General features: G+C 39.4%; 1 protein-coding gene across 3 annotated transcripts; it reads left to right on the top strand.

The window, feature by feature from the left end:
- The first annotated feature begins 58168 nt into the window (after positions 1-58168).
- Positions 58169-194677, top strand: EML4 (EMAP like 4). 3 transcript variants are annotated; one of them, XM_088527404.1, is made up of 24 exons: positions 58169-58233; positions 127533-127715; positions 137900-138029; positions 143322-143495; positions 145483-145605; positions 148471-148496; positions 148990-149022; positions 158793-158916; positions 163437-163586; positions 165204-165273; positions 166632-166742; positions 168528-168623; positions 170645-170779; positions 171000-171135; positions 172965-173116; positions 174463-174588; positions 174704-174835; positions 175463-175530; positions 181740-181828; positions 183069-183166; positions 187176-187263; positions 188606-188704; positions 192527-192657; positions 193277-194677. In XM_088527404.1, the coding sequence occupies exons 1-24, from the start codon at positions 58209-58211 to the stop codon at positions 193739-193741; spliced, it is 2964 nt and encodes a 987-aa protein (XP_088383530.1). In that variant the 5' UTR covers positions 58169-58208; the 3' UTR covers positions 193742-194677. The 3 variants fall into 3 exon arrangements, with proteins under 3 accessions (XP_088383530.1, XP_088383528.1, XP_088383529.1); XM_088527402.1 differs by lacking the exons at positions 58169-58233; positions 127533-127715; positions 137900-138029; ... (1 more) ...; positions 145483-145605; positions 148471-148496 and adding an exon at positions 150290-150338; XM_088527403.1 differs by lacking the exons at positions 58169-58233; positions 127533-127715; positions 137900-138029; ... (2 more) ...; positions 148471-148496; positions 148990-149022 and adding an exon at positions 149967-150151.
- Positions 194678-288358: the final 93681 nt, after the last annotated feature.

Below are 288358 nucleotides of genomic sequence, written 5' to 3'. Positions count from 1 at the left end.
AACTGGTAAGGATAGGAAAGAGGCTGACAAATATTAAGAGATGTGTGAATGAAGAGCAACACCCGTGGAGGAGTAAAGACAAAGATAGAAAGCCCAACATAATGAAATTAAGCCAGAGATAAGTGGCACACTCCCCAAGCACTGATATCAAAAGCAAAACTTAATCCTTAGGAAGAAAGGGCAAAGGAAATCTGAAGGAAAAGATGGTTTACTAAGCATTGGGGAAGCTTCTCTTGACAACTCAAGCCCAGAAGCCTGCTAGCAGACTTGTCACAGCCCGAGCTAGCATGAAGTGTAGCATGTCCCATGAAGAGCAGGCCGCTCCCTAAGTGCATCTTGATAAGAACTGTGGCACCAAACGTTATTTTATGCTCCGGTTTATACATTCCCTGCTTAAAAGAGGCAATTTCAAAAACATGTTGATAAACTGAAGAGGCTGCAGAAGTGATTGGAGTGCTAGGAGAAATAAAATACAGAGACAAGAAGTTCAGTCTATTTGGTTTATCATATGAGAAAGTGAAAGGGAGCCGATGTCACCTGAATACTTTCAGAAAAGAGAATACGAGGCATTCAAGGAATCTTCACTTTAAAGGCAGGATGCTTAAGACATTTAGCTAGCCTCTGGAGCACGCACACTCGAATTAGACTGGAATAGCACATTTTAATCACGATGACGATTAAGCTGTAACAAAACTGCAAAGGAAGGGGTGAGGTCTGCACATTTTACTGTAACATATTTTACAGAGAAAATGGTTTCAGTAAGTAAATTAGAAGCTCAGTGCAGGTCTGAGCAAAACTCTGTGGCCTGTGCTATACAAAAGGTCAGGACTAGATGATCTAATGGTCCCTCTTGGCCTCAAAAATCTGCTTGTGAATCTATGAATCCCTTCTTTCAGCTCCAATTGCTCTGCGCATAAACACAGCAGAAATTCCAGGGCTCGCTGCAAGCAGTATCAGTGTTTACACAGTTGCATTAACACCACTTCCACATCGTTTGCACCCTGCATTCCGTTAGCAGGATGAACTTTGTCTCCCTTTCCCACACCAAGCATTAGATAAACGCGTTACACAGCACCAGGGAACCATGAGGTGACTGCTGAGATAGCTCGGCGGAGAAGCAGAGAGAGAAGCATATAAAAGTCCTTGCTGGCATATTCTCCCAGATTGGCCTCCACGTACAGCAAATCCACTGCCCACATACGCAGACACAGGAGTTTCAGCAATTTTTGGAGAGAGAGAGATGGATCTGAGCTCTAATCAGTAGTTCAGTGGCATCAATACTCTTATTTCCTTCTGATTTGTGAAAGAGGATGTATAGAGAGAGAGAGAGAGGGAGAGGTGTGTGTGTAAATATATATCCCTTAGCAAATCCTAACAAATTAATTAATTAATGTTGGAAAAGAAATATGAAAACAAAAATTAGTTATGGACAAAAGTGCTTCTTTGCTTTTTTTCGTTGTTGTTTGCTCGTCTGTTTTCCTGAAGAGCAGTCAGTCCCGGTACTCCGGCGGCGCCGGCAGGGGGCAGCGCCGCTCCGCGCGGCGGCAACTCGGCCGTTTCCGGCGGGAAAAGAAAATAAAAGTCGTTTTTTGAGGGGGAGGCCGCCCGCCTTTTGCACAAATCCGTCTCAAGCCTTGGGTCGAAAATCTGTGACCTGTCCCCGGGCTTGCTGGGCGGCCCAACCGCCTCCCTGTGGTGTTTGGGAGTCCTCGGCGAGCACCCGTGCGAAGACATCGGCCTTCAAACGCACAACTTACGAAATGACTATAGGCACGTTACTCATTTGGCACCTGCTCCTGCCCCGGATCAAGGGCTTAATTCAAAAACAAATAAGAAAACAGATTACAGGAGGAAAGAAAAAGAAAACGTTTGCCTTAGCTTCTTTCAGGAGGCATATAAAAACTGAACCGGAAATTCGGCTGAAGAGCTGAAACTAACAATTTTTTTTTTTTCTCCCTGAAAGCAAAACAAGAAGCAGCAGAAAGCTCAGCAATGTAGCTCTGATTAAACAGCACCTACTATGAAATAAAATAGTAATGGCCTGAACTTTGTAAAGCATCTCGTGATGCTTTGGATTTGCACTTATACACAAAGCAAGGTTTTGGGAAGAAAAGCAACTGCAACACAAACACACAGATTTTTGTTCACAGAGGAATATTCATGGAGGGAAAAAAATGTTGTAAATGTTTAATTCTTAGGATTAGTTGCTAGAATATTTTAGCAATTTAGTATCTTTGCAAACTTGGAGGATTTAGAGCTTTTGTAAAATAAATGTTTGGTGAGCCAAACCTGCTGTCGTTTTCACAATTTATATGCTAAGCCTTGTTGCTGACCGGGTAAATGCCAGTTTCAGAGTTCTTGCAAAAGTTTGTAGCATTCCTTTATTTTTTCTCTGCTCACTTAGAACTCAAAATACATGCTGTTTTAGCATAACATCAAATTTTGCCTTTTTTTCTGTAGGGCACTCTAATAAATAGACAGACCTTGTGGCAGTGAACATTTACAGCAGAAACTTTCATCACATCCCAAACCACTCTGCGTATTTCCAGAATTTGTGTTTGATATATGGCAACATTTCAAGACACAAGCGATGTGACACAATAGTGATGGAAACATCCTAATTGCGCCAACATGAAGATTAGGTTTGGCATCTCTCTTTTCTCCTCTATGCTGTGACTCTTGTATTCATTAGGAACAAACACTTAGGAAATTAAATTTAAAGGCAGTGTGCGCTCAATAACTATTACTGCAAAACCCAGCCATTAGGCTTTCGCTGACGGTTCCCAAGCTAGGCAAAGCCAGCTCACGCAACTGCTTTTCTTGTGCAGTCAAATCCACAACTTCCATGCTACATTCTGCGTGCCTCATCTTTTCTAACTGTTAAAAATCAGCAAGACGAATAACTTGAATCTTTTTTTCCCCTCCATCCCCCCAAAAAGATACCACAAGATTTAGATCAGGATATCAAGAGCAGAAAAGAATCAGCAAGCGGTTTTGCTTCCTACTGTTTTCTATACCACGACACTAAAAGTTATTATCTTTTGTGACAACTTTATAATCAGCAAAACAATTCCATTTAATGACTAGTTTCCCATAGATGACAAGTTACCTTCCATGTGCTACAGAAGGAAAATGACCTTTTTTTTTTCTTTTCAGAAGATAAAGTTAGTAGAATGGGAAAGAGCTATAGTCTACTACAACATTGTGTGTAAATTATTTTTAGATGTGTTAGTTATTCCGTTAGTCTGTAGCATATGTGAAATATAGGACTGTATGCACTGCTTTCTAAATGAGTGGCTTCTCTAATGTTTGTGGCAACTGTTGTAGTTGCCACATCACAAATGAACAAAAAAGAAATAATCTCACTTATTTTAAAAGTCTGAAGTTCCCAGCAGACTACCTCTATTACTGCTACTTACTCACTGTCCTTTCATAACAAAACGGTTAAAGATGTCTGCAGAAGATTGACTGGGCCAAATTATTCCCCGAGGTAATTGCATAGAGTAGATCAGGGATGAATTTGGCACCATTGAATCAGTGTTATAAAAGCTACATTCAGTCGTTAGCCCTTGATAAATTATTCAGGAGATTTCCTTCCATATTGCCCACTAGGGAAAAAGAAAATCCTTTTTCGATCGGTCATTGCCTCATCTTTATTTTTGGTAAAACACACAGTGTGTGACCTAGGCAGTCCTGCCGATCTGTGCCTGTGCGAGAAGGTCTCGCATAGATGGTCAGCAGCTCCTGGCTGAAGGTCCTCTTATCCCTCCAGCCCAGCTGTGCCCTCATTTGCCAACTCTGGTGCTCGGCAAGGTCTGGTCGCACAAACAGCTTTCAGCTGAGGGGCCAAAAAACTTTTATTCTCAGAAATCTTTATTCTCCTGGCTTTACAGACAGCTACGTTCCCTCAGCAGCCGGGCATCTGCCCACAAGACCTCCCAGGAGGACCCAAGGCCTGACTCTTCAGCTTGTTGGAGCCTTGTTCCAAATGCTTCTGAGATTTCCCACCAAGAACACGATGCCTGTTGCTTTATCGCCCTTGTTCTGAGAAGATCCCGGGAGCAAAATATACAGCCAGGGAGAAAAAAGCATTTTTCCCTGTCCTCCCACTCCAGTGTCCACTCTCCTGGCTGCTGCAATCAGCCAAGTTGAGGGAGCCCTGACTTAATATCCCTCCCCTAGCATCTGCTCCAGAACAGGAGAGGGGTAGGATTGTCCATCTCAGCCCAGGGACAAAGGTGATTGGAGAACTTTTAAGTTTAACACCAATAAAGGTACGCATCCAACTAAACTCAAGGGAATCCAAGATGATCCAGTTGGATCATCTAAAAGCTGGACTGCTGTGTAAATTAACCTGGAGCTGGTAAAATAGAATCATGCAGTTTTCCTTTTCCCTCATTCTATTGTTTTGTGATGTCTTTAAAAAAGAGTGGAAAGTTTTTTATCTGCCTAGCAGATCCACAGAAAATGAAAAAAAAATCAAAACTATTCCTGAGTTCAGAAGTGCAGGAACTTCTAAGTCATCTACCTCACTTTCAATGGACCTTTCAGGATAAGCCTTATAAACTGTAGGGAAGAATTACAGAAATTTCCAGCAGGCTCACAGAGAAGTATAAATGGCACTGAAGAAGACATCTCTATAAAATTATGTTAGTTTTATCCTGAGTTGAATCGTGCAATGGTTTTTGTAGAATCTCACCACCAGATGAATACCTAGCCTGTACCGACTCATGTTTCTGTCACAGGTGTTTGGGCTCATGGCATCAGGGCCCAGAAGACAGTGCCTTGCTCTGCAGCAAAATCCTTGCTGCTTTATCATGCAAGTGAGACTAATTCACATCAGGAGATGGAGTTACACGGTCATGAAGCCAACAGCTATGCCAAAGCTTTGATGCCTTATAGAAAAACTCAGTATCAGTTTTCCCTCCTCTTCAGTTCTGCCTCACTTAAAAAATTCCCTCCACAGACCTGCTATTTCCAATCCAGACCGGCACAAATTCTTTGCAATATGAACGCTTGCAGAGTCCCATCCTCTCCGGAGCCAGATGATGTTTGAAATAGCTTCATCCATTTGCTTATTTTAAGCAGCAGGACAGCAGGGATAGCGGAGCTCCACCTTGATGGCATAATAAACGTGAACTTGGCAATACGGGCAGGGGGTGATTTATGCTGTTGACAGGTTCTAGGCTTCGAGAATGGCTGTGTTAGAGGGGAGATGAATGCAAATGGCCTCATGGTTTTCGGAAGGCCTGAATGCTCCTATGGTCTCGTATTAATCGCTTCCACATTTAACTCTCATTTTTCTCAGCGTAAGCTCCTCAGTTTTCACAGGGAGAGTGTGACTGAATGTGTGGCTGAATATATTTACTCAGCAACTCTGAGTTTTTTGGGGAGAAATAAGCACCAATTTTACAATAAACAAATGAACAAAAAAATAATAATTCCACTTTGAGAAGCATCTCTTGAAGGTTCTTTCTGGTGGGTGTTGGACCACAACCTGGACAAACTGAAAACTGACATAGGATAATAATCAGTATAAGAAATGTCAACCTGTATTTCTTATTTTGATAAATTAATGCTCTTTTTTTTTTCACCAACTCCCCAAAACTTTAGTCAGAAACATACATCACTGTAACGAACATAAATGTTTGTCAGAAGGTTGCTCTGGTTTTCCCCCAGTTTCACCAGCCTCCATCCCTTCTCAAGAATCACAGAACAACCCTTGGCGGCTGCTCAAACCAAATCCAAAGTGTGGGTGTTTAACTTTTGGCTCAAAAAAAAAAAAAAAAAAAAAGGCCTGTTCTCACCTTTCCCTAGAATCCTTGCCTTGCTTAGAACAAAACACAAATTTTGAGTTACAGAAAAGAGCTAGGAAGAGGGGAAATCCTGATGTCTTCCTGATTGCCTGCTGAAGCATGACTCAGTGCTTATCAAGATCGCACACGCAGCGCCCCGCGAACAGCCCGGGAGGGAGCGCGGGGCCCCGGCACCTTCCAAGAAGAGCCCAGCTTCGCAAAGGCTGCAGGCAGCGCGCGGCCCCTGGCAGAGGCGGCCGCGTGCGATAGGGTTATTTTTGTTGGAGGTTTGGGGAAGGAAGTGACCTGGCCTCTGAAGGGGGCAAGGTCGAAGACAAATTAGCAGCTGCAATGTGAAAGAGGAAGCCCAGCATGCTTAACTGGTGTTACCTTTTCTCTTCTGGGCTCTTGTGCTATGGGAAATGAAAGCCGTGCAGGCTGGTAAGTTTAGGGGGAGATCTCAGCCTGCACCAAAGTGGCTTTTGCAGCTCAACCCTCTGCTCATGGCTTCTTAAATCAAGTTACGAACACAGGGAGGTTGATCTTGCATGTGTGCAAATATTGCGAGGAAAAAAAAAAGAAAGGCAGAGCAGACAGTCCAAATCCAGTTTGGCAGGCAACATGTACCTGCTAGCTGATTACAGCACCCAAGAGGAGCAGGTTCAAACACAAGCTCGTTTCCTCTCTCGTCAGTGCTCAGGCAGCCTTGTCTCGCCCCCATCCTATTCCCTTGCACTGTGAAAGGAGAAAATGCAAATATAAGTTTTTTTTCCAAATTTTGCTGTGCAATCAATAGTTGAATCAGCTTTTGGATTGAAGGGGTTATTAATATGAGATCTTCAGAATATTTTGTAGTCAAAATACACAATACAAACTGGGCTTTGTTTACCCTGTTCTTGAAACTGTTGATGTTTTTTCAGCTTTTCCCTAGGGGAGTTAGAGCTGATACAAACTTTTCTGCTGTAGAAAAAGAGAAAGAGAAAAGAGAAGGTTTAACACTCAGACTCTACAAGATGGAGGTTTAAAGTAAAAGTCATTACTATTGCAAGACTCTTAGTAAGACTGAGAGCTGGTTATCATGCAAGAGCCTTGCAATCCTTGCTGAGTTATCCTGTGAAGACATCCGAAAGAGAAGAGTTTTGTTTAGCAATACCCAAATTACAAAAAGATAGCACTCAAAGCAAAACAAGAAGTCTATTCTCTCTCTAGCCGCCTGATTCAGTGCGATGAAATCCTCTGTAAAATGCTATTTAACATGCTCCAGTCAGCAAACACTCTCCCCTCAAAAGAAGTACTGATGATCTAAAAGATCATTACTATTTCTTCATGCTCTTTTCGCATTCTATCTTGTTTTCCTTATTAATGACAAATTTACTCTAAAACATTTTTATGGACTATAAGGAGCCTATTAAATCAGAGGAACATATTACATTACACTTCCTGGTTCTTATCTGTATCACTTTATAAATCTGAAACCTCACAGCCTTTTTGGCAGTAGCCATTACCATCTGTATTTTAGAGAGGCTGTCAGGGAAGTAAATCAAGTTGCCCAAACCAAGAGCAATGCTCAACAGGGAATCTGTTGACTGGTGCATAGTGGTCCGTAGTGGCAGATTCGAAGGGCAGCATCTCCAGCATCATGTGGAGCAAGGGGGAAGGCACAATTCTCTGTGTAGCTGGGGAAGGGGTTCCTAAATTAAAAACAAAGTGCTTAAACTTAACAAACTGAAAGCGAAATTGCAATCTAATCTCAACTGTTTTGAAAGGCAGCATCAATATGGTGCTGGTGTATAATACAAGTTCCATCACCTTAATGATGTTCAAGGTGTTCAGTCAGCTTTAGAAATCAAGGGATTGTTATTTATTTGTACAAGGTCTGCTCAGAAGAGTTTCACCTTCAAAAGCTGGAAAATTTCTCACAGATTGGATCTTCTGACATGATGTGCATAGGATTCTTATTGTATGACCCATCTTTTGAAGCAGCAGATGTGTCATTCTGTCTGGTTAGCCAAGCAGAGTTGTGGATGGTTGGAAGCTGCACTGTGTCAGAGGATCAAGAAGTCATTACTTAAACATTCAAAGTGCACCCAACTGTCCTTGGTAATCACACTGAAACAGCCAGAAAGGCTCCTGCCCTATCAGGAGCCCTTCGTGGCAGACGAGAGAGATGAGTAAAATACTTGTTTCTACTTTTTACTTGGCCATGGTGTTTCTTCTTCCAATAACCTGATCAACACTCAGAAGTGTGCGTTCAGCTATTGTAAATTAAATTAACTTACACCTTTCATGCATCCCTTGAGATGCTTTCTGTAGTCTAATCATTCTGACTAGGAAGAATCCTCCTCTTCTAGACTGCTGCATTCAGCCTAAATTATGTCTCACAATTCCTTTTCAGTGATGGCTTAAACTTGGAGAAGGCCTTAATGCACCTCTCGGTGTTTTACCACCTCACTCTCTGTGCTATAAATCTCTGCGTGGGCCAGCCTGAACCCTAGAACAGCAGCTGTTGTGTTTTATTTAAAAGTATCATATGTGCCCAGAGGAAGTTGCAGGCATTCCTGAAAGGAAAAATATTTGGATGCCCATGCCTATAGAGCAATCACTTTATGCAACTTTTTTTTTCTTTTTTTTTCCCGATTTTTGACAATACCTGGTCCAGTATGATGCAGTCATTATGACTGAACAACAAACGTTCATTCCTCTTCTATTGACAGGGTAGAAACCCCAAGAAGGTACCCCAAGAGAGGCTCAGATTCCTGGCCTGGACTGTAGGTGGCATTCTTCATCTGTTCTTCTGAAGTACTGCTTGAGGGATAGAGGGAAATGAGCAGTTCTCAAGTACCCTTGATTAAAGTTATCAGCTCTCTGTTAGGTTTAATTAAATTGTACTTTCACTTGGAAGGAATGCGGGTTCATAAAACTCAAAATTGCATAGCTATGTCACCTGGAAAGATTAAAACAATATTCTGCTGTTCTTGCCTGAGAAGTTGAGGAAATGACATGCACTTCAGTGATCAGGAATGTTTCCAAAGAAATTCTTCTGCAGTGTGCTACGGAGAAAAGAAAGCTTTAACCCCCAAAGGTTTAACCATGGCCTAGATACCAATTTCAATTACGTTGCAGCAAGAGGAAATAAATCCAACTACATTGATATATATATATATATATATATATATATATCAGGGAGACATTTCAAATACTTTCCTTTGTTAGGGGGACTTCAGGATGTCCAGTATTTCTCATCTGTACTTGGTTATCTGAGACAATTGTGTAGTCTTGTGGGACCTCTAGAAAAGTTACTAAATTTTTTTTTTCCTTTTTTTTTGTCTCGGAATGAGTGAAAAATCAGTGAGCTTGAAAAAAGGAAACTAATCATGCTTGGCTAGAGCCAGAGTAAACTACAAGCAAGCAAGTTATCTTCAAATAACTTGTGCAGTTCTGAGTACATCTTTAAGCTTTTCCATCCCTGATCTTTTTTTGATGTGATGCCGTTAGTGGTATCCAATTATGTACATACTTCATGGTGTAGGCAAACATCCACAGAAGAATGGGCTGAGGATGCAGGGTTCATTTACGCTCATGACGTGGGAGGATGGACAACGTCTAATCTTCAGTAAATCTTCCGAAGAGAAATTTAGTTCAATTAAATTATTCATTTCCTTTTGCAGTTTAATCATAGATTAAGCTACAAGTAATGCTTACTAGTGCCAGATAACTAAAAGCAGATGGCTAAGACTCATTTTGTCAGAGAAATTGATGGGTTAAAGATATCAAGTCCCTCAAATAGCAGCCTTTCTTTTCCAAAAACGGGTCTTACATTGTGGGTGACTCATTTTCTTTTAACATATTCATTTCTGTGGTGACAAAGAGGTGCAGTCCAAATTGTTAAATGAGCTGTTTGCCTGCATGGCCAAGACGATCACAGGAAACATTTCACAGGAATGTGTTAATTTTTCCACATTCTTTCTACGTGAAATGTGTTATCAAAATATTAACTTCAACCTACCCTATGACCAAGTCAAACAAATCTTCTAGTCTTATTCAAGTGAAACACTCTGATAAGGTCTAAATCAAATATTCTGCAAGGTTTCGTTTTTTAAATGACATTTTTGGGCACTATTCAAACAAATCAAAATACTGAATTCAGTAACAAAGTTGATATTATTTTGACCAGTTTTAAATATTATTGGTGTGTATTTCTACAGTACTTAGCAGCAGAGAATTTGAAAGAGCTTTAGTATGAACTTTTCAATACCCTTGAGAAGTGTTGAACAATTCGCAGCAAAACAGTTGAGAAGGATGGAAATGCTGCTCTTCCAGTTGTTCCTAGATTTTCCTTTACCAGGTGTGGATTTTTTGAGAAAGGTGAATTCTTCTTGCATCATGTGAACAGTGCTTAGACATATTTTCACATAGCATTAGAGTAGAGAGCACATTCTCCCACTCCCCTAGTATATGAGTTAATGCAGAATGAGTAATATAACTGTTTGGACTGTCAAAACATTCATTGTAAAACTTGATGCATTATCTAGCCTAAGACGATCACGGCGAAGGATATAGTCCAAGGAACACAGTTCATTTTCCTCTGATTAATCAGGATTTGTAATCATGTCTAAGAGCATTCGATGGTCTCTCAAGGTCAGCAAAAAGATGCAGTACTTGGGAAATACAAGCAGTTCATCCTGAGGCATTAAGCAGTAATTTAGCTCAAACGACGTTGCTCAATAATTTCCTTTAAAAAGTTCCACATGGCTTCTTCTACCTTCTCCTTTCTTCCCTACATTTTTTCCCCCCATCCAAAGGGACAATGTAGCCCTGAGTGGCTGCCCACTCAGTCTTCACTCTGGGAGGCAGGACAAGCAGGAGAGCAGAGCTGCTGGAGGGAAGAATGCATTGCATGCTGCTATAAAGTGTCTGGTGCGCTGGGCAGACCCTGAGAGCAGGTGAAATAAAGGCAACAAGTCCAAGAAATGTTTTTGCTCATTGGTTTTTGTTTTTTGGAGTGACATGCACTACCAGCAAACATTTTCCATGCAGCTTCCTTGTCAAGGATTTATTTCCTAAATAGACTGCAGTGCTTGTGTAAATCCTAAAGCAAGTCATTCCTCTGACTCACCATCACTAGTAAACTAGTAATATGTAAGGAAAAGAGGGTGCTGAGGCAAAATCAGTTAGTGTTTTGTGTCATAACACTGTTCAAAAATAGTAAGGAAAATGTTAATATTTGTAAAGAAAGATTACCAAATCAGTGATCGTCACTCAGGATCAGTTCAACTGATTTAGGAAAAAAAAAAAAAAAGGTGGAGCAAGGAGCTGTATACACGATATACAGGGACACGGGCTCTATGCAATGGCATTGACCCAAAGGTAGAAGCCCATTCTAAACCTGACAAAACTGATCCCTTTCACATATATATATAGTGATAGCTTAGTGTTACCAGTACTTCTGGCATCCAAAACTTCTTAGTACCTTCTGGATATTCTTTTGGGCTTTTAAAAACATTTTATTTAAAAAGTGTGATAGTAAGGTTTGACAAATCTCATATACATCTCATATTATGTTTTTCAGAAACAACTTATATAGTACTTACTAAAGTCTGAAGAACTTTGTTATAAATGCTTCCAAATTACATATTTTTTTTTCACACAATGACACCCTGAGAATATTTTTTTCCCTCAAGGGAAAAAAAAATATTTGGATGGCTTATATAGTGTTCAGCTCCAAATGCGTGCCTTGATTAGTGAAACCCTAAGGGATATGGCATAGAACTGATATCACAGGAGTAATTATAAGGCCCAAATACTGTAATTTTGTAACAATTAATATGAAGATGAAGGCACACATTGCAGCATGTTTCTGCACTCTTATTTTATCATCACCAGAATACTCTAATATCTTCTAGCCTTCTTATGAAAATGAGATTGCTACAGGAGGGAAGCTGTACTTTTACGGGATGAAAATGCCTGTTTGCATCTCTCAGGAACGAGTCTGAGCATATCAGCATAATATTGCTGTCTAGAAGGGAAGATGCTCAGACCCTTACAAAAAAAATGTGAGTTTCAAGTTCAGGTTTGTCAACATAGAAGCTGATTGAACACCGTAAAATCCATAAAATTTCACGTATTCTGAATGTCTGAATGGAGAAAAGATCTGCATACATCAGCTAGCCCATGCTCAGCAATTGTAGAATAAACATTTAAAAAAATAAAAATGGAGGAGGTATTTTCAGTCCTGTAGTTAAGAATTTGCAATACATACTGACAACAGCAGATCCAGTATCTTTTTCTTATTCCTTCAGATCAGCCAGCAAAGAAGTGACAGCCACACATTTGTCATTAGCATACCAACTCTGAGAAATACTATGAAAAATGAATGTCAGTAAATTAATTCTAAGTCATAGCGGTTCATTCTTCTTTCCAGAATTCATCTGTGGAAGCACCAGGTACCTAATGATGTAAAACTAAATCAGAAATACAGCAGGGAAAGGTAATCTTCGTGTGAACAAGCAACAGAACTAATTTTGTCCAAACAGTATAAGGATGGGCAACAACAAAATACTATGAGCAGGGTAAGGAGAGCAAATCAAAATGGCCAAAAGTAAACGAAGTTTTAATAAATGCACAGTGGAAGAAAAAACAGAGGAAGGAGAAGTTTAGGTAAAAAAAAAAAAGGGGTAAATGAAAATTGCTAAAACAAAATGTCAAAGAAAAAACAAAAAATGAAACAACAACAACAAAAAACAGCAAACCAACCAACCCCAAAAAAAAAAAAAAACCACTATTCAAAAAGCCAGAGTCTGAAATACAACATTCCATCTTCTCTGAAAACAAACCTGATGTCTCCTTTTGTACACGGTAGGGTAAACACCCACTTAATCACTCAGGCTTCCAAGCAGCAAGGCCAAGGTAAATGGAGCCAGAGAGGACAAGCTCTGCATAGCGTTTGGCCCCTAGCTCATGGTGCGGTGTGACTTTTGCAGGCACAGAAGAGCGTACCTGGTGTTCAGGAACGTTACACCTGAACGACACGTGCTCACATTCTTTGGAAGAGGGCTGGTGGAATCGGTGGCCTGGGAGCTCCAGGCCGCAGACCTGCCGGGCTCCGCCGCGCACCACCCACGCTCGCCTGTTTCTCTTCATTAAGGTGTCCAAACATTGGAGCACTCAGATGTGACATTCTGCTCTTGAAACGCCTGGCCTCATGTTTCGCAGCAGCGTTCCTCTGCAGGTCACCCTGAACCCATCACGTGGCCCTTGGCGGTCGGAACAGGCCCCGCATCAACAGAAGGACCCATCACCCTCGCACCTGTACACATGTGGTTGTAACAAACCACTGAGGCTCCCTATTGGTTTCAGTGGAGACAGTGTTATAAAACAGCGTAATGTGAGAGCCCAAAATGTGCACTTATCTTTCTCAAGTCAGTGAAAACAGGGACGTTCGCACCACATGGGCTCAATACAAAGCCTGCACAGGGAGGCACAGCCATATCCCCACACCACTGGCAGCCCATTGGCCTGCAGGGCATGACCCATCAGTCACTTTCTGCGGGCTACCGTGTGTTTTTCAGAAAGCTTTACTTGATTTAATTGATTGATTGAATTGATTGATTTCATCTTCTGCCCCTGCCTGTGGGAGGAGGCAGAATGATGGTCAAATTATCCTCAGGATTCATATGCTCAGCATATGGTCCTCAGGGTGCACCTGGAATATAGTAAGCCTATTCTCCCTGGGGCTGGCTTTATTCAAAATTGACATCAAGTTATTGGCCCTCACCTTAATAGTAAGTGAGATCATGCCTTTGTAGCCCAAGCAGGTACGAGCTGAGCTAGCCAGGGCCTCAGCAAATCTCAGTTATGCCACTGGGTGCTCAACACCCTCAGCTTGCACAATAGGGCTGCTGGTCCCGCTCATGCCAAGCAGTAGGGCTGGAGGGTGCTGGTGGGTGCTGAGGGTTGGCTCTCGTTTGGCGTGGGGGTGTTTGTTTGCTTTTCTAACAAAGACTGGCCCCGTCTGCCTCTGGAGCTGCTAGCACTGTCAGGAATGCCCAGAAAAGGTTAAGTAAATAGGAGGTTGCTTTAGGTTTAGAGTTTCATTGAGCTTGGATGAAAGTCACGTTTCTTTTCCCTCCAGCCCTTGATAAAATAATCCAGTCTTCTGAAGAATTGCTTTGACTCCCCCATACCCTTAATATGCTCAGAATTATGTTTGTGGAGAAAAAAGATGAAATGCTTTCGTATCATGTTTTCACTCATTTAAAGAAAAAACATGTGACTTTGCCTTGAATATTCTTCCTTTGATGTAGGAAAGAAAGGCAATATTGCAGCTTGAAATCTTTTCGTGGATGAATGTAATATATACTGACTTTGTGTCAGGAACAAGCATGAAAAAACACATTTCTGCCCTTTTCCCTCTCCTAGCTAGATAGTTCTGTGATGAAACGAAAACACCGTCCTTCTTGAAAAACCCTGAGCTCATGGCACAGGCTTTTTAATGTCTAAGGGAGTTAAAAGAAATATAACTTAACCTAATCAGTGTTCTATGTATTTCAGATGGTAGTCTATGAAGACACTCACTGAACCAAGTATATGTAGTGAATTATGAAAAAAACAACTAGTTTGCAAATAGGAAATAAGCACAAACCAGGAAATAATTAGATATGATAGATAGATTTTAGATGTGATATATACGGATTATAGATGACTGTCTGCAGTTACTTTTCAAGGTTCACAGAGTATTGCCCAGTGTTTTCTTTATTCAACAAGCAATATTCCACTAACTCATCTATTGTGAAAAGGTAGCAAATTTCTGTTAACAACTCTGTGTATAAGTCCAGATTTGGACCATGAGGGGTTTGATTGTCTATTTCACAAGTAAATACTTGATGTTAAATGTGAAAGGATGAGTGTTAGATTTTTTCTTAAAATAAGGATATTTGTTAGTAAGCAGCCATAGAGTATCAAGAAAAGTAAGTAAATAAATAAATAATAGCATGAGTTTCAGCTAATCACTTCAAAGAAATAATGTCTGACTAATGTTTCAAATGTTATGCAAACATTGCATATTGGCTTCAATAGCTCTTGAAGCAGAAAACTAAGGGGTGGGGTAGGCTTCAGTTTTCATTTGGAAAGACACTTGTGATTTTTATGGTGGAGAAGAAAAACAGAAAATCTACCTCTGTCTCTCAGTAAGGGACTGGCCAATCTGTTTGTGAATAAAAATATTTGTAATATGTTTTGCTCCAATGTAGAATTCTTCTTTCTTTTCTGCAATCCATCTTGCAAATAGGCAATAGACAATTAGAATTACATTTTTGAAATTATCCAAATTATCTTGAAGTTTGAAAGGCCAAGCTTCTGAATGTTACAATAAAAATACATACACACATGCATACCTAGATGTTCTTTAGCGTAGAAACAAAGTGCAAAATTAAAGCATGATACTATGTGGCCCTTGGGCAATGTTGGGAAAGAAACACAAGGTTTCCTGACTTTTTTCCATTTATGTTAAAGTAAATCAGCAACTTTTATGAATTTTTGTTTTAGCTATTTGGATACACTTGTGTTTTCTTACTATCTTCACAGTCGATTCATTAATAAATGAGCATTCTACTTTTTTTTTTTTTTTAAGTTAGGTGCCGTACACTCTCACAGAAATAAAATGCTAGAGTTTAAATAAGACCTATTGAAAAGAAATGCAGGCTGTATTAAGTCAGAAATTCAACAGCACTGGAGTAGCAGTCCCCAGGTCACTGGCTCCAAATTGTGCCGCCTGCAATCCATGAAAAGCTATTTGTTGCTTATTGCTCCCTACTAAACAGCTGACAATAGGAACGCGCAGCAAGGAAAATGCAGAGCAAATTCTCCTGAGAGCACTGGACAGAAAAACAAGCTGCGTCTCGAATGGAAAGCTTAAAAAGTCATTTTTAATGGTAGAGATTTCGCAAAAAGAAAAAACGGTCTCATAAGCCAATGGTTCAGTAGCATTTTCAAGATCAGGAAATCCTTTCGTTACAATGGATGCTTTGTAATGCCAACAGACAGATCCAAAATTACATCGTGACTCATTCAGAAGGCATTCAAACGTTTTTATTTTCTTAAAATGTCTGGAGTTTGAATCATCCAAGGCTCCATCAAAAGAAGAAAGCAGCACTTTCTCCTCACAGATGAGATGTTGTGGGGAGAGGCCGTGTGTTGCACCAGCGAGCACGGAAACGGGTGCAATGCAGGGGTCAGTAACAGCAAGCAGCAGTATTTGCAGTTCCCTGGGCACTAATCGGGCTCGTTACCAACTTGTCTCTACAGATTTTACTTCTAACAGAGACTTTCAAAGAACAAAAGTACTTTGGCTGTTGTAAGGTGTACGTAAATCATCATGACTGTACAAAATATGTTCCATTGAAATTAATCTGTTTAGACAAGTCTCTCTTCTGATTCACAGCTTAAGTAATATACCCTGAAAAGTTTTTAATAGAGTTTTATTAATTTTTGGCATCTTTTCTATTCAGGTACTGCTGATGTAAAATATTTGAGATGGATGCAGGAACAGCTGCAAATTTTCATGCTTATTTTAGACTTTTCAGGTTGGCTCCTTCTTCTTTTCCAGAGTCTCCTTGCAATTCCCTATGTACTGCCTAACGGACAGAACTTGTCTTGTCTTCCTCTTTAATCCCATTATTCGGGGGCTGATGGCCACGATCTTTCACATGCCCAGTTGTGGGCTAGCCCAGACCTTATTCAGGCTACAGGCCCAGTGTGGGTGACGAGGGTCCTCCATGTGCAGCACACCCTCAAGGTTTAGCAGAAACCTGGCTGACCTTCCACCTTCTTCAGACAACAGCAATGACTGATAATCAAGAACTGCAAAATGCCTCACAAGCTACAGGAAGCAGATTGACTTCCTAACTTGTTGCAATTTATTCGCTCAGCTTTCATTTAAACTAACTATATAACCACCAATTTTTGACTTTGCTCCCACATGCACCTACAGAATTGCTTAATTTTACCACCGGGGTAGTTCCATTCAATGAGAGATCCAAGCTAACCATGAAAGTGAAGCAAACATACAAATTTATGCTAGACTGAATCTTAAAAGTGGATACTATTGAAACAAAGGTATCCACCAAGTTCATTACAATTTGTTGATTATGTTTTGTTTTTTAATAATAATACAGCTTTTAGTCACTTCATTGTGGTAGTGGCTTGGTAGTTATTTGCAAACTTTTATAAGCTACTTTAGATTACACCATGATTTTTTATGCTTCAGCAAACAAAAAATAGGTTGCGATTTGATCAGAAGCCAGTCTATAAACTTTTACATACACACATTAAACTGTAATGAGAAATTGCATTACATCTGGGCATAAACAAAAAAGAAAAAAACAGCCTCTTGCACAGTCTGATAGCTGACATTTTCAAATGCAGCAATGAGCTGAAAAGAAGCATACCTGAGATTCCTGGCCCCAGCACTTCAAGATTGCCAAACACTCAATCTGAAAAGGTCTTATGAATAGAAAATACAGGCTGTCTGCATCTTCAATACCTGTCTCTAGCTTCTGCAAAACTGACTCAAGTGCTGTGAACACAGACATAAAGACCTGCCTGTTCAGTGAACAGATATACCATGGCCCTTACATAATGCATCAGTTATTACATTTCCCCAATTGGCATGTATCTGGCTGTAGCCAAATTTTTGGTGTGCTAGATATTTAAGTCTGTATTTTGCAATCTAACATTAGGAATACTTTTTTTTTTTTTTTGCAATTTCTGTCAGATGTAATGGGGTTGAAAAGAACATTAACTCCACAGAATGGTTCTGCCACATCTGTTTCATTGTCAACTAGGACATTACAGAAAAATGTACTACCTTTTTCTGCATCAGGCTAACTATTAATCGAGCAGAATTACCTTTTCAGATTTAGAGATATATGTGCAGTATAATATTTTCAGTCTTTGTTCACCTCTGTTCAGAGCTGGAACAAATCTATATAAGCACTGCCAGCTGGAAAAATACTGGTAGGACGGCAGATTTGCCAAGGGCTGGATTACACCATGCAGCCATTAAACTCACAGGAGCACATTTTAACCACTCGTTCTGGAATAACTTGTGGCAGTTATATCAAATATTGAGCTACTTTGTCTGCAGCCTTTATGGATACTCTCCAGCAGCGAGTGGGATTTTGAGGTAGACCATGTTCCTACCCTCCAACTCTCTCTGGATTTCTGCTGATTTCAGTGGACTCTCGAAAGTCAGAGGGGAAGCAGCAGTTTGAATCTAATTTCTATTTTGGGAAAATTATATTTAGGAAGTATTAAATGGCAAAGAAATGGACTGACACTTTGGATACTGGTGTCCGCCACCAACAGGCAGCATTTTGACTTTCAAAGGAAAGTTACAGCAAATAAGTCATTACTTATTGCCGCTAACTGAGAGAGATAAGTCATTATTTTATTTCCACACTATTATGTGGAGGAGAGTCATTAGTGTGGATGTTTTCCCTTGTGTGCATTTGCAGTCAGTGCAATTACAAATATTCACATAACAAGGGTTGAAGCTTGGCTCGTTGAACTGAACTGCAAAACACAAACTTCCCTGGACCAGAATGTCTTTTGGTATGTGAATCTGTCCTAGACAGCTTACAGATGGCACAATCTTTGAATATTATAGACACTTTTGCAGCACAATAAAGTAGCTGTGAGTAAAAATATTAACTTCTAAGCACTGCTCCAGTGGAAACTCACCATGAAGGTTGCACAGTAAGAGCAAACAGAAGCTTGTTTGGAGAGAGTTGAGATCTATCACAGTGAGTCATGTCACGTTTCCCTTGCTGCATCTCTATGGACCTGCGGAAACAAAGCAGCCACGATTAATGCCTCCCTGTAGCCTGCTAGTCACTAGATGCCAGGTTGTTCTTCTGCACTGCTAGTCACTAGCACAGCCTAAAACAGAAATCAGGATTATCTCAGTCATGCCAGAAGGAAGAAAAGCTCCCATCCAACTTGGATAAGGAAAACTGCAGTTGACACCATCTCTGTGTTCATCCTCCATCCAGACAACACGAAGTTTCATTTACTATTTTGCTGTTAACAAAACTGAGCTCTATGCTGGAAGAAGACATTGGCAGCTTCTTAGAAAGCCAAAAGACACGTGGTAGCCACAGATCGCGATTTCCTTCAGTACTTCAGCAAGGCCAGCGAGTGTCATTGCTTCCCATTGACCTCCCGGTGCTCCAGTGTCACTCAAAACAGACTTCCCCAGGACTGCAGAGGCTGCAAACCTAAAGGGGTGGCAAGGTGTGCTTGTCCATCCAACATCAAGTCTGGCTTAGGAGCTCTAGGATCATCTACCTACCTGTCAAGAGGTTTCTTGTTTTAGAAAGGGTATGAAGGTAGCCAGAAGACAAAGAAGAATCAAAGCGACTTACTCATAAAGCTGTAGTCTGTCATTTATGGAATGAGATGGTCATGGGAAAAGTTCTTTTTTTTCTATTCCCTTCCTGCATTTTGACCAACCACTTATTTTAAGACTTGTCTATTTCAGAACCTGGTCTGACACGGAGACCAACTTGGGCTCTCACCCTTGTGCTCTCAGTCTGGGTTTTTCCAGTGGTGTTAAAAATGCACCAAGGCTGCTGTTATCTTCATATCTGCGCATGCATCTGTGCCCGTTACAACATCCAGCAGTGTTTTCCTTTTGGCAAAGCAAACAATAATACTTCAGGTGAACAACTCAAGCCAGGAAAGAGGAGTTAGAATTTTTCAGCCCTAAGTTACTTCTTAGAAGAAAGGGGACAGGCTAACAACGAGGTATGAGAAACAGGGATGGGATTCTTCAGAAACAGTCCTACTTAAAGAGAAGCTCTTGTACTCATTCCTCCTTCGCACGTTGTTACAAGAGCATAAATCTCTCTTTGTGCTGTGAGTGTCAATAAGGGCAAAGCAAACATGTCATGCAGTTATGCTCTACAGCTCTGCTTCCCCCATGAATCTCAGAGCACTTTACAAAGGAGGAGAAATATTAGTATTTAAAGTAGATATATTTCATTCCACAGATTTAGTTTCTGTACTACGTGGTCCTCTTTGACAGCAAACTGTTTCCTCAGTTTAGCTCCAGGTATAAGAAGAATCAGTCCAGAGATGCATTTTGACCACTGTGCATGAGAACCACATGGCTTTAAGTGTTTTTTTTTTTTTCCCCATCTCTAGAGGACACACAAAGATCACTGAAGATCTTTCTCACAGACACCTGCATATTCTTCTGCTTTTTATTTTAAATAATGATTTTTCTTTCCATTCTCCTCTATTAGCACATCTTCCCAACAACTGGAAATGGTTAGAAAACAGCAGGAAAATGGAGGTGGGAGGGAACAAGAGGAAAAAGAGAGCATTTACATGCTTCTTTAAATATTTTCCAGATTTGAGGTTTCAGGGCGGGGGGAGGAAAAGGAGCAGCCTGTTTTTCTAAAAATGCATATGAATCCAAAAGTTGAAATCTTTAAATTTCCAAATGCCAGAATTCAATGGCACTAAGTCAAAACAGATGTTTTGTCATTGTCATTTCATTAAAAAAAAAAACTTTTTAAGTGTTATAAAAAAACTCTGTCTTCCTTTTTCTTGATTTTTTTGAAAAAGATTTCCCTCAGGAAGCTTCAGCAGGAAAAAAAAAAGCTTGAGGGTTCTGACCTCCTCTGCTTTCAAGCTTGACTACAATCTGCAGTGCAAGCAGTTGCCTCATGGTCGTTTTTATACTGTTCTCAGAAAAAAGACAGACTGAAGATGTCTGAATATTCTCTACTGTATATTAGATGATGATATAATGAATTAATGGCATTGCAGACATTACATTTTACCATGTACAATTTATGAGGGAACAATAGAAAAAGAGACTGCTTTTGTTCACTTCGCAATGCAGAAATATCTTTTACTGTCTTTATTTTGCACTATTTTTTCCTGTCAAGTTTGTTATAATGTTTAATGTAGTTCTTATGATCAATACTTTCATTTTTTACTTTAGTGGCATTTTTTTTGAAATATGATGTTACGCTTACTTGAAAGACCATTTTAGAGTTCATGTAAATACGCATGTATAGTACTTACACAAACAGATAGCTTGTATTTTTGTTTTTAATCTATTTTACTACAGCAAGACTGTTACAAAGGGAAATTACCCATTTTCTAAAGACCTAATTTTCCTTAGCTTAACTAACTGTTTCCTGTATTGCAAATGTTGCAAATGATATAGGTGGCATATGTGCACTGAAATGCAAAATCTTTTATGAATTCTGAAACTGATCATCTGTCCTCTGCAATCCAATTGCTTTGTGAAGATTCCTACCGCAGGAATATTTATGCAAATATGCACACTGAGATGAGACTGAAAGACTGGAGAGCAGCTAAAGGGATTTTTTGGTATGACAGATAAGAATATTTTGGTACAAGAAATAAGAATAATCTGAGAGGAAGAAAAATACAGTTGCAAAATAGAAAGTTAATGGTGTGAGGTGCTGTACCGGGGTAAGGAGCGGGGAGGGAGAAGAGGGACCATATGCCTGAGGAATCCAGCAAAAGAAAAAAGCAAGAATTGCTTTGCGAAAATCAGAAAGAGTTTTTGCATGCTGTTTTTATCTTTTGCAAAGTAATTCTAAATGGCACACAGGGTCAGGGCTGTAGATAAGAGACTTCGGGGATAGAGAGTAGCAAGTAAGTGTCATATTTGGCATCTGACTGCCTCTAAAAATCGGGAGGTGATCACCAAACTCATTTGTAACTGAAATGTCTGCCCCCAGCTCCCCCATTCAGGCAAGCTGTGTATGTAGCATTTCTTCATTTTAAAATGCTTGCACAGTGCAAGGCCATAGATAGATTAGGTTCTGCATAGTAGCAGTATCTGAGCTGAGCCAGTGCTTTCAAGCACCAGAGGACAGCTCATAGCTCTCTAAAAGGGTAATTTTTGTCCCCTTGTTTCCGGATCTTAGTCAGCTGTACTGTATAGAGAGTTTGGGCAACCTTTTATTCTTCTGTGAGTCACCCAGAATCAGACTTCAAAATCAATGTGGTATTTGGTTACCTAGAGCAGCACTTCCTGAGGTCGCTGGCACTGGGTAAGCTGTAAAAAACAGCTCCCCTGGCGAGGACTGGGCAGGTTCTTTATCCACAACCAGGGTCCACAATGTGTGACCTAAATGTGAGGGAGTGGGGTCTTTCTTTGGTCAGGTCCGTCCCTGTGTGCAAATCTGGAGGTCCATCAGAAGACAGCATCATGTTTGCCATTAGCGACATTTAGCATTGCTGTCTCCATGCTGGCTCTTGATTCGGCTCAGGACCTGTAGGAGGATGAGTAGATCCCATTTTGTGGTGGGACTGGGCAGCCAATGTGTGCCCAGTGGCCACTACTTGAGACAGGGCCAAGCAGTTCTCTGCTCAGAAGAGGGTCAGGACAGAACAGCATCTCTGGGCCCAAAAGCCTCTTCCTTTCATTTCCATGGGGATATTCCCTGTTACTATGAAATTTTAAGAGTAACCAAAACCAAATGATGTCCAGCTGAATAAATTTAAGGAAGAGGTTAGCACTAACTAACCAGAAAGGTACAAACCATGCACAGCAGCATTTTCACTACAAGTAGACAAGAAGACCAGGACGAGACAGCAAGACATAAAGAAAGCACATATTTCACTCAGCATCACACGGGAAGCTTGTGGCAGGTGAGCTTTTTGAATCTCCTCTGCTTTCCCTGACGTGTCATGTGTCTCTCGTGCCACTGTTCAGAGAGTCTTCAGTTCGCACATAACATTTTTCCAATGCTGTTTTTACTATTTTGTTCCAATTTCCCTTCCTTTAAGTGTGTGGCAAGACATCTATTACGATTCTTCAAAAATAATGTATTTTGATGACTGTTTGTTTTAACACCAGAGCCTTCCTAATATTTACAGGGCACTATTTACCTTTCTGTTTTGGAATCACAAAATCACTGTTGTTCAAAATGATTACTTTTTCCATCAGAATGAGCCCTTTGAGTTCTTGTTCCTTTTCTGCTTGGCCTGCTTGCATTCCTTTTGCTTTTCAAGCCTGCTCTATTTTCTTTTAAGCAAGAACTCTACCAAGAAAGTAACTAACCCATGGATTTCCCACATTTAAATAAAAGGCAGTCATTAAGAAGCCTGACTACTTGGCTGACGGCACAGCTTCGCTGGAGCCCTAATTTGATTTATTTAATTGTTCACAGAGCTGGATGACATGTTATGGATCGTCAGTTGCCCAAGAATTAGGCAGGTTGTATCACTGTGTTCTGAAGAAATCATTGCTTCTCGACAGTCCCTTTGTTTTTGACGCTGGCCTCTCTTTTACTGTAACTGAACCATTGAGAGATTTCTTGTAGCATTTCATCATTACTCAGAGTCGAACAAGTGCAAGCAATGATTAATAACGCATTCACAGCGGTGCTTGGATACCTGCTGCTCTGCGGTGCTTAGTCCCATGCTGGCCGCCTTTCCTCCCACATTTAGAAACCAGTGTTAATAATGGGGCCTTTGTATTGTGTCTCTGAAGGTTTTTAAGCCCATTTGTTTGCAGCATGTTTACAGTAATCAGATCTATTATTCCTGTGCTGGTGGAACTCGTGAGCCCTGAGCTATGTCTTGGCACCTGCACGCAGGCATTGTATAAGTACACACAGAGCACATTTGTAGGTTGTTCAGGGCAGAACTAGATGTTGGTTTTGCCTCCTGGAAATATCTTAGCAAGCAAGTTTATTGGCGCAAATACTCCTCAGTGGAAACAAACCTGAAGTGGCTCTTGCAGAAGTGTGTTTTAAATCTATATCATGCAAAATCATGCTAGGAACCTGGCCCCCTGAGGCACAAACATCCGATTACAGGGAACACTCACATTCAGCAAACACATGCTTAACTTTTGTACAATATTAAATACTTGCAACTGACATGTTGTAGTGTGCCACTCTCCATCTGAAAATTCCTTGTGCGCCCCCTTCAATGCTCCCCTTATGGTGCTTTCCATCAGCCATGTCCCCAGCCCAAAAGAAACAGGACAGACAGACCTTCTCCTAAAAGGCTTCAGATGGAGAAGAGATGCTGATATCTCCAATGCTGATGGTATCCGAGGCAGTCCTGACAGCTCTCAGCCCCTCTAGGCCTAGCGAGCAACTCCTCTCCCTGCCGCTGCAGAAGCAAGCAGGCCTTGCATGGTCTGCTCCACATCTGCTTGGCTCCCCCCCATTTTGGCACAGGCTCTCGATGGATATTTGCAGTCTGCTGAGTGGTTTGATGAACGTGTCGATACGATGGTCAAGCACGTCAGTTTTCATTTGATGTAGCGGTGCCAAAGTATGTTTTTATTTAAAGTGAGGCTATTTTGAAACTCCCTTTCATTCCTCTGTGATGCCTCATGGATTGCTGAAACTCGTTTTTGGAAGGCCGTGGTAGCCTTTGTGACTCGACCTCTGCTCTTCATCAGCTGCTCCAAGAGTTCCGCACATACTCCTCCCCACTCCCAACGCTACCAATGATAGACGAGATGGCTTTCAATAGTATGCTTTGGGTCTAATAATTAAATAAATATATAAATCCAGCAATGTTTACATTTTGCAATGTCTGTCTTTGAGAAATAGGTTTTGTCCTCATTGGAAAGGACTAGGCTGGATCCAAATACTGTAAGAGCTTTCCCTCCACAGGACTCTCCTTCAACAAGAGGGTGTGCTGACCCCTACACAGCAGGGAAGAAAAAAGTAAATCTTTTTGAATTAGCCTTTTAGTATGCAAGGGTTAAAATCTGCTCCTTTCTCACCTCAAATGGTCTCTTGAAGCATGTTACTTCAGAAAATCCTTCCCAAAGACTAACTCCTTCTCCCTTTCTAGCCCTCAGCCACTGCACTTGGCCTCAGGAATTTATGTTTCCCATGTCAGAGTTTAGAACAAGCACTCTCTGAAGGGATGAGCAAAATCCTTATAATGGGGAGCTTTTTGAAAAAGTGTCTTCTAGTAAAATAAGGGAGGTTAGGTGATCCAGGGCAGGTTCCTTAAAAAAAAAAAAAAAAAAAAAGGAAAAAGACAGGAGCTCTGGGCAATGTCGCCAGCTGCTGCTTTATCTGTAGGCTGCAGAAAAGGAGATGCCTGGTCTGTTCTCGCTCTTTGAGGTGTCACCTGCACAGGATGCTATGTTGATCCATGCAGGTAGAGTTACCTGGTATAAGTTTGGTTTAAATCTCTCTTATTTTCACTCTTTCTTATGTAAGCTTTTTAGGGGGTAAAAATCTCAACAATTTTAGAGAGAAGCCGAGGATCACCCCAATTAGCTTAACAGTCACTGCAAGAAAAATGGCCCAACATTATTTAAGTTAAGACTAACCTCTAAAAGGGCTATGGGTTTGTATAAGCCAGGAGACCCAGGAAAGATAATGCTTACTAATCTTTAAAGTGGATTGGTTAGACTAAATTAAGCTCCCACATGGATGCTATTTCTCTTCCAAAGGGAATAAACATTGAGGGCCATTGTGGGTAATTTAACAGTATCCACAGAATAGTTTAATTCAATTTAACTAACTAATTCATTTTGTTATTCACTCCTTTAATTACATTCAAGTTTGCTTTCTAAATGTACAGTTTGTTGACAAGCCTTAAGTGAATAGCTGTTCAAACAAGGCTGCTTTTCTTATTAACAAAAAAAAAATGGAAGAAATAATTCTAGAACACTAGCATTGCTTAGAGAAAAAAGCTCTAAGGATGGGCACAATAAAGTGTCTGGGTTTGTCTTTAAATTACAAACTATTTATGTCATTCATTTTATGTCATTTCATAGCTTCCATATTCCTGCTTCAGACTTCTAAGGAAGGGATTGTCATGCAATTAAATGATAAGACTATTTCTCACTTCTATAAGGCATTATCTAATTTCTGTGGATCTTCCCAAAGCCCAAACCAAGCACACTGCCTTATAGGGATGGTTGCAAATGGAAGCTGTTCTTCCATGGTTTCTTATAACCCTCTCCCAGAAACGAAGAATTCAGTACAGCAAGCTTACTTAGAAAGCTTACCTTTTTTTTTTTTTTTTTTTTTTTTTTTAAACACAAAGGGATGTCAACATTTTTGGGTCAGTGACATGCTTGTTTAGAGCCTGACACCCCAACCTGTGGTATTTTCAGGACCCATGTATACACTCATGCATAGCAACTATCCACAGTCTTCTTAAAATGCAGACACAATGGATATCTTCAGTTTGTTGAATTTCTATTTATTATCTGAGAAACTTTGGATAGTTAAGATCTGTTTCTCCAAAGTGTTATCAGACATTATCTTTTGTCCATCAGGGCACTTAAGTACATGAATAAGAGGTCTGCTGGAACTCTAAGCCAGAGTGCTCTGTAGCACCTTGGTTATCAAGTCCAATGTGAAAGGCACTCAGTAAGAGGCAGAAAAATACAACACTTCCAACAACCCACTAACAGTTAAAAATGCAACTGGAGCATTCCAGTAATGACATCCTGGAAATATCAACTCCCTTAAGATCGCATTAACCACAAAAATCTCCCAGGCTTAAACACTCACCAAATTAATTACTGCTACTTTTTAAAAAACTCTTAGTGAGGGCAGGTTTCTGAAATAGATTTGCAGCAGCAGCTATGAGTCAGAATCAAGTGGATTTCCTCTGTGGTCAGGGAGAGTGATACCAGCACACACTGTCCTCCCCAGTGCTAACTACAAGAAACCTTAGGGACTGCTTAAAGATTTTCCCCCAAGTCATCAAGAATAGGGAAGGTGGGCAACCAAAGTCATCCCTTACCACAGTTATGCAACTCCCTTTCTGATTCCCGATCCCCCTCTACACAACACCTAAAACCAGTTTTGAGACTTGCATTTCTAGGTCCATTGTAAGTCCAGTGCAATACCCAGTAACGGAGTGTAGTTCAGTCAGATGGCTGGGTCACCATTTTTTCTTATGGTACATTTATGTGGCATGGTACATTTCCTGGAGATGTAGGTATAGATCCTTTGCTATCCCAGGCAATTTAAGTGCATTGAGCAGTTTTATGGATAGTCTAGAACTCATCCATAAGAAGGCTGAACAGCTTTGTTATGCATGCATGGTGAACAGGTACAGCTGATCTCTGCTAAATGTATAGCTGCTCCTCGGCTTTTCCTTTCTGAAAAGATATTCCCTGAGATTGATTTCCCTTTCAAATAAAAAAGGAAAGAGTTTAAGCAAATAGCAGAGGCCGAATATCTCTTTCTCTGTAGGTTTCCTGTGGATTGCCCATATGGTCTTTAGAGACTCCACTGAGGGGCTTTCCTGGATGTGATGAAGACTTTTGACCCTTGTGAGACTTTCATCTCATTGGTAGACGTGTCTGCACAGCTCTTTCAGTTCAGTACTTTCTTCTGTCCGTTTATGGCCAGCTCTGTACTTCACCGCTTTAAGGGAAAAATCTGTTGATTCAATATATCCTCCTTCTCACACCATTTTCACCCTGAGGAGCACACTGACCAAACCCGCTGTGGCTGATTCAAATACATTTGAATCATGAATGACACATTTCGTGTCCTGCAGGCCTTTGCCTTGCTATCTGGGCTTTTCTCAGCTTCTCCTTTTATGAAGAAAAGCACAGACTCTGCTCATGTTGTTTAAGGCCATGTGTGAGCCATGGGCTCTACTGGGTAGGCCGAGCAAAAACTTGGCCAAGCTGACAGCTTCACTGCAATGAGAGCAGGGCAGCAGGGAGGGAAGGGGAATGAAAGGCCTCCTGAGGGGAAACTCAACCCTCCAGGCTGATCCCAAGAAGTGAGCAAGGTGCAAAGACTGCTGAAGCCCAAGCTTATAGAAGAGGAATGAAACCTGTTTCTGACCAAGGCTTAATATGACATACAAATGGGTAGATCTGAGCCTATCCTATTCTGAAAGATCAGAGCATCAAAAAGTACAATTATAGGCATTACTTGTCCCATTTTTTTTAGTCTAAAATGGGAATCAATGGGAATTTTTATTTTCTCCTCCAGGGCTATTACTTGGATTGACTGTCCTCAGCCAGAGGCGACTTGTGTACCCGTAGAGATCTACAGGGTGGAGAACTGTCTGAGCCTTGCTAGATAAGATGGGAAGCTCTTGCTCTTCCTGGGTGGTATTGATTTCGATATCTTACCTTATGGATTCTTGCATGGCACCTTGACAAAATTTAGATTTATCTGCACTTCTGACATTAAGTATTTCAACAACACACAGCTCTGCCAAGATCAGTCTGAAAAAAAACTGTGAGTAATCTGAAACATATATGTATTTTTCCTGCTTTTTTGCAGATAGCTTAGCTCCATTTTTAACGATTAAAATATAGAATGTGATATTTAGATGCAGCAGTTACACTGCAGTTGAAACAAGGTCTGTAGGTAGAAGAAATAAATGTTATTAGATCTGATGTTATTATAGGAGAAAAAAATCTCTGCCCTTGTGTGCACCGAACATCTTATCAATATCTTTCATTTATATTTCTCTCTCTATGAACCATCCCTTTCTTACCTCTTTGGATCATCATATCTAGAAAACTAGAACTGAATGAATACTTCCAGGCAATGCAGATACTTTAGTTTGTAGTTTTCATTATTGAAGAATAATAGTAATCCTTTATTATTATTTTTAAAATATAATAATTTCTGCATTTTAGGCCTCTGATATGGCTTGTACCATGAGAACATCAACAGGAGTGCACTTTGCAGTAATTATTTTGAAGAAGGTTATTGTTAGTCTAGATGCTAGTCAGCTTGAGAGAAATTAATTATATTTACATTTGCTTTATTTAATAGCAACAAACAAGAAGTAGGTTCCATCACAATTCAGAAATAATACACTCCATTTTTGAAATGTTAATATGTTGAGTAAAACCTTGAATTCAAGCATGGTCAGTTTGTTCCTCTTCAAGTCCTACCATCTGAAATCTGGCATATAGTGTATAACTTTCTTTTTTATTAATATGAATTAGAGCATAGCTCCTGAGCAACCTATTTATTTGCATGGCGCATGAAGAAAGCAGATGTCAGAGTTTTTTTTTGTCTATGTTATTCTGTTTCCAAGCACATATCATATCACTTTTTAAATCATGCTAAGAATTGATCGCTGCTGTATTAATACTAGAGAAAATCAAAACTGTATTTACAAATCCTAAATGCTTAAGGGTCTTGATTGAGACCCTTAAGAGATTGAGACCTCAATCCGAAATCTATACAGCCACTGACTGAGAGGAATTATTTCAAGGTAATGTCAGAATCTCAGTAGCAAATGACGTTCAGAATATATAGGTCAACATTGGACAAAATCTTTGCTTCTGCTAATATATAAGGAAACAGCCGTGACGGCAGAAGCACCCCTGAGCTCTAGGACCATAGGAATGGTCAGACCTGGTGCAAGCCTGGACAGAAAGGCAGCGCTCCCAGCAAAACTGCGGAGGTGGCATGGACTGACTCAGAGGAAAATATGCCACCTACTGACTCCCGCAACTTCTTGCAGCAGCTGGGATTTTCCCTGCAATCTCCTATTCAAAAATAGCTTTACTGGTTTACTGGTAAAGGGTTAAGCAACACCAAAGTCATCGTGTAGAAGGAGAAAAAAAATCTGTCTTTTTACTGGACGCTCTTGCTTGCTTTATGCAGCTTTTTCGGTTTCGGTTTTTAGTCATCTAAGCTGCCCGTGGAAGTCGGAGAAAATTTTGTCTGAGAAGAGCTGGCAAATAACATCACCTTTGTGTTTAAGGGATCATTCTGCTTCTGGCCATTCCCACAAACAGATCCCTTATGAAAACGCCAGAACAAAGAAAAACACAATAACTGTAACTAATAGCACCAACAGCATCTGAAAATATTCTCTTTACAAAGCCTGCCCTAGCCTTTTTCCTATTAATTTCCTATTCCTATTATTTATTATTTTTATTTCATTATTTTATTATCTTCCTATTATTTTCTGATAGCTGATGAGCTAAACTGTAATTTGTTACCTGACAGTTCAGATTCACTGAAATCCATTACAGCTGAAAACTGTCTATCACAGTTTTCCTTAGTAGCCCTCAAATGTTATTTTCCTTTGCATGCTAAAACATGTTTCATTTAGATCAATTTGAAAGCATCTTTCCTTGAGAGGACAAAGTGTCAGAGCCCCTGCACTCATTTATAAGCTAATTAAACTGCACAATGGAACTTGGTTTGTTGTTTCTGATGCGTAAAAAAAATAGTAAAAAGTAGTTTTTTGCTGCTTGTGGTCCCAAATAGTTTTAAGGTGCTTTTGTGGCTGTCTCATTACAAATTCAAAATTTTTATATCCCAGAAGATCTAAACAAGTAGATAGCTAGGAGAAAAAAGCACGTGCCTGCATTGCCTGTGCTGGCTTTTTGACAGGGTAGCAGCTCTTTTTCCAGGAGCGGGCAGAAAGGCAGAGACCAGAGCTCTGCACGAGCCCGGGCTGTGGAGAAGCCTGTGCACGCCGCCCTGAGCATTAATCGCTCTCCGCTGCATGCTGACTCGTGTCGCAATTTGTCTTTTTGCATCAAGACTAAACCATATGCCCTGTCAGCTTAAAACATGCGTTTTCCCCTTCTGCTTCTGTTATTCTTTCACTGGCAGGTCTTGCAGCCCATGCTCTGAAATGAATTTCCAGAGCAAGGGTGTGGGGCTTTTTTGGTGGATCGTATTTCCAGGCTTTTCTTCTACACATAACAGCATGGGACCTGAGACTGGCTGGGCCTGGCTGCTCTATATATGGGGCTACAAAGGAGGCACAATAAAACTGAGTGGAGTTTGCAGCAGCAAAGATAGCAAGTACCCAGAAATAGGGTGGCATCTGTTAAAAAGAGTTTCCATGCTGTCCTTGAGTCACTTATTTGGTCATTCAATTTTTAGATGCAAAAATGATTGTCGGTAAGAGGCTTTTTAAACTTTTCCAAACAGAAGAAACATCATCTTTTCAGTGTTAGGTATCTACCACAATCTTCAGCTAAAAACAGGTGAAGTCAGGCACATACAGATAAAACACTTGCTAGTGACGTGAGACTTTTCTGTGCCAGTCCTTGGCATCGGGGCAGAGCTTGGTCTAGATGGGCCCAGGTTCAAAGGATGTGAGGCACAGGGGAAGCAGCTGCAGGTTATCTTTTTCCAGAATCTGGGGATGGTTTCCTCCCTTCATTGTCCTCCCTGCTTGCCTTTCGCTGGACATAAAAAGGTAGAAAGTTTGCTAAACTGGGTTTGGAGAAATGTCAGGCACAGAAAGAGGAGGAAAGACTGAGGAGGAGAAGAGGACCATCTCCCTCCTCCTCTAAGTGATTTCTTCCACTCAGTGTCCTGATAAACCACCACTATCTTCTTTATGTGATACAACCTCTCATCCTGGTGATTCTTTGTCTTTATTAAAGGCAAAGGTGGCTGTGGGCAGCTGCCTCTGCCCACGAGCTGTTGAGCAATTAGGGCTCCCATTTCTAGAAGAATTCAAGCTGCTTCTAACAGCACTGCAAGCTGCTAAGTTAATTCACAAGGCTGCCAGCACATATGCTACTTCCCATTTTTGTCAGCATTTGAACTTCTGGCCCTGTTCTCAGCATTGCATTCTCTATCTTCCTTTCCTCCAGCCAACTTTTCATTTCCTGCCACTCAAATGCAATCCTACCCAGCGTTTTTATGAGGAGGAAAAAGGTGCAATAAAACTATGCTAATAAGCTTTAACAAATTCATGGAGAATAAACTTATCAACAAAACGTCAGGCATCAAAACTGCCGACATCTAAGGCGCAAATCTGTTTGGAGACTGAGAAACAACACACATTATCTTGGAGAAATTCATAAAAAATGAAGCTTTTTGCAACATCTGCATTTTCAGCTGTTTATTCATTCTTTTCTTTCTTTCTTTTTCCCGTGCAGGAATAGCTTAGTGCAATCACTGTTTAAATAGTATTATTCCTTTTTTCCTTTTTGAGCTACAGCTATTCTATGTTAGCAGCAAGAAAAAAAAAGAAAAAAAAATTCTAATACCCACAGGGGAGGAGAAAAAGTTTGCCTATTAAATACCACTAATGTTGACAAAAACAGATTGTGGTGACTTGACATTTGCATTGCCTGTTGCTCATTACAGCAGCACACAGTCGTACTGGTTAAAGTTGAGCCTGTCAAAATTTCCATCCTGCCTCACTTGACCAGAAGCATTTGCTCTGGGCTAAAGTGTAGTGTGCTGGACATGAGGCATCTTTTATTAGGCAAATAACAATGCAAATAGCACTTGAAAGAGAAGCAAGCTCTTAGCCAGCCATAAGTTTCCCCATCTCATGGATAGCAAATCCATGAGCCTTCCTGAAATCAGGAGGGAATTCTTCTGCAGAACACAACAAGGCACTCCGAGAGCAGACGCCCTGAAGAGATACCATATTATGCATCAAAGTATTATCTCTCTTTAACAGATGGTTATCACTGGGGATATAAGCAAGGCAAGGCTTCTAGGGAAAGGCACTTTCTTTTATTAGACCACTTGGCACATCTGGAATAAATGAACACCCTCTGAAGAAAACAAACTCTTCTTCAAGCCACCATTTGAAGCCCTTTCCTACCCCTTTTTCCCCACCACCACTCCCCATTCCTCGGAGGCTTTTTTGTCAGGGACATTCTCTCCGTTAATCTTTCAAAGGATTTGGGCACAACACATTGAGCTTATGCCCCAAATGCATTGATATCAAGTAGCTACACTGTCTCCCAGAGCAGGGGTCACAGAACGCAAGGCCAGCAGGAACTGAAGGTGAAAGTTTGGGTGCAAAAATACTTTAAAAATAAGCTTTTGTGATTCTTTAAATCCCATGTTTTGTGATCCTTTGAGATTAATGCTCGATGAGTTGCATAGGTTAGGATGAGCACTGCAGGCTGCAGGTTCAGGCGGGAAGGGGCTTTGGGAGGTCCCTTGGAGGCCAGCATCCTGCTCAAAGCAGGCTCCAGGACCAACAGGAGCTGTGAGCAGCAGCCCAGCTGGACGAGGGCAGGCGTGGGCAGAGCCCAAGGGATGCTGGTGGCTCCTTGGCCCCACATCAATACCTGCCCCAGGGCCCTTGCCCTCGGGCAGGAGGCTGTGTAGGCAGGAGGCAGAGCCCTCCTCCTCCTCCTCCCCTTCCCAGAAAAACACCTCCTCTCCCTGCCAGAGCGGAAACTGGCTCTCGTCTCCTGGTTTGCCGGAGGGGCTGTTTCTCCCTGGCAGCTGGGCCTGTTTTCCTCTACATCCTAATTCTCCCTGGGCTTAACTCCTTCAGCACCCCACAGCGCTGCACATCTCCGTTGCACCGCAGGTCTAGGAAACATGTGCAGGTCACCTACCATGCCAAGGTACCAAGAAAGGCGCTTTCCTACCAGCATGTTGGGGATGGGAAGGGGTGATGCCGTCTGGAAAAAACATATATGTTGGCTACTTCCTCAGCTCGCCTGCGAGAAGCCACCCCAGCAAACGGCCACCCTACGCGTGTCCCATCCCAGCACTGCTGCTGCCTCTGTCTCTGAAGGACCTTCTTAGCTTAAGTGCCAGGCTCCTGTTGCAGCGCCTTTCAGACGCCCTTTTCTCAAATGCTGAATCTTCCTTAATTAAACATGTGAAAGCTTGTGCGCATCCTCCCGTTTCGCTCCCCACTCACAAAAAGCATGGTTTGATCCTACAGGAAGATTAGCACTTCTGCTAGCTTGCATAATGTTATCGCACGCTCACATATTTGGTAGCTTTCCTAAGATCTCAGCTATTGGCATACCAGCAAGGTTTTGGCTTTCTGTTTTTTTTTTTTGTTGTTGTTGTTTTTGGGGGGGGTTGTTGTTGTTGTTTTTCTAAAGAGCATTTCTTATGGCTGTTATGGAAGTAGAAGGGGAAAGTTTGAAAATGAAATGCTATGAATCCAGAAAATAAGAGACCGCCCCCAAACCAGAACCCACAGTTATTATTTTAAAAAATACATGATGTCAGACTGTATCAAGATTATTGAAGACTTGGGGTTGGCAATATAAAATCTGTCTCTAATTTCTTGTGTCTGGAAAGAGATATATCTGTATTGCAAAAGAACGGCAATAGAGATTTCATCCTCATCCTGTTATCATCCGTCATCACTCTGCTAGGCACAGACACACACACCATTTCAAACTGTCTGGGCCACATCCTTATTTAGAGAATAGTCTCAGCTTCCTTGTACTTTTGCTCTGTGCACGCTCATGCCATGCAACACATTAACATAACAGCTGACAGAATTAATCAGCAGTAACAGAAGCACTTGCATGACTTGACCCGTATAATCTATTTGAGGACATCTCTCTCCTGCCTGCTCTTTCGCTCACCCTGTTCTTTTATGTCTAGCTCATTTATTTTTACCAGTCATCTGCAGGGCACTTGAAACATACTGGAGCATCGGTGTGATTGCTGAACTACAGTACAAGCTACTTTTGGTTGTGGCTTTTGTACAGAGCTGGTCAAATATATCCATAAAGACATTCTTGGGTGGTCTTTGTCTTTTTTGTTGTTGTTGTTGTGGTTTGTTTTGTTTGTTTTGTCTTTTTTTTTTTTAAAAAAAAAGACCTATAATGGCAAAAAATTAATTGAGTGTGGGTAAAAAAAAAAAAAAAAAGCTTATTTTTGAAAAAAAGGACAAAGAAAAGAGTGAAAAAGGAAATAAAGGCAAGGGAAAACTACCTATTCCTTGGAACAGACCACAAGAATTTTTATGCATGACAGGAGATGTTGCTATTTTTTCCTGGTGTGTTTTGTTATTAAAGAAATAGATTTAATCTAAACAAAGGGCACAAAAGGAAAATGTGCAGACCAGGGCAATGAATTTCTTACAAACGTGTGGACCTTCCATACAAGAAAAGATAAAAATGCTAAATTTTGTTTCCTGCGTGAAACAAAAGAAGTGAAAGATGAGAACATGAGGAACTGAGTAAAGTAGGTGGAAATCACTGTCTTATCCCTTAAGAACAAGAAGAAATAAGGGATCGATTAAGGTTATTGATATAGTGCAAGTAAAATGATGGCTCTCTCCTGGAGTGATGGTGGAGATGAAGGCCATGGTCACTGTCAAAAAACAAAAACAGGAAGTTCCTTCTCATGAAGCTACACATTGACCTGTTTTTCCCTGGGAAAACTGTTTTATGTTGCTGCCCGAAGGCTTATTCCAGGAAGTTTTGTATCGGTGGAATCATCTGAAGGTTAATACCACATGCTGCAGTATTATCCTGCATTTCACAAGCCCACAGCCTTTGAGAGCAACTTTCCAGCACTGCACGAGTCCTTGCTACTTCCAGGGATGCAGATGATGTTCAGGATTGTGTCTGGCATGGAGAAGAGAGGAAAAGGGTCCCTTTCTGTTCCCATCTTCTCATGCACAGGATGTCACTGTCTAAACCTTACTAAGAAAGTACAGGCAGATGTAATTTTAAAAATTTGAAAGTATGCAAATATACATTCAAACAAGACCTGGCCTAGGAGTCCTGTCTAGCTGTATTTTAACGCAGTTGCAAATTTTGGGGGCTCCCGGATTAGGCAATTACAAGACTACTCCCATTAAATCAGCTAATGGTTATAAGATTAATCTCTTGCTGAGTTAGAAAGGTATTTCTCTTCCTTCATTCTACAGTGTGATGCGATATCCCACTTGCACAATTCTTGCCTGTGAAGGTACCAAAGGGAGACAGCTGAAGAGTAATGAAATAAACCAATATTAAGTACACTTCCTACTCGTTTGTCCTACATACGATCCACTTTGTTAGCTTTTCCAGCTGTGTTTCCATGCTAAACATACCCAGACTCTCTCTGACTTGCTACTTGGTGGAAGGCCAGCCCGGACAGGTTGCGGTGGGCAGCAGAGAGGGCATCATATCTATTGGCTGGTTCTATGAGGAGGTTAAACTTCAAGAGAAAATATGCGTAATTAAGTCAGTTCCTGGAAATAAATGCATTTCCTTGAAATCTGCAAGTCTTAACTAGTCAACCTTTGCTAGTAATGCATGGCAAAAAGCAAATCTGGAAGATTTTGGTTGTTTTTTTACGGAGCCCAAATAAAAGGAAAGGATTTGGGTTACAAATAGACAAGTTCTGAGTGGCTGAGAGGGGGTTGTTTTTGTTTATGAGATTTTTCTAGGTACCTCCTGATAGGCTTTAATGCAAACTCTCACCTGAGACTTCTGGCTACTGAAAAATCAGTTGGGAGGCCTGACAGTTTTCAGCTAGGACATGAAGAGCATGAAATTACTCTGTATATGGCGGAAAGCAGAAAATAACTGGCAAGCCATGACCATCAAAGACAAAAAAAATGGATACAATTTTCAAAGCTGGAAGATCCAAATAGAGGCAGTACCACAGAAACTGCAGAAATCAGTTTTGAAATTCTAAATATAATAAATAGAAGAAAAAAAGTAAATTAAAAAAAAAGGGAGGGGAAGCTCCTGATAAAAATACACTTTGGAAGCAAAGTATTGTAAAAAGTTGAGAAGTGAAGCAAAAAGAAAAAATTAAGGACAATAGTTAACGACAGTAAGAAGAGGTGAAAGCATATTCTGAGCAAAAAAAAAGTACAGGTCATTTTATGGATTTGTTGGAATAAATGGTCAAATTTGAGAAAACGGTCACATTCTGACCAACTACGAACAAGTACAAGTGTTGTATTGGGAGGCTGGGACAATTTCTATTCAAATTGTTTACAAGAACTGGCTGACGACTTGTCTGAGCTCCCTCTTTCAGAGGAAGGTTCTGGGATTGTTTTTCTTCAGCAGATCTTGGAACACAGCGGAAAATCTGGGAAGAAAAACTGGAGATGATTAAGTTTTGTGCCAATATGTAAAACAGGTAGGTAAGATAAAAACTATTACATGTTGCCTCATTTCTGAATTTTACCTGATGTATCTAAATATCTCTCATCAGTGTTTAAAGGCTGTAGCTATACTGCGCGGTGCAGCTCTGTACTGAGATATTATCTTGGTTTCAGGAACAGTCTAACTGTATCAGTGCAGCCTCTGCCCTATTTTAATTAGCCTGGGCATACCACTGTGCTGAGGCAGCTAAACTATTCCCGACTCTGGAGCTGGTTCAGTTGGAGTTATGTCAGGTATTGTAGCATATTTTCGTATTGCACCACTAAGACACCAAGACGAGACTCCATATGTCTGGCCATGCAGTATATTGCTCAACAGAGGGGTCATACTTGCACCAGTAAAGAGAATTTCCCATTGGAAAATACGAAAGCACGGGCAAAAACATGGCATAAATCTCAGTAGTTGTCCTTCCAACCAGGAAATTTCTATTTGTCAACAGCAATCATGCACTTGCACCATTACAAACGATGATATACGAGCATTCATGTGGAATATGGCTAAGACATTGCCACCATGTCATAAACTACTTTGCATGACACTTTCTAGTGCAGATGAGGTCAACAAGAAGGTGCCAGCCATGATGATTTATATACACAGAGCCAAAAACAACAAAAGAGTTATGAAGACATAAAAAATCATCACATACACTTGACTACAGTTTGTCGAAGAACACAAAATGGGATCTCTCACCTGTGTAGCATTCTGTTTTTCTTCCCTACAGTTGGTTTTTCTAATGGTTTCTCGTGCAATCCTATGGGATCTCTTCCATGGTATCTTCCCTGGAAGCTATTATCTTAATTGCATAGATAATTCGTGCAGCCCATAGCCCAGGACTTGGGCTTGGCTCTCCCTGCTGCCAACTTTTCTTTTTCCCCAACAGATTTTCTTCCTTCTTTAGTGCCATGCTCCTCGTCTTTCTCTCCTCCTCCCTGCTGTGCAAATATGTTTTCTGCTCCTCTAACGCTCCCCTGGGCTGAGCGGGAGACCTGGGATCCCATGGAGAGCCCTCTGGATGCTCATGCACAGCAAAGCAGCAGCTTGTACAGGATCCACAGGCCCTGCCCAAAGCCTCATCCTGTAGAGATGCCCCATGTTCCAATACCCCAGATACCCTCAGCAAGATCTGCCCTCTTACTTCTTGCCTTTCCTCAACATTTGTGAGCTTTCGCTACTAATTACGAAACATGCCTCCAGCATCCCTCAATGCACAGGTAAAATCTTAAAAACAAAGAGCAAAAGGAGGAAAGAGCAAGAAAAAAAAAGCTATTGCCTGAATCTGTGGTTCTTTCAGCAGCAGGTAAGTAATAAGGTAAAATGCTAAGGGAAGCCCAAAGACATTTTCACCTTGAATTTTGGTGGTACTAAGACTTTCCTTCCCCAGTCTGCCTCACTGTGAGATTAAAGAAGAAGGAATTGCAGCCTTCATTGTTAGCTCCAGAATCTGCAGAGTCTCCTTTTGTGGAAGGACTTTTGTTTGTATGTGTATGGTTTTTTTTTAAGTCTTTGGCAACCTACCATCACTAAAATAGATTCATTGCAAACATATGCATCTTATTAGTAAGTTATATTGTCCTTCTTTACCTTCCCTCATCACGTTAGTGGTATCAAGTTCTGGAATTAATTAGATGTTCTCTTTCTTCATACTAATTGTAATAAACCAGTTCTTCTCAGCTATTCATGTAATGTTTTGACAGTAATATTTCTAACTCTTACCATTTGAGGAATTTTTTTTAGCTCTGGTTCCTACAGTCCTGCACATTTCATTTTAAAATGAATTTGCCCTTGGGATTGCAGAGAAAAGTAGGAATGAATTTGAAAACTTCCAACAACCCAAAGCAAACAAAAATAATTGCACATCTATTATTTTTATATCTCACTATTTTTAAAACAATCTAATGATTTTCATGGTCTGACTTGTGGATGTATAAGGCTGGTCTTGTTATAGTCACTATTGTGCTGTGAGAGCTTTTAGTTCATGTGCCAGATTTCTGCCCCTTCTTGGGAAGAATCCTTTTCTTGGGAAGAAGCTGTCAGGTGGTTCAGGACTCTCTCCAGTCCAGTGCAGGCAGGACCACCTATACTGAGCAACAGCCCTTTCAGCTGAATGAAGGAAGGTGCTTCCTTTTCTGTCAGTAACTAAAGATGAATATTGATTACTTTTCTGTCCGTCCTTCTTGTAGTCTCTCAAGAAGTACCTCAAATATGAATCCTGCACGCTGAGATGCACTTTCTTTGCTCTGTGCTATGTTTGAAATACTAATTAGACAAGGATGAGCCATTTCTTCAGTTTAGACCTTAATTTTACTCTATCAAGAAATCTCACTCCTGATTTACATGTATAAAAACAATGAAAGAGTAATGCTCTATTTTCCTCTTGTTTTTTTTTCATGATAAGTGAGGTCTTGTTACAATTCTGTAAGGGTCCATAACAGCACAAACTGTTCATTTATCTGTCCCGTGAACGCTCGTGTTCTGCCAAGTCTGTACACTAAGCCAGTTCCCAATACACACTCTGTACTGTGCAGCCCAGTACATATACATAGTTGAAGCGAAATAAGTCTTTTCCTGCATTCTTTGCACGTATTGTGTATATCTGAGTTTCACACAGCTAAGAGAGAAGCTATTCCAAAAATGAAGGTGCTAAAAATATCTAGGCTGAGGAACCAAAATAGCATCCACATGTTGCAGCTTTTTTCCTCTAGGTATACAACTTTCTTATCAAGAAATGCTAATAAGACTCCTGCGCATAACCATATAATAAATAAAACAGTACCACGAGTATTTTTAACAATCATTCACTATGTCAAGCAGCATACACACAGACATCTAGCTAATAATCTTTGGAGGACATGGAATAATGGACCTCAGTTCTCACATCTATATAAAATATTGAAGCAAAAGGAATCTAGAAGACTCCTTCCTCCTGGCTTTCATAAATGAAGCATATAACATGCCCTTTCTGGAAAATACAAACCACATTTTAAATGTTTAGTCATAATGAAAAACAGAAGGCCAAAGTCTGGCTGCTCTTAAGTGTGTGTGTGTTGTGGAGAGAAGGAATAAGGACCATTTCCTCCGTATGTTCCTTGCGCGAGAGCTAAAATCTCTGCGAAATGGCTGGAGTGAAGAACAGATACTCCAGGCTCCATGCCCTGGGGTCCAGCTCTGTGGGTCATGCGATGGTGCTGGATCTCAGCATTCCGTCTCGTCTGTGCTCCTGACAGAGGTTGGAAAAAGAAACAGCAGGGTCTGCAAAATGGTGAAGAAGCGGCAGTTAATGTCAGTTAGAAGGGTGTTTCTATTTTTTTTTTATTGGACAGGAATATAAAATACTTGCAGCTATCATACCTCAGAGTTAGCCAAACACACTGGAGAGAGACACATCCTTTTCTCTCTAAATCCATATGACTTTTCTCTGCATAAGACAGCCACAAATTGTACTTGCATGTACTTTCCAAATAGTAATCAAATTTACTTGACATACTCACATCCTTTTTGGATCTTCTTTCTGAAAATATTCTGCTAAAAGCACATATTTTCAAGTCTGCTCATCAAAAGCAAATGTTATAGAAATTTTTAAAGAGGAAAAGTGGGGCTTGTAATTATAGCTTTGCAGATACAGCTGGGTAGGAGGAGACAAGATGTCCTATACAGGTATTGCTAGGGAACAAGCGTGTTGTCGGACTGGCACTGCTAAGAAAAACAGCAACCTGGAACTGATACTCAGGTATCCCCTCTCCACAGGAAGTTTGTCTATGCAGAAATCCACCTCTCACACCTGCAGACCTTCATCTAGAACTGAAAATAGCCCATGATTATGTGGAAAAGAATCAGAGCTAAACATAACTAATGAAAATTGTTGTCTCTCAGGGAGAATAACAGTCTTTCCAGGCTATCTATAAAGACCATTAAAGACTGTGACTGACAGGACAGTGATATCACTGTGACAGAATGATTTTTTACCTCCTCTGAGGAGGACAGTGCACTGAAATATGATGCAAGGTACCTGAGAAATGGTTCGGAGACAAGGAAAGTCAAATGTAATGTAATGTTGACAAGCAGAGCACACAAAGAAAGCAAACGTTCCCTCTGGTTAAACGTGTTGTTGCACTTTCCAAGAGCTAACAGGAGAGAACACTGAATTCTCCAACAGATGCCAGTATGAAAGGGACCAGAATTTTATTTTCTAAGAAGCTCAACAAATCCAAACATAAGACTTTAAAACTGCAAAAGAGGAACAACTTAAAATATGATTAAAAAAATAGCTCCAAGAATTGCACCCAGCCAATTGCAAAACAGATACAAGTAGTGTGACTGGTGCATCCAAATGAAAACTCCGGATCACGTATTTCAAGTAAGAGCTGCAGTTATACTGCCAGCATAGAAAAATTTATTGCGAAACATCATCTTCATAATAATTTGAACAGACCATAGGTTCACAGCCTATGGGCAAGAGAAACTATCGGGGAAAATAACTACGTTGTAAGTATAAACGAATACCTAGTTTATCCTGCACAATATGTGCTGCTGAAACGTGATTAGATTTGCATACACCAGAGGTGGATTCAGAATTTTAATGATTTGATGGTAACTGGCATACGAGACTCTGTGGTGGTCTCATCTACTTGTCCATATGAGCAAGCACAAGGAACCTACTGTTTGCCCAGACTTTCGGTGGATTAAGAGCATAAAGATTAAGCTATTGTCAGGTGGCTGTTTCAGGGAATTCATTGACGTGATCATGACATTATGAAAGGAAAACACAAAAAGAGATTTTTATCTCACCATTGTCTTCCTGGCTTGGTATTCCAGGGAACAATTTTATATGCCAGGTAACGTTACCTGCTTGTCCTACTATAACTATATAGCACTTTTGTTATTGTAGACAGGCCTGCGTTAAAATGAGATTAGTCATCTAGAGTCAGAAGGATTTGGAAGACATCTGTATATAGAAGGAAATCTTGGAAATAGGAGCTTTAGGGAAATACAAAGTACATAAAACAAAGGGGAGAAAAGAGTTCTTCATACATCTAGACAGAGAATTTGGTAGTGAAAAAAAGGCTCATGAAGATCTGACACTTAGGGCTTCATTACACAGGCAGGATATTGGGCAGTAACAGAGACTGTGCATTTATAGAGCATTAATTACTCTGCACTGCCTGGACATTCCTAATGCATAATAAATGCATCCATGTACTACAAATGTGCCTCATTCTATTATTAAATTGGAAGTAGTAGCTTTTCTATGAATATAAAATGCTAAGATTTTGTCTTCAGTGACATAAAGATTGGAAAAGGGGAAGGGTGATTTGCTGAGAAATGCCTGATAACTAAATGAAAACCAATAACTAAATCATTATCTCACCCTGCATCTGAGATGGCATCTGCAGTATTCACCACAGGTATTGAGGAGGGTTCAAAACGAAACCACTTACTTGCAGCTGACCTCTTCTTTGCTGTCCAGCAGTCTGTACTCAGTGGTGGACCTCCTGTTTTTTTTTTTTCCCCAAATGAGATAGATAATGTGGAAAAGAAACAGTCCACTGCTTCACCTCTAGTGTTAGAAAGGCATATTTTTGCTGTGTGCTTGATCTCCCTTGCATAATCGTTGTGGAGCAATCAGCACTGAAGATGCACTGAAAGGGTAAGGGAGGCAAAGATCAGTAGGCATCTTGCTGGTCTGCTCCTGTCTAAAAAAGCGGGTAGTGAAACCAGCTGATGCCATTGGTTGTCTTACTGTAGAAACCATCTTTGGGACTATGAAGGCCAAGGGCAAAATAACGTGAACTAGTAGGGACCCAGCACTCTAGCATATGAAATGGGGCAGAGTTTTTTCTAGGTGGCTGTGTTATTTCAAATGTGCACACTGCAACTCAGAGTCAAGCAACAGCTTTCCACAAAGTCGTAGATGTTTCTTCTTCATGCAACTCCTTTTTCAATTCAGGAAAAATTAGGTAACTTATGGGTTGAGAGACAACAGAGAGAGAGAGAAACACTCTTCCTCCCAAAATAATGCCACAGAGAAAGACGGCGAGAATTACTATGGATATTAAAAACAAACAAACAGGCACTGGCAATTTATGCCTAGTATTTAGTTGTGACTTTGATAATGATTCCTTAAAAGAAAGACAAATAAGAAAGGTTAAGGTCCCCATGATATCATTTTGATCTATACTGTGTGCCACCAGCTACAGTTAAAATTGTAATAGGAAATAAGGGCTGGGAAGTTTGAGAACTGTGAAGGAATCTTTCTCTTACAGAACTATTTATGTATGCAGCGAAAGTGACTGAGATCCTCACTTGCAGATTACAGTCATTTCTCTCTTAATGATATAACCAGAGCTCAATGACTTAAACTAAATAATAATGATTTTCCAGTACAGGTAAACACTTGGATGAAATAAAGAGAAATAAATTAAAGAAACACAGATTAGCAAGTGGATGTTAAATTCTTTTGCCATTAATTTTTCACATTGTCCACAACACTCAGGGCCTGAAACGTGAAACTCCATTTGTGTTTAGCAGGCTCAGATTCAGATCATCTTGACAACTGATGGCAGTCTCAGCATTAACTTGGAAGATTCAGGAAGAGAGAAGAAAAAGCAGAAAAAAAATGCAGAGCTAAATTTAAATAATGAAAGTCAAAAATGATACTACTGGGACATACAATGTTCTGGTAATTTTTTCTTAAATATATCTCACTACAGTTGGCAGACAAACATGGCTGTACAGACTTTGGAATCTCTTTTCAACAATAATGAAACACGCAAATATAATTATATGAATTGATTTGAATTGAATTCCTGAGGGAAGGTTATCTTTGCAATCACAAGCATGAACGCTTACATAAAATTGCAGGTTTTGTCAGTGACTTCAATGAAATCAGTGTTCATCATTAATTACATTTTTCAAGTGAAACTATTCAAAACCTACGCAAATTATCAAGAAAAGAAGACTGTGGAGGATGCCAGTGGATTTAGGGTAAGTAGGTGGAAAATTAACAATGTACAATAGAGCTACTGGAAACCACAAGACTGTATCCTGCCTTTTTTAGAAATCTTCTAGAAGGTCTGGTTTAAATTCTTTGCTGGTTTTACTGTATTGGTTACTTGGAAATATACTGGTAAGCACTGGCAGCAGGCTTAGGAAGTCAGAATGTGATGAGGCAACTCGGTATCACTAAGGAATGTCCTCACGTGCAAAGCACTCCTGTGTGCTTCATGTCTGCGAGACACAGCCCTTGTCTGAGGTGGCATGTAAGATATTCAAGAAGCTCCTTACCTCTTCATTGGTTATTTATAACTAGCACGAAGCAATATTTCTTGAATTGCTCACCGAAGCTGTATGAGGTTGAAACGGTGGGATTTCATTTGCAGCTGTCCACAATAAATAGGCCTAACTTCTTCTTTTTTTTTTTTTTTAGTCAGTTATCTATTCATCCACCTGTTTTCCTCAGAGTGCCAGACATGTTGTTATTACCACTAAAGTTAATACAAAAGAAATTGTCCCTGAACTCTGTGAACTGGGATCGAGCTTTATGGAGCCATACAATTTCTCTAGCATACTTATATTAAGGGTTTCCAGTTGAAACCTTGCAAAAGCAGGGCCTTGAGAAAAAAGAAATCAGTCTGCTTACAGAAAACTTAGAGATTTAATTTTGTTGTTCTTATTTTCAAGTATATTTGAAAAGAAACTTGTGCTCATGTTAGCTTGTTCCAATGAATATCTTTGGAATCGTGGAGTAAATGGAGGATCCAGAATTACTACCTCAGGTATCAGAGATTTATGTTTTCTTGCTCTCCTGCTTTCACACACTTCTCTCACCACCATTGCCACATGTCTATCTCAACTTCATCTGGGACACAACATCTAAGATAACCAGGTGTCCAAAACATCAAGCTTTAGACATTTCCAGTGAGTTTAGGACCCATTTTGGAAATCTGGAACTGCATTGCGTTATATACTCTGTATTACTTAGCAATACATATGATAATGAAACCTTTGTATCATGCGACCTGGTCTCTTCTATACTTCATTTTCTCTCTTAAATCAGTAAAGCAATTTCTTGAACTTACTGCAGAACTACTCAGAACCACTGAATGTCATGCCATATTTTATAACTAAGCCTCTACTTAATCAACATTAGACATCTTTCTCTTACTACCTGGTATTTACATTGAAGATGTTGGCAAGTGTTGAAACTGAGGCAGTAGAAATGTGGTTTGCATTTAAAAAGTGAACCTGTGTTCACTGACACCTTCTCGCACAGTTTCTTTCTTGTGTGAAACCTTTGGGTCTGCGTTTCTTTACAGCATGGTTGCACAAGGTGTATGAATATGATTAGGTGACCATGTCCCAAGAGGTTAGTGCACACCACACAAAATGAAATCAGGCTTCCAAACTTGGCCTGAAGTAAATGGAAGAAGAGCTGGCTTAGACGTTTTACTTTAATATGGCTTGTTACTTAAAATTTTTCATTCCTACTTCAAATTTATGGTTCAAATTTTCAGTATAGTTGTCCTCTCCCATATCATTGAAATCTGCATTAACTATACCACATCTGGAAAGAAGCAAACATAAATCAGGAAGATTATTTCTCAATCTAGACATGAAGAAGCAGGGTTACTTTCCCAGAGACCCCAGAGAATGTATGCAGTGGAGGCTGAAAAAGAACTTAAATCTTCTCCATTCCAGGTGAGTTCCAAATAGTTGATTACATTCCCTCTCTGCCTGAGTGCTATGCTATCAAAAGCAACTTCAGACCTATTCTTTCAGTAAAAGTATTCTACTGAAAAATATTTTTAAATATTAATGTCACACCACTTCTAACAATGGCAGCTGTGTTATCATTATTTCAGCACAGAAACAACGTATAACACTTTCTCCTCCTGAAAACTACTGCAGCTCTGTGGATGTCTAATGGCTACTCACTGCTTTTTTATGAGATGGACATCAACATATCAAATATGATATCTGATTACGAGAAAAATTCAACTTTCAGCTATAAAAAATTTCCATTCCTTGTGGTTGTGAAGTAAGCTCGAAAAGCTGAACTGAATGAAAACTGAAACAGGAACAAAATGAAAAACACTTCTATACTGTAAAGTCTTCCACAGACTGACTTTAATCTGCTAGTAGAACTCTAGTACAAGTTGATTAGAAATCTAATAAGCACCTGATCAAAAATGGTAATAATTGCTAACAAGCAAAAACTAGAGCTGTGTATACAGAAATGATTCCTTACATGAGCAAATGGCTGTTTTTGAACTCTGAGCTCAAAGACCTTCCAAACTTCTCCATTAAAGCCAGGAATTAAAGTTTTCCCTTTAATTACTTTTTAATAGAAAAAGTAAAAAGGACTTCCAGAAAAGAATCTCCTGGAAGTTCAATAATACTGGTCACTGGAGTTCATTGCAACAAGTCAGGTTGTACTTGGTACTGCTGAGCATTAAAGAGAGAGTTAGCAGAAAACCCAGGGAGAGAGAGATCCTGAACTGGGTTGGACTTGCACAGCCCCAAAGCAATCCACAAAGAATACCAATTCAGACATGATGAAGACTCTTTTAAGACTTTGTTTCTTGTTTTCCTTTGATATACTAACATGGAAGCACAAGATTAAAGCTACACCTTTTTTTTTTTTTTTTTTTTTGTAAAAAGCATACAATTATAATATCTGATGCAAAATACCACTCAGCTTCAGGGGCCTGAGTCACATCTTAAACCTTAGGTACGTATGAGAAGTTAATAATTCATTTGGCTTTGTAGTCAAGACAAAGCCTTATTTCTCAGAAGCATCACGGTATTCTATAGTGGGACTTCAAGGTTATCGGAAAAACATGCATAGAAGAAGCATGCTTATTTTACCATAAGTGATCTGCATCAGGGAAAAAAAAGTTCTGCAAAGAAGTATCCCCTCATCTTAATAAAAATCTAACATAGCTATTCCAATAAGTCTGAACTTCTTTTGGTGAGATTATTCCATGCAATAAATTTGGAAAGAAACACTCCTAAAAAATTAACTGGTCTTACTAAGTATCTCTGAAAGTATATTTTAAATCTAAAACATATCTGCAAAGAGAGATGAACTTGGCACAAGGATTGCGAATATTTTCCTAATAGCTGAGTGTCTGGAATCATTTCAATGTAAGTGAACATCAATAACAAAAGACTTCAAGGGCAGTAAACTAGAATTTCCCCCTCTCTTTTTTTTTTTTTTTTTCGTAACACTTCACGGGTAATGAACCTAAGAAACAAGAATAAATTAATACGTATTAAAACTATATAAAATAATTCTTTTATCTAGTCAAAAGTGTTTAAATTGCTGCAGGTATGGACGTCAGCATCTGAATCATCAGTAATATGAAAAATATATATTTCTAAAAATTTAGTGTAATTTAAGCGTTCTTTTGTTACCGACTTCAAAGAACTTTAGATAGATTTAATAAATTGGTAAATATAATCTGCCATAGAAAATCTTATTGATCTGTTTTCATACTCTGTTTCACAGAGTTTTTGTGTCCAGAGACAACATGAAAAAATTCCGATACTCAGAACTTAAAGGAGCAAAAGATTAAGGATACATTTGCTGGCAAATCTATCCTCTGTTCCCTGGTCAGATGGACAGATTCAGTGTTAAACATTACGAAATTGGAATCATAGTGTCTTCCCTTCCAAATCCCTTTCATTAAAATGCACAAATTGTAAAGCAGGAAACTGGAAAGTCACTTCCATTGTTGTGTGCATCCCCTCCTGATACTGGGACAAATTCTAGTTCTATATATATAAATTCTCTGGGTCTGCTCCATTTAACCTTAATTCATGGTCAAAGACAAGTCCCTGTTCTGTGGGATTTTCATCTTGAACTCATGATCAGTCTCATGTACAATGTGGTTTCTTTGAAGAAAAGATAACCAGCATTAAATAGGGTCACCCTCTCATTTGATCTCTATTTTATTTATTTATTTATTTATTTATTTTAGGCATTTGATTGAATTCGTATCGCAAGAGTCCGTTCTGTGCATTCTGCTGAGGGGATTGAAAAAAAAAATCAAACTAAATGCAGCTGGTTCTAATCTGCTGATAATTCAATCTACATGCATCCCTAGCTTTAACATGAAGCAAGCCATCTGTAAAATGTTAAGTTCCATTAGAAGACACAAATCTAGTTTTAAACCAAACCTGAGCCAATCAACATGATTTTTCTTCTTTGATCCTTGTATTTTCTAGAATAATGGCAAGATACCAAACAAATGTCACCGCAAAATTCCCCCAAGCCAGAATGCAGGCTTAAACCAACCAGCCACTCATTTTGATTAGGGGCTTCACTGCTGATAGAGTTTCTCTGTGCACCACATGCATTCCAGTGGTGATTCAAATTCTTCTGCAGAAGTGAATTCAGAAGATAAACAGTACGTGCAATTGTTTATCAGAAGCAAAAATACTACAAAGAAAACATATACTTTTTCTCCTATCATATATATATTATGGACTTCCTTACTTTTCTCAGATGAGATCTAGACCAAATTTGTTTAAATAACAAGTGTAGAAGATACAGGAACTGAGCAGAGAAAAAGTGCTGAGAAAGAAAAAGTCTAGCCAATTTTATATACGTTAAAAGCATTTTTTTTTTCATATTGGATGTTTACATTGCATTCAAACTGTGTTCATTTCAGAATCTCACATTCCAGCTATAGTTTCACTAGCATTTACAGCTAAGAGTTTGTACGAATAAATAAATAAATAAAGTGTATTACTTTAGAAGGAAATTAGGAAATTAAGAATTACTTTAGAAGGAAATGATTCTGATCACAAATGCATAATTTTAGTCAGCGTCTCTATCAATCATGGAGCTTTCCTCCAAGATGCATATTCTTGAGCCAGTATTCTCATTAGCCTACATTTATTTATTTGAGGGCCAAGAGAGCAGGAATGTGCAGTCTTGTTGCAGTAGGGTTGTGTTTCGATGTTCCTTGGGAGTCTAGATGGGTAGGCACAGAAAACAAGGCAAAAAGGGCTAAATTCACTGGTTGTTCATCCTGCACGTTCTCCCCTTTCTCCACAATGGTAAAAAATTCAGGCAGATTCTGCCCTTTGATCCCCTCTGGACTTGTGATGTGGCAGTATGAGTGGAAATGGTTTTATCGTGCCACCAGGTACATGGTCAGTAGAGATGACTCCCCTGTTACAGCACTGAAGTGTGCTGTAAGGGACACGGTCAGGGAGGGACATGGTTAAAATGTATTCACCATAGATCTCCTTGAACGCAGAACCTTACCTTGAGTGCCTTAAGCACAAAGTATAGTAGCAATCAGATTGAACTGGGGAAAATAAGGGAAATAGATCAACTCCCCCTTTCCACTGCTTGACTGTAGAAAGAACATTTATATCAGATTTTGTTCTCTATAAATTATAACATTTGGAAAAGCAAAACATAAAACAGCTCACGATTGTTTTCCATATGAAGCAAAGCTGGAGATATCTCTAAATCCTTCAATTTGGCAGAGAAATATAGTACGTATAGCCAATATAGTTTGTCTAATGCATCATTTACTCCAAAAAGGAATATCATTCATTATCATGCATGCTTCAGTCAAAGCATGCAGAAATACAGAAAGGGCAAAAAAAGCTTTTGAAGGTCTCCAACCACAGGAAGAACTCTGTAGCTTTGAAGTCACCAGGAGAGCGCACAAAATCTTTTGAGTTTAAATATGAAACAAAGAACCTTCAAAAAAATCACCATCAGTTGTGAACTGAAACTGGAACAGGCAATCAACCCAGCAGGGCAGTCTGGGCCAAAAAATGCTCTATATCCCGTAGTAGAAAGGTACACGCTGAAAGAATGATCAGGGAAAAGAGAAAAAAAAGGGTTTTATAGATGGCTCTGAAGAGCCACTGGGCTGCCTGATCAAAAATGTAGAAAGGAAGCTACAGACAACTTGGCATCTGCCCAGGCAATGTATAATGTACAGGAAGAGTGAAAAAAGCCCTTCACATAAGCACGTCTGCCAAAGCAGAGGGATCTGGGAACTTGCTCAAACAAGGTACGAAAGGGCAGTGTTCAGCATGTCACAGGACCGGTCAACTCGTGACATTTTTTTCTAAATGTGATGCTACCTTGACCCTCTTCTGCTCAGTTTTGAAGCCCGACTGGAAACTTGCACTTGTGGAAATACCAGGAAATACCTCTCTCAGCTACTGTTTGAACAACGCAATCATGAAAACCTGGAAGCTAAAAATGAAAATTTGGTCTATGCTGCCATTCTCACCAACTTTGGCAATATTCATTTCTGAAAAAGTACTATTTTCTTCCTGTTTTGAAAATCTGTGTGACTCTATTTCTTTACGTCATGGTGCTCAGCCTGAAATTTTCTTTTTCATTACTGCTGAAAGGTTTTGACTGAGAAGCATGTTTTGGAAGCAGAAATGTTTGCCAACATTATTTGTAAAACCAAATAAAAAGACTGAGTTGCACCTTCCTTCTTCTCTAGTATGATTTCTCAAGCATCGTAAATCATAAATTAAACAGGACAAAAGATACTACAGGGCCAGCCCAGAGAGACCTGGTCCATAGAATACCTTTCCAGGCTGAAGTACACAGATATTGAGAACACATTCTTAAAAGAAAAAGCAATTTCATGTCTTTCCCATTTTCATGACCAACCACAAAACATGATAGTCAATAAATAATTTGAAGGCTATCCATCAAAACAGAGAAAGAAAAAAAAGAAAAGAGGGGGAATTTGGTCGTACATTGTCTCTCTTGCTGCCATCTGCTGTTTTCATGTGGAAGCATGGAAAATTTCAACTACATGCCATGATTTTTCTCTCTATGAACTGCATTAGCCTACCTAGAATTTGGCAAAATTTAATGGACCACGTGAGAAGATATACATTCACACTGACTTCATGCATTCAGTGGCTCCAGAAAATATCACGTATAACTACCTTCTTTGCAGAGTTATTAGCAGTAGCTGCTGTTACTTGATACTAATTGAGCCACAGTGGTCGGAGCTGCATGAAATGACCTGCCAGAAAGCCAAAATGTGACAGAAAAGGCTGGCACTTACCTGCATGAATGAGATGTTCTATGGAAGTTGCTCCATTAATCCTGCAGGCACAAAAGTGCTCCAGGCATGCACTATATGAGCTGAGGAAGTGCAAGAGTTTCCTTGTTTAATAAGAATATACTATATGTCCTAACAGGTGGACATAGCTTTTGTCCAGGTGAGATAGCTTTTGTGAGTTATTTTGTGTGTGTCTTTGTTTGGAAAGTGCCCGATAAAAAATATAAAAAATAAAAAATAAAGCAAAAAAAAAAAATTTTGTGACAGACACAGCTCAGTCCTGGGATATTTTTCCATCAACAGGAGACAGAATCAGTGCTATGTACGATCAGTTCTCTTTTTTTCCCAATTTTAAATACAATTATATAAACAAAATTAGAGGCAAAGCTTTTATTTTCCTAGATCTTTATTCAGTCTGAGTTCTTTATTCAGTCTGGAAAATATTCCTTTATCTTTGCTGCCCATTTCAGGGCTTTTTGACAGGAATTCCCCTTGGGGTAAAGCGAAAGGTTGGTCACTTCTGCCGAGAAGCAAAGAAAGTAGATTAATAGGGGAAATAATGTATTCATTCTGGTGTATTATATACTTTCTATGAGTAAATTTTAATTGGACGTCTTGCATAAATGGAATGTAAATGTGTCTACAGAACAGCATGTGTCTGGTGCTTTAAAAGCCAAAGTTCAACTCCTGATGTCATTAATCAGGAACTATAATTTGTAAATGTAGGGTAGGTAATGGAAATTAAAACAAATGTTCTTCATTAACTAATTCTTCAGGCACAGGTAAAATCTATTTTATAGTGAGTTCATTGACCTTTGCTGCACACTGTACGCTTAAGGCTGCCTTTTTATGAACTAGTTCACATAAATGTACTCGACTAGAGAAAATCAGGACTATCTGCAGGAGGGGAGAAGCTAAATCTGCCGGAGACATGCATGCAGGGATCCTGGTGGAAGCATCATATTTGAGTCTTCGCACTTTGTCTAAATGACTTTGAAGTCTGTAGCAAATCAGGTAATATTAAGCTAAGACAAGTGTTTAAATGAGCACTAGGAAAATAAGACTAGACTTTTTATTTTCTTGATTGCTGGTGAGAGTTCTCTCTATATTTTACAAGTGATGCTAAAACTGTTTCTGCATGACCCATCTTGGAAATGCAGTAATGGCATAAGCCTGTTCAACAGCCTGGCAGAATCCTTCTCCTGACAACTACATTTTCTCACAGAGTAGTAAAGTAAGTGCCAGTCCCTGCAGATGCGGAAGGTACCAGTGCCCAAATGCTCACACCTACATTGCTGATATATGGAAAGTAGACTTGAACATTGCAAAATTCGTGTTATTGAATTCATATATCAATATCTCCGGTAATTCGTCCACATCAACAATATTGTTATCTTATCAGGACATATTTGTGCCTACTAAGACAGGCATTTTAAACCAAATTGAAATGTTGCAGTGATAGTGTTGGTCAGGTCTCCAAGAACTTTTCATTGATATGCAATGACACTGTCCTAAATCCTTACGTGTTAGTGCTCCTTAGATAAGTGTGTCCAGCTTTCTTGAAAGTAACGTGGAACTTAAAAAAAAGACAACCTGATGATGCACTGATTTTTATCAGATATGGGAGGACTAGTAGACACAACTGCTGTATCCAGCAGCTTGATGTAAAGTCTGCATCAGGATGGTCTTTCCTGAACAAAATCCTTAGTTTTTAGTGAGAAGGGAAAACATACATTTGATGGAGCAAAAGTCTTTTCTGAGGTTACGTCTCACCGTCATAACTCGAAAGCTTGGCAAAAATTAATTTTTAGGAAAATTCAAAATCTAAAAAAGCAGCACAAAACCATAGGCATGGAAATCTAGCATTTGAGGTCAGTTTGGCAGACAGTTGGATCCTAGTCAGTCTTTCCTTTCATATCTGAATCTGCTTTTAAACCTCACATTTCACATTTCTTGATGGATGGACTCAAAATGGGAAACAGTTTCTTCCCACTTCATTTCCATTTAGTGTATGTATGCTGGCCTGCTTTTGTTTCATTCTCTAGCCCACACTCTTGCATTAGTTATCTTTGGTGGTGTTCTCTGTCTAGGTAAGGGAGGGTGATCCTCACACTGCTCATTAAACCGGGGTGCTAATTTTAAAAGAATTTAAAATTTCTTTTAAATTTCTTTTTAAAGAAATCATCCATTTTAAAAGAAACCACCCCCACTTGGCTTACTAGTTAGTAACCAAACAGTAAGATGGCCGTCACAGCTTAAAAAATGTAGAAATGCAAATCTGAAAGAATCACAAACTCCCAGAGGGGAAAAAAACAAACACGGGGGCAGTTTACTGCAGAGCAGGAATAACTGAAAGACAATAAAAGATGTCTTAAATTGGGTGTAGTGACAAATAAAAGAAAAATAAAACCTCCTAAAACATGCCTGCTCACTAATACTACGGGGTCGGCAGCAGGCTGCCCGCCTGTTTTAAAATTGATGTGTCACAGTAAGGAGCTGTATAGCAATGTATCACTGCTCGGCAGGCACTTCCTCGCCCTGACAAATGGCCCAAGCGCAGTAATAGCTTAAACAGAATTACAGCGAGGGGTGAACAACACTGATGAAGAAGTATCTCCATGAGTCTATTTATTTATACATACACAGGCACTCAAAGGATTGTGGAGGCCATCTAGCTATTGTACATAACAATCTGTATAAAACACAAGCTGCGGGAGATGTTTCAACAGCCAGAAAAAAAAAAGGCAAAAAACACCACTCATAATGCTAATGTATTTTGCCCCCCAGGGGGTTCCCATAACCTCTCCAGTCTAAAAATCAATTTATTTTCTAATGGTTTTAACGCTTACTAGTTAGCATCCCTTGTTAACATGTCTAACCTGTTAGCTTTAGCATTTGCTATTTTTCCTAGATCTTAGGAGAGGACAGAAAGAAGCTCATCACAGTGCTCCCAAGTATAAGAGCATAAGCTGAAGCACATTCTTTCCTGAGGTCGGGAATAAAATTCATCCTAATGCAAATGGCTGATAAAAAGCCAGTGGACCAATTTATGCTTCGGCTGAATTCTTAACCTAGCACTTATGTAAGACATTAGACTTTTACAGGGCTTGGACCAAGGTATAAATTTCATCAGGAGCTCACTAATTTGAGTGCAACCGAATGTGCACTTTGGTAGAACAAACCATTTATTAGTTAGGGACAGTTGAAGCATGGTAAGATTTCATTTTCTTCAAATTTCTCTATTTAAAATAATCCAAAGAGAAATAAAGAATCAGAATGATTTTTTTTATCCACTTCTGCAGTTAAAATGCTATATAAATCCTCCTCTCGTTAGAAGAAGAAGGATCTCATACACAAAGTTCCAATCAGCTCTGCTAGAATTCTGCCAGTTTTCAGATGCTCGTAATTGCGTTGTGTCTGCTTGTTCCCCATCAGGACTGGTGAATGAATTAGCATGAAAGCTCAGTTATTTTCAACTTTTTTTTTCTTACCCAGTCATTTTTAGGAGGCTGCCATTTTGTAAATATGTTAATGTAATGAGGTGGAATTTAGCTTAAGCTAACAGGCTTTCGTAGGTTCTGCATTTGAAGCAAAATGCATGTTTAATGAGAACCTCAGGAAATTACATAGGTTCTTGCCAAAGTTTCATTAATAACTTGGAGTTGCAATTTGGGGATAATTAATAAAAAGCAGCAAAGGCAAGCTTGATTTTTCAGGAAGCTGCTGCTGAGGACTTCCTCAAAAGAAAAACATCTCTGTTGAGTGTCCATAATTGAGGCTTTACAAATCGTTAGAACCCTTACAAACTAGATGTTTCTGATCCTTGGTAGCTGCATTTATCATATTAAATAAAAAGACCTTACTGAACAATTGGGAATTGCCTTTGCAGACTGTGATCGAAATTTGCTATGAACTAAATAACTGAACATGCGCAGAAGTAAATCAAAGATTAGCTACATGGAGCTTTCATATCTAAAACGAAACCTATCTAGCCAAACCCATCTCTTTACAACATTTTGTTTGTGCTACTCAACAATGAAGCAGCAGTGTTATAGAAATAAGACCATGACCCATCCTAACACAGAAAAAAGTCCACCTAAAACAGAGTTTAGCCACTTGAAACCTCCAATCTTCTTTTCTGAAAAGACAGTTTCTGTTGCTTCCTTATGCGACAGCAGAGGAAGGCCAGGACACTGTTGGGCACACCTTGGTTACACAGACCTCTGGGGATACTTTGCAGAAACTGAATCTTTCTACAGAACTGGACGGATTTTTCCCTTTCCTCTCCTGTTTGCTGTGAAATAGCACTTAATTTGTACACGTAGCTGCCAAATCACTCACATCAACATTCAACTGGGGAGGATATTGAGCAACATTGACAGAAAATGCTTGAAAATTTTCAGCACGAAAGACCTGCAATCTCCTCAAATGAGCTCCTAAGAACCAGTATGATGTTGGCTCGTCCTGTTTCACATTTCTGTACTGCGGGGAAACTCCATACACACTGAAGTCAAGCAGGTGGATGGTAACATCAAGGACACTAGCTCCTAGCCATTACTTTGCAGCAGCAGCTAGGGGTCTTCATTGAAATCTGTGGGGACAAACAATTTGGTTAACAAAATCAACCCCAGTTCCAAAACCTTACAGCAGATTTTAGGTGAACACAGGTTTAGCACAAGGCTGGAACTCAGCTGCCAAGCCAAACATGGCTGTTGTCTGATGCTGATATCTCTCAAGCTTTAGCCAAATGTCTATCCAGCCTGTGGTGGCCCAGCCAGCGCCCGCAGCAAGGCTCCTATGATCTTCAACACATCCAGCACCAACTGTGCTGATTCAGGCACTCAGATAATTTATTGGGGACGAAATTTAGGCTTTTTCTGTGGGGAGGGAAAATCTCAGCCCAGAGAGGAGAACTCCAGAGGTTCTGTGCTGGAGGTAGGGGGGGCAGACTCTCTGTAAGTCAGGAAGCAGTAATTTAATCCACCTCTAGGTTAGGAATCAAATTATTTTTCCCTTACATCAGTGACCCCAGGGAACTTCTTATAACTTGAGCTCCGCTTAGGAGAATTAGCAACATCCCCTGCCTCATGGTAAACCGATGAACTTGCTCCTAGTCAGAACCAGGAGCCTTAAGGACCCCTCTATACCTGCCGTGGAGCAGCACCTCAGATGGGTGATGCAGCTCGGGGAGGCAGGAGGCTCAGCTGGGGCAAACTGCAGCAGCCAGTGACCGCAGCAGCCAGTGACCGCTGCACATCTGGGCCCTCGCCATAAAGCTGCAAGGTAAAGAGGCTTTTCCTTCAGATGTTTCCACTCGGGTGCAGGAAACCGAGCCCCATCGTGCGTAATAGGATACGAGCGCTGTGGGAAGAGGCCTCTTCTTTCTGATGGGTAAAACGAAGCGGCTCAAAGGTTTGGACTCTCGACTCCACGTACAAGAATCTCAGCAATTTTGCTTTCAGCGCTTAATCGTGTTCACGTTTCCCCAGTGGAAAAACGCTTAAATGTAATTTATATTCAAGCCACCAAAAAGTTATAAACAATTCCCAGGCCGAGCGGTGCCAAACTATGTCAATTTAAAACAAAGGTATTCTTAACCAAAAAGTATTGTTCAAAACCTGCAGTCTCAAGCAAATGTGCCAGGGATGTGAAACAATGGGGGAAAATAGGCTACTTCCTTCAAGAGCAGAGTAAAAATCTCAGGAATGTACATAGTCTCTGCTGTGTATTTCACGGCGACCTCTTTTAATGGTTCATATTTTCCATAACTTTCTTCTTGTACAACGGGGCACCACGCATACGTCCAGGCTGGTGTAATGCAGCATTGTGCCGCGAAGCCGCTCACACCAAGCTGACATACAGGAGCTGGAAAAGCGGCTCATGCTGCTTCATCCTGCACCAGTGCAGGCCTTTTCGATACTCTTTTGCATCAAACTGATGTGAAATTCTTCTATCACACTTGTTTCCAATTTGCAGCTGGCAAATGTAATAATGCACTGGATGCCCAGCTGATGTGAGAAGTCTGTATTTACCCCAACACTGTGCATCAAGCCATAGACTAAGCGGAGGTGGTCCCTGAGCTTATTAAACCTCTGCAACAACACCTTGGTTTCTGCTTTTGAATACAGCTCCCCCCTCCTCCAAGCTAGGCACTGGGTGCTATATTTATATATATATATATATATATAAGGTAAGAAATTGTATTGTCCTTAGGGTTTGCACCTGGAACTGTAGTGCTGTTTTCCAGTCTACAGGCTGTAAATTAAGTGCCTGTCTGAAACCTACAAAACAAACAGTTTTTTTTTTTTTTTTGCTTTAATAATTATTTTGCTCTACACTCAAATGCATTTGTTAAAGGCAATTTTCATACACCCACGTATGTATTTACTGCTGACATTTTACATTTTTCTTAAAACTCTGCTTGGCTGTTGTCTACACTACAATTACATCTGTTGTCTACACCGCAAACACACCAATAAATAAGTTAACACCTCAAACAAAACCCTGCCTAAATCCAGGCAGCATTCACGGCTTAGAGTGAAGAAGGTAACATCACTTTTTTTTTTATGTCAGTCACTACCAGTCATTCCACAGCTACTGGCCCTCTGATCCGTCCTAATGATCTGCTTGGAATTAAGATCAGAAAGAGGAAGAATTGAGAAACTGAGGTGCCACTTATAGCTGTGTTGATGGGATAAAGGATGCCCCGAAGGCATCTCTTCCGAGAAGCCCAGGATGGATGGAGACGAGAGGGACAGTTTGTGTGTGCAGATTGCAGGCAACAGCACCCCAATTCAGCAATGTGGCAGCCGCCCGGTACAATTTGTGTGGAAATCTGCTGGGGATTAGCTTTGGACGAGAAGGGATTATTTAGATCCCTTTTCACAGCGTCACCCACTAAGGTGAACGAGGAGGAACCTACCGCGCTTACTCCGTGTCGCGCATTGCGCGAGCGGGGCCGGGACGCGCATGGGGGGACCGTGCCCTGCCCGCATCACTCCACGCTGACCCCAGCGCGTCCCCGCCCGGTGACACGGCCACCCCGGGGCGCTCTCACGAGGCGCGACCCCAGGTGGCTCCCAAGGAAGCGCTCGGGGGACGCGGCCGCACGAGGCCGCACGAGGCCGCAAGGCCGCGGCTGGCCCGAGCAGGGCGGCCGCACGAGGCCCGGCGCCGCCGCCGCCCCGCGCGGGGCAGGTGCCGCCCCGGCCGCGCCGCCGCGTCCCGCGGCAGAGCCCGGCGGCGCGCGGGAAGCGGCGGCCGCCAGCGCGGGCGGAGTCGGAAGCACGACAGCACTGGGCGCTGGGGGCGGCGCCCGCGGCGGCGGCGGCGGGAGGAGGCGCCACTCGCCGCCGCGCCGGGACCGCGGCGCACGCACGGGCGGAGCGCGGCGGCGGCGGCAGCAGCAGCACCGGGAGCCGCCGCTGGAGCCGCTGCCCTGGGCGGCTCATGGGCGCCGGCGCCGCTGCATGAGCCTGTGCCGCGCGCGGCACCCGCCGACGCAACATGGACGGTTTCGCCGGCAGCCTGGGTGAGCGGCGGCCCGGCGGGACGGGACGGGACGGGACGGGGCCGCCGCTGCGCCTCGCCGCCCGCCCCGGGCGCGCACCTGCGGCGGCGGCGCGGAACCGTCGGGCGCCCCGGGCGGGCCGGGGGCCGCGGGGACGGGTCGTGGCGCGGGTCGCGCAGATGCCGCCCGGAGGGGCCGGCGGGGCGGCGGGATCCGCTGCGAACCATCTGTTGCGAGGAGCCCCGCTGCACTTGTGCCTTTGTTCCCGCCCGCCCGCGGGCTTCCCGGGAGCCACCTACGTGCGCTGCGGTTCCTTAAAGACAACTATGATTGCTATCATTACTACCCTTATCGCCTTCCCGGGCTCTGGCCACGGGGAGGACCCAGCCGGGCCCGGGAGCACCGCGCGTGGGAGCCCGCGGGGCCGGAGCCCACGGGGCGCCCCGCGCGTGCCGTGGGGGGGCGGCTGTTCTTGGAGAACTTGCTAGAAATTTACCAGAAACTTACCAGAAATCTAAATACTCCTGGAAAAAAGTGTTAAGCCCGGTTCGTTCTTTCTTTTTTACTTTCCCCCTGGTGTTACTGTTGCCAAGTGTCATTGGTTCCCTAATAAATATTCCTGAATGTCTCTCAGGGCAAGTTGCATTTAGTTAAAAGAGGGAGCTGAAAGTCTTCGTGAATGCAGGAGGCTCCCAGGCGTGTGTAGACTTTCCGTGTTCTCTGCAGATGATAAGCATGCCCTAATGTCACCGTGAGTACGGAGGTCGGATGTGCGTGCAGTGACCGCTCGCCTCTGCGCTGCCGTGGCGCTACTGCAGCTAGCCCCGGCACTTGGTGAAGAAGCCGAGGCTGTCTTTTGTAGAGCAATAAATCTGCCCCTCCTGAAAATCAGATTAATTTAACCTAACAGTTCTGGGAAAACTGTAATAATAGTGAATCGTTCTCAATTTTCTGGAGAAAGTTACTCATTTAAATACTTTCAGGTATGATCCTGACCTTTAGGGTTTTTCAGATCTCTACTGGAGCATTTTGGGCACCTGTTCAAACCAAACTCTGGGGCACCCTAATTAACAGTACACTTTTTTTTTTTTCTTTTTTTTTGAGGGGGGGGGTTGGCCCCTTGGCTTGATTTGCTATCGCTGCTCAAGTAACTTTTGTGGTCATTTAATCTCTCTTGATCAAAAAGTGACGCACAGAGGAATTGTAGGGGTTCCCTTCCTGCTTCTTAGCAGGGAAAATTGTGCCAGTGGGTGCCGTATGCAAATGCAATGCGGTTAATATTTATGAAATCCTTCACCCAGCAGTGGCATTGATCAACATATCAAAGAGCACCAGGGATGCTCACTTGCAAAGCGCTGGCTGCGTGGGGGTCAGCTTTTAGAAATAACTGTGTTTTGCTTATAACAGAAAACAGCTTTTTTTGATTAAAAAAAGTGTCTTTTCCCATGTCTACATTGTTCACATAGTAATAGTAGAGCATGGTGGTATACTCCAACCCTTTGCTCTTGAGCCTGGGCAGTAGCCGACTCTCCCAAATATCCCCTTGCCTTAATAAGGACGGCTGCATCTGTGGCCCTTTAATTTATGTCACCCTTGCTGAGGAAGGCACTGTCACTTTATTACAATGTAATGAGGATTAAGCTAAGCTCAGCATTTAAACTGTATATCATGATATTCATTTTTGGCCTTTGACTCTGCTTTTATAGTGAGCAGCAATGTTTGGTGGTTCTCTCGACTTAGGCTGAGGAGAGGAGGCATTCCCAGAATTTTTTTCTTTGAACCGTGCAACTTTACATGACTTCCCAATTTTTTGGATTTGAATTTATGCGGCTTAGTTTTCTTCTGTGCTTATGATCTCTTGCAGGCCGCTCTTTCTGCTAACAAAAATGTAACACATGAGTAGGGATGTGCAGTTGTTTGGAGATTTTTTTTGTTTTTTTTAAACAGCTCTAATTGAAATTTAATGGCTGGAATTTAATTAGCTGTTTGCTAAACGCCTTTTAGGAAGGCCATAAATTAATGTAATTTACAACAAAATGTAAAAAATAATTAAAATTATTGTTGGCAAAATGTGGCATGCGCATGCTCTGTCAGTCAAGCAAGCTGAGCAGAGAGCAGGTTGTCCTTTTAATGCCTCTTGTCATAATCTGCAAGGCAAAATGTTATTACACATTGTGCCCTCCAGCACGGACAGAAATACCTTCCAACTTGCCTCTTGAAGTCGAAAACACTTTGCACAGCTGCTTTCCTTTGGCTTTCACATTGAAACTTTTGTGAAAGCAAACAGATGAAAGAAACCCTTTTATACATAATTTAGAAAATTGTTTCTAGTGGTTAGTTTAGGACATGGATCTGTAGCTTGTACATGGCTCTCCTTACACCAGCAGACATTTCTTGGTGGCCTCGCTGACGCCGTTCCTTGCGTTTCATGCTGTTGCTCTGCTGGGGTGCAGCATCTCCCTTCCTATCCCCCTTGGTGGAGTCTTTGGAAGAGCACATGCCATCCGGTGCTGGCGACAGCGGTTCTCCTGAGGGCGCTTTTCGGTGACTTTTATCCCTTTGTTTCCCGTTTTGAGAAAGCCTCTGCTGATCTCGTGCTGTAACAGTAACTAATTGCAAGGAAAGATATGGAAGCATCCGTCACGTAAGTTTAAGGAGTGCAGCTGTTTCTAAGTCTGTCACCAGCATGTGATAACAACATGGTATAAAGCCCTTTCACAGAGCACTTTGACAGAATGGTAACAAATGAAAAATAAATGAACTCTCATCTTCTGCTCTTTTCTTCTCTCATGCAGCTGTGCAGGATGCCCTGAAGCTTAGACATACTTTTTACTGAATTATTTTCCATGATTGAAAATATTTTTGTCAGAGAAATTAAATCACTCCTGTCTTAAAGGGGAAATAAAAAAAAAAAAAAAGAAAAGAATAAAGAAAGTTGCCTTTGTGGATTTTTTTCAGAGGAAGGAGAAGACAAAGCAGAGCTGTCATTATTAAGTGGAGACCTAAGTTTCTTCTGCTGCTGTTGTTGGGGGGAGCTAGATAAACTAAATGAAAGCATCCTCCTTAGTATGTGGGATCTACATAAAGTCCTGTCACTATTACTAAGTAGGAGAAGCGGGTGATTAAAAGAAAAGGGGGGCGGTAGGACAGAAATATCCTGGACTGCATGTGGCATGTCAGCCTCTAAATCTTCCCCCTTCCTCCTAACTATTGCTTTTGCTGGGTATTATATAAAAAATACTGGAAAATGTTCATCTTCCATATGGGCTGTCTACGCCAGGTAGCTCCCGAAGCAGGTCTTCGGTTCAGGGCTGGGGTGGTGTCCTGCTCCCCAGGACCCGCAGTGTCTCTTGGACCTGCGGCTTCACTAAAACCTTTCAAGCCTTTTCTACCCTTCCTAGGGATAAACCGGCAGTTGAGGGGGACACGAGGACTCGAGCCGACAGGATTTTTGGTGCTGGCTTGTGGTCACCTGAGCTCTTGGTTCTGGGAATGTAAGAAGAACGTGCCGGCTGTGCTCCGCATGGGGAAAAGTGAGCATGTGGAATGACTAGCCACAGCAAGCCGGTGTGTGTGTCATTCCTTTGAGCTGGAATACGAAGGCAAAATGTTATTATTATCTTTTTTTATGGTTGCTCTTCTAGACTTCAGAAGGACCCGTGGTGCTGCAGCGTAGCTGCCCGTAGCAGCAAAGTGCAGCTCCCTTTGTAGGGCTCAGCTCATGGCATGGCTCTATGCTATTGTCAGTGTGCTCGTTTACTTAAAAATAAAAGCTTTGGCAGGACGTAAGTCTATCCTGCCTGACTTAATTTGTGCCAAGGGCTGATTAAGTTACAGTAGGAAGGAAGGGGAGCTCGGCGGTAGCTCACCTTTTGTTAAAATAGGCTTTAGTTAATGGGCAGTGAGGAGGAACCTCATGCTGCAGCCAGCTCAGAGGCAAAGGGCTCCGTGTTTGAAAAAAATGATCTTTTTTTGCAGTCTTTAGCCTGGTTGTGAATCGCACTTTTTCTCTGGAAAAAAAGAACAAAAAACAAAACAAGAAGCAAAAGATGAAGCACATACGGAGGAGTCTAAAAGAGAGACTTGCTGCTTCTGTCTTCTTTAGAAATGTTTTTAATGCCCAGGATGCTGAGGATAATTTTGTCCTTACAGTATGCATTTCATGCTATTTAAGTGAATATTTTTGATGTGAGAAAAATAGTTATATTCTCTCTTGTATGAGAAACGTACTCTCTCAAAGAATTTTTTTTTTTGGTGGTTTATATCATGTGTATCATGATGCTTGTAAGAGGGAAAAATGTTGATCAAGAGAAGTGCTCTTATCCTCAGAAGCATATTTTTTTTCTTCTGCTTGAAAAAAAAAAAGAATTTTGCTAATTATACTGCTGCTGTAAAGGAGGATTCTGTGTGCCGCTCCTTGCTATTCAGAGTAGTTGTTTCCCATCTTAATGTGGTTTATAGCAATTACTGAGGTTTACTTTCCCCTTTTTTGCTCAAGGTCCCTGATAAATCTTATTCTTAATGAACGTAATTTCAGGGTTAAGAATGTTGTTCCTGTTTTACCTGCACGTAATGCCGTAGGGAAGGTGTTGGAAGGTAGTTAATTTTATAATGCATGCTGTATATGACAATCGTGTGAATCTTTGCACTCTTGTTGGTGGTGAGAACTTCTAATATGGGCAGTTTTGTTTGGAAAGATGAGAGTCTCCTGATAGACAGCTATTTATAGGGTTCCTTTACTGTCTTTTCAAGAAATCATTTTCCCAGTTGCTTCCGAGCTTCCACAGAGCCACTGTTTGCTTAATTTTTCATCTGTGTTAGTGCTTCCACTCATTTGTATAGTTTAAAGAGGAATTGTTGATCTTTGTGATTCCGTCTGCTTCTCTAAATCAAGGTACAATTCTGGTTTCCTTCCACAGGGTGCTGGGGAACAGTGACTTTGAAGCAGCATGGGGGGATGTCCAAGCTCTTCCGAGAGCTCTGAGGATTTATTTGGGAGCGCAGCCATGTGCCCTCTGGGAGAGGGTGCTGCTCACGGACAAGCTCCCGCTCAGAGTTGGGAATTCAGGGAGTCAGTGGCAGCAAAAGGTGGGTGCTGCTAGCGGGGTGGGCTGTGGAGAGAGGCACACCAGAGAGATGAGAGCGCTGAATTCATCACCAAGTCTTGGAATGCATGAAATGTTTTCATTCTTCCTTTCTGCTGTTCTTTCCCTTCTTGTATTTATTTTTACTTCTTTTGGCTCCATGTAGTATTTGTGCTTTGTGCCATCGATGGATACTGCAGGGCTCCTTTTTTTTAAGTTTTCTACTCTAAGACTTCTTGCTGGAGCTAGGTGGAAAGGGGCTTTTCATTACTTTTTGTTGGTGTGTCTCAGTGGGTTGCCTTTTCTATTCATCCTCAATCATTTCAGCCTAACTTATTTACTAAACATAGCTGAGACTCGATGTTCTTTAACTGTTCGTTTCCCAATTCCTCTGATATCTGGAGACAACTCTTGACTTTTAGTGTCTGTCCTTCTCAACTTTAAATGGTAGGGCTCTTCATTGGCAAGGATTTTTTTCTTTTTAAGGTAAGTGTTTGGGAATCCTGTTTCTTTGTTTGTTGGTCTACTCCGCCTCTACCCTGTCTATAATGAAATGGGTTGCATGGTCTTGTAGCTTTTAGAAAGGCTACTTTTGTGAGAGCAAATCTGTCTTATTTTAGGAGTAGTCTTACTCTTGAATACATACTTTTCTTCAGGTTGCTAGAGCTGCCTGTATAGGTGTGTGATTTTTATACACAATGAAATTACAATTGAAAGGAACAGAGAGAAAGCAACACAGACCTCCTCCATAAGTGCTATGGAAACGGTGCTCCTACCTTGGGTTTCAAATCTTGTATTGAAGAAAGCAGTGACTATGTCCATGCCTGATGCTCTTGTGTTTCTCTGATGGTCAACTTTGAGCACTCAGTGTGGTGTTCTGGTCTGGAATAGGTTCCCAGTTGTCCTGCCAGTTTATTTAGGCTTCATGGAGGAGTAGGGGGAGAGAGAAACCAAACTGTTTCATGTTTAAATGTATTTTGGACTTGTGTAAACAGTTTTAATGCATCAAGCTAAATTGGCAGGCTTTCCTTATCCTCTGGGAAAATTGGGAGTTTGAAACCCAGTGGATACATTAAAGTCACAAATACTTGTAAGTCGCAATTCTGGCTTGCTAAAGGATGTGAAATTAATCAAGCTTACAAATGCGGCTTAGTGAAAATAAATAGAAAGGCTTTTATTGTGATAGCTTCATAACTTTTAAAGCAAAACATTTGATTTCATTACTATGAGATGAGGAGGCAAAGCCATGAAAATGACTGTTAACAAGACAGAACTTCCTATATTTGTTGTCCTTGTATACATCATGATAATGATTTTCCCACCTTTGTATATTTTCATGGAATCATAACATAAGGGTAATACAAAGTGTTTCAGATTGTTTCATTTCAGTTAACTTGCTGAGGTAAGGAAGCGGGTGTATATGTAAGTGAATTAAGAATACCTAATATCCATAAATTGAATGATGGAACTGTTATTCTTTTATGCCTGCTACCCTATTTTTTGGTGTGTGTGTGTTTCTGAGAACAAAAGAATAGTGTCTCTGATGGGTTTTGCACCCAGCACTGTGCAAAACAACAGCAAAAGGGTGGGCTCCGCTTGCTTCCTTCCCCCTTATTCACAGGCATAAGTGGACCATACCTTTTCTTAAGAGGTTTCCTGTTGTGTCTGAGGGCGTTACAGGGATCTTCACTTAATGAGACCATTGACAAGTTCTAGTTGAAAGTGGCAGAATACTAAAGCCAAAGCTGCTGTTACATATTCAATTTTTGAGAGTAGATGTCACCTCCAAAACCAGTGTTTTCTAGGATATCATTCTATGTCTTGCGGTACCTCTAGGTTTTTTAGGTAGCAGGCAAACTTTGGGACATCTTGGAATCATAGGCTGAATCTGTCAGGGTAGCAGTGGCCAAATTTAAAAGCAGCAGATACTAGGAATCAAAGCCATATATACCTAGACTTCTGATTGCTTGAGCATGCTTGGTTTGATGTAGTTGTGGTGAAACAGTGCCTTGTCAGAGCAATTCTGAGATTGCTGCTGCATGTGGTCATTTGGGTTTCTCTAGTAGAAAGGTCTGGAAGTAGAAAGGTTCGTTAGGTCTCATTTTGTTTATTTGTTTGTCTTTTTGTTTTGTTACAACTTGCCTTAACTGAATTTGGGGGGGAAACGTGGAAAAATGTGGTTTTCAGTGTTTTCAAACAGAGGTTCTGGAAGGAAGTTGTGGAGTAGGAATCTTATTATCGTCATCAGTAAGAATGGTAAATGAAAATCTTTCAGCTGAGAGATTCAGAGGCATTGCAAAACTTGGGTCTGCTTAGTATCACTTAGCTTTTTTAAACAAGAACTCTAACGAGACGAAAATTACAACTTTGTTTAGCTCTGAAGTTCTGCATTGAACTGCTATTGCCTCCTGTCCCAATATGTATTATGCAAACACCATCAGAGATATCTAGCAGGAAATTAGTGGTTTGTGTGGCTGCAGTGCTTTCTCTCTAAATTATAAACATGTCTGTTAAAATCCTGATTAAATGGAGACAACAGCAACTAGAAAGTTCAAGAAGTTCCCTTTTCTTTGTATAAGATAAAACATGAAAGAGAGCTAGGAGGCACTTGACAGTTAAGCTATAGTTTTGGTAAGCACTGTTTTGAGACATCCTTTTGTTTTTGACTCCCATACAAAAAGGCAACAAAACCTACCATATTAATTTCCTTACATTTTAGTGTATGAGGAGGAGTCCTTTTGTGAGACCAGTGAGAAAAGAGATTGGTAGGGTTTCTGCATTTACATTTTGCTAAACTTTTAAAGAGTGGGATGGCATTCTGCCCTGAAAATGATATGACATATTTAAGAAGGATGACTTGTTGGCACTGTTGTTTTACTGTTTTTTGGAGTTTGAGTTATATTCAGAGTTATCTGTGTCCACAGTATTTTAAGGTCCTCGAATGGGCGAAAGGGTTGGTTAGCACAGATTTGGTTGCAGACTGTAATAATAATCTACTTACCTTTTTTTTTTTGTACTCCAGATTTCTTGGACTGATTTTTCATTAGAGCAGTGAATGTGTATTTTAATGTGAATACACAGGTTATTTTTCAAGGTGGTTGTGATGAAATGCTTGAGAACTTGATTTCTTTCTGAGTTTATTCTTTACTTTGAAGAGCTTGAGTAAGAAAGGCAATTACTTAGCCAATGTAGGCTGGGGAGATGCTGTTTCTACCTTTTAACGTTTTTATTGCAGACTTTATTCTCTTCTGATTTATTTTGAATGAACTGTAATTGGTAAATCTGCAGAAACTGCTGTAGCTTAGCAAATATTCAGTGTGAAGCTGAGAAGTACCTAAATCTTGTTCCAAATTTGGACTGTTCATTGCTTTGCCACTTGGCTGTACTTGATCAACTGTATTTTCAAACTGTGGTATGAACGTGCATAAGATTTAATTTTTGGTTGGTATGAAAGATCACCTGAGGCAAGCTCATGGTTTCTGTCCTCTAGCACTTTTCAGTTAAGCTATTCATGGGATTCTACAGAAGCCACTTTCATTTCTTATCTGAGCAGTGGAAGATGTGTCTAGCCAATGTTTTGTGCTGGCTTTTAGAGGAGGAGGAATGAGGGAAAAAATCAAATAGGAGAGGGAGCCTAAAAAAGCTTTTTTAATTTTTTTTTTATTATTTACAGAATGGCTAATAGGTTATCCGATGATTCATACATATATTTTTTTTTATCTGTGGAAAATGTTGCACACCTTCATTTTGCAAAGTTTGCAAAAACTTATGTTGTTTTTGCAGTTTTAGTCTCATTTTAAAAGCATTTACCTTGGCAGAATGCTTTTTTACTGGAAGATATGTACCAGCTCTTTGTTAATCATTATGGTGTCGATTATTTTGTTTGACGTGACTCACTTTTTTCCTAAGGACTTTTATTGCTGCAATTACATATTTACAACAGGAAGCCTAGAAGGAAGTGCAACATCATATCGCTGAAGCTTCTCTGTGTCTTTTATATCTGATTTTTATGTTTTGTGTTGTTAAAGTTAATAATTTCTTGCTGGACGTGTTCTGTTTGACCTGCATGACATTGACTGCTTTATCAGTGAGAAGTTCTTCTATTGCCCTGGTAAGAATCTGTCTAATGAGCAGATTTTTTTTTTTAATCGGTGCTTTTGTAATTGAATGTGCACTTGTGCTTAAAAGTGCTTTTTCATGATGCTTTTTCATTGATCTATGAAGTGACCTGTATAGACTAGCTACCATAATTACCAAGTACTGCAGTTATGCTGCTATATATTTGTGATCTTGTTACTGCCTGTTGCTTTATTTTACAGCCCTTTTTGCCCTTACCTTTGTGCTCCCTTTTGAGTAACCCTGAGAGAGGAGCTGCGTATTGGATAGCTCAGCTATTTTTCTAGTCCCTCAAGTTCAGCTGCCAGAAAAAGTTTAGTTTTACTTCTGAAGCAATATTTATAGTCGAATATGTTATTGTTCCCGTGGTATGAAAATGCTGCTAAAAGGGTAAACGAAACCGCTGTGTGGAAGCAGCTGCTGTCCTGGTCTCCAGATGAGTTGGGTACAGTCTGGGGGTTTTCTGTGGAAGCTGCTGCTCCAGCTGCGTGGTGCGTTGGCCCATTTTAGCTGTTTGTAGTGAAGAAGATGTGTTCGTGGGTGGCTAGGGAGCACTGCTGAGCTCCCTAGCCGGCTCTGCTGCCCAAGGGAAGAGGCTGCTCGACACAGTGGGGGGAGAGGCTTGAGGAACCAAGAGCCTTTCCTAACTCGTCAGCTCTCGTAGCCATCTTCCAAGTAAGACCCGCGGATGGCTGCCTTGGAGGGAAGAGCAGTGGGAAAATAAAGGTGAATCCTTGAAACCCAAAGGGTCTTTTACTTTTCAAAGTGTTTAGGGCCGTGGGGCTGGATTAGCTGCGTTTCTGTCAGCGAGATGATGGCTGCGCTTCTACAGAAAGTAGTGATTTGGGCTTGCCTGCCTTGATCATTCACCTTGTGTAAGGAGCTCACGTAAGAACTGAGAGAAGGCCTCACTGACGGCCGTGCTGAACTGCCGCGTGCGGCGGCCTGTGTGTTGGGTGCTCTCTGCTATGACCTTCCTTCCTCCAGGGTGGGGATCTGTCCTTCGTCTTGGGACCTCTCTGTGGCTGGCATCCCGGCCGGGAGGCTCTTTGGGTGGTGGTGGGAGAGGAAGGCTTTGCAAAGTCCTCCAGTAGCTCAGGAGCAGGTTGGATGCAGTTAAACTTCTCTATTTCATTCTCCAAAACCTGAAAGGCTTCTGACTATTCCTTTTTGTCTACTTCCTCCCTTCCTTCTGCCTGTCCTGCTGCCCTCAGCAAAGGTGTAAGGAGAAGGAGGCTCCTGCCTTCGGGAATGGATTTTTCTTTCGGCTGCCTTGAGGGCTGTGTGTAATACACACACTTTGCCATCCTGTACCTCAAAAATCAAACCCAAACGCACATGTTGTTAGTGTGTGAACCACACGGACTCCAGCTCACGATCCAGTTGTCCCACTTGGTTACAGCCATCTCTGCTGTTTTCTCTTCTGAAATGTGGGGTTTCTTTTACCTTGCCTTTGCTTTTGCTGTTTGCTAAGCGAAAGAGGCACCAACCTGCTTGCTTCTCTTAAGGTGCACACACTTTGGGTGAATTAAGGCTTTAACGCTTGGTTTACAAGACCAGATTACAAGTGCTGTATTCTAAAATGAATCTGTTATGGAGCAGCTGATCATAAGAAAGGAGAATAAGCGTCAGGTTACCGAATAATTCTGCATTAAAAATATGACCATATGTGCTGGTGAATAACTCCAGATGGAAGGCTGCTGGTTTGCAATTCATTGCTTTGGATTGAATTTCTTTAGAACTTTTTTTTTCTAACTGGCCAATTCATAGGTGTATTATAAACAGAAGAAAATAAAAGAATGTATTTGGCTTGCTAGCTTTATAAATCTAATCTATTCATCTCCTATTCATTCTTCTTTGCCCCCTGCCCCAAAAGCATTTTAGTTGCCTTACAGCTGTAAGGGATATAAGGTTTAGACTGAATTGTATAGAGCTGTATATGTACTTTGTGCTATGTAGTCCCTAAGTGATCATGTTTTACAGTGTGATTATTTTTATATGTATTTTTAAAAAGCATATTCAGATGCTTATGGAGAATTTTTCCAGCATGAACGTGGAAGCTTTCAAATAAAAAGGTAAATATTTGAGAAAGTTACAAAGTCTGAAAGCAGTGTTATAATGGAAATTGTTTTGTAACCTTAACTCTTACTACTAACTCTAGTGTGCTATGCAAGAAACTCTTGATTTCAGAGCTTGTAGCTTGCTCTGTTTAATGATTCCCTCCTCCTCCAACTTAGTTCATGCTGACAAAGAAAGTGCTGACAAAGAATATTCAGTTTCAATAATTGCATTTACACTTGCTTGATAAGATGGGATAAATGCATTTTTGCGCTACAGCTAATGAAGTCTTAATTTGTTCCGTATTTCAGATTGTGGTAAGGAGGAAGGATATCCCAAGGTAATATGGGACGATCACTGCAATCCTTACTTTGCATAACTATATGTGTGTATTCCACGCTTTTCTTATTAACTTCCTCCTTAATATTTTACAAGTCAGTATGGTAAGATATATTAACTATACCCTTGTTAAATGATTCTGTATTTTTATTACATGCTGAGCATCATGTGGGATCCATGCGTGACCTATCATTAACACAGATGACAGGCTTGGCAACAAAAGTGCTTATTCCAAGTTGCTCATTCCTCCTCTTTCTCCCTTGTTAGTTTTATTGTCTGCTCTCATAGCCAAATTTCTGGAATTTAAGAATGGTTATATTTGTTGTACTGTCTTTACTTCATGTTAAAGAAAGGTATAGAACTTGTTCTGTGCCACGACAGTTACAAAATCAGGCTAGCTGGAAAAATCATTGACATGATTGAGAAATATATATTTCTTTTGTTGTTTTCTTGGGCTAAAACAACAAAAACAACAACAACAAAAACCCCTGCAGTCATAAAGTCAATTGAAATATGAGATACAACATTTAGAACTTTATTGCTTTTAGGTCTTTGTCCAATATTTTGTAACTGCTCATTGAGAAAAGAGTTTTTTTGCTTGCTTTATGAGATATTATTGGTTTTGTATCTGCAAAATGCAGATTTTCTTTATGTAATCTAAGAAAATACACTTCTGTGATACCTCTTTTTTCACAAGTGTAAACTTGAGTAAAATAAATGTGACGCTCCAGACTATTCTTTCTGGTCATATCCACTTCAACCAGTATTACAAGTATGTGAGATTTGAGAGAGAAATCATCCTGATGTCTTAAGAAGCATCATGTTTTATATCATCTTTCTGGAAAACTGCAACTGAGTGAAATAGTTTCTGCAGTACAGAATCTACTGTACAGTGCTATTTCTGAAACACCGTTAGGAAAGAGGCCAGGATTAGAATGAAGTAGAGCAGAATTTAGTTGTGTGCAAGACTGGTATTGCTAATGGTAAGCACATGCTTGTCCTGTTTTACCTGCTACTCTAAAATGTTCAGAACATCCTAGCAGGGATGGACATGATGTGTCTAGTAGCCTTGTGAACTCTTGTGGTTGATGATTTTCTGTGCTTTTTTTGTTTGTTTCTTTTCTTTTTGCGCCTATATATTTTATATCTATATAGAATAATGTAATATTTTAAAAGGTTTTGTCACTTGTGAAGAAACATCTGCCTTAGACTGTCAACTGCCTAGTGGCACGTAGCTTTGTGCAGTTAAATTCGTATATTGACTTTAATTGTATCCCACCTGGTGCGTACATTTAAACAGGTTCCCAAGCCCTTGTGTATGAGGAGTAGGGAATTTCTGTGGCGTTGCTTTGAGAAGCCCAAGAAGGAATTAAACTTTTTGCACTGTAAGGCATTGACTTGCTTGCAAGGTCACTGTTGCAGGTAACACTATCAAAAATGCTGCTGCAAATAAGATGTACTTAATGGCCCATTCATGTTAGGACTGAAGAATACTTATTTACTGCCTGAACAGTTAATTAGAAAATTTGCCTTGATGAATTGGGCAGTCTGTGTGTCCAGTGCAGTGTGATGTCCTTTTTAGTTTTTTGTATAGCTAATCTGGTGAAGCACTGATGGGATTTTAGGGGGAAGCTCTGTGGATGTTTCTTTTCAGGAGCCTCTCAGGAAGACGCTGTCACCGCACCCACCTCCTCTCTGGGGACCTTTTGTCTCCAATTTCCTACAGTATCTGCTGGATTTGGTCGTTGGGAAGTGCTTGTATAAATCATTCTACAAGACAAAAAATGCCTTGTTCCTTTTAGGAGCTGTTAAGTTCCGATCAGAACAGTCACGAGCTGACAAAATTTGCCCATGTGTGCCCTTCTAGGACACAGGAAAGGTGGGCAGTGTTTGTGTTGCTAAAATGTTGGAGTAAATTATGACTGAAACTGTGTTTTAAAGCACAAATGAGTCGTTCATTCAATTATGTCAGGATCAATTTTCTGTCTGGGTGGTGTAGGTTGAGACAGCTTAACCAAAAAAAAAAAAAAGGAGGAGAAAGAAAAAAGGCTAAACCAATTATGCTCGACATTTCCAAAGAAATTGCCTTTGGGTAGAAATCCAATGTAGAGAATACTGGCCCATGTGGAACTAATTTGCTGGAGTTATGAGGAATTAAAGCTCAAAGAAAAGGAGATGCTATAGGGGAAGGTGCAGTTGCCTCCTGCCAGCACAACCTTGCATGTTGGGGCAAACTGTATTCCTTGGGGTGAACCTGGGCTAGCACAATACAAAAGGCAATGTTATTTCGCCAAGTAAAAACTTAAATATGGGAGGATTACTCTACTACATTAATCCAGGTAAAAGTGAAGATGGATTTTAGGGAGGAGAAGTTGCATTAGGAGCTGCTAAAAGTATTGTCAATGCATTTAAGTGAAATCCTACAGGGATCTGGCAAAGATGACAAGTGGAGGTTTTATTTGCTTTAGAAAGTAGAGAGTAATTGAAGAAATACCAATTATTATTACAAATAGGATGATTCATGCTATCTGCTCCTACAGAACAATAGTTACTGGATAAATATGGAATACTTGTTAATATGTAGTAATTTCTATGCTATGCACGTCGTCTGTAGTCTTCTTTCTTTATAGTCTGGGTTGCCAGAAGCAATTGCAGTAACTGAAATGTGTTGAAAGATAAGATACTTGCATTGCATTAAATAGCCCAGGCTATTTTAGGTTGGTTTAATTTCTTCTAGATCTGTTGCTGAATGATTAAAACGTTGTGATCCAGTGCATCTCTTCATCGAAAAGTTATTCCGTTGTTTTCTCAGAAAGGTTGTTATGATTTTTGGCACAGATCTATTTATAAATAGATAAAATGGAGGTGATACAACCTTTGAAAAATACTAGTTCTAAAAAATGCCTTTTGATTCATTTGTCCTTTCTATGTGGATACGTTTGAAATATTTTAGTTTGAAATCTCCAAAGAGGAAAATGGGAGGCATGTTCCTGATTCTGCCAAGGCTGATGCGCTTGAGTGAAATTTCTCCCAAGAGATGTTCAGATACCAAAACCAACCAAACAAAAACAACAACAAAACCTACCCCTATGCAGTTCTTACCAGGCTAAAATCCTAAAGCAGCTTGTTAAGAGCCCCAGACATTTTAAATTGTCATATAGTCTTTAAATATCTAGAAATATAGTATGAAATATTTGTTTTATTTTCCCTAACTGTCTTACAAAATAGTTTCTGACTTTCTGTGATGGTCTGATCTCATTTAAGTGTCAAAAAAAAGAGCACTGAGGTAAAGAAGTAAAGAAGTGTGCAATTCCATAATTAAATTTTCCCTTTTTTTCAGTTTTTAGTGGACACATGTAAACCACAATGCTGTATGACCTTCCTAGTTCAATGAACATTGGATGTGGCTACTTATCTCTCTCCCACCTCCTGCCTCCGGGTTTAAGTGGTTATTCAGTGTCACACTTTTTTTTCTAAACCATTTAACTAGTATGTATCTCTCTCAACCCTGAATTCTGGTGCCACACAATATCGACTGTTTAAATGTGCCTCATTGATTCAGAAGACGTTTTCACAGACGACACTTGACAAACCAACAGGCAGCACTTTGAAAGCTGATGAACTCTGGCATCTTCACGCATGGATCACAGTCTGCCACACTTGCCGTTTAAGTACTTTTTTTTCGCTCTTCTGTCTGTGCACACAGCAGTTACTGTTTGCATGTTAGCTAATTTTCAGTATTCATTATTATTTTTGCAACTGGCGAAGTATCAAAACCTGCTGGAATTAGCATATTTATGTATTGCTATCAATGTAGGTGGTTTAACTTTGCATGAAAATAAGGCATGTTCAACATGTTTATCTGCAGCTCTGCAAGACTGATTAGCACTGTTTTCTTTATCATCTTTTCCATGTTTTTGACAGTGTCCCTGCAGTACCTACTCGATACAGCCTACTGTAGTTCTGCCATTAAATGCCACAGAAGTCACAGCATTCCTCCTATCGAAAGATTTCCTCCCCTTTCAGAATACCAGTCCAGACATTTGGAAAACATAGCATCTATTATAAGACTTTCTGCATGCACTGTACAAAAGATACTAACTTGGGTGTGGTTTATACATGCACAGATGAGAGGGAAACACACAGCTATTCTTACCTGTCATTAAGTACCTTCCCTGCAACATGTCCCAGCCTCCATTTTTTATGACAGACCTTGCTCTTGCATGAAGTGCTCCAGTGCATTAAATTTTAGCATTGCACCCAAGTTTGGTCACCTCAGTCTCCTTGATTTATAGCCCTGTTGTTTGCAAATGCCTGCAACTTTAAAGGAGTTTAAATGACATTACTGTTCAAGTGGGTATTGTTTTCTGAGATCTTGGAGAGCTCACTTTTCCCTTTGCCTTTCACAAACGAAAGCACCCTTAAAGCAAAATAATATTTTTGAAAAAAAAAAACAGTTTAAAAAGAAGCCATGCATTTAGCCTAGGCAAGATGTGTAGTTTCAGTTTATTGCATGTAAGCTTGTTACTGGCTCTCTCATCTTGTCCCCAGGATTTTTAAAATCTCTTGGAGATCCTCAGTCCTCTTGAAAGAACTTGTTTGTATGTCATTATAAGCTCAATGAAGAAACAAGCAAATCTCAGTTCTCCCGTCACAATTCCATTGCATTTCTCAGCATCTTCCCTTTGATTCTCAGTGCTGGGCTTGGAAGGGTGTCCTCAGCACTTTACTGCTGGGTTGAGCTTTTGGTGTGCTAAGTTCACAGAGTGCACCAGATTTTTCACCAATGTAGGTTTGCATTATTCATTTCAGCCTACTTCAACCTGCTAGGAAATTAAATGATGAACAGATACCAAACTTAGTAATAAATTTCAATGAGTATTCCTAAAGCTAATCTAAACTACAGAAATAGAATATCCTAAAATGTACTTATTCTTTCTTGGTAAAAAACGTGATTATTTTCTAAGAGTAGAATATATTGGTTTCAGATTGAAAACTTGGAAACCCCCACCCATGAAAACAGCCTTCCTCTGAAGGCAGCCCACTGACATAAATCACAGCTATCACAATAGGCTTTGCTTTACTTAAAAGTCTTTCGATACGTGAAACAAAAGCACAGGAGGCCAGATGCTGCGTGGCGGACAGAGCTCTGCTGATCAACATCAACTGAGCATCTGGCCCAGCGTGTCCGGTCCTCGCAGTTCCCAAACATATCCATGCTGCTGCCCTGGGACAGCAGGAGCACGTTTATCCTGGAGAGAAGGTGGTTGTATCAGCTGTGCTACAGAAGGTCTGTTTTTTTCTGCAGGACCGTGTTTGTCAGATTCGCTTGCAATTTTGGCTCGCCGTCAGATGCTGCTGTTAAACGACGACTTGTTTCTTCCCTGGTTTTATCTCAAGATTGGGCTGACGGGGGCGAAACGAGTGTTAAGTACATGCTTGGTGAATGACATCAAGATTTGTTTAAACACGCTGATAAATCCGTCACAGGATTGTCATGGCAGGGTACTGCGGAGCCGGGGGGCAAAAGGCCGAGGGCATCTCCGGAGGAAAGGGGCCACTTCAGAGCGCTTTGGTGCTGGCGCTCGCTTCCTGCACGTGAACCCCGCGCCGCCCGCGTCTCGGCGACCCGCGTCTTGCTCACGAGGGAGCAGTAAAAAGATTGATCTGATACGCGTGAGGTGGAAGTCCTTGGGTGCAAGTAGGTCACGGGTGCTGCGGCTGTGTTTGTATTTGTGGATTTTCCCCCCCGGTTTCCCATCAGAGCAAGCGTTCGGTGATAACGCGGCTTTTCATAGAATCATAGAATCATAGAATGCTTAGGGTTGGAAGGGACCTCTAGAGATCATACGCAGGGACACCTAGAGCACATGGCACAGGACTGCGTCCAAGCGGGTTTTGAAGATCTCCAGAGAAGGAGACTCTACAACCTCTCTGGGCAGCCTGTTCCAGTGCTCTGTCACCCTCACTGTTAAGAAATTTTTCCTTAAGTTCATGTGGAATTTTTGATGTTTCAGTTTCCGGCCATTACCTCTAGTTCTGTCGGTGGCCACCACTGAAAAGAGGCCAGCACCATCCTCCTCACTGCCTCCCTTGAGGTACTTATAGACACTGATCAGGTCCCCTCTCAGCCTTCTCTTCTCCAGGCTGAACAGGCCCAGCTCCCTCAGCCTCTCCTCATAGGGCAGATGTTCCAGGCCCCTGATCATCCTTGTAGCCCTGCGCTGGACTCTCTCCAGCAGCTCCACATCCCTCTTGTACTGTGGGGCCCAGAACTGGACACAATACTGCTGTCTGTGGGACAGACCTCCTGTTCTTGCACATTTGCTAGCAGTAGATTTTCGCTTGTCGGTGTGTTACATTTATAACCCTCTACCAAGCTCTTCCCTCGGGTAGTGGAAGGTAGGTTGTCACCCCATTAACCTCATTGAACAGCAGCTCCCATGGAAAAGAGCTGTAGTCAGACCATTGACTAGAGCTATTGACCACTGCGCTGAAGATCCAGCCATTTAAAATAATTGAATATCTTCTCCTTTCTCCAATCCTTACATAACACAGATAACTTCCCTTCAGCTGTTCATTTTCCCATTTATCAGTATCATAGTCTTTTAAAAACATTATTGTTTTTAAGAGTTCATTTATGAAAAGGATGTAGTGCGGCAGATAAATGCCTTTTTTAAAATTATCTTTACTCATTTTGGAATTAATACCTTCAGAGTGATTCGAATTGGAAAGGAAATAAAGAGAATTGAAAAGAATTTGAAGAAATGCATCTGTTTTGAGGTAATTTTCAAGTGCAAGCTTACGTTATTTCCTCAGCCTCATTGCAGTGGTTGTGTGTGGAAGAGCTTTATCGGAAAAGCAATTGAGGAAGGATGTTTTGGAGGGAATGCACGACTGTAAAATCACAAATCAAAGGGTTGAGCATTTGGAGCTATTTTTAAAAGGGGTCAAATTTCAAGTCTTTTTTTTTTTTAGGTTTGAAAAATGTGACAATGGCAAATCATTGTTAGCCAGGATTTGTTTTGTAGATTATTCCTCAGCTGAAAAAATGACCTGCAGTTTGTTTTGGCTAAGCCCAGGGCCACTGGAGTTGGGAAAAGAGTCAATGAGCAGTGCTGGATAGAGGCATTCTGCAAGGGGCTTGTTTTCTGCCCAGCAGGGCAGTCTCAGTGGGTGTTGGAAAATCCCAGCTGAAAAGCATTTAGCTGTGAATATATTGGGCAAAAAACAGGGGTGGGAGAACATCCCAGAGAAACAGTTGGTGTCTGTGAGCTACCCAGACCTCCGGGCATTTTCCCACCACCCAAGTGTGGGGAGCGTTAGCTGTGCAGCAGGAAAACAGTGTTGCTGTGCCATGGAAAAAAGGTGTAAGTGCAGCCCTGCTGCCCAGCGTGTGCAGCCGAGCCGAGCCCTGCTCTGCAAAGCTGCCCCTGTTGTGGGCAAACTGCTGTAATGAGTTTGTCAGGCACGAGGAAGTGCTAGAAACAGGCCTGGGGGTGGAAACTTGTGGGGATTTCACCTGTTTCACAACAGTATTGAGTCTATGCACCAGTTACGTGGAAGTGTGTTTTCATGCTGCTGCCTCCCACCATCATCATCTTTGGAAACTGTTGCTGTTTTAGGGTTTTTTCTATGCGGTGCAACTTTGGCCTATATGGAATGTGTTGACAGGTATATGACTACCTGCTTTTCAAAATTATACACAGATGTGGGTATAAATCAGGTAAACCTTGCTGTCATCCCTCAGCCAGTATATTTGTTTTTCTAACCTCACTAGCTCAATTACTTCTTGCACATTTTTTTCTTCTTGTTTAATTTGGATTCTGAAAAGTTTGCACAATAACAAAGATGTATTTGTATGCCCTTTAAGTAAGCCTACTAGCTCTAAGGGTCAAAAGATACAATATACAATTATGTTGACTTTGCAAGCAATTAGATTAATTAAATGGATCAATGAAAATTCCCTTATATAAGGCACCTTAGTGAAAATTAATTTTCATTGTGCCAAAAATAAGTTGTTTTAACAAATTGGATGGTCAGAACATCACCTGCAAAGGAATATTATGTGATTGAAACGAAGTTTATAGCTGTATGTGGTGAAAAGCACTGCATGCACCTCTGCCTTTCTGCTGTAGAGAAAGGGCAGTGGGGAGTGGGGAAGACGCTGGGATTTAAGTCATGATAGAGTAACTTTAGTTCACGTCTATAGAGAGCAGGTAACACTTAAGCAGATCTCTTGAATGTTGTTTATCTGTGGCCCTGTGTGTAACCATCACTTTGCAGTTACAGCTATTTTATAACATGTTGTTCTGTCGATTTTAAAAGTAATATTAATCCTTTTTGTAGAATGTAGTTAGTGTTTTAATGATAACTAATTTCTTTGCAGCTGCATCAGTTCGAGAAACACTTTTTTGAGCTTTAAGTTAATTTGTCTTCTGTGTTGTTAGGCATAGGCATGAAAATTGTCTTTGGTACCAACATGATTCTAATTTGTATATTTGTGTTAGATGGAGGAGCTGCATGAGCAGAACAGTCACCTGCTTGATACTAATGGTGGCACTGGGATCTAAAATTTTCAATTTTTCAGCATCCTTTTTTATAAGAAATTCCAGATGAACAAGTTCTTATCAAGTTTTCTTTGGAGATGCATCATTTCTTAAGACAGAAGTGTAGTTAAAAAGGCATTGTTTGATCAATGAGTACTTAATTTCTTGCTGATAACATTGCACTCATGCTAAATAGAGTGGTTTTTTATCAAAGCACAATTATGATGTGAAAATAAATATATAGCTTGCATATGTTATCAAATCATGATTTTAAAATTTTGCTCTTTTGATACAAGGAATAGCATACATAAAAATTTTACCTTTCATCAATTATTTAAGTTTAAAGCTTGAAAAAATAGCATTTTTTGACAGAGATAACTGTCTCTGCCCAAAACATCTTAGCACCCCGTAGAATATGAGACTTCAGTTAATGATTATGATTATGTATGATTATGTTTTTTTTTTTGGTGGGAGAATATGATTTAATTCTAAATAGAATTAAAAATAAATTAAGATATAAGCTGAAGTTTAAAAGCATGTAATTTTAAGAAAAAAAAAAAGAAATAGTCACAAGCCTGAAACTGGGGCCAGTTACTTCCTCTAATTTATCTAATCTAGACTGTTCAGCTGTTCTTACCATTAAGCACAAGAAGAGAGTAGAAGTTGTTACTTTCCCCAAAGGTGTGTTGTTTTTTTTTTTTTTCTTGTTGGTGCTATCCACGTGTCTACCTGTTGTGTATAAATGTATAAATCAATGTAGAAATAAAATTCAGGCTGCAAATAGTAGTTTGTAGTATCCACTCAATCCCTGCACTGCCTTGCTTTGCTGCTGCATTTTATTTCCCCCAGGTGGGGGCAGGTGCTTAAAACACTTAGGTGGCCAAGGGCCAGCAGCTTTCTCCTTTTCCTCTTCTTTGCTGGAGGTGTTTTGTGAGATCATGCCAGGGATTGCTCTGGAGATTGGGAAATTCCACTGTAATCTGTTTCAGGTAGCTTTTTTTTTGTTTTGCTTTTAAATAATTACATTATTTTTTAAATGCTCCTGTTGCCTGTTGTTGTGATGGCTGTAATTAGTGTCCCAGTTTTTACCTGCGGCTAGGTATTTGTAAGGGGAAAAAAAAAAAAAGAGATTTTTAAGTGCATGTGAATTGAAAGTTCTCCTTCAGGATACTCCAAGGATGCTTGTTTAACAATCTGAAGCTTTATAAAATTAACACCTATTGAAACTGCAGTGGGGCTTGTTCTGTCCAATAAACACATCTAACTCCTGCTTGCTTACTGGGCACTTACTGAATGTTCCTTTGGTGCTTTGGGTTGGGAGGGAAGGGAGAATCTCTTGCTAAAAACTAATAAATGAACATGTGGATTTGTGCATTGCACTGGTTTTCAGCGCTCTTAAAATAACATATTGTGCAAGAGCACTGATTGAAACAAAACAAGAACAACCCCACGTGTGCTTGGTCAGAGCAGGAGATCAGTACGCCCTCTTTCTTTATAATTCTAGATATTTGACCAGTGCAATTCCTTTTTTTTTTTTCCTCAAATTGCTTTTTAATTTGTTTGCCTTTTTTTTTTTCCTTTTTCTCCTCCCTCTTCCCCCCAATTGACACATTAAGGGGAAGATGAGGATAAGCCCTTCTGTATTGCATTGCTTTAAGTCTTTAGATTCAGGAGTATCTGTGCTTCAGGTGCAGATTAAATTACACTAAAGAAAGGAAAGAGTTGGTCATAAACACTATCAGATGGTGCAGATATCAGGTGACTCTGAGTGCCTCAGAGAAAAACAAGCTTGTTTGCTGTTTTAGCTATGTTGCATAAACAAACCACTGATTTTTTTGTATAGTAAACAGGAAGAAAATGCAGTCCTAGCTTTAACAACAACAACGAAAAATGCACTTTGCATTTGCTTGCTTCAGTGCAGGCCTGGAGCTGATCAAGCATTTGCTCTTTGGGAAGTTTGTTAGATGTCTGTGTACCTCCTTTGGTTTCTTCGTTCCTCAGGGATGTGGAGGTGTGGTGAATGGATGTGTTAATGTGTATGTATATTGTGAAAAGGTGTTTTATCTTTTCTTCGTATTGATGAGATCCTGTATGTGTGTTTGGTCATACTTTGTGTTTGGAAAGGCCAGGTTTATGGTGTTGCTTGCTTTGGAAATAAGGCAGTGTCACTGCTTGCTGCCAGGGCAGGACGAAGAGGGCACCAGCAAGGGGAGATGGCCCCTCAATTTGTTGCTTGGGCAAGAAAACGCTTCTGGAAAAGCATCTGCAGGATGTGCACAGAGTTCACTTTTTCCTGTTGACCAGGTTGCTGTATTTGCTCATAGTTTGTTCGATGCTGAAATGGAGACTGCAGTATGTTTTTGTCCTGCTGGTGCTGGAGCACCACTTACACGTTACCACGTGGACTTTCACTTCAGTTGACCAAAGGAACTGCCAAAATCAAATATCTTGTACGGCATCCATAGAGTTGCTTAAAAATAACCACACATTCCTCCCCTCTGTTTTGCTTTAGTTGTAGAATAATATTTTTGTTCTCTGCTTTGGTGAGTTTTGTGTTTTGCTTGAGTATCGTTTATATTTAATAAGAACATAAATGGAGCTCCCAGTAGGCCAAGTAGCTATTGACCGGAACATTTAAAGCTTAGTTTGGAGATGTAGGATTAAAGTCTAACTGTCAGCTCTGATGACCGAGACACTTCTATTCCCAACTACTTTTCACTGTGAATTTTGAGGTATAAACTAAAAATAACAATGTCATTAAGAAGGATAAGCAGTGAAATTTAATTCAATTCTACTGAGATAGTAGCTTAAACACACAAATATACATACACGGCTTGCTCTGTATGGAGGTTTCACTGCTCCGCTCCTTATCAATATCTGAACTCACTCTGGGTAAGACTGATCAGTTTGAAATACATCTATAAATGTTGTGATATAAGATAACATTAAAAAGTGTCTATGGATAGTAGTGTGATAGTACTCTGTGCTTCAACCTATTTCTTCAGCTTTGAATGCCTGCCTTTATATGCAGTCACTACAGAGAGGCATGATTAGGCTTTGTTAAGTTTCTACTGTAGCAATCTTAGTTCTTTCTACTTAGACATGTCAGCTCTGATTTAAAAACATCAATTAACGTCTTCCTCTTTCCCTTCCCTTTGCTTATTTAAAGGCAGGAAAGATTAGGTCTGATTCAAAAGTGTTTTGAAAATGTTTATAATAGATTAAGGAAACTCAGCCATGGATGTTTGTCCTCATTGATAGAGGCAATATGGGACTCTGGGGCTGCTAATAGTTGCCCAATTGCTTTTTCTTCACAAATAGTTTTGGCAGTAAGAAAGAGCTTCTCCAGGTATTGTCCTAAATAATATGCAAAGCTTCACCTCCAGCAGTAACTCTGAGCTGATCACGAAGGTCAGGCATCACACAGGTAAGCCTAAAGAATTTGTGGAGAAGTGAATGATTTAAGTGCTGCTTAATCATTTGTGATGCTGATTTGTGTGTTTAAGTGGATTTAATTCCCTTTTTTAATACCTTTTCTGAGAAGTGTTATCAAGAATTTAACTTTAGGAGCAAAGAAACTTGAATAGTTAAATATAGATCATAGAAGTTTAAATAACATCCAGTCTCAGAACGGATGTGTATGTGTAAAGAAAAAGGGGAAGCAGAAAGGCATAGTACACCGAGGCTGAGTCATCAGAGTTTCTTCGGAAAAAGGGAATTCAACCCTAGCAAAACCAAAAAAACCACCACATGAAATACTTTAGGCCAGTGTATGAGAAGCAAATTGGAAGGGTGATGGTAGGTCTGTGAAGCAGATGGTGCACTTGGTAATGTGTCACCTTACCAAAAATAGGAAATAAGTGAAACAGTTGCTCCTCTAACAGATAGTTAAAGGAAATAAAAACTTTTTGAATGAATCACTGTTAGGACATAACAAGATAAATAGAAAGATGCTCAAGCTTGTGCCTTGAAGGACAGCCAACTAGGTAGAATATGCCTAATAGAATTTGAGAGCGAAGGAGTTGCTATGTTGCAAAAATGTGCTTTTGGCTATTAAGGTAAGTAAAATGGTGAAATCATCAGAAATAGTAAAAAAATAGTCATTTAATTTAGTTAAGACTAGGCAAGCTTATCAAAGAATGTAGAAAAATCTGATGAAATAGCATGAGTGAGCAACGAGGAGACAAGCAAATTGCACAGGAATGAGAGGACGTACTGTGGCTTAATCCTGCTTTGATTTGTGAAGCAGGCGAGGAGGGCAAGCATGAGTTTTCAGTTCAAAATAGGACCTTCCTGTAGATACTGAATCCAGACCAGTGCAACCAATTTTTAAATGTGTGGAAGAAAATGGATCGTTTGTCTCTCTTTGAAGGGAACAAAAAAAAAGGGGGTACGTAGGGGACGAGGGCATGAAAGAATGGAAAGGTCAAATATCTCTTGTAAGCAATTTATTTTCAGTGAAACTAAATCCAAATAAAAGGAAATGACGTTTCTGCTCCCTGTGCATACCTTTTTTCCTGTCCTTATTCTCACAGAATTGATATTTGTATTGAAAATAGTACCTTCCTAAGAATGTTATGTGAGAAGAAATTTCCTGAGAATTGAGATGATTTAGATATTCATATGAGAAGCAATTGAAAGTCATTACAGTAAATAATCCATTAAAAAAATGTTAGAATTCTCATAGTTTTGGACGTGAGCATGTTTCTCAGGTTTTTTGTTTGCTTGATTTTAAGGAAAAAGCCCTTTGAGTGGCTTATTAAGGTGAATGGAGAAGCAAATAATGTCCACTCTTAAAAATATTATGTAGGCTGAATGAACCAGTATTCCAACTGGATTGACAATTTTTGTCTAAGTAAAAGTCCTGCTGCATGGGAAGTGCAGTCAGGCTGGTAGATTGGCTCAGAGCTGGTGATCACTTTGCGTGTGCCAGGTTTCCCTGAGATGGCAAAGTATTCCCTTGGTGTTTGCATTTGCCTACTTAAAAATCCTTAGTCCGCATCCTTAGCTCTAGCTGCCTTAGTTTAGATTCCCCTACAAGCAGCATAGAGCAGCTGCTGCAACCTCTTTGCCTTTGGCTGCCTAATTCTGGCTACTTTTCAGCAGCTCCTTTTACCAAGGAAAAAGCCTAGGAATTGAGACCATCTGCTGCACAGAAATTTGCATTTCAGATATGTAAATAAAATCTGAGGGCTGAGCAAAGAGTGGTGCAACAGTCAAGGTTGTCAAAACTCTTGACCCCTTTCTTCCTTTAATAAAGGGGAAAAAGCATGTTAGTTGCACTGGTGTGCTAGGGCTTCTTGGTACTCTGTGAGGCTTTTGAGAAAGAATTTTGAAAATGTGATGTATGACTCGGAGGATGGTTTTATAGGATGTGAGTATTTGGGAAATCAGACTGGAGAACCACCTAATCCAGTGCAGAAAGAGGCTGGTGGCCATCTCTTCTAGTACAGAAGCACCAGAGTTCATCATCGTGAAATAACCTTTTCTTCTGATGTCCAGGTTAAATCCTAACCATTGGCCAGTTAGGTCAGTTGCCATTAATGACCATCAAATGGAACAAAATACTTTTCAGACAGGCTTTGTAATATATAACGCCCTTAACAACTGTTCTCCCTCACCTTGTGTTGCAGAGCACCTCTGCAAAGCTGTTTATGTGCCTATTGCATTTATACTGGAGTTGTTAATTTCTTAGCCAGGTCTGTTAGTGCTGGAGCTTGATTTGTGAATTGCTTATACAGAAGTGTAGAAGTAGAAAAAAATAATCGGTATGTCATCAGCAGAAACTACTTTCACAGGCAGGAGTAGGCCTTATGTCAAATATTATCTAAGTACATATTTTGAGGATTGAGAAGGTCCTTAAAATTTTAATGATTTTGCTGGAAGAAAATTAAATGTACAGTTTTATTTTGTCAGGGTCTCAGGATAAGTTCATTTTGGTTGTAAGGAAGGTTAAAAAACTAGGTGCAACAGAAAGGTGAAACTCCAAGATGTTTATTGCTTTCTTGTGAATAATTTTGTTCTCATTTGCTTGCGGTCAGTTGGAAGAGAGTTAGAACTTTGCATCCTGCTGAACGTGGCAGGCTTTAAAGGTATATTGCTTCGGGTTGGTAAGTTGTTTTTCTTCAAGCCCACAGTTACGACTGGCACATCCGGGTGTAGTTTACTCTTCTCGCGGGTGGCCTTTATTGCAAGTCCCTGTAGTAACTGGCGATGGCAGGAGCAGAGGAGAGCGCCGCGCGGGAGCTGTGTTTGCCGAGGCGACGCCGCGGTGACGCAGCTACGCGAGGCCCGGCCGCCACACTGTGCCATGCGGGCTCTTCACCTTTGCCCGCAGCGCTGCTCCTTCTCCTGCGGCACCTCGAGGAGCGTTTCTGCCGTCCCTGGCGCGGGAGCTGCTCCAAAGCAAGGCAGAGCCCTGAGAGAAGCTGCCGCAGCCCCTGGTGTTGCTGAGGCCTTCGCTGGCCTTGGGATCAAGGACTGGGGAGCAGGAGGATAGATGGATTCCGATCCCAATCACTGCGGTAAGAGCAACTGTCCGTACTGATCAGTAGGATAGTGATGGCAGGTTACATTTTTACAAAATGAGTTTCGCAGTCAGCTCTACTCAATATCCCCCAAAATCAATGTAGGGTACTACTGCTGGACCTCAGTTGCCTTGAATAACGATGAGAGATGAGATCAAACTAAACAGGCACGTGTTTTGGTGCAAAAGCAGTTTTCAGTGGGACTCAGGAGTATTTCATTAAAATTGCTCTTTTGTGTTGGCATTTAATGCAAGAATAGCTTTTAAATAAGCTGTGTAATTTTCATCATTCCACAGTGAAGATATGTGTTTCTGTAATTATGAATATACAAGAACTCCCTTCAAATTAATTTGGGACAGCAGTTTCTGGCGAAGCATGTTTTATTATTAATGTGTTGAGCTTTCGAGCTGGGTTAGCCCCTTGGCAGCCGCCTCAATCTGCGCGCGTTGACCCCTGCGCCTGCGCTCTAGGCCACTGAGCGCAGGATCGGCTCTGATTAGCGTAACTTCTCCCCACTCTCCAGCTGAAATTGAGCAAGTAATTACAATTTCGATGATATAATTGCTTTGGGGGAAAATCATATTTTTCCTGCGTGTTGAAAGCAAGTCCTAAAATCCGTTTCAAAAGCAGATCCATGCATTTCTGCCAGGAGGCACCCTGTTTAGTATGTGCATGCATACACGTGTGTTTCGCAATTACTAAATGCCAAAGTTTGAGTGAAGCTTCTCACGCTTGCCCCTCAGATGCAAATACTAATTTGTACCAAGCCTGTGATATGTACTTCAAGCTTTTTTTTTTTTTTTTAATTTTCTGAATGTGAGATAAGCTTGAACAAATTCTGATGTTCTGATGTTGAGTAATATATATTATAGAGCTGGTCCCTGTCTTGCAGTGGGAAGCTCTGTTGTGGCTAAGGACTGTAATCAAGGGACTAGATCTTGGACGGTGTTCAGCGCATTGCATTTGGCTGGAGAAGAGTATTAACAATGTTAGGGGTTAAACCCTTGTTTACAGTGAAAGTAAATAAAGAAAGCGCAGTTTAACAGATGATTTGTGAAGGCCTGATGTAGCAGATCTGGACCTCTTTTAGTTTGTTAGTTGCTGTGTTCAGCTATGCTGCATCTTCATGATGGCCCCAAGTTAGCAGACAGTTGTTGAAAACCTTCTTAAAAGGGAGTCAGTGATGATATTCTGCAGTGAGTTGCCTTTAAACTTGGCCTCTTCTGGAGTACAACATGTGTTGGATAGCACAGTGTGCCAATGATGAGGCGCAATGGGCGTGCAAAATTCTTCACTCGGATACATAGGTGTCGTCTGTAACTTGCCAGGAATGCCGGTGTTGCTCTCGTGTCCCTGCTTTCTGACTGGATTTATTCCAAAGCCACTCAGCATTACTCTTTCATAACCCCTTGGAGGAGCTATGAAGGATGTTAGCGTAGTCTGTATCTTGAGGGACTGTACTTTAGCTTACACTAAAGCTAAAAACACACTGTAGTAGGAAAAGGAGCTTGCAAGCTCAGAGCGTGTGTGTGTGCTGTACTGTGCATCTAACTCGGTGTTCACCGGGTTCAGAAAGGGTTTTGTAGGTTTTTATGTGACTGGTCACCAAAGTATTTAGTGTGTTGTTACATTTAGAGAGGAAATCATTCATTTTTTGTTTGTTTTTAATGGATCAGTGACCAGCGATATATGTTCACTTGCCTTGTGAGCTGCAAATATGGACATACTGTGCTCTGTGGTCAGTTTGCATCTGTCTAGAAGACCGTTGATAATTAGCAGTGAGAATTGCTTTTAAACTCACTTTGAAGTAAATGTTCTATGTGATAGCTGCAAGACGTGTGAAATAAGATCCAGATGCTCAAAGCATTTTCTCCCAGATGATAAACAAGAGAGGACTGTGGGGAATGAACTTCCACAGCAAATCATGATAGAGTTGCTCAAGTGTTTGATGACTATCAAAAGTTTCATTGCAATAGAAGTTTGAATTTATTTTCCTCTCTAAAATGATAAAAAAATGCAGTCCTCAAAAACAGAATAAAAAAAGCATGCTGGAAAAAAAGGCAGTGAAAAAGGTGGTGCCTAACAGCTGGTGTAAGTGACAAGCCTCTTAGTGCACCTCCTAGAAGCTAAACTAACTTTGCTCTCCCCTCAGGTTGCAAAGTACATGATAAATGCTTAGGTGATGTGAAAATGAGATGGTTAAAGAAAGTCTTGGAAAAAACATGAAATACAGTCTAATTAGAGTACTTCAATTGAGCATTGCTTTTCTGGCTGCATTTACATATAAATGATAACCATTTACTTGATGTTTGACAGCCTTGGAGAAGGGTTAGGGTATGATGTGGTTTTTTGCTTAGTTAGGAAATATGTAAAATTAAGAGCGTTGATAATTGAGTACTTAAATTTATTTTGTGCAGAGATGATTCTTTAACTTGAAGACAGATTTACGTGATATTCACAGTCCATAAATCATTCTTGCATTGCCTCCCTGCAAGACTATTGGCAGTCCTGCATGTTACTCAAAATATGCCTGTTTTCAATTAGCACAAGGAAAACTCTCTAGTCATGGAAAAAGCCTCCATTGCTAATACCTGCCTTGAGAGCTAAACACCAAAAGAGTTACGTGAAGCTCCCCAAAGTTTACTTGCATAATTAGTAATAAGTACAGTATTTTAAAGAGAGGAGGGATGATATGATTTGACCAAACTGCCTTTAACACCTTCCTGTTCCTGAGCTTCAGTGTTGTGCTCCTTTGGCAAATAGATCCTAAGAAGTTGAGAAGATCATCAAACTGACTTTTGGACTTGGAAAGAAGATTAAAAAAAGAAAAAAAAAAAAAAAAAAAAGCCATCCATGTGTGTGCAGTGTGTACACTGGAGTTATTACGTGGGCAAAATGCAGTACCAGCACAATGACAAAGCAAGATGGTGCTTCACTTGTAACTTACAGTTACAGTTCCTGAGGGCAACCGGGAGCTTTTTAGTTTAGTTTTCTCTGAACAGCACGTAGACATCCTCGCTTTCTGCCAGTGACTTTGGCCATGAAATTGCACTTTGGTTAAAAAATGGTTTTTAGAACATGTAAGTACAGGTTATGGCTCAGGTTGTTCTGTGTTTTCAAAGCACTTGTTATATAGCTAGTTCTACTTATCCTTGTATTGAGGCTTTTTTTTTAATTGAAGAAAAGGCAAGGGACTTTGCCAATTTTTGCAGAAAAGTTTTCTTTTTCCTCCTGAGAAAATAAGCAGTTTTGGCACACAATATGTATAACCTCTTCTATTGGAAAGTGAGTTTGTGCAAATTGGCATTATTATAAATGAACAATGTGCCATTAACATGGTAAATTCTTAATCCCTTTTGGAAGGCAGAATGGACAATCTTCTTTTGTTCTGAGCTTGCCAAAGTAAATATTAGTTAAATCCTGTGGCTTGGACATAGCTGGAACAACATACCTGGTGTTTAAATAAATCTTTTCTGCCCTGCTTGATCAAGGAAGACCTACTTTCTTCCTACTTTCTTCTTCAAGGTAGATCAAGACCTACTTTCACTCTCATTTGCTGTTAGCATGAAGATTTTCAAAAGTACAGAATTAATCTGTGCAACTTTTTGCTAATTCTCCAACTGAAAGAGACGTTCTACTTAGTTTTAAACATCAGGAAGTAACCGCTAATGATGATGATGTGACACAGTCTTTTTATTTTTTTCCTTTTTTTCTTCCTCCTAGCAACATTCAGTCTGTGCAAGCAGTGGGTGTATGTGTGCACATATGTTTGCGTATGAGTGCGCAGGTGTCTGTGAACATATGCTCAATAATCATTGCTTCTGCAATGTGAATGTTTCTATAAACTGCTATTACCGCATTTGCTTAAATCAAAATTCCGTTTTTCCTTGTTCAGAGGGCCATACAGAACGTGAGTTTCTAATAATTCATGTTGTTACCTTTTTATTGTAGTCCAAAGTGTGTCATTTTGAAACGTGACATGCACCTGAGAAAAATGTCTTCTGGGACAGGTGATACTTAAGCCTGCTGCTCAGGCATACAAAGCATTTCATGCTAAAGTGTTACTACATACCACTTCGCATAGATAGATACTCTATATTTGGAATTATTAACATATTTCTTGATATTGTCTACAATTCTGCATTTATGAAACTTTAGAGATCTTCCCGAAGTTTTATGAATCTTATATATCGTTGCCTCTGTGAGAGGTCCAAAAGAAATTTGGGCTTCCCTTAGACTTGGACAGCTCTGAAGGTCCTGTAGTTTATTCTGACCCTTGAAATTCCCAACACAGAGATATATTTTGAGAGATAACTGTTGAGCGAACTTTGTCATCTTGCAATACCACTCTCAGGATGCAAAATAGTCTTTACTGAACTTAACTTGCCTTGGCTTTGGGTTTTCTGCTGGAATTGGAATGGAATATTTGCATGAGGAAAAAATATTTTTATTATATTTTAAGCTGGAAGGTAAGCATGGGAGAAGAAAACCATGACCATGAGAAGCACTAGAGAATACTTTGTATATGAAATGAATAAGGATATAGCAAGTTAACAGAGATTACATCCCATATCGGTATTTTCTCTACCTCTCTCTGTTTATTTATTCTCGCTTCCTCCATAATGTCATTTTTTTCAAAGTCAGAAGTAGCTTGATGTCTGATCTTATGAATTTAGGTACTAGCTGAGTGGGTTTCTGTACTGTGGGACCTCTGGAAGAATTAATCTGAGCTTTACTTGGATGATAAAAATTGGAGGGCTGGAATGAAAGTATTTACCCGTTTTATTGCCCATCCCACCTATACACCTTCCATTATGGGAAAATCTTCTGTACTTCCGAAAAATGCAGAAGCTTGTTGCAGAAATAGAAAAGGAAGATTTTAAATTGAGACTTTTATTGGAGCTTGCTTCATTAGTACTGTGAACACTTACCATCAAAATGAAGTAAATGGTGCCATGCAGTGCACTTCAAATTGTTGTAGTGTCAAGGGTCGGACTTCTCCTTGGATTTATTAGTAATGGTGTCAAACAGGGTCTTGCTCATTTTGGAGTCGATGAGGGCTTTGCCCTTGACTTCTGAGGAGGGGAAGGATTGGACTCGCAGTATAAATTAAACTATTTTGGTAATAAATATGCATAAATTTAGGATTGTGTGTCCTAGACATTTTAGTATCTTGATGCTGTCAGAATTATTTTACAGAACGGCTTTTCTGAGAGACTTGCAACATATCACAGCAGCCCTAAATTAAAAGCTCTTAGGATGGGTGTGATTTTGAAATGTTACACTGAAATATAAAATGTAGACAAAGCTAATAGAATGGTTCAGATTGCTTTTGAGGAACAGAAGTTTAATCTTTAAAAGGTTTTAATATTTTTTATGCCTTCCAAGGAATTTAAATACCCTATCTCTTCAAATTGCTTGGATAGAGCTCATGAGCATGGGGAGGAGAGATGTTTTGTGTTAAGAAGTGCTCTGTTTAGCATAGCCAAAGGCTGATGTGTTTTGAACACTGTAAAAGCAAGACAACTGTTCCTCGGTTCTCCGTTACTGAGGAGTTTCTTCCAGGTCCGACTGATAAGATCTCTGCTGTTTACATAATTTATGAAAAGGAAATAGCCTTAATGCTTTTCATGGATCATTGGTTTATGGGCTTGGTTCCAGAAAACCTTCTAGTGGAGAATAATGCAGTTAAAATGATGACACTAATCAAGTGAAACAGAGTGGATGCTCAGCAAGTCTGATAACAGGATATAGAGTCTTCTGTGGATGTTGCTACTTTCTCTCAAGTCCGGTGATGGCTCCTGCTCTCGTTTGAGCCTCCCAGGTGGCGCCTGAGAGCTTCCTTTGAATTTTGGTGTAGTGGAGCTCCCCATGCCTCACAAGAGCTGAGGATCTCTGCTTCGACTGGGCAGGCTGGGAGGCAGGGGATTCTCCTTGAGGTTTCTGGAGGTTGAGACACTGCTTTTCAAACCTAATTTTCCTCAGCTGTGCCTCTAAGCCATCTTTAGTTCTGACAGAGGAGTGTTTTCTAGAGGACTGAATGTACCGAAAGTGCTGAGATTGGTCTCCTGCTGGTTTTCTCAGAGCTAGAAACAGAGCCAAGATCCATCAGTCTTGGCTCTGAATCCCATATAACAGTGTGTCCTCTCACTGTCCCGTGTCGTCTTCCCGGGCCTGTTGGCAGCATGGATAAGTGCTTTGCAGAAGGACAGAATGGTTGAGGCTGGAACGGGACCCCTGGAGATCCACTGGTCCAGCAAGATCAGCTAGAGCAGGCTCCACAGGACCATGTAGTTGACTTCTGAATATCTCCAAGGATGGAGGCAGAGGTAAGATTCCCCCTCAGCTGTCTCTTTTCTAGGCTGAACACTCTCAACTTCCCTGGCCTCTCCTACGTGAGAAGCGCTCCAGTCCCTCCGTCTTGGCGACCCTTAGCTGGACTATTTTGGTATGTCCATGTTTCCTACTGTATTATTTTTCCTGACTGTATCTGTTGTTCTGGCTGGTAACAAATGCAATTCAGGAGTGGGTCAGGACGAGGATGCCGGCAACTTGTGCCTCTGAATCGTGGGGCATCTGGGGCTCCTAGAATGGTGATTGCCTTATTACCAGTCACTCCAGTGCAGCTCCATGAGCCGTCTGATTCTCATCCAGCTGCTAGCTAGAGAAAGAAATGGATGTTTTGCACCTTTCACCTGCACTCTGTCTTGCTCTAATGTAGAATTAAGTGGTGGGAGGACCTTATGCGCAGAAGACATGGGGCTAGCGGTGCGGTAGGGTTGCCATAGGTCCCGGAGCACATATTGCTGCTAATCACAACTTTATAGTTTCCAGGTGTGAGTCAGGCTCCCTTGATTCAGGCTGTCAAAATGGACTAATTCAAGTGGACCTGTGTGAGGTAACTGTTTCAACAAGTCCGAGGCAAGCCCAGCAGTTGCGGAGGTGGCAGAACAGATGTGGACAAGCTATTGGTGATGGATAGGTGTTTCTTATATGTTTAAAAAGCATGCTGTACATGAGTTTAACAGCAGTGGTTTAATGCAAGTGCCAACTTGAAACCTTCTCTCAGCCAGCACTTTGACCATTCCTTTCAATAGTGTGAAGATAACAACGGTAGGCTAAGTCTCAGGGAATAAGAACATAATGCAGCAAGCTGTTACGGAAACGCAGTGCCAGATCTTAATTTTACTTCTTTTTTGTAACCTGGGTGTTAGAGAAGTCTCTCCTTTTGGAAATCAAAACCTAATCCGAGTTAAGTGTGGCTATGAAATTCCAGCCTACCAGCCTTCCTGCATTCTGGGAAGCATAAGGATATAAATGGTTCACATGGTTCATGCGTCTGCTGCTGTGTGGGTGCCCATCCAGTATCCTTCCATCGGTGCCAGTTTGCTGCTGGAAGATACGCTGGGAGTGCTTGTTTAGAGTGAGTTTGAAGTAGTGCTGATATTTAACCTCTGGTGATGAACTCTGTATTTAGCTCTTTAGAGCTGCACAAAATAGTCTAATGTAATTTTAAAGCATTTTTCAGGGGCATCAAGTGATTTTTTTACTTATCTTACTGCTTCTACTTAAAACCGTCTGCTTCGTTAAGGAAGAGTTTATATCCTTTTTGCTCTTGGTATGTCCCTAGTTGTCATGTTTGCTTATGCCCGCATATAATCCCCAAACAAAATTATCCTGTTGCAGTATATTTTCAAAATCAATTTAAAGCAAACAGAGCATTTTAACATGCTGTCAAAAATAATCACATATTCTTTTGTGGGAGAGATGAGAGGAAAGAAAAGGAGAGAGTGCTTTGACCTAGGGCTCGTATTCTGTCTTATAAGGTAAAGAAAGCTTGCAAGAGAGAAGTAATAAGTGGTCTCAGTTTTGAATAGGTTATATGCTATCAGTGTTTGCTCTTTAAGCAGGCAACATCCAAAAAGAAAAGCCACTACTATTCTATTACAAAAAAAAAAAAAAAAAAAAAACAACTTTGTGAAATATTTTTAGTGCTTCTATTAAAAGCAATGAAAAAGTAATCCCTTTACAGCTGGGAAGTCTTAATTTAAAAACAATCTTTTTTTTTTTTTAATCTCCTTGTCCTACCCAGCTGATTTTCTTCTTATATCTTTGCTTGCTCTGTCAGGTTTGGAACTGTACAAAAATGAGATACAGGAGACAGATATGTAAACAGCAACATTTGGATATAAAGCAAGTAAATAGGATTGTACAAGACTCTAGTTTTAGGTTTCTACATGCTTGTTATATCTTTGCTTATCTAACAATAATGTCAGTGTTCAATGAGGTCTGGACCTCATCATTTGGATGTAGCAAAGAATGAGAAAACTAAAAAATGCTGAAGTAGGTTCTATATAACTGAAAGAAGGAATAAAGGGCAAAAGTTTCTATCTCCCTCTCTCTCTTTCTCTCTCTCTTTTTTTATTGACTGTAAATTCACCATTCAATGGGGATAAAATCAGAAGCAGTTATGCAAACCGAGTGCACTTTCCTCCTTTTATAGTTTGTCTCACTGCTTTGTACTTGACGCTAGTCTGCTGCTTTCAGAGAACTATAAACCATTTTCCATTACATCACCAAGTTATAAAAAAAAATGAAAATAATGGATGGAAAGGTGAAGTTCATTTTAGGTAGGGTGTGGTCATGGTTGCAAGCTAGAAAAGGGAACTTTTGAGAGGTAGCTGTTGCAAGGTATAATAGGGATATCCAAGATGAACTTGCATGTGTTGAGGAGAAAAAGAACAAAAGTATCGGAAAGCAGAAGAGAAAGATCTCTGTAAGAATTTACTGTAAGAGTACTGTTATGCCTGCAAGTAGAGGCTAGGGTATATGTATAGCATGTACAAAGTTGTATTTAAATCTGCGTATCATTTTGGGATGTGCCTGTGATTTATTTATTTATTTTGTGACATGTAGATTATCCTTTTCAGGACTTATGCCTTCCCAAAGATATGGAAATAAATAACATACAGGGTACTGATTATGTCCCTAATTCAATAAGTAGCAAATACCTTTTGGATCTTACAGTATTTTATATATTTTTAGTGGTGCAGATGGTCCTGCTTGAGTACTGTACAAACACAAGAAGAGCACAACAGCTATGACAAGGCATCTCGAGCCAAATGGATCAGAAAGGCAGAAGGGCATGTTTTGTTAATAATATGAATCAATTGAGCAAATTCAGGGTGCAATGGGGGAAAATCAGTTTCATCTTGCAAAAGTTAAAGTTTCTCTCTTTTGACCTGCTAGTATGTGTGAGCCTGCTTTCTACTGGAGTAAACTGGGGGGATTCCAGTTTAATTTTGAAAGCTTATCTCTGAAACCAAAACCTAGCAAAATATTTCCCTATTGCCCTGAGATTTTTAGCAGAGGAGGAACTTCTTGTCAGTGTTTAGTACATACCTTGTAATGGAAATTGTGGGCGAAAGGGAATAGAACAGAAATAGACCAAGCGTTTATCTGATAGTTCAGCAAAAAGTAAATATTGAGATTTGTTTCTCTTCTTTTAATGGACTATTAAAGTACAGCTGACCTGGGAATGGACGACTAAGGGGACAACTTCCCCAAACAAACAAAAAGTTTAAATCTAGGTGGGTCTGCTGCTCACTCTCTGCACATGTTTTAACAAATTTAAAGCCTTAATAAAAAGACCAAAAGTGTGAATAAACTACTGTCTCCCCCAGAGTACACTAAAGAAAAGATTAGAGGCAGTATCATACAACTGGGTTATAGCATGGTGTGTGCAAAATGTAAATGTGTAGATTAGTGAGGAATAGACCATACCTAAGTTAATGAAATATAACTCGGGGGAAAAAAAAAGTCTATAATAGTTTCATTTGTAAAAATATGAATGGGACGCCATTCTGAAAACAGAAAAAGCTTCTTTTTACAATGGAGTACAGCTTGCCCATCATCTTTCTAGCTGGAGTCCTGTCTTTTCCTTCTAGGTAAGGCAAAGCTTTTTCACTGCTAAACACTACTACTTCCACTACTAACTACCAAGCAGTGAGTTGAAGGTTTTTCTTTTCTTTCTTTCTTTCTTTTTTTTTTTTTTTTTTCCTTTTCCCTGCATCTCTGCTATCAGCAGAGCTGTCAGTACAGAATTAATGTAATTTAATATAAGATGCTTTCATGCTGCATGAAACTTTCAACTGCCTCTTTGGAAATACATCAAATTTATACACCTGGAGCCTCAAGTGTTTGGGTTGTCTTTGTTCCTCAAACATTTTGGATTCTGTCTTAAAACAGTTTGATTTCCTTAATTCTCTCATCCAGTTTGAAAGGCAATTCCGATGGCTTGGTTCGAACCAGCCTCTGCTTTTTCTACTCTGAACAATCCATTTCTTACTAAATCTACTATGTTCTGTACAAGAGAGAGCTACAAAGACTTGTATTTCTATCTGCCTGTAGTGGCTAGACTAAAGCATCCAAAGTACTTTATGTGCTCTTCTCACAAAATAGATTTTTGTGCATCTTAGAGTAGATGCTGTGCACTTATTTATTTTTTGCAGTGGGGTAGAGGTAGAAAGGTGCTTGTTCTTCTATTTTGTTTTGGACTAGGCAACTTCAGCTATGTATCTGAAGCTGTGGATGGTAGTTTACCATCTTACACAGTGTTCCTGGATTATGGCTAAAAATGCATCTACCTTGATACCCTGTAGAATTACTACAAAGCATCAATATCAAATAGCTGTTAAAAGGCTAATATGACTCTTTATATCCTGGTATCCTGAGATCTCTCTTCTCTTTGTCTCTTGTTGACGAGCCCCATATCATAGGAAAAAAATCCTTGCTTCTTTCATTGTGTATTCTTAAATTTCTGTGCATTTGTAGGGCTCCACCCAGCCCCGAAGATGGTGTAATTTCTGTGAGATGGTTTCAATGGTGATTTCTCCCCACTTTGGTCTCCCAGAAGTCAATAGTATGTATTGCCTTTTTTTTTTTTTTTTTTAACAGTCTCTAAATGAATGATTTAATGACTCCAATCTTATCTTGCAATACTAACATTACTAGCTTTTTTTCATATCATTGTTCAGTTACATATCCTAGATTTCTTTTGTTTAGACCTTGTATCATCAAGCTCATACTAGTAGGCTTGTAGTACCAAGATTGCTTTCCTTCTCTCCCAAGCTACTTCCTTTCCCCCTCCTTTTTTTAAATGATTTTGGTGTATCTGTCATTATTATGCGTACCAATTATTTCAGTATTCTGAGGTTGAGACTCTCCAGATCCCTTTATTTCTTTATAGTAAATGGTCTAATTTTGTTTCCACACTGTATGTGGTAATAACCATTATCCTATCCTCATTTTCAGTATATCATTTTATCATTTTTATTGAGACAGAAGGATTTGCTTCAGTGTTTGCTCCATCTTATTTTTTATTCCTTAACAGCCTTTTAAACTTCAGTGTAGGTAGCTCCCTTCTTATTTCCTTTTTTTGTGTGTAGCTGAAATGCTTATTAACAGGAGCAATAACTGTGTTATTTCTGTTGCAAGGTTCAGCTCAGGTAGGCTTTTCTGTCCTAGACATTTTTCCATTCCCGGCGGAAAGGTTTCCTGCTTGCTTACAGCATTCCAGGTAAGGTTTTCATTCATCCGGGTAGTCTGCAGATCACCTTACCAAATTTTTTCTCTAGCTTGGAAAACAACCCCAAGGACTGCTTGAATTGAACTGCTTTCAGTTAGAATGTAAATACCCTCTGAATACCTTTCTGCTAGTCAGGGTATGCGTAAATACCTTTCTGTTTAATCAGCCCCATTAACAGATTCCAGTAGTTTCTTCTTGTATTTCGTAATGTAGAAATAGCCAGTCTTTTCTGAAAGAATTTCAGGTTGGATACTAACAACCTGTTTGCTTTTGCGGCTCTAACTGTCCACTCCGACAAGACGGTGCTAGCATTGCTGTCCTAAGTAGCAAGCAATCTGCCATGCAAGCAAAATGTATGGCTGAATTTAAGAGAAAAAAAAAAAATCTGTGGGAGACTACTAGTTTAAGACCACAGATTGGGTAGGGAAATTTGAAATTGCTAGAAACATGTTTATAGAGGAGGTTTGGGCAGATATTTAACCACCATGCAAGAAATATGGTTGTCTAAAAATGCAAAGGTGTAAGATTCTTTTTCCAGTCATGATCCCTGCACCATTGACTGCAGTTTTAAAGGTGACAAGAAGGCTCAGGAAGAAGATATATATGAAATATCTGATCATGGCCATAGCTATGACTCAGACTGTTCCAGTTCCGTGCACCTATCAGTGCTTGAAGGTGCCCAGGCTGTATGTACACGTAGTCATCACTGGGTCCTGTCTGGAAGTGAGATTGTAGATGTTAGTCATGCCATGACATTGTGTAAGCTTTGGAAAACTGAAATATGTGTTTGCACATCATTAAAAAAGTTTAGATCTGCTCTGTAAGTGTGTGTACAGCTTCTGCATGCTTCTTTCACCGAGGAGTTTCCCAAACTCTCATGTAGGCTTGCTCATTTTCTTTTTTTAGTGTTGTATAGGCTCCAAAAGGATGAGAAGTCATCAGGTCTGAAAACTGAAAAATGGCTGTGCACATATTTACAGCTTTCTTGTTTGCTTAGTTCTTTGTTGTTGTTGTGTTGTTTTTTGTTTTGCCCTTGATTCTTCTTCTCCCTCTTTTTTTTTTTTTTTTTTTCTTTTTTTTCTACCCTAGAGGTACTGCTGGGGAGAGGTCGGTGGGGGAGAGCACTGGCAAGTCCTTGGCAGAGCTTGATTATGCTTGAAAAAGATAGTTGTGATTTATGTTGTTTAGTTTTGATGAGGAAGGGGAAGTGGGACACATCCTGCATAACAAGTTCTTCTAATGCTTTATGATTTATCTTTGCACTGTGTGCAATATTATTGTTCAGATTATTTTCTAGGTCAAAAATGTTTACTCTTTTCAGCTCCTCAGCCTTCAGATTAATATTGTCTAGGCTGACAGGCGGTTCCAGACGTGGTGCTTCTCCACAGGCCTTGGCAGTCAAGTAGCCCTAGGCATACATTTGTTGTTGCTCTCGGTTGTACTCGTTGTTGTTGTTTTGTTGTTTCATATTATGCCAGCAAGTGAGGAAAATAATGTGCAGCAATTCCAAAGGCGCAGGGCAGTATCGCTGTCAAGAGAGCTGGCTGTCAGGGTGTCAGTGTAATCTCCACTTGACCAGTGACTCATGCCAGAGAAGGGTCTCAAAGCTTGAACTGGGGAAGGACTCATTTATAAATACATTTTATGTTCTCATTTATGCAGTACTTCCTTCCTCTCTTACAATTATTGAACAGATGTAGCACCTGTTAAAATTGAGTTATATTTCACCCTAAGCATTCTCTGTCTGTGCCTTTTTTTTTCCTTTTTTTTTTTTTTTCTTTTGTCCTTAATCCATCCTTCATGAGCTGTGCTGGGGGAATGGCTAGGAGCCTGGTTTTGTAGGCTACAGATACATATATGATGGAAATTGACCTTGCAAGCTATTTTTAGTTAAATTTGGGATTAAGCCACTTCAAACTGCAGTGGTTTAAGGCACTACTGGCCTGCAGATCTTGCTCTGTGTTGAATTCCCTTTTGGGATTTCACAGAAAGGGGTTATGCCAGTTCTTCCTACCTACTGCTTTTGCGTTGGGTGGGAAAGAAGGGAGAACAAGAGAAAAACAGTTGATATAATTCGCCTTAACATTTACTAATTCAGACATGAGTTTCATTTTTATCAAGGTTTTTTTGAGGGAGTGGGAAGAAATTTAAGCAATTTAGTTAATTCTATTTTACTGTCTGCCTTTCTAATGTCCAGAGAGAGGTTGACATTGTATGTGCTGTGAGGGAGATCCTGAACAAACACGTTGCTAAGCCAAAAGGTTAAAAGAAATTTTTAAATTTGAGAAGCATATGGGAAAAAATCCTTTCATAAAAATATACATATCTTTTTTAGATCTTAGATATTTTTGGAGTCTCATGAAACTGTTCCCATCGTCAGGAATACGAGGTTTAAAAAGGCAAGAAAAGCGAAAACAGGATAAAAGGAAATACTTAAAGCAACTCTGGTTGCTTTATTGGTTTTCTCTTCTTCCCCAACACCATAGCCCCCTATATATTTGTTATTTCTGGGTGCCTAATGTTGAACATGCCCATTTTACAACCTCCCTGTTCTCACAGCTGTCGAGTTTGTGTATATTGATACACACAGGTAGAGGAAAGTCCCGGTATCGTTATTTGAAGGCAATTCTTGGAGGAGTTGGAAGTGGAGACAGAGCCTCTTAGTGCTTGTGCTTTTGAAGGAGAGGAGCATCGCTTGGGGGGGCATCAGGGGGAACCGGGTCTGCCACAAAGCCCAAAGGAGCTCTCAGCCTGTATGCTCTGGAAGAGCAGTCTGGCCAAAATGAGACTAAAGCAAAGAAACTCTTCCTAGTAGCAAAAGGACCCAGAAGGGTTTGGTACGTGTGTGATGGTGCTTGTTTGCAGGTCTGTGTGTGTGCCTGGAAACCCTCCTGTACCTCTGCATTATTGGACATGCCTAGTAAAATATAGGAAGGCAGTAATTTGTAGTGTATATTGGAATTTGTGATAGCTTGCTTAGTATGGAAAAAATCATGAGCTGATTTTCATCGATGCATTTTACTGTTTTGTTGTTTCCTTGACCTAAGGAGGGGTAATGAAATTTTAACAGGCACAAGGTTTTGGCATTTATCTGTAAAAGAGTGAATAGAAGCAAAAACTGCATTCTTGTCTGACTCAAAAATTGAAACTTTTGGCAGTATGTACTGAGAATTTAGATGTGTGGAGTTGCTGTTGAGGTGAAGCCCCTTTTAACTGTTTTAGGAATAGACTAGAATGGGTCAATTTAGTCAGCAGTGCCTGATGGAGGAGATGTGGTGATTAAAGACCATGAAATTGTGCTCATTTGTGAGAAGATTTAGAAAGAATAAAATCCTGATTTTATTTTATTTCTTTTCCTCTATTAGTTGCATTTTTTTTCAAAATTACCTTGGGAGGACCTTGCCATATACAAATACAGGTTATTTGGCAGAAAGGCACTTCAGTCCTTTTAAATGCAATTGAATGCAATTCAAACAAGTGCTCAGGTTAAATGAGAAGAGCGTTAAGGGCACTCTCCTTAATGCTCCAGTGCAATTAAATTCCAGCTTTGCTTGCAGAAGGTAGGATCAGCATTCATGGGAGCAATCAGTATGACCTATAAAAGTGTTCACCTAAGCGTTCTGGAAAGCCAAACCAACGAGACCTTTACTATGGGCTGTGAATTCAATGACTGAACTCCAATAACTTTCCCATGAGAGGAGCCTTATATAACTCACTATTCTTATTCAATTTTTAAAAATTTCTTTCAGCATCGTCAGTTGTATTGCTAACAGGCATGACTTTATTGTGAATCTTGTCATAGTTTGACTTTCCTTGAAGCCACTCTTTATGAAGCTGTGAACGAAGATTAAGAGCATCTGCACTTGTTTAGTAAAAACAGGAAGTTATCAGCCCTCAAGGTTGCAAAATTAAAAAGCATAAAAACAGTGCAGCTTGGGCTACAAAATTAAGGCGGAAGGGGAAAGAAGAGAAAAAAAAATTGCATTAACACAGCAAGAGACCACCCCCTTGCTCTCACCTCCCAGCTACTAGTAATTTGTGTTTTAAGGATGGCCTTATATTTAAAGTTTGCTTCCATAAACTTTAAACTGTAGAATATGGCAGATACTTGTCATTTACAAGTTCTGTAACATGGTCTCACTTTAAATTACGTGCATTTGATAAAACTATTTAAAGTGCTCAGTTCAAACTACTGTCTCATCAAATGGATGTTGATATCTAGTTTCGGTGCCCATTTGACAACCTCACTGACCTATGAAGGGCTCTCTTCTGGTCTGACTATCCTGTACATTGAAAAATGTTTTTGCATTTGTAAAAGAAACTTTATTTTGTCCCAATTTGAAGTCAGTATTTTTCCTCTTAAATATATTCGTGTTCTCTAGAAACCTGGCATAATTTCTAACAGCAAAACCAGACTAGTGTATGTGTCAGAGTTTAATGTCAACTAAATTCAGTTCATGCTAATTTGAAACACTGATACTTTTGCACCTCCTTAATGTTTTGTAAGGCCAGCAGAACCCTTGGCGTAAGCGCCAGAGTGTTTTACTTTGGTTAGGGCACTGTCTTGCTTATGCTGCTTAGATTAGGCTGTAAAGAAGCACAAAGCAATAGAACATTTTGGGGAGAAAAAGATGAAAGAGTTTCTATTATTAACTTAGGCTACTGTTAAGGCTAAAAGGCTTCTGTTCTTGTTGTTGTTTAGGCTTGAGATAAGGCATCACTTCATTAGTGCTGTTTTCCCTCTCAATAAAATGTCTTTGGCAATAATTACTATTTTGGATTTTAACAGTGAATTGACGAATCTGGTATACTTCTCCTAGTCAGACAACTACTTAACATATCAATACAGAATGCCATTACTGGGTAGACTCAGTTACCTAATTTCTTGGTTTATATTAGTAGAATTCATGTGCCGAATAAGCATATTTGGTACTCTGAAGAAATAATAAGATTGCTTGATGAAGTGATAAGCAGTGCTTTTAGGGGTGAGTGGTACCGAGGAAGCAGCTCTTTGCTGGCGTTATTGAGGGTGCTCTCATGGCTGAGCTGGTTCGTTTCCCTCGTCGCTGTCCGGCTCCGTGACCGGGGAGCTGCGGCGCTGTCCCTTGTCCCCATCGGGTTGCTCCGCAGCATCGCTGCGCGTGTCTTGTGCGGAGCGGCCAGAGTCTGCATAAGGACAGCATTTTTTTTCTGTTTCTTTATATTTTTTTCTTAGTTTCTTTCTTTTCGTTTCTTTTCTTTTTTTTTTTTTTTTTTGAATGAGAAGAGGAAGGAGACAGTATAAATTACCTGAGCATTTCTCTCTGTCATCAGTTTTAATGCCATGGATCTGTTTTCATCACTGCAGGCAGAAAATAGCAAGATGTTTCCAAATTGGTGGTTAATTTAATCGTCTTCTCTCCAGTGCTCCCCCCCCGCCCATGACTCGCATACACTTCATGGTTTTTGAGGATGCTGTAGAATCAAATGGAATTTTATCTGATGGCATGTATGCTTTAAAACGTGTTATTTGCTTTAGTGTAAGCTACTCCTGACCACTTGATAGTGATTAAGCAAGTAAAGCCAGTTACCTGATTACACTTTTGGTCCCACCAGCACAAAATGACTACTGACTTGATGAGTAACTCATTTGCTGTGTAATTTGAATTCTGTCAGGAGACTGACAAAGAAAGTTCTGATGTAGCAATTCTCTGTTCAGGAAATCTTGAAAGATCAAGTATGGTCCTTTAAAATCCTCAATTAGTATCCCTTGACTTTATTTTAAAGCGGGGTGGATAGGATGTGCTTTGCTGTGAGCCACCTTACAGGGTGGTAGGTCTCTTTGAGGAGTGGCAAAAAGATGCAAACCAGTTATTTCAAGGATTATTTTTGAGATGCCGATAAATTTGTATTTTAACCTTAAAATCTGTTAAATAGGAAAACTACACAAGTGACTTGCCACAAACCATTAATTTCTGCTTTCTATAGTATAATTTAGTTTTCTATAGTATAAAATTCCAAGTAGATGATGCCTCTATCTTAGCTTCACACATATTTTTTCTTGTCAATTGAATGTGTTCTGAAATGACGGGTAAAGAAACACAAATATTTCAGGCAGAAAAAGAGATTTTTCTTCTTTCTTTCCCCCCTACCTTTGAGATTTGTTTTGGTATTGGGAGTAATCACATCCTTTTTAACTGGCACAATATTTCTCCATTTACTGTTCTTTACAGGGCAAATATGTTCTTATTTTCCTGCTTATAAATGAACCCTTGTACAGCACTGGCCTATTCTATTTCCAATTCTATTCAAGGACGCCAGAATAAAATGTCCAGCATTATGTGTTTGTTACTTTCAAGTAAGTTTCCTGCAAGCTATGTTATTTTAGTAGGTCTCTAACACTTAGTTGAAGGAAATAGCAGTGTCTTCCTGTTTATAGAGATACTAGGCAAAGCATTTCTTCCAAATATGTTATACTGAAAATGTAGCATGACTGTCAGTTGCTCAGTATATTGTAAGCTCCTCTACTGAGACTAGAAAGGTGAATATAAAAGCTTTTTTCAAGTTATATGTAAAAGTCTTGTGGCGGAGTTGTTCAAGTTTATACGGTCAAGATGGACGTGCTCACATGCATGAAATACCTCAGCGTGCAATTAGTTAAGTTTAAATCTGCAGACTTCATGTATGTGTAGGATTGGGAATACTCATCTATATTAAGAAAAATACAGATGCTGATTAGTCTATAGCTGTGTTAAATTATGAGAGTACTTTTTATTTTATTTCATTTTTGGTTTGCTTTCTTTGTCTCCAGTGTTAGGGTAGCTCTGGTCCTGTTAGACTACTACTTGTCCTAAACCATCGGGGTTTAGACCCATCCGTTTTGTTGTTTCCTATGCTAGCAAGGAAATTGCTTTTAATCTTAGTCCCATCATCCCTGGTATTTTATTTGCTTAGAACATAGGCTTTTTTTTCCTCTCAAAGTACAGATGGATAAACTCTTCATCCGAGGTATGATTGGATTTCTGTTGAAGTCAGCAGGTTCCCATTGACTTCCATACAGTTTGGATTGTATTCTTCTTTCCTAGCTCGTAGTGCCTGAAGGTGGCTAGATGAATATGGAATATAGAAGCTTCTTCCTGAAGAAATAAGGGCACAGTGAAGTCGATCGTACACCGGGGTAACCCATTCCACTGCTGAGGGCCCATGGTTTTGCCGTGTATGCGAGTGTCTCTTATGTAACATGATACCATCAAATTCCTGTCGCTTCTGACCTTTCGTAGCTCCCCGTAGCTTTAGTAAGCTGGATTCTTGGAAAATATTCTCTGTTTCTTAGTGCTAACCAAAATTTTCCCTGTTTTGGTTAGGTTTGATTGATGTGTTTATTCTTCCTGTGGCAATGTACGTACTTGACCGCAATGCAGCTGCTTCATCTATCGGTTCAGTGAGACCCGTGCCGGTGCGTAGCTCGGGCTCTGTGCTCCCTTCTCTGCTCTCTCATCAACCTGCTTGTTCTTCGCGGTGACCTTGAGCTGTCAGGACAGCTTTGGTGATTCCAAGGAAAGAAGATTTTTTCCTGATCTATAGAATGGATTTTTCTGGCAATACCAATATAGTGGTCAAAAAGTCATCCTTAGTCAATCACTGACCTCAGTCTTGACCTGTGAAAAACCTACCAAGTAAAATGGTGGGTTGCTGTTGTTTCTTAGTACTCTAGTCGCAGGCTATCAGTTGTGTCAGCTGTTTCATGTCATGACTATTCCTACAAGAAGAATAATTCAAAAGTCAATACGTATTTTCATATGGATAATGTTTTTTTTTCTTTTTTCAACTTTCAAGAAATCATGACTTCTGTTCTTGATTAATTTAGTTTGCTTAATTAATTAGTTCAAAGGTTGCTTTTGTCCTCTTGAGTTGTGAACAAGCCATTTCCTTCCAATGACAATTTTGTATCAAACAATTCATGGAAGCAGTGTAGTTTGTTCTTACTAACATTTTTTTCCATAATAATCTTCAGCCAATCCCCCATTTTATGTTACCCTTTTAATGAAGCTGAAATACAACACTGAGAACATTACTGAAAAAAGAGAGAGATGTAAACAGCAGTTTCCATCTTGCCATTTCTTTAAATATGTGTGATAGCCTTTATGTTTGTCCAGCATTATAGGTCAAGAGTCCTGACTTAGCATTGAAATATTGTGAAAGAGTCCTATATTTGTAACCTGATTGCAATGTCTATTTTTGGGACCAATTTGCCTGAGAGCACAAAATATGCTGTCAAATACTCTTAAAGGAATGAAACTGGTATAAAGTTGTCCCTACCAGTTCCTTTTGAATCACTTCGTTTGGTGTTCTGTGACTTCAGGAGGGTAATTTATGGACTGTACAGCTGTTACATGTAGTATGTCAAAACTGTGTGGCTGTAAATGATATTTTGATAAGGTCAAACTCTGAAGTGTTGTAATAGTTTAAAGTCTGACACCTACATTGCATTTGAGTGCACTAGATAATATTTAAATAGGATATATTATGTTTATCTTGTCACAAATGTAGATAATCGCTCCACTTCTCAGGTGTAATATTTGGGTTTCTGGGGGTATATTTGGACGGCATACATAAAAGCCCAAAAGTTGAAATGTATTTCCCTGTTATCCAGACTAAGCTTGAGTAGTATCTGTCGCTTTTCCCCCTCGTTTACTTGCAGTAGCAGGACTGGTGGCCGCATCTGAGTGAAGCTCTGGGATGTCTTTGCTGTCCTTCGCAGTCCCTGAGCTCAGACGTGGCTGTGTCCTTCCAGGGTTATTAGTCACCTGCTTGCAAGTCCTCTGGGAGCCTCAAAAACATCAGCAAATCCCATGCTGGACATCCTGAATAATAATTAATTCTGTCTGAAGTATTGCTGTTTTTGTTACTGTTGTTTTCATAAAGGATTTTGTACTTCCTCAGCATTTCAAACTGCATAGTAAATGAGAAACTCTCTGGTCCACATCATAAACAGTGGACTAGTTTCAAATTCTTTTTTTTTTTTTCCTCCTCCCAGTTAATTGAGTTTAAAATGATTTTTTAAGAGCTGTGAGAATAATAAACAATACAGCAATATATTAGTGGAAACAGCCACTAGTTGGATGTGTTTCAGTTTGTGAGAATGACTTTTTTTTTTTTTTTTAATACTCAAATCTTGGGCAGAATGACATTTCTGGATGTAAAGGCTGCATTTCAAGAGTTCTTTGCTAGAAAATATTTCTGCAACTGGTCGCTTCCCCCAGTGCTTCCCTACTTCGTCATACCAAAACCTAGTACTTTTTCTGTTGACATGAACTAGATGATGAGACAGCCAGTCTCTTCCACAACCATAGCTTTGGTACGACTAAGAATATCAGTTATTTGCCCATATTAAAAATCTAGCTTTTACTGATGTTGATTTTCAGAAAGTGGAAATGCTGCGTATTTAACAATGTTGTATATTTTACCTTTAGCTATGAAAATACCATTTTCTATTTATGTAAAACTTGTCTTTGAGGCTGAGTAACTTCTCGGCTAGAGATGAAACTGCAAGGATCTTTGCAAAACTATGAGTTTCGCAACTCATAGCTGCAAGTTAGGTAGTTCCAAGTTAGCGGGGATGCTGCTGCTCACAACCTGCCCTTTGCCAGGGGCCTTCGCGTGCACGTTTTCATGGGCCACGGTGTAAGACAGACCATGTTTGCCGCTGCGATCTGGAACATATGCTCCAAGGAAAATTCGCCAGGGAAACGTTTCTCCTGGCCGTGCTTTAGACCCGGTGCGTTTTCATGGTGCTGTTTGCTGGTGGTTTCTGCGCCGGGCCCGCCGGGCAGGCAGGAAGAGCAGCCATGCTCGGCGTGCCCTGCCGCAGGGCCGCGGGGCCGGGCAGGCGGCGGAAGGCCCGCAGCGCCTGCGCTCGGTGCCGCGCGCGCCGGGGAACCAAACCGGCCTTGCTGTAAGCTCGCCGCCCTCGCCAAGCTTGGGTGCCCCTTCTGCTGGGGTCCGGAGGGCAGCCCGGGGATGGCTTTGATGGTTACACGTGTGATTTCTCGTGGAGCATTAGCCATGCCAGGGAAGGACGCCTGTGGGGGTTCGGCGGAGTCTGGGATCAGTGACAGGAGCGGAGCGGTGGGCTGGTTGGTGTGTGGTTTGGGCCCCCGACGTGCTCTGCCTGCAGCTGTGCGAGCTGTCACGCCAATCACGAGAACAGGATAAGGATGGGAGCGATGCAGGAAAAGGGCAGGAATGCTTATTTTAGCAGTCACGCTGGCTTATGCCAGCTGAAAGTGACCTTCCTCAAAGGTCCTGTCTTTCATAATTCTGTGCATTAATGCTTCGGAGAATGAGGTTTTAATAGACTTTATTGCAGTGCCAACACCTGGAGCAGAGTGAGAGGAGAAGAGGGAGTGAGTGGAAGGAGCTGAGGCTTCCTGGGTGAGTTAACCCTAGTCAGAAGTCTAGGGTTAATGCAAGCATTCAATCCGGCTAGATGGGGCTTATCCTTTTTAATTTATTAACCTATGCATATTTTAATAAGTCCTGCTATTTTCTCCTTATTAAAAAAGCCATTATTACCTCATCATTTCCATAGGGATAGAGTTTATAATGGTACGGAGATGCAAATGACTGCTGAAACATCATACCGTTGGGCCATGCAGCTCATGGCCTCCAAACATGTTGTAGGCTTTCTGCTTTGCTTGTTTTTTGTTTTCCCCGAGTTGTGGGTGGGGAGAATAATTGAAGAACTGTGTGACAGTGGAAAAACAAACTTTGTACCAATGAAAAACAGATTTAACTGGCGCTGCCATCTTGCTCTTTGAAAACAAAAGTGCCTTTAAACTAGTCTCAGTATAGTGGGTTGCTGAAGTGTACATGATACATAGCTATAGCTGCAGGATGTTTTGTAAGACGGGTAGGTAGGGAGAATTTCCAGTAATCCATTGGAGGGAAGGCCACGTAGCAACATGTGGAACTCATATTTGCTTCATGAGGCAGAGAATTTACTGAATTTCAACAAAATGAAGAAATACTTTTTTTTTTTTATCAGTTTTCATATAGTTGTAGATATTTTCTCAGGGGCAGCATCATTTATGAAGGAAACAATAATTTCCCCTATTGGTTTCCAATTACTGACAATAGCATGTGCAGAAGGTTTCTGTTCTGCAGTTTCTACCATTTGGGGTGTTGTGACTTTGCCAAAAGGTTCCCAAGGTCGCCCTAGGTGGGCCACAGTCAGGATATTATATTGTTGGGGGCCGGAGAGCCATGTTTATCTTGCCTCCATTTGAAAGTGATGACCAGGAAGAGTTGGGAGCTTGCTACTGCTCTCTTCAAATGCCGGAGAAACCATTTGACCTCACCCCTGAAGAAAATGCAGGTTGGAATGTTTTTATGGTATTTCAAAGCCTTAAGTGTCCAGCAATGGCTCCGTTGTGGGTTCACGATCTGATTGATACAGCTGTGGTTCTTTGAAACATCCACCGTCTTAACCAGATGCATGATGTTTCTAAAGCATCTGTGCAAACCCAACTCTTACAACATACGTGGCTCTCTTCCCAATTTTTAAGGTGCTTTATTACGTGAGATTGAAGAGCATGTTTTTTTCTTTATGAAGTGTAATGCTGAACTTTTCACCACGGACATGCTGAAAGGGATTTCTCTGTGCAAAGATGGCTTGTCTACTCTATGGGTTTTATTTTGCTCTGTCATATTTTAGGTACTTGTTTCATTTATATTTATTTAAAATATTTGAGAGGAGTTGACTCTTCACCCGAGATTCACATTAAATAGTGGCTGAGAAGAGGATCCTGCGGTCATGTTTAAGCGGGAATAGGCTGCAGAGCGAGGGAGCTTGTTTGGAAAGACAGGTACAGGCCAGAAGCAGAAGAGTAAAAGACTCTCAGGAGGAGCTGGGGTATGTATGAAAGATTTAGAGGTGAAGCAAGCAACCCTGAGACCAGGAGGGAACAGGTGATCGCTCTAGTGAGAGCGCTTCTGCTGCTTTCATGGTCAGTGTGTATACGGTCAGATTTGAAGGCCGTCTGATTTACAATATTTTGCTAGGAGTATAATTTTGAACAGTAAACTGTTCTATTTATTAATTACAATAATCTGTTTTGCTTCTGCTGTTGGTCTGGCTTGTTCCGCAGAGCTGTGTGGAGCTGACTAAGGGCATTTTTAAATGACTGAAAGCAACTTCACAGCTGCAGGGAAATAAAGATTAAGAACTCTTTTAGAGGAGAGGAGAGAAGTGCAAAACGCTGCCTTAGGTATATGCATTATTTTGAACCTTGTTATCAACAGTTTGTTTTAGAGCTTGGAAAAAAGTGTTGCCCCTCCTTGTTTTTGAATGGACACGTGGACTTCCCTCATGCATTTTTGTTTGACCATCCTGTTGTCTGGAAAGCAGGCTTAAGTCCAAAGATACCAAATATGTTTGCAAAGCCTTGAGAACGCTAAATTATCTGAAGTGTGCTAGAGAGACGAGGCAAAATATATGCAATATTCACAAATACTTTTGTTTTGACATTTATCTTGCTGCGTTCATCCTGCCAGTTGGCTTGAGGCGCAGCTACCAAAAGAATGAACACATGTTGCATTCATTAGCTCTCATCTGGCTGCACTTCATCTCGCAAGACGGACGAAATCACGATCACGTTAAGTAGGTTGTAATGCATTTGTGTTATGTGTTTTCTTCTGCCTAATGGAATGACGGCCTGGAAAAGCTGCTAGTTTTGCACTGGGATATATTGCTTCATTTTGATGTAAGGAAGCAAATACAAGCATATTGCCAATGACGTCATGGCTGTTTCATCTTGGAATACGTCACATGAAAAATATTCTATTGCAGCGCTACCACCCCCCTGCGAAGCTTTCCCTGGGTGCTGGGCTTTGCACTGCCCTGACACGCACGGCTGTTCGGAGGCCAAACACGCAAGCTTTGGGGCAGCAGGGATTTACCTGCACGATACCTAAGGAGCGGGGCTCCTGTTTGGAAACCAGCCGTGGCTGTTCAGACCGAGGGGAAGCCGCTCGCGGGCGGGATTCCCCACGCGTTTCGCTGCATCTTTCCACGCTCGCCGCGCTCCCCGGGCCTCGCGGGTGGCCCGCGCGCGAGGCCGGCGCAGAGCGCGGGACGGCGCGGCTGCGTCACGGCGCTGCCGCCCGCGGAGGCCGCTCGCCGCGGGGCCCGCCGCGCTCCTGACGTCTGCGGGTGGCCACTCCCTGCAGCGGCGGCAGCGCGGGCCCGAGCGGCCGCGGGCCCCGCTGCGTCCCAGCGTTGCGGTGGGACCGGGAGGGCTTCCTGCGGAGCGCCGGCACGCGGGGCCGTGGGGCCGCGCGCTGAGGGACGCCGTGGCGGGACGCCCGCGCGCCCAAGGTGGCGAGCATGGAGGACGCCCTGCCTTGCCTCGCCGCCGCCTGTGAGCCCGCGGCGCTTATGAGCTTCTGCACCGGTAACGTATCCGCGTCCCCCGCGCGCCCCTGCCAAGCTCCCGCGGGCAGCTGCTGCCTTCCCCTCGCGTTCACCCTCCCCTCCCTTTCCCCGCAGGGAAAAGAGGGAAATCCGAAAAGTAAATGCCGTGGTAAATACTCATCTGCGTAATTAAGTTAGCGCCATAGCTTCGTTAGCTGCCAGCAAGGTGAGCTTTTCCCAAGATAGGCACAGCTCGTTGCAGTGTAGCGTTCTAGCCTGGAGAAAATAAGCGGTTTATTTGTATCTTTCTTGGTTGCACGAGGAGAAAATAGCAGAGAGATGATTATAAAAATCCTGTCCGCTGGTCAGTGTGTGCCCCGCACAGTGAGTCGCACCTCCTGCTCCACAGTGTGGAGCCTGGGGTGCACCGGGACAGGCTGAGCATGGAGAGGCAGACGTGTTCCCTGCAAGGGACATTCTAAAGCATTTGGGTAAAAGGTGCTTCTGTGTGACCGATCTTTGATTTCAGTTCCAATTTTAGTAAATAAAAGAAAGAACAGAAAAACAAGAAATCCTTGTAGGAAAGTCTGGACTGCCGACGGGCCTCAGGCAGGAGGCAGTAAAGATTTATTCAGAATATGCAGTTAAAATAACTGTGTTTGCAGCAATTTAAAGTATGTCCATTGCTATATTTGTTGTTGTTGTTGTTTTTTCTCTTTCGTGCGTGTGTGTAAAATATCTCTTTGCCCTTCAGAAACAAGAGATCTTTTTCCACTTCATTTCTACTGATTTGGTGGTGGTAGTAGTAGTAGTAAAAAAAATCTTTCAACACAGGCTTCCCTTATTTAAACAGCTGTTACCAAACCAGCCTCTGCTTAGTGTAAATCAGATAATTAATTGCAGCATTCTTGCTGTCTCAAACAAAAGTATATGACTTTTTTTTTTTTTTTTAAGACTATATCCAGTTAGACAGTTAGAGTTATGCGTTTGTTGGTCTTGCATGTAAGTGTGTTATCTCGGGGAAAGCAAACCTCACCAAAGTTGCTCTTTGTTTGCTGATTCATTCCATGCATTTTTTTGATATAAATATAATATCTTACCTAGAAAGTCTAATGTTATTTTTCTTGGAACAGAAAGCAGCTTTTAAAAATAAATAAAGGCAGGTATTCATTGCATCAATTTGTATTTGTATGTGTGGGAGAAAGCAGTGACCTTGCTATAATGTACTTTCTTAAACCAGGCAGGGTACTGTACTTTATGTGCTTCAGAATTCATAGCATTTGGTTTAGAATTTAAGATGTTGCAACCCAAGGGAAAGGGGGAGAATGAATTGGAAATTTTAAAATTACAAGTGCTTCAAATAGTCTTTTGCAGACTTGCACAATTTCTTATGGTAAAACAGTAAAAGGGAGACTAATGATTAACTCTTTATCCTCGGAACAAAATTCAGAAGAACTGAAATACTTAGGGCTGAGATATACCAACTCTTTTTCTTTGTATTAGATGCTGATATAAAGATACTTCGGTTTATTTTAATGCTTTTTAAGAAGAGTTGTTTGGAAACTGCTGGTGAAAATCTGGGGCAGTGTCTTGGCCCTGAATTTGAGGCATGAAAATCTGACCAGTCTGACCATTTGAGAAGTGTGTGTGGCATCTTGGAGTCCTCTGTGAGATTTGTGTAGGGATCTCCAGGTAAAGGTGCTAGAAATAAATCTGATTTTCTAAATATATATATATTTTACCTATATTTATTTTTGTTCCCCACATCATGGGAATGTATTTTAACTTGTTGCAAGACTGAGGATTTTTTGAATAAGAGTTAAAGCCAGAATTTATAATTGAAATAAAATGTGGTTTGGGACACTGTAACTTAATGTGAACAGTGTAATCTGTTTTAGTCATTTGAAATCTTGATTCCTACTCATATCAGTTAACCATACATAACTTTTGTAAAAAGTGTGCTCTGTCTGGAAAATAGACTGGTGTGATGGAGAATCAACAAGTCCGTTCTTGCTGAAGCTTGTCCCTGCATCCTTGAGGGCATCTTCGCTTTGAAGATTTTTAACAGTTTTGCAATGGCAGTAGGTAGGAAAGGGCTTTAGATTGAGCTAGAAGTTGAATAGAAATTTAGATTGAAAGGTGTTTTCCCTCAAAAATATACTTTAATGTCCTTTTTATACTTGAAAAAAAAAGTTCCAGTGTTAGGCTTTTTTGTGGGAAGAACTCTACCTTATGTGTAACTATGTGCTTGAGAGATGCAGAGAAAAAGGAAGGAGAAAAAAAAACTGTTGTGAGGTAGTCCTGTTTTTTTATTTCTAGGTATTATCATTAATACATGGAATCAAACGTTTCTTGCCAAATCTAAAAATAAATTCTTTTATCAGCAATGAAGTACTGGCACTTCCTTTAGCATGGGCGATATGGTATTAGTACTGATGAGAAGCTTATTCGGGTTTTAAAAACTTGTCTCAGGTGACAGTAGTGATGGCTTTTCTATTTGTGTTTAATTAGCCATTTATAATTACAACTAAGGCAGGGCTTCTGTCATAACAAGCCCCTTTAGGGAGATATTGACTGTCAGATTTAGCTCTGGGCTGCAGTTTAGTTTGGGTTGTGCTGATCAGGATAGGAGTTTTTTGTTTTTTAGTTTATATCCATTTGTTTAGATCTACTTGAATTCAAAAAGTAATCTTTGAAACTATATGATCATTTTCACAAGCATTAGACTTTTTTAATTTCAATTTTTAATGGAGAGGTGGTAGTGAATCCTCGGCTCTTTTATAAGCCTACGGCAGGTCACCTAGTACGAGTCTTCTGATTTGCAAGATCTGGGAAATATTTTAACATATCCTGTGCACTGCTGTGGGTCTGCATCCGTCGTTCAGTGAGCAGGGGTTGGTTCGTGTTCAGACACAGCAGTGTTGGGACGACTCTTTGTATATTGACCGCCTGAGATGAGGACTGACGTGTTCTGTCTCTGTTCAGTGTCTTGGGCCTGAGACTCGTTTATACACTTCTACTCTCAGGAGGTGGTACTACAGTTAATACTTCAAGAGCTACATTAGAACACTGGCCACAATCCTAATTCAGAAAAGTGTAAATACCTTCTCTTAACTTGTTACTCTCTTTTCCAGAAGGATCCGATTCTATATTGCTTGAAGAATTATCGTAGTGAGATTTCTAGGGAAGGGAGCCCAAAGGCTTTGTCTCAGGAGTGCTTCATTTTCTAGAAATAAAGAAATCCAGTCACAATATTCTACAACATCTAGGGCTTTTTTCCCAAATACTTTAGGTTGTATTTTGGAGAAAATCCTCTGTTTTCATTGAAGCCCCAACAGAAGGGCAAACAGTTCCCTACTTGAATGAGCAGCAGTCACCAAGAAGGACATGCAAAGGGTTGCCTTTCTGTAGTCATGGCCATCCATGGTTGTAATTGGAGGGTTTACATGCCTGGAAACTTGTCTGGTTTTTCCAAATGTAGCAACAGATGAAATCTTGCTCTCCGTGTATACGCTTCTTTGCTTTTGCTCATTATGCCATACATTTATATAAGGAAGTGATGACAGCTGCCACCCTTAACTGGCATGCTTTGCCCCATCATTTCACTATCTTCAGCCAAGAGCCTCATCTTAAGCCTAGAAGTGAAATCCTGCCTCGTTGTGCAGTCTGTGAAAGTACTGTTGCTGCCTCTCACGGAGCCATAAATCTACTGAAGAGTTTGAAGAGCAATTTATGTTTGTTTATAAAGTCTCCTTCCTTATCGGGTTACTGTGATTTTCCTTGCCTTTCTCCAATATTTCAGGGTTAAATGAATGTTTTATGAAGTGGTTCTATTAAGCACTGCTCCATCCAGCTGCGTTTGTAATCGCTCCCTTCCTGCTCGGTGAATTAGTTAGCTGAGCCTGCGTTTCACTAAGGGAGCTGTGAGCCGGATCGGCCAGTTCTGCTTCCAGGCGGCTTCATCCCATTAAATTTCGGATCAAAGTGCCCGCTGCTCTTGGGGTGCTGCTGCTGCTCTCACGGGTACGTGGCCACGAGGGAGGTGGCTGGTCTGAGCCCCAGCAAGTGCAAAGGTTTTAACTCCGAGTGCCTGGGGCTGTAGACACCTGATGTGTGCCCACACACACATCATAAAAATCTTCCAATATGTACCTCAACTAAGAAACAAAAATATATGTCCGTAGTATCTGCGTTGGTGAATTTCTACCAGCACTGCAGGTAGAACTAAATATCTGCAGTATTTCACTGTAACAGCAGTGATATGCAGATATGAATAAAATTACAAATACCATAAAGGCCTGTGGGATTTCATCTACTGCTTTTAAGAAGGCTGTGTTAATACACTCACAGAGGGGTAATATTCTCATTTCTTAAACTTGATAGTCTTTCAGAAATGTTACTTCTTTGCAACACTTTTACTTCACCTGTTATTGTATCTATCCCACTTTTAGCAGTTCTAGGAACAAGTATGGTGAAAGAAATGTGAAAAGAAAGTGAGCACTGGTGCATAGTAGCAGTTATCATTTCCTCAGCTTCACAGAGTAATTGCAAACTGCACTCAGCATTGTAGCACAGTTGATGAAATATTGAAGGTACAGTTGACTAAGCAAACTCCATTAAGTGCTACACAAAAAGCTTCAGACTCCTGGTAGGTTCTCGGGACTGAACTCTACATCACACTGTGGCTTCGCTTGGACAAACTCTTCCGTGTGAGGGGAGCAGCCCTGGAAATCCCTCTGTGGGCTTCTTCCGCCTGCTCCTGCTGCAGTGACACAGGGTAATGCCGAGAGCAGTGCTGGCAAATAAGCCCATAAAACTGCAGTGAGCATATGCAGATCCTGCTCTGGGGACAGGCGAAGGGAAGGAATGACTGAACGTGACAGATGTTAGTCACAGTTGTTTAACGTGTGACAAGAAGATACTCTGATAACATCATTGAAACATACATTGGATAGAATTCAGGTGTCAAGTCTTTGTCTTTCCTTTTCTCCTCCCACTCCCGTTTTTTGTTCTTCGTTCATATGCATGCCAAAAAATGAGCAGATATATAGGGTTTTGCCAGCTGTGCTCTTCAGAACTGCGCCCATAATCAGATTTAAATCTGAGTATTGCTGGCTACATCTATAAAATGCACCAAAGGGCATTTCCCTCTGGAGAGGCAGAACACGTTGGTCCTTCAGATTTTCATGTGCTGCTGCCGTCTTCGCTTTTTCTCGTTTGCTGAATGACCAGCACGATACTGAGCAGTAGGTTTTTACACGATGAAGGGGCAGAAGCATGAGTCAGAAGTGGCTTTGGATTTCTCTGAGTGTGGCTTTCAAAGTGGCTTGTGTTCGTGCCATTCCCTCCATATCGAGGCTGCGATACGTGGCTGCTGGTGGCAGGGTGGACGGGGAGCTGCTTGGGTAGTCCCAGTTTCAGCCTGGGCGTTGGTGCAGGCTGGTGCAAGCCCGAGGGCCGTGGTGGTTGCCCTCTCCTCCCCTGCACCCGCTCCTGCAGCGCCTTTCCCGTGCCCACGGGTATGGGCTGCGTTGCCGGTGGGTCTCCTGCGGGTGACGTTCCTTGGTGGGCAACTCGCAGGTGACAGGGGGTGGTGGCGCCTGTTACCGACGTGTGGGCACGCGCAGCAGGCGTGGGAGGGCGAGCGAGGCAGAAACATGCAGCGTGTTGACATAGCGGCCTCGTAAATGTGGATTAATAGGCCAGGCAACCTGGCGTTCGCTCTTGAGTAAGAGCGTGCAGTCAGTAGTTACTCCAGGGAAGAGTGACACCGTCGCTCCCTCTCTTGCTTCCTCCCTGGTCATCTGTGCGTGCGGCTGTACCCTCGGTTGTAGCCCAAGGAAACGTGGTTAGAACATCCTGCTAAGGTGTTAGAAACTTCAAGTGGGGTCGAAAAACCCCATCTCACGCTCAGGTTATCTCCGTTTTATTCCTTCCCTGATAACACTAAAAGACCCCAATGGAATTGTGGAAAATAGGGTCACTGGAAAGTTTAAAAGGTGCTAAAAGAAAGTCTGGAGCACTTTTTTCTTATTGGTATGTTTTGTTTGGTATGCTTCTAATGAATGAAAAATCCTATTATTTTGTTGGCTGGTATTATATGCAGAAATAGTAAACTCATGAACGATTATTCTAAAAAATGCAAATACATGAATTGTAGTAATTAATGCTTAACACATTTATATGAAATTAATAAAAAAGGAAGAAAGAGAGCTAATGGTGAAAACTGGGCAATTCTGTGGTTTGAAATAGCTGCAGTTATTTTTCAGCTTCAGATTTTCCCACTGCAAATATCAAAACTGTAGAAACTCCTAAGATTTTAAAAAGGGAGAAGAGAATAGAGTTGAAAACAGTAGATACCTACAATGTATATCTCATTTCTGCAGTATATTTTTTACTTTATTAGTAGAGTTAATGGAAAATTATAGGTTTTATTTATAGTTTTTTTTTTTAAGCATTGTTGTAAATATCACGTTATAAAATACAGAATGCAATACCCCGTGCACTGAAGAGTTTTGAAGCAGGTTTCTGGTCTGCGATGGAGCGATGACCACCGTGACTGAGAACTGCCATTCGTCAAAGACGAAAACCACAAGTACTGGCTTACGCTTGCAGCTCAACATCCTTGGTGGTTTTTTCTTTTTCTTTTTTTTTTTTTTTAAACCGTTTATGTATTTTAACAGATAAAGATTCATCATGTCAAAGGAGTCATCTGTTAGAGTTGGTTCTTGTTTAATTAATTTTTCTTTCCATGCAGCTTGCTCATGGGTCATTATGTTGCCACGTGTTGTTTAGTCATAACCAGATTTAATCTTTGGGTGCTTGGTATGTGTCTGTAGCACTCGATTATTTCTAATACTGGACACATTTGTGGTTGCTCCCTCTTCTCCTATGGTCTGCAGGGGTGTTTCCTTGGTCTAAATACTGGGTCTAAAGCCTTGCAGCAAACAGTTGGAAAATACGGCCAAACTTTCTGCATAGAAAGCGGCATACATTTCTCAAGGGTTTCCCTGTGAAGACTTATGACTTTTTCCATACAGATAGATTCCATGCGCACGTTTGTGATAGTTCCGTGATTTATCAGTAGCAGTAATAGCACTTCAGTTCTACACAGAGCTTCCACAGCACGTTTGGGATGAAGTTTGAGAAGATCTTAATGCAGTTGTTACGGAGTCCAGAATGTTTCTCTCTGTGATAGGTTCTCTCTGAGAAGTTGTTATTGTATAACGCTGTCTTCATTTTTATTTACCTCTGTGGATGCAGCTGAGCTGTGTTTTAGAAATGTGCAGGTAGTTGCACACATGGAAGTTCTCATGCTCTTCTAGAATTCTTCATGAACAAAGTTAATTTTACTCTATTTTTTTTCCGCAGAAACCTCTTATTGTTGGCAAAGTCTTGTTTAAAAAAAAAAAAGAAAAACAGAACTCTAGCAGCGTTGGAGATGGCAGGTCTGCAGTCTGAAAGAAGAAAGATGCTCTTTTAAATAATAAATATTAATAATCCTGACGTTGCTCAGCCGCTGGTGCAGCAGGGTGGCAGCTTGATTGCTGCACAGCGAGCCTCCTACGAGGCAGTAGCAGCCCCAGCAGCAGTAAAAGCGTGAGCAATGCTTTCCACTCGCACCTTGTTTATAGGAGGTGCTAACTTCAGATCTTCGCTGGGACTATTTAGTTGCTAAGGTCGTAAAACAAAGGAGCTTAGCTAAAGAGCCAGACAGTTTTTTATTGTATTTATGCTCTGCTCCCTTTTTGAGAGTGGTTATTGGCTTGCATCAATACAGATATTTCTGCTTGTTGTCTGGGCTGAGGTGGTGCTTTGTATGGAAATGTCCCTGTTATTTCCCAATACTTGCTCCTCGGTTGAAACCGAAAGGCAGATCGGGTCCCTTTAAGGTGCTGTGAGTAATGTGTTTTGAGCAAACATCGCCTCGCAGGTCGCTGTGTGGGAGTCCGGGAGCTGGTGCGTTATCCTTGAACCTAAGCAGGCAGCCTGGCAGGTCTGCCCAGGCACTCATCCTTGCGGAGGACTTGCAGTGCTTCCCTCTGCTAAAGCCAATCTCGCTGTGGTTGATGTGGTTCCTCCTAGGTAAGCATTAGCTGGGGATGTCCCTCTTGCACTAACAATCCCAGAACTTGGGGAGGCATCTTCAGAGGTAAGCACAGGTGGGATTTTATGAGTGCTGCTGTTGAAAGTGTCATGTCAGATTGAGTTTCTTGGTTGAGCTAGTGCTCCTTGGCCCTGTGAGCGCAGTAATGGCTCCAGGAGGCTGCCCCAAGGGGATTCAGGAGGACCTGTCGTTGCAGCTGTGATTCTTAAAATTCCTGTCATCTCCCTTTGCCGAGATTTCTAGCTGCAGCAATGCCAGGTGGGTTTGGCAATGTGTGTGGATGCATGCAAGCGTTTGATTTCTGCGTGGAACTAAGAGTAGGATTGCAGTCATAATTTTGCATTAGAAGAGATTATGTCAGAAAACCTCATAGTAGTGCTTCTTTTATCCTTAATTTCCAGGTAGGAAGAAAAAGTTGTACAGAAAGACCGCGAATTTTCAAGTTCACTTTAGCTTGTCAGAGGAGAGAGTTGGCATGTTATTAAAAGGGCTTTGTTACTGAGAGGTAATAAAACAGTGCCTGTATGGGGTTATGAATAAATGGAATGCATTTAGGTACCTTAAGTATCAAGAAAGTAAGCTAAGTAGTTGCAAAATTCTCTTCTCTATGGGCTTAGGCTTTAAAATCAGTGCGTGGCATTACTTGTGAGTGCAGCAATAGCTGCCACATACCCTCATCTTTATGCCAGCCTCCTCCTGTAACAACTTTCGCTGCAAGCAAAATCTGTGCCAAGCACAAGGGCCATCAAGGTCCCACTGTTTCTGGTGGAAGCACCAGGGAAGGCTTCCATGCAGGGCACGGGGAGTGGGAGCTGGCGCTTTGGTGGCAGGGCTTAGGGGCGCTGCTGGGGAGCTGTGGCAGACTGAGGGATGCCTGCCTTGCTGGGCTGCGTTTTGGGTCTGGAACAATCCCTGGAGAGACGGGTCTGGGCAGGGTTCCTTTGAGCAGAGGAAGCAGGAGACCAGCAAGAACAGCCCCCACCGTGGGCTTTGTTTCATGTGGATATCAAGAAGCAAATCTCTTTAATGGGACAGTACTGCAAGGTTAATATATTGTGTGCATGTCCATCATTCAGATATTAGAAATATAGTCCTGTTGTGCAAACATATTATGGCTAAATCTGCGAGATAACTTGCTCTCGCCTGTAAAACACAAGCGACCCCTGACAGCCGCGCAGCCGCCGGAGCTCGTGAGCGGCCGGTGGATGCAAAACATCCTTCTCCGGGAAAGGAAAGCAGTAAGATAAACCAGGAAACCTTTTATTTTTCTTGACTTCGTGGAGTCCTGTACAGCTGCGTTTGTGTTACAAAGCTGCTTAGAATAGCACCAAGGGGGTTCACAACACTTGTATTTTCAGCAATGCTGTCTAACTTAATTCCTAGATAACAGAAGCTGGAAAACTACTGCATTTGTCATGACTTGGGATTAGTGAAATTTTGCAAATAAACATTGCATGATACAAAGTAAATATGAGCCATGAAAGAGGAGAGCATGCTGCTTGGGCCCATGTTATCTCACTTAATGACTTCAGTACTTCTGTTTTTTGCTCCTGAAATTATAGCCTAGAACAGATGAAGAAATAGCAAGTTTAAGGAACAGAAACATGGCTTTCCTCCTGGGAGAAAATGTACTAGTTAAAACCACACCACAAACAAAACTCGTCTGAATTTGTTGCCCAAATAAATAATAAATATTTGACAAGTTGGAGGGTTTCCATAAGTTTCAGATTAAAACTCTGCTGGTACCAGTGCCTTCAGATGTTTTGTAGCAGAGGAAACTTACAGCAGTAATGGGAAATGTCAGATTTTTCCCAGCATTGTTGCAATCTAAAGACTGGATGTTTTGCAAGCATGTAATCAAAATAGATTTTTGTCTCGGAAAATCAGCAGGGACCTATATGGAGTGCACTTAAATTCTACAAAAAGTACAGTAAATATACGGACGTTTTTCTAAGCAGGAACTAGCAACATCACTTGCAGTGATGACAAATGCAGTTAAATAGAGGGGGGCTGGATTGGACACGGGCAGGTGTAGAGGTTGGTGGAGAGTGCCAGTTTATGAGGAGGAGTTAGTTTATTTTTCTTTTGCATTGACAATCCTTCACACTCCCTTCCTCATTCCCCAGAGCATTCCTGTCAATGAAGATATACTGGGAAAGCCAGAGCCTTTTCAGATAATCCCTTTTTTAAAACTGAAATTTGCCAGTTAAGGGTGAAAAGTCAAATTTGAACGTAAATACCAGGATTGGAGTACCCTTTGAAGCCTCTGTTTTGTTTTCTGGATAATTCATTCATATGTGTGTGTATATATATGTGTGTATGTACACACACCCACGCGGTATTTTGAATTCCCTTCACTCACTTTGCATGGATTTTCTCTTTGGAGAAACACAGGAGTTTCGACACTGGCTTCTCTGCACAGCCTGTGGCAGGATCTCAGCAGCCTCCAAACGTTAACTAACCTCTCCGCGGAGTGGGGCGGTATTTGCGTTTAGCAGATGAAGAGCAAACTTAAAAAGGAGATTCAGGTCCAAAGCGCCTCCCGATCGCCCAATTTCCTAATGAAGCAGTTGCCCAACCTGGGACTCCCAGGACCGGGTTGTCAAGGCAGGTGGCTTGGGCAGCGCCGGCTGCAGCAAGAGCCTGGGTCCTGCTGCCGCTGGGCCCGGCAGCACCGGCAGCATTCCCGGCCCCTGTCCAGTATTTCTGGCTCAGCAGATCCCACAGGTGCCTCCTCCCAATGCGCTCGGAGCAGGGATGTTTCCCTGCTCTCCCATGTCCAGCCTTGAGCCGCACGCAGGGAGCGCGTTGGCCTCGGTGCGCGTCGAGGGTCTCTCGCAGGTGGCTCCCGTGCTGCGGCGCCCGGAGCTTTGGGAACCTTTGGAGATGGAGACTCTCTTCAGCATGAGTAAATTTATTTTCTCAAAGCATTTTGTGGATGCAGCAGGAAGAGCGAATCCTTGCGCTGAAGTTCTTAGTTTGATTCTTTTCAAGGTTATTAACTTGCCATTTCTGAATCCCTGTGTTATCATGGTATTTTTCAAGAATGCTGACAATGCTGGCACTTCCAGCACAACTCAAAATATTTTCAGTAAAGGATATGTTGTAGTAAGTGTGCGCTCACCTGTTATTTTTAATACACGTGCAATATTTAATAGCAGAAGAGCTTATTGTAGTGTTCGCCTTGATTCCTATGTAAGCTTCCAAGCAAATACATTAGACAACAGGGAAGGATGCTCTGCCTCTCTGCCTCTGGCAGGAAAATGGCATTAGATATCAAAGAGAGCCTGGGGTCAGTTGATGTTCCTGCCCTTAACCCACCTGTGGAGGCTGCAGAATAGAAAGAAGATGTTGGAAATAATAAAGACAAACCATTTTAGATGTTTAAGGAGATACTTATACATTCAAGGACTAATTCATATACTAACTTAAGTAAGCCTGAGGATACAATTAAGAGATTGTGTGCCTTGCTAGTGAAGAAAACATTTCCCTCTCTATAAAATGTGAAAGATGAGAACATGTGCTGCCTTAATGAAGGCAAACTTGGTATGAAATACATAGCTGGGGAAAGGGTGCATCAGCAGGTCAGCATGGCTCCTTGCTTCTTCAGGTGGTTGTGTGGATGCTGGTGTTAGATACGAGAGATGTGCAAGTGAGTGCTCATTTGGGTTTGTTTTCTTGGCCTGTCAACCAAACCTCGTTTGCAGGTGTCGAATGAAGCATGGATGGAGCTGTATTCTGTGAATTTTATGCTGTTGCACTTCTATATTACTTAAATTAAAATAATATGATTTACAGAAGCAGATGCATAGGAATATTATGTAAAATATTTTTATAATGACTTCTGCAATTTGTGGTTATTATGAAACTTTTTCAGTATTTTTTTATTGCCTCTTAATCCTTTTCCTTTCCTTGCCTTTTTCTGTGTCAGTACAAAAAGGTATGTGCACAAACATATTTAGAAAAAAACATACAAGAAAAACTACCAATATGCCTCAAAATTTGCTTAGTTATTAGGGATGAAGTGGTAGATCAGTTTGTCAGATCAACTCTTGAAAATGACATTGCTACAGAAACCCGTGTGATGTTCTCGATGTAGTAGCGGCAGGCTCATGGGCTCCCTTTGAACAGCTCTTAAACGAGCTTGTAAGGATCTGTAGCAACTTTTGCATTCGATCATATTCATGTCCTATAGTAAAATCTTCTCACTGGTCATCCAAAGACGAAGAACTGCAGTTGTACAATGCATGTCGATCGTGGGCAGTTGAAAACTCCTAAGAAGAGTTTAAATATCTGTTTTCCTACTTTTGAAACTTCCTGTATGGCTATAATACTTTAAATTACTATTTTATGGCCTGTTATTTTAACTTTTTAATGAGTTTTGGGTGATAAGAATGTGTATGTGTATTCCAAAATGATCAGTTTACATTCACTACAGCAATGCATAAATTCATAACAGCATATGCAATGTTCCTTTCAGGGTTTTGCTCAGGCTTTTAGACACAATCTGGGTTTCCAGACCTGAGAGAGGTTTTTTTGTTTTTTTGTTTTTTTTTAAATGATCGAGTTCTATATCTTTCATTTATGTGGTGGGTAGCGCTGCTGTACTTTTAACGTGAATAATAAGCAATATTAGCACATGGCTTATCATTAAAAATGCAAGTTGTCTATTGGAATAGCAAGACCAGGCAGTGCATTCGTTTTAAACAGTTCCTGAATGGAAAATTTAAAAAGAGCAAAGGAAAGGGAGTCAAAGTGCATGGGCACAGTCAAGTGTGTTGAAGGCCAGAGTCTTGTACTAATGGTGAGGGAAAACTTGCTGAGAACTTTACACTTCACTTTAATGCCACCAGGTTTACCTTCTACCCCTGCCTTCTAGGGCAGATGAGAATTTAATTTGGCTGTTGTTTAGACTAGCAGGCTTTTTCAACCTTCTATGTTTGTGCTGTGTGTGTTAATCTCAGTTTTTCTCGTGTTCTTCCCATGACTCATATCCCTCAACAAAACCAAGGTGGTTTGTATGTATATTGGCTTCTGGAAGAAGGGAAGGAGCCTCTCGGAGCAGAAGCCTGTATAGTCTAATTCTACCTTTCCTTTTTTAAAGGACTTCTCTCCTCTTCATCTCCTAGCATGTGATCGCCCAAATTTTTGCACCATTTATGAGCTATTGTTCAGATCAACAATTTGCAGAAAACTACAGTTTTTTTGTTTCATTTAACAATGCAGGAAAAACAAATGTATCATGTATTTCTCTGGAAATATAACCCTTCACTGGCCTTCAGAATAAAAATGTGAGGTTTTGCAAATACATATCTTTCTGCACACGTGGACCCATCCCTGCTATAATGAGAAAATAATCTTTTGGACCAGTTACTTTCTGGAATCGTGTTCCCAGGACCAGTACGGAGATCAGTTCACAAGCAATTTCCGTTACATTTCTGTAATAAAAGACATGTAAAACTCTTGGGAAAACACTGAAAACTGCGTGGGTGCCTTGGCAGATGGGAATTTAAACATATCTGTGGTTTGTGTGGCTTTATTGGATAAAATGTAGGATTTTCCACCCTGTGGTTCAAATTTTCGTGTACTGGATGTTGCAGAATTTGTTTTTCTGAGCTGTTGCTTTTGTCTAAAATCAAACTCTCTATTTTTGTCAAAGCCTGCAGGAATCGACTCAGAAGTGATTAATGGATGCTCTGAAATTGTTGAGGGGCCCCAGAATAGAGGTTTGGTCATGAGAAGCTTTTTAAATGGAGCCGGTTCACATTTCTCCTTAGGCAGCCAGTGACTGAGTGATGCTTGTGAAAAGCTGTTGTCCTCACGTGCCTCGCGGGTGATACATGAGCTGGGAGGTGTAAGCGCCATCTCTACGTGTTGGAAACCCCTGTGGAGGTTCCTGACTAACGTCCGAGACGTGTTCAATGTGCCGAGAGCGGCTTCGCGTGCGCCACTCTCAGGAGTCCCGTGGAGAGTAGCGTGTCTTTGTACAGTTACTCAGTGAACATTAGTGCTTATGAGCCCTCACTGAGAAGTGTTGTACTGGGCCTGAGCGTCTCATACATTCCTGCTTACTCCAACGGGAGGAGAAAAAGCTAATTCATAATGGCAGAAGTAAAAATCAGGCTAGATACGTATGGTAGGACACAATACAGCTCATTTTTAAAGCGTGAATGTCTTAGCTTCGGACCCAGCATGGCTTTGCAGCAATTTGAGTACTGATGTTCTATGTTAGAGCTATCTTTTTTTTCAGGACTAAAGGACCATAGATCTCCTTCCTCCTTGCTGTCACCAGCAGGCAATGCAGGTGGTTCCTTTTCCCCAGTGACTCTAGTCCCAGTGCCTATCCTAAAAGCACAGGGCATGGACAACTGGGGAAATGCTACTGGCGTGTAAGAAGTAATACTATTTTGTTACACCAAAACGATCAAATTACTTTAAATAAAAAAATAAAATGAAAGTGGAGTGAATCAAAAATAAAACAACCAATTAGACTTAGAAATGTCATGTTTTATTCCCTAAAAATAAATTCCTCTGAAAATAAATGGATAAATAAATTGCTGCCAAGTGGCTCATGGAAGACCTAGACAAATGCCAGCTGTGCCACTAGGGAATGTGCAGATGTTTAAGAGCGGAGGAAGAGGAAGGGAGGAGGCTCCCTTTTGTTTCACCTGACTGTCTTTGGATTTATTTAGCATCTCTCTTCCCTCTGAAAGGGGAGGGGAATGGCCTGCCCTTGAAGGAGGCCGTTTCCTTTAAAAGAAAGTAGTTTAAATTTTTCTTGAAGTAGCTCTTTGGGTTGTAAAAATGCATTTCCAGTAGCAGACGAAAATTAGGAAAGCCAAGTATTTTGAAAACTTACATGCTTTTTTAAAAAAAAAAAAAAAAAAGGCAACCGTCCCCAGTGATTGCAATGACTGCAGTTGTGTTTTGTTTCATTCAAGGCATCTTCTTTTAAGCTAATTCCTAATTGATTCACTTTTCAAGCGGTTGCCCAGAAGGGCACGTTGGCATTCAGTTGGCATGGATGAGGTAGCATTCGGGTTGGGAATCTCTCCCTTCAAGTGCCCAGTTATGTAATACATAACCATCATCACTCAAAACATAGTCTCTTTCTTTGCAGTGATAAAGAGAAATAAAATGTCTTTCCAGGGGTGCAGCTGTGACCATTGAGATCTGCCACAATATTCATGAGTTCCCGAGCGGCCTCCTTGTTCTCCAAAGTCTCCTTCTAGTCCTCTCTGTGATGCCCATGACTTGGAAACTCAATTTCCCTGCTCAGCTGCTGCAGCCCCGTGCTTTGCATGTTTTTCCATGCACGAAACCACTTGGGCTTTTGGCGCCACAGAGGGATAAGGGGAAAAAAGACACGGGGTTGGTCCCTCTGTGGTGATCCCTTCACCGGTGCGTGGAGCGTGGTAGTGCCTGCTTCTAAAGTCATGGTTTAGCATAATGGAGAGAGAGCTGCTTGCTCCCCTCACAAATGTTTTAGAGTAATCTGCTGTGTGTTTGTAAGTCCTGGAAATTTATCCTATATAAAGCTTTTCAATAGTTCAGTAACTGAAGGTTTTGGCAGACAAAAATATATATATATATTTTAAAGGCAGCATCAAACTGTTGTTTCTTCTGTGTTGGTCTGGATTGCTACCAGTGTAAGATGAGATATAAATACTGTAATGGTTATATTTTGAAAATGCTTGTCACTGTGTTCTACTGTCCTCCTTTTTGGATGATTTTCTGCAATTATTTGAAGGTTAATATTGTCCGTAGAGGAAAAACGGGAGTTTCTGCAGTGCTGCTCAAAGTCAGTTTGCTTTCTTGAAGTCAAAACTCTTGTTGGTGGCTGAGTTTATGTAAATTTGACTTTTTTCCTTTATGCACTGCCCAGGTCCCTGCTGGTAGGGAACCTCCAGTGGCCTCATGAGAGGGCAAAGTGGGTTGTTTTCTTTGGGGATTTTATTATTATTATTATTAATAATAATAATAATAAAATAATATTAATAATAATAATAATAATAAAAACTTCTCCAGGTTGGGAGGAACTGTATCAGCTGTCCTCGATCAGAATATCTAACATAGTGTTTGGTAAGAGCACATTGACTACACTGGGAGTGATAGAAGATCTGTTTTTATTAATGTAACCGTTCCTTTCAGTTTAATAATTATGAGTATATTTCACTAATAACTCTTTGTTTTAATAATTTCTTGTCTTTCTCATGAAAGTATTATTTGCTCCTTCTGTAGTATGTATCAAATATTTGGTCTTTATCTGTTCTAATAACAAGGAATTTGGTGTTAAACTTCTTAATCCCTTTCACCTGCAATTCATTGGAGGGATTTGGCCCAGCATTTATTTGCTTACATTTCGATAGCAATGCCTTTGTGCAAGTATTTTAAAGCTTAAGGCTCTTAGTGAAAAATAGAGCTTTGTCAGTATTGATTTATATTAAATATCTCTTTTATTTTTCCTTGTTATTTGTTCATAATATTAGTGGGCTAAAGTTTGGATTGTATGTAATCACAGTAATAGTATCTAGTCATGTACCTTTATTTATAAGTTTGCTGTTTGGATTTGTTTTATAGAATGTAGACTTATCCTATCTGCTTATGGAATAAACTTCCTAATTTTTTCATAAACCTGGGATCTTGTATTAAAAGCTTCTTTGGAGTAATAGTAAGCCCAAATCAGGATGGGTAAGGAATTCAGTACCTTTTGTTTGAGTAACAGTCATTCTTTTATGGAGCTTTTTTACTGGTTGGATTGTGATTTATTGAAGCAGCCAAATATAAAATCTGTTATGTGTTATTTTGGCTTGGCAGAAATAATGCAAAGAACTGTCAAAGACAAAGAATATGCAGAAGCTGTAATTTCCTTTTTACCACTGAAGAATAGATTTGGCTGGCTTATGCCTTCAATACTAATCTATCTCTGTGTGGCCAAACAGATTTTTGGAACCGTTTGTGGAGTATTTATTTTCTCTTCGCTTCATGCCAAATGTTATAATGTCGTATATTTTTTTGGAACGTGCAGGGTGGTGATGTGAAAAAAAAAAAAAAAAAAAAAAAAAAAAGGAAGGAAGTGGAGTTGAGTATTCTGATCTAGACAGGTTAAATTAAGATTGTCACTTGATGCAATTAAGTCATGGCTAGCTATACTTAGTTGTTCAACTGTGGTTTTTTTTAAGCATTCCATCTTGCTTTAAAATGAAGGATCATACTTAAAATTCTTCAATAGTTCTGAGAGAATATATTGTAAAATGTGACAGCTGTTTTATACCTTTGCGTTTAATTAATAGATGACTCTTTAAATAAACTTATTTTCAATCATTCTTCTGCTCATAGAACAAGTCTTTTTTCTGCAGTATTTTCATCTTTCTTCTTATGACTGTAGCAGGACCACACTGGGCTTGTGTTATCTAATTTGATACATGAAATATAGTGTCCATTCTTCGTTCCCTTGAACATCTTCAGATAGGATGCGCATTCCATTTATTTATTTAAAGCTTTTCATGTTGAACAAAACAACTAACTATTTCTTTGTACCCTCTTTTCTCTCCCAACAGATGACAGCATCTCCGCTGCAAGCACCTCTGATGTCCAGGACCGTCTTTCAGCCCTAGAGCTGCGAGTGCAGCAGCAAGAAGATGAAATCACCGTGCTGAAAGCAGCGTTGGCCGATGTGCTAAGACGTCTGGCTATCTCCGAAGACCATGTAGCTTCTGTGAGAAAATCAGCAACAAGTAGAAGTAAGCCCAGTTTGGTTAATTCTTTCTTAAAAAAGAACATTATCATTTAGAATTTTGTCCTTTAGAATGTTCTCCACTCATAACTTCCTTTCTTTTCTGCCTTGTTTGGAAAAACAGGTATATTCCGTTTTGTTTGTTTGTTTTGTTTTTGTTTGTTTTTCTTCCCTTTTTTTCTTTTAGATATTTTTAGGGGAGACTTTGTGGCTAATAGATATCTGAAATATGCATACTAGTTGTACAGTTTGTTAACATTTTTCTGTACTTGACATCTCCTTTGACAGCATTTAGATGTTACTCAAATAAAGATTTGTAGCAGAGGCTACATTCCCGCTGCTTCTATGTAAAAATTAAATTTTGTCACCAAATAAGCATGCGCTGAAAATTTCCTTATTTTCTTTGTTCATCTGTACAGATTCTTCATACCTGCTAGGTTTCCTGTAAAAGCTGGCCTTGTAGCCACTCAGCAATGTATTTCTGGGCTTAACAGTGCTAATAACTCACTCGTCGTAACTGTGAAATACCTAGGATTGTTTAAAAACAACGAGCTATATGCTGTTTGTACTAACTTTTACATACCTATATGAATGTTTCCCTTTTTTCCATGACCATTTTGTTTTATATTCTGAAGAGTTAGAGCTCCGGAGTTGTTTAACCCAATTTAAAATTGCATAGTAGCAAGCTACGGGTGAGTATATATTACTAATGTCTGCTAGGTCTGTGGCAGAATAGCAAGTTTAATTCACAGTTCTAATTCTTTATAGTTGGGAGGGAGCTAAACATGCGTGTATCCCCATCAAACTGTGTAATGTAGAATTCTCTGTGCTCAAATCTAGTACTTTTGCCATGAAATCGTTACACCAAGCCCACTATACACCTGACCTGACACCGTGGCAAAGCAGAGCCTCTGCTTGGCTGGCTGCATTACACAGATTTAAAATTCAAGAGCTGGGAATGCTGAAAGTTTGAAATATATCAGACATGGCAGAGAGATCAGATTGTTGTAATTAAGTGTTTTTGCAGCCTGACAGATGGGAGGAAGCGATAATGCTTACTTGGCTTGGGCTCTGAATTCTGCCATTCGCTCTTAGTTGCTGAATGACAGACAGTTGTCAACTGTGTTTAGAAATGCAGCTCTTCTTGACTTAATATACATCTCTTATCGAGACTGACTTCTTTGTCTAACTCTGTAAACAAGATACAAGATTCTAGCAAGAATTTCAGCTGCATCAGCTCAGTGATTTTAAATCGGTTATGCTGTCCATAATGACAAAAAGAGAATGTTTTTAACTGCAAAACCAAACAAAATATATGCAATGTAGGGCCTTAATTTCAGTATTTGCATGCAGAGGAGCTAGACAGATAGCATGAACTTGCTGTGTTCTGCAAAATGCCTTGTTTGTGTCTTGGGGCCATACAGAACTCTCCAGGTGCATTTGTTCAGGGAACAAGAAATTAATTTTTTTCTTGTGGGGAAAGGAGGGAGTCCAAATCTCTTCAGCTTTGTGGTACTATGTCTCCACCCAATTAATGTTAATAGGAGCATGTAATTTTGAGGAAGGAGTTTGGTGGCGGGGGGAGATGTGCACATAGCTATTACATGAACAAACATGAATGATGACTAATTGATGTTATATTTAATTTATGGCGGAAGTGTCTGCTTTGTCTTCAGTCACTTAATGCCACAAGGCAAGACATTAGCTTCATTGTTTATCATGATCTCAGCTACATTTACATGGCATAAAAATAGCACACAATAGAATGATTGTTCACATACAGTCACAGGAATTCTGTACGGGTCTAAAGTTAGACTTCAAGAATGAGCTTGAGATTTGTATCATTTTAATTTAAAAAGAAATATTTTGAATAAGTGTTTCAAAACAAGACCATACACATTTCTTACAATACCACAGGTGGGTTCTTTTGCTTTCTGTAATTTAGGTTCATTCAATAGATAAAGAACTCCCGAAACTCTCTTAACAAAGAAAAATATATTGCTTTAGGGAATGAATAGGGTTGGCAGGAGATCTGAAGTGTCACGTGCAAATAACACTCAAGGAAATCAGTGCTAATTTTTCTTTTAGGCATTGTACAGGTACATAACAAGCCTTTACTAGTCAAATTGTGGTTGCTGCAAAGATTATTGCATTCCTCTAAAAATCTTTTCGGTGTTAGTGAGAGTCTAAGTTTCTGCAGTGTGACAGTTAATGCAATTTCACAGCAGGTATAAATACCCTTTTATTTAAAAATGCAGAAGTTTTGATTCAGGAAAAGATTTCTCTTTACAACAGCACTGAAATATGTGCTGTCATAAGTAATAAACAGTAAAAATATGTGTGTGCAGATTTCTGAATATATTCAGAGAGAAGTGGTTAATTTGATGTATGGTAAGAGAAATGCATGGTGAGAGAATGTACTGAAAGTGAAGTGGGGAACTACTTGTGAAATCCTTTTGGATTGCAGTGCTGGCAAAAGTCATCTTGAATATTTCCAGCAAACAAAAGGGGTTTAATCTTTCTTAGTAACAGACAATATCTAACTTGATCTGAAGGGTGTCCTCTCCTATTTGTTGCGGAAATGTGTTTTTGAAACCTCTCCGTGCTTTCTATAACCATCTCAGCACTGTCTTTGAAGATATCCTTTCCATATGCTAAAAATAATTGTTTGTGAACAGACCAAATCATGTTGACGGAGACAAATACAGGTCACATTTTAGCTGATTTTTCTCATTCCAAAGTTGATAGCCCAACTTAGTGTGACAAGATCTCGTCATCTTTTGTTTTTAGTTTGTCTGAATTGCATGTCTTTCATTGTAAACTAATCCTGCTTTTATTTTTTATTCCTTTAGTGACTAATTGAATCAGCTGTAGTTGAAACTAACTTTTTTTTTCATTATTTTTATAATATATTCTTATAATTTTTTTTGCAAGCTTATTTTGGGCTTAGTCCAGTCTTCAGTGCCGACTTTCCTAGGGCACGGTTTTGGGAGTCGTGGGATTTGTTTTGCTTTTTAATAGCTGTCTTGGCAAGTAATATTTCTTTGGTGGGAAGCTCTTTGCTTTTGGCAGCTTTGCGCTTCTTTTGCCACACGTCTCTGCAGTTGATTGATGCAGTTAACATTTACAAAAAGTTCCCCCAAAAAAACAGATTACCTGGACACGGGAGAAGAAGGAAAGCATAAAGCAGTCTGCTGCTTGTGGCTGCCAGAAAGATAGATTGGCTCACAGCTGGTGCCTGGAAAACCCATTAGGATTCGAGGGTGTCAAAACACACATAGGGAGAATTTATCCGTCGGGCTCCGGGTGCGGAGGCAGGTGTGTGGCACAGAGTGGCACCAGGAGTGTAGCTCAGGCTGGTCACGTCAGTGGGGTGTGTGTTCTTGCCTGGAAAAGTGGCTGTCTACCAGCAAGTGCATCCCACGTGTCTTTCCGTAGAGGAAGAACAGTTCACGGCCTTTCTCGGCTTGGAAGTAAAGAAGCCTCTGCCGCAGGTTGAATCCTCCGGAGGAGCCTTTCCTATCACTTGGGCAGCAGTTGACATCAAGTAACTTGTCTGCAAGTTCAGGTCGCAAAGTGACTTTGAAGTCAGTGGGTGGTGGTTGGCAGAGCCTGGCTCCCACAGCAGTGCAGCCTGGCAGCTGAGGAGCCTTTACTTCATTGAGGGAGAGACCTCGGGGATCTGCAAGGGCAGCCGCACGTGGGAAATGCAGAACTGGCTTCCAAAGTTCAGTAAGCTACATTAATAAAAGCTTAACTTAGACTTGCACTTGTGGTTTCAGTCTTAACGATTTAATGAGCATCAGGTACACACTCAGATTGTAGGTCAGGTAAACGTTTAAGCTCCTGAACATAGAGATATAGATATGGAAAATGCTCTTAGTAGTGATGGATAGACCACTCTTACATGCCATGTTAAGACTAACCTGGCAAATTGGTACCTGTGACATTTTACTCACTCATGGGAATAGTCCAGTTGAAATTTGCAGGCTGTATGCTCACAAAACAAATTACGACACGCTTGGGATCTTAATGGGTTTTCCAGGTATTGGGTTTAGTGCAGTCTGTTCTTTCTACATTAAAATTCTATATTTCTGCTCGACTTCCTCATTTCTTTATATTGTTCTTTTTTTCTCTTTTTCCTCCTGTGTCTCATTGCTCTCGATCTTCCTCCCTTCATTCAAAGAGTCTGAATGAGAGAACGTTAATGAACTAAGGGTCGATACCCAGGTAAACCAAGTAAGGACAGACAATGGCAGAGGAAAATCCAGTTTTAATTTCTGCAGCAAAACAAGAAAATACTCAGAACTGTAGGACTGCAGGAATACTTCCAGTTGTGCTGGTAAATATCCTAAATCTTGTTTCCTGCTCTTCCAGTTTTTGGATATATGTTTTCTGCCTTTGTATGCTTTTTGGAACAACATGGACAAATTCTCCCGAGAAGCATCGTGAAGAGTGATATAGAACCATTCAAGCTAAGAGCACAAGTGTTTAAAAATTGAATGATGTCAAGAACTTTTTAAAATAAGAACCTGCTTATTTTTGATAACACTTGAGTGGCTATTCTGTCATTGTCAGAGTGTATCAAGCTGTTGCAGAATGTCACACTTAAACATGGTTGTTTCATCTTTGGATTTATCTCATTCAGAAATCGGTTGAGGAAGTGGATTGTACCTTTGGAAAATCATTGCAAAAGAATAACACTTCAGGATGGGGGAAGAAAAAGGGACTGTGTGTGTTTAGTAAGCTGCTCTCCCACACCGATGAGCAGTTCGGTTCCCCTGTGTCTGGAGCGGTCCGAAATTCCTGCCCTGGGAGCCATGTGTCAGAGCGAGGGCTTGGCTTCCCTTGGACTTCTAAGAATGCAACACCTGAAAAAAATAACTTTGTCTCTAGCAGGATCAGTTAAAGTTATAAAACATACGTATTGGTAGTTTAAGCCACTAGTTAGAGACTAGGGGAAAAAAACGTAAGTAAATGTTTAAATCGTCCCTAAGATTGTGCTTATTTTATCCTCGTTGGAGGATTTATCCCCATTGAGAGGGATTCTCTTGCATTTGAAGATATTAGTGATGCAGTTGCTCTACTTTCTGAAAATGTTACATATGAACATGCCTCTATTCAGGTAGTAAGGGATAGGAAATGATAAATAATACTTTCTTAAGAGCTGATAGTCAACTGAGGCTGGTGCAGTTGTCATTCAATAAAAAGGTATAAGAAACATCTGAAATACTGTTTTCCACCTACATATAATTGCTATTAGAAGAAAAGCATGTTTATCAAAACTTAATTTTCTCTTAAAATTAAATTATTAAAAAGGTAATGTATTCGCTCTAGGTAGTGAGTGATACTGATTTTTTTCTTTACTTATTTACATTGTTAATTATTTTTGAACTAGAATCTTACCTTGACCTGTATTTTTTGTGCATGTGATGGAAGAAAAAAGTGTTTCTGACTTGTGAACTCTCGATTAGAATTTGACACTTAGTATTTGACAGATAGCTGAATAAATTGAAATGTTGAGAGAAAAATCTCTTTTCTCCAAAATAGAGTACTTTTCAAATGGAGTTTGAATATTCCTAAGCTGTTTCTTTGCCTATGTCTTCCATGAGTGACTGAACATTCTTTGAAGCTCCAGAAGGTAGTTGCTTTCATACATTTTTTTTAACATCCTGAAGTAAGTTCAGAATTTGTCATACTTTAAAATTTTCATAATTTTATTTTTAAGAAGGAAGTTCTGCTATGTTTAGAATTATTTAAATCTTTTTTTTCCTGTGGCTTGCCTGTGTGACTTCTGTCCAATAGCGTTACTGAGCATAGACTGTCCATGGCAGGAGTATTGAACAGGATCTCAGTTTTATTTTATTTGCTGAAAACTTTTAGGCAAATATATTTGAGATGTTTATGTTCCTCTCAAATTTTGCTGAAAACTGTTGTAAACTTGTTGGAGAGGGACTGGTTTCGCATGCCTCACATCATGAAAAAGCTAAGAAATTCCCATTTAAGTAAATCTTAAATTATTTGTTGAGGGTTATTGTTTGTTTGTTTTAAATCCAACTAGATGAAGTATATGCAGAAAGTATTTCAACAGCGCTGCAGTTACTTGATGTGAATTGAAATGATCCAAAAGAGAGAGAGAATTATAACTGGTTTGGGGAACAAAGTGAATTACGAACCAGTCTTTAGCCCCTGTACCTTAGATCTATGTTTGGAAATAAAAGCTATTATGTTATCACAAGAGACACATTTTCAAAACTTAGCACTGCCTCTTATAGATTTCCTTCACTTTTTCCCCAGTTAGCTAATAAAGGCTGATAAAGCATTGGAGATAGGTTCTTGATTTATTGTAGTCTGCTTTTTCTAATCCTACTTATCTTTCATTCACACATGTATAGAGTTGACACATTATTGAAATGCTTCTTTTGAACTCAACAGATATTATTATATGAAAATTTTCAGAACAGAGATGACTCTTATCCATAAATGACTTTTTTTTTTTCGCAACTTTGATCTCTGAGAATTTGGCTTTAATCCTGCTCAGCATCCACTGGCTTTCATTTTATGTTCAGTTTATGTCTGGCTCTTATTCCAAACTAGCAGATAAAGCTGAGTGCGGTTCCCTCTGAAATATTTCAGACTGTTTATTTTAGCAAGTGACATACAATGTGATATTGGCAGAGATGTGGGAAAACTTAATCGTTTTAGTTTATTGATCTGGAATTTTTTTTCTCTGTGCTGCTTCATCATTTCAGGGTTCTTTGAAGCAAAACTGTTTTTGGCTGCTATGGCTTTACAGTGGGGAAAATTATAATATTATTAATTTTTGAGGCCTTTTGGCCGTAGCAATGTGCAGGTCAAGAGCCATGAAGAGAAATGCAAGTTTTTGGACAAGAGGACTGACTTCCCTGGAGTATCATCTTTGCATCTTTGGGCAGAAAGATTATAGTTCTGGGTTTTTGACTGCATGAGTAGCCAGTTATTTTGGAGCTTTCTCATGCCTCAAACTTGCTTTTCCTTCTTTTCCTCATAGTTTTAAAGTTTGGTTTATATGTATTTACCGATAAATTCACTTTACATGTATTTACAAATAATCATTTGGGATTTCTGTTAGAAATAAGTTCATTTTTAAAGACTTAGTAAAAGCTTAATATACAGCTAGAAAATAAAACCAGTAATAACTGGCAAAGCTACTTTTGTGTGTTGAGTTTGAACAGGAGCTTAGTGTGTGCATGTTTTTTTTTTTTTTTTTTTTCCTCTTCCTTCGTTTTATTTCACATGAAAAACGGGGCACATTGAACTGTGACTGACCAAGATTTTATTCACAAGTGTGAGAGAGATGCCGATGGTGTGGTTTTTTTGTTTGCTTGTTTTTTTAAGTTTTGAGAGGGGGAGGGGGTTGTTTGGTTGGCTTTTTCCCCCCTCCCTCAAAAAATTTTCATCTCGCACCTAACTGTGCTGTCTACTTACTAAAACTAAGATGTGCTGCACAGATCATTTAGCATCATAACCCCCTTAAACAAGAATAAATTCTTACACATGATAATATATCTTTTTACTTAGCTTAACGTGGTATGATGCTCTTGATTTACAGTGTTATTTATAATAGCTATTAGTGATTTCCATTGCTCTTTGACGTAAATGGGGACTGACATTTTTATATTGAGAAAAAAATCTTGTAAGTGTAGACTGTGAGCAAAATGTTCATATTAACGTGCACCTTGCTCAGGAAAAGCAAACCCTTTTTTCCATCTTTCTAAGTCCCTATATCATATATACTGCCTGGCTACTGTTCTTTATACTTTTTACTGAGGGAAAATGCTTGCTCTTATGTCTCCTGAATCACATTTCTGCAAAGCTGCTCCTGCACTGACCGGAGAGGCATGGGTCTGTTGTGATAAGTAGACAGAGCTCTTAATGTTGTCTGCAGTTCAAGAGTGAATCAGAGACCTTGATACTCCACAAAGATGATGTGTTACTTGTCAACAGAAGTAAAACAAGATTATTTATATACTTCTGCTACTAAAAGTGCTTTTTGAGCCTTTATCTTTTTGTTCTTGCAAATTAAAAACAAGAAGCAAAACCTCTAAGTTACAGAAAGATAAAAATACTTCGGGGTTTTTTTGCTATTTTTATTGGGTGCATTAACCCTAAAAGTAAAATTTGTATTCAAAAGAAAAGTATCTTTAAAAGTATCTTAAGGTGTTAGCCAGTTGTAAAGAGTTGCAGTAAGATGAACTGTGCAGCATCCAGGAAGATTGACAACAGTCTTTGCAGTGTTTCAGTTGTTCGTCTGTCATCGCCTTCTTCAGATTTCCTCTATTCTTGTTTGCCTCGGGTTTTTCACATATTCCTTCTGGCTTTCCTGATCTCAGTTTCAGATGTGCTCATGTGCCGCTTAGTACATTTCAAGCAGCAGAGAGGCAGGCACGGTTCTTAGCATCACCTAGGAACTTCTGAAATCTGGTCTTCCCTTGACAGATATTCTTGTTCATGAGTTGCTTGTTTAAAATAAGTAGTTGTTTCCCACCCAAACTGACTGAATTAAAGTTCCAACTGGACAAATTGACCAAATGCTGGTAGCGTTTGTGTAATACCTCTGTGTGTTATTTTGCCTCTGGTGCACAGAATTGTCCAAATGCTTTTTTTACTACTCATTTTTATCATCAGTACACAGATAAAGCAGTACACGTGCTTTATCTATTTCACACTACTCCAAGGTTGCCAAGGAAGGAGGTTGTTTTCCTGCCTATACGTCCTTTATACTGTTGCTGAAGTGATCCCACGAGAGGCAGCAACAATCTCCCGCCTGCCTATTAGCTGAGGAGATAGTCACAAAAGTAATCACCGGTTATTGGATGTTTAGTATGAGATGAAGTGAGATTCTTGGATTTTTTTCAGAGTATATAATGCTTCTGAGGGGAGAAGCACAAAATCGAAAATCACAGGGTAAAGGGGGTTAAAATAGTCAGTGAGCAGTAGCTTGCATGTCACGACACGCACCTAAAACAGGAGAGCCTTGGCCCTTCATGAAACCATTGAAACATTGGGTTTGAGTAAAACGCCTCAAGCTTCCCTGAGAGCCCGTGGCCATCTCCAGGCACCTCTTTAAATAGCAGAGCCTTCACATCCGTGCTCGTCCTCGCACTCCCCTCCCACATTCCTGCATAGTTTCAAACTTCTGCCATGAGTGAAATGGGCATCTGCCCGCGGCGGCCTCCCTCGAAGCGCCCGCTCCCTCCGCTCCGCCTCAGCAGCGGCGCCTCAGCGGAGCAGCTGCTCACTGCCCCCAACGGAGCGGCAATTCCAGGCCCGACCGTAACGTGTGCGCTCTAGGTGGAACGGGCAGCTGAAAACAAACGCTGAGAACTATTTTTTTTTTTTTTTTTGGGGGGGGGTGTTCCTACATGCAGGTTTTTTGAGCTTTTTTTTTTTTGAGCAAATTTTTTAACTTTTTCAAGAAAAATCATGTATTTCTTAGAAGAAAAGATAGAGTTGAAGTATTCTGCTCTGCTGTTTGTCAGTAGTTTGAGCTAACCAATTTTCTAATACCAGCAGTAATCATCTATAAGCCTCTCCACGGAGCACAACTGGAAGATGTGATGTGCTACAGAATGAAGTTATTTCCAGTGAGGATAGGAGTGGAGAGACTGCCTCCTGTCAGTCTCTAGCTCCCACGCTTTCCCATTTTTGACCTTTTGGCTTCCTTAGCTTGTATTTCTCTTTTGGGTTTTCCCAGCACAGTTTATCTGCTGTGTCTGGCCCTTTCCACTCCCAGCTCTTTACCTCTCTGTAGCTAGTTGTTGTCTTCCTATCATGTCATCTCTGTCTCCGACCCCTACATACAGTATTTCTCTGTCCTTATCTCCCTGGCTAGCTTTCTAAAGGTGAGAACCTTTAGAATCCTAACATCATTATGGTTGGAAAAGACCTTCAAGATCATGAAGCCCAAGTGCAAACCCATCACCCTCACCCCCATCACTAAAGCGTGTCTCTACGTGCCTCTTTTTCTTAGCGTCCCATTTGTCCTGGGCTTTCATAAACACGTATTGCCATGTAAAGGCCAAGCTGCCTTCCTGAATACTGGAACTCCTGCTGTTGTACAATACTCGAGCCATCTCTGGTAGCTTTTGTTTTTTGAGATGGACCTTGGGACACAGTTGTAAAACCTTATCTTTTTCACTTTCTCCTTAGGTCAGCCAAGCCTCCGAGAAGCTATCTCGATGTCCTGTATAACCAACGGGAGTACGGGAAGCAGGAAAACAAGCCACGGTTCTTCTATATCTGTTGTCAGAAAAGAAACAATTTCTTCTGTTGCAAAAAGGTACCTACTTGTTATTAAAACTGAAATTTATATTTAATTCTCTTTCCCTCTACAGCCCAGGAAAAAGCAGAGGTGGAGTTGGATTTTGTTCTGCACAGCCCTCAGTTGGAGCTTTTCTGAAATGTAGTAAGGCAAGAGTAAGCGTTAGAAATGTGGCATGTTGCTGGATGGCTTACAGCAGGATTCTAAAAAGAATTCATAAATGGAGACTTTTTTAATAGTATGAACTGTCCAAAATATGTTCTTGCTAAGGGACAGAGCGGGCGAATGGATTGAAATTCCTGTATGGAATACTGTATGGTTTGAAATTCCTTCAGGTATTGGTCCTATTTTTATTTATTTATTTATTTATTTTCTCTTCAAGAAAATAATAGGGGAAAAAAAGAAGACTTTGTCTTGAGTGCAAAGAGTAGGTCAGATCTCAGATGTATAAAAATAATACTGCTTAAATATTTATAGTATAAATGAGTTAAACACCAAAAAATACCCCTTTTTCCCTCATGTAATGGCTGCAGCTACATACAGTCAGCACAGTTCTGTAATTACTTTTTTCTGTGGAGTCTCTTAAATAGTCATTACATGTCGTCTTTAGTCAGTAGTCTGCATCTATCTCTATTTGTTAGAGAGAACAGGCCGCCAGATATAGCCACAGAACAGAGAATGCACTAATATATAACCGTGGTAAATTATGTGGGCAAATTCTTGGCCTCTGTGGAGTACTCTGTTAACTCCAGTAGCTGGTTTATCTTCTAGTGTGGATGTAAATACTGTGCATACAGGACAGTGAAATGATATATTTTGGGGAATAAAATGTCTGTGTGCAAATATAAATTATATGAGAGCAAAAGAAAAAAAAGCTTGGTACCCTTTGTAACTCACAAAGCAAGGGTAATATTCTGTTCTTCATTCTTCTCACTTGTGTAGTATTGCAGATCTTTCTTTTCATTGAATTCTTTATGTTTACTTTTGAGGAATAAATTAGAAACTGATTGCAGAATGTCTCTGTCTGCTAGTATGACAGGCACTGGGACAAAAGACATTCCTGCAGGAAGGTATTTGTTAGTTAGCGCTTTCCCATTAATCTTAGCCTTGGCCCTTTGATGAGAGCCAGTCCAATTCCTGTGATGTTCAGTTTGTGTTTTTTTTGCTGAATCACCATCTTGATTCATTGGCTGCTAAACATTTGACTGCAGAAGAAGAGCAGAGTGGAGTTCTAGGCATCCCTTTAGTTCTTCAGAAGGAGATCTGCACAGGTCAAAAGAGGAAAAGTTTTGTATGAGAAGAAGGGTTGCTGTATTTGATTGATTTTGCTCCCCAAATGAATCATTCAGGAGATGGTTTTGCGCTTCCAGGGCAGCTGAAGATAAGCGACTCCCTTCTTTTAGACTTGCTTTAGGAAAGAGCAGGTCTTCTCTTTAGTTGTCTGCGACAAAAGCGGTCAGCGCCAAATAGTGACCCTAGCAAGGATCATAAGGAAATGGAACTATTATTTGAAATTCACCTAAGAAATTTAGGATGTTTAAACCTAAAGTTTTTGTCATGATAAAAAGTAGGGAGGCCAAAGGATGATCAGGTAATCTTTGGTCAGTTTGTCTTTTCTTTTCTAACTCACCTTTTCTTCAGGCTGGAGGTTTAACTGGTTCAGCAGGTAGATATGGCCGTTTGTTGAGGTAGAATTATACTTTAATTATTAATGGCATTAAAGCTGCCTGTGGCCTTTCTTGTTCTCAAAACAGGTAGCCCTGCTTCTCAGAAGTAAAGACAACCTACTTGCAGTTTAGTTTCTCTGATTTGTGCAGTCTTAATATTCTTAGGCTATGGCCTTTGTAGGCCTTCTATCTCTAAGAATTTCTTCTATGAATAAACAATTTCATTTCCTGGACAACTTAATCCTTGTTCTACAAACCTGGACGCTGTGAAATCGTGGAGATGATCTGATGACTCAGAAGCTGCACTGCAGCACTGAGTATCATTTCACCAAAGGTATGCTAACATTTCAGCTGTCACTTCAGAAACACTAAAACCAAGGCTCGGGAATGTAGTGTGAACAACGGATAGAGGATACTTCCTTGTCAGTGATCAAGTCACGTACGTGTTTGGAAAATGTAACCCTTACGGTCTGGAACTGACATATAATAGAGTAGCTGAACCAGTTTTTGACAAAAATGTTGTTTACCTTCTATATCACTAGAACTGGAAACATATTTCTATGTGGTATGGCACTGAGACTGTCATAGAGAACTCTTTGATCATTTTCCTTAGGAATAAATACACTTCTAAAAACAGCTTCTGGTAGGAACAGTCTTCATATTTCTGGATGACCACCCTCCACTAGAGTTGCCAGTGTTGTGGTCCAAAGGATGAAGCAGTGTGTTAAGTGAAATTAGAGAAGCTGCAAAATTAGGACAGATAGTAATAATAGATTTCAGCTAGCCACATGTAGACTTAAGAAATGGCTCATCGAATTGGGATTTGGAAAGAATTTTTGGATGCATTAAAGGACTGCTTCCCAGAACCTCCAGTCTTCAGAAACCCACAAAAAAGGTGCTATTTTTGATTTGGTTTCAGTTATTGCACAATACTTAAGAGGTATTAGTGGGAGAAGTACAGTCATAATACAATTAAGCTGAAGATTTTACCAGAAGAGCGCTAACCAAATAAATCTGCCTCACAGATATTCAACACCAAGAAAGTGAATTACGTACAAGTTTGGCAGTTAATGTAAAATAGCACTAAAAAACAAGGAGAAGCCTGCAAGCAACCTGGGGGTTCCCAAAAATTTGGCTTTGGAAGACCACGTTTACTTTGTGTGGCAATTCGGGAAGAAAACAGTGGCTCTTGTGACTCAGTGAGGAAGTTAAGGTGTTAACCCAATGGCAGGGGTGGGAAGACAACGATGTGCAATGAGCTCTTTGTAGCTGTGAGTGCTGTCGATGGCCCTGAGGACATCCCCACACTGAACTTGTGGTCTCTGGGAGATGGATCAGATGGGTCGGGATGAGAAGACAGGAAGTGTGAGACCGAGTGGTAAGTTAGGAGATCTGCTGCTCTCGGCTGGTGGCGTTCAGCCACGCCATCTGGAGCAACTCAAGAGAGAGTCGCACAGTTGCTGGCCTGTCGCTACAAATAGCACAGTGCAAAAAATGCAGTGAGAAGCGATGGCAAGTAACGGCCACGCTCGCTAGCTCTTTTGGGCCGCCTTCGGATGCAGAGCAAGGGGCTTGCGGGCCCTCGTTCTGTCGTGATGTCCACTCGCAAGCTGCAGTTCTGCACGTCACTGCATGGGCTTGTTCTCTGTCCTCCTGCTGGGGCCCCTGTCTCTTTTATCAGTGTTAAGACATATTTTGACATCCTGAGAGCAGAAAGGAAAGTTCAGTTTTGTCTTTCAGAAAGATGGTTTCTGAAGAAAGCGTGCTCTATCCTAGCAGATGGACTTCACCATGAGTAATTCTGCATTGATGGAGTGTGAATGTTCTATAAGCACGTCTGTCAGCAGAGTAATAAAGAGCCTCTTACTATTTTCTTTAGGGACAAGAAATTCTTAGAGTTTACTTTTCTATGCTGCATTTCTTGCCAGAGGCTGTAGAGAAGATTAAGGTTTCTCATTGTAATTCTGTAGCTAATAAAGCAAGCTAAGTCTTGTGATGAAATTATTTTTAGGATTCTAGTTAGTTAGGGTCTTCTGACTATAAATTTATTTACTAAAACCCCATTGTTCTTCAAGCTTATTTCTTCATAATTACATTTATGCCTTAGAGAATTGGGAAAGCACATTCTGTTTTTTCATTGGTCTTTCTGAAAAAAAAATGATTAATGCATTATATTGAAGTGTTTAAACATTTTATAGATTAAGAAAGAAATCCTAAACGATCTTTATAAATATACTTCGTATTTTGTTTTTGTTCTGTTTTATTCAGTCTGTTCTTCAGTGCTACTTTGGAAGGCTTTGGAAAAGTTAGAAACTCTTTTACGTGTTGAGAGTTTTTTCTTTTGACAGATAATATACTTCAGCTGAAATAAAGAAAATGAATTGGAAAAGACTTTAGGTGTTATTAGAATCAGGTCTTATTTTTGTTTATTACTATTATATAGTTTTCTGTGAAAAAAAGTAAATGAAATCTGAGTAATTTAGATGAGGGGAAGGGGGAAGTGTATTAAGAAGGTAGAAGTCTTTGGCTTCCTCTCTTCCCTTCAAAAAGGTACAATTTCTCTTTGTTTGTTTATTTGTTTTCATTTGCTTTGCAGGTTACTCTGAACGTTAATGAAAAATCCACCACCGCCACACCCTTTAGATAGTGCTTGTATCTGTTTGTTTTGCTTTCAATGAGAAATTTCTTCTGGAAGATGTCTTTTGGTGTTTCAAAAAATACACGCTATACTGCAGAATACCCTTTTTTTTTTTTTTTTTTTTTCCCCCCCCTCCAGGTCCTGCTGTTTGTGTGGGTCAGAATATTGCAAAGGCTTCTATTCTATACAAAGTGTCTTTTAACTAATCTTGCCCTCGACTCAGTAGACCTCAATGAATCTAAGATTGTTAATGATGTGTTTTTAATGTGTTGTAAAATTTGTTTCAGATGTTAACATAAATAAATCCATCAATTTAAAAAAAAAAAAAAAGGCATATTTCTGGCTTGTTTACGGAAAGTTTTAAAGAAGTGATGAGACAGGTTGATGTAGTTAACTACAAGTTAGAACTGTGGTGAGTTCTCAGTGCTGATTTCCTTTGGTACGCTGTGCTGCTGGCTTATGTAAGCCAGGGTCGTCGGCAAAAGCAGAGATAGCAGTACCTGCCACATCCAGAAATAGCTCCAGAGGTTTGGATTCTCAACAGGGCTAAACTCATCGTCATACTTCTTCCTTGCCCTTGCTCTGAGCCTTGGCTGAGACGGACAAAAAAAATTGTTGGAGTTGTGCATCGAGTTATAACAGGTTTGGACTCTGTAGAACCAATGTAGGATGCAGGGCAAATCAAAAAAAAAATCAATTTTAAATCAGAGTAAACTTAGCACATCTATGTAGAAAAAACCCAAGAAAATAAACCTTTTCCTTCCTCTTTTTATTTTGGTAACTGGTTACTATATCTTCTTCTAGCAAAACACATTGATAATTAACTTATCTGAACAGAGTCAGTAGATAACCAAGCATCCTTTTAGTGATTATATATATGTAAGTTATGATATGCTTCTCCCATCCTTTCAAATAGTGCATTTTCACTACTTTTTTAATTTATTTGTTTGTTCTTTCTTTTTTTTTTTTTTTTTTTTCTTCCCGATGTTATACTTTATTTTACAGCGGTACAGAAAAAAGGAAGGAAAAACCTCCAGGCCAGAAAGAAAAAAAAGAGGAATCTCATCCTAATGATCAAAATCCACAAACTCAAGCATCACCTTCTCCCCAGCCCTCCTCACAGACTCTCCAAACACACAGGCAAACTCAAGAAAGCAAGGGTTCTGCTCCAGCTAAAAGGTTTTCACAGTACCACAGTACAGAACTAGAGAATGGTTGCAATGATACTGAGTTCCTATTAGACAACAAGTCATGTGAAATAATTCCGATTTCACGATCCGGTTGATAAATGCTTAACAATGCTTATTTTATGCTAGAAAAGAGGCATATATTGTGGAACTGCAACAGCACAAATACTAAAAATGCAGTATTATTTGACTACATTTTTAAGAAAGCATTTCATTCTGTTGTAACTTGGAATATTAATATGGTAAAGATAGATTACCTCTAATCAGTTGTATTATTCTAAAAATGTATAACAAAGACTGACTTGATGTTTCTCAAAATGCGCTTTGTAAGTTTTGTCTAAAGTTGCTAAACAGTGGAGTAGGTTTTACATGTGACCACTTACCACATATTGTAACAGCACTTGTTAAATACTAGTATCATTGCAACCCTTCCTTTGGGTGTCTGTCTTCTCAAGTTATCCATAAGGTGACTGCGTTTTGCTCCTGCCTACAATCCTTGCCAGACTGCAGAATGACCTGATTCACTTTATCCTTTATGTTTGTGAAATCCTACTTTTTACACACAAATTAAAGAACTGCTTTACCTAAGTGAAAGTAGGGGTATTTTTAGGATTACCTCTATGTTCCTGCTGAATTTGGTGGCAAGTGGGCACAGAGAGAATGGTACTGTTTCTTAACTGGCTTTTTAAAATCCAGCAAATGGATCCGAACATGTGGGCGATTATTTCTGAGTTTAAAAACTATGCAGTTCACTCAGTGTGGTTTTTTCCTTTTTTTTTTTTTTTTTTAAATGATTCATTGTCACCTTATTTGGAAATTTTGGAAAGGTATGAAATTTTCTTGGCATTTAGAAGACCCAAACAAGCTCTTAAATAGATGAAATTTACTCCTCCGAAATTTATTGTAGCTCACAAGATTGTGTTGTGTTGCTTTGTCTGAATTCACAGTTCTAATAAATATTTAAACTTTCACCTGACTGATGCATGTTATAACACTCCATAAAGGCTCTGTCTCCATGTCTTGCACAAACTGAAGTCCAACTTGCAGCCTGTTGTTCTCTTGCCTGGTATCTCACTGCAAAGATGTGCTTGAAGCCTCGCTTACTAATCTTTTGCAGTATGCGTGTGGGAAGCCCTTTAAATGTCTTAATGCTTTAACTTGGTTTGATAACTTCTTTGTCCCAAGATCTTTTTCAGCCTCTTGAGGTGCTGCCATTGCCCAGCTGTGGTTTGGAACTTACTTCTGTAAAAAGTAATTCTGACTGGATGAAATGTAATATTGTTAGCAGGACAGATGCACCTCTGTATCAGTCAGAAAAATCATTTGAACTAGATTGCTTTTTTTCCCATAATTCAGCTATGCATGAAGCTAAGGACAACGAAACTTCGTTTCAGATTGCCATTAGTGTAAACTGACTACAGCAAGATTGCCGAAAAGCTCTATCAGAATTTGTGTATTTAATTGTCTGTAGCAGTGGGCCAAACCTAGCTTACCTTATTTGTAAGGTACCGTATTTACCAATTATGAAATTGTAGTCTGAAAAAACTAAGCTTATTGTTTTAATGCCAGTGACCAGTTTTTTCTAGTCTTCTGGTTATATTCCTTAAGTGCTTAAAAATATACATTTAGACAAGCCCCCCCCCCTTTTTTTTTTTTTTTTTTTTTTTTTTTTTTAAGTTTGTTAGCAATGATAGTGTTGACGTATAGAGATATTCTATACAAGCTCTTATGTAACAGCACTTTAAAATGGGCAAAGGAACAGATCAGACATATCTTGCAGCTGTCTGGCTCAACTGTTTTCGTTCATCCAGTTAGAACTTTTTGATTAAATTTTTTTTTTCCCTGTTTCGTGCTTCAGCTTGAAGGAAGACCTCACTCTGCTTTTGCTGCCTGCTGCTTGATCTGTCAGTTGCGCTCCAGCCCCAGTTATTGTTATCTTCCTAATTTGTCATTTTAAAATATATTTTTGTTTCTCCTAGTATAAAGCAACACTTTCCTGCTGAAAAACATCACAGTGCATGGGAGAGTTCAGATGACAGTCAGAACAAACCGTTGAGAACAGCACCTAAACTAATAACCCCAGTGGTAAAGCATGTTGACAAGTAAGTATCAGGGTTTGTTGCATATAAGTTTGAGTGAACTTCAGAGCCATAGTAGTAGACTACAGATGCCTCTGGAATCTTAAATTCTTAACAAAATGTAAATGTGGTATTTTTAGAGTATAAAGATATTTTAATACTACGTGTTAACGTTAGTGGAATTATGCATTGGGATTTAGGGCTTTTAATGCCCCTTGTGTAGCTTTCCAACCAATCTTTTCATAATTAAAAACTCATTGGGAAATGCTGATTTATTTCCCCAGAATTAATTCAGTGGGTTTGGCAAAAGGTAAGTCTGCTTGTAAAGTAAAATGTAACTGTGAAATGTATTCTTAAGCTTTCAGGTGGGTCTCTTTAATTGCTTAACACGTTTCCGAGTCCAGGTTCTGGATGATAGGCAGGTATCTTTTTAGCTTGACCTTCAGTATGCCAGGGTTTTTCTTCTGCCCTTCCTGTCCTGCCAGAATAGCTTCATTCTCTTTAAAACGAGCAAGAAGTCAGTGTTACAGACGTAAGCATTTCGCTAGGGCCACTTGTGTCTTTTGGCAGTAGTCAGTACAAGGAGATTTGCATCAACCAAGCTCCTAGCAGCAGCCGTGCCCGTGCTTGTGTTCTTGCTGCGCTTGGTCCCTGCGCATTCAAACGCAAGGGCCAAGCGACTGAATGGAGTTGTAAGTTACCCCGTTAAGCTCTTGGCTCTAGAAACAAGGCCCTTTGGCTCTTTGGTTGAGCTCTGCCCTGTTTGTTACAGTGCCTCAAATTTCTGAGCTGGTCTCCCTGAGCCACAGCAGCTTCTCCCAGCCTGGTAGGAGAAGCTTCATCTGCATCTTTCATAAATGCAGTAGAAGAGACCTCCTCCCTCCCAAACCTAATAAAACCCTTCAGATCCACTCTTTTAGAGTGATTTCTAGTCTTTTTATGATCATGCCTGTACTATTCCCCTTAGCTTGCATAAGAGATTGTCAAGTAGACACTAGTAATAGTTACATGAGGTCAAGAGTGGTGCAAGTGCATTCCTTTGGTCCTAGGAATGAGAACAACAGAAGTACATTAAATAAATTTTGAATGTGGATATCAGCACATTTACCAAAAGTTTTATGCCTAGCCTGAAGAATTCTGCAAAATATGGAATTGCTGCTTTTCCCTTTATAATTAATTTTCACTGTAGCCCTTTAGCGTTTTCAGTTATAGCAGAGAGGAGGTAGAGAGTATTTAGGAATGAAAAATCCTCCCTCTTGAGGATTTTCTATTTACCAAATTTCTTTTCTGTTTCTAGTATCTTGCTAAAATATCTCTAACAGTAAGCGCTATACTTCAAAATTCTTAATAATTTTACTTTCATTGACATTTTGTCTATTGAATTATATACAGATGATTTTTTTTCATTTTCCTGTGATTCTGGTTGTTATTTAAGAGAGACTTTAAATGCTGCATTTCTATAGTCTATGATATGTAAAAAATAAAAAATAATAAAAAAGATAAACTACTATCTGTTTGTGCAGAACTTGAAGTTGTTGTAAATTGTTAACTTTGGTCTGATGGAGGACTGAGTGCTATATTGGTTGTACACTTTATTATTATGCTCAGATTTGTAATAAAGCAGTATTTACACACATTAATCTCATTTTTAGTCAAATCCTGCGTGCCAGATTTATAGGAGAATTGGTCCAAATGCCTATTGATACATCACATCTGTAGTTGCCAAATAAAAAAAAGTTGGCCTAATTTGCCCATAGTTACCCGACTCTTACGCAAGGGAATAGAATTCAGCCCCTAGTGTGGGCCCCAGAACAAAAATGTTTTACTTGTGCTTTGCACTAGCAGCCCAGGATTTGAACTTTGTTCAGCGAGTTCGGTCTTTAAAGCCAGCACAGAGCTGTAAATCAGGCTGATAAAGCCACGAGAAGACTATAGGATTCCCATGGCAGCCAGTCATCCAACATTTTTCAGGCAGAGCTGGGAATCCAGCTTAGGTTTCTCATGTGGCAGCCTGGAGAAGGGTGAACCTGCCAGTAGCCAGATATGATTTTCCTCATGTGTATGCTTGACCCTTTGTTGCTGTTATGAAAATTTGACTTCTATCCAGCTAAAAATACTGGATGCCACTCATACCTACCTGCTCTGTTTCAAATGAATTCACTTTTTCTATGGAATGCGTTTGCTTATCAAGGGGTCGTATTCCAGGAGGAAGTAGCTTTGAAGGCAGATGCTAATATTCCTTCTATCTTTGCAAGAAAGGATTGAGGCTTTCCATGAATAGTTCGTTCTTCATTCTGGACAGCAGGCTAACAAATGAAAAACTTGGGAGACATCTAAAGTGCATTTCTGGGAGACCTCATGTTGCACTTTCAGGAATGCTCCATCGATTCATTTTAGATGAAACTTCAGCTTGCCAACAGTTAACCCATATGTCCAACAAGGTTAATTCCTAGAAAAATTCATGTTGTTGTTGTGTTGACAATGTGTTTTGACAGGTGTTAAATGCTTTGCATGCAGGCCTGAAGGTGTTTGGCAGCTTAAAACACTTTGGTTATTGCTCTCTCAAAATGTTTTTTTCCATGCACAAGAAACATGCCCTCCATAACTTGTTTTAAATCTTTTTTTGTTTGTTGTTTATGTAGTAGCTCTTAGCAGCCTGCCATGGGACTAAAGACATTAAGTTACTAAAGAGATGTTGTGAATAAAATGCTAAGTGGATAAAAATGCAATGCGTTGATCAAGATCAGTTATTTAGTGTCCTGTGCTATAGTCAGTCTCTCACGAGAGTCTGAGGTTGCCAAATGCAATGGTATTTCAGAATTAGGTGGTATTGGTTTGAGAAGTGATTGGTTTGACATACTAATGGTACTGTTTTGCATTTTTCCCCAGGCACAAGGATGTCACAGTCAGCCAAGGTAAAGAAAACCATTTATTTTTAAATAATGGAGGAAGTTGAAAAGATTTGCCTTTAACTGAATAGTATTTCCTGTAAATAAATATATTGGGAAGTGCACTTATGAAAGATGGATGCAGAGTTAAAATTGCGTTAATAATTGCTAGAAGAATTTATTTGACAAACTGTTACTCGGGACCTGTGTACAGCTCTGAAATTGTGGAGAAAGTCTCATCAAATTGGGTCTTTAGGAAAGGCAGAAATTTTTGATGGGTAGTGGGAGGATTCATTTTTGGTTTTGTAAATCAGAAAACTTTTGATTATTTCCATTTTATGGAATGTAGAGTGAATGCAGAGAATTATGAGAAAAGGAATATAGAGAATTATGTGTCTATAGAGAGAAGTCAGAGTAACAAAGTATTAAATTCTGAATTATGTACCAGTCTGCATCCAAGCAAGTGAGAACGAGACTGTAGAAATAGTTTTAAGATATTTTATTTCTATTCCATAACCAGCAAAAATGTCAACTCGTGAAAAAAACAGCCAAGGTAAGACTTATGCTATGCCCAATGGTTGCTTTCTAATTTAGCACTGTCATGAATCTTTTATTTGGCTGTTCACCATAGAGAGTATCAATGCATGATCTCTTAAAAGATTTGAGCGTTTTATGCTTTTTTATTATTGAAATAGTTTACGATAGCATATGATATATGTGGGGAGGATTATTTTGGAGCAGTCTAAAATAAATATGCATGTGCATAATTTCCTTAGAGGAATTATGTATTTAAATGATGAGGCTCAAGAAGTCTTTCATTGTTGCCTAATATACCAGGATATTAAGAACTGCCAACTAAAAGATTTGTTTTATCTCAGCTTTCTGTCTTGCCAGTATTACAACATAAACATACTGATTAGACAAGAACAGAGACTGAACGTTTTCATATAGTGTCCCCAAAGGAAAAATGAGTCTCTTCTAAAATGTATTTTTTTCCATCAATAAATCTTGCATTCTGTGGCCACCTGCTGCTGCTGGCTTGTTCAGACAGGAAAAGGAGCAGTTTATCTGAAAGTGGTGGAAAGCGACAACAAAAGAAATCCCTTCTTTTATGTCTCAAAATAACTCTGCTTTGATGTCCTACAAACTGTACTGAAGCATGCAGTTTCAAAACTAAAGCATGTTACCCAAGTGCATGCTGTACTCAGCATGTAGATATCTATGTACAGAGGTTCTGTCCTGTGCTTTCTTTGCTGCTGTTTAACAAATCTGCGTACTCCAAATTCTGCGCTGTAAGCAAGATTACCTTTTGCACAGTTTTGATTACTTTTGGCCATTGTTTCTTTCCCCTCAATTTTTTTTTCCCAAAAAAAAAAAAGTGTCTATATATATATATATAAATAAATAAATAAATAAAAGACTACTCAAATTGTTTTGAAGTTACCATAAGTTGTACTGAGGCCAAAATTAACTTGAATCCAAGTACTTTATCTTTCTAGAGATACTACGTATTTTGAAATATTCTAAATAGATTGTTATTGAAAGCATCCTACAGAATCAATAGGGAAAAAGAGGAATGCACAAGCTTGGGGAGCAGACAAGGGAATTTATACACCAGCAGTGGAGCAGTACATCTGTGCAGCGGTGGTTACTGAAAAAGAAAACAAATCAGTAATGCCCAGGTCAGCTGCAAATTAGCTTTACAGAAATTAAATAAAGCTATTGCATCAGAAATACCCCTTCTAACCCAACACAGCTTTTCAGTGCCAAGTTGCGTACAGCTAAAATACTAATTCTTTCTTTATAATGTGCTTCTACAGTTCTACACATTCTGCCAGGAATGGGCAGTCTGTCCCTTCTCTGCCTCTGGTAGCTCTGATTTCTGTGGCCTCCAGCGCGTGCCCTGCCGTCCGCTCTGTCACCGCGTGTGGTGTGAGCTTCCGTGGAGAAAGGAACGGGGTGGCTCTCTGTGTGTCCTGCCACAGTCTGTCCTCAGCCTCATGCTGCCCGGAATGAGCGACAGGGAAATACGATTCAGGTGCCAACGGCCCTGTCTGTAATGGAGGAGGGGAGAAAGTCTTGTCGTAGAAAATGCATTTGCTAACATTTTAAACAAGTGTAGTGGCAAAACATCATTCCGCCTTTAATGCGGACAAAGCTGAAACGACCAAGATTACAACTCCAAAACTTTTCTTTTTTTTTTTTTTTCTTTTTTTTATGTGGGCCAGTGAGTGTACTAGTGTGTTACAGTGTGTTACAAGATGGTGTGCTGGGTTCCACGTTGTGTTTGCTGCTACAGGAACAACCTGCCTGTTAGCTACCTGTACAATTTTATTTTCCTCTGCAGTATAAGCTCGGCATCACCCAACCAGGTCCCTTCAGCGCAAGACGCTGTTCAGAGCAGGTGACTCTAATAATTGCTGTATAAATAAAGCTGTTGTGAGAAGCTGTTTGTGCTCAGATCAGATCTTCTGTGTAAAAGCACCTTAGGGTCTTTATGTGCTTATCAGACAGGCTTGGCAAACACGTTGGAACAGCAGAGTATTATAAGCGGAAGCTATGTACATGGGATAGTGGGCTGGAAAGTTGCAGTGCCCATAGCTTTGACAGTCCTAGAGTCAGCTCCAGTTCAGGCTGTTACTGAAGCTGCTTTGAATGTTGTCACCATGGTAAAATGCCACAAAATGTAGTGAAATGCATTTTTACGCTTTTAGCTCTCGGAATCATATTTATCTAGCAGCAGAAGCCATTGCAGTGCTCTCTGTGACTGTCTGCGTGTTGGTCACTGTGATATCTGTTGGCATGGGCTGTAAAAGCAAAAGCCTTGAGCAACAAGCACAGATTCATCTACGATGGGCTTGCAAGAGAAAGGCACAGTTAGCCTTGCTATCCAAACTATCTTCACAGGCCCCTGCAGGGTATGCAGGGGTTGGTGTTTGTGTTCGAGAGGACCTGGGCAATTGCTGAAATTCCCCGGAGCTTCCTCAGATTTTTCCTCCATCCAGCCCTGTGCCGGAGCAGTGCGTGTTGCCGTGTACCAGCTCCCAGTTTTCCTCCCCCCGGAACGCTGACTTTTCCCTCTCCCCACGTGGGTTGAGTTGCAGCGACTCTAATGCTCAGCCTGAGCCTGTGCATCTGGACATATCCTGAAACAGATGCAGTAAAAACGGGAACGCTTGTGTGACACTAATCCAATGGAGGAAGTATTAGGCATACTTCCATATGCTTGCTGTAGGTTCCAGAGAATTTAGGGGATTGTGTTTTTTAGGCTTTTCTTTAAACACTTGCTTTGTTTATCCTTACAAACCAGAGCCATTTATTATAATAAAATACAGTACCAAAAGGCATCAAAACTCATGAAAATACAATAAAATGGAGGGTGAAGTAAGCAGCTGCTTACCACAGCATTAGTAGGACATTAGCTAAAGTTATTCTTTTAAATTCTTTACCAGCAGGTGTTTATAATTGCCTATAAAAACCATCTTGTGTTTCATTACAGCAGAGACATTTAGAAAGTATTAATCATAAACCATTCATGCTTTTATGCCCAGAAAGTGAAGGTCCTGGTTATTTTAAGATAAAACTTTTTTTTTGTTTCTGCTGAGATTCCATATTTCAGTTTGTGTTTGGTTTTACGTGATAGCAGCTCTGTACGTGAATCACTTGTTCACTTATTATAAAGTAATAACAGACATTTAGACATTTTTGGATGGCAATAAAAACCATATGTGAGAGAATTAATGAAAAACATTCACTGCATTCCTAACTTTGTTTCTTTTTAGATTGTCAGTGCTTTATTAGTTTCCAGTGCTTTTCTTCTGTTAGTTGTGGCAGCGCTATAGCCCTACAAGAATAGGGCACTTGTGAAGCCCAGAGAGGAAAAAATTACCCTGTGTACTGTGTGTCCTGTCCCCTGGGAATGCAGAACGCCCTATTTCAGAACTCTCTTTGCAGCAGATGTGCAGATTTGCTGTCGGATGCTTTCTGAGAACACTCATGTGTCTGAGGGTAAATTGAGACGCACTTCATTTTCGTACTGCTGCTTGCTCTCATTCTAAAAACCATAGATACTGGGGAAATGATCCAAGGTGATCTTAGGGGGGTATTTGGAAGTAGTTCTTTTTCATGATATTATTCTTTAAGCAGACAGCATTTAGATATAGTTTTACTGAGTTTACTGTGTATATTGAGTTCCTTTTATTGAGACCTTATTTTTATTATTCTTATTTTTATTTATTCTAGAGTTGTAATATTAATCCTTATTTCAAAGCAAATTGTACTTGTTACAAACATCTACATGTTTAATGTCTGCCGCTATTAAAGTGGAGTCTTTATCGTGATTTAATTATTTACATAAAACTGTAATAACCAAAGGTCCATCAGTAAATCACAATGCACAGAGGTGAAATGATTCCAAACCAAGATAAATGTCTACTTTTTTGGCTTGCTTGGTTTGTGTCATACCAGCAGCTAAGGGGGACAGTGGCACTTCCAGTGGCCACAAATGGAGGCCACTGGAAGCAGCAAATACATATGGCATAGGGCAAGAGCTGCCAGGCCCACATCCAGGTTTCAGTTGTACTCAATATGAAATACCATATTGTGAACAGTGGCTGAAGTTGATTGTGTTTGGGTTGTTAGCATTCGTTTAAATTGGAAATGAGCTTTGTAGTCCTCGTTCCTGGGGTTAGTGGTCCTACAGAGATGGTGGACGCAGGCCTGAGGACAGACAGCTCCTGGGAAATAGGCTATTTGTAGAAATACAAATTCACTGATTTCAGGGTTTCGATATGATTTGTCCATGTTATGCTCACAAACAAGATTGGGACTTTAGAGAAAAGCAGTAATAATCGGTTTGTAGGGTAAGACTATCACATGATTGTTTTTCCATGATTTAAGTTCCATGATTTAACTGTGTAAATGAACAGTTTTGTTATGTATCCGCTATTTAGCTCCTACATATTTATCTCTATATAGTTATATATGTTCTTTAGATTCCTCATTATGCATACACTGACTAACTGAAAAGCAGTTTATTACAAGACAGAATTGCTGGACATCCTCAGGGTCTGCTTAATAACGAGACCTAGAGAGATAAAGTTGTGTTTTGTTTTCCCTAAAAATGTGTCTCATTTTCTTGTAGAAACCAGTAGGTGTTTTTTCATGTGCTTCTAGCAATCTACTGCATATTCTGAGACAATTTCATTTTCAGACATAATTTTTTTTTCTTTTAGAGGTTGAGTGTTTCTTTTGGGTGTCACTTGTTGATACACTTCACAAATGTGAAGGCAACTTTCACGTCTCCTGAACACTCTTCTCTTTAGATGTTTCCCAGTTAAACTACAAAGATTGCTTTGACCTTTCTTCTGCTATTTTCAGTCCCTATTCACTTTTATTATTCTCCTTTGAAATCCTTCTGTACTCAGGATCCTAAGAGCATGATTCACAGTGGGTAATTCATTGCTCAAGCAGAACTGCACAAATCTTTCTGTGCAGACTTCATGAAAGCACTAATTTCAACCCTTCAGTTGTTTTCATTGCTCTATCTCTGCTGTTATCACCGACTAGATTTTTCACTCTTGTTATCTTCCGCATTTCTCTCTCTTAATTGTTGGCTTTTCAGCTTTCTTTCATTAACTGGCGAATGAAATGGCATTGCTTGAAGTTGAATTTCAGTGTTACATTCTTCGTCACTTTTTCGTTTTCATTAAGGCCTGATTATAGGCTCTTTTATGTGAATGGAAAACGTCTTTTGATGTGAGGAGGCTTTGCAGAATTTTTTCATTCGTTGTATACTGTTGATCTACAGTTTTTTGTTTGCCTCTCTCTTAGTCCTGAGTTCTTGGTATTGCTTATGTTACCAGCAGTTTGGGTGCATGCAGTGTAGCTTCGATCCAAAGCTTACAATGACGAATAGTGAATAACTCGTTTGTTTGCAATCTATAAACTTCCACAGAACCTGAAGCAGGGAGTCTGGTTGGAAAAGTCTGCCTGAAGCCTGCTGGGGCCAATTTTGCTTAATTTTTGCAATAATAAACTTGGCACAGTAAAGTACAAAGAGACAAAATTGATTCAGTGGAGGACAGAAGGACCTAGATGTTCCTTACACTTCTCCTTACAGAGAAATTTAAGATAAAATTAAACTATGTAAAGTACAAGATCACACATGCTGGAGTTACTAGAATCATTTTAGCTATAAACTGTCAACTTGTCTGCCAAAATTAAATGGTGAGGAAAAGGGCTGTAACACACTAGTTGAACATGTAAAGGCTGCATCACCCACATATTATGAAAAAGAAAGTGCAATCCCAGGGGGTATCAGAAGTAATTCTGAGATAAATATGTTGTTTTATGGAATGTGTTAATGCATCAAAGCTCCACTAGGCACACTAATACTGTGTGCAGCTGTAACCACCCGCATTCTTAAAAGGTGAATTTATACAGGTGTGTTCCAGGTGTGCAGGCAGACTGAATCACACAAAAGAAGACTTAGAGATGGGTATTTTTGTTCTTGGAGAATGAAATCTGGGACAGGAGACTGCTGGTTTACCTCCCACCCAATGTATTTTCTTCTGTAGTAATCCTGGGGCTGAGCTGTTCCTTCTGCTGTGGCACAGATCATCTGCAGCACACAGATGTGCTGACAAGGCTTAGCTGTGCTCTTCATGCTGATCTGATCAATATTTGAGAGGATTTGCAGGACTCGTGCAATTGCAGATGAATTAACTTACTGAGTGCCTAAGTCCCCTCCTGTCCACTACCCACCCGCACACGTGCAGCCAAAATCTGTTCTGTACGTGCTCTCCCTGCGGTGCTAGAGTGTGAGCAGCCCCTTGAATTAGTACAGGAAACAGCTGTTTTGGTTCCCGTTCCTTTCAGGCAGGTAAATAAAATTAAAAAAAAAAAACAGTAGAGGTGTGTTGGTTTTCCTCAAAACTCTTAGAAAATTCTCACTTTCCCTCCCTTATACCTGCTTGCCTACATTTCTGTTACAATATGACCATGGAAATCACCAATTCCATGTCTTCCAAAAGACAGAGAAATACCTGACATGACCAAGACCTAGGAACCATGAGAGTGCTGGGAGGAAAGCAATGCAATGCCATGCGCTTGAGCGTCCGGGGAGCCTCTATGATGTGAAGGAGTTAAGCCACTGGTTTTCTTAACTTGCATTTACAAGAATTTGGCCTTAGGCAATTACTTTCTGTTTGAGGAATGGTTTTGTTGATGCGCTGCCATCTTCTGTACTATTTCAAAAGATTTTCTTACATTAATATTTTATCTGCCCTACAGGTTATTTTGAAGAAAGGAAATTTACGGTCTTAGACAAAAATCTTTCAGTGGGTTGTCTCTCTGTCTTTTCTTATCCTCCCTTTCCTGTAGGGAGAGGATTAATCATGTTATACCTAGTTCATGTGTCACTGTGTGTTAAACGTGTGTATTTAAGATTGCCTTTGAAGATACGCAAGTATCTAATGAAAAGCAAAAATGTTTCTCCTTTAATATGGAGGTTCAGGGAGCTAAATCTGTCTGAAAGCCCCAGAGATGATTTTTTTTCCCAAGGCTCCAAGAGGGTTTTTCTCCCCAGGCAAAAGACTTGACTCAATTTCTGTTGGATTCTTTCATCTGTCTCATCCGTAGGGTCTTATAGGAGAACGTAATTGCCTCTGTCCCCAGGAATTTTGATTGCAGTTAGTCTCTGCTAGTCTAAGAAGCACAGAGAAGTTTGATCCTAAATTTATGGTGTCATTTTGAACTGATCTTACAGAACCAGAAATGCAAAGAAAATTCAGTGTCGTTTGACTTGCACACAGAAACTTTTTTAAAAAATACCTTCAGGCTCTACTGTATTTCAAATTATAGGAGCCTGAAATTTTCAGATTTTCATAGAAGGATTGTTATTAATACATTATGTGTACCTTTACAGTATTTTTTTTGTCTTCCCCAAAAACATACAATAAAAAGGTACTGGCTGAAAAATAAAATGGCCAATTTAAACATTTGCCTTAAACCAGTGACAACACGGGTCTCTCTCTTTTCTCAGCAATGTAGTTAAATGATACACATTTGGTAAAACAACTGCCATTTCTAATTTAGCTACCGGGAGGTGGTTGTCTTTGTTCTTTCGCTCTTTGATATTTGATCTGAGGAAAATTTTCTACTGTCGTCAGTGGACAGAATCTCGGGGTTCTGGTTCAAAGAATCTCCGTTTTGTTCTTAGAAGTCAGACAACTATTTTCCGTTTTCTTGGTCTGCTATCAAAATACTGGGATTAAAGGTCTGAACTTTTATTGTTATTCATTGGCTTTCAAAATAAGGAGAAACCTTCATGCATACGTTAATTTTACTTGAGTCAATTACAATTTTGGCATAGGAATTATATTTTTCCAGCCTGTGATTTTTTGCATTATCTTTCAGTTGCATTTGGACTATCACATCAAATTCTGTCTTCGCTTGCCTTCAGTGCTGAGTAAATCTACTATGAGGATTAAAAGACACATGAAATTCAAGTAAAATGAATTCTTGGTCTCAGAAAGTCAACTTGAGCACACTGAAAGCTGGGGGGAGGAAAAAAGGGTCATGTTAGTCCTACCCTTTTAGTCTGGGAATTTGGTAAATTTGATAAAACTGTTTAATTAAAATTGTTGTATTAAAATTGTTAATTAAAGATTAAGAAATCAAACTGCTCTATACTAGGAGATAAAAACCTTGAAAAGCATTACACTCCAAACAGAATTTCTGAAGTGAATGTCATACATATAGCAGGTTGTTTGCTTTTAACTAGCTCCTGTACAGGTGCATTAATTCTTTGACTTATTTGGACAGAGTTCTCATTTGGGATGATTGACATTCATGCAATGGTGAAAAACAGTAATTTCATTGTATGGCTATAGGGTATTAGGCTTTTTTTGTGGCTTTTATGGAATGAAATGATGGTGTCAAGTGAATGTAGATAATTAGATTTATTTGCCTATTTTCTAATTAATAGGAATATCAAAATATAGTAAATGAAAATTTTGCCTGGGTTGATGCTACGTGATTCTGCAGTTTGGGAGCATTTAAACAGTGCCATGACATGTTGAAACTATGCCATTAATATTATCTGGTGTAAAATCATCCACTATTACTGATTAGAAAAGGGACCCCCTAAAGACTTGTGCAATGCTGGGGCCTCCTTGCAGTATATGACAGAGAAGTCTGTGTTGTCACAGCTGTTGTGATACATATGGAGCCACTGGGAGCTGTTCGTTCTTCCCCGCTGTGATAGTGATGAAATTGGGCTGATTTCAATTAATTTGTAGTTCAAATTAGCATAGTGGTTTGTGATGCTATTTACGATAAAGCTTTATATATATTGTATGTATATATGTCTTTATAAAAGCTTCATCAAAGCTTTTGTCATCAAAGTACTTTTTGTTCATAAAAGTACTGCCTGCTACAGTATTCTTGCAATTTAGATGAGATTTTACAGTCTACACCTCGGACTGGTTAAAAAAAGAGAACTATTTGGATGCTGGGCCTCAGGGTAGGGGGTTATGGATGGTACTCTTTCGGGAGGGCAGTAACGAGCTGCGAGGTCTGTCCTGGACCGGTCCTTTCCAGCACTTCTATCAACGAGTGGGAACAGGCAACGCGATGCAGGCTCAGCTGGTCCGTGGGTGGCAGCAGATGTCTTGGCACGCAGGGAGACTGAGTGGGGCTGCCGGAGTGAAGACTGAGCCCGATTCTTCAGTGCAACGCGTGAGGGAGGGCAAGGATGACAGGCAGGTGGAAACGAGAGAGATTCAGACTCAGATGCAAGGGAAGGCTTTTCCCTGGCAGAGCAGTCGTGCAGTTGCCCAGAGCAGCTGGACAATCTCCATCCTTAGAGATTTTCAAGACCCACCTGGATAAAGCCCTGAACAACCTGGCCTGGCCTCATAACTGAGCCTGGTTTGAGGAAATGGTTTAAGTAGAGACCTCCTGAGGTCCCTTCCAGCCTGAAATAGCTCATCCTCTGATTCCATGACTGTCTATTCAACTTTAGGTTTTGTTTGAGATTTGCTTCTGCTATGTAATTTGCATGTCTAAAATGTTACATGCTCAGTCTGTCCAGAAAGCTATCACACATTCAGCTAGCACTTACTGTGCATGTGTATTGTGTGTCTGTGTGTGGTTTCTGTGCTCCGTTTTAAAAATCTGGGCCTCTACCAAGCTCATATTTTATAAATAATCATGTTGCAAGTGTTATTTGCATCTCTGTGCTTATTACTGTTTCCTTTTCCTGTGCTAATTTCTCGTGTAAACTTGCCACACAACTGATACGCTTTTTTGTTTCTACAGAGGGAGAATATATCAAGATGTTCATGCGGGGTCGACCAATCACAATGTTCATTCCTTCTGATGTAGAAAACTATGATGATATCAGGACAGAACTGCCTCCTGAAAAGTTAAAACTGGAGTGGGTGTATCCTTATCAATAATTACTTGTGACTCGCTTTTTCTTGTCTTCATTTTTTTTCCTTTAGGCTCTAGGAGTGTGTTTTCTGTGTTCAGTAGTAAAATTTACCCCAAGGAAAAGGTAAAAGAACTAATTTATTGAAGCAGTCTAAATAGTTTGTACTTTAAAGTACATCTTTAAGCTGCAAAAAATTCCAGGCATGGAAAAAATATATTTTTTCTGTATTTTTTTTTCCTCCTCTCCTCTATGTTCACTTTGAAAAGGCTAGAGCTATGAAAAATCCTGAACAAGATGCAGAATTCCTTGTCTACAGAGTGAGGATTGCAGAAGTTCTCCGTCCACAAAATTCTTAGTGCTGTTTAACATGTTTCAGCCCCGCAGTTAAAGGGTTCACTTCTTGGAAGACAGTCGGCGCTGAGCACATCTATCGTGTGAAGAATGGAGTTAGTCTGAATGTGACTAATGACATTTCTCCAGACACAGCAGGTCAGGAATTTTTGTTCAGTATCATGTCTTAAGTTCACTATAAGAAACATGCTCCTGAACATGTTTGGGTCCTTCCCTTCTGCTAGTCTCAGGGAATACACTTAACTTTTAGAACCACAGCTTAATGGAAGAGCCAATAGAAACTATGTGTCAGTAAAATAGCATGGGCTGGGCAACCCTTTAGTTGGTGTAATTATCTCAAGTTTGGTTCTTCTGATATTACTGAAAGCCCTAAGGTTTTTAGGAATGATGATGATACTGTCATGTGTCAGGATATATACAGGAAGGGCTGCCCATGCGCTGTCAGCTAAGGCAAACATATATTCTAATCCACCTATTTCCACTTACAAAAGAAGATTTATCTATAGTCTTTCTATTTTTGCAAACAAATAGGTTTTTGAAACTGATAAGATGGGGCATTTAGTTGAGGAGGATGGGAAAAAAGTGTCCTCTGAACTTTAGCAAGTTTTTGGAAGTGTAGACCATAAAGGAGACAAGTTTTTGATTGAAAGTCCTGATCAAAAGGAAAATAGAACTCTTTTCCAGACTTTGCAAAATTGTGTTGCCATGTTTTCCTGCTGCCAGCCCTCTTGGGTGTTGATTTGTTGATTCTGGTATTCATGACCATGCAGTGAACTAGATCTGGCTGAATTGTTGTTGTTGTTTTGTTTTGTTTTGTTTGGTTGTGTTTTTTTACTGAGTTACTCTTTAGCAGGATCAACTCATTAATTTGATTTACTCCACAAATATATAAGGGCTAGAAACAACAGACAAGGGGAAGATCAAATCTATATTTTCAGCACTGAGGACTTTGGATGAATGAAAAGTGATCATGAAATCACACCCCTCAGTTAAGTAGGTGCAAATCCCTGTGTGGACATACTTATTTAATGTCCAAAGACCTTAAGTTCAGGTTAAACCAGTTTCCTGCTGAGGGCTAATTAAAGTGAAATAAATCCAGCCTAAACAAAGCTGTCCATATGTTTTTGGAATCTCTTTAAAGAAATGAATCTTATATGTCATCCTAAATCAGACCAGTGTTTCTCTATGTAAGGAAGACTGGAGGACTGTTTATAATTGGACTTTCCTTTGCTGGTGCCATGTGCCTGACTGGTCAGCTACATCAGAGTAAGAATAGATGAAAAAAAGGTTCTGATGTTTGCTTTGTAGGTGGGCTGCATCCTGTGGTTTGTTCAGGTGCTGACATCAGCACCTGTGGAATCAGCAGAATGGAGTTAGATTTTGTTTGTGCTGCAGATTATTGTTGACTGCAAAAAAATATCTAAGCTGCTTGGCAGGATTGAAGCAGCCCGTGAGAAGGAAGATGTGAGCCCTTGATGGTGGCCCTTGAGTGTTTTTGCATAAATTTAGTTTGCTTTGCTGTGCAATCCTGCCTGCTGCAGGTCAGCAATGATTAAGACATATCTGAAATTCCTAGTAGTAGAGGCATGGGCTTAGTAGCAAGGGAGATCACTGTTGGTACTGCTGTTAGCTGTTGGGGATATTATAGCATCTTTCTCACAGTTTGAAAGTCAATTTCTGGAGGGAATTTTTGTGGGTTTTAAGGTTGTGGGTTTTTTTGTCGTCATTTTCATTTGTTTTCTTGTTGTTTTTTTAATGATGCTCTTCCTAAGAATAAGTCAGTATTAGAGGCATTCTAATGTATTGCAGAATTGCATGGGGCAGTGACTATCCTAGCCAATTCAAATAAATAAATCACTGTTTATTTGTGCTTCTACATATCATTTTTGAGACAAAGCCATTCTCTTAGTTGGCCTAAAAGTCATCTTTACAGTATTAAGCCTATTGTCTTTGAATTTGCGTTCCTGGAGCATCAGTCTTATTGAAAGATTACCATTAAAATATAATGAAAATTAAACAGCAATGTTAGCTATTTTACTGTAGAATCACAGTCAATTACTAATGTATTTCTTTGCTACTTTATTCAGAATGGACGGAGAAGGGTAGAACTGGTGTGTAGCAACCCCTAGGGTCGTTTCAAATGAAGAATGAAGAGTGCAAAAGCATCTCACAAAATACACTGTTGTTTTCCATGTTTCTAGAAAATGCCACCCCTCTTTCGTACCGTCTTATATAGGAGGGATGAAATAAAAGAATGCACGAAGGTAGCGTACACCATTTCTTGCAGCTTCAGGAGTGCCAAAGCTCCGCGGTACACGCCAGATTATTCAGCCTTACCTCCCCATGGTAGGCTGCTTTTTATGAAAGGCATATTTGCATAAGTAATTAATCCCGTTCCAGTGTGGATGTTCAAAGATGTCAATCTTAGCAAATCCTTACCACTACACTCCCTTTTGTGGAGGACAAACCGACAGGATCTGCCTTTCTCCTCTGAGGTGCTATTTAGGACAGTGTTCTTCGGGCCTCCGCGCAGAAATAATAATTTCAACGCCCATCAGATTTGGAAGCTCTGGGTGATTTGCTTTGCTTTTGTAAAAGGGCCATTGTCAATATTATCCTTTTGTGCTATTGACGCTTACAAAGTAAAAAGAAAGGAAAATTTAGTGGGAAGATAAAGAGTGATAAGGCAAGAACGAAGGCATCCTGTTTTTTTCTGCTTTCAGCATTATATCACATAAGCATTTCTCTTGATATTATTAGTTAAGCAGGCCAGTGAATAACATCTGCGTCAGAGATCTCACGTGGGGCTCTGTAGTAAGTGCTCTGCAAACGATCCTGTTTTCTCTTTGTTACTCCTAAGAGATTTAATTGACAACTCAATGCAATGTCCCAATTGGAACCAAAATTTTTGCGTATGCCATGTTAATGGGGCTACAAAAGAAGAAAGATCTCTATTGTAGGTAGTGCTTTGACTTTTTCAGGGGATGACTGGAAAGAATGTGGTAGGGTTTTTTGATTGTTTTTTGTTTGTTTGTTTTTTTCATTTTTGTAATTTTTGGTTGGATGTTGAGTGGGTTTTTTTTTGTGGGAGGGTAGGCCTTGTTCATGAAGAATAGAGGTCGGGCCATCAGTTCAGATGTCGGTTTAGGCTCGCGTATCTGCTAATGTTTGTAAGGAAGGGTTTGCTCCATGTGGGTCTTTTACTTCATTCCCTTGCTGTCTGATCAACCAAGACCTGTGGTTGGGATCTTTTAGCTAAAGTTGCTTAGGGTATTGCCCATATTTTCCTTGTTGCTACAAATGTGTTAGTACCTCTAAGTTGCAGGACATAATTTGTAAAAAGTAATTTCATTTTTAAAGCTCCAGAGCTACTGTTGCAGCGTGAGATGGGACTTAATGGTGTACAAGGACCCTGGGGGCTGACATGTGGGCAGGCAGCCCCTTAGGAGTCTCCATGAAGAAAAACCACCTGCCTCAAAATATCAGGTTCGAATAAAGTTTGATCTGGGCTAACCGAGGTAGGACTGTAGTGCATAAAATTCTTTAATGCCATTGGTGTTGGAGAGGCAGGATGGGTTTTCTGCAAAATCATCTCTTTTATGAGATGTGTTTTGGTTAGATTCACTCAGTTTTGCCCTTGCCAGCTAGCATCAAAGCTTGTTTGCTTTAGAAATATTGAAAAATGTTTCGCAAAGAAATTGTTTTCTGAATCTGGCAGCTGCTCTTGCAGAATCTTGCCGTTTTCTGAAGAGCATCAGGAATTTTCCCACACGTGTTGGAAAGGCCAGCTGGAAGTGCTGCACTTGCCCTCTGGAATGCCAGTGCTGCTGTAGGAGCCGTGAAGCCAGGGCAGCGAGTATCATCACTGCCTAGTGAAACTTCCCAGCGTCAGACTTATAAGCTGACACTTAGGTTTGTCTGTCTTCAGCATGCCTTCTACTTCAGTATGCTTTATTTTTGTGTCTGTGAAACATCACTTTAAATGGGTTTTGTTTCCCCAAATCTGTTGACCATTTTTTTTTAAACTATTATTCACTAAATTTATACTATACTTTCAGAGAATAATATAATGAAGAATATGTTTTGTGTCATGAGAACAATTGCCCATTGTTTCAAAATTTATATTTCCCGATATGCACTGATTATGACCTTGACTTTAAACAAATATATGCATCTAGATATGGGTATCGTGGGAGAGACTGTCGAGCCAATGTTTACCTCCTTCCTACCGGAGAAATAGTGTATTTCATAGCATCAGTGGTGGTACTATTTAACTATGATGAGAGAACTCAGCGACACTACTTGGGTCACACAGACTGCGTTAAATGGTCAGTATGTAACATTTGTGCATGAGTGTCTGTGTGCGTGCGAATAATGCAAAAGGATTTTTGTTGTTGTTTTAATTCTCTCCTTTTGTCTATGATCTTATTAGGGTCATCGTAATAGTCATTATTTTCTTTTCCATCAGTCCCAGTGGATTACACTGTAGTAAGTACTGTCTATGTGAATGGTGATAAAGCAGTCCTTGCTCGCTTATGGTTTCTAGATTTAAATATAAAACAAGAAGAGGATGCATAGATAATCTAAGAGTGTCAGATTAGAGACAGAATATTTGTATAAATTATTCTAAATGGATATCAAAGTAATTAAAAGTTGTCGTCAGCCCGGTTCTAAGTCACAGTGATTTACAAGCAGTATGACAAAGGTATATACCTAAAGGAGAGTTAGAAAACCAAATAGAACACTGACTGATAGTTTTATGATTTTATTTTTTTATTTTTATTTTTATTTTTTACTAGATATCCCATCCAAGCACTAAAAGTGGGAGACCAGAAAGGCATTTGCAAATGAAACAGCAAAGCAGGAAATTTGAACCCAACATCACTGGCAGCACAGTTGTTCACTTTACAGTGTTAGTTTGAAAAATGCTGTGAGGCTTTATGAATTTCATAGAGCATGAAGGCTCCTTGCTTTAGGTGAATGGAGGAGAAGAGGAAGAGGAGTTCCTCTCTAGCCTCACATCCTTTTTTTTTTTTTTTTTTTTTTTTTTTTTTTTTTTTCCTGCTTTGCTCTGATAGCTGTAATTGCTTCCTGTGGGAGGAATGCCATCAATCTTGTGCTCTTCACACACCATCTAGAAGACTGATTTTAAATGTTTTTGGTTTCCATCACTATGGCCTGCCTGCCACCAACATACACTTTGCCTTTTTCAAGGGTTTTCTTCGCCCTTGTAATTTTAAAGAGAAAGTAAATGAGAAATCCAGTGTAAAACTGAGTAGGAGGAATTTTGAAGTTGCAACAGCTTTTTTTTTTTCCTTTTTTTCCCTTTTTCCTTTTTTTTCCCTTTTTTCTTTTTTCCTTTTTTTTTCCTCACATGAGCTTCAAAGCAAAATATGAAAGGCAAAAGCGGATTTTGACTTGAACAAATAGTGCAGCACACTTAAAAATTTTACTAGTACAATTAAATCAGTAGCTCATTTCAAGTGATGATAATCCCTGGCACAATCCCTCAGCTGACTTTTCAGTTGTTTTTCCTCCCTAGGTTCACAAACAGGTTTTAGGTGCACAGCACAGTACACTATAATGTTCACAAGTATGACAACTGCACCTAGAAAGAATAGGACAAGACAACGTATGTTTTCTTACAGTGGATCCCTGATAGATGCAAATGTTAGAGTTGCCTGGGTGGATATGAAGGAGGCTGCTGTGGCTCCTCTGGCCGTGTGCTAGCAGCCATTGCAAATGCCTGGGTAAATGATCCGGATTTTCCGATACAGTGTGTAATGAAATATTCCAACGAGAAAAACGTTCAAGCTGTCTTGTTAAAAATGGGATCTTAAGTGTCCTCATAGGCTTCTGTTGAGCAAACAAATATAATCTAAAAAAACCTCTCAGTTTTGAAGACCAATGGCAGCAAAAGCAAGTCATATTTCTGTCTGTCTTAGTCTTGCAGTTCATCCAGACAAAATTAAAATTGCAACAGGACAGTTAGCTGGAGTGGATAAAGATGGAAGGGTAAGTAATAGAGCTGTTGAGCAGTAGTATCTTGTTTTGAAAATCAGGAAAAAAGTGTTGAATTTTTCATCATCATCACCTTTTGTTTGCAGTTTATTTTATGCCATGCATTTTCTGAGATAGTATTGTTTTGAAAGTAATGAGAAATATCATTACTCATCATACTTTCTCATAATGAGAAATGCAAAAGATAGCAACTGAGTGTTCGGATATATATTGAAAAGACAGAACTTATGAGTTTCTGCTATCTGCAGCATCAGAAACTCAGTTTGAGTTCTGAAAGTAAGTGAGCAACTTCATGTGGCCTTCCAAAACAATTACATTTCTCCAACATTCTTTCCAATGTGTCTTTCCTCAAGGTAAAACAAGCCACCAGATCTGTAGGGCTGTGTCCTCTTACATCTTCAAGGAAAAAGAAATTGGCTTTGGGAATTTATGAAAGATGTGACAAGCTTTCCTACAAACTCACCTGCTTAAGGACAGCTGCCTTTAGCAGCCAGGGACAAGAATATTTAAAAGAGTCCATTGGAATTGGAATGACCAGCTTATTTTTAATAAGTTACACACAGTAAAACGTAACAAAAATATTTTTGAGGTGTAGAAGCCTTATTCAGGTGCCCAACTTAAATCTGTATTTCTTTTAAGAAATTGGCGTGGCTTTCTTATGACTGTTCTTATGACTTCCACTGAATATGTGTTCAATGTCCTGCTAGGATTGAGAAGGGTTTTTGATGTGGTGTTTCTGCCCCCCCGCCCCTCACATCAGCCATACAGGGTGTTATCTTTATTATGGCTGTCCTAAAGCCATTTCCATTCCTGCTTTATTAGCATTTGTATCACATTTATGAAGCTAAGCAGGTTTGGGATAATATTTGGATGATGTATAGCCTGAAGGATTTGATTTGGTGGTTGATGATGGAGCACTCAGTGACATCACTGTGATGCACTGTGGCCAATTTTATGTATTTTATATATATATGTGTGTGTGTGTGTGTATATATATATATATATATATATATATATATATGTAGTGCTTAACCACCAGTTTCATTAATATGTAGTCGATTTTTTTATGCGGTGTTTTAAGGTGGGCTAAGTTTTATTTTTGTGACTCGCTGTGGTAGTTAATTTCCTGCTCTGATCACAATGCTGCCATGTCCTAGCCCGGCCATGGTGAGCAGGAATTGCCTGGGATCTTGGCCTAAAGGCGCTCGCCGGTGGCATCACGAGCAGAAGCTGTTGGCATTCGGTTCGTGGTGCTGGCATTAATGGAGACGTGTGTTTAATGAACTTTGTTCTTTGCACCTGATGTCCCGGCTGCAGTCAGTGATGCTGTGTGTCCCGTTGCTTTTGCGCAGCCTTTGCAGCCCCATGTCAGGGTGTGGGACTCGGTGAGCCTGGCGACGCTGCAGGTCATCGGCCTCAGGACTTTTGAGCGCGGCGTGGGCTGCTTGGATTTTTCCAAAGCGGTAAGGCACATCTTTCTCATTTGACCTTTTAAATGCTTTGTCAAATTCTATGAAAAGGGGAGAGAAATTGCTGGAGGTTTTTAGGTGCCGTTTTCTAGCTGTCCTGCTTTGAAGTGTGCCGGTAACATTCGTAAACTTTATAAAAAATAGCTAATGGCAAGCTAGGTGGAAAAACAGGAAACTGCACACGTAAAGCTGTAGTATCAGACTAGCACACCAGGTTAACAGGCAAGAAATACCTTGGTTGGAAATAAATACCTGTCCTTGGGAGAGAGGAGGTTTATCATTTATGTATTAAATATATATATATATTAAAAACACATCAGAGCTCCTGTAGTGCCAAGCTGTGATTCTTTCATGCTAGTGAGAGGATTTATAAACAAAAATGCAGCAAAATTTCGTCTGCTGTTTCCTATTAAAGAGCAGGAGAGAAGGACAGAGTGTCCCATGGAGATCACCCAAACTACCCGTCCCTGCTCAAAGCAGGGACAGCCCAGGTGTCTGCTGAGTGTTGAATGTCTTCCAGGATGAAGACCCAGTAACTTCTCTGGGCAACCCACTGAAAATAAATGCTCCTACTGTCTTGTTGCGGTTTTACTAACAGTTAAACATTGCTGAGCTAATTAAATCGAGGTTTTTGTCTTTCAGTAAATAAAATAGTTCTTCTAATACTAATTTTTGAATAGCTTTTAAAATAAACTTTTCCATATATGAAATAAAAGATATACTGTGTAAATAGAATAGTGTGAAAGGAACCTGCAATCCCTAGAACACATCGATAAAACTTAGAAACTCAGATTTGTTAAGGTAAAGAAATACATGTTCCATCACAAAAAAGGAAAAAAATGAAACATTAAAGATTAGATTTTAGTTTTTAGTTCCATTCTTTTATTCTTCTCTCCCCAATTCAGTATTGACATGTATTTTGGAGACAATCTGCTTGTAGTAGTGCCTGGGAATGAAAAATTCAGCCACCTCACTGTTTTCATAATTTGTTAGCAAATGAGAGCTGTTGAACTGTCAAGAATCAGCTTTAAAGTACGCATCTCTCTATGCAGGTTCTGGAAACAACTGGTTTGTGCAATTGTATGATGGTGTCAATTAATATATACCTTTGTTCTGAGAGTCTCAGCCTGTTTTATGAAAGGTGAATAGCCACATTTGTTGTAAATTAGTCAGAGTGAGCTATGTAAGTTATTTAAACTTTAGATGTTAGACTTGGTACTTCTGTAAATATTTTTTTTTTTTCAGAAAATATTTTCTTTGCTGCAGTTTTACCAATTGTCTAATGAAAGTTTTGGTACTTACTGTTTGCGGGAAAACTGAAATTTGTTTGCAAAATCTTGATCACTCAAAATTATGTGTAGATACCAGTAATACTAAGGAAAAAAAAAAAGCACAAATAGGAAAAAAAATATTTATTGAATAGAAAAAGAGAAGCAGTTTTGGTTTAATGCTTTCGGCATGGTATAACAAACGGGAAGGTAAAAAATTATGAACTACAAAGACTGGGTGTTTTTTTCTAAAGTTTTCCTAAAATATTAATTGAATCATGAGAGGTTATCCAAAATATTAGATTATCTGAAAATTTAGATATTTTACCTTTAAAAGAAATGATAAATGCAAAAACTCCTTGTTTTCAAGGATTTGCCTGATCTATATTTGTGTCTTGGTGATTTTTAAAATAGTACTGTCACACCCTATTTTAAAATGTGATTTGGAAGTACTTTGGCATTACTCTTTTTTTTTTTTTTTTTCTTTTCTTTTCTCTCTCTCTTTGTTTAGGATTCTGGTACTCATCTGTGTGTGATTGATGACTCTAATGAGCATATGCTCACGGTGTGGGATTGGCAAAAGAAATCAAAAGTAGCAGAAATAAAGGTAAGTAGTGTGCAAAGAAATATTCTAAAGTATAAGTGCTTTTATTCTCAGAAGGGCAATTACTTGTAGGACGTGAATTTGGTTTACAGCAGTATTGCATCATTATAGTTTCTAAGTATTACAAGATCATTATAATACAAAATACATGTACTCTTAACATGTATATGCAAGAGTTTTGACTATGGGAGCATTTGTTACATTTTACTTAGGCCTAAAGTTCATTGCAAATTAAAAAATTCCCTAGTAGTGTCTCAATTAAAAATAAAAATAATGGTAATTTTAGGGAAATAAAGTGATAATGCCGTCTGTAAATTTTATTTTTAAAAGACAGTTCCCAGTGTTCTGTATTGTCTTTTTCTTCTGAATGTGGTTCCAGACACTGATTCTTTGGATACATGTGTGTCTCCATCAGTACTTCTGTATATTGTAATCCAGACTTTTTCTTTTGTTCACTGACAAGTGTCCAGAGGTGGAGCACTCTGTCAGTCTAAAATCAATTGCACTAGAACACCCAAAATAATAATTTACTGGTGAAGTCTACATTTTGGGATTATCTTGCTTTGTGTTACAAGATCAAGGTAGCAAGATATAGATGTAGAACTGAGAATTTTTTTTTTAATTAAGCAATTGTTTTAATCAGTAAGTCAAGTACTCGATAAACATATTTCTCTATTGGACTACAAACTTGCAATTTCAAATAATGAAATCAGATTTGTTTGGCCTATTTTGCTTTAATCACGTAGACCTGATGTTAATTGCATGCTATTCTATATGTCTTTAATGTAAATTTGCCAGCATTTTCATTTCTTTGTTGATACTGAATGTGAAGCTAATTGGCATATGCCTGATATTTCCCATTTGCCTTTTTAGTGACATTTCGTTTTGACTATATTACTCTTCTGGAAGCTCCTTGCTATTTCAGAATTAACCTAAACAATAAGGAAAACTTCCCCTTCAATTATTCACAGTTAGCAATTGGCCTTGTGGTCTGTTAGGGACCTTCCACAACATCTGAGACTGTTGTGAGCTGAGAGCTTCTACCCTTCAGTTAGCACCTCAAGTGGACACCTCATTTCACCTGAACTTGACTATTTCTGCCCGTCCAGTTTTAGATGGCTTGTGGACGTGCCAGGTCCACTCATGGCAAGTTTGGGTATACGAAATAATTTAATGAATGCGATCATCAAAAACAATGAAATCAAACAAGTTTACTTATCTAAAATGAACCTAAAAAGGCACAGTGAAGGGGTGTATCTTCATTAGTCTCACCGGTGCAAATTCAAGGTGCTGTTCTTTTAGAGCAGGTGCTTAAACCCTATAAATTTTCCCATAAAAACAAATGCCTTGGTGCATTTTCATAAGTATTTTGTGGAGTCATTGCCTCCAGGAGATTGAAGCAAAGACAATTCTGTAGAATTTTCATTAAAACTTAGATAAATGACCAGTCAGTTTGGTATATTCGTAAAATTTTGTTGGTAACATGTTCATATAATATTCACTTGGGTGTCCTCACATGAGGAGGCAGGAAGGTAAGAGGAGGTTTAAAAAAAAAAAAAAAAAAGTGTTTCAAAGAAAATGGATGTAATTGTGGTATGTTATGATTCTCTGTGTTATCTCTATCATAGTTTTGTTATCCAAAATAACAAACTAATCAATATGGAAACAGACTTGTTTTAAATTTTAAAAAAAAATTATTTTGTTCCTTTTGGGTAGCACTAGCTTTAGCCATTCCAACTGGTAGAAGGATTATAACAAATAAAAAAAAAATGAAAAGCCCTACTTTTCTACTGAAGTTTTCTAAAATCCTTTAAGAATATGAAAGGGTAGTATTAAAATGATGTGTGTGTTTGTTCAAACAGTTGATTTAACATGGAAGTATTTATGGATCCTTTCATATATCCAATCAATCAGATATTCATTTTATTCTATTTTTTTTAAAAAAAAAAAAACTTGGGATTTTTCATGTGGGTCTAAAAGCTAATGTTCCATCTGAATAAATGCTTCTTCTGTTGTTCTTTCAGACTACAAATGAAGTTGTACTTGCTGTAGAATTCCACCCGACTGATGCAAATACCATAATAACATGTGGCAAATCTCATATATTTTTTTGGACATGGAGTGGCAATTCATTAGCAAGAAAACAAGGGATATTTGGGGTAAGAATGCCTTTATATTGGGTCAGGTTTTAAGTCAGTGGAGAATGGTCTGCTCATGCCAACCACAAGCTTGTCCCATTGTCACCTTAACTTGTTTGAGGGTAAAGAAAAAGGTTAACTTGTGCTTATATGGATGCAGAGCATATGGGTGTGGGTATGTTATGGCAATTGCAAAAAGAGTACAAGCAATTACCCCTTTCTTTTGCTTATTTTGTTTCAGAAATATGAAAAACCCAAATTTGTTCAATGTTTGGCTTTTTTGGGAAATGGTGATGTGCTCACTGGAGACTCAGGTGGGATAATACTTATATGGGGCAAAACTACTGTAGAATCTACTCCAGGAAAAGGACCTAAAGGTAGGATGCATTCACAGTTCATCACAGATTAGACAGGCTGTAGAAGACAAACTTTTAAAAGACTGCATTAGAGATGGAGTAGGAAAATTGGCCTGGCTATGAGTGTGCACTTCCTATTATAACAGGTGGTACTAAACTCTTTCAAGTCTCATGAATTTATTAGTTGACTTAATAGCCATACAGAGTTTCTCATCAATTTATGAGCCTGTACCCAGAGTTAATGAAAACTACTTTAGTTAAATGTTTTTGCATGGAAAAAAATGTGCAGTTAATCAACTTTGCTTTCATCCTGTGATGTGGAGGAGGCTGTGTAGGATTAATCTGAGGGCTCTGTGAGTTGCATTTGCCTGTCAAATCTCGGGTTATACCATGCTTAGTCTCAAAAGAACACCAGTAAAAGTTGATGCTGATGTTAAGAGGGCTTGTGAAGGAAAAACATATTGCAGAGCTGTGGCAGTTACACAAATAACATGGTATCTGGTTAAGCAGATGCTCAAATCTTGGCTGTAAAATATACTCTAAAACTCATTTTATTTGGCATTTGGGTTAAAATCTTTTCTTGTAGAAAAGAGAAGAAAAATGATTTGTTACCCAGCATATGCAAACCTGGCACAGTTGAGCCCTAAGGTAACTTTTAAATTCAAGTATAATTTATTTTACTTGGCAGCTATTTCAAACACTCTGGTTTAAATTGGTATGCCAGGAAAACATTCATGTAAAAAGCAAATCTTTAACGGTAAGTCTGCTTTTGTAGGTAAATCTTTCTTGTCTTTCAAGCTAACTGCAATGGAAAAGTAATTTAACAAATTATCTGATGTTTAATTTTGAAGTTCTTTTGTACAAAGTAACCTTTTCCCAGAACAATCTTGAAAGATTTCAAATAGAACTTTTACTTGCATTGGCTAAATTGAATATGGGCTCTTTTAGTTGGTTTATCATATTAAATCTGTCACAGAACTTTATCGCAAACTCGTTTTGGCAGTCCAAGCATGCTGAGTTGAGGCATAGGCAGAGTCAGCTCAATTAAGTTGGCGTTTATTGAGGTGGTGTCTTAGGCTTTTTGTGATTCCTCTTTGTATGTGTGCAAATCTTGGAAGCTCCCCCCTGCCTTTTTTTTTAATATACTTTACCACAATAGGTAGCAGTTCTCTTCTAATAAAGACTGAGCTAGGATGCAAGAGTCTTTCTATTTTTCTGTGATAGCACTGGTATTTAATTTTCTCACCCTTTTATTCTTCCTCATGTTTTCCTTTGAGTAAGCTACTATATTTATAGATACCAAGTGCTGGTTATAGTAAAGCAACATCCAGCATGAGTTATTGGAATCAAACATTCCAGAAACTTTACTATAAATAATTTGCCGTTTTTCCATTTTTATTCCCATAAGATGCTTTAGACTCCTCATCTATAGCCTTAAGAGCTTTTTTTTTTTTTTGAGTAAAATAATTCATTTCTAATAGTTACACATCAATATTTTTGCCTCTTGTGAGGAAAATATATGCAGTATTTTGCAAGCAATTGTTATGTTCCTGCCTTCAAATTAGGTTTAGGATTTAGAACAGTGACAGTCTCAAAAAAAAAAAAAAAAAAGTGTTCTCTTTAGAAAAGCAGAGCTTTTCGTTTATCTTTTTATCCTATAAGAAAACACTACCACCTTGTGTTTGTAATACTAATGCAATAGTAACAGGGTGACAGTCTAAATGTAATTATTTAGTATAGGCTACTATTTTGCTCTTGTGTCAAAATGCACTGCTGCTTATAAGCCCTTTTTTTTTTTAAAAAAAAAAAAAAAAAGAGGGCTCAATATTCTTTTCTTTTTGTGCGTGTAGGAGTATATCAGATAAGCAGACAAATCAAAGCCCATGATGGCAGTGTGTTCACACTCTGTCAGTTGAGGAATGGGATGCTGCTAACTGGAGGTGGGAAAGACCGCAAGATCATCCTGTGGGATCATGATCTGAATCCCGAGAGGGAAATTGAGGTGAGAAAGCGAGAGAAGAGTGAAACTGCATTGGACTGTGTTTTTAGCAGCAAGCAGAAGCTCCTGCACCCTGCAGAGGGACCAGTATTTAATATGACAGAGCTTTTCTTTTTGGCCTTTTTCTATGTGGATGGCAGTATTTTGTTATAACAGTGTGTCAAGTGTCAGTTTATATATGGTACCTTCTGAGATTCTTATAATGTTCTCTTTAAGCAAGTGGAATACTCAAGTGTTCTTTCCTGAACCCCTACTGAGTTTCTCTCTATTTTTCCCTTTCTGAAGATGCTCTTTAGTATTACCTACCTTTTTTTTTTTTTTTCTTGCATTTGCCTGCTTGGAGAAAGACAAGTTACCAGGAATCAAGCTTTTTATAAAATATTTGGTGTTGGATAAATAATAACATTTATAAGGGTACTCTGAATCGGTCAGATAGCAAGGAATGTGGAAGCATTTCTTTTAACTTTACCTCAACATATATTTGGGTACCTAAGTGTTTTTGTCACCTGGGGAATGGGGATGAACTAGAAAAAGTGCATGCTGTGAATTTAAAATAACTTTTTTTTTTCCCCAAGCATGAGATGTTCGCCTGAAGTTATGTATTCTTCTTAAATAGTTGTTTTAGGAATATTGCACTACCTTTTAATTGCTATACATTTTTACCAACTTTTTGAGAACTAAACACAAAAATGTTGAAGTGGGTTATAAATGGGTGTTTTCATTATTATTTCCTTGAAGATAATATTAGCTTGAAGGTAAGGAATTTCACAAAGCATGACTGAGAATAAGTAAACATTGACTACTCTATACAGCTGCTAGACTTCTAGTGTAACATATTGAATTCATAGCACTGCCTCCTTGCTCCTTTTACCAATATGTGATATGTTCAAACTGATTATTTTATGTTGAAAAAATATTAAGTGAATTCTTACACACAACTTTCTGAATGATTTTTTTGATTAAGAAAATAAGGACTGTGAGTACAAGATTAAGTTAATTTTTAGGATATCTTCTTTTAAAATGTAAATAATTCCTATCTTAATGATGAGTTTTAAAGGTATGCAGCACATTTATTTAATAACAGAATTGTTATTTTTTTTTCTACTGAGACCTATGAAAATGATATAATTGTACTTGTTTTGGAATGATGTTCTCCTGTATATGCCTGTACAGAGTGAGGCAAGTTTCAGGTCAAATTTTGATTCAATGTATAGATGATCAGATTATTCCATTTTGCAGAGGGAACGGCAGTTCTGGTCTTGTTATTGTGCACTATGGTAATTATGGTCTTGAAAAATAAGTGCCTAGTAAGATTTGGAATGTGGCTTTCCTGATGTTTGTTTTCCCAGATTCCTGATCAGTATGGAACAATCAGGGCAGTAGCAGAAGGAAAAGCAGATCAGTTTTTAGTGGGTACTTCACGCAACTTTGTTTTGCGGGCAACGTTTAACGATGGCTTCCTGGTAGAAGTACAGGTGAGACTATTTTTATCTTTTTTTTTATGCATAATCCAAAAATGTGAATTGCTAGGGCTTCCCAGTCAGGTTTTTGCTATATTCATTTCTAAATTATGTGTTTTTTCTTTTTCAGGGGCATACAGATGAGCTCTGGGGACTGGCATCCCATCCTTTCAAAGATTTATTTTTAACATGTGCTAAAGATAGGCAAGTTTGTTTGTGGAATTCTGTGGACCACACACTGGAATGGACCAGGCTGCTAGATGTATGTGAACTCTTTAATGTTAAATATAAAATTGGAATATAGAAGAAGACGTTGTTTTCGTGACATGTTCCATTTGACTGCAGGGAAAAGCAAAACATTCCATAATGGTGACATTAGAAATGACTATTCAGAAGTTCATCAAAACTTAACAGGATGCATCAGTCATTATACATATGGTAGTCTGATGACCATGATCCTATTTAGCCACACAAATCAGGATATAAAATACAAATCCCTCTCTGCTGTTGTTGTTATAGTTTAGTTTTTTTACAACCATTCAAACCCTCAAGAGTTTGTTTTGTCAGTGGAGGCATGTTAGACTTGGCTTTAGACGTCTTTCCTTATTGTAAAGTTTTATATTGTACCTTTGCTAACAACCAAGCAAATGCAACTTTTTTGACAAAAAAAAAAAAAACGTGTGTTACATGCGAGAAGGTCATTTAATGCATATTAGTGATGCACTAAAAAGTTGGTTTGAGGACTATAAGCATGCTGCTAACTAGCTAATCTCCTTCTTTTATTTCTTTGCTAGCTTGCATGGAATTCTTAGACTATCTTTAATATAAGGAGAGGTTTATTCCCGTAGATAAGCTGGACAGTAAGTTGCCTACCTCTGCCTCTGTTTAGGAACCTGGGCACTGCGCTGACTTCCACCCAAGCGGGACAGTGGTAGCAATCGGAACACACTCCGGAAGGTAAATATGTTTTCGTTAAGCTGTGATAATGGAAAATTTAAGGGAGATGGTATAATATTAGGTTTTTTATTTATTGGAGTTCATCTGCCATTTGCTTTTTATACTTTTTTATAAAGCTAACTAATGGTGAACATGAATCATTGTTTCTTTAATCATGAACACCCACATTTTGAATTTTTTTTTTTTTTGGTGTTCATGAGCACTGCCTGCTGAGTTTACCAAGTATCATGTGTCTTAATTGAGTGTACTGCATGAGTTTAGAAATTGAGTCCATCACTGATTTTCCATCCTCCACCTCAAACATGTTCAATTTGCTTAATATAGCAGGAAAGGCAACTGAACAGTGTTTTGACGTTGTATAGACAGAGTTTAACGTGGCACTTTGCTGTAATGCACAGTGAAGAGCTGTTGAACATTAGGATGTCCAGACTCATCCCAATATTCTTTCTTATTTTAAAGCTGTCTGAACACAAACCACACCCTTGAATTCAGGCATCTTTTAGTGGTGGGGGAAAAAAAGCCTCAATTCATATTTAAGCTCTCTTTAACTTGGTACCATCTCCCAAGAAATGCATCTCATGCAAAGCATTTTTAGCAAATAACAATTAAAAGGAAAAAAAAAAAACAGTTTACTAACAGCATTAGAAAGGCCGGAGCGGCCATTTTTAAATCTACTGCCATTCTCATTCTGCCTCAGTGCTACCTTGTGATTGGCAAGCCAGTGATAAAGTAATACACAGTGTTTGTAAGCAAATAACTATTTTGCATAGTTAGTTTGTCCCCTAGATTTTTTTTTTAGTGTTTTCTAAGAATGCACTTAGGTATTAAAAGTTTGTTTTTTTAAAAACTGCTGAGCATATGCAACACATTTTTAACTTTCCTGGAAAAAAAATGTTTTTCAAGGATTTTCTTTCTCCAAGATGAAGATCGAGACTGCAATAAATTCATTACTTACAAGATCAGGCTAGAAAATATAGTGCAACCTCCCATATAAAATCTGGCTGGCCTCCTGTACATCTGTACTCCACTTTGTGCCTTTTTCTTTTTGTTGTGCCTTTCTAATTACAGTGTTAAATTGAACCAGTGTTTCTACCTTTGCTAGACACAGCAGAAGATATTACCTGTGTAATACTTGATACCAAGAAAAGATGTCAGGCCCCATTGCTTGAGCATTTTTGAAATTACATCAAAATACAATCAGGTCATAGTGAGCAGTTTGCTTTAGACGTATATAGAGAGAGATATATTTTTCCTAACAGTTTTTCATTACGTTTTCAATTCAGTGCATTTAAGTTTAAATTCAGTGTTTTAAATTACTTGAGGACAGCCCATTTATATGATATTGGATATGTTTATAATCATGGTCTTATTATTTTCTTCCTATGATCGTTTTGGACTGAAGCAGTTATTTCCACTATTATATTTTATTGCCTTCTGATATTGCATGATTCAATGATAGGTTTGGTATACACAAATGAAACTGAATTGAAATGAGGTCTGGTAAGTGTACAAGTGGATGAGAAATAAATGGAATTGTGAAACAAGATAAACAGAGCAGTTTTAGATTTACTGACTAACCGGCGATATCATGTGGTCCTTTCCATGCCAGATAAACCAGTTGCAGGGAGTTATTTCCTGAAGGAATGAGATTTGCCTGATATATCTGGCTTACTGTAAGAAAGGAAAAAAATCTCTGAAGCCTTAACTGTATAATAACTGACTTGATTCATACCCCAGGACTCATAAAGCAAGCATTAAATGGTTCTAATCTGCTTAGAATTTAATACACCAAAACCCCGAATGTGTAATATTTATTGCAGCGCTAGTGCCACGTTGCTTTCAGCACAGAGGCCAGTAAGACAGGGAGAGGAAACAGGGCATGGACGAGACTGGGCTTGAGGGTTAAAATTCTGACGTCCGAAGAAAATTCTGCAGTCTGAATTTTCCATCTCTCTTCACATTCTCTGGTGTTCCACTGTACTGTGTTTTTATCGGAGCTGACATGTGATGTTTCTGGAGTGTATTTTACGTCCTGCTTCCCATGGTGTGTATTTCAGCATCACTTGTCTTTTGGGACTTTCTCCAAATGTTGGACTGCCTGTTTTCTTATCCTTTTAAAAAAAAAAAAAACTACCTGCTGTGTGTCTATTCATCAGTTGCCTATGGTTATGTCTATGCCTGGACAGGAGAGAGCTAATACTTTTTGGATCCTGATGTTTGCTGGATATGCACAGCTGAAAAAAATAGGGAGGGCTAGCAATCAGAAATCCCACCGGAAAACTGAGTGTTTCAAGGTACTGCCCAGCCTATTGTGCCATGTTGCCAGTGAGGATATTTGCAGGGAAGCAGATCTTCCTGTGACTAATCATGTAGAGTATTTTGAGTGCTGCTGATACAAGTACTCAAAAACATTGCAGGGAAAAAAAAAAAAAAAAGAAGGCTGAGAAGCTTCTTGCAAAAGTCACCAGCACTAATAAGAAAACGGGAGGCTGGCAGGTGAAACCAGCTGAGCCAAAGCCCCAGGGAGGTGAAGCAGCAAGCAGAGCTATTCACATTTGCACCAGGTCAGCGTCTTCTGCAGTGAAAAGGGGAATACACCTAAACAACCTGCACTCTGATGACCCCTTGCAGGTTCCATATTCAGTATTACATAATGTTGTAGCAATTGCAAACGTTAGTGCAAGAGTACGTTACTACTTTGGAATACTCCGTTTCTCTAGTGCTTTCATCAGTTAAAAAAAAAAATGCATTCACAGATGTAAGTTATCACTAATTGATGGCTATGTCATGAATCACAGTTTGGTTTCCAGATGAGAACTGCTTACAGATTATTATTATTATTATTTTTAATCTCTAAGTGATTAATTTGTTCCAGGTAGAAAGATTATTTAAAATTAAAATGTGGAAAATACCAAAGGAGTGGGAAGACAGGTAACTGAGATCAAAAGTACAAAGATTCTGAATTGCTTATTTTAACTCATAAACATGTTATCTTCAGTAATAACTAGGAGACAATCAGAAAAAGCCAAAGCCTTTTTATAACCAGTGCATCGCTCGTGTTTATTTCATCTGATTTGCAAGCCCAGGAGTCTAAGAGCTTGCTTGGCAGCCAAGCTTTGCATTTCACAGCCCGGCAGAACTCCTGCAGGGTCAGCGGCTGTTTGCTCGCTGCGTACACTCGTTTTGGCAGTGAAATCCTCTCCAGAAGGGCAGTTGTATGGTGGGACCCAGCCGTTTTGGAATAACAGCCTCGGCGCAGCCTGCCACGGCACTGCTGCATCCGTCAGGCTGGAAACATCTTTCATGGAGCCTGGCTTTCCTGGTGGCGGCAATCCCGGTGTCTCCCAGCCCTGGGAGACCTTAGGCAGTTGAAGAGAGTGTGTGGGGTTATGGCTTGTGGAAGCATCAAGGAGCAGTTGTGAACTAGATGTGTCCAGCACTGCTATGCTAAAGTAATATCAAAATTGTTGTCCTGCACTTGTGAGATTTGCAGTTGGCCAAGTTTGCGTCTAGGATTGTATCTCTTGTGGGGGGTAAAGAAGACTCTGGAGAAGAGGGACAAATGTTGCAAAATGCTACCTCTCACACCAAGTGTATCCTCCAAGAGCAGCAAGAGTTTTGTACTATGTTTGATGTCATGCCGGGTCAGCTCAGGGCTTTCAGCAAAGGGGATGGCTTGGCAGGTTTTTTTCTGTTTGAATTTTAGGCTTTTGGGGTTTCTTTATGTTTTAAATAAGAAATGTTGAGTGGAACATTGCCTGCTTTAGGGCAGTGGCCAAACAGCAAAGGGCATTTGGGAAACCAGCTGGTAGCATCAGCAAATTTTCTGAAATTCTGGGTCAGTGTGAAGACAAAAATGTCCCTGCCCTAGCTGCCCCCTTGCATCTTTTTGTGCATTTCCAAAGTGTCGTGGTCCATTGAGGAGCGCTGTTGGCTCTGCTGGCTCAACAAACTGTAAAAAAAAAGGACCAGTGCACTGGCTTCCAGAGCAGCTTCTCATGCTTCTTAAAAATAAGATGAGACTAACTCAATGATGGCAGTGCTCTTTCTTCACATTTTCATTGTAGTTCCATCAGGAAGGACTTTTGGAGTAGTTTTATTATTGCAGTGGAGTAATATATCTTTCAGTGGTTGCAAAGTGGCATAACTGTCCTCTCTTCCCTTCTGCCCCTGCCCACCCCGATTTTGTAAGCTCCTGCACCACTACCCGCCTTATCAGACAGATACAAGAAAGCAATATTTTATTGAAACCTTTGACAAAAGCAAGCAGGCAGGATGTGGGTAACGAAATAGCAGAATAGCAATATGTATTTTCCAGTGCATTGGGGTAGCCTCCAAAGTTTCAGCATCCATTTTGGAAGTAAGCAAATGTCCACCTCTTGCATTATGGTGCAGTGATAGTGAGCATGGTTTCTTTCGCTGTCCAAGGAAAACATATTAGCTGTTTTCCACTGGTTCCATCTGTCTTGCACACAGATTATTCAAAAGTCTTGTTGAGCTGGGGTGGGTTTTTTTGGTTGTGTGGGTTTTTTTTTTTTTTTCCTGTGTGTATATTGTTTAATTTATTTCTTTCATGTGGTTCTCTAACCACAAATTGGTTTTCAGCCATTGGGACCAAATTGGTTTTCAGCCATTGGGACCAGGCCATTTTCCAGATATCTGGCTTTCAGACATGGGATCAGTGAGAGCTGTGTGTACTCTTTCTCCTGGAGTTTATTTTAAGTTATATAAGTTTGTTTTGGAATAGATAGTCTTAGTTTTAGCAATATGCTTCTTCCATTTAAGTCGAATATTAGATAACTGTGTGTTACAGGGTTGACTCTTTTCCACATACGTGAATTCATCACTTGCCATTAGATACAAACACCTGGCCTTAGGACCTGAACGTAGTTGTGAGGTCAGAACTTGCAACTGAAGAAGTTTAACTCCGAGGGAAACTTTCATGGGTGCAGTCATGTTAACATCTTGTGTTTTCATGCTATACCTATATGTTATTTATTAGTGCTTGCTCTAGGCTCACGATGAGTGATGGCTTTTGGAGGGCTGGAGATAGACCTTAGAAGCTGGGACTCTGAGTGCCTTTATCCCACAGTATCTCCTGAGGTTTCTCGAGTAGATCTGAAACCCTGCATGCTTGATACTGGGTTAGAAACTAATTTAATTTCCTTGCTCTGTGTCTGCCTTCAAACCAAGAGTCTAACGTTTGTAAACTAAGCAGTGAACCTTTTCCTCCCTTCTTATAAGAGTCGTACTTGTTTCTGTGTATCTGTTGAATTTGCAAATGTGAATTGCTGCTGTATTAATTTGTGCTGGAGCTGCCTAAATTACTATTAAAAATAGCGTGTCTTTTAGGTTTTGTCATTTTAGGTTGTTTCTGCAGGTTTACAATAAAAATTCTAAAATGGATTTCTTATTCTTAGTAATTTCTTAACTACTCCAAGCTAGAAAAAAAAATCTTTTTATTCTATAAATCTTCCATATCCTACCAGAGCAGTTTTGTGCAACTGCTCTAGAGTTATTTATTCTGGATTCATAACTAATATTGCAGCATAGAAATTACTCTTAAATGAATAATAAAAAATCACTGTATGCAATTAATTACCTTGGTTATATAAATCATCCAAGAAGGAAATAAAAAACATGCTAGGTGACAGTTAGACTTCAATAAATGGTTGTTCCATCTTAACTTTGAGAAAATCATTCATAGGAGTGTGGAAAGGACTGACGAAAATGCCAAATAAGACTTGACTTTGTGTTTTAAAATGAGCACAGAAATGCTTTCCACTTCTTCCTACTCCCATTATTTTTTCAATTTTGTTTCATACAAATGGAAAGATTAGTTTTGAGAAACAGCTCTGGTTTATAAATAGGGTAGAAATTGTAGATTCAACCTTCAACTGTAGTGTTAAGGCTTCAGACTGATACATTGCAGTCATATTAGCTATCTAGTGGTATGTTTATCATCCAGTGGACAGGACATTTGTTGATTATTACAGTGGTAAAGAATTTTTAAAAACATATATTGGATTTCTAACTATTCTTCCCTGACGCTTATATCACTTTGTGAACGAAAAAAGCAATGTGTTAAAGACAAATGTTCGTCCTTGAAAAGCTAGCATGAGAATAAGAAGAAAGGCAATAATTATTGCTCTTTTTCTTGCTGTTTTGTCTAGTGGAAGTGGAACTCATTGGAATTCTCCTCTTTCTAGGTGGTTTGTTTTGGATGCAGAAACGAGGGATCTGGTTTCAATACACACTGATGGCAATGAGCAGCTCTCAGTGATGCGCTACTCAGTAGGTAGGCAGACTTCTCATACATTCAGAGCGATTGCATGTCTAAATTTCTGATAAATGAATTATTTTCTGTTAAGTTGTGTCTACCCATGCCGTGTTACTGTCAATCACCAGTAAAGACAGAGCTTTAAAAAGATAGTTTAAGATGATTAATACCTACCTAAATACTTTGTTACAGGTTTGCATATGCTAAACTTTAGTTTTGTGGCCGCAAAAGTTAGTCGCCTATCTCAGCCTTTCCCTTATGTTGATCTGTGTTGTTATAACAAATGGTAACTCTGCTTCCAGAAAAAGTAATAATTCTCAACTAACTAGTTGGAAGGTTAACAGAGAAGGGAGAGCTATTAATTTTCAGTTTACACAGAGCGTCCATAAATATACATATATATATATATATATATATACACACACATATTTAATTCTCAAACTTTATTACTATAAAACCATAAAACTAAGTTCAGGTCTGTCTGATACTTGGAGCTTTTCACTCTAAAATATTTGCTATAGGATTACATGGACTACAAGCCAGTACTGAGTCTCCTCTTCAGACGTGACAAATCATCAAGGCTGAGTCCTTGCTGTTAAAACTCAGTGGAAGAAGAATCTCATAAACCTGTTTGTTGTTTGCTTTTGGAAGAAATGTCATGTCAGTAGGCATTACTCTGCTGCAGCTACATCTGCCGAGTACAGCGATATATTTCAGATGCTCATTAACACTACAGAGGCATTTGGTCATGGTCCAAGGCAACTCTGGATCATGAACCTTTTAGAACAAGGGTTAGAAAATTGCCATTAATGTTTAAATGCTCCACTTGCTGCTGTTTAGATCTCATCTGACATTGGTTATATACAATACTTTAAAAAAAGAAATCTACAAAATATAATCAGACAGTAAAGGCTGTTCTGCATTTTTTATAATTTGAAAAACTCAGGTCTGCCTGCCTGCTGTCAAATATTTCCAGAAATCCAGTGCAGTCAGAAGAATTAGAGTCTACTACCCTGTCCATTGGGAGCTTGCTTAAAAAGAGTAGAGGTGAAAGAACTTGCCCTAAAAGCATAGCCACAAAGTAAAAAGATATATACTGGAAAAAAAACCTATTGTAATCAGCAATCTATCCTTAAGTACAGTTCATGAAAAATAGCTTAATTGAGACTATTGCCTTAGTGATAAATCTGAAATCATCAAATTTTAGAAAACTAATCTTCTGTTAATCTATATCAAATATCTTGATCTTGTATTATAGATGGCACCTTGCTTGCCGTTGGATCCCATGACAACTTGATTTACCTCTACGTAGTAACAGAAAATGGAAGAAAATATAGCAGATATGGAAAATGCAGTGTAAGTTTTGTAACCATTTTTAGTTTGGTTAGACCTTTTGTGATTTCCTACCCCCTCACACACTCCCTCCACGATTTGGTAGATTTTAAACCTTAGAGTGATTGATTTCAAAACTGCTAGTTGTTAGGTGAACCCTTTTGTGCCAAATACAACTGATTTCTCAAACTTTTACTGCTAACTTCCTATTTCGAAGAAAGGTGCAAAAGCCTTGTGTATCTACATGCTGAAAATCTTTCTGGGTAAATATTGCAGTTGTTTGGAGGTTATTTTCCCTCTATTTACAAGTTCTTGGGCCAGCACAATGCTGATGGTGGGATTTCATTAGGAGATAAAATTTTGGGGGTTATAACTATGTACTATTCTAAGCTGCAATTGCTATTAAAAATTTGGAAATTGGGGACATGTTATCTTTCAAGAATTAATTTCTAGCCCAGTATAAATAAAAGCAAGTGTAGCACAAGTAATGGAGTTTATACTGGTGCTTACATTTGTATGAGGTTTTCACAGTGTTAAAAATACCAATTTCAATAAATGGCTAGCTTTTTCTGTTTTGTTCAATGTTGTATTATACCCTGGCCTAAAGTACAGCTGTCTTTCTTGGTTTGACATAAAAAGCGTCTGAACCTCAATGGGATTTGCAAGTGAAACTATAAAAATAGATTCATATTTCCAATAAGATTTTTTTAAGGACGCATTCCCTGGTTGGAACACTCCTAATGTATTTATAACCAATTGCATTTCTTTAACTTTGAAAATATGAGCATGCCTCAAGCTGCTTTGCTAGTTTGAAAATCCTGGGGAATCCCGTACACCCGAATCACCTCCCCAGATGATGTTATTTATTAAAATTTCTGCCGTCACGAGCTGGGGCCTCGAAGCGGCCACGTTGGCTCTGTCTCTCCTTCCTCCTCCACCTCCTTCCACAGCCTTGGCCTGGTGAAGCTGCGGGCAGGAGGTGGATGGTGGTTTTGGTGGCACTGGGGTCAGCAGACAGCTCAGTGATCACCAAGTGAACACAGGGTGAGAAATCAGGAGCCCAGTCCAAGAGCCAAGATATATTTAATATTCAACCCACCCTACTTAAAGGTCTGAGGTCTTTCCAGATGTATGTGATCATTAATTTCTGCATAGAATACTGACGCTGCCCAGGAGAAAATATGTTGTAGTTTGAATCAGCACCGAGTCAGTGCCAACCATGGTGTGCCTGCTTTTTCCTTGTCCCTTTTACCTGGAGGGAGCCACAAAAAGCAGAACAGATCAAAGACAATTTCTGCTGAGCGGTATGCAGAAATGCAGTTTGTTTGCTGATGATAACGCCTGATTTACACGACAAATATGTAGTAATAAATGATCTCATAACTCCAAAGCTACTGGTAGTTGGGAAGATTGATCAATCTTCCAGTTTTCAGTATACTGACTATGGAGAGTCTGCACTGAAACAAAAGATAGCACTCGTGCGTAATGTGTTTGTTTCTTCCCTTATCCTTTTCCTCTTTCAACACCCACAGAGATTTTTTAAAGTATTTGGCTTCTATTTAGTGATCTCTGTCTGTTGGTCTGTCTGTTCCCCCGCATCTTGGTAGTGGGGAAAGAAAAAGGTTCATAAAGGGATGAGAGAAATGAACGTTGTTGTACTCAGGCAGAAAGGTTATGGCTTCAAAGCAGATATTTTTTTCTCTCTCTCTCTCTTTTTTTTTTTTTTTTTTTTAATGTGAGTGATTGCACAAGGAAGCCAAATTTAGCAACCTGGTTTCTCTCTGAGCTGAGCTCCTCTGACCCTTTCAGCTTGTGCAGAATGCAGCAGTGTATTAACTTGCTGGGCTGAGCAGCGAGGCTGGCGATCGAGTTTCACGCACCCGCTACCCTTCTGTGCTGGCTGCCAACACGTTGAGGGCCGATAGCAGCTTGATGCTAAGCAGGGAGACACCTTGGTATGTTTGAGACCTTGAGCTCTTTCCTGGTCAGGTGCCTGTGCTCTGGCACCACGTCCTCTTGGCGTTCTTCAGTCCTTTAGTAGCCCAGCGAGGGTGACCTCCAAGGAGGATGACTTAGTCCTTCTGGTAGTCAATTTCTGGTTATTTCCTCCAACCTGAAAACATTGCTTGAATCCTTTTAGAAGTATTTTATTTACTAGACCAGCCTCAGCTTGGCTATAAGGTGATCGCTACTACTGTGTGTGAACAGTCACGATGGGGTTTTCTGCCGCATGAAATAGGCTGACTCCTAAGCCTGTTTCCATGTTGGTTGTGATCAGGAAGATTTTCCGATGAGCTGGAACAACCACTGTGACTCGTGCAGCTGTTTTGAGGGCTTCAGATATGCAGACAGCAATCTGAAGGCATGGGCTAGGTTATGAACTTACAGTGTGTCAGCAGCTCTGGGGTAAGTGGCCCTGGCTCTGTTAGCCTAACGTCACTGAGACAGAAAGGTCTGTGCATCTGCTGAGCTGGCCGGAGGATAACCTGAAATCATCAGTGTGCCCATCCCGTAAGCTGTGGACATTTCAACCCCTGTACCACTTAAGTCTGCAATGGATAAACATCACCAATGAAGGAAATGATTTCAGATAGTCAGAGAGTTGCAATAACCAATGATAACACGGGTCATTACACCCTTTGTGTATAAAGGTGCACAAAAGGCAGGAATAAAATGTTGCTTTATCTCTGAGAGCTACTGAAGAGAGACTTTAATAGAAAACAAGACTGTGCTATTTAAAATATTGTGGCACCGTTCTGTTCAGATTCATCATTTAGTGATCACTTGCTTGAAGGGATTTTCCAGCATGGAGCCCCCTGGTCAATTGCTTTGTTCACTCCCCCACCGCCCCTAGGAATTTTAACAGCTGCCAAATGTCTGGCAGGATTTAGTAAATGACTGACCAATTCTTTTCCATGTTGGAGTTAGCTTGCAATTTTTAAGGACTGGAAAATAAGGAAAAAAATCCTAGCCAATCATATGTTTATTTTTTTTCAAAATGCCAAGTTTGCATGTTAATATCATACATCTTACCCTTGACTGCAAAGTAGATATGTCAATATGCAATTCCTCTGCTAGAGGCAGAGACTAATTCATAAAGAAAATAAATCTGAAATGTTATTTTTTCCCCTAAGTGTTTCTGAAATCCTGAAATCCCTTGCAGAAGGCATGGTGACAGGGGAACAGAGATGACTGCATTTCTACATGTAATTCTAGAGGCAATCAGCCTCTCTGCAGTCAAGAAGACAGTGATGGGTAGTGTGGCTCCTGGAAGCCGCTTTGCAGAGTGGCCCATGCCCAGAGTGACCTGTGCTCCAGACAGTCCTGCATGATGCAGGCAGGGCCGAGGGATCCAGCCTGGCCCTAGGGATCCTGCCTTTGTAACGTGTGCTGGGAGGGGAAAGAAGAGGAGATGGCAGCTGTCAAGTCATGAGGAAAGCATCAAAAGATGCCGAGCAGAAGGATTAGGTAGCAAAAAATGGACAGTCTTATTAGGCAAGGAAAGCAAAAAGAGTGAAATGGAAGTAATTGTTTGAAAACTTGCTCATTTCCTATGCCCCCTTCTATGAATAGTTAACTTGTTTTACAAAACTGCAGCTTCCCTAGAGGCTTTCATATCATTCTTACTAGTAGTACTATATCAGCAAACCAATAAACAAAATGCATAGTCAAAACACTCTAAATGGATGCATTTAGCTTCTTCCCCAAATGCAGGAGAAAGGTAGCTGCTTAGCATGCTACTGATGGTGATAAACACACAAGCAGGCCAAAGTGGGTTTATTGATACCGTGAGGACCCCACGTGTAGAGGGAACACCCCCGTAGCTGGCATGAACCTGTGTGGTGCAAGGGGCATGGCAGAGGCTTTTGGAAAGCTTGTAAGGGTATCCTTGAGCGCAGGGGAAGTGCTGCAGACCTGACGGGGTGCAAGGGCAGGCTTTTCTGGATGTTTTTTCACATCTAGGGACGCAACTCTTGTTTCTGTTGCAACTAAAATGTGCATTTCATGTTGGTGTTCTTGCTTTCTTCTGTAGGGACATTCCAGCTATATTACACACCTTGACTGGTCCCCAGACAACAAGTATATAATGTCAAACTCAGGAGACTATGAAATATTACACTGTAAGTATCAAGCAAAATATACTGGAAACAGAAATTTATACTAGCTATGAGAACATATAGAAGAATGGTTTTGATGAGGACTGCACAAAATGCCTGCTGACAAAGGGACTAATTTGAACTTCTGTAACCTGATATCTTGATGTTACTCAGAGCTGTGTATTACCTAATGGCAATGCCAGATATAGCTTACTTCTCCACAAGGTCATAAATTAGGTTAACAGTTTAGAATTTACAGAACAAGTGGCAATAGGTTTTGATGTTAGCCTGAAAGTTTTTTAGATAGAAAATACTAGGTACAGTTGCCTAATTAGTGCCAACAAAACCAGTTATTTGGGGGAAATAAAACCAGTGATTCTGTGCCACTGCTTTTTTTTTTTTTTTATTGCTGTTTGTTTGAACTTTCTTAGCTGCTGGTGGTAAAAACTGAGCAAAGAATGCAACTACTTGCATGAGTTAATGGCAATACTATTTTCATGTTTGTCTTTTCATATATCCAGGTATGAATTTAAGTGTAATATATACCACTTTTATCACAAGTTCAATTTTTATAGTGCAAATCAGTGTATATTTAAACTATTTTTTATTCTTGTCTTCCTATGGTTTTAACTAGAACACAAGATTTGTAGGCTCTGGTCCCATGCAGCAAGAAGAGCCACTGCAAAGCAGTAGTGTAATATATCTGGCACCTTAACATCTCCTTTCTGCTTGATGGCAACTTACATTTCAAATTTGGATAGTTCAGTATTTGAACCTGCCAAAAGAAAATGTTGATGATTATAGTTGCCTGCATAGGGAAGCAAAGAGCTGTGACCCATTAGTACTTGGCTGGTATATGGAAGGATGGTCATTCTTTTAATAAATAATCATTCCTGTCGTAGTTAGAGGTGGAAAAGCAATTTAAGGCTCCTATGGCAATAGTTTCTCACTGCTTTTTTAAAAGCAGAGCTTCCTGAACAACTGATTGAATTTTGGCATATTGATGGAGGTGTTAGGACAATTTGTGCTACTACAGAAACTGCTAAAACGTTTTGTAAGAGAGGTAACAGGAGACCCAAACCACTGGGCAGTGTTTTTGAGGTATGTCGAAACAGTGTACCTCAGTACACTGGAAGGGAAAAGAGAAGCAAATATAGCTCTTAGAAACCAAGGGAAGGTTGAAATGGTTGGAATTTGATAATGGATCTGCAGTATAATGTTGTCCTGGTCTATCTTTGCTTCTATAGTGTGATTCTAGACTTTTAAGACACATTTATTACTGTCTCTATTAGTCATAGCATAAATAAAGAGCATGTATGTAAATCTAAAGTTATATACCATAACTCCTCATTCACTTTTTTTAAAGGGGACATTCCAAGTGGCTGTAAGCAAGTCAGGAATCGTTCTGACTGTAAGGATATAGATTGGACGACATACACTTGTGTGCTAGGCTTTCAAGTGTTTGGTAAGCATCATTTAATTTGCTTTTAACCTATTTGCTTCGTGCTTTTGTTATTAATTTTGCTGAAATTTGTCCTGAAGAATATGCTACTGTTAATTATGGTGCTGAGATATCCAACCGAGAGGCTGACGACAGTGCTTGTCTGTGATATGGAGCGATGGGTATGAGTACACTTCATAGACTATGTATACTTGACTTCCATTTAGTCTTGAAGGCTGGGATTTGATTCTTCTGCTGTCATTTTAGGCTGTCGATTCTGGGGCTGTCAACTCTATTTCGGACCTAAAAGCTGATATTCTGAATTGCTTATGGTATACACACATTCTCCTTGCTTCCTTGTTTTGGGATAGGAGCAAATCTAACGATCAGTGACGATGTGAATACAGGATATAGTTCATGACTTAAAAGCATGTCAGCACCTTGAGACCTGCCATCAGCACTGAGTAATAGATATGGTGCTTCTAAAGAGTAAAATGCTTTAAAGATTAAACATTTTTTTCGCCTATTGGTTTATTTAAAAAGAGAAAAGTAGTGTAGGAAAAAATGACGAAACTGACAGATGTGACTTTAATACTGCCTAATTCAAGGCTGTGGCTTGATAGTTCAAACTATTTTTGCTTAGAGCTACTCTGTTGGCCTTAAGTTAGGAGTCCCCTCTGTATTGAAAAGTATTGTTCATTCTGTCTGTGCTGGGTGCTGGATCCTTTGCTTTCACTGCTGGTGTCAGATGCCTTCCTTAGTTATTCACGTTGTAGGAAACATTAAAAGCAAGTTAGAAGTAAATCATTAAACTCTTCAGAGGGTGGGGGTTAGATCTACCCTGCTTTTCACAGCTCCTAGGAGTTCAGTTTTAAACATCAGTTCGTATGCAGGTTGGAGGAAAATCAGATAAATCTGAGTACATTATGTAGCCTCTCACAACTGTCATGTATATTCTTGGAATATCAAGTCCTTAGGAAGTAGTTTTAAAGGATGGTGGCTGGTTTAGTCCTCACAGTGATGCTCCTGTACAGTATATTAGTAGAGTAGAAGGCAATTTGGGCTTCATAACGAAGCCTGCTTTACTTTCTCCCTGGGTGTCAAAGATCTGAGGCAGAGCTGGAAAACAGATGGGGACATGGAGGATGCTGACAGGTTGATTGACTCTGTAAATATTTTTGAGTTATTAGGAGTTTGAGGTAGGTAGGAGAAATGAATTGGAACATGCTGTTTGGAGCTGAATACCGTTGTTTCTTTGAGAATACTGGCTTCTGAATTAAACTGGGTTTGAGATGTGCTTTTATATTCAGTCTGTCTTAGTGAAAAGAGGAGTTGTTTCCTTCTGATGTCGTGTGTGTGTAAGACTAGACCCATTAAGGATATCAATCTGCAGTATGCATTTGCTAACTTTCTGTGCTGCTGCAGAGCTTAGACTGAAATAAAGACAACAGTAGCATAAATGGCTTTTGCCAATGTGATATTAGAAGATTCAACAAAAAGCAGAGAAAGTGAAAAAACAAAGGTTTAATATAAGATCTTTGCATAGATACTTTGTAAAGCAAAGGTACTGAGTAGTCTGGAATAGTGTAGGATGTTCAGCCATTTAACATTTTATGCCAAGTTGAAATATAACTAAGATTTGAAGGTGTTAGAAGGTGTCTTCCTCATAGGTACTGAAATTTTACCACGGCATTTGGCATTAAAAATGGTTGAATATGGGGAGTAGCTTTGTGCATCCCTATACTTTGAGACACAATCGTGTCCTTTATCCATGATCTGAAGAGATGAGGTGTGAAAATGCAGAAATAAGTCTCTGAGCTCAGTTGCTTGCTTACAAGGAGTTGACTGAGACAGTCTCATTGGCTTTGAACAGCTAGACCCTTGTTATCTGGCTTTAACAGACATTGATTCGAAACTGCTGGTGACTTGGGCCAGATTGAAACTAGATGATTAGGGACGAGCAGTTCCCATAATTGCTGTTCTGAGGCTTTCCAGTCTTTTTTATTTCTTGTTTTAAACTGTTCTTCAGTGGATATGTCTGCTGGTTCTGTCTGAATTTCCTTCCAAATAAATATGCACTTTAACCACTATGGATTAAATTCAATTAGTCTCAACTGCTGAAAAAATCTTCAAAGAGCCTGAGGGACCTTTTAGTAAAGTAGATATAATATGATTTTATTTTGGAGCAGAAGAGAATATATTTAATCTAGAAAATATAAAAGTAAACTTTCCATCCAAGAACTATTAAGTTTTAATTTTATGTTGTCTAGTAGCCTGATACTCCGACAGAATCTTAAAATTATGGCTTGGTCTCGAGCAAAGTGTTCTCCCGTTAAATCAGACAGAACAACTAAGTCTAAGCAACGGTTCACTACTACTCAAAGGGAAGTCAAAAAGAATCAAGACTGACCCTTTGGTGATCTGGCTCGTGGGTCCAAACAAGCAGAGGGAGGGTTGCTCACTAGGATGTTCGCAGGGAGGGCTAAATTTTTGGTCTGGGGGCTTTTTGGGTGTGTACATTTGCTCATTCTGCTAATTTGGTGCTATGGATAGTGTGTGGTCAGTCATGCCCTGTTGTCAGCAGGAGGAGGCTGGAAATGCAAGGTGGGGATGAGAGAAGCACTGTCCCTTTTTCATAGTAAATATTTTTGTATTGGCTTAGCAGTGTCATCAGTCTGCACCCCAAGTGCTTGAAGTCTCCCCCTCATTTGCTGAATATTTTCCACATTTTCCTCAGAGCAGATTATTTTGGAGAAACTTACTTCTGGCTAGCACAAATCACTAAAACTGAAGTGCTGCTGTCGCACCTAATAAGAGTTGTATTACTTCATATTCGTGTTTTTTAAGTTCTTGAATCCCAAATACTTGGACAAGTTAATGCCTTGTTTTCTCTTTGCTTACCTCATACAGTGAAAGCAAATCATGCTGTCCTGTGACAAAGGGTTGCCATACGTTTAGAAATGCTAAAAGAATTCATGAACCTGAAAGATACAACTTACGAGACTCAGTCTTGACTCTTAGTGTTTCTAATCCTAAATTAATAAGAAGAGACCAATTATCTGGTTATTCCAAAAAAAAAAAAAAACTCCGAATTATTAAAACAACAACAACAACAAAACTTGGGTGTGAAATAGCATCTTAATCTCTTCCTTTTTTTTTTTTTTTTTTTTTTTTTTTCTCTCTCCTCCCAGATGTGAATCATGAACTTTGTTACAGGAATCTCTAATGTTTTTGTTTATTTGTCGCTAAAACTGCAGCCCTGTATTTATTCAGGGCTTCTCCTCCAGGCAATGTTGTTGTTGTTTTGTCTAGACGTATCAGCATCATGCTTCTCACTTAAGCATATTGAATTGTACTTAAGCACTTGACAGCATTTTTGTCTATGAAACATGGACAGTCTGGGTTTCTATGCAAAATATTGTTAATCAGTTGTCTCTTTTTTTATCATGCAGAAGAATCTTAAAAATTGTCATGAATTTTTAAAAAACAAAAGAATTCTGTAGGTAGTGTACTATATCTTGGCTTGTTTGATGCTTCAGTATCAGGTTTTAATGCATTTGTACAAAGTAAGATAGAGGCTTCAATTAAGGAAAGTTTTCAAGTCTGAGAGGTTGTCCTGGCCCCCACAGTTTGGGGTTTTGCAGGAGGGAGTGGTGTTAGACTAGCAACAAATTACAAAGCCTAACTCAAAACCTTTTCGATTTTCTGGTTGAATGTTATGTTTCTCTTTTATTACTGTGCTTGCCTTTTCTCTGGCTTTATAAATTTTATTTTTATTTATGGATTAACTTTTGATTTGTTTTTAAAAGTATCATCACTAAATGGAACAGTTCTGTTCTCTCCTAGGAGTTTGGCCTGAAGGATCAGATGGGACAGACATAAATGCCCTTGTCAGATCCCATAATCGAAAAGTGATAGCAGTTGCTGATGATTTTTGTAAAGTCCATCTCTTTCAGTATCCCTGTTCCAAGCCAAAGGTAAGTCTAGACCAGTCTAGTCTATGTGATTGTATGCATTGCATGAAGTCTTCTGTGCCAGACATCTGCTTCCAGCCCAGTTATTTTCAAACGTTGCAGCCAAATGGTACATTTTTTTCCCTGAGAACAAAGCTAGAGAAAAAACATTGTTTCTCCATGAAATTTATATGGGGAAATAGGAATCATACACATATATCTATCTGTGTGTGTGTGTGTATATATATATATATATAAAAAAAAAACTTAATCATGAAAGTAGTCATATATATATATGCACACATGCATATTTATGCATAAATATATGTATGTATGAAGTAGTGGTAGTTATTCTTTAGTTCTGAAGCAGAGGATTGATGCTTTCTCTTGGCTGCGCATTGTGCTAAGTCTTTTACTCTTTGCATGAAGATATTTCTAAATTTGTCCCAAGTTACAAGCCATAAGAAGATATTTTGGAGGGAAATATTTGGGAGGAAAAAAAGGCAGATATAAATTGGTACGCTTGTGTGAACAAAGGGCTCTCTCAAATGGCTAAGCACAAATGTTTATAGTTTGTTTAGATTTTGGTATCATGTGCTCTTCTAGTCAAGTGTATGATTTATCTTCCTGTTTATTTCCATAGGCCCCAAGTCACAAATACAGCGCTCACAGTAGTCATGTGACAAATGTCAGCTTTACCTATAATGATGGTCACTTGATTTCAACTGGAGGGAAAGACATGAGTATTATTCAATGGAAACTTGTGGAGAAGGTAACTCTGCCACAAAATGACATTGTAGTAGAAATCGGTGCAAACAAAGTACCCATCCCTGCCAGTGAAAATGCTGTACAGTCTCCTGCACCTCTTCCACAGCCTTTTAATGAAATAAATCAAAATGAAAGTGTAACTGGCAGCTCTCCAGCTTCCTTGGAGAGCAACTTGGAGCCATCTGCAGAGGCCAGTGAAGAGCAGAGCGAGGAGCAGAGCGATGGGAGCAGCCTGGATCCTGCAGAACCAGGCTATGAAGAACCATCCAACGAGACGAGTGAGGAGCACAGTGAATCCACTGTAACTGAAGAGCAACAGGATAACTCACCAGTGTCTTAACGCTTCCAACTTGGATGGGTTTTATCTTCCCTTGGTGTGCGTTACTTCATTAAGGGGTGAGGGTTCAAATAGGGAAAAGTAGCTGAGATTCATGACTGCACCAGCTTTTGAGTTTCAGTGAGATTTTTAGTCTGACCTTCAGTTCAATATGTGGAACCATCTCAAGGGCCCAGCTTCACGGTTTGTGTCAAGGCCTGGTCAAAGTTAGTAGTGGACATTACCATAGATTCATTCTTCTTAATTCTGAAATTGTGGTCAGGAAGTGGCATGGAATATATACTGGAAAAAAAAGGCTAGCTCTTAAGAATTAGCTGAAGTAAACCACCTTTCCTGTGCAAAAGTGTTTCCTAAAAGAACTAAACAGAAGCACTGAGTGATTCCAGTTGAGTAGTAGTATGCTGTTTTTTTCCAGGTGCGAGGACAAACAGAAACCTGAAAAGCTCTATGTAGAGCTGTTTTCCTTTGTTTTTTCTTAACAAGAAAAAGAGAGGAAAAACAGTGTAACGGTGCCGTGTGCATCAATGCCATCTTGATCTAACACATATGCAATCTTCTAACACTACTAATTCTTAATAGAGTCTGGACATGCTCACAGTTGGTCTGCCCTGGGTGCTGCTATTCCTAAAGCAAATCCTATCGAGGAACGATGTTGGTTGTTCCATCTTACAGACCATTTAATAACAGACTAACCAGATACCGGTGTGTTTCACTTGTTCATGACCTGAAAGTTGATTTCAGTTGCAGGTTGAGTTGTAATTGTTTCTTCAAAGAATTGCTTGCCTAGAGAGTCTGAAACCTAAGAGAGTCTTTACAGTGACCTTAATGTGAACAGCAGAGAACGCATGGCAAGAACACAGTCAGGTGGGCTCTAGAGCTAAACTTCAAGCCTTCAAGCAGAACTTGCTCCATCCCTAGTAGGAGAAATAGAAATGCAGTTAAATTATTAAATTGGTGCTTGGGATTAGTGTATTAAATTGTTTTTTGGGGAGAAGGGAGGGAGGTTTTCTTTTTTTTTTTTTTTTTTTTTCTCTTTCTCTCTCTTCTGGCTCCTTAGCAGTTGTGATACAAGCATACAGGCATACAGCAATTTAGATGATGTGATTTTTTTTTTCAGACTTGCTGATCTATCATTTCTGTGATTTCCTCCCCCCACCCCCAGTTGCTCTAAGCCATGCAGCTCTCATGTGGCTATTCCTGGCCAGTTACAGGATATCTTGGCATTTGTTATGCATTTGGAAAGTAATTTTTTTATGAAGTTTGTCAGATAGCTACATTTTTTTTTCTTAAGTGCATATGTTTCCTACTTTAAAAAGGTATAGATTTACTGACAGATATCCATTTCCTATGTACCTGTTTATATTTTGATTACATAGAATTTTCTTTTTTTTTTTTAAGTGCTGCATTGTGCTGGTATTTTAGTTTTTAGTTAGAATATCATGTGTAGAAACTTTGGATGAGTTCATAAGTCTTAATTATGCAAGCGTTTACGTGATTGTGCCATTCCAAAGTGCATCAAAACTGTCATTCCCTTACTAGTATCTTCTCAGGAGAAATGCTACAGATCAGGTATTTAGTCATCATTTGGAAAGATAAAAACAAATGGACTCCCAAAGGACATTTAGAACATTTATATATAAAATATATAAATATATATATATACACACATATATATATAAAATATCCTCGTGTTTACAACAGTTCCAGAAACCTCAAAGTAGTTCCCTTCCGATGAAGGGAGGTATGGATTCCAAGCAACCCATGTTTAAACTGTGCTCTGTACATAGTGTTTTACTGGAGGGCTCTAGTATGCCTGACTCGCAAATTTGCCAAATAATAGCAATGAAAGATAAAGTTCAGATCTTCAAAACACATGGTTCCAAACGGGGAATATGCTGTAGGTTTAGAAAATAATCCTAGTAACGCAAAAAAGGATTTTAGAGCTAATGAGGTACAGAGCTCTCTCTCTGATTTTTATGAACTCCAAGTAAGCAACACATTTCATTTGGAACATCAGTCGCCTGGGGTTGCCATGTAAAGTGAGAGTTATAGTTGTGATATTCTTGTGTTTGTAGTTCAGAAGACTCTACTAATATGCAAAAAGCCTTACAGCTTTCAATTGCTGGCAACTACTGTTTAACAAATAATTAAATCTGTGATAATGGATGGAAATGGGTGGGATTATGTAACTGTAGATGTTTTAGAAAAATAATTGTGAATGAATTATGATTAAGAGTGTTTCATGTGAAGATGTTTGAGCCATTTCTATCTATCATGCATTCCTGTCTCAAGGCAGAAAATTTTGAAGATTAAAAAATAAAATAATCAGAATAATGAAGTGCGGTGTCTTTTTCCATATTAATGCTGCTGCTTTTATGCACACAAAGTGCATGTCATCTCAGCATTTTCAGAGTGTGGAGGGTTTTAGAAGAGAGAAGAAAAAGTCTTGTTTAACTTGTGTGTGTTTTTTTATAATTATCTAGACTTATGAAAAATAAACCTGTTCAATGTCATGAATAATCATGACACTCCTAAGCAATGTTCTTGACTGTTGACATTTGAAATGTTTTCTGACATATCTCCTGTCCATTGCTAATCAATTGCCTGCTAGCGTGATCATACTGTAGCTGATTAATGGTAGTAAATTGATGGGAATTCTTGGGAATACAAATAGGGACTTTTCTTGATACCTGTTGCAGTCCACCTTCCTGGATTCTATCAGAAGATTTCTACTGAAGGTCATACAAAAACTGTGAGTATATTTTGGAAATAATACCTTGAATGCTGCAATGCTTCAGTGTTCTGAGTGGTCTGTGTCCAGTCGCAGATGCATAAAGTTACAATATGCTTCAGTTTCTTAATATATTCCTTGTGAAACATTCTCAGTCCTTCATGAAAATTTGAATTTCCTCCATTTCTTGCAGCAGGTTTTTGTCATTCACAAATGGTGAAGAGCAGGGTGGAGAGGAAAAAGATGCTTTATGGTTATCTTCCTTAAAAAAAGAGAGAGAGAGAGAGGAAAAAACATTTGACTGGAAATCACAGAGGGCCTTCAAATTGTCAGGAGAATATTGTTGCTCTGACAGGAGTAGCATGACGTGCCATGCCACTTCCCAAATGTCTACAGCACCATTTACCACCTTGCACTCAGAGGGCTGTGCAACAGAGTGGTCTAGACTTGTTCCATTTCTGTTCAAATTCAGCATAAGATTTTTTTCTACCCGTTCTCCTGGGATGAAGGAATTGAGAAGATAGGGATCTCCCTCAAGAGAAAGTAAGTTAGAAATCTGGTCTTTGTGAACTTCTCTGGTGATAGATGCAAGATGTGGCTCCGGGTGTCCAGTCTTTTTTTGGGCAACATCTGCTGCTAGCTCAGGTAGTTGAAATTGATGGCGTGTGTCCTGTGGAGCTGAAGTGCAGGGTATACATGTCACTGAGGGCATAATACTGACAACACCCCACTTGAACACGATTGAAATACAAGTTTCAAAATCTGCATCAACTTGTTTTAAATTGCGTAGTATAATATCTGAATGTTGGGAAATACTAAGCTTATGGATGCATGTAGTATCAGTCTGTATTGAGTGTATGCCATGCATAGGGATATATATTTTTTTTTTTATCTAAAAAGAGCCCTGAAAGAGGGTCTGATCACATACTTTTTCTGTTTTCCCATAGAAGTTCCAGAATGAGAGGCAGAGACTGAGTATTCATGAGCCAAGCATTTGCTGTAATTGTCCTTATAAAGTAATGATTTTTGCATATAATTTATGTTAAGTTTCAACCTCTTATTTTTACTGTTCCTAAGAATACATAGATTTTGGGTTTAGTTTTCTCTCTGCAATCAGGCATAAATCAAATTTCCATGTCATATCAAATGCAACATACTGTTGCTGTATTTTCTACTTTATTCTTCATCTCTGCAAGTTGGTTACAGCCCCTTATATTTCTTTCAGTTCAGTGAATTATTTCAGTTGAATCGAGACATAAATGTCCTTGTGAAATTTAACTTTGGCTGAGCCAAACAAACAACAAATTCTCCCTTCCGTTACCTCATGCCAATAAAATGTTAGTTCCTGACAATGAAAGGATTAATATTGCACGAGATGGATTTTATTTGTGGGATATTTATGCTGCCTGCTTGTTCATTTCTGTACAAATTTGAGCCTATTGCCTAATCTTTTTCTGACAGATGTTTTATGTACTAATACTTTAATCAACTGAAAGTGAAGAGCAGCATACAGTAGGGTTGGAAAATATGTGGTTTAGAAAAACAGATACTGTAGACGTATATTTAATGTATGTCTGTGGTTCTGTATTTGTGCAGAGATACATATATGAGCATCCAAAGATACGGCTCCTCACGGCCATTTTTTGTTTGAAAGAGCAATGTGATTGCTTTACACTGCAGTAAATTCAGAAGGTTTAGGAGGCATTCCTAGCATGACCTTCTCGCAAGGCAAGAAAATTAATTTCAGGCAACATGACTAGGATGTGCAGTTGTGGGTCTGTGGCTGTACCAAAGGTATGTTCCCCAGCTCAGGTCCCGATGTCACCTCCATGTGCCTGGCTGCCCTCCTCCCAAGGGGAGCAAGGCTGAGGAGCTTCCAAGCCTTGCAAACCTGAGGAGGTTCCAGCCTGACACATTTTCTAAAGATAAGTGTTCCAGGGCTCTTAGATGTGTTCCCTAAATGCTCTGCCAGGGTGTTTTACCAGACAGTGTAACAACCCCTTCAGAGATCTGCTAGCACAGACATTGCTTTTCCTTCCATGAAGACAGAGAAACTTTAGACTGGGAGGCTTATGTTCCTCCTGCCAAGGCTAAATGTGTTTCAGGAAGGCCAGGGAGGGAGAAGGAGACCAAAACATACCACCAACGAGAAATACTGGTGGTTACCAAGATTATCTGTGGGACTTGTGTTGTCACTGAAAAGTGAAAAACAGATCTCCTGTTACTGCTGCTAAGTGAGTGCACCAGGAGGCAAGGGGCATTTTTGCTGAATAATTTAGAGAACTTGTGACTTGATTTTTCCAGCCCTTTCCCTCACCCCTTAGGTCTTCTCCGTATGAGAAAATCTATGTAAGTGTTGAGTTTTTCTTAACAACTTCTGATGTTACCAGTGATTTCATGAAACAGGAGGTTTCTGGAGATTTTTGCTGCGTTTCTTTTTAAAAAACAACTCTAAAAGACTCTGTTCTCTTCCAGAAAAAAATCTACTTAAGCTAAAGCCTGGAATGAGTCCACACTTTTGTGATTTGTGTGTATTTGTAATTTCAGTGGAGGCCTCCGGGCCCTCACTAGATTTTACGAGATAACTGGTCTCATTAGGTGAGTCACAAGTCAGGGTCAGGAAGATCCATACCAAGTGTGAGCAGTCTCTTCTACATACATCTTTCTGCATTACATTGCTTTGGTTTACAATAGCCATGCTTTAATTCTTTGGTATTCCTGTAAAAAAAAAAAAAAAAACTCATAATTTCTTACAAGCTGTCTGAATTCCAATTTAATTGTCCATACTTTATTTCTTAATGAAGAAAGCAACTTTTAATATTATCACTAGAACAACTTTGGGCATCCAAAATAAATGCTCGGGATAGTTCTGGCATGACTGTATCCCGTGTTGCGTGACGCTGCAGCAGTTTGATGGTTTTGCCGTGCTCCGCTTCTCTATCAAGTTGACTTTGTGCAGAATCCCCCTTGCCACACAGTGCACCCTTCATCCCGTGCACGTCATCACGCTTCCAATCCAAAAGCACTTGCTTATAGCAGCATTTGATGATTTCTGTTTCGGAATTTAAAGTTTCCTTAGGTGCACTACTAGTCTAGAAAGCTTCCTTTTCTGCTCCTTGCAGTAGAGTTCCTGAATACACTGTGTATAGAGGAGGTCCCCCTACAAAGCTTGCTCGTCACCCTTCTGCCTCAGGGACAAGGGAGGAGCTGCCTCCCTGCAGCGGTCGCTCTGTTTTCTAGTGAAGATGCAAACTCTACCCTAGGCAGGATTTAAGTGGAAAACACGGTCTTTAGCACTGTGTTGATTTAGATTTTTTTCTTGAAGAGTGGGACAACATGGAAATAAGCATGGGGATGGGAGTCAGTCTTGTCCACGGACAACACTCCACCACTGCTAGTGCTAGACAGGTGCTTGTCATGAATGTTTAACATGAAATGGCTGTAGTGTAGACGGGATTCTTTGAAAGTTTCCACTTGCCCCACGCTTAGCAAGTGAAAATTAAGTGTCAGTTAAGTGTGCCTGAAGTTAGGTTTCTTATGTTAAAAGTTGCAATTTGTCTTTAATGATTGCATGTCTCCTAATTTGTGAAGTACAATCTTGTCTAACGCTTATCTGTTTGTCTAACACCAGTTGTGGGAGAGGCAAATGTGAAACATTAACCTAAAGGATTTTTTAGATTATCCTAAAGGATTTTTTTCAGGATGGATGCCCATTCAATCCTTTTCCAGGACCATGTGAATCTGCTTCCATTGTTTTCTGTATGTGGTATACATTAATTTTGTTACTGAACATTTTAAATAAGAATCAATAATTCTCCAGATGAAAGACTTCCACAAATAATTTTCTTCCAAACTACTCTCTCGGGGGCCTTCTAAAGTTGTACTCCAAAAACGTCTTTCCCTGAGTAGGCCCCTTGTTCTGATAAATTTTTATTCAATTATACATAACATTTCAGAATGTTTTTTTTTTTTTTCTCTTAAGGGTATGATGGCATTTCAGGTTATTTCCAGCAATTAAATCAGGCTCTCTCTCGCTAACCATCAAAGAGGGGATATGCTGTAACTCGAATAGATCTTTTGTTATCTGAAAATTCTGGCTTAGCTTCAACTTTCAAAAAAAAATCCTCATCCTGAAGTTGCAATTAGAGGCTAAATTGAATAGGTTATGTATATATGCAAATGCAGAAATGCTGATATTTAAAAAAAAAAAAAAAAAGTTAAGGAGAAAAAAAGACAAAAGGCAGCTGTGGAATGTTCCCTGGTCCACCATGGATTACAGAATCCCATTAAGGTCTCTCTATTTTTATGAGCTCCATGCTATAGTATATCATCATTATCAGCGTTTGGGATATTCTTGGAACAGATTCACTTACTTGGATTACTTTCTCCCAGCGTGTTTTCAGTTTAGCAGCAGCACGCAGGCTATCACGATCCATGAATTTCTAAGAGGGGAAGGGATGGGATTTTATATTCAGAATTTGCTTTCACAGCCTTGATTTTTTTTCTCCTTTTTTATTATTATCATTATTATCCCACAGATTTAAATTAGTTTTACTGGAAATGGGTGAAGAGATGTATTGTCACATGGTGTGTCACAGGTCTGACTGGAAAGTGCCTTCCTGTGCTGCCCCCATCTCTTTGGAGTCTGATGATTGTGTCCTTTTAATGTCCCAGATGGTACCAAAGGCATTTCCTTTTATGTGTGTTAGAAGGAAAGAAAAGGGAATTACGGGCTGTATCCTGAATTATTGCCAACTCTGTCTCCCCACTGCATGAGATACAGATTCATTCAGAATCATCCCATGGGAATAAATTGAAGCTCTACAGTGAGGAGCAGGAAGGATTTGGTGGGGAGGAGGCTGTAGATGGGGAGGAGAGCCATAAATGTCTTGCTCTACAGTCCCGCTTTGTGCTGAACTGAGAACAGGTCCAGCGAGTCCCCTCACAGAGGAGCGTGGCATTGGCGTCTGCCTTTAGACTAGGTACAGCTGCAGGAGTCGTGTTTTTTTTTTTTTTTCTTTTTTTTCTTTTTTTTTTGTTATATCAACATGAAGCTCTTTTGTAATCCTTATCCTGATATATTTATTTTCACTTGTTCCCCCAACTTTCAAAGGCCATCTATGAAGTTTCCTCCTTGGAAGTTCTCTAGGGATTGCAGCTCAGAGCCATTTACAGGGCAGAGCTGTATTCTAACAACAATGAAATGCAAAAGTAAATTTGTTTTCTCCTGTGGTCCAAAATCAGTCAAGCTATTGCTGGTGGTGCAAACATCACAAGAATGAGATTGCAGAGTAATGGAATATAGCAGTCAGAAAACACCAACTCCAAAAATGAGACAGTAAAGGCACCAAAAAAACTCTTTAGTAAAGCTGTACAGAAGTCTCAATTAGGCTTGTTTGCCTTTAGTAGCTGCTTTGACTGAGTAATGCTGATATCTGCTTTTCCTTAACTCACGCACCAAGCAGTGACTATATAAAGATGCTGGTAGTTGTCACCTTCTAACCCTGGTGGTGGGCAGGAGGTTGCGAGTTCTGAGGATGCATACCCGAGCAATGCCTAATGAATGTTCACCTGGTCTAGTACTTGCATTTCCCCCCAGAGTAGCAGAGTAGGCCTGCAACTGCCTTTTATTTATTTATTTATTTATTTATTTTAAGGCAATTTCGTACAAGGCAGCTTTTAAGCAAACGCCAAGGAATATTCATGTAAGAAATTTTACAGGGACAAATTTAAATTTCCAAATGTGAAGGTGAATCTGAAAGTTAATGATGGAAAGAAAATATGCATGCAACCGATCCATATAATGCAATCAGGGGATTCCACCACTCAGTTTTGTTAACCATAACAAAGAATTGGTCTCCAAACAGTAATACTGGGTGGTTGAGTTAGTACAAGAATTCATGCATTCTAGGAAATGATCATATGTGTCTTGAGTAATTTGAAAGCTGAAAGAAGGGGAAAGCTCTAAGAGGGGATTTTGCCTGCATTGCTCATCCAGCTTTTCTTAGCAAAGGAATGTGCTCACCATCCCTGCGTTAGAGGAGAGCTAGTGCTGCGCATCACAGGACAGACAGTATTTTTGTGAATTTTCACTCTCCAAATTACAAGAATTTGACCTTTTAAAGGGGCCTTTGATATTCTAGTAGAGAAAAAGCACCAGGAAGCAAGTTGTGCAATGCTTTGTCTAAACATGTTACAAAGTAGGCTTTCCTAAAGCATAAAATATTAACCAATTTTTCCAGTGCTCCTTTTATTCTCTCAAGCCACTTGAATCAGGCATACTCTTCATAGTGCTACTAGTATTTGCTTGTAATTCTTGTTTTCCAGTATTTCTCATCATGATTCAGGGAAGATATTCCAGAAAAAAAAAAGGAGTTGTTAAAGTTTATGGGCGGATACGAGCTTTCTGTTCCTCAGAAACCATGTCCTCACCACCCACTGAACCCTCCTGGGGACTTGGATTTTGTTATTTTGGTTTCCATCCAAGCAGGTTCTGAATATCTTCCTCCCTCATGTATTCTGTGATTCTACATGAGTACCATCTGAACTATGCAGAAATTGATATGGTTAATTTGAGCATTATCCTTAAAGGAAACACATTACCATTGAGGAATTACATATTCAGAGTTAAGCTTTTGAACTATATCCTCCAATTTTCCTCTGAATTTCCCACCCTTTCCATTGAAGAAGCAAAACATTCAGTCATTTTAAAGTGGAAGAAGTCTAGAGATCTACCTAGCACATTCTTGGCATGTCCAGTTTCATAGGACACGGGTGGTATCCACCATAAGAATATGTAGTCTGGAGGAATGGCCAAAAAAGTGTTTCCCTCTCTTTTTCCTTGGAGTAGTCTGTGAGCTTGTTGAAACAGGATTTTGCCTTTAAAGAACATGTCTTAATAAACAAGCTATATTTCGATACAGCTGGTCTACCAGGCTTGCATTTCAGATATTCTTTTTTCCAGGAAGGAATTCCATATGTATCATCCTAATGTTGAAAAATTTTGGCTGCCACACTGGCTAATAAGCAAACATCCCACCTTCACTGCCGGTGAAGGGTCCATGAAATCCCACGAAATATCTTCAGCAACATATTAAAGCTAAGACATCGATCATGTCTCTGCAGACAGTGAAACGCTGTTGCACCGCTGAAATGCAGGTGTCAAATACATCAAACATCCTGCTCCCAAGGTCTGTTTCTGTGTGCGCTGAATGTCTAAGTCCTTTTAAGTGAGTGGTTGAATCCATTCACCCGCAGAGAGGCTAAACTCTGTTTTACATGAAATTCAGCTGAGAAAGGAGACATCAGTTTGCATTTAAAACCTAGCTTTTGTGTGTTTCTTTTAAATGATGAGTCCCATCATTTACTTTCTGTCAATGGGAATAAGAAAAACATTTCCCTGGCACTCTGCAGATGTTTGTTTTTTTTTTCTTTCTTCACAGACTTTGAGCCATAATACTCACATCACTGACACTAGGAACCTGAGACACTGCAAACTACCAACCTCTGGAACAAGAACACAAGCAGTCCTTACACTTGTCCCTTCTGAAGGACCTCTTGCTGATGAATCCAGTGATTCCTGGTACAGAACAAAATGTTGGGACTGATGTGGAATTTCCCTTCTGTATTTCTAACGCAGCATTTTTTTGCTGAAGGAGGGAATGGACCTCCCAAATCAGGTGAAATATCCATACGTTCATTGCTCTAATGGTTTGTTCCAGCACAGGGTCAGGCTGGAGTGTGACCACAGCATTTCTGTTGAGCTGGGGCATCCAAGCTAAGAGCACTGTGCTGGTGCAAGGCCAAAGAGCAGAAGAATGGGTGAGCATGGGCCAGGATCTGGCCATCCAACTTCCAAACAAATCCAAAATCCAGGCAGCAACCTAGCAAGCTTGTGCTTGCAATGGAAGTCTGCAGGTAGCTTTGGGCGTTGTTAGCATTGTGTTCTATTGGGCAGAGGTTTTTGAGGGGATGCATGTGCTGGTTGACTTTCTGGAATTCTCCTAGCATGGGGAGAAGCTGTACTAATAGGTAGTATTAGTACTACTCCCCCTGCTCCTTCTAGACTGGGAAAGACAGACTTGGCAATGAATTACCGAGTTGATTTTTCTGAAGGGGAAAAGAGGGAAGGAACCATGATGGCATGAGGTAGTCATGAATGAGTGCAAAGGAGCTGCTGCTTGGGAAGCAGAGCACCAGAAAAGCAGAGGGTGTACAGAGAGGGCTGTCTGCACACACACTGAAAGCCCGACCTTGCCCTTGAAAACTACTGTACGATGAGAGAGAGAAAGATCAGGGACAGTCCCAGCCCTGCTTTGACATAAGTCAGCTTAAGTTGCCATTTAGGCTGTCTGGGCTCTTCTTTCCCCCGAATCTGGGGATAGCTCTTGTACTGTGATAGGCTTTGCAATATAAACTACATGGGTTCACTCTGATCTCCACAATATTAAAATCAAGGCTGAAACATTTCTATATGAGGGATATTGCTTAGATGCCTATGCCAAATATATGAAAACTAGGTAGGAACAAAAGTAAAATGTCCAGAAGTCCTTCTTAATTGAATAAAAGTAAGGCATATTTAAATCTTCTTGAGGAAAACAAGCCCAAACCATAAATTCAAACATTCTACAGCCATTCTGAAAGTTGTTCCCTCCCCTGCAGCTGATATAACAACTGGAGCTGCTTTCCATCCCTCTCTTATCTGTTTCCTTTCAGCAGAGTCATGAGAAAGTATTTCCGCTCCCTCACTCTGCCTAAATGCGGAGGCTGACTGATATCTGCTTGACCCAGTCTCCTTCAGGAAATAAAACGAGGTTTGTGATGGGATAACTTGTTAGCTAACACACACAGCTCTATCCTCAAGGTGCTTGTAGGTGACCGTTCTGTTGAGGCTTGCAACGGCCTCAGAAACAGTGTCCGAAATATATATGTTGCAGGAGAGAAGCATGAGGTTTTTAAGCACACATCTTTGAAAATATGAAAGCTTAAGAAGAACTGGGTCACATCTGACTGCTACCATCTGGCCCACTTCACTCCGAGATTACCCAGGAATGTATTTCACATGTGCCTTTGGAACAAGATTATGAGCTGCCAAAAAGAAAATATTTTACAGCTGAGCATTGTGTTTCAGTCTGAATAGTTCAAATGCAATAACCAAAAGAGGATTCCATTATACAGTATCATGCAGATCATTCAGAATTAGCCTCTTTGTTTTGTCTAAGCAGTTTTGCAAGACAGAACTCTTTATTGCTGCTTGAATTTAAGTGCCTTTGGCTGCTACGGCGCTTTCCCAAAAGAAAGTTGTCTGCTAAACTGGGATTCTGAGTAGATGGAGGGTCTGGTGTGGACGGTGCCTCAGGAACAGGGGTGTGAAGAGGTGCAGCTGAGTGGAGCACCTTAGGTGGAAACTCAAAAAATCAAGTCCCTGCTCAGGAGTCAACAAACAGGGAGGCTTTTGCAAAGGGTTTCACTCTGGCCTCCTGGTTTCTCTGTGCATGGAAAGGAGTGTGAAACTGGAGTGTGTTGTCCTGTCAGAAATAGAAATCTATATAAAATAATATTACTAAATAATATATATTAATATACCAAAATAGATGCTGTGGTGATGACAATACTTATTTGTATAGATGAGGGATTTCTTGGTGGCAAATCAACATGCAGGCCAGGAACCTGCATGATGACAGGGGACATTGCTCCTGTGGTGCTTGGGAAGAGGCAGGTTCATTTCATGTGGCATGAGGAACCCTCTTCAGGAGAGCAGGTAATGTGGACGACAGCAGCACTTCCCCTCCTGATCCCTCTAGGCAAGGGGACTTCCCAAGCAATGGTCACCGGCAAGGTGTCCTGAGGCCACCAGCCCACCGAGGCGTTGCCAAACCACCCGCTGCTAACACACTGCTGGGCTGGGGCAAATTCTTCCATCATGGTAACAGCAGCTGAAAATCAGCATCATCTCCAAGGGTGGCACCTCTGTCATCCTCCAGAATAAACCTTCTGTGTCAGAGCTGGTGACTTGTGATCAACAGGAGAAGAAAAGATCAGGTGGCTTTAGCTTGTGTAATGGCTGCACAGCGGGCAGAGGGCTCAAAGGCTGTGTCTTTGTATTCCATATTACTCAAACTCTGCTCCTTTTACCAAGAAAGGTCAACTCATGGATCATGCTAATATCTGCCACTGCAGGGTGGTATTTGTAATAATGCATATATATGTTTGGGTGTGTGTATGTATGTGTGTGTGTGTGTATATATATATATGTACAGAATATAATGGTATATAATATGTACAATAAATACTGCATTTACATATATTTGTAAACATTTATTAAGGCATCTTGAAATCTTAGTTTATTTGTTCATTTTTAAAGTGAAAAATTGCTTCTGCCCATACTTGCAATAGCTGAAGTGGTATTTCATGGCTTTACTTCAGTCTGAGATGAGACAAGAACCAGAAACTCAGTTTATACATGGATTTATTTTGTGATTCACTCCAACCAGCACTACTACTACTTATAAAGATACTGCCTTTTTTTTTTTTTTCAAAATAAATGGCAAATAATCTCCTTTGCTTTCTTAAACACACCCAAGGAAGACAACAGCATCAAGCAGCAAATAGACTTTATCTCAGATTGTGTTTTCTTGGGAATATCTGTGCTCCACCCCAACAAATCTGTGTGAGCCAGTTGTTCATAACCATTTGTGGCCCTCATGGAGAGAAGGGGGTGAGGTTCCTGTAGCATGGCTAGCATTTTCTGGGAAATCTTGCTTTACAAAGCACCTGTTGTTGGGTGTGTTGAAAGAAAATATAAAATTGGCATTTCCCAGTTCTTCCTCTGTTGCTCTTAAGGAAGATCATTGACAGCATGTGAACATCATCCTTGCTAGGGAAGTGCTTTTCCGTGCTTAATGCTTAATCTCTATTTGAGTTCTCAAGGAATTTCTCTTCCCCCGTCCCTCTCAGCCAGTCTCAAATCTCCTTTAGGTCAGTAAAATCATTTAGGAGACAAAAAATTTTGTCTTTCTATGCTATGTTTGTAGGTAAGGCCATTCTCAGAGGCCACAAGTGGAGTCTTTACATTAACTCCTCAGGGAACTCTTCTTGCAAAGCTAAGTTTAAAATAAACATGACTTTTCCTGCATTCTTGGGCCTTGCCTGTGTAGTTTGAGTGCATTTTTGTTTGTCAGAATTTCTATTTTTCCTTCGTGTATCAGAATGGAAGCTAAGCCAACTTCATAAGGGAGGGGATGTAATTAATTCCTGCTCTCCTGCAATCTTCCTCTCTGATATTTTGTAAGCATTCCACACACCCTCTCCGAGAGGGTGGCTTATCCTGCTAACGTAGCTGAAGAGCAAATTTTTGATCAAGAGTTTCTCACAATAGGATCAGGTCGTACAGATTCAAACCTGCTTAGCACTAGGTGGCACTCTACTATAATCTAAATTAGTTTGTGCCACTTTGAAAGTTTGGTAAACATTTTAGCAATTGGAACAAACAGAAGGATTAGATTCATGGGTAAATTGCCAGGGTAGGCACCCATGTTGTGATACAAGTGGAATTCTAACTAGATTCTAAAATTGTCTCATCTTTTTTAATAGTCACCGGATGAGAGAAGAGAAAGGAAATGAGATCCAGGTACTTTCAAGGCCTGGTCAGTAGAGCACACAGTAGGGGTTGTGGGAAGCCTTAGTCAATGCTTCTGCCCAGTAGAGGATACCAGATTTGTTCCTAGTTCCTTTTGGTCTCTGGATGCCAGAAAAGGGAGCTGGTACTATTTGTAACCGCCTTTTTTTTTTTTTCATTGCCATGTTTCTGTGTGGGTTACATTCATGTTGTTAGTGTGCAAGTATGTGTGTGAAGACTTCACAGAGATACGGATTTCCAGGATGAATATTTCTGGAGGTGTAGAGGATCAGTCACAGGGCTGAGGGGAAGAATAGAGTCCTTGTGTAAGGATTTAGAGCTGTTGGCAGACCAAAATCATTAGAGAAGGAAGTGGGCTGTGATGGGCTGTAGGTTCTGTATTGTAGAATCGACTTTTTATTGAAGGAAAGAATAATCCAGAGGTGTCAGAGGCCCGGCAGGAGCAAATCTGTGCATATAAATGACCTGGACTGAAGCTGTAGTGTCCCCCGCTGTTGAATTTTAAACGCATACACTTTGGGCTAGCTCTTGCCTGTTTCCGAGGAATGCCTGTTACCAGCTGCAGAACATTAGGTGCTCCCTTGGGACTCGTTTCTAACTGGGTGTCATGTGAAAGGAAGCCAGTTTGCAGTCCTGAGACCGCTCCAGGTTGTGAACCTAAGCGCAGTTGATGGTGTTCAAGAGATTTGCCTCAGAAATGCACTCCTGATCCAGACTGCAAAGATCACACGGATGCGGTGAGACGGTGCCATAGCGCAGCCAACATCTACAGCTAGAGGCTCTACCGGCAGTGAAACAGTGGGGAGAACTTGGGGCAGTCCCATGCTTAGGTCATTTCCTTGATAAGGAGGACTGGGATTTGAACCCCCTCAGCATTTCTGGTTTTTTTCCTCTTGCACATTTCTGCATGAGTTTTGTCAGTGAACGTTGGTTTATGAACTTTTGCATTTGGGCCCTAATCCCTAACGTTAAAACCTCTTTCATGAAATGCCTTTTCTTGTGCTTCAGACGATCCAGTTCTTAAAACCCTAAGTGACTGGTAGTGACTCCTAATAGGTAGCTTATGGGGGCAGGTTGTTTCGCTGTTGTTGTGTTGTTTAATTTTGTTTTGTTTCTTTTTGTTTGTTTTTTCCCTGAATTTTACCCCAGTGCATGCTTTGTGTTGCAAAACAATTCTTATATTTTTAGAGTGCCTTTGTTATTTATTCCCCTTCAAATGTCTACATTTAATTAACTTAAATTTCTATACCATATTAGATTCCTAGTTGTTTTTCATTTATTTAATGGCAAAAAAGGCATACGACTTGTAGAATTTTTAAGAGGAAAGAAATCTCATAATTTCTTTGTGACCTTAGAGACATGCATGAAAAGAAGATTAAAAAAAAACAAATAAGAGCCAAGGCTATCCATACACACTTGAGGTACAAAGCTTTTTTCTTTTCTTACTATGAGCTCTTGCTTCCCTCTCTGTAAAGACTGCAAGAATTTCCATATAAATTCAATTCCTTCTAAGGTGGTTCATTATGAAATGTGCCCAATTTGACTGTTCGTTGTGGTTGGATGTAACTGCAATTGGTTGTTTCAAATCAGTCCAAGATGTGGCGGAATACTGGTAAAATGCGCTCAAGCAGTCTGTCTTCTAGTGTATATTTCTCCTGGCAGAATCCCCTGATCTCTTTGGCCAAGCATTCAGTGCTGGGATATAATCTAGATTCCCAGCAAATTTGCAGTTAAGTGCAAGATGTTTCTCGAGCACAGAGCCAGAGATCAAACTAAAATAATGCTCGCTCTCAGAAATATCTTGAAAAATGTTTGAATAACCTAGTGTATACAAATATTTTGGGTCAGCTATCATATTCTCTCAAGACTTGTAGGCGTTCCTGTCCGGGTGCCAGCAGCAGTGCATCTCCAGAGAATGGAGCCCATGCCGATTTCGTACTTTCACTACTGTGTCAGTGAATCCACCCACGGCTTCATAATGTCAGTGCAATGCAAGGGGAAGTTTTAATTACTGTTTGGCTCGTGCATTGTTTTAGTCCTTTTTTTTCCTTTTTTTTTTTTTTTTTTTTTGCACTTGTGCTAGCATTAAAAAAAAAAAGAATAGGGCAGTCTCCAGAGACTTGAACCACAGAGAAAATCACCCAGATGTTTGAGGACAAATTCACCTGCTCTCAGTTTGCAAGGCACATAGGGAGCCAGAGTTCTTCAGTTCTTTGTTTATAAATCCTGGCCTTGAATTAGCGGGTCCAGAGCCCTCAGTGGCTGGTTCTGTGCATTCCTGGCGCTGGAGAGCACCGCGTCTGTGAGCAGCACACGGCGACGTGCGCAGATGCTCTGCGGACGGGAGCGCGTCCTGGCTCGGGTTCATGACTGCTGGAGACGCCCCGGTCAGCGCACTGCACCGCTAACCAGCTACCAGCTTCCTCGTCTTGTGGTGTAGACAGAGCTTGGGCCAGTGTCTCACTTCATCACAGCAACCAGCTGACCATCTCCATTGAAGTATTTTGGCAGAATCCTGTTTAAAGTCAGGAGGAATGCGTTTAATAGTCTGTACGCTTCTTGCGGAGGCCTCTCTTCAGGGTAGAGTTGCAGCCCATGTACCTAAGGCTGGTTGGAAATCTCATGTTTATGCAGGCGTACATGTCTTTTCCCAGACCTCCTGAGAAATCCTGGGCTCTTCTGCAAACTGTGGCATCCTAAAAAAGGATAAGGCTTCTATATATCTTCATTCAAACTCTGAGCTGTTGAAAAGATAGCTGGTCGGCTTCTGAGTTTTGTGCAATGGCAGAGGGCTTTGTGGTTTGTACATAAAACAGAGAGGTCTCACTCCACATGAAATGTTTGCAAATACTGTAACTGGGCTGTGTCAGCATGAGGGTTGGATGAAACAGTTGTCAGCCACAGGAATTCACATTTTAAGCATTAGTACTTTCTCCTCCTTCGCCCTGCCACAGTTAAATTAAAATAACAGTATTTTATTTTTATATCTTATATTTTGTCTTTTCTGACTCATAAACTAAAAGACTACTCTTGAACTGCACTATAACCCTTTTCATCACGGTTGCCAAGACTCAGAACTAGAAACTTATTTAAAAAAATGGCACAAGCAAAAGGTAAAATCCAGGATCTTCCCAAAAACTGCAGATTCCTGAAAGAGCCTTAAGGGAAAACATCAATATCCAGAGCCTGATCGTTAGGTCTCAAAACAGACTAAGCTGAAATGAAGTTATGTTATTGAGAGTGAGAAGTTGTGGGTTGAAAAACTGTCAAAGGAAGGCAAAGATAGAACTATTCAGTGTCTATGATCCCAAAACACAATGAAGAATAAGTCCTTTCATATTCTACCTTTTCCTTTTCATCTTGCTTTGAATTAACTGAGTATAATCCTTGTCCTATATTGTAATGGTGACATGAATGAATTGTGCCACACAGCAGGAGATCTGTAGGGTAAAGCCATGCTGGAGGGTGTAGTGTAAACAGCGTATGCTTTTGGTGGGGGATTTATTTTTGACCAGCCAGTGGTTCTGCGGATTCGCTGTCCATTAGCGTGTAATGTGCTGTCCTGGACTATATTGTACACTTGAGTTTCATACGAATGAAAATCTCTCTGAGTGCTCTGAGATTGTCTTCAGATGAAAACCAAGTGCAGGGAGTGGGAACAACTATGAGAATTGCTTCAAAAGTGCAGTCCTGCTCCGAATGGATGTGGAAGACACCCCAGGTGGCCGGGTTTGTCCTCTCTCTCACTTTCTGAATGTTTGAATCTTAAAATTTTCATGTCCTGTGTATCAGTTAGCCTGCCCTGCTGATGATTTTGGAAAAGATGGCCAAACATCCCCATTGCAGACAGTTTAACTGGGTGCCATGGCAGAAACAAAGAAGCAACAATTTAATAAATAGGGTTTCCAACTGGGGAATCCAAACATGTATTTTTTTGTTTGTTTTTTAAATCTTGACTGCATAGTTTACGTATCAAAGGAAGTCAAAAAGAAAGATTGGAAAAAATATTTCTGTTGTTTAGTATATACTGCAAGAATGTTTCTCCAAAACTGGGGAACTAGAAAGAGAAGCCTTACCTGCTAGCAGTGTGGTTTTCCTGAGTTTTAACACTGTGGTCTTGTAGACTAGGTCTAGTTCTTACATATCTGTGAAAAAGGGAGTGTTTTCACTTCATTACTGCTAGTTCCCTGCATTAATAAGTCCTAAAGCATCCTGTCCTATTATCTGATGGTGCCTTTTTAGATCACATTCTCATATTCCTGTGGGAGGTTCTCCCTTTTCATTTCCATGCAGTTTTGAACCTGGAAATATAATTAAAGTTGTTTGTATGACCTCTGGAAGGTAAGTAAATATTTCATAATAGTATATCTTCTTGGATGTCCTCCAGCTCCTTTAATTAGCTCCACATATATTCCTGTATCTATTGTGCTCACTTTGGATTTGACCTAATAGTTGCAATGGAAGCCAGAATAGAATGTATGGGTTTATGGAAAAAATCAGAGGAGTGTAAAAGAGAGCTTATCTGAGGAAAATGTTTTGTTCGCTGATAAGACTTAACCTGTTTATTGTGCATACGATTTCCTTTACATTGCTAGGAAAAAGCTGCAAGCAGAAAGCAGCCCTTCTAAAGGGCACCTCTGCTTTCAATGTGCAAAAGCAACCCAAAAGATTTGTCCACTCTGAATTTGTGAAAGCACAGTGGTGAGCACACACATATACAGATATAGATACAGAGCACATATAAATGGTGAGTGGACAGAATGAACTTCAGGTAACAAAACCTTTTATTTTAATATGTTACTTAAATATTTTGTCACCCTAATTAACCAGCCCATTTTTCAAAAGTATCTGCTTTTCAGGTAATATACCAACATAATTTTTCCTTTTATTTACCAAGACTTTGGGTTCTGAAATATGTCATTAAGTTTATATTTAATTTTCTTAAGGTTTACACCAATTTGTTGATAAGATTGAAATGATACTAATCACAGTGAAAAGAATGGCCAGACTCATAAAAGTAACCATATAGCATCTGCTGGGATATTACTTAATTCTCAGGCAATATACAGACCAGGCCAGATTCTGATTTTTGTTATGCTGACCTAAGTCTGGAATAATAATACTGAAACCTGAGCACTAGCAGAGCTGAAATTAGAACTTAGCCTTTATTTTGTTGCAGTACCTTGTCAGAATTTCCTATTTTTGGTCCACATATTTTTCTATGCTTTCAGTTCATCTTCTGTATCAAATTGTGTATATTTTAACCTTGATTAGCATAACTCTTCAGAAAGAATGTCTTTCTTTTGGTTTCTAAGATCAGTCTATTAAGATGCACTAGGCACTGTTTGTAAAGCAATGCTAAGAGTCTTGGCCAGCCTTTGTGTAATGTTCCTGTTGATGGCTTTTATGCATGTCATTCACCTGGAACAGATGTTTTCCATCTTGTTTTCACCGTTCACTAAAAATATCTGAAAGAAAAATGAAAACACAATTAATATGCATGCCTATCCAATTAATTTAAATAAATTAGTATTAAAATTGATTTTAGTTTTATTTATATGCTCTCTTCAGTAGCCTAAAACAATCTTGATATAGGACTGAGTTTTATCAGATGCCTCAATAAACAGTGGAAACATTTTTCAAAATGAGAATATTCATTAGAAGATGATGATTCAGTCTTAGAACCTGTCTCTACTTTCTGTGAGAGTTTATGAACCCTCACAGATTTCGATCTGCTGGGAAAATTATAAAGAGCATTAACTTGAAATAGAGATGACGACCCTCTGTTGACTCCACTGAGATTTTGGAAGAGCGCAGTGGGGATCACCTGGTTATAACTGCACCCTACAGCACAGACTACTTTAAACATTGAATAACAGCATTTCCTAGACTAGAGTTTTTTTCTAGTACACTGGAAATTGTATGTGCTATAGGGTATTGGAGGCTTGGGGAAGGAGAAATAAACATCTGTGGCCTGAGTGAGTGCATCATCCAGCATATTGGATTGCTGAGCAGAGTGTGGAAGGGGTGAGGAGGTCCTGTATTTTTGTTCTTCTGGCATCTTCTATAAGTGCTTTTCCATAGCTATTGCTGACTTGCCTTCTTGCACGGCCACCAAGGGTTAAGAGTGGTGACAACATGGTGGGGTGGTGGGTAGAAAACAAATGTCTCGTTTGAGAAGTTTGGCGCCAGCTCCTATCACTCTCTAACCCAAGACCACACATTTTTAAGAATGGCTGCAATCAAGTAGCTAAATAACCAGCATTTGGGGACTTCTGACTTTGTTATTAATTAAACTAGGATATAACTTTGCCCTGGATTTTAGTATCTATACAGATGGAAATGTTGTGTCAGTCAAGAAACTCAGTAATATACTTGTCAGAGTATATTTTTATATACTTTATATATATTTTATGTATGTATATACTGCTTGTCAGAGTGAGCCTGCCATCTCACGTCTACAAAGCTCCCCCTGTGCCGGTGGCACCGCTCCGGAGCTGTGAGACGCCTCCTTGCTGGGGAAGAGGCATCCCCAAGCTCTACCCCAAAGAGTCAAGTGCAAGTAGATGGAAGTTCCTTTGTCACTCCTCACTCTAATGAAGCACATAAAAATAGTAACTAATAACAAGCCATTTTTTAAAAAGGAACGAAATGAATCGTAATAATTTTCCCTTTCCTCCCCCGGAATATCAGATGTTAATCTTGTTCCTCCCACAGGCTAATGATAGGAAATCCATCAGCTAGCAGGTGAAAGCTAGAGTTGAACCGAAATACTGAAGAAAACTGTCTCTGAGATAGCCAACAAGATTTATTAGGTAAGCTTGAGTCAGCCATGTGTTTCTTCTTCTGATCTAAAGCCTCAGCTCTTTCAGCACTGACAGCATGGAAGTTGGCTCTGGCTGGAACAAAAACAGCAAAAGTATACAAAACAGTTGTTTGTTTCCTTTAATGAAACGATCTGGTGCAAGGTTCAACTTTGGTGACTTAATAAGGGTCCTGTCAAGATACCAGTAGGAATGATGAATTATATTGCAGCTCTGTTTATACCTTGACGGGCACATTAGTATATTCCTGTGCACAGCAAACTATTGGCAGGTTTTCCACATACTCTGCAAAAACAAGTACATCTTGTACATAAATGTGCGTGAATCATGATACGTGCTGCTTGATCCACCTTTTTTTTTCTGAATGATTTAGTGACAAGTGTTGGGCAAAGGTGAGATGACCAAGGGGATGTTAGTGCTGCTACCATCCCTACCCTCATTGTGCCAAGGTATTTGCTCTTTCATAAGCTGTGGCTGTTCCAGGACAAAATCAAGAGAGAACCTGTATTTGGGGTATGACACAGCAGCATGGCACAGTTCTTGTTCTGGCAAGGAAATGATGTTAACGTGCAGTAAGTTCAGAAATGAAGAGGCTGGTCGTACAGTGCAGGTGGTGAAGGCAGCTGTTAAAATGCTTTCTCTTCTCAGGATAAAAGTATTACTTCATCGTTAAAGAAATTGCAATGAGATGCATTTCTCCTACTTGCAAATGCAAGAAGAAAGAGGTGTTTGTATTTTTTCCCTTTATGAAAACATTTTTAAATGACTGTTTAAATTGCTCTGCAACTAAAAGTGAAAACTGGCATTTGGCAGGGATTATAGCTCTCATTGGTAAAAACTTTGGAGATCGGAAATGGAGTTTGATTTGGCCAACTTTCTGAGCCTTTGAAAAGTGGATATGCCCAGTGTATTTTTCCCACTAATCTCATATGGATACATACCTAGTGCATTCCAGCGCGGACAACCAGCTGCCTTAGGAAATGCCAGCCCACAGGAACCTGTGGCTTGGTTTCTTGTAAATCATTTCCATTTGTAAAGGGTCAAGGACAGATCTCTGCTGCCAGGCACCCTAGAGCGGTGCTGCCGGTGACACACGGGGCAGCCCGGACTCCAGCTCCTCACAGTGTATAAGGAAGGGTCTGCTCACAGCAAGCTTCAAGGTGGGCAATGCTAGAGGCTCCTCACCATGGAGCAAACATTGGGAACGCTGCTGCTGGAAAACCTCAGATTGAACACTGCTATTAATACATGGGCTGTGTTCACCTACTTGATTTTGACCCTTCTATTATTATATACCCCAGCATTTTAGCTTCTGAACATCTGGGGAGGCCTGCACTGATTAAAGGTGGTAGGAGAAACCAGCCTGTTCTGCAGGAGATTCTCTTGCTCCTTCTAGATACGGGCCAAAAATAAAGGCCCGGAGAAAATTTTTTACATCTGGAGATTCCATGCAATTCCTAGGTTATGCCCTGGTCTTAAAATCTCCCTTGAATAGGAATTAAAAAAAAAAAAAAAAAAGATGATCCTTGCCACCTTGAGGGGGTATTTCTCCACCTCTGCTGTTAGGATTGTTTCCAAAGATCTATTTTCTTTTTTCCCCCCTTAATATGTAAACCTATGTATTTGTGGCAATTTTTTTGCCTTTTTCGTAGCTGTCACAGAGAGTGATGAATTAACATGCTTTTTGCAACAGCCTTCTAAACATCACAAGGTTATTACTGTGCCCTCTTTGCCTTTCTCTTTTTAGGCAGGACAAACCCTGCTGGTTCAGCTTTTTTCTCTTGTGCTGTGCGTGTAATTACTTTTTGCTCTCTCTGCAGCAAAATCTATTGGTCAGTTCATGAGGGAAAACTTGTCCAAAGAGATTGGGTAAGTAATATCCAAGTGGTTAAAGTCTTGCATACAAAGCAGAAAACCTGAAATAAATTTATTTTATTCTATTCTCTTTCTTTCTTTCTATTCCTTCTTCATTTTTTGCAGGATGACCAGGCTAAGGTGGTGGTACACTCTCTGTATCTTCTTTGGAAATATAGCAATAGTTGGCAAAGAATTCAAGACTGCAAGAGGCAGAAATCCTAAGTGCAAACCTGACTCTGCACCCAAAGTGGATCTCCTCCTTCACTGAGAAGGAGAAAGCTGTGGAGACGAGGCTCACCCCACTGTGTCTGTCCCCTTTCCAATGTAAAAAACAGCCAAGTTTCAGGAGCAGAAATCGAAGCTGAACCCCCTATTCCAGATATGTAACCTCACCAGTTAGCCACTGCATGGACACTTCTCTGCAAGGAGGACCTTACTCTCAGAAAGCCTACTGCTTTCTTGGAGAGAGAAATTACCTGCTGCTACACCTAACGGACACGTACGCCAGGCCTGAACATGAGGAAACTGTAAAGAGAGAAAATGGGAGAGATGGGAGAGTGAAATGCCTTATCTGTTTCATCTCTAGCAAGACATTTATTGAGTGGTTGCAAGGTCGAAAACTATCAGGAAATAGGAGGACTCGAAGGAGAATATACGGTGTGGAACACATGCTGAAGACATGCTTTGCAAGGGGTTGCTAACTTCTCTGGGAATAATATAAATACCTTCTGGGAGTCAATGTGCTCTTCCAGTGAATGCTTCTCTCTTGTTTATGAGGAGCTAGAAGTTCATGAAATAACATCTATTTTTATTTTAAAACATTCAGTAAATTATGAATGTAAAAGTATTTATTCATATTTTCAAATGTCTCCTAAGAGAGCATTTTTTTAAACATTTGGCACGCTTTCCATGTTTTTCCACAAGAAAATTCTATTTTTCTCCATTAAATATCCCCAAAGATTTCAACCGCTCTCACATAAGAGCAAGAGCTTTTCACATGTCAGGGGATAATTTATTTCTTAAATTAATGAATGTAGTTTTATTGAGTTTAATATTTTAGCCAGGATTTATTATAGCACATTCCTTAATTTACGTTTAGCTCAGGTGAATAGTGCCATACATTTGTCATCATAACGGTGATTGATTACAGGTCTCTTATTGCAAAGCATTGGTGTGATGGCTCTCATTTTATTCTGCGTAGGAACAACTACCAGAACCCCACTGCTGTATGTGACACATTCTTGTAATTTTTCTGCAGCCTCAGCTGAGGCCAACTGAATTGGATTGAATCCTTTGCTCTCTTTCTGATGTCCTCCTTTCAGGCCAGATTTGAGGGAAATGTCTCAAATCTCAGGGAAGAGAGGGGAGCAACCCCAAATCTAGCATTTCTGCCACCTATTTTCTTTGGGTTTGAGCCTTCACTTTTCTTGACCATAAAATTCACTCATGTGTAGATCTGCAACCTTAGCAAGTTGCCATTTCTGTGAATTTGACCATCATTGCTCTCCTCTCCCATAAGAATGATAAAGATATAACTAAGAAAAACCTTTCTGTATCTTTGTCTTTTTATCCGTAACATGTCAGTAATTATCTAACTAACTTTTCAGAAGAGCCATTAAGTAGAATCTTTGCAAATTATTTTTGTTGTCTCCTGTTTGGAGGGATATTTTTTTTTAAAAAAAGGGATTTGTTGATGCTGAATATTATTTGTGTTAGCTGTAAGAGTTAAGGTAACTAAAAGCAAGATATATCACATTCTTCCATTTCCACTGATTAGAGCTGCTTTGTTGACTGTCTTCCTGTGAAGAGACAGCAAATAGACACCAGAGACGCAGTAGATAAATACAAGAAAACAATGCAAACAAGGTAGGACTTAGTGACCTTTGGTACATGTTGCTAGTACAGGGAGAAATATAATCCGTATTGGACAATGACATGGAATTACACAGTGAATCATGGGGTTTCATCGGTCCCTGGATTGATTCACCTGCCTGAACTTTTAATTCTGTAGAAAGGGTCCTGATGGAGAACAAAATGTTTGTTACAAACAAGTACATCATTCTGGCAAAGACTGATCACATTTAACAACATATAGAGCATAGAAATTGAAAACATATTTTTTCTGGGCAGGAATCTGATACAGGACCACATTGGTCATAGCTTCTACCACGATACAAAAATTTCTGCTGATTCAGTCAAAGAGGTAAGGGGGCTTTTAGGCCAAAGTGCATTTAAGAATCAAAATTCTCAAGGGCCTTGGGTTTGCTGCTCTCTTGCAATTTATCTTGGATTAATGCGCTGTTATATAACCAAGAATTAGAAGCATTAAACTATCCAAAAGAAATGTGAGTGCGTAATTTTGAGTTTCCAGATAATGAGTCTGGAAAAATGTTTTCAGTGACTAACACACTAAATCATTTAATTAGAATACACTCTTCATTTGGGTTAGGCTGACTAAGTAATTTAAAAATAAACATAAAATATGAGGGCTTCTTCCTCTCCTTTGCATATTTACATTTGGGAATATGTTACAAGATGACCAGCTTCCTACTCTACTTAAGATTCAGACAGGTTTACAAGTAGGCAGCACACTAAACTTCTGTGACGTGTAGGCCTTATTAGATCATGTGAAAGCTATAGCCAGGGCTTATGCCAGACAGATGTAATCTCATGTCCATTTTTAAAAACAGAAATTCAGCGTGTTGTTTGTACTATACTAGTAAACCATGGATAATTATTGGAATCATTCCAAGCTTCTGAATAGTTCTGAATAACTGAAGGATTTAATATTAATTTTACATTTAAAGTTAAGCTTTAATGATAAATACTGAGTTTAATGCTAATTAAACCAAACATTCTCCCATAAATTCAGAAACTAGAAGTACTTTTTTGGCAAGTGGCCAACCTGAAGTGCTATAAACTTCAGACCAAAATGCAGAACTATTTTGGAGTAAGAGATTTCATAACCCAAGCCAAAAAAAAAAAAAAATAGAGCAATTAGCTCTTAAACTAAGCTGTAATTTTGTGGGAAGATGGCTTACATGTGCTGGAATAGCTGATAGTGTTTTGTGAGTGGAGCACCCAGGAGACCCAACCAGAAGGGACCTGCTCTCACTTTCCACTGTGAAGCCATCCCAGACTTCCACTGGCACTCCGGGAAATGCCAAAAAGGGCCTTCGGTTAAGGAACCAGAGGTCAGATGCTGAGTTCAGTCTCCTGTAGGTATGCATGGGAAAACACAGGCTGGCTGTTTTATATCCTAACGCTTGTCCTTCAAAATTTTAGCACCTCCCCAACTGGCCTTCAGGCTGGGCATGGCTGATCAGACACAGCAAAGGCATTCTTTGGAGCTCACCGCTCTTGTCTCCAATACTCATCCACGAGTGGATTAAAAGTTAATTTTTTTTTTAATTTTTTTCTGCACATATCACATAAGAACTTGCAGGCAGGCAGTTTTTTGTCCGCCCTCTAAAGAACTGCATTTGCTGCTGTGTAGCTGTGTAGCTGTATAGCTGTATCCTCAAGGTTTCCCAGTGCCAGAAAGCATGTTATTAGGGTAGCTCTCTCAAAGTCTATTTTGATGGCAAGTGCACTGTTTCTGTTGATTGCTAGAACCACATAGAACAGGCCCTGCTCTTGACCTTAACAGATGGAAATCAAAAGACTCACCCTAAAGCTAATGGCTCTGTAAGCTCTGTGATGTGCAAATGTATTTAGCAGGTCTTTATTTCTTTTTTCTTCCCTTTGCTCCAGGAGGGGTGTACTTACAAGGAACCATCTCCCTGGGACATGACCATTCTACCAGGAGCTCTGAAGGAATGTGGTTATTTTCACAAATCCTCTGCAAACACCTGGTGAGTCAGAAGTAGAAAGGGCTTAATCCATCAGGGATTAGCTATTTAATATTCCTTCTAAATTTATGAATCAAAGTACATTAATTGGACAAAGCAAATTTTCTAGGGATTTGCAGACAAAACTGCTGAGTACTGAACTAGTGGCAACTGGAAACTAATTATTTTCACTTAGCTACTGGCCAGCAAATGGTCTGGAATTTGTAAAGACAGACTCTTGAAAATGAAAAGCAAGTTTTTTTTTTAATATATTGTGCAAAGACTGGATTCTCCTAAAGAATGATAGAAAAAAATCACTATATATTTTTTCACTTAAATAGTTACCTTGATAATTGGAGCATAACTGGCATTCTGCTGCTAAAACCACTTTCTACCTGACTGATGGCTTTCCGACCATTGACTGGTGATGAACAGAATGTTCCTCTTCTTCTACCTTCCTAAAAGGTCCAGATTACCTAACCCCACCACTCTGTTTCCCACCATCTTTTCTGAAGACCTGCATACCCTGATGTTTCTTGATCTACTTTTCTTCTGAACAACCCCACAGTTTTTCACATCTTCACTGATGATTGGCCTTGGTCAGCTCTTTTCCACTTGCTCTCATTCACATCTGCAAACAGTCTTTTCCATTTTCTTTCGGGCTGCAGAACAAATGTTTTAACAAATCCTATCTATCAAGTAAATGCTTACATTGTAGTCTTTATTGGTGAATAGCCTTGGGTTGTTTTTTTGTCTTGTTTTGTTTTCGTTTTTTTTTTTCCTTCCCTATTCTGCTATCTGGTTCTTGAACTTATGGCGCTGCAGTTATTTACTGATGGCAGCTTACAAGCCTGACCCTGCAAACTGAAATCTGTCTAAGCTTGGCAGAAAGTATGATGCTCAGGAATAAGCATTTGGATTTAGCTTCCTGGGCGTAGGTATTCAGTGTGGGAGCGTTTTCTAACTCGGCAGCAGCAGTCCTGCCAATAATCCCCCAGGACAGGATGTGACTCTACCATAAACATAAAAGTCAGCATTTATTCTCACATTTACTTGGTAAAATGTCATGTTTACAATAAAAAAGATAAATATTTAAGTCAGCTTCAGTTACATAATCATTTTCAAATTCATCGTGATCTGGTAGGAGGTATTTCTTATAGTTGTTTTTTAAATAACATAGAAAACAGCTTGTATTTATTAACTGTTTATTTCAGTGAGTATCACGTGCAAAAGAGTGGGCCGAATTGGTGTGGTGTGTTAATCAAGAAAGGGAGAGGAAAACACAGTGCCTGATATTATTCAAGCTTGTACTTTAGGTAATGTCACATTTGTGGTAAGGAGATAAGAAGGGACTATTCTGAAGTACTTCCAGGGAGCTGATAAATGAACTACTGGAACAAATGTAAGGGAGATTATGAGACTGGGAGGGAACAAAACTAAGACTGATAACATACGGAGTCTTGCAGACATTTCTTCTGCTTCCCAAAGCTAAATTTTGGCTGATATATTTTTAGGATGGTTTAATAATGAAAAAAGGCTATGACTTAAAATGCTGGCAGAGGGAGGAATTTTGCGAATGACTGTGACAGTGGAGGTCAGAAGGGCTGAGGATTGAATCAGCAAATGCTACCAATGCAAAAGTTCTTTCTGACTCAAAAGATAAAAATCAGCGAAGAAGAGGAGCAACACACATCGTGATATATTTGATTATGGTCAAGCACTTCATTTAAAAAAAATGTGTATGAAAGCTCTTTTTATGCACTTCTATGAAGTTTTTACAAGGTTGTTTGCAAAGAGTGTGGCCTCTGTTCAGAAGCGGACACAGGATGAAGGGGGACCTGAAAAGCAGTGATGGTTTCAGAAGGGCAGATAATGACAGAAGTCTTTAACCAGAGTTAAATTACATACAGGAGCATATGCAGCCTGTTTGTGAACTGAATTGAGCTCAGATGAAGTTCATATTTATTCACCACAGAATATAAATCTCTAACAAAAAGTAAAGAAGCAGCTGTTTGACTTCTTAGCTTTATCAGACACACCAGCGAAATGTGCTCCTCTGTTACAAGAGATTTGACAAAACTTCAAAGAAAAAGCTAGTGGTGCTTATAAGCCAAATAGATAGGATTTTGGTGGGAATCGAATGAGATGACATTCCCATGTTCCTAATGTAGAACACAAATAACTGGGTACAGGAAAAAAAGTATTCTCACTCTTTTCCCTCTGTGTTCCCTATCATGTTTTCTATGTCGGAAGGGCTCCTTTTCTTATCCTCCCTCTCACAATCTGGAGTTGTGCCCGCTGCCTTTCTTCTGCTCGGATACTTGTTGACATTCGCTATCTATTCAACAGATTACCTTGCTCCTTCCCCTTTCTACACTATTTAATCTTCTGATGATCTTTCCCGAACTATGCCAAAACAATTCTCTTACCATCTACCCCCAGCCCAATTGTCTATTTCTTCTCTCCTCCTCAGAAAAATCCACCCAAGCAATAACCAGCCTAAAATCTGTCCTCAAGTTGTTTCTCATTTTACCCATCTTTATCCATTTATCTTCCAGAGGTGAGAAGTTTTCCTTTTGCAAGAGTTTCCCACTCAGCCTTCTCTGATCACTGCTCCTAATGCAACAAAGTCTTTCCCTCCCATCCAGAAACTACTCGGTACATCTTGTTTCCTGTTATCAAGCTTACAGATGCTAGAGAAGACATGAACATATACCAGGTTAATAAGATAAATTTTAATTTTTCTGTTCTATTTCCCTTGAACAACATTCTCAGAGAGGAAAATATTATAGTCTCAGCACACCTTCTTGTAGCCTCCTGGCTTGCAAATACAGATGGCCAAATACAAGCCCAATAGAAGAACTGATGTCTGATAAAACCAGTGTAGTTCTGTCTGTGCTCCTATGACAGCTACCTAACTTAAAGTTATGGTACCTTACGTATGCTGAAGTATTTTTGTGCAACTCAGGCCTTTCTACTTGTATGGGTATTAGATGCTAAATGCTACTTCTCAGGCTATGCAGTGCAGTTCTCTTGAAGCACCGTTTAGCTAAAATCAGATTGTATGAAAAACAATAAATACATTAAGGCAAGAAATTTAGAGGCAACAGTTCAGCAAATAAGTCTAAATACTCACTTGCTCATCAAGTCCCAGGTCAATGGTTACATGATCACAATATAATTGTCCTTCACCTTTCACCTACCTTGAAAGATTAATGACAATGAATACATTTATAGGACAACTACTTTTCTGATTCTCAGCTGGGCGCCAAAATACGTCATATATGTCAGGCACTAAAGTTTCAGCATCAGAGATGTCTTGATCATTCTTTACGCATGACATTTAAGTGTATGACTTAAATCTAATGATCTCTAAAGTTCGGTGATAGCTAAGAAGGGTGTCACAGATATGTCTAGTGAGCCTCAGGTGAGCCCATGCAGTGTATGTTTAATCCTGTGTGGAAGGTCTCCCATGAAATTTCTTTGTAAGGAAGTCAATAGTGACTTATGTTTTATCAAATTGGAAGAGAAGAAAAACATTTGTCTTGCATAAGAGAAGGATTCCAAAGTTTTTGCAACAGGTAATCTGTTTTACACCACTTTAGTATTTCTGAGATCCAGAGAATTTCTTGGGCCCAGAAACTCTGACTGAAAAATTGGCCTTTAGTTTTCCAGACCTTAGCAAGTAATTTGTGTAAAGATGAAAATGCTGTTATTTGGACAGGTATTTCTTTATTTTCTCTTGCTTATCTGGTTGTTCTTTGTTCTCTCTTTCTTACACAGAAGATAAGCCCTGATCAATGGAGTTCCTGAAATCACTGTTTTTTAAACTTTTTTCTAAAGTTTTCAAGCGGAGGTGAGGTTTCTGGATGGCGAGGCCACTGGATGACAAACTTGCTCTCCTCAGCTTCCATCACTGCTTTGGTGATGTCTGTGGATTGCAGGCTGAAAAACACCCCTTGAGTTGACTACTATTGTCTATATATTTTCCATGTACCAAGTTCTATTTGGGCATCTTTCAGAGGAGAGGAGGGCTTAAAGCATCAGGGAATACAAGGAGGCATTGGAAGATCAAGTTAGTAGCTTACTTTAAGGCTTTTTCTTGTAAAGTGCAGATTGAACAACCCTTCTTCCCCCTTCCCTGGTAATTTGAACTCCTGCAGCCTGCAAAGAGAAGCTTTTGTGCTGATACTAGTTATATGAAAGTGTGGAGCAATTAAAGGGTGATGTACTCAGTTCATTGCTTTTGCTGGACTGCCACTGCCAGAATCTGTCACTTCAGAAAAACAATTGTAATCCTATTTCTCTATTTTTGTGCAGCATATTTATATAAAGTGCCTCTCACAGCAGTTATTCAATAGGACAAAAAAAAATTTGGACATAAAGAAAGAAAGCAGTAGTACGAATGTCTTAAAAGCAGTCATTAGCATGTACCTCACATCAAATAAGAATAAAGTACTGCAGTTAATCATAAGGGCATCACTTTTCTTCACCTCGTCTTAAAATTGCTGTTTTAAGTGCAATTTATGCTGTACACCCACCCATGTCTATTTTAATCAAACATTTTGTACTGATGGGTAAATTGAAGTTGTAAAAGTATAAAGAGTTGAGGTATGTGATAAAATGAATAAAAGGTCCCCTCATTGCAGCATTGTATATGTCAGGTAGAAAAGAGGAAAAATAAAATAAGAAACATTTTATCAAGAATTTTATAAAACTTCCAGACCGCAGAAACATTAAATTAACTCCGTGTGTTTTTGCACCAGCCATTTGGCCTCACCAGTGGCCTCTCCACAAATAAAGTGGAGAAATAGATGGAAGATTTGATCTCTGTTTTACAAATAGGATAGAGATGGAAGAAATAATTTCATTCAAATACATGATTGCAATGGGGCTGTCTGCACAAATGGTCATAATGGCCAGAGCAGGTTACCTGCATGCTGAGTGCCTTGAAGGCACCACAAAATGTGACTTAAAAGATAGGGGGAAAAAAAGCTATTATTTTTGAATACTTATATTAAAAAAAAAAAAGTTCAGGTTTCTCAACTTTGCAATTCTTGCAAAAATTGTTATTCTTTGCAATCATAAATAGATCTTTGGTTGACCTGCTGGTCACTTGTTGTGGCATTAATCCATTGATGTTACAGATGCAGGTTGATTGTATGTTACTTGGAATTGTCAGCCACTCTCGCTTTGAACTGATTTTGTTTTTCAGATAAATTTATCCATGTGAGCAACAGTAAAATTAGGCAAAGTGCATCTTGGCAGCGAAAAGAAAAAAGAATGCACTGATGTAAGCTGTCTCACTGTGTCACCAGCCCTCCTACTGTTTCCTGGGCTTGAGTTTCCTCTCTCTGAATATCGCTTCCATCTGCATGTATGTGCTGAAACTTCAGTCCAGACTACATGACAGCTGGAGTTCTAACATTGAGCAAATCATATCAGCATAATTCATTCCTGCTTTTACCACCAGTCTAGCAAAGCATCTTTGTATACAATAAGAACCATCCCAGAATTGGTTTTGCCAATGATGTTTCCCCCCAGAATGAAATATACAAGGAAATTGTTACCAATACTGATATTTTTGACACCATAAAATGGTGCTGTGGTGTTTTTTTTCCCCACCTTTTCTCTTATGTTCTTTGGAACATGCAATTGATACACCCCTCTGTGGTGTTCAGTTTTGGCTCATTTCATCCTGTCTCATACATCTGATTATTAAGATTACTGTATTTAGTACATCAATATGTAGTCTAAAGGCAGTTATTCAATAGTAAAAAAAATTACAAAGGTCCATGCTGAACCATTCAAAATACTTGTTCTGGTGAAAATGTCAAGGTATTCATCAGAATAAAAGAGAATTAAAAAAAGGTAACCTTTCCTCTTGAATAGAATTATGTTTAAATCTATCTCCTGAATGAACAATGAATCTGTTTAATAAATTCATTTTCTTCAATTACTCAAACCTATTACTAAAGCAGTTTTATCATTCGGGCTGAAAGTTCATCTACCCCATTACTTTTTCTTGGCCTTATCTGGTGATTAATATTTAAGGAAAAGTACAAGATTGAGGGAAGCACTGAGTAAGAGGCAGAGCAAGCTACCAGCCTTCAAAAATCTCGTTCGGTAACTTCCTGAAACTAGAACAAAAGAAAAGTTCAGGTTCACATTGGTGCCTAGTTAGATGAGCCAAAACTATTAGTTTTCAAAACTTGGCTCAGTATTTCATGAGAATCAGCCTTTCCAGCATTACCAAACAGTCAGTAGTTTGCTTATCATTTTTGGAACAGCTCCGGTGATCTAATGGAAGGCAAGGAGGGTTTGTCCTTGTTGACAGTAGGAAGAAATATTGCATCCAGTACAAGGTTAATGTTATTACTAATAGGGACTGGATGGATGTACTTGGATGCAAACTCTTTGTAAATTATTAGATCTGGGACTGTGATGCAAATTAACATTCGGGTAGGATATTCTGAATACATATGTCTGATTTATGATGTTAAAAATGTTATTCAACCACTTTCTCATTGCTTCAGTATCCATTTGTTCCCTCTTGTCATTGACTTTATTAGAAAAATTTTAGAGAAGCAGGAACTGTTATAATACAGTAATTGTCCATTCAGGATTGAGAGAAATCGCTGAACAATTCTACTTCTTAAGTCCTGGGTTGGTATTTGCTTTGGCATATCCATTCTATGGATGTCTTCATGCATAAAATATCTAAGATAACTGGATTAAAGGCTTCCAGCGGCACTTAGACGTGCATTTCCTCTTGGTAAGGATATGTACATGGCTCAGCTTTCTAGAGCTGCTTGTAATTAGGCACCCTTAATCAGTGGTTGTGCGAAGAGGAGAGAGGGATTTGATATGGTGACCTGGCTTGACCTGCCTTCATCATGTGGTTTGCTGCAAATGTTAGGTTTGTGTTTATTTCACCAGGTTCTAGCCATGCAGTCAACTCCATGCTGGAGACGGGCTACCTATGGCACAGGTAGGGCTGGTACCAGCACCGCTGCAGCATCACGGGCCTGGGCCTGACAGCCCTGGGATGGCCTGAAATGAAGACTGGGTGAGGGGAAGCGCCTGGGAGCTTGGCCAAGGTCAGTGAGGCCTGTTAGTGCCCTCAAGGCATCTGTGTAGACATCTATGTCCAAACCTACTAGTTGGGATTTTAGCATTCATCGCTGCATTTATTCAAAGAGTCTCAAAGTGTTAGCAATCAAAAAACAATGGCTTGGGAAATAAGAGGAGGGAGAATTGATAGAGAAACTAAAACGAAGACCTGGTTACCACATAGTCACCACAGAGTTTCCTTTAGTGAGCTCTGACTTGCACAGAAAGCAAAGGAAATGGGGATTAGATACCAAACTGATGGTGCTGGGTCTCCCTTTCTAAACCAGCAGCTGGATCAGGACTCTCCTCTGGGGTGCACAAAGCATGGACTCATTCCCCAACCTGTCCTGCAGAAACTGAATCTAGGCACATAAACATCCTTGCTGTCTGGAATTGCAATTTATACAGAAATGTTACTTTCCTTGTGTTCTTGGCAACTATTCCATCTTTATCTTTTTCTTAGAGCATTTTCTGTTCTTAAATGTTTTGGCTTGACCTTAGCAAAATAGAATTACAAAAGTATCATTTTTTAGCAAAGTTCTAGTTCCTCCCTTAGAAGATGAATATGAGAAGGAAGACAGATGAAAGCTAGTACTAAATCCTCCAAGACATCCTGATTAGCAGAATATTTTTCATAAACATGCTTATATTTTACCCCATTTGAAACACATCTAATTACCGAGAAGCAGTAGAATGACTTTAGGATGTGGAGAGGATCTGGAAAGCTGTTGTTTTACAGTAAATGGCTTTAATAATCCTGATAACAGAGCTGTGCTCTGTGATTTTAAAAAGTCTTGTTTTTCTATCCTTCCACCCAAACGTTGTGCATTAGCTTTCTCCTGGAGCTCCAGCCACAGATGATGCAAACAGTCGTGTTAAAGCCTGTTTCTCTGTGAGCTGATTAAAGGGGAAAGATTAGGCTCATGTGTGTTACACTTCTAACAGGCATTGTTTTTACAAGTACGTGTGTTGTATTCTGTAGGCATATTCCCTCTGAAAGAGAGGTTACAAGCATATAAAATCAACGTAAATAGCGGCTGGACTTGTGCCTAGCCTACATTTTTGTCTTTAAAACACAAAAGCTTTCATATTGAGCTGCGGTTCTAACACGGTCTTAGCTGGATGCTTGGGAGCGGATCATCTTGCATGTGTCCAACTGGGATCTGGCAGGAGCTGCCGCAGCGAGGTCAGATTCTGGGAAGGCCGAGCCGTGCACAGCTCACTCCTGTCGGGAGGAGCGAGGTCGGAGATGAACTTAATTGTAGTGTTACTGTGCAATTAGGGTGATGAGACAATGTCTGGAAATAATTTAATCTGGAATTAAAACCCCAAAAGCAGAAGAAAGAAACAACAAGAAATGCCCAGCATCACTGCTATTGAAAGTCAGCTGGACAGACAATGTTTCTGGCTTGCTTGGAGGCAATGCTCTGTGAAAACTGCTGATGAAAAGGCTGTGAATTTCCTAAGGTGGATTTACATATTGTCACTAGTCCATGTCTGTGCAAAGATGACAAGTACTTTATTTTCCTCCAGAGCTATGCCCTGCTGCTGTGGAGTAGTGTGTCCCCTCTCCGCGGCTTTGAAACTCCTCGTGCTGCCTCCCTTGAGGTCAAAACCAAAGGGACATGAGGCAGTTTTGCACGAAAGGCCCCAGTGCCAAGCGCTGGATAGACTCTCACTCTGCCAATGTTCTTCCTTCGTACAGAATTTTCCCATGACGGCATTTCAATCTTCTGTTATTTGCTACTTTTATGAATGCAACTGGCAATGCTTTAAAATGTATGCAGGTTCAGTCTGAGCTCTGAACAGAAAGCCCGAAAGCAAATCCAAGCACAGCACTTTGCCTTTTTAATCTGCTCTTGTAAATAAGCGTATGTGGTGGAAGAGATTAATTGCTTCCTTTCCAGGGCGAGCCCCATTATTTATTGATTTGTTTTTGTCAGGCGAGCTCTGGGTTGCTTTACCTTTTACAGCACCTCTTTACCTATTAGGGGAAAGAGCTTAATGGGATATTGAAGAGAAAACAGGCTAAACTGGTACTGCCATTGGGACATTTCTGGAGAAGATGGGAAAAGCTCAGAGCTTGGGAGAGACTGTGCTGCTGCTTTTTGCTGGTGCATGAGCGAGCAGGCGTAGACAGTGTTACTGCCTTTGCTTTTGTGTTGGTTTTCCAGAGCTTTTGAATGAGAACCAGAGAAAATATTGGCAAAAGGAACATCTGGTTAAGCTTTGCGGTTTCAGGTGTTCTCATTCTGTGTAGGTCAGGATTTAAACACATCAGCAGAGCTGCCTGGAGGTCGTTCTGTGGGCTCAGTATGCTTTTCTCAGGCCCTTCCTTGGAAGAAAAGAGAGGAAATGTGATGGGGTAGAAATGTAGCAGTCTATTCACTCATAAAACTGGTATGGAGTGGCCTCCTTCATTTGTCTTCTAATAATGTGTGTATGATTAAAAAAAAATGTGTTTTTTCTGGTCATTCTTGCAAACAGTTCAATAGTTACATCTTTGATTTTTGTATTTACCGTTGTATTTGTTCCAATGACCTGTCCTAAGATGGAAATACTTCAATAATCTGTGAAAGAGATGTCAAAAGAGCAGCTGATGGTTGCAGCAATGAGCTGCCATGAACCAGTGTTATGTCATCAGTGCAGCAACTCACTGCCGTATGAAACAAACAGGAGAGAAGGGATAGGATAGGGTGGCTCATACCTTGAAATTGTTCCCCATTTTTTAGTAAGAAATTGATTAAACTGAACACATCTGTGTCCTCCCACTGGGTTACTAATATTGAAGATCTCTAGAGATCTGCTTCCAGCAGCTGTGCATTGGAAACACAAAGAAATTCTTCCTTAGTTTGGTGCATGATTGGTCCTGTATATCAGCTGCTTGTGGAGTCCACATGTACAAGTGGCTCTGCCTCATTGTACCTTTTTGTTTGTTTGTTTGTTTGATTGATTTTGTATTATTGCTGGTAGCAAAACACTGGGGCATACAGCTAAAGTTAATAAAATAGACTAGTGGATACTTATGTTCAGCAGCAACACCTGAGTTCTCAGAATCTGATGGCTCTGGTGGGTTCTAGCACAGGCTATGAGTTTCTTTACAAAGAGGTGCAAAACACTACAGATTTCGTAATGGAGGTTTACCAGTTGCTGTATAGAATATCCTCCAGTATTTTGATATTGTTTACATGACATCTTCAAAAAATGGCGACTACAGAGTCGATAGACCAGCTTACTGGTAGATCTTCTACATTTACATTCAGGTATTTTTATTTTTTCCCTAGGATTTCTAAGGTTGTCTGAGGAAGACTTTACTCCAAGTCATGGTGTCACCAGCCTGAGGATGGGAGCTGGCTTGCCTTCCTGAAGCCGTCGAGTTTCAACATATCTGATCAGCTGAGATAATTTTGAGGACCAAAGATGCTTTAATTAGAGCACCTTTAGCATGCCCATTATATGTCTAGATGAAAGAAAATGCAGAGAAGACGAAACTTCTGATGTGGGCAATCTCTCTCATACAAGCACAGAGGTACCAGGATGAGGGAGGGCTGGGTGTATCTTAAATATTACCTAGGGTCTCATGGTGAGAGTTGCCCCATTACTGCACAGCCTCCCACCCACGTTGTGGCCACAAGCAGCTACACTCAGCCCTGTCTATAGCAGCCCTAAAATATGTGTCCAAACACAGCTGCGAATAATATTTTAAGACGTGCACAGGAAGACTGACTATTTTGTGCTGTGTGACTGGAAGACTATGAAAGGAACTGGGAAGCCTCAGTAAATCCACAAGGGCTTTCAGCACAGTGGAATATTAAAAGTTCCCTACATTTTTAAAGTTTTTTAAGACACAGTGACAAAAAAATCACTCAGACTAGGCAAATCTCATGGAAATATTTAGTCTTTTATCATGTGGGAAAGAGACATAGCTCTTGCATTCTGTTCTGCAAATTCAAAGTGTAATGATTCTTTGTGCAGAATAAAATTGATATTGTACACAGTTGCTGAGAGCAATAATTAGGAATTAGGATAAATCTTTGCAAGACTCCCTAACTCTAGTTTTTTATTATGCTATTAATATTGCTTTAACAGAGGTAACTTTAAAATAATACTGTCTGTGATGATGGCCCTTTTTCATTTTTCCAGCTCTTTGGATTTCAAGTTTCACTTTACACAGAGTCTAAATTCAGCCTTGCCATAATGTTACCTTGTGACTGGAGCAACATGAAGGATGTACATGCATCCCAAAACGTAGTGACAGTAGAGTATGAAACTCTTCATTGCAAATGGGACAGTTTGGTTCGTGCTGTCTCTGGTAGTTTTGCAACATTGTTTTTACAAGTTGCTTATTCTGCCTTATAATGACTGCAGAAAGGAACAGACCATGGGCTTTTATTTGGAGGTCCATTGAGGTTCCATAATGTGTTATTTACTCTGCAATGTGCCGATTTTATCTTGGCTATATGCTATGATGAATTGATTTAAAACTACATTTCTCAGAAATGCTTATAACTTAGTCTCAAAATTGCAACTTAAATAAACTATGTTTACATTAAAAATAACTCTTGAACATAATAGTTATGTTGTTTTTTGCTTTATATGAAATATATTAATACATTTTGCATCAATACCTTCTCATTTAGCACATCAAAGAGCTCTAGAGAGATGATTATTAACAAGTGATTTCATATTCGCCTACTTAAATGACCCTGTATCTGTAGCATCTGGTCATGATGACTAACCTTCCCAGACCATCCGGCACAGAAGTCAAATAGCACCAACTATCCCTCTCCCTGTTGTATGCCAGGTTATCTGTCCTGCATCTAGGGGCGGTGATGTGACTTGCACATTTACTGAACTACAGTGTCTTTTTGACAGTCTACCTATTTCTCATCTTGAGTTCATTCACACACACACACAATTTGTTTTGCAGCCCTATATTAGATATTCTTAAAAGACATCCCAAGTATGTTTTGCTGAGGCAGGCATATGATAATTTCTATATAATGTTATATATAAAGATGGGACAAGGTCCTATATGCTTTTGCCAAACTGGAGAAGGTGCTGCCACATATGTGTGTTATCTCTCTCCTCCTTCCTCAAACCTGGCTGTGCTGTTCTGCAGCTCATGGGTGAGAGAGGTGTTTTTTCCATATGAGGGAGCAGAGGAGCCTGGTGTTAGCCATAAATCGCTGCTGTATACAGCAGGAGCTGTTATTTTAAAAACAGATGAAACACAGACCTGGGCAGGAAGGGATGGCTAAACGACACAGAATATCTGCGCTTTACCCAAGGAGGAGATGGTCGTGTTGGGACAGTCCCAAATTTGTGTCCATTGGGAGGAACGGAGCGAGAGGAGACGACTGTGCAGATGGGCCAGGGGATCCCGGCTTGGCCCACCCCGGCAGGTGAGAGGTGTTAATTAGCCAAGCCTGGGCTCCTTCCCCCTCTGCTATTTCACAGACAATAATTCACTACCAAGCGCTGCTCTTTGACCATCACAAGCAAATCACAGGCTAGGATTTTTTTTGCCTCTTTCATGACAGCTATATATATAGTTTCATACATCAGAAACTGTATATATATAATTTCATAGCTGGAGTATAATGAAACTTTTTCATTACAGATAATTTTCTGTGAGAGCAATAGGTCAATAAATTAGGCCACTCTTTGCTTGAGGGAATATCCATATGCCATTACCCAGGAGCATTTCTTTCCTAAGGTTTGCCTTGATCACTGAACGGTTTTTAAACCATTTTTTTTTATTTCCTTTTCTGTTGCTGCACTTACTTTTCTTGCCAGGACCAGAATGTGTCAAGGCAGTGCCTGCACTGCCCTGCTCTGAAAAACAAATGACATTTCTGGTTGTAAATTAGATGCATCCAAAATTTCATAAGAAACTCTCAACAGAGAAACCTTTTATTAATGATTAAAAAGGCAAATGAGCATGTGGATATGATATTTATTCAAACAGGAAAAAAAAAAAAAGAAGTTTTACGTTTCTGCCCACTCTCACTTCAAGATGTACTGTGCATTTTGCTGAAATGATAGACAGTGGTGTCATGCGTTTTCAGATGTCAGAATTATGGACCAAAGTGCTTTGTAATTAGAGCTACTGCTCCAGTTGCTCTAATTACAATTACACAGATAAATGGTAGGTGCATATGGAGATGGAGCTCAGTGATACAGCATGGCAATGCTGAATAGCATGGTGAACTCTCTGGTAGTGGTGCCACTGTGGTGCCTGCATGGGATATTTCCAAATTTGTAAGCTGAGAGTGTCTGGGGAGATGCTTTTACTGTACACTGACATTTAGTACATCAGGACTTCTTATTTTTTGACCTTTTTTCTCTCTCCTGCCATGCTGAGACATGAGTATTGGAAAGTTTGGAAAACTGAGAATAGGACATTTGGACTTAGCTGTGGGATGGATTCTGATTCCAACATACCACAACGATTACTGTAAGATAGAAATTATCCCACGTGCAGGCAGTCCAGACAAGGCTGCAGCAGGTCTGTGCTGTGGAAGGAACCTAGCCTGAGTTTGAAGGTGCCTTTTGCTTTGGACAAATACCAAGTACTTCACTGATGTTTTTCAGATGGAGAAGGGCAATATTCATAGTGTTGTGGCAAGGGCAAGATAGGTTGTTTTCAGAGGGCTGCAGCTCTGAGTATTGTGGATTAGAAAGGGGAATTTTTTCCTTCCCCACTAACTGTAGTGTTCTCAGTCACAAATGCAAATTTCTTAAATCACAAAGAAAATTAAAAAATATTTGCTTTACCCTAAAGCAGAACTCTAAAATTTTATTTTTTCAAGGTGAGTTAAGCCCATGATTTTCAAAAAAACCTCTATTTGGCTATCACAATTTTATTCTTGCTCTTTCACCTGCACACAATTATTGCCAGAGAAGCATATTATTTCTTTCACTGGATGAAGGATAAACTTGTCTTTGTTGGCACAATCAGATAATTATCTATCCAAGTAATATAAAACAATTGTAAGGATATTTGCAGCCTGCTTCACTCTAGTCACAATTATAATAAAACTAAGGGAATGGGAGGAATGAGGTCTGGCTGCTTTTCTGAGCAAAGGAGAGGCTGCTAGAAAATACACTTTAATTACATTCCTCCTGTCATTGGAAAGGTTCTACAGCAGGAAAAGTCTTCTGAGTCTCTTCTGTGGCAGCAGTGTAGCCACCACATAAAACCTGTAATAAAAGTTCTCAGATATAACAGTTTTATGAACTGTGTACGTCATCTGGACACTGGAAGGAAGTTTTGCTTAATGAATGCATTGACCTAAGATGAGGACTGAGGAGGAAGAAGCACAAAAGCAACATCATGGCTCTACAAAGGAGAATATTTAAATGACAGGGGTATAAAAAGGTTCACTGAGGTGCCACTAATATTTTGCCACTGCTGGTGGCAGCAGGTTGAAGGTGAAATGTATGTGCAAGTTCAGCCCCAAGAACTGAGGAAACAGGAGACCCGGGGAGGTTTTGTCCAGAGAGGCCAGGCAGGTGCGCGCACTTCTCTATCTATCGGATAACTTAGAGGCTATTCAAATCAGCAGGTACGCTATGGAAATCTGTGTTCTTGGACTTGCTTAAAAACAGTGAGGTTACGGCCAAATTCTCAAAACTATCCATTCATCATAAACTGGATAAATTGCAAGATTTTCACAAAAGCACACTATTTTCTCTCTAATGCTGATGTGTAACCTTAGTCACTGCGGGTAGCTAAAATACTTTAATATCAATACCATTTAGGAATGATAGGCAATTTTTTTTTCTGATTTGTTTTAAAGCAAACTTTCAAGGGAGTTCTTGGAAATATTATTAATAATAAAGTCAGTCCAAATGCTACACACTCCCAATGACATCAGTATGAATATGCCAACATGGTTGTACTCCAATATGATCAGATAGGGTTGGCCATGTTTGATTGTTTACAGAGGTGTAAATTAAGTGTGGATGTGTGTTGGTCAGCACAGCCATTAATCATTGTGTCAGTGTGATCCTATGAATATGATTTTTGGTACATTTAAATGCTGAGGCTCTTTGCACATTTTCTTTGAAAAACTCAAGTTCTTATCTTTGGGGCTGAGTTCATTTCTTAATGAATGAGAATGGGTGAAAACAATTTCAAAATACGTCACTCATTAAGTCTTGAGAGCAACACACATTCAGAAATGGCTATCAATAGAAAAAGCACCTTCAATAAACCATAGCTTTGTAAAGGTTTAAAAAGAGAAAAAAATATTTCTGCATAAATATAGATATATTAAGACTGCAATATGACTGTGTCCTCAGAAATAAATGTATTAATGAAGGCTTGCTATTTTCTGCTTTACATATCTATTTTTTTATAATTTAGAAAAAAATATAGAAAATGCATAGAGATATAACTAATCTCAAATCCTCAATAAAATATATAGAGATAAAAACATCTTTATCTCCAAGAACTTGCTCAAATAAATTGAGAATGAATGTCTGACTGACTTCAACCTGCCTGGGCAGCATTACTGGAGCTGCCCTAGAGATCTCTGGCATGTGCTAACCTGCTAGAGATTGCCTAGGCAAAGGAATGGCTGCAAAATATTTTAATTTTGTCTGTTTTTTTCTTTTCACTTGGAAGAGTGAAGGAATTTCCTTCTTTTTTCCATTATGGATGTGCTGAAGTAAGTAAACTCAAACAGTTTTGTTCACTGGTAGTATAAAAGGACAGAGAGATGGAGGAGGGGGCCACCAGTAGCCCCACGCATTCACTTGCCCAGGAGTTAAAAAGATTTAATTGCAGCAACACCAACAAACACAACATGTAAACAGTATAGATGAGAATCTGTGATGCTGCTTGGCCAGGGAGCTACAGAGGAAAAGCAAACATAGGGTGTCTAAGATTCAGATTTTATGAGAAGGCAGTTTTTGCAATAATATTCTCTCAGAGCCCAAAATATACTATTAGCAAAAAAGTCTTGGGCCACTCAATTGCATTTGAATTACACTGAGCTTACAAGCAATCTGTGATTTTAAGTTAGCTTTGCCAAATGTTACATAAAGCAATCAGATATGCACAAATCAAAGCTGTTCACAGCCATTTGCAAGCAGGACCAGGAGAAGATAAAGCCTGATGAATATTGCTGCCAACAAATAATCTGACTCGTGTCTACCATGAGTACAGGGCATTTGAGATAACTGGTGGCACATTTGAAGTAACAATATTGATTTAAAGTAAAAAATAGCCCTACCCTTCCTGTGGCATGATATCAAGAAAGGCCACTCATATCACCTGCAATTTTTCAAGGCCTGACATTGGCTGTTTCATGCCAACAATTTTATTTGTGTTCATAATTTTGAGATATAACAGCACTTCAGCTGTTATCAGACTACAAAGAAAATAGGAAAACTCTCTATTTTAAAATATCTTACTTAACTCTTTAGTCAACTCTACCAATTGCTGTCCACTTACAGTGGAAAAAGCTAGGAATCCATTTTCCTGGCAATTCTACTGCTTTTTTTAATTATTTGGTCCTTATTTGCCATAATGGGACTTCTGCTTCTCGCTGCATCTTCCACATTGAAAATCAACAAAACTTCATCCTTTAGCACTTCCCGTGATTTAGTCTCTGTCACAAGGCATAGGACAAGATGAGCTTGCAGTTGTTACAGCCTACCCATATGTATGCTGTTGCTCCCAGTCAGAGCAGATTTTGAGACTTTGGGTTAGTTTCACTCCAGAGGCTCTTAACTCTTTTCCACTCAACTTCCCAGCAGAGCTGATATTTTGGCTAATGTTTTTTGCATGGCTTAGGAATCTGCACTTTGTTTATTTATTTATGGTTTTGATTTTTATTTTACAGGTGAGGCTGACAAGTGCAATGCATTTCCGACTCCACAAGCCCTTTGCTGCTGCAGATGATGAGAGCGTAGCCTGATGGAGGGCTACACTTCAGGAGGATTAGTACTATTTTACAATAATTGGTATTTCGAACTTCAGAGTTTCTAATCATAAACCAGGATATCACCATGTTGGCCCTGGACAGAAAAGCTTGCAGTCCAAATGGTTTTATATCTGAGATGATAGATTTGCATAAATCACTAAAGAACTGGAGCCTGTGAAGATTTATAGTCAGAAGCTATGCCTTTTGGTAATAGCTTTTCTTTGTCTTCCTCAGGACATGAGAATTTTAGACCTCTCTGAACTCAGAGCTGAATCATACTTGACAAGTTTGAGAGAGCTTGCAAAATATTGCCTGTGAAATCTTGGCTTTCACTGAAAGGTAGGAGCAATTTTACCATTAACTTCAGCTAGGTCAGATTCCTTCTTTTTGCTTCCCATCTTTGATGGATTCTGCTTCGTCCTCTCTCTGGGCAGCGAAGTGGAACAACGAAGATGGAGAGGTGATGTAAAGGATCAGGAGTGAGGGATAAAAAGAGGGCTCTTGATGACTAGGTAAATATTAATCTGTCCTAGATCAACCACAGAAGGGAAAGGGGCTGATACTGTTCTTTCCAGAATAGACAGAAATCCTTCTTAGATTCTAGTAGTCTCTGAGAACAATTTCTTAAAAATCCATTTCATGTTGTGGAAAGACTTTCAAATAGAGTAGAAATGGTTTTGTTTCTAATATGTAAAGGAAAACAAACAAACAAAAAAGCACCCATTCACCACATGAAACAAATACAAAATTGTTAATTTGTTTACACTTTGCAGAAGTAAAATTTTATGCTTGGCAGAAAAATGCATTGCAAAAATGCTATGTCTGAATACATTGTCATTCGTGGGTGAATTTATGTTGTAAAGGCGGGTTTCAGTGATACTGCAAACTTGTCATAAACGATCCTTAACCAAATGACATTTCAGTGAAGAGACTTAGTAAATGTGTTTCATACGCCAATGTCATTTCCAGGTTCATGTGCAGCCAGCGTTTCCTACAGTTCCAGTCTGTCACTCTCTATTTCAGACCTGATTTTCAGTTTCTATTGACTTCAATTGAAATTGGCTACATCTGCCAGAAGAACAAAACCTTTTAAAACCAGATCCAGAATCATCACTAATAAAATCCTTATAAAATAGACCAATTTCTGTGCCTTGCAGTTCTATAAATGGTGGCTAAGATAGAATTGAGTAATCAACAACACTGAAAGAGTAAATCAGGAGAAAATAGTATGTGTGATTGATAGACAAATGTATTTTGTGCTGAGTGCAAAGAAATGTCTTTGTTCTCGGAAAAGACACATTTTTGTTTAATTATCAATAGGAATTTTATACTACCACATTGTAAAAGCTTATCTTAAAGTAACATGTAAATAGTAGATATTTTAATTCCTTAGGAGTGCTCAAATTTTTGCAGACTAGAATTGTTTTATCTTAAGTACCTTTTCCTCCAAACTAGTGTCTAAAAGTTTACACCAGGACATTATTTCTGATTTACTCATTCTTGCTCCTTGTAAATGATATTGTCTTTACATTGTTATTTTGGGTGTTGGTGTTGCTGTTCATTTTGTTTGTTGATGGTGACATCTTGTACGTGGTTGGAGAAAATACGTGCCCCTGAATGCAGTGACTTTCCCTCCCCACTGCTCTTCACGGGTGCTCTACCTGTGGGACCATAGGAAGTCTTGCTGAGCAGGTCATGGACAATCATGCCATGAATATGGATATGTTTGAATATGGTATGTGTTATGGATATATTATGATTGCATAATGACGGAGCAAGCTTCACCTCACTGCTTCAACAAAGCCAAATTTCATCTGCGAGTGTGGACGTGAGATACTGCTGTGGCAGCTAAGAATCTTAACTATGGACCAGGGTTCAGTATTGCAAAACACATTCTTAAACTGCAAGATTATTTCTTAATATACAAGATTACTTCTTAATATTGGATCAAATGGACCCTTTCTAGATATTTCTGAAATCTGAATTAGATGGTTTATAAAAAGTACTAATTGAAATAAATTAACAAAACAGAGGGGCACCCACATAGTCACATAGTTTTTAATGATAAACCAGTGGTCTTTTTTTAATGAATGATTTAGCAAAAAATATATAGCGTAAGTAGGAGGTTTCGTATGAAACACTGGGATTGCTAGGAGATCTGCTGGATCTTGTTCCTAAATAAAGTGACATGGGAACAACCAGGTAGCAAGAGCATAAAAATATTGATATTTTTCTAAGTTAGTCATTCTTTGTACCCTTTAATGCAATTAAGCAATGTCTATCTAAAAAACAAGTCAGAAGAACACAAAGCATCAAAGAATTTCTCACTTCTAGAGAAAACATCCCCTCATTATCTTCTTAGATACAGATATGCGAAACAAATTTGAATGGATCATTTCAGAATTTGTATCTTCTGATATCTTTTTCAAACAATTTGTTTTAAACAATGTATGCCAACTATCTCAATGGAGCAGAACACAGAATGTGATAGCAAAATTTACATTCCATTAGAGATGATGAATTATATATCACCACCATGCATCTCTATGATAAAAAAGGTAGCCAAGTTTAATCTATCTTTTAGTTCAGTAGCAAACAAGTGGCAAAGCACTGTAATGAGTTTTGTTTCGTTTTTAACAAAATCTATTCTTTGCTGCAAATAATTGTGCAAGAGCAAAAGATGACCTCTTGCTGAAGCAAGCTGAAATTCATGAAACTCTGTTTCAAACAGTACTCCTGCCTCTATCGCTCTCAGAATTCAGGTCCAATTTAGCAAGTTCAAGGGGTCACTGCAGCTGAGTGGAAGCTGAACTCGTAGGCTTTGTTCCACTGCCACTAGCAACTTCCGAACTTAACTTCTGCCTGAGTTGATTTAAATCTTCAGTTCCTGTAGGGCTGAAATAATTACTAGGCTCTTCATAGTTTCAGCTGGTACTAAATGATTAGTTCCACTTACATGATTCTTCTTTACACAGACTAACATCTGAATAAGTTAAGGTGAGCAAGTGCAGACGGGAAAATAGAGGGTCTATGGAGAGGAAGGGCTGAATATCAGTTCCTTTTCCAAAATACACTTAACAAAATGTGTAACTGGATGCTGCAGCAATGGCAGAAGCATAGGTTCCCCATACAAGGAAAATTCCTTTATATTTTAATCATGTTCAAACTTGTTCTCTTCCAAATAACTATTTAAATAGTCTGTGTGAGACTGATTTCCAAAGATTTCTAAAGAAGGGAGTAATAAATGCAATAAGCCAATTACAAGTGTGGCTCAGGACAGACATGATGGAGCCAAAATCTGAGATGCAAAATCAAGAGAGAAAGAAGTTGATGGCAGGGATTAAGGGACAGAAATGGAGAGGTGAGGAGAAGAAGACATTGTCAGTGAAGCTGTGCCACAAAAGGAGACCACTACTTGCAGGGCCCAACCCAGCAGAAGGACTTTGAGAGTCCTTTGAAAGCAGAGCAGACTTCAAGGGAGCCAGAGGAGTAACTAGTTCATAGTTCCCAGTAGGACTCAAGAATTAGCCAGCAGTACTGATGTTCTGACTTGTCAAGATGTAGGCAGCTTGTGTTCCTTCTCTTCCTCTGGATCATCACGGTTTAAGTGCCTCAGGACTGCAAAAACAGGTGAGCATGGGCCTTGAGCTAAATTTCATCCTAGGTGTTTCTCTTGGCAGTCAGTCTAATTATTCTTGTAGATGTGGCAAGCATGATAGAGCCAAGACCTGAGAGAGACACTGCTCTACTATCCAGCATAACCTCACATCTCAATCACTAGAAAGCCTGAAGGGCCTGGAGATAAAATGAAGAAGGGTGTCTAACACTGCTGGAAACACGTATTTCCTGTCTGATCGCTCTATTTATTTTGGTAAGGAGTACCCAGAAACAGGACAAACATGTTAAAATTAATCATTTGGAATTGCATTCTGCAAGAGAGGCTGTGGACCAGTCTGTGATAACCGAAGAAACCCAAACAAACCTCAGATCCTGCCATTGTAATGTGCCGACGGACGGGAATCCACATGACAAATGATGAAACGCGCCGCGACACCCACAGAATCGAGCTGCTGTCAAGCCTGCATCCTGATTACACAGGACAAATCACACACTAAGCCGAGGCCTTGTGCAGTGAATCACCAAAGCGAAGGGAAGATAAGTGAAGTTATAAGGTGACGTTCCTAGTGTCACTGTGGAATGCGTGGGTGACAAATCACGACATCCGCGTTGTGGCAGACAATCTGCAGCCTCATCCGCTGCAGGACTGCTGCCATGCTTAGGGGTGAGGAGAATGCTCATATTTAAACATTTCTGCCATCACTAGCACCGAGAGAATTAGCGTTCAGTCAATGCTCATTGACAGAGCTTCTACTTCCATCAGTTTTTACTATTTTCATATCTAGTAGAAATTTGCTGGTTTGACTTCAGTGTCAATTTGTTGGAAAACAAACAAAAAACCCCACTATTTTCTAATTAAAACTTTGCTTCTGAGTCCTACTAGTGAGCTTCAGAATCTTACTTCAGGACTAATCTTACATTAGTCCACACATAATACAGACTACAGTCCTACTGAAAGCTCTGGTTTCCTGCATTCCTCAGTGGTTTTAAGCCTGTATTTTTACATCTGCAAATATGTGAATCTTTAAATCCAGCTCTCATCCAGAGAGAATGCAAGTTCACTCCAGAGGCACCATTTTAAAAGAAGCCAGAGCAAGATCGTGAAATTACCATTTATACAATAGCTGCAGAAACAGCAAAAATTTAATATTTTATATCATACCTTCTAGTCATGCATGTCATTTTTTTTTCCTGACTCTAAGACTTAACAGTCTGATTTTTTTTTTTTTTGGTAAAAGTTGCCGTCACAACTCATCCCAATAGGAAGGAAGGGCATCACTTTTTCTTGTGGCGCTTTCTTGACTCGTTGGCTCCCACCTGGCCCTCAGAGGAAGGTTCTGGCTCAGTCATGGCAGCTCTGTGCCAGATCCTCCTGGTTGGGAGCCCACCTACCACCTAGAAGAAGTACATAGAAAGAAGAAGAAAGCTTGACCATCTTCAGTTTTTCACCTGCTCTCACTTTTCTGGGTATAATGTGGTGGGTGCGACATGTAGAGGTGCACCCTGTGTCCAGGGCTGTGGCAGAAGACCTCTTGTAAGGGGCAGTCTAATATCAATGCCTATCCATAGGTACAGGGGAGAAAAGAGACCTGTGCAAGGCTTGCCCTCCCTCATAGAGTCAACATGTCTTGGACTTCCTGATACTATTAAGAGAATTAAGAATAGCTTCTCCATCCGAAATCCAGGCATAGAAAAATCAAGGCGCCTAAGCATTCAATGTGCTAAGCTATGAAGATTTGGAAAGGTTTATTTCCCCAACACAAAGTTGCTTGCAAAAAGCAAATAGCAGTGTAATCCATTATTTAGAAGATTGAACTTTAAGAGTGAGAGCTTCCCCAATAAATTGCTAACAGCAATATCTGTGCAACTCTAATATTCAGCTATTATGCACTGTCTTTTTTTCTCAGTAGTGGCATAATTTGCATTTTGATTAAACTAGCCAAATATTTTGTTGAACAGAAGAGTCTTTTGATAAACATAATTATGTTTTTAGTTAAGATGATCTCTTCCCCCCTCCAAAAAAACCTTTCTGGTTACCTTGTCTAATAATAAAAATTTGATTAATACATTTGAATAAATTAATAATAAAAAAATGAATTAATCACACTTAATACAGTAGAAGATCATGAGGCACGTATAAATTTGTCTAAGACCTTTCTTCCTTCCAGACTATAGGCTGATATAAACAGATTTAATTCAAAACGGGCAATGTCCACTTTCTCCTGGTCTTGTACACTAGGTAACAGTCCCCTGGCTATAACTCCTTGCGTATCAAATAGCAGACACAGGATAAACCTTGAGATAAGATGCTGATGGATGCACATGTTTTTGCCACTAGATTCCTACAGAAACTGGAAACCTGTCTATCTTGGTGTATAGATTTTTGATCATCACAGAAAATAAAAGCATCTGATTGAGAAGAGATTTGGAAAGATTAAAAGCTTATGGTGAATGAATCAATTCTGGGCTTGAGCTCCCTAGTCACTTTGCTAATCATGGGCTTGGAGGTGTGTTTGGTGAGGCTGAGACAACGCAGAAACTGACTGAAGCATTTTCTCAGTTTGGTATTTCAAGAGAAAAGAAAATCAGCTTTATTCTTCTCTTTCTTTTGTAGCCGTGAGATCGCAGAATCTGCAATTATATCAACAGCTGGGATGCACGCAGAGGACGAATGGGGCGAGCGGGAGACAGATGATAATATTTTTCCACTCTCAGGGAGTGTAATTTGTCTTGAGGAAGAGCCTGTCTGAATCATGCTGCAGTGCAGCCTGTGGATGGACTCAAAGGCGTAATCACAGTCCTTAAAAAGTAATGAGTCCCTACTGTACAGTGAAACAATTCCAGACGTACGTATGTGACATGGGAAGGAGCAGGTGCCAAAAATTTCTCTTTTGTCTGGCCACAAACTGCAGAAGTATTTTCTCTAAAAGGTAAAAATCCAGCGAGCTGTCTAACATAAAACTTTGTTTATATGTGTCCATATCTACTATATTTCTCTTCAGAATCTAAGCACCTCCAGAAACACTTTTGTAAAAGGACTTGACTTCTCTTTTTCACTTCGAGAAGCTTGGGAGGTAAGGGTGGGCAATATAGTTGCATGTATGTGAACACATGAGTATGACTGTAAATCTGAATAAGTACTGGACTTCTAACAGCATTGAATCGAGGTGTGGTGACCAAGAGAAAAGAACCAGGCAAGCTGCCCTCTCTGTCTTTAGTGGCTGCGGTTTCTCAAGCTTACCTGACGCTTGCAAGGGAGAGAGAAAAGGGAGAAGGCTCCATCTGCCAAGCAAAGACTGAGAGGTGATGGCACTGGACAGAGCAGACAGGATTGGGGAAAAAGTTGTTCAAAACAGAGTGAACAGGCAGTTCAGGAGCTCACCAGGACTCAACAGACAGTTCCACTGGTTGGGACTAAACACTGTCCAACAGGTTATATGAGACAGACAGTGGGGCTTTGCCCTCTTTTTGTATCTTCTCTTCTTCTGAGAGCACTATGGTAAAGCAGTAAAAGTTTCACTGTTGAAGGGGAAACGCAGGTTTGTGCTGGAAAAACCTACTTTGGAGGGATGGCTAAACCGACTCAGGCCAGTGGTTTGCCAGTTTAATATGTTGCACATTGTTGGAACCAGCATCAAATGTATCAGCGAAACGTGCAATAAACAGTAGAAAACTGAAGCAGACCAAGCTGGCCAGCAGTCCATAGTGGCTCAGGTGGACGACATCCTAGCATGTGTCCTCTATGCTTGGTCCCATTGATCCTTCTAACTCCTGTTAGATTTCCATATCGCGTAATGTCCAGTTCTCTTTAAACTTGCTAAGAAATGGAAATAGAAATGTGGTCTATGACTTAATCATGTGCCAGAGGTGCATATGTTGGGGTGAACATTGGGAAGAGTGGAATCACTTCTCTAACTGGATTTGAAATTTTCAACATCTAATTTTTAAGAAAATTCTAATTTGTATGCAGTCCTCTCCCTGCTTTAATTTGGGTCTAATGTTTGTAAATAGAATTAGCAAAAGAAGAACAAATGACTGAGCAGCACATTGTGTTCAGTCACAATATTTATGACATGACCAATCATAACATTTCTGAGGTAAACAGTTATTTACTGAGCACAGTTTACAGACCATATCTGATAGTTTAAAAGAAATCCTATGTTTTTCTCCCCAAGGCTTCTTTATATTCAGCTCCAGTAATATTTTGTATGATATTTTATGTCTATAGAAATTAACACAATTCACATTAGTAAACCCAAGTGTTTCTAAAATGACTGTGATTCATGTTTAGTTTTTTTAAAAGTACTTGATCCAAAATTGATAAAATTGCCGACAACCCGCTGAACTATTCTTCAGAACTGACAAAGAAGTAGAAGGAAAGAAAGGTCTCGAGAGAGCTAATTTTACAGCCAGTAATCCTTTGGGTATTCAGTCAAGTAGGGTTGGAGGCTAGATTTACTATGGAGAATGATTAAGTTGTCTCTATGGAGTTCAGATTAGGAATGCATAGAAAAAAGGAAAAAAAAGGAGGAAAAGGGTTCTAATGGAAAAATAAAGTCTAACAGAGCTCCTGTTTTATTAAAATTAGTACTCCCCACTTCAGCCAAATAATTTTTGCTTTATTTGTCTTGTTTTTACTACATAGGTAGTAAATGGTATTAATTCAAATAGTTGCAAATTGGGTTCATACAGGGAAAATTATGCATCTGATTTATAAACTTCATACTCAAGTTAGTTGTAGACTTGTAGAGCATGCGTTGGACTTTTTCTCCTTATTCCCATGGTTACTCCCACACACCAAAATGAAGCTAATATGTTCATGTAATCTTTAGCAACGCCACAGAAATGTGAGAAATGTTATACATTACTCAAACAGAAGCAAAATGAATTTTTGAAACTTGAGTGAACCAGGATTAGGACAGTAATGACCCAGTAACAATATATGGGAATATGCTGGCCCAAGAGGGAAAAAAGAAAATTCCCAGGAGTAGCTATATATTGATTTCATGCATAGGTTGGAGGAGTTAGAGTGGGAAGCAGAGTAAAGGCTTGGGAAAGGCAAAGCTGACAGCAGTGTTAAACCACATGATGAAGCTGTTCACTTTCATACTAAACAGTACTGGTAGGTTCATAAAAGATATATATTTTTCACATCCAGTAAAGTAGATATGAGTCTGCGAAGTATTAAGGGAGTCAGATCTTTCCTAAAGTCAGTCAGGCTCAGATAGGTCTAAGAAGAGCAAAAAATTATAAGTATTAGCTGCCAAGGCTTTAAGCAAAGATTTTGGCAAAGCGTTTCTGATCATATGATGCACATTCTACTAGTGAAATCAGAGTTGTATAAATTCTTGCAAAGTATTTTTAGAAAACTATAAAGAATTATCTGGAAGCAAATCAGAGAGGGAGAGATTTGTCCTAAAATTATACAGATGATCAGATCATTTTCATGGTTAAAAATTGTTAAATATCTAAGAAAAGCTACAGGAAAAAATATTAGCGACAGGCTTTAAAAAAAAAGAAAAAAAAAAAAGGCTATTACAGATCTTTGTGCATGAATTTTCCATTCTGTGTATTGTTTCTGCCCTAGTTTGTCAGTTAATTTCTGCAAGTACTATGAGGAATTAGACTGCCTGGAAGATTTTTGATGCTTATATTACTTTTTTTCTTATTTTTTTTTCTTTTTTTTTTTAATGTGAAATCCCTTCATGACTCCATATTCTGAACTGCAGTTCTTCAGTTAAAACTGCAAGCCTGATGACCTGGCAATGTTATGTTAACACTTCCAAAGGTGTAAATGCCTAAACAGGTATTTATTAAATGTTTTCTTCCAAAAGTGACAGGATGTTTCTTGCAGTTCATCAAAGGTTATTCAAATGACCATACTGCAGCTGTGGCATCTGTAGAAAAAAAGAGGTTTTGATGAAATCAGTTTGATTCAAGAAAGCATACCTGAAGTCATTTGCTTATGTTTCTGCTATTTCATATGCTCTGTGTTCCTTTGAAAATGAACATTTCCAATCATAACCTTTCTTATCTGTAATAGTAATTTGTCTCCTCGCTCCTTCAATTAACTGTTTTAAACAGTACCAGGACACACTTTTCTTGTGTTTTCATACTGTTTAATTTATTTTGTGATCTGGGTCCCTTGAAAAACCTTGGCAGTAAAGGGAGTTTTGCTCTCTCTCTGGAAACCATCTCATCTCTGTTTTTGAGGGTTTTATGTGTCGCCCAATCTCTGCATGCTGCAAGAGAGTTGAATGAAGGAGGAAAATATCTTCCAGGTGAAGATGACAACTCTGAAATAGTTTTCATGTTTGTGTTCAATGCTTTTTCCACAGCTTTTACTGTTTTTTAGGGTGAAATTTGTGAGGTGATGTACTTCTCTTAAGTGATGATGAAATACAAACTCTGCTCAGCTGGAGGTTTACATTTTTTTCCAGGAGGCACCTTTGCATGATCAAGCTCTAAGTTGATCCCACGGATGGTGATGAAAAAAGCTCAAAAAACTCTTTCTTTCCAAACTTGACAGGTGAATATTTAACATTCACTGAAGCTCAGCACGTTGAAATCTGATCCCTTACACTAGAGAGGACAGAGAAACTATTAAAAGATCAGAAAAGTAGACAGAGACAGGACAACAGAAGGAAGCATTAACTACAACTAGGGCAGAAAGAATTGAAATAAACTCCTCTTATATGCCTGGTTTTGGCCTAGAACTATGAAGGTACTGGAAAGTATAATTAAATGAATGTTCATTGTAATGGTACCTGTATAATATGTGGAAAATGAATGATAAGAAATTACATTCTATAAAACAGAATCTTCTAATTGGAGAATTAAAGCAGTGCTTTCCTTCCTCTCACTCATCACTAAAATATTTACTGGCCATGGGAATAATCTTTACAGTTTCACCCCACTGCTCACAGAAGGATGGCCAGTAGAAAAAAAAAAAGTTGAGAAACTTCAGAAATGTACTTACGATTCTAGAAACAGCATAAAAGCTTGTTAGCAAAAATACCAAAAGAAAGACAGATTATCTCATTATATCATTGACAGCTGTTAATGTTTGTGACACAATGCACAATTACAAGATCCTCAGAGAATGACTGCTACATGTTTCTGTATTACGGTAAGTGCAAAATTTCATCATCTATAAAGAGTTTCCCTTAAAAATTAACAAGGCAATTTTGTAGCCTCTTTTTATAAAATAAATGTAATTTAAAAAGTGAAGAAAAATGTGCGAAGTAAATTAATCAAGAATTCTAGTGTATCTCATCCAACTTCAAGGTAACAGCTATTATCATTTTATACGCTTAACAAATCTATCGGGTAAGATTAATGAAATAACATTTAGTATTTTTTGTTCAGTGTTCCTTCCCATGGTGATGTTTTATGTCTTTTGCATTAATTAGGGAAATACACGACTGTAATTGTTTTAGTGGAGGCTGGGCAAGCAGTGAGGATATACGTAATAATATTGGTATGGTGAAGCTGACTTGGTTGAATGGGAATCAGAGCAGCTCTCCACTGTAAGCAAAGTAATAGGAGGAGAAGAGATGCTGACTTGTTTTAGGGTGAGGGGATTTTGGAGAGAAGGCATGGGAGGAGTGAGAATGAGGAATAGTCCATAGAACTGGTTAGAAAGATTAGAAATACATCTGGACTGGGAGGTGTTATGTATTCTAGCATGCTAGGTAATAATTCTGGAGGGCTGCATGTACATGAAACCAAAATCTCTTCTTTTTTTAAGTCAGTCCTGTATTTGCCTGCTATACACTTGATCTATCCTTCCTGACCATTTCCTCTACAGATTCCCCTGCTTTCCTCTAATCACATCATACAGCAGTACCAGACTGCTTCTCCAGGCTTCAAAGAGGTGGCAGATAATGAAACAAGGAAGATTTGGAAGATTTGACAAAAAGCCCAAATTTTTCAGATGCAACAGAGTCAGAAATTATCCTTTAATATTTTCTCTGCTAACAGAGAGTTTTGACTAAAAGAGGTGTTTTTACAAGGCATTATTTTGGCTTATTTTATATTCAATATAATTTTTAATCAAAGCCTTCCAGATGCTACTGTATTCTCCTCATTCACAACCATCAAGAGCCATATGCTACAGAACCAAAGCCTTAATTACAAAGATGTCGCTGAATTTGACAGAGTCAGGAAAAGGAGACAGCATTTTGTTAGTAATCTGGCAGACAAGATGAATAAGGAGCTAAGAAATATGCTCAGTGTTCTTGTTACTGAGTAAGTTTTCAAATCCTTTTAGGTTCTCGAAAGAAAGGGAATAAAATTGCTGCCTTGTGTACACATGTGAACATCCTTACCGGTTCAGGTACCATCTAGCAGTTGCTACAGGGGAGGTGAATTTAGGGAACACACAATGAAGAAAAAAAAACGCTAAGTAAGAAATAATACATTTCAGAGCTGTTTCAACACTGGTCTTCTAAGGAACCAACATTTGTCTGAAAACGAGGTCAAAAGGGAGCTGAGGAGGAGGTGACACCTGTGGATGGATGAAATCGAGAGGAAAATTCACTAAATCACTGGAAAATAATATATTGTTTTTTATAATGACCTTTTTATAAATGCAGGGGTAGTATCAGTTACTGTAGGTTTCAGCTACTGGCATATTTTACACTGCCATTTTAAACCGAGCTACTCATTTTCAATAAAACCTATAAACTGCTTTCTGAATGTGCAGCCTAATAGTAGTTGTAACTAATCAATGTTGTTCTGAGATCTGGTTTGACATTATGAAGTTTGAGATTCATAAAGGACTATGCTCATTCTTCCATTTCAATAATGCATATGAATATCCTTTGAATAAAAAACACGTGTACTCACACTGGTTGCATATTTTCCCCATTCAAGCACGTTATGTAAATTAAATACATTTCTAGACCCCTTTCCTGCAAAATCCCGTAGTCCTCATAATAGACAACATCAATTAAAAATCACTCCAAAATGTACATTGCTTCCACTAGGGGTCAGGCAATAGATTATAAATTTTCATGCTGTAGAAATGCTAGAAGTATTGTTAGATTCTTTCACTGAATTACCTATGCAAACATACTGAACAAGAAAATGGCAATGTTATATAAAAAAAATTATGCGAGAAAAATTATTTTAGCCATAAATTCAAATTTAGCACCTTACCCATCATTATTTCAAAGTGAAGTGTCACTAAATGCACAGCTGTCAAACAGAAAATGTGTGCAACGAATTGCTCTTCTATGGCTGCAGTGTCATACAGATGCAGAGACTGTTTTTACTGCAAAGTGCTTTATGAACTACATAAACTTTTTGGAAATCCACAGAAACCCTTTACTAAGCTGCAAACTGAATAAAGCTACTGTTTTTTTAAAAGGCAATGTGTATTAACATGGAGCTGAGCAGTACCACAGTGGTTTAATGCAGATCTATGGAGTAACAGCTGTTGACAGAAGGGGAATGGGAATTCCTACCAAACTGCACTAACTTCCCTCATTTGCAATTTCTGAAGCTGAGATATTCCCCATCAGCCTTGACGCTGAAGAGCAAAGAGATGTGCCTGGGATGGAACTTCCAAATACCTTTGTCACTCTGAAGGTCACACCCTGATTTTGGGGTCAGCCCCTCTGAGTTGTTTATTTATCACCATGTTACTTATTAGCTTTTTTTTCAGGCACACCGAGGAGTTCACTCCTTACCATTTTTGAGGGGGAGGGTGTTCAATTTATTTTTAACTTAATTGTGCTGTTCAATGATCTCTCTCCTCAGATGAAGTCCTACTTGGTAATGAGGTCTTCAAATGTCATTCTTTCCCTCCAGACATGATAGCGGTTGGTCTTTAATCTGGAAGACAATTTTGTTTTCCCAAGTGACCTCCTAGGAACCCTTAAAAGTGGATGGTGTCTATGCCAGCTGCTTTATTTTATTCTTGGCGGGGATTTTCCTGTTATATTTCAATTTGAATGCTTCCACTGTATTTGCTAAGATCCTTGATTTTCCAGTAGGGTCACCAATGAAGATGACTTTAATCCTACCCATATGCACTCTTTTACTGCCGTTCCTCTTCTGCATTTTCAATAAGGCTGAGAAACAAGAAGTTCCTCTAAGTATTCCCTACCACTATATTCACATGTACACTGAGGGCAGCATAAACGTGACCATCAGTACTGAATCCAGCAAGGTGTGATGTAATTACAAAGTCTATACACCTTCACATATCTGCTTATTACTCAGATATAAACCTTACTCAGCCAACTCAGTTGTTTAACAGGCTGTCTACAGGAAAATGAAAGCACACATCTTAGGAATCATCAATCAAACTGGCTTCTGCTTCAAGTAATATGTGATTATGATTATGAAAAACTTTAAAATTCTTATAAAAATTAAACTTGACTTAAAAAAAGAGAACTTCCCTATACGCAGAGCCTGGTAATATCAAACTGTTGATCACTAACATCAGCCTACACAGATTTGTAGAGAACATATACTATTAGTACTGAAATTATTTCATTGATTTTGATATTCATTGGAAACATTTTCCAAAAGAGTTAGGTCATCTACCTTGCTAATTGCTCTTTGTCTGACACATCACATGTGAAAATCTATTTCTTACTGCTTCAGCAAGAAAAGGACAAGCTTGAAGAGAGCTCTTGAACCCAGTTTAAATTCAATTCCTTTTAGTGTTTCACAGCCAGGATTCTATAAAATAGAAATGTGTTTTGAGTTAAACTCGTTGAGCTAGTATCTGATCATATTATGTGTGGTATCACAAAATGCTCTTTTTTTCTTAGTGCTTTCAGTCCTTAAACTCCCCAGCTTCACTGTGAACCGGTTAAAAATTCAGCCTGTGGTGTCTGTGTGAGAAACGGTGGAGCGAATACATGCAGAATCTTGCTCATCTACAGCAGCTGAAGTTCTGGCATTTGCACCACTTGCTTTTGGTATTATCCTAACTGAGGATCTTTGGCAAACTGGGAAGTCTTGGCTCTGTCGTGTTCCTGCTGTTAGTTTTGCCAGAGCACAAGGCAGGGGCGATGGGAGGGCTGCGCGAGCAGAGTGATGAGCGGGGACAAGAACCCCGAGCGAAGCTGCTTGCGTGTCAGAGGAGGTGTGAGAGGTGCCCGAGGGAACCTGCTTTTGGATGCAAAGCTGCTGAACGCTCTGTGCTATACTCTGAGCTGAGCACTTTGCCTAATGGCTAGTCTGGGACATTTTCCCTGGGGCTGTTTAAACAGATGCTGACTATAACAAAAGGAGAGAAAGGGGTTTTTTTTCTTACCATGGGAGGAAGAAAGTTTCCTATGACTTTATCATCTTGTACCAGTTCTGGTTCAGCCTCTGCCAGCTAAAGTTCTGTTCCTTCAAAGCATATTAACGAAAATGAAGGGCCGTGGAAGGCTAGGCTCATTTACATCAGCTAGTATTCAGACCCAGACTGGCCACTTACGCACTTGTGTTTGAGGAGCTACCTAAAAATCAGCTCAGGTGCATAGAGGACTAATACAAACATATATTTGTATATGCATATCTGCAGGTAGCAGGTACAAAAGAAGATTATATCCATAACTATTCAGAGTTACACGGATTTTGGATTTAACTCAGTAAGAAAGATGGGAATGAAAGAATAAAAAAAGAAAGTATCTGAAGGAAGAGTTGAGTATTCATAAGAGAAAAGAAACAATTATTTTGGAATGGATTTTAAGACCAGGCAGTGATTTCTTTTCATATATATATTTTTTCCACTAAATTCAACACTTATTCCCCACTGTGCTGGGGTGCTGTAGGCAATGCTGAGTAAGTCCAGCTGTTAGAGAGTCAGGTAAAGCAATCTGGGAAAGATTTCCCATCTTCTATGAGAGAAAAAAATGGTACCAAGGAAGTACATGGGCATTTTTGAACTGACAGTGGCTGGTGCTTTTTCTGAGGAAAAAACTCTAAGTTTCAATCCTGTTCACTTTGCCAGTATGTGCAAGACTGCAGTGTGAAGAGCAGAGTGCTTTAAAAGCTGATACAGTAAAACAGCTGCAAAATCCAATAAGAAAAAGACCTACAGAGATATGAAAACAAACTTGACATAAGATACCCTGGTCAGGGCTGGGAATTCAAACCTCGGTTGCTCAGCCATAACCAACATTGGTAGGCTACCTGATCTTCATGTTTCTTTACATACCCCTGAAAGAGAAATTAAGTGCTGAGAGTTCGGATAGCTGAGGCTAGCTCTAAAGTGATCAGGAAAAAAAGGAAGGGATAATATTCTGCCATGAAAGGTTGATTATTTTACTACTATTTTACCACTCTTTCTGCTGCCAAAGCCATGATAGTCTCAAGATGCTAAAAAAACCTGAAGGGTTTGTCTCTTTCCCTCCCCTGCATAAACATGAATCTAGAGGATGTTTTATGACTAATGGTTCACTCTCCCTGTCAAGTCACAGCAGTGTTCATATCAGCAGTTGACACACAAAATGCAAAGTAAAGTTACTTAACTCTCTTTCACTGCATCAGATTACTCCCAGTTTGCCATAGGTTAGGAGTGCACATTGGGGAGGATTCACTGCTCTAAATTTAGATCTCTGTGTTAGAGATGTCTACATCTAAGCCAGTTGTCTGAGTTCCTGTTAAAGTCAACGGAAAGAAACAGGTGGTCCTGGAGCGCCCTTCATCCTGTCTTAGGATAGCTGTTCAAAACAGCAGGTAAATCCTGCTCCCCACTGACTCGAAAAGGAGTCTACGTGATTAATTCAGGTATAATTGTCTAAGATTAAATGAGATTGATCTCATCTTCAGGGAGCTACCGCATCTTGGTGATAACCTGGTGATGAATCTGACCACAAAGATATAGTGGTTGGTTTTGTATAAACTTTAGCTAAATCCTAGAAAAGAGAAACTATTTGGTATTTTACTGAAGGAAAGACTTAATCTAGATATTATTAGAAGAAAATTTAGATGGCTTTCTGATTTCTAAAGCTCTGTAAAAGGAAAAGAAGGTTGTAATAACAAATCACAGTCAAACCACACCTGCAGAATCCTAATATTCTTCCCTTTTAGGTACATTGTTATTTCTTCCAGAAAAATCGTGTTTTTGTCTCGTTGCTTATCCAGTAGATATGGGATGAATTTTCATTTTGCAGTAAAATGGACCTGCCATAGCAATCCCTTGAAAGTGTGGACTTGAGCAACGCTAAGGGAAAAGTACAGCCCTTTGTCTGGTAGGATGTTTTGTTGGCAGTTTTGTTCCTGCAGCAAATTTGCAAAATATCTGGAGATCTGTTTTTACAGTCCTATTCTAATCACCTTTACATAAGAAGGATTCCTATGGGATATTAAGAAACACTGTTCCAACACCTCATCATCTCTCTCTCTGGTAAAAAGCAAGATCTTTGGTGAAAAAGACCTTCCCAGAGTTCCCTTTGTTGATCTCTGAAAACGTCAATAAAATATAAAATAAAGGGCAGCCATGAGGTTGCTCTAGATTAAATGTGGTAACCTGAATGTTATTAGATGGAGCAGGTAAAGCTGTCTTCAGTAATTGCATTCCACTTACCTGGAAAATCTAATCTAGTATAGTCTCTACTTCATATTATTTTAGTGAGTTAAGTGAGGCATTTTAAGTAACTTTTCCTGCAAAGTCAGTTAAGAAGTTGCAGCTTCCTTCCGACCTCCAGTTACTCTCACCAGTCTGTCCATATATCCTACCTTGTCCTGAACTACTGCCTCAGGACTAGGGAGAGAATTTTTTTTCACTTTAGCAATCCATTAACAACAAGAATAGAAGAAAATGATCCTCATTCTCAATTATAATGCAGTCTAAGTTCAGTATTATGATGCTGACAAGGTACAAATCTATAGCTGAAAGAAACTGTGAGAGAAAGCAATATACTGGCTTTCTCCTACAAACTTTGCATTTTCTGCCAATGCAGCATTTTTATGACTTATCTTCCTTTGCAACCTTTGCAATATTTCCTTTATTTATGATATCTATTAGTTAATTAGCTGTAAGAAACCTAATGTAATCTTACATGAGCCTTGGACCCAAATAGGACAACTCTGTTGACGGACTTGCAGCATGTTTCCACCCACATTCGCAGATATCCCTCATGTCTTCAGAGTGACTGGTTGTGCTCTGGCCTTCAAAAAAAACCATGAATGATTAGAGTTTAGTTCCCTTTTCTTGGGATGTGCTGCAGCTTTTCCAACAGCCTCCCATTGCGCACAGCTGGATAAAATCCTGGCTATGCTGAAGTGAACAGGATTTTAGCCTTGGGCTTCAGCAGTATCAGCACGTTGCTGCAGATTAGTCTCAGTCACTGGTGGTCTTATGAAGTAACATGACACATCCAAATAGCTTGATCAGACTTTGCAAATCACAAGAAAATGAAGTTCAGGCCTTTGTGGACTGTTCCTCAAACTCTGGAGCACAAGTAATACCTGGGTTAAACCCCCTGGGCTTTCTGAGGATGCAGCAGGGTGTTCAGAATCAGTAGCACTGCAGGTTGCAGTCAGCTTGGCGGTAGCTACCACCTTGCAGGTATTGGTGTATCTCATTATAATTAGCACTAGCTTGTTATTCTATCCTATTTTATACTCAGTGCTGCGCTTCTTTTCATTTAGAAAACAAATCTTCTGATGATTAAAGCATAAAAGATGCAGATTTTGATATCCTGGTTAATTCATGCTCCTGAACTGAATAGGGTAGTTTGAGGAGCAAGGTACTCTTGCTTATGACAGCTTTTCAAAGATTCCTTTTTCTGAGCGGCTTTTCCCCCACCTTTCCACTTTGAGTAAAAAGAAAAGATAATTTTGTTACTAACTTCACCCTTTAACATGAGACTTACACAGATTGTAAATGTAAAAAAGGTTATTTGCATTTCTATGACACATACCAGAAGTATACTGCCAGTCAGAATTCACCTGCCATGTTGTTTACACATTTTCCTGATAGAAATACAACAATTAAAAAAATTACTTTTAAATTTCAAAAAAACAGAAAAAAAGAAGATATTCAACACAAGTATCCTGCCTGTTTTTACAGCTGCTGCCTCTCTACAGTAATGATTCTTTCAGTGTGCGGATCTAACCTAAGTGATCTTGAGAGAGATTTGTTAGCGTTACACTCTGGCTTTGCAGATAAGACTTTGGGAACTGGAGAAACTGGCAAAAATCACTGCAATAAGCCACTTTCCACGCTGTCTGAGAGGCTGTTATCTGAGATGCTGGCCCTAAGTGTTTATGCTTGCACAGATGATTGACTTAAAATCCCAGCACCTGTGATCTCTATAATGTTCAATCTATTTGTGCAGCTGTTCCTGGGAGCTGGGCACATGCAGTAATTGATTAGTTCAGCAGTCCTGCAATATCACTGCACGCTTGGGGAGGCAAGCGAGCCACTAAGCTGCACTTCAGCCTCTGCCTGTCAGCTTGCTCCATACCTCTGTTTTGCTATTTACAGGTACTTGTGTTTTGTGGTAGGAGCCCTATTTGTCCAAATGTGCTGAAACATCTCAAAATATCTGTTTGAAAATCAGGAGGAAAAGAAAACAGTTGTCTACATCTCTACTTCCTTTCTTAAGGTCAAATATTCTTCCTATTTCATCTCAGTTTATGGAGACGGCCAGCTTTGAATGCGGAACCAGGATGTGGAGAGCACGGATGAAGCTCAGTGAAGAACAAATAAGCAGAATGACTTGTAATTACTCTTTATCCAAAGGGAAAATATCAGGTTTGAAATAAGATACTGGTGGTGGAGTTTATCTGCACTCACAGAATTAATATATTGTTGGTTTTGAGGGACTGGTATGGTGTATAGGAAAAAAAAAGAAGCTAATAAGTAATCATCTCCCATGTTTTCCAGTTGCTAGGAAATGCTTAAAGGTGGTGCAAAAGGATATCTCATAGGACAATATTTAAAATGATGCTATTAGGCAGTGTTGAAATGAAGAGAAAGTAGTCCATGGTCACTTTTCCATTCTGATGCACGCAAATAGGTTTATCTTTCATATTGACATTTTTTCTAGGACTATCACAGCAAATGACAATCCGGCTGCCTAAAATACATTGCTCTAGTTATAGAATTTATATATAGAATGAATTTTATGAATTTTATTATGGAGTTTGCCCTCTCGTACCTTGCTGTCTCACATACGTGTCACTGGTTCCTGCATGCCAGTTCTTTAAGTTCTCTGGAGTAAGAATTGACTTAGGTCTAAAATAGCATTTTATATATGACAAATTCATAGAGCCTGACAAGGGACACTTGATAAACATAAGAACTGAGCCCTATTTCTTCAAAATGTTTCTGCCCGTCTTCCTTCAGCTCACAAACCGACTATGGGCTTGTTTAAAATGCACTTTTTTTTTTTTTTTGTAGCAACCTGCAATTAGTTGCAGGAGCAAACCTCACCACTTAAATTACAAATCAGGGTGTAATCCTACAAAAAGTGAGACATACCTATTTAAGGCATAACCAAGTGATATTTAGGAGACTCTCTTGATATAGATCAGAGCAGTAATTGATTGCACTGATCTACTCTTGAACAAGATGCCACTACTCTTGATGTAAGACTAGGTCAGTGGAATGAGAGGCTGTTTTTTGTAATACCGGATTTGAGTAGTAAATGATTAGTCAAATATTCCTGATTCAATAATCAACATTTAAATAGTAAAAAGAAATAGAAAAAGCATTAAAATGGATCTAAAGCAAAAAAGCACAGAAAAAGTGGAACTGTTTCAGATGTGTACAGTATTTTAGTATCAGTTTAGTGAATGCATGTGGATTAATAGCATAATGTAGCTATAGTAATAGCATAGTGACAGCTCTGTGCTCCTGTCATGTATGAGCTATCAAATTATGCCTGTTAGAGTAGGAGGAACATATAAAACTTACTTGAATACTATGTCAAATGCATCATAAACATGGGTTGCACTCTTTTCCCAGTCATACTGATGTAAATCTACTGAATATATATCCTAGCATATATTACAACTATTCTGGGTTGACACATGGAAAATAGATATGTGTCAAGCTACATGCTCTCATGCAAGTCAGAGACATGGAAGTCCTGTCCAGGAAGTCCTGTAGAAGAAGGTCTAAGTAAAAGTTTTTGTGTTAATTCTTTTAATTCAGCAGTGCAAAAGTTGCTAAGTAGGAGCCCAAGACTTCAGCTGTGTGCTTAATACATCTCCATCACTTTGTTGCATCTCTTCTTCCTGGCAAAAAATGTACTAAATTTCTTAAACAAAGCAAGATAAGAATAATATGCTTTAAAAAACAGCAAAATCAATGTTAGAAAAAATGACTCATATTCTCTTTGATTTCTATGCCTTAGATTATAGTTTGGTCCTATTTTCAAACTTTTTTCTATAGCTGTAAGAACTAGAAAACTTGAGGGCATTTGTATTTATTTTTTAAAGCGAAAACTAGAATTCTTATACAATCAGATGACACCACGAACTAAGGTCTTAATAAAGTCATTGAATATTTTACCTCTCCTCATAAAGCTCTTAGCTAGCAAGAGTTATATTAGATGTCTGGGACTGTCTTTGAGATCAATATGTGAAAATCTGAAAGAAAAATACAGGCATTTGGAAACTAGGAGGAAAAGCTCTCCTAAAATATATGAAACACAGAATCTAAGAAATACAGAGCTGGAAGATATCCCATGGTCTGCTATTTCATCTTCTTGCTCCGAGATAGGTAGAGTCACATGTCAATGGGCTTTAGCAGAATTTTAGCTGACAGGCTACTGAAATTCTCCAGTTTAATTTTCACAACCTTTTTCAGGAACTCCTATAGCACTGTGTCATCCTTGTTATTAAGTGGGAAGTTGCTCTAACCTCCAGCCCAGCCTCTAACCTTTCCCTGCTGTGAATCCAACCAATTATTCTTCCTTTCACCCTCAGTTACCTTGGGCAATAATTAACCACTATGCTCTTTTTGAAGTATTTTTAATATACATGAAAACTGCTCTGTCCACTCATGAGTATGTGCTTTATCACCTTATTATCTTCCATGCACTTACACACTGACATTTGTCCTAGTGTCTAGTCCAGGGTATCAAGGGAGCTGCCTGATGTGTAATTCCCTAGATGCTCATTTCCTCCTGTGCTAAGGGAACGGCAGTGTTCGTCTCTTGCCAGCTTTCCATGGCTTCTCAAGAATAATCGCTAATTTCCCAATGATTCCTTTGTCTTTGGGGTAGATTACAGTATGCCCCACTGACCTGAATAGAGTTAATTTGCCTGTTCTTGGAAAGTTGCTCTTTAACTATTCTAGCCTGCCTGCCTACCCACCTTCACGGCAATTGTGCTAAGCAGCTTATTGCAGATGGCCCATTCTGTGGACATTAATTCAAAAAAGCAACTCAGCCTGCTCCTTGTTAGCCAGTATTTATTCTCCTCTTTCAGAAGTGGAGCAAAGCAGCCTATAGTAAGTGGTCTTGCTCCCTCTGCAGACCTCAGCCTGCCATGTCCCTGCCTTTCCTGAAGTCACCTCCCCAGCCTCTCACCCTTGTTGTTTCCTCCCTCGTGCCGGGGGGCTACTGCTCAGGATAGGCTTCCCTTTGGAATCTCAGGCATTTTACCCGTATTTGTCAGGCTTGAATAGAAGCTAGCTGTCCACCTAGTTGTCTCTTCTAACTCAAAAAATAAAAATAAATAAATTAGAAATAACTTCAAAACTGGAGACCTGCAGTCTATGCCCTGCTGTATTACCCTTCTGGCAGCTCTGTTGTTAGTTAAAGCCCATCCTTATCAAGGCAACCTGCCTCTGAGTGCTTTTGCTAGCTGTTAAAGAAGTGACATTCACTGTTTCAGAAAGTACTAGATTTATACCCAACATTTTTAATAGACTCTCTTAAAGCTAATATGTCGGATCATTCTCAAGGCTAATATGAAGTTTTCCTCCCAGAACGTACGTTTTCTTGAAAATGTTGAACCTGTAGAAAGATATTGCACAAAGTAATGCCCTGACAGTTTGCTCACTACCAAAACCAACATCCTGTTAAGGAAATACAAATACTTTCCCTGGTTTCAGGCTAATACAGCAAAAGCAACAGATTTCACATAGCGGGTATAATAAAGCCTAATGGCTTATAAGGAAGAGGTTTTTATCTATTGTGGAGAAGAGCTAAAACAGGTCATTTGACTCATAAGACAATATTCTGGAAGCAATATCTTTGTGGAAGTTAAAGAAAACCCTGGCTAAGGAAGGTCTTTTAGTGCTGATCAGAATATATTTCAGTCAATGGTTTCTGAAGTCCAAAGAAATTCTCCCATTACCTGTGCAGGAAAGTTTTCTTCTTTTTCATCAGGAACAACTCAGGCCCAAATATACTACTGCTTTTTATCTCCCAGTCAAATTCGTAACTCCAAGACACAGCAGATTTTCTTCCTCTTACATAGATTTTATTCTTTTCTTGAGTGATGTGCAGTATCACACCACTTGAACTGAGGAAAGGAGGTAGATGCACTACCCTTATAAATTGCTATGGTGATGTGTTCCCCCTACCATAGGGGTAGCTTTGGCATGGAGAAACCAAATCATGGCATAAATTACACTTTTAGAATAGTAAAGGGAGAAGAGAATTTTAAAAATAACCAAGTGACAGTGCAAAAAAACACAAACAACAACAAAAAAAACCCACCAAACTGTAAGTCTCAGAGAGGATGCACGACGAACTAGTGGATTTTTACCTTTTTTAGGGGTGGTGTGTGACTGGGAAGCATGAGGGAATGCAGTAACAGAGTAGCAAAGATCAGAAAAAAACTGTCATTCTTCTTTTTCCCTCCTTTGAGAGGATGGTGCCCTGTGCCCTCTCTTGCACTTATCACTTTATCTAAATCTGTGCTTGAGGAGTGGTGACCCACAGTCTGTAAGCTAGTCAGCAAGAGTCTTGCACTTAAATCCACTGCCTTTCATCCATTCAAGTAAATTAATTTAACTTAAAATCAATATCTCACTAGAAGAAAATGGTTTATAAATGCTCATTGCCTTTGTGGGACTCATCTGAAACATTAGTCTAAATGATTGCATTTATTACCTTTTCTTAACATTTTACAACTCCTGAAATAAAAATCTGTTTAAATGTAGTTCACCATTTTCTGCTCGGAGATAATGAACCTCTCTGAAATAAGTCCAAATATATTTGCAGCTTGCTCAACAGACTGCAGGTTCCTGTCTAGAAGTTTTGTTAATTTCCATGTGCTGGAATATTTCACATTCTCCTTGTTGATCAAGCTATTTTTTGGGTTGCTAATTCAGCAATCAGTGCTATAATACTTACTGAGCAAATTCCAGATACACTAATTAACACCAAAGAAAATTGTATGTCCTTTATGACACTGAGGGTCTTATTTTTAAAAATTGGTACTTCACCTGTGTGCCCACACAGTCTGTGACTAAGTAGCTAATTGCTTTACTACTATTACACAGAAAGGTTATAAATGAAGAGTAACAGTCAAAACTTTTCCACTGTAAAGCTTGCTGCATGTGCTTCCTCATCTTCTTCCCTTTCCTGGCTAACATGCCAGCTAAATTCTGAAAACCCAGCTGGATTTAGCCCAGCAGATATACCAGATATGGCTTTGTCTTTCGGATGCTTACAGCACCTTTAGACCCTGAGAGCATTTATAGCTTTAGGCAGCTTGAATTTTAGGCTAGCAATAAAGAGCAGATATGAGATATTAACACATGGAATCAGAAGAAGAAACTAGGTTCCTCTTTACACAAAAAAAAATTTAGTCTGTAGAGCCTGACATAATCCATAAACCGGGGAGATGGTCACGCTTCACGTTGAAGGCCTGCATACCCATGAAGCCTCTAGAGACTCACCGCAGAGAGCTGTCCCCTTTCCAAGTTTGGCCCTATGGTGCCTATGTGCATTTCTGGGCAAATCTCCTCACTTTCCTAGATTTTGTTTCATTTTCTTTGGTATCAGACTCTCTGACTCAGAGCTTGTATTTTAGCCCAGCAGCATCTAGCAGGAATCTCAGAGTAGAACTGTGATAAATATACAACATTATGAACAAAAACCTCTTTTTTTTTTTTTAATAGAATTGTGGTTTTCTTTTTGAATGCATTTTTATACATAATGAGGTTATTAACTGCATGACTTTGTACTCATTTTCATCAATAGGTTGTTTTCAAATGGATTTGTCTATTTACTATCCATTATTCAAAATAATGGAGTTGCATGGGCATAAAATGGGTTTAATGGAATAGAGCGCTGCATTTGAATTGTTTATGAACCCTGTTTTCAGTGTGGAATTTACTCATATGCAAGAGCCCTGTGTGTCATTTATACATGATGATAGTAAGCATGTTTTAAACAGTGATGCTTATAGGGTCGTAAGTTTTGCTGCTTTTAGATTTTTTTGCTTCAGTTTACTAGGGGAATAGGTTTGTATATGTGATACCCAACAATATCATGTGCTAAAGCATACTCACATTAGCCTTTAGCCTTTTTTATGTGCATTTAAAAACCATGCTTTCCAGTTGTCAGGCAAACTGCTTGCTTTGTCTATAGACGTTTGTAAATTGCTTTTGGAATTCTAGCTCTTCAGTTTTTGTTTTCCTGATTTAAAGGCTATTTTAAATGAAAAAAGAGAGTCCATGATCAGATAGAAAGACCTTTTTTTTTTTTTTTTTTTTTTTTTTACACAGTAAAATCTGTTTTAATTAACCATGTTTCATGTATTGTTCTGTTCAGCTAGTCATAAATAGCACCTAAGATGCAGCTACATAGGACATTTCTTGTACCCCTTCCCCGGCCTGAATGTATGCCAATGCTGATGAGCTCACTTCAGGTGATAGGAAAACATGAGAATGACAACCAGTGAGGAAAGCTGCTGTTGCCCCCCTGACAGTGCTCAGTAGGCTCCCGTGCTGTGAATGGCACAGGACATGTTAGTCTCGTGGTGGTAGAGGAAAGGCCATTTGATCTCCCCCATGGTAGTCAGGCAAATGGCATTTCTCTGGTCTGCCATTCTGAGTAGGGTTTCACAAGTTGGGAAGTGCTGATCTGCACTGGTAACCATGCCTTAAATTACGTTTTCCATACTTCTTTAACAGTTGTCACGCTTCTGGTAAAACAACAGAGCAACACTTTTTACCAGTAACTATTTTACCTTCAGAATTCAGCAACTTACTTGAAGTTCAAGAAGACCTGAAAAAGCTGCCAGAGTCTCTGAGAACACCTTCCCTAAGGATTCAAGTCAAGTAGCTGACCAGCACTCAAGAATATTTGTTTTCAATTATTTGCATCTGAGCTCAAAAGCATGCACAGAGAGAAGTTTAGAGTTTAGTGAGCTGGAAAAACCTTCATTAACTGCATTAACTGTGCTTCTTCTATTTTTTTTTCATAAGAAAAGGATGCCAGATAGTCCCATTCAAAAATGTTCCTCGAAACATTCCATTTCACTGGTACTATGAAAGCTGAATTATTCCATGGATTCAAAGTGGCAGATGGAAGTATCCAAGGGTAAGTACTCAAAGACGAATGAGTCCTGGTCTGTGTTGGGTAGGCACAAAACACACAGTCCAAGTGTGAAATTGTAACTTGTTGACCAGATCCCTGAATTTGGTCCTCCTGTTGCCTTATCTGTATGGATTAAATGAGCAACATCTAAAGGGCATTGTTGCAACTAAGAGTCAACAACTGGAATGGCCATTAATTAGCACATATGAAGAACAATGCTTAGCAATAATTGCTGAAACTTGCTGAACAAGAAAAATCTGTCTAATGCATTCACATTACCAGGACTGTGAATGTTAAGAGGAATCCATCAGATTTGTCAAATCAGAAAATACAGGCTGTGGACAAATCTTTATCCTCATTCTTTTAGGTGTATTCTGATGTTATTTCTTGGTCAGTAAGTCATGTACGCTCTTTCATACTGCAGGTGGACTCCCTTAGGATTTAAGAGAGCCCACAGAGTTGTATTGGCACTGCATTCTTTTTTTTTTTTTTCACCATCCAGTGGGTTTTTTAGTCCACAGAGGATTCAGTCTTCAGGTGAAGTCACTATTACTTGATAAACTAGGTTCTATGCCAGTTTCGATATTATATGGGAGCTAGCTCTGATTTATTGACGTTCAGCTCAGAGATTCATTTTTCCCTTTAGTTTAAAGAAAATGTGACTCCTAATACAAAGAGATTTTTTTCTGCCTTTTAAAACTGGCCAAGTGATATATATGTGGGAAGTATCCTATTGCTGGTTTCACAAATAAGTGTGTCTTCTATTCCTGAGTTACACATCTCAAATCCAAAGTTTTCATATGAGGAATCTGCCTGATAAATCTGACAAAGCTACCGAGTTTTACCAGTACAGTTATTATAATTGACTTATTCTGGTAAAATGTGAATCCTGTGAGGAAGCCACATGTTCCAAAACAACTTCTAACCCTGTTGATTTAAAACCAGTTTGCAATTTTGTACACTTCTTTTTCTACAGGCCCATAAATGGATTTGCTAACAACAATTTTGCAAAATATTCAATGGATCCTTAAATGTTGGTCAGCAGTTGTGATACTGTATCCCCTCCTTGTGTTTTTTTTTTTCTGTGAATGTCATTCCCAGGTGATGCCCACCCTGTTTTACTTATATCACTGACTTTGAACTGTTATTCCCTGCATTGTTTTGTCTACTTTCAAGTAAATGGATGGGGAAATGTCATGAATGGTTTGACGAGCAGAATGTCATTCGCTATGGTAAGTAAATATCTGATTGAAGCTGGGAATTGAGGCACAGCACATGGTTAAATTCCTAGCTGGTTCTTGGTTTATGCATTTCCTTGTCAGGACATTTTCATCTATCCCTTCAAGGCGTACGTATAATTTGTTGATAAAAATGGAGTAGCTTTGACTTGCACTCCCCTATAAATTCCTGAATTACAGAGAGAATCTTTAATTTAGGCATACTTACTGGAAGCATCAGAGTGTAAGCAGAGCCAAAAGATGTAATTCCAAGATGTGGAGGCAATTGTATGCAGGCACCTAGAAACCCCAGCCATCAGTCCTCTGGCTATTTCTCAAAGACCACCTTCCTAAGCTCTATTTATGCTCCTGTCATTACCTTACACGTTTGTGGGCAAAACAATTCGTCTTTGCTTGCCTTGGGGCTCTGCAATGGTGCTGGCCACTGTTTATGAAGTGCCTGAAGTTCCCAAGGAGAAGGTGTTGTGGGTAAATCATCGCTTTATGTCCCTCCACCTATGCTTGTCACATAATTCACATGTGTGTTTTATGAGGAGCTTCTAAGTTTATCTTGAGGAATGTTAAAAAGGGTGAGTGGGCAGTATGAATCTTTACCTGAATTATGCTGCAGGATGCTTATTGAATTGAAAGCAGTTTTCTGAGAATGTGTTTTTGATAATTATAATACAAAAAATCAAAAAGGACAGGATTGCAGCTGCAATCTTGCCCAATAGGAAGAAAACTCCATATCAGCTCATATTCAATAGTTATATCCTGCATTCTGCTCTCCTTGTGTGCTACTGATTGGAAGCTGAGCAAATTTTGCATCTCCTACATAAAGGTAACCATGTTCATCGTAAGAGCCACATATTTAGAAATTATCTGCTGGCATTATATATTATCAAAAGGAGAATATTTTTGCTTTCTTTTTAAAGAGGCTGTAATTACCTGGCTTGAAGAAGATAATGTAAGTTTTAAGGTGACTCTATATACACACCTGAATTTTTACACACAACTCAGTAGGAGAGTTCAGAGGAAGCTATCAAATGCAGAATAGAAATGCCTAACTGAAGGGAAACGTCATTAAGACATTCATAAGAAACATGAAAAGGAATCCTGTGTATAGCTCCAATGTCCCTATAAAGAAGGGGAAAATAAGGAAAAAAAGAAAAAGCCTAACCTGAAGAATCTTTTTTTTCTTATATGAATGAGATTTATGTCTCACTATAGTAAGCAACAGATTTACTGGTACAGCAGTAAAGTGTGTTCTTTTGCAATAAATGTTCAGCTATTGGTCTTGGAGCACTATGTGACTCTGTGGTGCCTGGAGGAAGCGGGTGATGGTAAGAGAATTTATGGAAAATCTTTTCCCAGGGTGCTTGAGGCAGATAGTCTACTCAAGGCTTGTAGCCACCTTTATTTCTCACAGTAAAAAATACGCTTTTTAAAGTGTATTTTTCCTCTCTCCATAAAATCATGTGTGTAAATCATGTTGCATATCATAGCTACCATTATGACTGTGCTCAGCAGAAAGGAAAGGAATAAGCCTTCCTCTGAAAAAGGCGATTTTACAGTGCTTGGAATAAGGTAATTTTTAGCTCGGTGCAGAGAAACGAGGCATGGAAGAGGCACCACATCCCTGGGAAACGTGGTGAGCTTTCCTGGTGCTCACAGCAGCATGCGGCATCCTGTGCACCAGTGTATCTTGTGTCCTGGTGATCTCATGGCAGAGACAGCATCTCCGGAGTCAAGGTGAGTACTCTAATGTGAGTACTCAGTATTTTTACAGTTACTGTATTCCCCAAAAGATACTATTTTTGATAAAACAGTCCACTCACAAATTCATCAGCTTTACCAGTAAAAGGAATTAAAAGAGAAAAAAAAAAAGTAAAGGTTGTAGCCTCAGGAAAACAACCTTTAAATATAATTCTTTTTAATACAGCTTGTGATAAACACCTCGGGGGAAGGAGGATAAAATTGATTTTTCCTGTACTTTTAGTGCAATATTCTTTTTTATTTCAGATGATAGCTATAAAAGGTTTCTCAAGGTTAATATGTTTGAAGCTGTGAGAACACATAATAACCCATCAATTAATCTCAGTATCACAGCTGTGATGTGAAAAGCAGTTCATAGAGTTAAATAAGACAACAGATCCATTGGCTCTTTAAATATTAATGCAAAGATTTAGCTTAATGGCATACAACCAGGCCCATGGGCACCTTATCAGCCATGGTTTGCCTGCAGGGTCTGCTTCAACAATTTTTTTCAAAGATTAAGATGAGAAGAAGACAGTTATTCAGACAGAATTGTTCCCTGCTTCAGCTACCCCCTAACTCTCATGGTGTTAGAGCCCATTATTTGTATTAGTTCGGTATATTAACCGAAATGGGGAGAATCATCATATGCAGTAATGCTCATTTGCTCTCCTGGCCTGAGGTCATTTGCTCGCTGCTATAACCAGCTTTGTGAAATCTCTGAAGTACTCTAGGGTACGTCCAGAGAAAAACAGAGGTGCTTCGTAAATGCAGCCCATCTGCTTCTCTCTGCCACCAAATGGATAGAGAGAATCAAATTCACAGGGATGGTTACAGGGGAAGCACACAGAGCAAGGAATCGTTACACAGGATGCAAGCTCGCTGTGCAGAACCACCTATTCCTGATCCAAAATATTCACAGACTGCCAAGAAAAATGGCTGTAATAATTGGCCCCCAAAGGCAGGAGAAAGTGGATGATTGATTCTGTTTGTGATGCTATTAATTTCTCACCGTGCAGTTTCTGATTATTCCACAAAAATGGAAAGAACAGCCTAGGAGAGTAAAGTGCAATAGACAAATAATCACAGTGCTGTTCTTGAGCCCGCCATGGACCAAAACGGGCTTGTAGGAAAGCATCATTCTTTGTTCTTTCTGTTTTGTTTTTAAAACAGTTACTTTGCTTTTATTATTTTTTCCTCGTGGTCTAAATTGAATGTGATAGTCTATTCCAATTCCCTATAGTGTGCTAAATTTTACTGGTTCTGTGTAGCTGAAATATCCATACCTTAGTAAGTACTATGAGAATTTTTCAATACAAAGAACATTATGTAAACTGTACTTGTGCAAGGGAAAAAAAATGCAATTATAAATGTGCTGGTGAAAGACGTGAATTGTTTTATAGGTGTTGTGAAAAATGTAGTCTAATTTTTGAAGATGAACATTTCTTTGGCCTCTCCTACTCTTCTCAGAAGATTAGGAGGCCCTTTACTTAACAAATGCTAAAAATAAAAGCAAGTCAATAGCTTAAGATTTAGCATTAAGTGCTAATGGCAAACATTATTTATATAAGCATTTCTTTCATGCACACAAAGCCAGAAGAAAAGAAACTATGCAAACCATTTTTTTTTAAGGATGGTGTTTTCCTTATCTTTAGAGTTCTGACTTATTAAAAATGTTCAAAATGTCTTATTGGTGGCCATGATACCATATAGGAAATTTCTAAATGGAAACCATAACAGATTGGTATAAACAGTTAATTTGTCTTGTTCTTGAAATTCAACAGCAACATTTTAAAATACTTGGCTAACTTAAAAGATGAGTGTAATAAAATTAGAATAATATGAAAGGAAACACAATTCTAGTGAATAAAATTTGTTTATGATTCAATTATGGCTGGTAGCCTTGTGACAGTTAAACAAAGAAATGGTTGCTTTCTTAGCACTGATGGAAAAGTTTAGGACCTCCTCAGTCTCTGGCTTAGGAAGGACAGGGCTTTTGCCATTTTAGTGCTGGACAGAAATCACAGCTCAAATCACAGCTTATAGCCATGTTCAATGGCTGCCACACCACAGAAGATAATTTACCTTTGAGATGTCTTGCAACAGTCAGGGAAAGAAAAGCATATTTTGCTTAAATCTTGTCCCTTTATCTTCAGAAAAACATGGGAAGTATTGTAAACACATCCTTATTTACAGTGCAATAATTCTGAATATAGGCATGTATTCCAGACTGGTGAAAACACAGCCTTGACTGTAGCTTGCAGTTAACCAGCTACAAGTTAATCATGAAATGCTTGTGAATCTTTATTTCTAATGCATTGGTTACATTGAGAGTTTTAGAAGGTTGACTTGCTCTGCAGTGCTCTCTGTGTCTGTACAAAACCTTGCTCCACAGCTCTCCCTGCATTGGTGCCCCTGCCCTTTATGATCAGAATTATTACTTTTCCTAGGAACTCTGCCAAGAAAACCGAACAGAGTATTGGAAATCTTGATGACATCAGTATGTGGAATCTCTCCAGATCAGTTTTCCTGATTTGTTTATTGCAAACCATAATTTACTTATGAGAATAATACCATTTTTTAAATGCTAAGGAAACAAGCAGCCAAACTTTGGCTCCTTTTCCATTTGCTTTTCACCACCTCTTCTCAAACCTGCAGGAGAGTTGCTTGGAGCCGTAACCCTGCAGTTCAGCTCCTTCAATTAGTCACAGTGCAATAACCCAGCAAAGGCTCAACCAAGGGATTCCCCTGCTCGTGGAAAACAAATCTTCCAGCTGCATTTAATAGTTAAGGCACTCGCAAGTTATTACTTGATGGAGCTGGCAGGGGGAAATCACCATTGAGACACCTACGCTGATCAATAAAATAGCAGAAAAGGAATGTATAAGCACTGGGGCATTATCAGTTGCCCTTTATGAAGCTATAAATCGACTCAGCCCACTGAAGATATCTGCCGCCAGCAATCCTGAGTCACAGCACTCACGCATTAAACAAAACGGGGTGGCTGCTTTATTTAGCTGCTTTAAAAATCCTTCTCTGTAGCAAGTCTCTAAATAAAAAGAATCCTCAATGTTTTAATACTGAAGTCTCATAGATTTAGCTTTTCAAAGAAAACCTACGTGACAATTTTAAAAGAGCCAATATAGACTTATATCACAAAGCATTTATGGATGTGAGTTAGGAAGCCGATTGCAAGCATTCTTCCTAACTGATTGACAAACCACAATGCTCCGCTTGCTTACACAAAGCTTCTATCCTGTTTGACACAGGAAAAATATACCTGTACATGTATGACAGACTTTATTGGTATAAAATCTCTGTCAAAGGTATTAATAAACTTCTCACTGATTTTCCTTGTTTTGAGAAATCACATGATCTAAGGAATGTTTACATAATTATTAGTTGCAGAAACAGTGTTTAAGGAGGCTTTTACTGTCCTTTATACTAAACCTAAAACAGGTTCTACCATGAAAGTATATGTGAAATATGAAAATGAGAATGAACAGTATTTTATTGTTCAGCTAATGCAAAATACTGAATTGCAAATATTTCTTTGTTCAATTTAAAATAGCTTTTAGAAACTAAAATAGCTTTTAGAAACAGGCATTCTCCAAGTTATGACATTACGTGTAAGACAATGACAGAAGCAACATCTCAAAACATAGGTTTTGAGAGCCAGAACCCAAAGAGCCTCCTAGATTAACTGGAGATGCAGCAGACCCCTGTATTTGCCTCTAATAATTATATTGTTTGCACAGTGTTAGTAATGAGTTTGGTTTGTTTTTAGTGTAAATGGCTATAGAAGGGAATCACTTTAGTGATTAGTCCACTTCATTGGACACTATCACCAAAAAAAATAGTTTTTGCAGACAGCTTTTTTTTTTTGTCTTTTTTTTTTCAGGCTTAAAAGCTGTAAAATTCAGGAGGCCAGTGAAAACCTGCTTGAGTTCCTCACCTAGCAAGTGTATTATGAAATTCTGTGATATTGGCAGCATGCTGCTAGCTTTCATTTCCAAATCAGCTGGGTAAGCTGAAAAAAAATGATCCAAAATATATCATCAGTAGAAGAAAACCAAGATTTTTTTCCTGAGATCTGACAATACTTTTTAACATAATTTCCCAGCGGGCAAACAACACTTTTTTATTCACCATAAATGATACAGATGCTGTGGACCTTTATCTCTCAAGACTCCCCTAAAACACATGAACCCAAATCTGTTTTGTGTGACAAATACCTCATACCCATGTCAGCTTCAAGGAAAGAATCTAACAGGAAAAGCCTTAGAAAGCATGGCATGCATACACTTGCTAGTGGATAAGAACAAAGGGAGCAATATTTAAAGGTAATTCGGGTAGACAAATATTATGACTCATTTGATCATCTTATATTGGCACCCTTAGACCAATCCTAACATTATAGGAGTTTTCAATCTGAGTCTTTTGCTGTCTGGTGAAATTCAGATATTAAGATTAAATCCCAAACTCAGGAAAGAACATATAATACATTAGCCCTCTCAAATTAGTAAAATAAAATAAATAAAGATGCACTGGGGAAGCCTTCTATACCAGCAGATGCTGCCCTGACTGATAGCCAGTGTCTAAGAAACTTTAGCACTCTCAAAAATCAAGACTTCAGTTGCCATTAACATTGCTAATGTTCAATAGAGTTCTGCAAGTAGATTAAAGAGACGAAAGGCAGATGCATCAAAGATCATATCATGTTCAGAAAATGCTGAACCAGTCAATTAATAAAAAGAGAGAAAGCTGTATAAGCCTAGATCAAACGTAACAAATTGCAACTTCTAGATATAATTAGCGAAGTGGGATTTCTTTAATAACTTTTCTTACATCATCAGAAATTTGCCTCCTCTTGGCTCCTTTTAATGTACTTTCTGTCTTCTAGACTTGCTAATTAAGAGCAAAAATGCCATAGAAAGGGATGAAAGAAGAACATTTTGCAGTCAATGACAGAAGAGTAAGTAAATCCGTCATGTATGCGTCCTACATGCAGATGTATTTCTGTTTTGAATGTCAATTTAACGTCTGGGCAAGGCCTTGCCGTTTCCCCATGGGATGTGACTTTTTTTTTTTTTTTTTTTTTTGCAGAACAGATTTGCTTTACTCGTAGTCCAGGATTTACCTCTCATTCCATTGCCTGGGCTAGCCAATTCATACTAGTAAGTGTGACCCTTCTCCTGGAACACAGGCGCTGCTGTGGGCCACCAGCTGTGCACTGCAATGGGAGGTTTCCCGTGCCAGTCTCCCAGCTGATATTTGTAGCCCAAAGTGTGGGCTCAGAAAACTAGGGCTGATGGTCATCGTACCCCATGACCTGCTCGCAGTGGAGATTTTCTGTGGCTTGGAAGCTGGAGGTTTGCCTCCTGAGCATTCCTCCTATTGGTGCAAAATGACCCCGCCACCATCCTCAGACAAACCCCAGGTCAGTCTTCAGAAAGCTGCTTCTGTGTGGAAGACTTGTAGCATGAAAGATTTGGCGTCCACTTACTCCTGACACAAATCACACTGTGTGATTTAGTTTGTCGTGACCCATCTGAACCCATCTGTCCCTATGGGTTCAGTGTTCACTTGGGTATCCGTAGAAAGGTGCTGCCAAGCATATGTGTTGTTACCAGCTGGATCAGAAGAGTAGAAGTCATCTTGGTCACTTCCTTCACGCTAAGAGTGCTTCTAACGGAGATTCCAGAGGAATATTTTCTGCACTGAGGCTTATATTGGTGACATAAATTAACTGGTTTTCAGAAGTCTCCTACTGTACTCAAAAATGTCCCTTATCAGTGTAGCCTACAACAATATTATTATTATCATTACAATTATCTCATTCTTTCCTCATTCTGCATGGAGAGTAGTTCTACCTCCAAGTCTAGTCCCTCAGCTACCCTTTCTCAGCCAAAGCTTTACAGAGCTAAGAATTTAGGCCACTGTACTCTGTTGTAGTACTGTGGCCTGTTTTATATACCTCATGTCCTCCAAATATATTTTGCTGCTACAAATAAGAAATACTGAAACCTCAAGATTCTGAAATGTTTTTTAATTCAAAAAAAAAAAAAGAGAAAGATCCATTAATAAAAAAAAATCATTTTGTAGCAACAGTACTGTGAGCAGTTCCCATGGAAACATCATTTGCCATGGCAGGAAGTGTTCATTTTACAATTAAATTATAGGAGATAGTTAAATTTTTAATCAAACACACATTAGAGCATGGAGAATTCCCAGCCAAGTGCCTCACACTGTTAAAAATAAATAAATAAATACTGCAGTATCCACACAGGGATGTCTGGAATAGTGTGTAGAGAGAGGAGGTCTGCAGGTGAAATTAAGAGAGAATCTACAGTTTGTACAACTGAAAGACTCAAATACTTGGTTCACATATGGCAAGGGCTGAGCAATGGCTAGGGCTGGCTCGTGCTTGTAGTCTGACCTCGGGTCACTCTTTGGCTTAGTAGTCGTCAACATAAATGTAGAATGTGGTGACTGCATTGCTTTGCAATCATCGGGGTATCTAGATGGTTAACTAAATTCTAATCCTGAGGGTCTGGCTGCACTGAGGCTGCTGTCTTGCCACTGTTACTTAACACACAAACGTTTGGCATTTTTGCTGGCAGTTAGCTAGCTCCTGCATGTGCTGTACTCCAGGCACAGGCAGCTCTGCGCAAGATGAGAGAGACGCTTTGAAAGCTAGGTGATCAGTGCAGCTAACCTGCACATAGTACTTACAGAGATGCTATTGATGTCCTTGCTAGCTATTTTACATCAAGTTGAGATTTATATGTCCTCAAATACTATACAGACAGGCTAGTACATTTTATGGGGAGAAAGACGAACAACAAGAGAAGCTACAAGAAAAGGGGAACCTAAAAAATGTTTTGGCAAGGTCTTAGTTAGCCTGTAAAGTCAACCTGACTGATTCTAACACTTTATATGTATTTACATCTCTGCCACATGCTGGTCTGAAGGGAAATTGGATTGAATGCTGTTTTATTCACATCATGACATACTTAGCAATTCCATGAGCTGGAAAGAACCAGGGAGAGAGTCTCTTAGTTTGGGGGCTAAAAGGTCCCTGTGCTTTTGCTGAGTCCACCTACCTGAAATACCAGAAATAAGGCATAATTGTGTCTCTAGAGACTGCAGGATTTATAACCATGCTGCAGATTGTCTGTTCTCTTTTTCCTCTGTAAACTATAGCATTACAATTTTTAGTATCAAATGCTCCAGTTTGCCTCAGCAATATGTCTAGGTATTGCTAAGTACTTTGCAAAATCACCTCACAGTGGTTCTGTATAAGTGAGATGATAGGAATTGTGTGAAAAATGTGAATGGTCATTAGGACTCCATTGCAGAAAGCTATTTCCCTGCCTCGCAGTAATGAGTCTACGCCCCATGGCTTAACACCCCTGGTTAACTGGGAGCAATGTGCACAGGTTTAAAATCAGCAGATATTTGCAGGAAGAAAATGCACTCCAATTTCACTTATGAAACTACGTGTAAGTTTTAGTTAAAAAAGAAACCCATCTTTGAAACTACTCTAGAAAGCAAGATCTTCTGAAGCCACCAATACAGAAAGCTTTGGGCCAGCTTAGAAAGGAGATTTTTAAGCTGCTCCATGCAGAGGTGACGGTAAGGGTACGGCTCGACCACATTCCACTGATATGCAAAATGTTTCATCAGGCTTACCAAAAGGCCACACTTCTCCACAAGTAGGGAAAGCTGATGCAGGCTATGTCTTCTTTTCTTGCTTAAGAGTAAATTAGTTTCTAGGTTAAGTTATGATTGCTTTAGAGCTGATTTTACTTATCCTAAGAATGTTATTCCTCAAGCTTCTGCAATGAACTTCAGAGGTTTTTTTTTTTTTTTTTTTTTGAATTATGAATGGTATGGAGATTGAACGGGATTTCTGGATTGGGACCATTTCTTAGTACACTGCAGCTACTTAGATAACATGCAGAGAGGAAATTAACTTTGTAAGTAATGGCATTTCCTAAGGAGAACATTTGTCTTAATAACAAGATACTCTGATCCCCCAAGAATATGTTCTATTAGTGTTAGTAGTTGTTAGGGGACACTGAGCAAACATTTACCACAGTCTGGAATGAATAAGGCAGGACTTATGGCAAACAAATGCCCAATTTCTTCTCATTAAGAGAAAGAAACACGTCAGCAATCAAGACAGTCCAGCTTAAGCACTGTGTCATATTGCCACCATGCTGGAAATACCCCCAAGGGGAGGAGAGGGAAAGTGCTGGACAAAGACAACAAAGACAAGAGAGCTGTGATCATGGCCTTACCGTTTTCCTCAGCCTTTCTGAAAATAAGATTGGAAAACAAACAAACAAACAAAAAATGTAAAAATATGTAAATGTCTAGGTATGCAATTGGATTTACTGACTGCAGGAGGCAAGAAACATCCTGTCTGCATTGTAAAGGGGGTGGCAGTATAAAACTCCCCAGCCTGAGGCTGAGATGAAGGGAGTAGGAGAAGGAGGTCCCCGCCCTTTGGAATTTCATGCCCATACATCTATATGTGAAGTACAAAGTATACTTTTTAAACAAAAAGTTACTTCTTAAATAAAATTCTTAAGTTGCTTCTTAAATTTAATCTTTTTTTTTTCTCTTGTTGTCTTTTAAGGGAAGGCTCTCCCTGAATATTTTGTGAAGTATGTCAGGATCTACCATGATTTGTGACTTGCCGGTGAAAGTTTTACCTGGCTGATGAAGTAAAAAGTCAAGGAAAGTCTGAGATTAACTTTATGAACTGTGTAATCCCCAGTGGAGTACACTGCTAATGGAAAAGTCATGGAACCGTGGGAGCAGTTGGATTGGAAGTGGGGAGCTGGTGACCTTAACAGCAAAGAAGGCTTGTGAGGTACGAGATAAAACCCACACTTGATGACAAGGAAGTGGCTTACGCCTGAGGGAATTATCAGAATTCTTCCTTGGGGAAAAAAGAGAAGAGCTTTAGTCCAGGATTCCTTCATTCCTTCCTCAGCGGAAGCATTAGAAGCAGCAGTACTTTTTATTCCCCAGTATGTTGCCAGTAGTTATCAAAACCTCTTTGATTTTTGCCACAGTTCACACATTTGATTGACAAATTAGAAACATCATATCACTGTCAGATATTCATAAATCATTTGATTTAGTGCCACACGATGCATGACAGGTACAGTGTTCCAGCTAAGTTTTTGCTGCAAAGGGAACTGTGTAGTAGAAACCAGAACAGATGGCTATCCAGTCTACACATTTTTCACCTGCAGAGCAAAAAGTAAATAATTTCAATGGGAACCTGAGGCTGAAGATAATTTATTTCTGCAGAGTACAGAACTAATTTCTTCTAAATATGTGACACCTATGAACATGTATAGGAGGGTTTAAATTCTCTCTTGAACTCTATAGCGCACTTTTAAAACTCAATTAATGATTATTTTCCATTCCACTCTATATAACTCATGCAGATAAAAGCATGTAACGTATAGGGGTATTATTATTGTTATTATCTTTGAAACAAAATGCAAATCTCCTGGAAGCCTGTGAAAGTTGTAAAAAGCACATTAAATGAAGAACATCTTAATCTTTTACAAGATTCCTCTGACATTTTTCAGTATTTTTTAATTATCTCCTATACTAGCTACTGTAGGGCAGGAAGAAATTGAACAAGTTCTTCCAGCCATGATAAAACTTGAAAAATTAAACCATGGGTATAATATTAGATATTGTATTATGATAGTTCTTGTGAAACCTGCTTAGCGCAATCTGTTGGAATTCAGTGATGAACACTAGGTAATCAATCTATTTTCTGTTTCAGAGTTGATTCACAAAAGTCACTCAAAAATCAACAAATAGTTTATCTTAATGTCCACATCTGCCTTTCATGTCATGATGATGACTGAATGTAATTTCTGCCCGTAGTTCCTTGACACAAGGACCAGTATTCATTTAAATAAAGGAATGGACAGAGTATGTAGTAGAAAAGCAGATAAAGAGTTGCAAGAAGGGATTAAAGACATCCCTGGTCACACTTCCTTGACAAATTAGTCTGGGCATTGCATATTTAAACTGTGTGGGATTTCTCTTCTTTAGACTGCATATTACCTGTAGTGGGTCTTTAAGATTGGCTGTTTTTGAGCGGTAACTTAGTCTTTTTCAAAAGAAAGCTTCTGGTTACCTGGGAATTTGGGTTGTGAAAATCTGTTTCTTAGGCTTAATTCCTTGGAGTCTTTAACTGATGAAGGGAGTAAACCTCTCTAAAATGTAATCTGTAGGACACTATTAAAACCTTTTGTCGTAGAAGTGGATATTTGCTAACAGAGTTTACCTGAAAGGGCTCCTTAGGAGAAAGGTTTATTATGCAGAGCAGTGATGGCAAGCGAGTCTCACAAAGTCTTTGTAGAAAAGAACTGCTCCCCTTAATGATCATCCTCTGGAGGCACCGTTCTCCTTTTCAGCCTTTTTGAAATCAAAATGTTTCCTCTGTCACTGTTTGACTTCACAGGAGAAAAATATTTTTCCCAGATAGAGACTAAATGGTAGAGTGCCCAAATTCTCTCCCCTTGGGAAACATTTGAAGATAACCAGGCCCAAAGGATGACAGAAGAAAGAGGGTAAAGAAGTAAAGAGAAATGTCAGAACAAAAATTACAAAGAAAAGAACAATGAAAGAAAGAGACCTGGTATCCACAAAATACCTCAGCAGACAGTGATACTTTAGGAGTTTTTCCATGACTTGAGCTGTAAAGTTTAGCTAGAAAAACAAGAAAAATACAGGGAAGGAAAGAGAGGGTATGAATGGGAAATGAAATGGAAGGGGTTAAACGACAATTGAAAAGAAGCCTGTGTAGAGAATAAACTAGTGAGAAAAACAATCTGGAGATAATGAAGAAGGCAGAACATATGGGAAATGGATGGGCAAGAAGCTGGAAGGGAAAGGGTAGCAGATGGGAAGCTTTGTTGAGACAAAATGTGTGCCTTCATACCAGTCTTTCTCTTCTTAAGTGAACTGAAGGTCATCGGTTTTCTTCGAAAGCTGGAAATCTTGGGTTTCTCTGATGCATGCAGACATCTCCCAAAGATATTATTGATATACTATTGATGCTATTAACATAATCTAGTTTTGAAGTTCTATTATACTGAAGACTGACCAGAAGAAGCCCTTATTTAATGTTTTTTTTTCTATCTTCTTAATGTCCTTTTGTCTTGGCTTCATACATAACTTCATAATATTAATTACCTCATGGCAGCTTGTTATACATTATAGAATAAAGATTTTATTGCTGTAGGTTAGGAATATCCACATGACTTGTAGGTAGCAAGGGCGTAATGGCAAAGAGTTTTAAATAAGTATCAATAAAGCAACATACTATCCTGAATTTTGCTGTGCTGTTTTACAGAGACATTTGTCTCTGAACCTTGGGGAGTTTCAGTTCTACAAGCAGTAAGACACGTGATTGCTTTTCTGTTTCTAAACAATATACTCCTGCATTGTGAAATCCTCAAAATTCTCTATTAAGAGTGGTTAAAATGTGTTTTGAAGGTCTTTTATGCACTTGAGTCCAAAGAGTTAAACTTCCTAATATATGTGCATCTCCAGACACTTATATTCTAGAGACATCATTTGACCCAGGAAAAAGCAGTGTAACTTCGTACTATAGATATAACTGTGCTTTTATTAGTGTGCTTTCTTTAAAATATTTTTTAACTGAATATTGGCAAAAAGAATTAATCTGTAATAATGGTAATTTCTTCATAGTTTTTTAAAAGCTTCCAAAAAATTATTCTGCATGCACAGGAATTTTTTTTTCCACAGTAGCTTTGTAAATTATGCTTAGCATACAAACGCTGGCTCTGATTATGATCTCAGCATGGAAATCAGCCAGTGCTCCATTTACTCCAAAATTGTAATTAGATTCTTTCTTTTAGACACTTTCCATACTTCAGATATACACATACTATTGTAAAAAATATTTGAATTTACCTTGTAGTAGCTGGGTAGCCATAGGTAGTATAAACAAATAGCTGTAGCACGGGAAAGATTTTCTTTTTCAGTCAGCCTAGCCTTATTAAATTCATCATCACTGTGATGACCTTACTAGTCAGGATCTAGCCCTACATGACAGCTCACATTTTATAAGATTAACAAATGTATCTTGTATTCAGTTACTGATGAGGAAGGAAATGGGAGTTCTTAAAACAGTGATGTTTCAAGCTAAAATACTCTAAATTCAACCAACTAAATAAGCAGCTTGCTCTGAGATTAGTGATCAATCAGATAGTGATTTCCACTATCAGAGACTCCGCTCCAAGGGGTCAGTATTGGATTGCAGGTCTCTGCTGTATTATTATGGGATTCAATCATCTGAAATGTGAATTAAAGAGCTTCGAGTTTAGATTCATAATATAAAGTCAGACCTAGAGGTCTTAAAATATGAAAATGTGGGATTAACAAAATATTTGTGATAAGAAAGTTGTAGAAATATGCTGTGATTTTTTCCTTAAATTTATACAACTTTGATGTGACTACAAGCTCTAAGTTCAAATGCAAAGAACAAAATATTAGAAACTGCATTTTAGAGCTGGAGTCTTGTAAATATTTACAACTGAGCATTACTAACAAAAAAGGAGTTCATTATTTGAAGCTTTGTAAATGTTAAAAAAAAGTCTTTGTTCAAATGATGCTCTTGTGCTTCAGAGTTTTCATTAGTCAACCTCCTTCTCCAAGATGAGAGTTTTGATCAGCAGATAACTATTTCCATTATACTTACCCATGTTTCATGCTGCATTTTCTTCTTATCCGTGTGGACACGTCCCTGAAGAGGTAAGAATGAGGTAAAGGATGTCTATGTCCTGCAGTGTGGAAGAGCACTTCAGGTTTCATCTTGGTCTGTGCAAAGGCAAACGACGCACTATATTCATCTCTAGGAGAGAGGATATATGACAGTTGCTTGCTAAGAAGTGAAAAGAGGAGAAGTATCACTTGAGCATCACTGTGTTTGCTGAGATTCATGGTCTCATAAAATGAGATGTTATAATGGAATATTTTACAAGCTATCAAAAGCGTTCCCGAGGATGTGAGTCTGCTCTCTGCTTCCACTTAATGTTAGTCATTTGCCGTAAATATTTTACCAATGGCTATGCAATCTAAGCAAAAGAATCAGTCTTTGACGGAGGAGCATCACTCGTGGCATAGCATCTGGCACCATTATTTGCTTTTGCTGTGTGGGCCGATGCAGAAAGCGAGTCTTGGTGGTAACTGCTCTGCACGGAGCTGGGAGCGTGTTGTCAGGTGTAGCCATCTGCGGGGCCGTGATCAAGCAGCTCTCCTGGCATCTGGCTCCCCACGCTCCGGGCAGGAGGGCAGGGAGGCAGGAGCAGGGCTGCCTGAAATTGCCTGCGCTATCCGTATTATTAGCTGCTTGTTTTCACAAAGACTTAATTACAGCGCAGAGCGCTTTCAAATAATTAGCAGCAAATTTCCGCCATGTAGCAACTGAAATTTAATCTAAGCAAGAGCCAGACTCACTTCCTCTGCCCCTGAAAGTCACTGTCAAACTCAGGCAAGATGCTCTTCTCTTCCGATGCTCATTGAGACCTGAGCTGAAACGGGCATCTGGTCTGCTGCACTCCATAAGGAACACCGACCATCAGCTGAGCCACAAAGGACTGTGGATTCCCCAAATTCCCCACAAGGACTGCGGATTTTCTCTACACACATATAAAGTTCGTGCTGTTACTGCTAAGTGGGCCTCTCCTCAACCTTTGCTGTGCTGTTCTTCACCCTTTTTCATACCATTATTGGTCACCGTTCAGCCTTACCCCCATATTAAAAATGAGTCCATGTCAGCTTTTAGCTAGCTCTGATTAAGGTTTTAATCAGCTTGCAACACACGCAACCATCAAATTCTTATTTACATGCATAAAAGTCCTTCCAATTCATTACCAAGGCAGACTTGAGGTTATCAGTCTATTATATATGGATTTGAACTTTTGACACAACTAAACATTTAGATGTTTAGTAATTCATTCATGGCATATGAAATAAAAGAATAACACACCAACATCAAAAACAAAATCCCAGGAGTATTACTTTTTTCTAACTTATTAAAATCTCAAATAACAACTCTGAATCATGTCATTCATCCCAAATCGTAAGTTCAGAACCTCATTAACAGAGGCACTTACAGCACCTGAGGCATTTATGCCCCATGTCATGTCTAATACATGGTGTTTCTTGTTCAGGTAGGTGAGGATTAAAAACTATCAGTCTCTAGCTGGATACAGCAGTGGCTAATCAGAAGAGAAGGTAAGCTGTGCCTGGAAGTACTTTACTGTCATTATTGCTGGTAATATCAAGTAATTTTTTTCTCCCCCCCCCCTCTTTTTTTTTTGCTTTTAGTTCTATCTCGGTAGAGATGCCATTAGACAGATGGATGTTCCCAAGGATTATGGCAGTCTACTAAATTACTTTTAATATCTTGAATATAAACAGAAATAACATATGCTTAAAAATGCCTCAAGATTAACACATGCTCAAGAACTTGTGCCAGTTCAGATTGTTTTGTATTTGGACTCCAGAGCAAAAAACAAATTCTGAAAGCTACCAAGAAATTCAATAAGATAGTTATTTCCTTATTCAGTACTCTTTGACAGAAACCCTATAGCTTAGCTGGGCAAATAAATCTATGAAAACAAAACTGTACAACAAAAGAAAAGGAACTTCTTTAGAAGGCAGAATATTGAGAATTCAGTTCCAAAGCTTCTGTGTCTCACCCAGACTCTGTTACTATCATCGGCAATCTAGTATATTTGAGATTTTTCAATCCTCCAGTCTCTCTACTAGAGTTACAATTCTTCTTATTTTATTATTTTATGATTGATAATCTGATATTGATTTTTGGGACTTATCTACTCCTGTGACAGGTAGAGTTACATTACTGAAAAAGTGATTAAAAAAAGAAGAAGGTCAAGTTCCATATATTCTTCTTGCAAGACAGTGAAGATATGAACAATTGCTGGTTGTATAATACACTGCTGATATAATACACTGCTGGTACACTAAAAATTCTAAAGCATATGCTAGGCCAGACAAATCTGTTAAAACCATCTCAGTAAGGCCTTCTTAGGAGAGTAATCCCTTCTTGCTCTTCCTGGTTAAATTCAAGGTTAACTGAAGTCTTCTGAAGGAGTTTTTCATCTATTTTTATGTGCTTTGGGAAAAGAATCTTGACACACAAACAGCATCATAATTTCTAGCAGATCAAAGAGTTGATTGAGATGCCTTAAAATGCTGGCTACAATAGATAGAAGTATAGAAAGAAGAAAATATGAATTACACAGTGGCCTGAAATAAGGTGTTGTTTAAATTAGCCTTAATTTCATCCTGCTGATGGCTGTAGATGACTAGTGTCAGCACTGTGTGCTACTGTGTTGTACAGGGTGCTCTGCAGGGAATGCAGTGATCTGTCATCTGAATTGTAAAACCAATTTATAGCTTCAGATAAATTAATTTATGGCTGTGATCAAATCCGTTAATTGGTCAGCATGGAATAGAAAGAACAGAAACACCTCTGCACTTGTGAGTCACAATATCAGAGCACGCTTAATTTTAGTGTTACAGTAAGGATAAATTATACACTGACCACCAGGATAAACTTAGAGTAATACGGGGATTCTTATTCAAACATATCCCAAAAGCATGCTAGAAATGTATCATTTTGATTATACAGACTATAAGGCGTAGCCTCTACATACCATGAGGCAGCACATTAAAGCATATATATATATATATATACATACAGATATATATATAAATTATGCCTTGATTTGTCATTGTTTAACTCATTTTTTCAGGCCTAAGGTACAATCATTTGCTCTAATATGCAATGTTATACCTTCGCTGCACTTCTATTGGTTTACATAGACAAAATGTGTTAAAACAACAGTATTGAACTACTGTAGTTTGGATTGACTTCTTTTTATTTTAAAAAGGCTGCCATTGAAATTATCTAAACAACATAAGTGATTTGAGAATTTTATTTCAAGATATTCTTTGCATATTGAGACATAAGCAGAATTAGCTGCCTGACTTCAGAATGGATATCTTGACTATATCTCCATAGTCCAGGGAATGGGAATAAGCTGGGGACAGCAGGAAACATCCTCTCCCAGCCAAGGACATGCAGCCTCGTGCTCTCTCATAGGCCCAAGGACTCTGGAGGCTGCTGGGGTTTCAGGCTGCAGTAAACTCTGTTTCTATAGAAGTAGAAAAACTGCAATTTTAATAAAGAACATTTCACTGATAAGCTGAAAAGACACGCTCTGTTATTTAAAGGTCGGGGTCCCTTGCTAAGGAAAACATAGAGCTCACTTTACTTTTCCTTCTAAACTGAATTGTAATTTGTAGTCACCCCATGAGGATAATGAAACACACATGCGCACACACACACAAACTCCAGAGGCTTTAGCTTTATATTCAACTGGTGTTGAGATTTCCAGCTCTGTTCCTGGGCACTGACATCAGTTTGCCTTTGACAATTAAAAGCTTCAGAAAACACAGAATTAAAAACAAACTGCATGGTTACTTTGCTCATGTAATTTAGCTTGTTTTCCTTCAATAGTGTTTTTTACTATGTTTTACCATTGCTGTGACATTGATTTGGGGCATTATTCTTCCTGGAAAGTGCTATTATCCTGCTTATGTGTTCTTTTAGTTCAGTGAGCAGGTAGAATCAAAATCATTGAAAATAAATTCGAGTACTTCATTGAACAAAATGCTCAAATACTGTTTTCTGTATAAAAGTTTCTGAATTTTGAGGCAATCTTTAGTTGTTTCACTTGTCTTGTGAAAAGATCTTGTGAAAGTCACAAGGCATAAATTCCAGTAGAGCAAAATCACCCCAGGGGCTGCTGTCTATATCATGCTTCCTCAACTATAGCTATATAAAACTATAGAGAAATTTGGGGAAAAAAAAATCTTAATATACATCCATGAGTATAAGGCAAGCTCCTTCTGGTAAAGAAATGTGGAGTAACAGGTGGAATAACACTAATAGTTTTGGCTGTGGATAGCTTTGACTAACAGTAGTTCTGCCTTCATATATTAATTCATATATTTGGTTTTCAGCTCCATATATCAAAGATATTTCCAAGCCACGAAATTATGTGCATGTTTTGCAGCATTGTTTCAGTTTGTACTATAAAATATATAGACAGAGGCATGGATCTTGCCTGCTCAGACATTCCGTAAATATGAAGAGTTAGCCCAACATAAGCAGCACTACACTGCTTCTTCCCCTGTCTAGTGAAGAAAGGAAATGGAGATGTGGTACTGCAGCACCATAACAAAAGGCTATGAGAAAAATAAATCTTTAAATATTTCATGCTGTTTATGCTAGGGTATAACAACACATACTCCTACCTTATGGGAGACCTCAATGGTGAGCATATATCTACCACAATGATCACCTTCTGGAAGCATGGATGGGCTCAGGGAGATGTTTGTACCAGTCAGTTTTGCAGAGTACCAGATAAATTATTATAGTATACTGTGGAAAGGCACTGGTAGAAATAGGGAAGAGGAGAAAGCCCAGGGAACAATAAGGTTGTCAGTTGTGCAGCCCTTAATCACAAGGGGCTTTTTGTTGTAGCCCTGCAGGCTCTGGTTTTATGGCTCCCATCTAGGGGTTCTGACTATCCCTCGATTCCCTGTCCATACATAGAGGGAGAGAAAGACTGTGAAAAAAGGCAAGTGAGAACTTGAGAAATTTCTACCGAGAAATGTAAAAGACTTAAGTTTTCATAATCAGATTTAGAGAGTCTGCAGTCAATTTCTGAATAGAATGGCAGAAGTTTACAGGAGCATCTCTACAGTGCTGCTTTGTTTCTCACAGCTATCCTCACGGTCATTATAGAAATTTCCCAAAATAATTATGTGAGACCTTCAAGCCCCTACAGTGAAAATAGCACCATGTATCACACACATATGAGTAAAATACACTTCTCCCTTCAGTTTCCTCCCTATCACAGAAAGACCTATTGAAAAAAAACTCAAATACAGCAAGTAGAAAGCATCATCTTCACTAGCAGTCTCTCACCTGCTCCGCTCCCCTCTCAGGTAAAACCCTAAATGTGGTCTCTAAAGGGAGGAATAGGAGCCACCTTGTTAGCAAGATAGGAAAGTAGGGGTTTTAGAGATGAGGGTGTGGTTTTGTGCCTGAAAATAATGTCCTGTTGGGTCCCTTGGGGACAGTAGCTGTTGGATGCTGGCAAAAAGTGAGTAACCATGTGCAGTACTAAAACACCAAGATTAAGGAAAGGCAGGGGAATTAAGAAGCTCCAGGGGCTGTTCTTGAAAAGTAATAAAACGATTTTTTTGGTATCTTTCATCTAGTCTTTGACATCTGGGAATATCATTTTCACTTCATGTCTGAAGTAGATTAAAAGTAGAGAACTGGATAAAAGGTAGCTATGTATTACTATTTGCAATTACTATTCACACTTACAGTAGGGTGTTACAAGTGCTGCAGTGTTGCCTGTTGTTGTGAAGAACAACAGAATTATGATCAATATTGTGCAAATTTCCAATAAAAATAATAACAAGAGATTCAAGGTAACTTTCAAAAAAAAGGGGGAAGAAGAAGAAGGGAGGAAAAAAAAAAGAAAAGAAAGAAATCTACCTTGAGACTTATGGTCTTTGGTTTGCTAGTGTAAAGAATTTTTCCAATGGGGTTCATGATCAACAAGGTTTCACTGTTCTTTTTATATAATCTATGGGAACAAATGTCTCCTTACTTCAGTTTACTCACAGATGCTATTGTCCTTCTTTTTATATAAATTGCTCTAAAATGAATGGTGATGTTGGGGCAGTCAGCTTGTATTGGTGTGTTAGCATGCTCTAGCTAATAAAAAATGCATGTCTTATATGGGATTGATAAACTTTTGTATCTGCTTAAACGCAAAGCCTTCTATTAAGAAAGCTCCCATTGACAGAGATTAGAATAGAGAATTTATGGAAATGAGTATGCTTTGCTGTTTCTGTGTGAAGTTTTAACAAAACTATAAAAGTTAATATTATCAAAAGTATTATCTTCCCAGTGTGGTATTGTAATACTGATATTTCAATCCTAGCTTGCATCCATACAGCAACTCTCTGAATATATGGAAATTGGGCCTTACCTTAGACAGAGGGAGGAAAAAAAAAAAAAAAGAAGATTTTAATACTAGGTATAAAAGCTATGTTAATATAGTCTTTGTTATTGTAAGGTATGTGGTATGTTTTACAGTTAACATCAATGTTAATTTCCCAAACATCAATTTTTAAAGGTTCTCCTAGGATGCAATTGCAGTATTCTGGGGTGGGGGGGGAGAAGAAGAATTAAGAATAATTTAACCTGAAAATTTAAAAGATGTTCCAGGGCTACGCTTCCAATAGCACTCACCATTAAACATCTCTGCAATTTCATTGACTCCTTTCTAATAGACAAAGTCAAAAATCACCACTGAATTGCATTTAATAGACCTTTTTTTCTTTTTTTTTTCTTTTTTTTCCCCCAGAAGTGCTCTTTACCTAGCTACTTTCTCTGAGAAAGAGGTGCAGAAATCAATTAAGTACTTCTTCAGAACCTAGCTTTCCAGAATACGGTTCACTTCTATGCTGTAGTACAGAGATTAATGGTATTACCGAGCATAAAAAGTGAAAAACAGTTGATTTCTTCCTAGGTTTACATGCTTTGAAGTTTTGCTCAGACCATGGAACACAGGAACGCTCTCATTCCTCTGATGTGAACTGTGGTGGGATGATTTTATATTCTTGCCCTTTGAATTTGGGGGCAATGTGTGCACCCTGTTGTAAACAGGCTGGGCAAGGATACAGCTATGCCCAGCCAAAGTATAGGCAGCTTCCGTCTTTGAATGAGCTGACACACAGATTTTTTTTTACTTGTGCTATGGTTAGGTTAACACACATCATTAGCTTGATTCTGGGCCTCTGCTTTCAAATATCAAAATGATTTTAGTTAATATATTGGGTGGCAACTTGTAAGTTGCCTAGGAAGTACTAACTACCTTTGTCTCAGTAAGGTGTAGGCCTCTGCACTAACTTTGCTCTTTTTTGAGCTGAATTCATACTGAAAAGGACAATTTTTTTAATCACTTAAACTTTGGCGATGACAACTTTAGGATTGTTTCAGATGATGCTTCGTTAAAAATATGTTCATTTGCACCAGTGTTAAATTTAATCCTTTCTGTGAAAGTCCCCTTGAATAAATGCTAAGTAAGCAATGCTGCAACTGTATGTGTGTAACTTTGAAGAAAAGCAAGTATTTCGGGATCCTGTTCCACTGAAAATGTTCAGGCAATTCTAAACTATGAGCTCTGTTCAGTTTTGCACAAATGAATGAATGAAGAAATACAGCTTATTACCAGCCCTATGAATGGCTGAGAGGGAAATATAATCAATATCTTCATAAACAATTATTCTTCAGCTCTATTTAATTTTTACTTATTAATAACCTGAAATTAACCCAGTCGCAACTTATTAAAGTCATAAGCAAATATATAATAAATAGCTACATATTTTAAAAAGTCATTTCCTTAGAATATTTTATAATGGAATTCATCAGGCAATCCAGTGATTAATTACCACATAATTTACTATTTCTAGATGATATAACTGTCATTAAGAAGAGGGAGCTCAGGATAATTCACTTTTGATTATATGGTACAGTAATTCCCATGGCAGCTTTCGACGGACATAATAACGAGATGTCCACATGGCTCCTTGGGCCTTGCTTTGCTCCTGAGCACGTTTCTTCTCCAGAGCCATGGTGGGGACTTAGGTCCCTTACCCTGCCAGAAGCCTCCTCGCAGCAGAGCCCAGAAAGGCTGGAGGGAGCATTCAGATTGAGGAAGAAATACTTTGAGCATGGTTTGAGTAACACTGCTTGGGTCTTTGAGTAACACTGCTTGGGTTAGCACTGGCAGAGTGTTGCTCACCCAGGACCTGACAGCCCTGACAGGGGCAAATGTTTGGTGATGTTGTATGATTCCTTTGAAATTTTCTGTGGTTTTGTTAGTCTTGAGAACAGCGCTTTCATTGCTATTCTCTTTACTGGTTCATCAGAAGTTGCAAAAAATTGTTACTTGGGCCAGGGTTGTATTCGTGTATCCCATTTTGGGTGATTTATTTATTTATTTTACTCACCCATTTAAAACAACACTTACATTATCACCAGATCAAAGTCTAGTGCGAGGGAATACCATACGTTATTATTTGATGGCTAGATATTAAGTTCAAAATACAACACACTTTTTGTGTTAATATAACAGCAGTCAGAGTCTTGCCACATGTGTGTGTGTTCCTTCTCCCCTCCTACCCTGCCTGACTCAATATTTGGACTTTTCAAAGCCATTATGTAGAAGTATTTGCTCTGTTTCTGACTTTTTCTCTACTGGAAAATGTTTATAGTCCTGGAAGATAATTATGTAACTGAACACTGTTATTGATGTAGTATTCCTCTTGCTACTATAGGATATGCAAGCTTTCCATAGCAATCTAAATCTTAGCATTAGACCTGCCGCTTCTAAAGCCACTGCTCCGTTCTACTGAATGTTACTCAGCCCTGTTTTG

This window comes from Tinamus guttatus, unplaced genomic scaffold (genome assembly GCF_059628265.1).
Source record: "Tinamus guttatus ecotype Peru unplaced genomic scaffold, ASM5962826v1 Tinamus_guttatus_pri_ptg000286l, whole genome shotgun sequence".
NCBI lineage: Eukaryota > Metazoa > Chordata > Aves > Tinamiformes > Tinamidae > Tinamus > Tinamus guttatus.
This window is presented reverse-complemented; position numbering and strand designations above follow the sequence as displayed.

What these genes read in the sequence shown, in the direction of transcription:
- EML4 (XM_088527404.1), top strand. Translation starts at nt 58,209, where the DNA reads ATGGACGGTTTCGCCGGCAGCCTGG. An exon ending in AAAATCAGCAACAAGTAGAA is followed by an intron (nt 127,716 to 137,899) that starts GTAAGCCCAGTT and finishes CTTTCTCCTTAG; the next exon opens with GTCAGCCAAGCCTCCGAGAA. An exon ending in AAGTTAAAACTGGAGTGGGT is followed by an intron (nt 158,917 to 163,436) that starts GTATCCTTATCA and finishes ATATGCATCTAG; the next exon opens with ATATGGGTATCGTGGGAGAG.